The sequence below is a fragment of the Rousettus aegyptiacus genome, unplaced genomic scaffold, assembly GCF_014176215.1.
Source record: "Rousettus aegyptiacus isolate mRouAeg1 unplaced genomic scaffold, mRouAeg1.p scaffold_m13_p_15, whole genome shotgun sequence".
NCBI lineage: Eukaryota > Metazoa > Chordata > Mammalia > Chiroptera > Pteropodidae > Rousettus > Rousettus aegyptiacus.
The window spans coordinates 11,241,828-11,530,185 of record NW_023416290.1 but is presented as its reverse complement, the minus strand read 5'-3'; the positions used below and the strand labels follow the sequence as shown (position 1 = coordinate 11,530,185).

Genomic DNA, 288,358 nt, shown 5'->3' with positions numbered 1-288,358 from the left:
CATTTAAAATTTCTGTACACTGAGGTGAGGGGGCGGGGAGAGGAAAATGGAAGTTCCTTGATTAGATTATTTTCTGTGCCCTCCAAGGAACTGGAGCTTTCTCCCCCGGTCTCTGAGTTCCTCCTTCTGAACAGTAGTTATGGAAGCATGACTACTGTTCTACATAGCCCTATGTGAAGTGGGCATTGATAGATATCCCCTACTTGGAAGTTACATAGCTTTCACAATAATGAATGAGACTTTTGTGTAAAAATCATAAACCTTTACTAAAAGATATTTTTGAAGAGCTGAATAAATGGAAAAATATCCATATCCAAAAACTAAAAACCTTAATATCATATAGATGTCAAATCTTCCTTAATTGCCTAAATTGATATATAGACTCAAAAGAATTCCAGTCAGAATCTAAGCATGTTTTTGTGTACATGTGTATAACTGAAATTTGATAAGGCAATTGTAAAATTTATAGGAAATATTAAGGGGCCAAAAAACTCCTGAAAATAACAATGAGGGATAAAGATTTGCCTTACCGAATTTTAAAATTTAAATATTAAGACCAGGTGGTATTAATAAAGAGATAGATAAGAGATCGACACAACTGATGAAAAGAATAGAATAGAATAGAATAGAATAGAATAGAATAGAATAGAATAGAATAGAATAGAATGCCTAGAAAGAAATCCACACAAACATGGTTTAGACCTGGCTGTGCAGATCAGTGGGTAATAGATTTTCAATAAGTGGTGCTGAGATAATAGGTTATTCATTTGGGGTGGAGGGAATTGCTACCTTACACCTTACCAAAAAGAAGAAAAGAAGATGGGATTGGATTTTAGGTTGATTAAAAATCTGAATATAAAAGGCAAAATGATAGAACTTTTTGTAAACAACATAGAAGACTATCTTTATTACTTTGAGATAGAGAATGATATCTTAAGATACATAAAGCACAATACATAAATTAAAAAGATTTATAAATTCAACTTCACTAAATTTAGAAACATACATTCTTTACATACAAAACAAAGTAAGGATTTGTATGCAGAATGTATTTTAAAACTCCTAAAAATCAATAAGTAAAAAATTCAAACAACTCGATAAAAAAATAAGCAAAACACTTGAAGAGACATATCATTATAGTAACCTGAATAGCCAATAAACCTGGGAAAAGATGCCCAAACTCTTTAAATATGGGCCAAATATAAATTGAAACCACAATGAAATTCCATTTTTTTTACTCACCAGACTGGCAAAAATTTAAAGGTCTGACAATCTCGAAAGAACAAGAATACGGTATTTGAATTTGTGCCACTAATATAGAAAATGTTTGGACATTATCTAATAAAATTAAAGATGAGAATATTCTTTAACTTATATTTCTCCTCCTATCCACATACCCTAGAGAAATTTTTATGCACAGATATAAGAATGTTCACAGAAGCACTATGATTATGGGGGGGAATGAATAAATCAATTATGGTATAATATATATTACAGTAGTCAAAAATTAATAAATTGCCAGCACGTACAATAACAAAGTGTTAAGTAAAAAGAGCAAATCGAAGAAACATATGAAAAATTTGATTCCATTCCCATAAAGCTCAAAAATATATAAAACAAAGTAATGTCTGACTAAAAGATATAAACACATGCGAGAATATATTAAAAAAAAAAAAATGAAATCCTAACAGGAAAAGTCAAGACATTGGGAGCCTCTGACTGGGAAGAGGCATCTGGGCATTTCAAAGTTGACAATGCTAAAGTACCTTTGGGGAGTCTGGGGCTGGGGTGTGTACACCTTCTATACCTTTTCTGGACATATATATAATATACCCAAGTCCCAGACTCCTTAAAGGAACTTCAAATACATATGCCTTTTTGTCTATTGAGCATTAGATAAAAACTAATCCACCAAAATAAAGAAATGATATGACAACCACCAACTTACCCACCACAATTTGTAAAATAAAGCATGACTAATCAGCTTTATTCTTTGTATTTAAAATGTTTTATGATTTTTATCAGAATATACCTTTGTGTAAATTTCTCAAAACGGATTTTGCCAAAACACTGACTCTCCTGGCTTCTCAGTTTTAGATCCTTTTTTAAAAACTAGAGGAAAGCAGAGAGTAGTAGCAGACTCAACCATAATGAGCTACTGCAAATGGTGCTCTTGATAATGTCCCTTCTTTATACCCTTTGCCTCAAAAATTTTACAGCTCAAAACATTTTACAGTTACACCTCTCAGCTTACAAATGAAGGTTAATGGCAGTTCTGGAGAGGTTAGACCTAGAGAGAACCTAGTGATAACTTCGGGCGTGAGAAAGGAACTGTTGGCATTTCTTTGGTAGTCTGTCAAGAAGAATATTGGAAAGATTCATGGTAAGTTGTATCGAGCCACTTCCTGCTCCAAGTCAGAGTCCCATTCTTATGCCACAGTCTAAGGATGGTTCTGGTGTTAGAGGTCAGACAAAATTCTAGCCTATTCTCTTCTTTTCCCGAATTTCCCATGACGAAATAATCTTCTTGCCCACTGGTGTCTTAAGCACTCGTGGCATCCTGGCCAACTTGCTCTGGGCTTTCCTGGGAATAACGTCAAGATGGGTCGCCTGGTGGGTGGGAGAACCCGGGCTTTGTGGCAACCTGGTGGTAGCCCCACTCCTTCGCTTACTGTGTGTCCTTGGGAAACTTGGGCAATCTCTCCTTGCTTCGGTTTTCTGATTTCACAATGAGAGAGATCATCACAGAGTTGTTCTGACAGTTAAATGGGTCATAACAAAGCATCCGGTACATGGCAGATGCTCCAGGAAAGGTAACTGCTTCCTCCCACATTCTCTTTTCATTGGCGAATGAGGTCCTGTATCCCAATATTCTGAACATCTGCTTAGAACCTGGCTGAAAGCTGGAATCTGAGATTTGTACAGAGAATCATTAATAGAGCAGAGGTGCCTAAATTCCTATTCTTACCGCCTACGATTATTATATTGCCTCAAAAATGCTTTATGAGCGCTTATAGCAGTTTTCTGTTGGATGAGCTTTATACTACATCCTTATACTATACCCTTTATACTAATACTGTGAGATGCTAGAAATTAAATTTGTGCATGAGATCATCAACAAACTAATGATAATACAAAACCACTTGAAATATAAAATCAAAAACAAATAAGAAATGTGAGGTTAAGAAACTTCATTTGATTTTTACATACACATTTAAAAATCATTTAAAAAATGTTCCAATCTTTTAAAATTTTGTTATTTAGATAATATTTTATTCAATAATCTGGAAAACAAAGAAGTATCTGCATTTTTAAATTTTTCCTGTTGCTAAATATAGATATTTTGACAAAATGAAAAACAAAGAACTATTTTAAGCTTAGTTTCAAGAGGCTTTATCATAAATCAGCCAGTGTTTATTAGTGTCTCCTGAATGCATAGCTTTGCCTTTTCCTTTGCAGAGTATTAAATAACTTGAAAATATGAATTCTTGCCCTCTAAGGGTTTACATTCTAAGATATCTCATTCATTTGGGAGAAAATAATTCTTTCATTTTGAATTGTAAGCAGATGGTTTAATCCATTGGGTTTCGTTTCAAACACACAAACAAAAACATTTATGAGGTAAAAAAAACCTAAATGAAACAGATAGAAACATGTCAAGAGTTTTACATATAATTTGGTTCTATGGAAATATTTAATATTGAGTTAAATATTCATATATTAACATATTTATTCTAAATTCTCAATTTAACATTCTTCTCCAGTTTCCAAGAGATTCCACTGAATTCAACAAAAAGCTTTCCAATACTTACAACATATCTGGTTGCTACATAGAAATTCTATCATCATTGGTTCACTTAATATTTGCTGAACACCTACCATGTGCCAGACACAATTTTAAGTCCAGGAGACAAGAGGCTTAAGCAGCACAAACTTTCTACCTGTTCATTCAACATCAGTGATATTGAACTGCTCCCTAAATCTCCTAAAACCAGTAAAGATACAAAGAACTTTGAAATGTGTTTTGTCTGACATTTTGCTTCACGATGAAGAATACTGAGGCCCCCAAGTGCGTCAGGAGCACCAGGCCCAGGGTGTGCACCAGAAGCGTGTGGGAGGAGACGCCCCACCTTCGGAGATCCAGTTCTTAAGGGGAAACAGCAACCGGGGGTGGAAGTGGGGGAGGGGGGGGATTACGGAGGGGAAAAAAAGAAAAAGAAAAGATGAATGTTGTCAACTCAGATCTCAAGTTACTAAAAGTCTAAATTACAGTGGCAATTGTGACCGACAATTGTTAAAATAACAGTAAGTTAAAAATCGTTATTGTGAGTTTCATTAAAATAATTGTAATGTAATCATTTATTTTGTGCTAACAATGAATCCGGAAAAAGTTTAAAATGCAGTTTCTGAAAGAAAAGACATCTGAGAGATTTGTGTATTTGTGATAACTTGCTAAAAATCCAAAAGGATAAAAGAGCGTACTATCAAGTTTACTAGTAGTATTTTCCCAGCTGTTAAAAGTTCTCACAGGAAAATAAAATAAAATAAAGAATTACGGTAACTAGATCCCATCAAGACCAAGTACTTGGGAAGAGAGAGGAAGGAGGCGAGGGAGGGCGGGAGGGCCTAAGTCAAAAAAACCACAAGATTCTCAGAATTTGCCAGTCTTTGGCCTCCTTGCTCTGCTCACTTCTCAGCCCTGACTGAGCAGCCTGTCACCTGCAGGTTCAATCCCGTTGGGTTTTTGAGCCAACCTGTCCACCTGTACAAAGCCGGATTAGGCAGAGGACTAATCCCCCTGTAGGCATGAGATGATAGCACCTATCATCAAAGATTATTGAACACGCACCCTACGCATGCACTTTCATTTACATGTAAATTATACAGGTTACATTGTAGTACTGCCTTCCTGATTTGCTCTCATGTTCCCTCTTCCTACCTGTCCACCAAGAGCAGGCACCTTCTTCTGAACCACAACTCAGTTTTTTGAATCCCTTCCTCCTGGGAGCATGGAGCCCACTCTTAAACCTCAACCATTGATCAGGAATTTGACCCGCAAACATACAGAACATGTGCGACCACGAAGTACCACTCACCTTGGCTCAAGCTTTGGCTCTACCTGGAAACTTGCTGTCACACCTGATCCTTCAGGGCACTTGGCTACTACAATGCTGCGCCTCAGGAAGGAAGATGGAACTTGTTCAAACAAAACAACTATCAAGTAAGTGAGGCACCTGTCAACAGTAGGTACTTTTTCTCTCCTGAGTCATATAACACACAAGCCGGGAGACGTCAATCTGACAGATTAGAGCAGTACAAATCAGAGTGTTTATTATAATGCACGTCTAATACATCCTTGGTGTCAGTTGTATTGACTTTCCTATTAATCATTAGCATACTAATTAAATAAAAATTCATTTATTACTGCATTTTAGATGAGATTGGCTTTTTCTCCCTTTATGCCATCTGGTTACGTCTTCTTCCAGTACAGCCTCTTTCAAAAATGCAATCTAAGGGTTATTACACGCGCTGAAAATGTAATAACCAATACCACAGTTTTAAAAATGCCTTCAGGGAACAAGAGAATTGTTTTGTCGAGCCCTCTGATATCAGTAATATGAGTCAACTGAGTCTGATATCAACCGTTAGACCAGTGTGCAGTGCTCAGCGGTGCCAAAGTCACAGGGTTCTCTAAAATCAGGTGCAAGGAGCTTAGAGTTCTGACCTCAGCACCTCCTCTCCTTTTTCTTTAGAAAAAAAAATCCTTTTATTCTTGAAATTCTCATAGCTAATTCATTTAAGCAATTATCAAAGGAGAAAATATAAGATGACTTTAAACCTTATTCCAAAAGTGCTATGTCTAGGGGTCATAAAGTATGTTTAAATTTGGTCATCTCACAGAAATACTGCAACAAAGAAATAAAGGTGAAAATAGAAATCATCTTATACCTATAAGCAAAAGGGCAATTGCAACAGTTCTGAAACCAAAAACAAAATACAAAGCATTCTAAATGAGACAATTATCACTAAATTGTCGCACTGAGAATGAAAATATAATTATATTTAACAATTACTTTGTATCTCACCTTAAACTTGATAAGTCAGAAGGAAAAATCTAGAGTTGGAGAAAAACACGTCTAGAAAAGGTAAAAATAAACAGGAATATTCAGCAACACTGCATTATTTCAACAAGAAATATTTCTTATTAGAGAATAGTCTTTGGGGAAAAAAACACTTTCAGATCATATTTTGTCAATTCTTAGAATTTCTAGTTTTTTCTCTTTCAAATTTGCAATATTGCTTTTTACAGTCTGAAGTTTCCTGATGAAACAAGTAAGAGTTTTATCTCCATAAGCACAATAAACATGTTTTATGTCAGTTTGCCTCTGGTAATTCAACTACCAAGACATCATCTATTGGTTCTGTGGTTCTCATTCATGTTTTCTTGTCTCCTGTGTTCCTGGTTTTCTTTACTAGTGTAACAGACATCACTGAAATAAAAAAACTTCATGCAATAAATTGAGGCTAAGGACTATGTTTGTCTTCCTGCAAGAGAAGCTTCTCACTTGCTTCTGCCAAGAGCTCAGGGGCCCTGGTCATCTAGGATCCATTTGACTAAACTTCAGAATTTCAAGTTTTGGGGCCCCAGACCACCTGCGGCCTTTCTGGAACCCACGCAAGGGTTGTTTTGTGTCTGACCCATTCTCACTCCTAGGGTGCAGCCTTTCGGTGCCCCATCGGTGACCACAAAGGTTACATTGTAGTACTGCCTTCCCTGGACCCCTCCCTCTCAGCATCACTGGACTCCAGTTCTGACTCCCCACGCGAACACACACACGCTGTGGAGCTATTACAAGCACCACTCAGCTTCTCGGCCCCTGTTCTGGGCTGGAAAATGCTCCCCCCGAAAGAAAACTCATCCCGATGCCAGGCTCGTGTTTCTGGATTCCTGTCTTCTCCCAGATCTTAGCAAAGTGATTCTTGATAATCTTGTCAGTTCTTACTTTTTGAAAGATTTTTAAATATTTTGTTCAACTTTTTTAGTCACTGCCAGCAGAAATGTTCATCCAAATTACCTAGTCTCTCATTAAAGGGGGCAGAAGTCCAAACACAGTTCAAGTTTAAACACTTGCTGAAAATGAAATGAGACAGCAAGAAGCCAGCAGATTTCATTATTCTTTTAAAGCTTCTTTTTGAACAACTACTATACACCATCGTTTTCTTTACTTATATCTAATTCCCCCCCAAAAAAAATTCAATGAGTTTCATACAAATTTTAGGATGGATTTCTGTCAAATACAAAGGAAGCATAAATAATTAACCTCCACATAGAAAATATATCATTCGACAAATGTTTATTGAGCATCTACTATGTGCCAGTCCCATTTTAGGAGCTTGCGATACATCAGTGACGGAAACAACTTTCTTACCCTCATGGTGCTTATATTCTAGTGATGAGACAGAGGACAAACAGTGAAGTATATAAAAAGGTAATTTATATGCTACATTACGAATTAGTATATAGCACCGGAATGTGGTAGGTGTTGTGGAAAACAGTAGAGGTCGCTCTGAGATTTGGAGCGTCGGAACGGGAGAGGAGGTAACATTTTCCACAAAGGGGCCAGAGCAGACTTCATTAGACAGACAAAACTTCCACAGAGACGTGAGGGTGGTAAGGGGGTTCCCATGTGCATGCCTGGAGCCAGTGGGAACAGCCGGTGGGAAGAACTAAGCTAAGACTGTCCATCCTGATCACAGAGCATCAAGGAAGCCATCTGGCCTCGCAGAGAGAGAGAGGGCGTGAGGAGAAAAGGGGACGCTGAGGGAGATAATGGGGGCGGGGTAGGGTCGGGCAGGTCCTAAAGAGACTCGGAGCCACTGTAAGAACTTCAGCTTTCACTCTGAGTGCAACGGGGAGCAGAGAGGGACCTGGGCATTCTCAGTGGGGTGTTGTGAACAGGTGCAAGACCGGAGACGAGGCAGGAGCCCCCAGGTCATACTGTCTCAATGCACTTTGGATGCATTTTCAAGGAAAAAATCAGTGAGATTTGTGACAGATTAGATGTAGAGTATAAGAAAAAAAAAGAGGATGCAAGTATACGTCTCCAAGATTCTTGGCCTGAGCAACAAGAAAGCTGGAGTTGTAGGAGGAAGGGAGAGGGCCAAACAGCTTTGCAAAAGATCGGGAACACAGTTTGGGTTAGTGTGACATGTCTTAGCAGTGGTGGATTTAACCTATTGCCTTAGGTTACTTTGTTAGTTCAAATTAGAACATAAACCTTACACTCAACAATGTAACTTTGCTGCTTGCCCAGAAGAACATTTGCTTTATATGTTCTCGCAGAATGCTTTCCTGAAAGGGAGTACTCTGAGTTGGCATCTTGGCTCTGCCTCTTAGGAGCTATGTGACCTTGGTCAAATCTCTTCTGACAAACCCTGGCTAGATGCTTATCGTACCTGTTTCCTCTTCTTCCTGGAACCACATCAGTACCAGGCTCCTTTGAAATTAGGTGTGGCCATATTACAGAGTCCTTGCTCATGAAATGTGATGTATGTCACCTCTGGACAGAGCAGTTAAGAACAAGCATTCCTTCCCCACATTCTCACTGACCTCGGCTCCAGGCGCAGAGGATCCAGGGGTGGCCCTGGGACACTAAGAATGACAGAGCCGCTAGATGCAAAGAAGCTCTGCTCAAATGGCTGCGTGGAGCACAGCAGTCCTCTCCTGGGCCCTCATTTCACTGAGAGAGAAATAAACCTTGATTGTGTTAGACAACACAGATGTTAAGGTATTACGAGCACTTAGCTTAGCCTGTCAAATAAACTCCCTAGTCTTTTATTTCCTCATCTGTAAATGTAAAAATAATAGAACCTACCTCATAAGGTTGACATACAGATTAAACGAAACAGCAAATGTGAAGTGCTTAGCACAATGTTTGGTACAGCATAAGGCTATATAAATGGTGGCTATTTTACAGTTACCATCATTGTCACCAACATCATAATCTCTCTTTCTCATACTTTAGCTGAAACATTTTCTGTATCCCTTAAAAAAGACTGGGCTTCCAAAAACAATTTTTTGGCAGTGCTCACCGGGCAGCTACTTCTAAGACCCAATAGCTGACCTGCGCAGTCTGATAGCAGAGCTCCTGGGATATTGATAAATCTTTTCTGGCTCAGAACAGTTTTCATTGGATAAGGTTAGACTTTTTAATGCCTATCATTTACTGAATAATTAAAGTCATTATTTCCAATTGCTCTTGGGCATGCAAATGAAGGAAATCCGCTTCGAGATACCATCTGATGTAACTTATTTGCTATAAATCACATATGTAGCAAGAAACTCTTTACCCACCACGCACCTCTCTAAGTTCTTATTGATTGACTAAGTGATGTTTCTTTTTTCAGTCTCAAGTTTTCCTAATCGTTTACTAAAATTTTTGCTCACTGACTGCTTTTTTCAATGAAACATTATCTGTCACTTTGATTAACATCAATGGAGCACATCTACTTTTCCAACTGCAGTTTCCTCAAAGTCCTGAGACAGCAAGCTTGAATTTACCACAGCACAACCTACAGCACTGATAAGCAGAGTTCAGATAATGCAAACATAAAAGCAAATCTCAAAAGCAAATTTGGTTATTCATCATCAAGTACAATTTATAAGTTATACAACTGGTTCTTCATGAGGAAAACCATCATTTAAAGCAAATTTTGAAAGGAAAAAAATATGTAAAAACCAAAGGTCCAAATAGAAACAAGTAGCCTTTAACACACTCCAAAAATTCTCTAAAATCTTCTCAAATAAATATTACTTTGCATTCATAATGTCTTCTCTTTATCTCTCTGCCTAACACGTCTAAGTGAACACTGGAGTACCACGCTTGTATTGAACCCACACAGAATGTCAAGAATCACAGGCTTGCTTTATATTTAGCTAACTACTTAAATTTATAACTTAATAAGCAATCATGTTTTCTTTTGCTACACCTTTTTCCAAAAAAATTGAGGTGGTTTATAAACACCAGTACAAACAATTACCTATAATATAGTGAGATTAAACAAAAAAAGAAGAAATTAGGCAAGTGGAAAATGGGGAATGAAAATAAAAACAAAGCCATTGGGAGAACATTAAAAAAAGAAGCAAATGCTGTGAAGTTCTAAATACTTTCTAAAGATTAGCTACAAATTTGCTATGAGCTTCCTAGCAACCAATGCAAAAAGAGAAACATGATCAGTCACATAATTCACAAAGCTCATGAATATAACATTGTGACTAATGCCCAGATCAATATTCTTACATTAAATACAATAAATTCAATTTCACAGTACTATTTATTTGAACCTACACCAATATTTAAAAAATTTTAAAGATTCGACAGAGCAAATACTAAAGTAAAAGGTCATATTAACTCCTAATGAGTCTGTAGAAACTCTTGGGCACGGCTAAGATTACAATGCTATTATTTCTGGAAGTAGGTAGAACTTGATTAATAAAACTTCCTATAGGATTGGTTTTAGGTGGTTTTTTAAAGGCCGGAAAAGATCCAGGGTGGCAGATATACAGACCAATGTTTCCAGACAAAGTGTGATGGAAAATACGTGACAAAGAGTGATCTAAGAGCTAGAGATGACAAAAAATTTCCTTGGTACGAAGAAAGCGAAACTTGATAGGAGAGGCTGGTTAAGGGGCAGAGAGAAGGTGGGAAGAAGGGGGAGAGAAGACACACATGCCTCCACCGGGATGGGAGAGACGGGGAAAACATAACAGAGGGTCTTTACGCACTTGCAACAGAACCTGGTTTTTGATTCGCTGGAGAATAAGAAAGAGCGACAGAGACTGACAAAGCGTATAAAGTGAAAGCACAGTTGGTGAAGCAGTCTCACTGAAACCCACAAACAATAGAATGAGTAAAATCAGGAAAGAAAAGACTCATAGTGAGAAAGCGTCCAAAGTCCAACTCATTTGGCTCTGTCATTGGGACCTCACTTTCTACTCATCGGGAGGAGAGATGGGGTTACTAATGAGAGAAAGGGGGAGGAAATACTGCCCGAACCTTAGATCTTATTTATCTGTGTTCTCAAGGTACAACGCAAGAACAGCATGTAGCTGAAATTCAGATTTTAGCTTGTTATTAGAAATAAGCACAAAATCCGATTTGTTCAATTGAAATAATTTATGGTGCTTTATATTTGATAAATGGATGGTAGGGTAGAGAAAGGAGGCACAAAATATCACTCCCAAATATTAGCAATAGAGAATAAAATGAGAGTGGTGTTTTGAACTGGAAGAACAAGTTAGGTGTCAAGTAGCTAGAACTACAAAGCTCTTGGACATATTGGTTCAAGCGGCAATGACTAATCCAACCAAGTATTAGCATTATTGTGACAAAAATGGATACATACTTCAGGAAAGAGAAATAGGCAAGAATGATCGTTAAAACCATGATGTCATCTACATACAGATAATAATTGAATTTCTGAGAATTATCTGTGTAAAGAGAAAAATAAAAATGGAGAATAATAATAAAGCTTAGTTTAATGGAAGGAATACCCGATTGAGAGTCAAAAGACTAGGTATCGGATCTCAGCTCCAAAGCCAGTTCTCTGTCAGATTCCCATTAAACCACTTTGCCTCTGGGTCCTGGTTTTCGCAACTGTGAAATAGGGGTGAAGTGGATGAGTTCCCTGGTTTTCAAACTGTGCTCTGCATGTCTTGGAGTTCCTGAAGGGAAGGTGAGGCCAACAGTCCAGGCCTCAGGCCCAAGACTCAGGGGAGTTTTTAGCAGAATAGACCTATTCTAACCTTTCACCTATAACTTGCATAAAAGGCTCACATGTATGGACTCTAGAAAAACAGACATCTAATGCTTTCAAAAAGCTGAAAAACCATTAGATTAGATGATCTCTAATGTCTCTCATATCGCTAATAAATCCAATTAAAGTTAGTAACATATTCAAGCTGGTATTATTGCTTCCATCCTACAGGTTAGAAACAAGCAAGAAAATCAAAGCAAATTCTCACGGATGAAAATGTCAAGACCAGCATCTAAGTCAGCTGACTGTTAGGACAGAGTTCATATTTCCGAAAAATTTAAAGGCCTTTATGTTAGAAAAGGATTCTATTGGGTAATTTGGTTATGTTGCACATGATGTGGTCTCAATTTATAGTCATTTCACATAAAAAGCATGCATAAACATTTGTAGCAATATGTTTGGGGTCTGTAGACAACTGTAATTAAAACGGCTCCAAAAGGATTCTGGTTTTGCTTCTTAAATATAGGGGGTTTTCTCCTCAATTTTGGCCTTCCCTAAACTGCCCCACCCCCTTCTTAGTTTGGGTTCCTGTAACTATATAATTCTGCATCTTATACCTACAGTTTGATAAATCGCGCGCACACACACACACACACAAAATATTATTTGACAAAGAAAACTCACAGTCCACAGTTTTATTAAGGTAAATTATGTAAAATGTAGCCATTGTGCAAAATTAACAATTTATAGATATGTTTGTCTTTTTTTTTAAGTTACAGTTTAAGTGAAATTAGAACTACTGAGCCAAAATGGGCCATAATTTATATAAAGCAACATGAGCAAATCCTTAAGAATAGTTATAGTCTTTAAGGCAGCTTATACTTGTATGTGAGTTTAAGTGCCTCGAGTTATCAAGACTGTGGCATCTATAGGTAGTTATTACAAATATGGGTTTTGAAGCTAGACTGCCTATAATCCCAAATCTGTTATTTACTAGCTATGTGACCTTGAACTAGTTACTTAATCTCTCTGCTTCTGTTTCTTCTTCTTACTATAGAGATATTAAGGATTCAATGAATAAATATAAATATAATTATAAATATATACACACACATACATATACATACATACATACATATATATATATATATATATATATCTTACTTAGAACATTGCTTAACCCATAAATGCTTAGTATCTGTTAGTTTAGAAAATACATTGGCAAGAAGAATCTATCTCGTTTAAACCATTATTATTTGGGGTCTCTGTTACATATAGACAAGCCTTGTACTTAGAACAGCTTACATGAACGTGGACATGCTATGGAGGGAATGTAACTTGTTTCTCATACATGAAAGGGACATAACTTTTCACGGAAACCAAAGAAAGAATAACGAGTAGCAAGTTCTTAAAGCATCAGCTTTAAGTTAAGAAAAACAATAGCAATTTTTTCTTTCATCCGTCTCTCTCTCTCTCATTCTCTCTCTCTCCACCCTCCTTTGTGAATAATTAAATCTAAAAGGCATTAGACTGAAAAGGAGTAAAGTAGGAACTGTTGGTGTGGGGGGTGTACGTTGAGGAGAGAGCCCTGCTGCATGTTGGGGCCTTTCCTATAGAAAGAAAGAGGAGCATGGCCTGGCACAAGAGCCCAAGAAGGGCGGTGACGCAGGGAGATTAGTTACGTGGTGAGGAGGGGATGATGATTGTCAAGGTTTTTTACATACAGGAAGGCCGGTCACGTATGTAAACATAGAGAGTACAACGGGAGCCAGGAGGAAAACTAAAATGACCTCTGTGTCACCGGATTCAAGTTTTAAGTGTTGACTTAAACTCCAGATCTTCAGTAGAGATGGCTACTTTTAGAATGAGTCTGATGTGTGTGTGTGTACAGATATGCCCCAACTCCCTGGCTCTGTCCACTGAGAGGACTTGAAAGCAGCAACACCTCGATAGTAATGAGCACACAGAATACCCAGATCCTGATTGCTAAATACTACTCCCCACTAAAAAAGAAATCCGGGGCTCCTCACAGACATGACTGATACCAGGGCTGGGGCAGGGGAAATACGAGATGAGTCTGGAGCATCTCGGTGTATCAGATGGTAAGGAAATGCTTAAAGAGTGATGGGTACACATCGAAAGGACCCAGAAGCCAGCATAAGGGGGCTGCCACTAGCCAAATCACATGAATATAAAAATAAATAATCATAGCAATAGATTACAACCCATTAAGTCAGAATATAGTCCATGAGTCTATACTGATATAAATAAATAAATGAATAAACAGGGAAGGAACTTTCCCTCACAATAGAATGCTATCTGATGCATGTGGGAGGAATTATGGAATCAGAAAATCATCATTTGATAACCATGATAGTGATAATTCAACCAAAAAGCATCAATAGATGCTAAAACTAGTGGGTAAAAATTTGAAGAGGAATAGATATTTACCTGGTTTCAAAGTACCTCCCCACAAAATGCCCACTGATTACAAAAGAGATAAGGAGTAACTTTATGATGAACCTGACAGTATTTTAATCAAGGGATCGAGATTAACATCGCCAGCAATAAAACAAATAAAACTCTGTACCATCTGACAGAATGCAACAAGAACACAGCATCAATTGTGATAGTCCTTCAAAAAAAAAAAAAAAAGTATAACCCAAATCTAATTATGAGCAATTATCAGACAAACATAAATTTATGGACATTCTACAAAATAACTGGCCTATAATCTTCACAAGTGTCAAGATCAAAAAGCTTAAGAGAAGAATGAAGGACTGTTCCAAACTAAAGAATCTAAAAAGACATGACCGCTAAATGCAACATATGGTCCTGGATTGAATCCCTTCAGTCTAAAGGATGGCAGACTTAAGTGGGTCTGTGAGTCCCACAGCTATAATGCACCATCTCTGGTAACAGGCACTCAGGGTGATAGAACATCATGTCAGCAACTTGCTCTCAAATGGTTCAAGAAGAATAGATTCTTTGCACTATGCCTGCGACTTCTCTATAAACTTGAAATTATTTCAACTTCTTAAAAATCATTATTTATTGTGAGAACAGTAAACCGTATTTTAAAACTCTACTCATAAAGCTTTTGTGACAATTAAATGAGTTAATACCAGTAAAGCATTTAGCACAATGGCTGGTACAGAGTAAGACCTTAAAAACAGAGCCGTATGTGACGCAACATATCACAATATTAAAGCACAAACACACACATTCCTCACCCCACTGGCAAGTGAGTATGATCAGGAGAGTTAAATGAAAGGACTCAATCAGATGGTTGGAACTGTTCCTGCCATGAGGCAAATGTTAGGACCAGATGACCTTGAGGCACCATTTGTACTTAATTATGTCTGGTCCCATAGTGCTAATTACCATATTTTCTCAACCCTTTCCTAAGCATCTTCCTGATTAAAAATCATTTATTAGGCACAGTACAATGTATACCACCCACCAATGCATGATAAAGGCTAGATTAAACACTGCATTTTCCGGGCTCCTCTTATACCCTAACCCACTCTCACTTAGTAAATGAAGAACCTGATTCGAAGGGTCTCACCCAAGGACACCGAACAGGCTGGTGGCAGAGACAAGAGCAAAACCTAGAGAGTCACTGACCTTGTTTTCTTTGAAATGACTGGCTAAACTTACCAAATTTGAGGATAAGGCTCCAACCCAGCCAAACTGTAATAATAACAATAATCCTAATTCAACTTGCCCCTTTTCAACTTCAACTTTGCACTTAATTCCATATCCAAAACTATTGTCACTAGGGCTTAACAAGATATTTCAAAATCATTTTATGAGAATTTTTTTTTGTCTTTGCAGAAAGAGAAGTCCCTGTGTTTTGAAAACTGTCATCATAAAAAAAAGAAGAAGAAAAGAAAAAGAAAGAAAAATGCAAACCACTCAGGCCCGGTATCTCATTCTCCTCACACTGCCTCGTTCCTGGCGCACACAGCTCGCTTTGACATCAAGGGGCGCTCTGCCAGGAAAGAGCCACATGGCCCGCCGAAGGGGGTCAGAACCTGACCCTCCCACTCCCCCTCCTCCGGGGCCCCACTGCCAGCTTCACAAACGGTTAATTGCCTTTTCATACAAAGAGTTTGACAGCCACTCTTCCCACAAACAACACTAAAATCTTACCCCCTGTATGGTTTGTGAAAAAACTGTTTCCATTTTTAGGTGCGCATAAGACCTGGCCCATTTTATTTAGAAATTAATAATAATTCTGAGTGCTCTCTTTTCTCTGTTCTGGAAGAGCAGTGAAGCAGCTCTGAGATGAAGAATTTACTACTGTGCGTGCCAGGACAAAAACAGATGGACCAAAAAAAGTTTAGATGGATGAATCTGAAAAATTGGATGACCTTTATTATACCCCAAAAGTTATAAAAAATTAGAAGAGCAAAACTTCCATTTGCCAGGAAGACTCTCTCCAGTTTACAAATTTCACATTGTGGATTTGGGCACCAGAGTAAAACTCACACCATTCTCTGGACATCCAGACATCATCTCTTAGACAGCAGTCCACCTCTGCCTCTTTACATGAAAACTATTCTGTTCATAAAGTACTACCTCTTCACTCCAAAAAAAAGTAGGAAGGTTAAGGAAGTCAAATCATGGTCATGTGACATCCCAAGATTCCTGAGGCCAGGTGAAGAGTGTGTGAATTTTATTAGAACACAATTCAACAGAAACTAACTGGTTCATTTCCCAGGCAGGTCAGCTTGCTCCAGACAGCTCCCTGTTCCCAGCAGAGGTTACTCAAATCACAGATTCATCCCCAATCAGAACTGATGTAAGAAATGGCTGCTTTATAGAATGTAAATGGATCAGTGCAAATCCAGCACCAAAAAATCTGTTTAAAGCATGTGCTATATCAATGATGGGTCCGCAGCATAGAACTGTGTATATGTTTTGAGCATAGATTTTGTATGAAAAACGTTTACTTCACAAACATTCTGAATAATCCCTAGACAGTGTATAAAATGTACTGCTGTGAATTTACCATAGTATTTAAAAGTTAGGAATGCTGAGGTAGAAACATCCAGAGTTCACTCAAATCCAGCTTTGCTCTGCTTCTGGAATACGGGAGAATTACACTTCTCTGCCACTCATGTTCTTATAGGGGGCAATCCAGGTAGCTCTCACCAAGGAGCTGTGGGAATGCGTCATTTCCAAACTAGAGCATTTAATTGTTGAAGTGATACACTCTCTATATATACTTTCTCAGCCATAGTAAATCTTGAAGTATCGTGCTGATGGATGGAATCATAGGATAAGCAGAATGAAACCGAGAGTAGAGCTCCCACAACCCCCTCCCCATGAGCAATAATTTTTTTTCTGCTTCTACTGAGGTTTCAGGGGTCTTTGTAACTGCTGTTGATGCTGACATAACACTTTGTCTCTAAAGACCCAACTCAAGTCTTATTCCCCAGTTTGACAGAACTCAGCAAAAACGGTACAAGGCATGTCAAACCCCCAAAAGAAGTAAGAGGTATATGTTAGGCTTCACGTGAAACCTAGTGACCACATGGTGGATAGGGACCAGGGTCATCCATGTGAACTTATATGGGAAGTCTCTGAAGCCTGGAGCACAGTAGAGTTAAGAGTCCACTACACAGCTAGATATCAAACATAGGAGGAAATTCAAAGTCCTGGGAGAAGATCTGAGTCTTAAACCAGGTACCAGCAAAGTGATTAGGTGGTAGATAATCCTGCGAAATAGCACCAGTGTTTATTGCTGTTTCAAATGGCTTATATAGGCACCGAAGTACACAAAGGAACTCTATCTGTCTCTCACTCTGTTCTATCCTAAAAAGCACTGCATGAAATGTAACCAAAAAAAGAGCTCTCAAATATTTGTAATTAAAATCCCTTAGAATCCAGCTAATCCCACAGACCTATTTTTTATTTATTTAATTTTATTTATGGTTTTCAAAATAGCATCCATACAGAATGCTTAATAATCTCTCCAGACATTATCTCCCCACCAAAATAATTGACCCAAACACCAATTAACAGCCCCATATCCTTTAATTCATCCTCTCTCCTCCTGTAAACAAACACTTCTGCATAAGCAACAAAGTCAAAGAATCACGATATTTTAAAATCTTAAAGGAGACTTATAGACTAACATCCACCTCCCAAAAAAATTGGTCAAGAAACAGCAGCAAAAATTTTAAAAATGGTTTCCTAATCTATAGCTTTAGTGTGTTCTTACCCACCAGAAACTACTACATCATGAATAAAATCATGAAGAATCAGAGAGGCCACTGTACATTTATATAAACATATCAGAAAAATAGCCTGTTAAAAATTAAATCAGAACACAAGCTGCTAGTATCTCTTAGGTTTTTTATATTAATAGCAAAATGTTATCATTTGTTCACATTCTTCAGCTTATTAGGAAATTTGGACTGTAATTTTGGATTCTGAGTTGAAAGAGCTAATTAAATGATAAATGTCACTTCTCCCAACTTATACAACCAGAATTTTGAACAACACGTTTTCTATTGTGCCAAATCAAGAGAAAAAAAAATTACTTTTTTGGTCTTTATTGGACCAAAAGGGACTCATAAAAAGTGATTAATGTATAAATAAATGGGACTTTTATATTTGCTAGGATTTTATATTTTGCTTTTTTTTTTAATAAAAGGCAAAGGTGTTCATGATCTTCTAAGCACATTACAAACATGAATTCGCTATTTTAATAAAATTCTAAATGGCTTTAAAATTAGCATTATTCCCATTTATAAATAAAGTTCATGAAGGCAAATTTATGTGTATTGAGCTTGTCTTACTCAAGACAGTCAGAAAATCTGATCTTAACTCCACATCAATTTTTTTCATTTTAAGTTGTATTCAAGCCACAGAGTTCAACATTCAAGTCCCCCCTGCCTTCCTCCTACATTGTACAAAAAAAAGAGGGAGGGAAAAAAAAGGAAAATATACCCACAAATTCAGCTATCAAGAAAAACTGACAATGTTTAAGAAGTCGTGCATTAAACAGTATTTGTCTGGCTCATCTTTATATCATTCATACATTTATATGTCCTTATATCATTCTTCAAATTCTCCATTAGAAACCAGGTGATATTCCAGGCATTAACGAACTACATTGGCTTCCTATTAATAGGTATTTTCAGGTAATGGAATATTAACGATAATAACTAATATTCCTTGAGAGTTGACTATATAGGCACCATCCTAAGTGCTGTGGACATATTAGCTCATTGTATCATCAGAACCCCTCTATGAAGCAAAGATGGTAAACACCAACCTCAGCAAAGGACGAACTGCAGCGAGTCGACGTTGCTTATCTTACCCTATGGCAGTCTAGGAGACAGACCATGGCCGTGGGTCCTGGAGTCCCAATGGAATCCACACTTCTTCTCTTGTTAATCCAGTACTATGTCTAACAAAGAATTGTTGCATGCAATTCCTCAATAATTTTTCAAGTTACAATATAAAAATCACATAGCAGTAGAATTATATCTAATTTCACTTTCCTTTAGTGATTCAGGAAATATATCAGTACTTAAGAAGTTTCAGGATCAGTAATCATAAAATAAAAATAACAGAGTCTACTTCAAGAGACTTCAGAGGACTGAGAAAACTTACATGAAATACTTTGGCAGAGCCTGGCCAATTATATGTGTTCAATAAATGATAGTTATTAATTAGTATCTTAATTAGATGTGTGCAAGAATAATTTATAACAATAAAATTACAATCTGAAGACAGAATGCTTGATTCTTTCTTCTAATGTTGCTTCACAATGCATTTATATCTCCTTTAAAATAATAGATTCCTAAAGATTTGGTGTAAACTGTAATTTTTATAAAAGGCATCACACTTTCTGATTTAAGGACATTTTCATTCAGAGATACTTTATTATCTTCGTCTCTAACTAAAGTTCAATTAACAGTTACTATTAAATCTTTAACTCTACAGTTTTTCAACTACTAGTCTCTGTCAAAGGATTTATAATCAATCAAAAATGCAATTACTCTAGAAATCCAAATATTTATAGAACCTTAAATTATTTTTAAAGTGCACAATCACTTTGGGGATCTTGGCCCAAGGACAGCAAGAACACATCAGGGCTACAACTTCCTGACTTTGGTCTCCCCTCTGCATCTTGTAGTAGATGATATCATCCCACATATGGTCAAGCTTTTGAGACATGCCAGCTGAAGACAGAGTAGACACCTAATCATGTTAAATAACTGACATACTAAACACATCAAATTAGTAGTATTTTATTTTTTAAGTTTTATTAAGGTATAACTTACATACAGTAAAACACACAAGTTCGAACGGTGCCAGCTCGGTGCAATTTTACACAATTCTACACCCATGGAACCACACTCAGATCAAAATACAGGACATTTGGCAGTGAGGAACCAAGAAGAGGGCAACATAGGAGGCTCCTGAATTTCCTCCTCCACAACGCTCCAGCTACACATGGAGCAATTCCCTGAGACCAAAACAACAACAACAACAACAAAACTAAGTGACTTCTATACATTGGACAAATGAGAAAACAGCCCCATGAAAATAAGTAGGAAAGTCTAGAGGCATTCTCACCAAAACCCCACTCCCAATACAGTGACATACAATCAGGAAAGAACCTTTAACTCTCAGCTTCTCCCTGAGAAGCTAAGGAACAGACCCCCAAAACACCTTGCTCTGAAAACCAGTGGGGCTTGCATCCACAAGTCCCACAGGATGGTAGCAAACGAAGAAGCAGTTCTTGATGGGCATATGAGCACTCCCTGCAGGGTCCAGTGCAGAGGGAGCACACGAAACACCCATCTCCCAGTCTTTCACTGGAAGAGATTTCACTGTGTATTTTAAAGCTTCTGCCCGAGGTTCTGACTTCTGATTGGCACGCATATAGGGGTGCTATCCTCATCAGAGCCTGAAAGAACTGGTGGGCATGTCCCCTGTCTTCTCCATATAGCTCTCTACAACAATCAAACTAAGTCATCAGAATCTCCCTGGAGTCAGTCCACATCGAGTGCTCCATATTTTATGGCTGTCACCTGAGAAGTGGGCCTCCCAATCACTTCGCTCCTATAGCCACTGAGGCTTGTCTTCATGAGTCTCATAGGACTATTGCCCACAAAGAAGCAGTTTTTCAACTGGAACAGGAGCACCTACCTATCCCATGGCTATATACTTGGGCTCGGTGCAGAGGGCGTAAGCGAAAACACCCAGCTCCCAGTTTTATCCAGAAAGGGCCTTAACTACATACTCTCCTGGGTGCCGCCTGAGAATACAGTTTCTAATCAACCTGCAAAAAGTGCTGACTGTGATCCTCCCCTTTAGAACACTGATAGGTCTTGGTGTAACTTCAACTACTGGTAGTCACAAAAAACAAAGATGGCAACCTGGACAACCACAAATGTTTTGAGAGATAACCAGGAGCTCATGCCATGTGAGTTGACAAGTTTCATAACCTACATAAGACCAATTCATCAAGACTGGGAGAGGAGGCTATTTTATCTAATGTGCACAACACAACAGAGAGTCAAAGAAAATGAAGAAAGAGGGGAATATGTCCCAAACAATAGAACAAAATAAATTTCCAGAAACTGATCTTAATGAAACATAGATAAATGATTTACCCAAAAGAGTTGAAAGTATTATATTAAAGATATTCATCAAGGTCAGGAGATCAATGCATGAATAAAGGGAGAATTTTAACAAAGATGAAAAATATTTAAAAGTATAAAACGAAACTCATAGAGCTGTAAAATATAATAACTGAACACAAAAAATCAATAGAGGGGTTCTACGGCAGACTAAATCAAGCAGAAGAAAGAATTAGTGGACTCAAAAACAAGGCAATGGAATTCATTCAATCAGAGTAGCAAAATTTAAAAGAATGAAAATACTGAAGATAGCTTAAGGGACTTATGAAACATCATCAGACAGACTAATATATACATTATAGGGGTCCCAGAAGGAGAAGAGAGAGAAAGGGACAGAAAGCTTATTCAAATAAAAAAATGGCTGTAAACTTCCTTAATTGGAAAAAGAAAAATAGTTACCCAGAGCAAGGATCACAAAGAACACCAAAAAATAGATAAATCCAGAGACCCACACTGAAACACATTATAATTAAATGATCAAAAGAAAATCTTAAAAGCAGTAGGAGAAAAGGGACTCGTTACAAACAAGGGAACCCCCAGCAGATGTTTCAGCAGAAGCTTTGGAGGTGAGATGGGAGTGGAAGGAAATACTAAGTACTGAAAGACAGAACCTGCCAACCAAGACACTCTACTGTGCGATAGGGAAAAGGGAGTCCCTTCAATAAATCGTATAGGAAAACTGAACAGCCATATGCAAAAGAATAAAATCGAAGCCCCTAGATTTTAGGGATTTGACATCAAAGGCAAAGCAACAAAAGCAAAAATAAACAAGTAGAACTACATCAAGCGCAGCAGAGGAAACCATCGACAAAATGAATAATGGCAGGAAATATTTGTAAACCACATATCCAACAAGGGGTTAATATGCAAAATATAACAGGAAACAAAATTACTTTCTCAAAGAGATATGTGATGTTGGGATTCCCATTTTTGCTGCAGCGTTATTTGCTACAGCCAAGGTAAGGAGACAGCCTAAGTGTTTGCAGGCAGATGAGTGAAGAAAGAAAACGTGATGCACACACACAATGCAATATTATTCAGTGTTTCAAAATAAATAAGGAAATCTTGCCATTTGCAACATGGATGAATGTGCAGGACATCCCGCTCAGTGAAATAAGCCAGAAAGACAAACGCATGTTACCAGTTATACATGGGATTTAAAATAAAATTTTTAAGAAGTCAAACTCACAGAAATAGAGAAGAGAATGGTGATGATCAGGAGCTGGGGAGGTTGGTGAAAGGGTACAGACTTCCAGTTATCTGAGGGTCTAACATGGTGACTATAGTTGATAATATTGTGCTGCATAATTAAAATTTGCTGAGAGTAGAATTTAAGTGTTCTCACCAATAAATAAGTAAATATGTGAGGCGATGGATGTGTTAATTAACTTGATGGTGGGAATCCTTTCACAACGTAAATCATCATGTACACTTGAAATACATGACAATTTTATTTGTCGATTATACCTCAGTAAAGCTGAAAAAAAGAAATAGAACATTGCTTATATTCTGATAACACTTTTATTTTAAAATTTTGTCAAAAGAATGCGAGATGACGGAAGTTGTATTCTGACATCAAACAGTGAGTTAGAGAGCTCTGGGGAAGTGGAGTGAGTAAAGGTGGGGAGTACAGGTTTGGGAATCAGAAGGACCTGCCACTGGCTGTATTTGGCATTTGGCAAGGCACACCTCCCTGGCCTGCAGCCCCTTCACTTGTATTATGAAAATAATATCATCTCTGCAGGTGAGCCTTATGGGAATTAAATGAGTTAGTTAATGCACATAAAGACTTACGAGGTACCAAATAAAAACTCAGCAAATGGCAGGTGTCAATATTAAGAATTAATCATTTTAATATTGAGCCGAAGTACAGTCAGTTTGAGCCAAAACATCTTCCTTCTTCCTAACTGTTACACTTTCATGTGATAATGCTTTTAAGAGTAGAGTGACAATATTTTCATTCCTACCATTTTAATTTTGCTGTTGAAGGAAACTGTTCTTCATTTGAACTACTCTATCAAGATTAAATTCCATTTTAAAAGCAATTGTTAAGAATTCTGAGAATAAACTTACACTGTCTTTGATCAAATAAGCTGTTGTAATCAGAATAAATGTTCAGTGATGATCAAGCTATTTATTTTCAGAGCTTCCAATTTTTTGAAGCCTAAAATGGTTTAGTTCTGTCTACCAAGCAATTAATATGTTCTACTAAACAAATCAGAACTGGAGAACCAAATTAACACCTTTCAAGAGTGATATATCAGCACTGCTTCTACAGAATGCTGTACAACCCTTCCCCCTAATTCAATGGATAAATTCTAAGCATCAGAATGCCCCAATCTGGCTTGAATTCTTTCAGAGGCAAAAATATATATATACATTTATATGAAGTGTAAGTGAGTAGAAAAATTAAACTCCTCTACTATATATGAAATTCTACTTTCAAACCCTTACATTCAGCACCAAACGAGAATCAATTTTCATTCATTAACCCAGACTTAATTTAGTTAGGAAAGATATTTTGTGTAGATGGACAAGAGCTGGGACAAATGCATACCAAATCTGCTTCCAGCCTCAGGAGTGGCAGGTCATGTCCCAGGGTTGTAGACCACGCAGATGTAATTACCTTACCCTGGTCTTCAGTCTGAGATAACAGATCAGCCTTTCTACACACCTGATTGAAAAGTGGCCCAAACCCTCAGTCACACTCCAACCAGAGTAAATCATGTGGACTTACTAATACTGTCTTTCACACCCCTCTGTGAAATAATAGAAAAGGCATGTATTGGTCTTTGCCCTGGGTTCCTGGCACAGAGTTCCTAAAGCCCTTGTGATTTCCTAAGTAATACAGAGCACTAAGAGCATCTCTTGCTCTAGTATTTGACCTTTGACCCCATCCTAGACACGGGGTTCCTAAATCACTTGTAAATTCCTAAGAGCACTGAGAGCATTTTTTGTTCTAATGAGGTGACTCTGGGTGGACTCCTGGATGGGGGATGGTCGCCGGAAAGACTAACCCATGATTGGAAGCTTGGAATTTTCAGTCCCGACCCTCACTTCTCCGGGAGGGGAGAGGGGCTAGAAGCGGAGTTACAAGCTGATCATGCCTCCATGAGGAAGCCTCCATAAAACCCCCAACAGCATAGGGTTTGCAGAGCTTCCAGGTTGGTGAACACATCCACATGCCAGAAGGGTGAGGCGCTCCAACTCCGCAGGGACAGAACCTGCTGGGCTTGGGACTCCCCCCAGACTTCGCTCTGCGTATCTTTTTTATAATATTTTTTTTTGTTTTTTTAATTATAGTTGGCATATACTCATATTAGTTTCAGGTATACGACATAGTGATTACACTTCTATATAACTTATAAAGTGATCACCCTGATAAATCTGGCCCTATCTGAAACCATATACAGTTATTACAATGTTATTGACTATATTCCTCATGTATTTTACATCCCCATAACTATTTTCTAACAACTAATTTGCACTTTTTAATCCCTTTCCCTGTTTCACCCACTCCCCAATCCCACTTCCTCTGGCAACCATCAAAATGTTCTCTGCATCTACAAGTTTGTTTCTGTTTTATTTATTTATTTTGTTCTTTAGATTCCACATGTAAGTGAATTATATGGCATCTGTCTTTCTATCTGACTTACTCTACTCAGTCTAATACCCTCTGAATCTATCCATGTTGTTGCAGATGGCAAGACTGCATTCTTTTTTATGGCCGAGTAATATTCCATTGTATATATGTACCACCTTTTCTTTATCAACAAATGATCAAATGCTCCAATCAAAAGATAGGGCCGCTGAATGAATAAGAAAATGAGACCTTTACATATGCTACCTACAAAAGACACACTTTGGATCCAAAGACACACACAGACTGAAAGTAAAAGGATGGAAAAAGATATTTCATGAAAATGGAAACAAACAAACAAAAAGCTGGGGTAGCAATACTTATACCAGACAAAAAAGATTTCAAAACAAAGGCTATAACAAGAGGTAAAGAAAAGACCCAGTAATTCCGCTCATAGGTATTTATCCAAAGAAATCCAAAACATTACTTTGAAGGGACATGTGAATTCATATGTTCATTGCAGAATTATTTACAAAAGCCAAGATATGGAAGCAACCTGGAAGCCCGTCAATGGATGAATGGATAAAGAAGACGTGGTATATATACACAATGGAATATTACTCAGCTATGTATCTCTTCATGTAACTGTTCATCTGTATCTTTTATCATGTCCTTTAATAAACTGGTAAAATAAGTGTTTCCCTGAGCTCTATGAGCCGCTCTAGCATATAATCAAATGCAAAGGGGAGAAGACCATGGCAACCTCTGATTGGCAGCCAAGCTGGACAGAAGTTGTGGGTAACCTGGGGACCTACTACTTATGATTGGCATCTGAAGTGGGGCAGGGGGCGCAATCTTGTGTGACTGGGCCCTTAAGCTGTGGAATCTGACACTATCTCCCGGTAGAAAATATCAGAATTGAGTTAAATTATAAAACGCCCACCTAGTATCCCAGAATCGCTTAATATGGGAAAATAACCAGCACATTTGGTGACCAGAAGTGTCACAGTGAATTGTTCTGTGTGAAAGCAATGGAGAAAGACACAGGAGAACTGTAGGTTTCTCCAATTCACCTTCATACCTGGCCTCCATGGACTTGAAGTTATTTGGGGGAAATGGACAAGGAAAATTGCCTTTTTGTTCCTTTTGATGTCCAGTATTTATTTTAACCGAACTTCAGGAATTAAAAACCCAAAGCAGCAGCCTACCTAGAAATCTATACATGAAACAGACACTGATGTCCACAGCTGGAATCCAGACCATGCTGCTAGACAGTGGAGAGATCCTAAGCAGTCGCAAGGACAGTGAGATCATTAAAAAGCAACCCTTGCTTGACCTCACAGATTGCAAGGACCTTGTCAGCTTACGGTCCCTTATTTTTTTATTTATCACGCCCACAGCACCTGGTCTTCCCGGGTGGTCTCCCATGCAAGTACTAACCTGGCCCGACCCTGCTCAGCTTCCGAGAACAGACAGGATCGGGCTTCTTCAGGGTGGCACGAAATAGATTCTAAGTGGTGACATTCCTTTCTCCAGTCCCTCCTGGGTAAAGAAGCTAAGAGAAAACTTCCGTATTTTTACTCTAGTAGAACTTAGTAAGTGCCTTTGTCTTAAAAAGAAATGAGAAAAATAAGGGAGAAAAAAAGTGGTGGTGGTGTTTTATTATTTTTTTATTATCATCATCATCATCGTCATCATCATCATCATCATCATCATTGCACCAGAACCAGGACGTTGGCAACAGAAGCTATGTTCAGTTGCTTATTGTTCTGATAGGAGCAGAGGAATAAGAATTTTTGTCGATAAATGGGAAAACAATATAGCAATTGATCAAAAATATGCCAATATATTGACCAGAAGTTAAAAGGTGAAGAATGGGACCCATCTAAGGCTGGGGACCTGGAGCAAGATTTTAGAACACTGGATTAGGGCGCACAGCAAAGGAGAATGATGGGTGAGGTGATAAACATGAGCTTGCTAGGCTAACTACTGCCAGGTACTGGGGGCTGAGCTTGGCTGGTGAAGTCAGGAAAGCCATGAAGATGAGTGACATCTGAGGCATAGTCCTTACAAGGTAGTTACATCCAGAGTAATGTCCTAAATCAGAATTTCATTACAACTTGATGACCTAGAAACTTCCCTTCAGTCATCCAGGACAATGTTCAAGGGATGGATGAGCTAGAGCAAAAGTCTGAATTGATGGAGTATAAGTAGCATCAATTAAATTCTTCACCCTGCCACTACTAACAGAACATTTTGGAACTGAATTCCTTAAAATTAAACTGCTTCCTCCCTTCCTTTACCTCTTTATATCATGTATTTACTTTAGCTGCATGCACAGTTTGGCAACAACTAAAGAATGAAAATGAGGAAAACCAGGTAGCATTAAGACCAAGCCTCCCCTTATGGGAAGCCCATTTTAAAAAAAGAAACAAAATGCCTGTGAGGCTCCTAAGGAGCCAGCCATCAGTCTTCAGATACACACAGTCTCACAACTGAAGTCACCATAAGAATCATTCGTTCAGTGATTGTTTATTTATTAAATGACCAACCACCTTGTGCATGGCATAGGCTAGATTCTGAGGACACAGTGCCCACCTAAGAGAAGATCTTTCTCCTCGCAGGAGAAAGGCATGTAAACCACCAACTGCGGAACCGTTTGGCCAGAGCTCTCACTGCAACGTGCGCAAGATGAGCGGCAGTGGAAGCGTGTTTATCCTCGAGCACTAAGGACAGGCTTATTCTGACGTCTTAACGCCTGCCACATTCAAATATCTGCCGACAGAAAGATCGGATCACAGAGGGTCACACTGAAATCTAATAAAAACTATTTCTCATTTCACTTAATCCATAGAATATACTGACACAACGTTTTCCAGCATTGACTCTTAATAAACCTTTATTTATCAAATCCTTACCAGCTCCACGCTGCGGAACACTGCCATTCCTGCACTTGTTTTTAATCCCTTTTCTACCTTTAGTTTCCGAACCAACGTAGACTTTGTCATCCACCTTCCATTGCGGGGTGAAGGTCATCACCTGGTCATTTATATTGCCGTGTTCTCAATGGAACATAGGCATATGGCTAATGTGTCCTTAATTGTGTTATTTTGTTGTGCTCTGCTGCCATCGCATCTCCTGAATTTTCTTCAGTCAATTACTGTCAAGTGCATTTAATTTCTTCTATTTCATGTTAGCCCATTGCCAACATTCTCACCCCCAATAGAGCCGATATGCTGCTGGAGAAACACTGGGTCTTTCTTTAACGCTGATACAGAGAGTCACTCGATGATAGTTTCTTGAAAGTGAAGCTAGTCTTTTCTGGAAGGCCTAGACAGCCATTGTAAGAGCTGGATTCTTTTAGCCTCTCAGTGCATGTCCACATTCTTTACTTGGTCTGTCGCTCTTCCCATGTTCCACTTAATTATGTGATAATGTGGAGAGTGCTACAGTGGTCTGAGAAAATAGGTTGAATTACTCTAGATTCAACGACAAATGGCAGAGCCCACAGACTGCCACTTACTCACCCTCTGGTGAATAAAAAAACACAGCTGAGATCTTAGTAGAAAGATCTGAAGACAAAAACGAAAGATCCAAAATCTCTATACTCCCATGAAATGAAATGTTTTTCCTCTAAATGTACTGTATTTGCTATAGTTTCAATACAGTTGAAATACTTCATATAGAAATTAGAAAATATTAGATTGAACTTAGTGTGCAGGAAGTTTTTCTGAGCTCTTACATTACAGTTTCTCCTTTTTTTTTTAACCACAGAGACTGAGCGGGTTCCTTTCTCCCTCCAGGGTACAATTTAAATTTCTCTTTTTATTCCTTTAATTTTTTTAAGGGCATTGTTTCCACAAGCTTCAAGAGTTGGTTTAAAGATGGAGTTTACAATTTGCATCTTTTAGGTTAGATTACATCTACATTTAGTACATATCCTAAATGTACTAAGAAGTGAAACATTTTTAAAACTCTATATAACAGCTTAGTCCAGAGCATGATTTTCATAATTTTAGCTATTTAGGGAAAACATTAACATTTAAAAAAAAAAAAAAACAGAACAATATTGCATCATGAAATTTGCAGTGCATGGATACCAAATTTCTCCACGAAGATTTTTCAAAGGTATGTAGGCACCAAATTTCTCCACAAAGATTTTAAAGAGGACACTAGAAGTGGACTTAGGATGCTGGGTGGCAGCTGGTCTGACATGACAGGCATGAATAAATGTGCCAACGAAGCCCTTATGGTTTATTGGGTAATTATGAGAAGTAGCATTGGTGCCAGCCAATCAGACTCCTGGGCAGCTACTTCGAAACCCACTTACTCTTAAAGTAGATCATTAAAAATGCACTTCGGTGGAGAAGCTTTACTCCTACTCGACATAAACAGTCTATTTGCAAAGTTAGTCATTTGGTCAAAATGCAGCACATCAGTGATGGTACAGTGAACAGCCACCTCTATATTACACAAACATCTTCCATTAAAGGCATTTTGGAGTGAAGCTTTCGAACATGAGAGGAACGAATGGGCCTGCAACGGGCATGTGCCCATCCATTTCTAGCCATAAAACCACATATTGACACACAAAAGCAACTTCATTCCATTTGTTTGCAGGTTTCTGAAATGTAACTCTAGAGCTTATGTGTACAGTGCAAATGGAATCACATTTATTTAAATGCCAAACAGAGGACAAATTTCTTTTTTACTTGAAAAGGCAAATCTTAATTCTTGGAAGCTGGGTAAGTCCATATCCCCTATTGCCAAACCACAAAACAAAGAGGTGATAACTAAAAAGCTTTCTGAAAATCACTCAGAAAGATTCAAACTTTTACTTAATGACATGGAGAAGACTATTTTTAAATGTACACTCTCTCGCTGCCCAAAACTTCAAAAGACAAGAGCTGTCTTGGGAAGAGGGATGAAGAAACAATATTGAGAAAACCATGAAGACTTTACCCTAGGTGTGAGAAAATGTTTTAAGCTACAATTGGATTGACATGAAAATTATGTTTGTTTTCTAATATGGCATTCACCATCAATCCCAGAAGGTTATTAATACCTAATCCTGCAAGTCAACCTTCTCAACAGAAAATTTTAGTCTCTCTCCAAAAAAGGTATACACATTAAGGTCTGGAAAGCTCTGCCAATAAATTCAATTTGACTTATAACTGGGGGCAAGGCTCAAAATATTTATAACTGGTTGGCATGGGAAGTAGGTGAACAGAATGGATTCCTGGATCCATTGCCCAGGGGAGGGGTCTGAAAGGCCGCCAGATGGAGGGCTCCAAGGGATGAGTTCCAAGGGAGGAGCCAAGGAAGCCAGAGTCTCAAGAAAGCGGCCACTTACCAACCAGTTCAGACATATTTCAATATTTTAACCATGAGTGTAAATACACCTGTGCGCATTAACTCACACCAGCTTTGCTCCTACCTATGTGAAACATCCATCACACTGGGTAGACCTAGAGAAGACGCATTTTAAAACAATGCTTCTGGTAATTTGCATTGAAAATGTAGATGATGATCAGATGCACCTGAGGTCCTCCCATGAGAACACAGTTGGGCAGGTGGGAGGGGAAGAAAGGAAAGAAGGAAGGATGAGTTCGGGGATAAGCATAACCTATCACAGAAACTAAAAGACTGTGCACCTTAAGGAAAGAGATGCAATACCGGCTAGAAAGGAAACTTTAAATAAGAAAAAGGATTAAGAAGGAATAATGTAGCCTTTTCTCTGGCTGACAAGAATGACAAGTGTGCAGGCCACCAGGAGCAATGAGGTAGGCACTGGTTTCCATCAGCATCCTAAATCCAATTTGAAACCATCATTTCATCTTCAAAGAAATAGATGAAAAAGTTTACACTGAAGACAAAGCACCTGAAGTTGAATCACATCATCAACCTGGGGCTGATGAGACACTGAGTGGATTTTCTATTACATTTCTACAGACTGAACATCTGTCTTAGAGTGAGCTTATTCAGCCTCAGCCAAAAGCTTTTACATCTAGGCATACTCATCATCATCGAGGGCACTGAACTGAAAGATGCTCTGAGAAGACAAGACGGACCATTGGGAAATCGTTTTAACGAAAGCTTATTCTGAACAAGAAAAAATACCCCAGATGAAGCAGCGTGAAAAAGAACCTATCGCCTACCAACCAGGTTCTTTAAAAAAATTAGCCCTCATGCTGTTGCTGCGGGCAAAGTGACCTTCCACTTTCTGAAGAGGCCCAAGTACCAATGGGTGAATGACTTATTAAAAGCACAAAACACTTTAACACTGAGGCAGAGGGAAATTTTACGTACTTCTGTCTTCACACTACAGACATCTAAATATTGACCAAAAGAAAAAGGAGATGAATACACTCAGCTCAATTCATTGTGTCATTCTGGAGATAGGGAGTTATGACTTAAATCTCTTCTCTGAAAACACTGATGAGGATGAGAGCTGGAGATAAAAGAAAATGCAGAGATTAAACATCAGCCATGGCCAATCTTCCTTCAAGGAACCATTATGGAGGCCTTGTAGGATCCTGGAACTCAAAAGATTGAATTTGGAAAATTATGACAACATACCACAGTATGTATTGGTCTCTTCCATTTCAATGTGTAGGCCTTTCTTTAGACTCTTCTACAAAGAAGAAACAATTGAAGATTATTAACTTTTCCAAAAGAGTTTCCCTTCAACCCCACTGCAAGTAAGCAAATTAAATCCTAGGCCTTAGGTCTCCCACAAAGATCTAAAAGAGAAAACCTATGCCTCACATAAATAACACTTTGGAGCAAACGTAAGTTGAAGCTGTGCTTTCTTTTCCTGGAGAAAACTGATAGACAAGCTCTCAGATCTTAAGTTCTGAAATGTTTTTGCAAATAGTGTGGGTGTAAAGGAAAATCTACTGGGCTTTCTCAGCTGCCTTTAGAGCTGTGCCTCAAGCCACTCGGTCTCCTTGAGATGCTGGTTGATCTCTCTCAAAGCAGTGGCCCGGTGTATTTCACAGAAAGCCTCTTTCTGGAAGGCGAAGCTCCTTGGAATGGTACCACATTGGCCAGAAACCCTTATTTTCTGCAGTGCAGCATCCATCCAAGAAAAGTCTATCCAGAGCCAATATTGCCAAGAATAATACAGACAAACATGTTGGCATTCACAAACTTTGAAGGTAGCCCAGAAACTGAGATGCTCAACCCACTCACAGCAGAGAAAGACATACGCCTCCACTTCTTTGTCTGTATTACCTATCACATACCTGACAGATTTAACTAGCCCACTACTAGCAAGCAAAGACTAGCTCAAGGAATAATGGGTCTTTGAAAAAAGCAGCTTATGCTCAAGAGTTGGAGATTTAGGCAAAATCTGATTCTTTAGAACAGTACTTTCCAGTGGTATTGGACCAGATCCAGTCAATGTTTCTTTCTAACTTCATGAGTGAAGCTGGATGCTAAGGACAAGGGACCCTGTTAAGTCAACTAAAACTAATTAATTGACCTCAGTCTTGATCCAGTTGAAAGCATACATTTGGTAAAGCTAACTTGAAGTTTGATCGCCACCTTGCCAATGTGTGGATGTAGAGACAGTAGGGGTGGGGCCACAGGTGGTTAACATCTCTTCCTGGTCCTCTGTCCCTCAGCCTCTTCAACAAGGAAGGGCAAGTGTGCAGAAGCTATGAGAGATTTAAATTTTGGCAGGCACTGTTATAATATACTCCCTTCAATTTAATGGCAGGAAATTCTGGTCAGAACTTTCTAAACTCGTTTGTTTCCATACTTCCCAGTAACTACCAATCCACCTAAAATCTTCAGAAACTCACTAGTGCCCACCCATTTCTGGCTAGAATATCTCCTTACTGTAAAAAACAAACAAACAAAAAAACAAAACCAAAAAAAACCACTCTCTTAAAAGAATAATTTTATTTCAGAACAGCTGTATATTTTAATCTATAGTCTCGAAATAGTAAGTGTTTTCGCACACTGTACTAATGATAATTTAACTGATGAAACTATTAGTGGCTGAGTTAACACAATTTTACAAGTGACCAACTTATATTTTAGAAACTATTTACTGTCCTGCACTAATCTAGACAACTATATTTTCATGTATTAGTCTGAGTTTCATAAGCCAGATCTACAGATCTTTTACAGCAAGATTTGCATTGAAGAAGATTAGCAAAACACCCTGAAAAAAAAAATAAATGTTAGACATTGGAATCACAAGGCCATCAAGAGAGGTAGAGTAAAATTAAGACACATTGGCAGGGAGAAAATATCTAAATACCTTTTAAATGAGATTTGAAAAGGAGACTGAGGAGCAACGAGGTGTAAAGATAAGACAAAGGCAAACGTTCATAGTTCCAGATAAACAAGCAGAAATCATTCATACCTGGTAAAGTACCTGAGGCACAGAGGCCATCAAGCCTCACAAGGAGCAATGCTTCCCACCTTGCACGTTAATTATAAGAGGAAGTCTAGTCCTTGTCTGCCATACAGCTAGTTAGATTTCTAGTTTTCCATCTCACTGCTCTAAGGAATCATTTATGTTGGCTCAATCCACCAGAGACTAATGGATATTCCCCACTCCATAAACTAGCAGCCACATTCATGTGTTTCTACGAAGAACTTAAAGAGAGGAACAGGTATGTAAAGTTTTCTCTGTAACCAAAATTATCATTTACCAACAATGTTGCTGGTGTTACACTCCCATGTATAAATCAAGTGGACCTGTATATTCCTAAAGTGCTGGCCACCTTATATTAGGCAAATGTCGATCAGGTCTGGCTCTGAGTGAATACAGAGCTGCACCAAGTATGAGAAAGAAACTCCAAGCTGTATTGGGACCAATCCTTGTGTGCCAACAAATTTGAGAAAAACCTACCTTTACCTTCAGACCTGCTAAGGTGCCTAGGACAAAAAAGCATGACTGGCAGCTCAGGACCCAGATCTGCTTAGAAAGCTAAATAAGATAGCTCGTGACCTCTTCTTTCTACCAAAAATACCAACTTTTTTACTACTTTATTATCATTATCCCCATCAAGAGAAGTCTTTATCAATACTCAGATTTTCTCTTATAAAGATTCAAGTAGCACCAAAAAAAAGTAGGCAAGAAAGAAGAAGCAAAACAACTACTTTATTTTTCTAATGTTTAAAAAAGGCAATAAAGAAGAACACTGAAATTATGAATACATTCATTTGACTAAAAATTTTAATCACTGATCAGAGCTGAGCATATCAGGTTTAACCCAAAGTCCCAGGCACTCAATGCAACATCATCTAGTCAACTGAATGGACCAGTCACAATTAAGGAAAACCAACCTATAAAAGTTTAAACTAAATCCCAAGCCCTTTGAAATTATCACCAGAATAAAATGAATTATTGGTTACTCTAGTTTCATCCTAATAAAATTCAAGTTTTACTGCTTGGCATTATTTTGTTCATATATATTGCCTTTTGTGGTTTTGTTGTTGTCATTATTGTCTACTGAGTTTAGCAAATTTAAGGACAATGCTGGCTAGAAATTCTGCTCCGTAGCCTAGAACTTAAAGGTCAGCCTAATCAATGTCCTTTAACAATAAAGCCAGGAGTCCAACTGTCGTGACCCTCTCAACATACTCAGCTTACTCCTGTGGTAACTTACGATTCAGGAATATAAAATTAACTCAGTTGAAAGCATTTAACTCAGCTACTGTAGTACAAACCTAAGTGAAATGGTATAAATCTAGATGATTCTATGCCTCAGTCAACATGGAGGGAGCTGAATCTCTCTGAACAAGGATTCTCTGCAAGTCATGGACATTCATTTACCCAGCATTGTGAAGAAATCAATACTGTTTTTGGTGGTGGGTGGAAGTGACAGATGGCACTTAACTTTTCTTTAATAAAATTCTTTTTGAACAAGAGTAATCATCATTTTAAAAAAGACAGAATACTGCCTTTTATTATTTTTCTTCCTTAATATAATAAATGACAATTTCACTTTTTTTTATCCCTTCTCTAGTTCTTAAAGAAAGCTGCAAGATGGAAGCCACAGGAATAAAAGTTCTGTGGTAGCTGTGAAAAACAGTAGTCTAGCAGCCACTGGAGGGAAAAATGGGTTTGGAGCTCCCCAAAAAGCTCTGTCTCCAAAGAATCGTCACCATTTTATGTGTCTGGCAGCTCACTGAAAAGCTCCATTCTCAGGGCTTCTCTTTATCTGACATGACTCAGAACTCACTCTATTTAAACAGACCTATCTACAGGGCATTTGTCAAAAATAATCAATGGCAATCGTTCAACATTGCTGATGCCTGAGGCAGTATTACCAATTGGGGCTAACAAGAGGCTGACCAAAAAACTTAAAAGGAAAAACTGGAGAATGATATGTTCATATAGGCTTTGAAAAGTTCTGAAATATCCCTGGCAAGCAAGAAACTAATGTGTATGAGCCCAGCTGTGTGCATGCCCAGGGCTGTGCACATGCCCAGAAAAGACCTAAGAATGCCATAATCTCATATTCCTAGCTAACCTAGAGGCTCTGTTCAAGAACAAAGTAAAAGCTAAGGCAAACTTGTAAATAACCTGCCATAGCATTTAAAGATTGCCCCAAAACACACACACATACACACACACACACACACACACACACACACACACACACACACTGTCACTCAGCAAAGGCGAGGAGCCTTATTGGTTCAAGGCATGTAAGGAAATCTATGCCCAATAATTAGCTAATCTATAAGGCAACCAAACAGAGACTTCAGTAGCTACGCATAAGTTTATAGATTTTATACAGACAACAGAATCAGTTCAGGAAGATCACTAAACAAACAAGTAAACAGCAACAACAAAAATATTGACAGGGTAAGAAAGTAGGGAGAAATGTGATTTCCAGAGTTGCTATATTATTTTATTTTAAATGTTCAGACTGAAGAAAAAAACTACAAGATATGCAAAGAAAGGGAATGTGCAACTTATAGACAGGAAAACATCACTAATAGAAACTGTACTTAAGGAAGCCTGGACATTAAATTTACTAGGCAGAGACTTTAAGGCAGCTATCTCAAATACATTCAAAGAACTATAAGAAACAATGTACGATGAATTAAAGGAAATTATGAGAATAATGTCCCACCGAGTAGAGATCATCAATAAGACATGGAAATTATCAGGAAGAAGAAGAGTGAAAGAGGAGGAGGAAAAAGGAGTGAGGGGGTGATGAAGAAAGAGGGAGAGGAAGATAAAGAAGGAGGAGGAGAACCAAACAGCCTGGAGTTTAAAAGTACCATAATGGAAATGAAGAATTCACTAGACAGACTCAACAGAGTTTAACTGGCAGAAAAAAAGAATCCGCGAACTTGAAAACAAATTGACTGAAATTATCTAAGTTGAGGAATAGTGATGAAAAAGAATGAAGAAAAATGAACAAAGCCTTGGAGACTTATGGGATTCTGTTCAAGCACACCAATATAACCATAATGACAATCCCAGAGGAGAGGAGAGAAAGGTGCAGAAAGAATATTTGAAGATAAAATGGCCCAAAACTTCTTTAATTTGATGAAAGACATTGATTATCACATCTAAACGGCTCAAGAAACTCTAAGCAGGATACCTGTGAAGAGATACACAACTCAACACATCCTAGTCAAACTGGCGAAAGACAAAGACTACGAAGGAATCTTAAAAACAGCAAGAGAAAAGCAACTCGCCACATGTATGGGATCCTTAATAAGATTAAAACCTGACTTTTCATCAAAAACCCTGGAGGCCAGAAGGCAGTGTAATGACTAAGAGAAAGAATTCCAGCAAAACTATCTTCAAAAATGAACAATAAGTTAGGACATTCCCAGTGACAGACTCTCTCCTTGACCAAACTTCATTTAGGGTCCTCTGAGCCCTCTTCTCAACAAGGCCTAAACTTTGGCCTGCCTTTAGCAAGAATCTTACTAAGTCAGTGTAGCAAGAATCCCCTACGTTTGACATCTGATCAAGTTCCTTGTCTTCCACTCTTGATGTCTAAGTCCTTGGCCTGCCATTAACCAGAATCCTGTTAGGCCAGTTTAGCAAGAATCTCCCTACTCTTGATGCCTCCTCTTAGTAATTTTAGATCCACTGACACCACCACTCTGCTTGTTGGCTATAAATCCCCATTTTTTCTTGTTGTAATCAGAGTTAAGCCCAGTCTTTCTTCCCTATTACAATAGGCCTACCCCTATTGCAACAATCTGGAATAAAGTTTTCTTTATCATTTTACCACGTTGCCAGAATAATTTTTCTCTGTAACACCAGATGAACGAAACCTGAGAGAATCTGTCGCCAGCAGACAAGCCTTACGAGAAATACTAAAGGAAGTTCTTTGATATTCCAGCCTAAGGGAAGGCAGAAATGAAAGGACACTAGATGGTAATTTAAGTCCACATTAAGAAATAAAGAGTACCATTAAAGTCAAACACATTTTTAAATTTTAAAAAGAGTACAATGTATTTTTGTTTATAATTCTTTTTTGTATCTGATTAAAAAGAAAACTAGATAAAGAAATATTTCTAAAACTGTGTGGGATATTGTAATGTTTAAAGATGGAATTCATGTAACAATAATTGTACAAAGGAGGGAGATGAAAACAGGATTACAATGAAGCAAAATTTTTTATACCATAAAAATTAGATTGGTATTAAGTTAACTAGATTGTTTTAAGTTAAGATGTTAGCTGTAATCCCTGGGACAACCAGTCCTAAAATAAGTCAAAAACATAGAGTAAGAAAACAACAATGGCACTAAAATGGCATGCTAGAAAATACCTATTTAACACAAAATAAAGCAGCATTGGAGAAATAGACAAAAAAGACATAAGATATACAACAAACAAATAGCAAGATGGATACCTACCTTAAATCTTACTTTATCGGCAATTATAGTAAATGTAATGGGTTAACTACTACGATCAAAAGACGAAGACTGACAGAATGGATTTTTTGATGATCCAACTATACAGTATCTACAAGAGATTCACTTTAGCTCCAAAGACACAAGTGAAAAGTAAAAGGATGGAAAAACATACACCATGCAAACAGGGACCCACAGAAAGCTGGGCTATGCTAGTATCAGACAAAATAGACTTAAGACAAAACTTTTTTGAAAAGAAAAATAAGGCTATTTTATAATGATAAAAAGATCAATCCAACTGTCTACTCGATATTGCCAGTGGGTGCTTATCTCAAAGTCAATATGTTTCAAATGAGCGTTACCCAAGATGATTTCTCCTGAAGCCTTACACATCTCTTTGAAAGCAACTAGACCCCTCCAGTCATTCCAGGCAAGAACTTTCATTCCTCTTTTCTTTCACTTCCTATATCTGGTCCATCAGCAAATTCTATCAGCATTGCCTTCAAAATATATCAAGAATTGGGGCACATCTCATCATCTTCGCCATCACCATCTTGATCCAAAGATCATGTCCCTCTGGATTACTTCAGTAACCTCCTAACTAAGCCACCCTTAATTTATCTTCAGGTTACTCCAGGACTTTAAGGGTCATAATTATTGAAAAGGGCACTGTAAATAACACTGATAACTAGCAAGAAATAGGGAAATACAGAAAAAATATCAAAAAGTACTCAGAGCAAATTTGCAAATAACTTTAAAACCATTCCAAATAAAGCTAATGATAACTTCCAACAATTTCACATTTCCAAGAAATCTTCACTGTAACAAAGTTTGTTTTCATTACCCAAAGTTTACTTTATAACTCTATGTTTTGCAAGTACTTCCCAACAAACAATTTTGTGCAACAGATGTTTCCCCCTCATCCTTGTCCATGCAACACTTGCCCACTACAAAAAGTTGCCTCATTATATGTTTCTAGTATTCGCATGCCAGATAAGTGGAGCAAGGCAGCTGAACCACTGTAACCAAACTCTACATCTCCATTGGTCTGCCAGTAAGCAGCATTTTCCCCTTAATCATATCTATTCTTCTTCCAGTAACAAAAATTAAAAAAAAAAAAAAAAAAAAAAACTTCCTAAGTCATCTGCTAAAGACATGCACATATGTTCAGACAAAGACAGTGGAAGAGGGTGCTGTCTGCATGATAAGCATGCGCAGAGCAGTGCACCCTATTCGGCAGGCCATGGAGTCGGTATCACTTCAAAGCAGGGACGGAGCCCTGCGGGCTCAGGTTCCCAATCTGGTTACTGCACGCGTGAGCTGCACAATTCAAGTAAGATACCGGCCCTCTGAGCTTCGGCTCCAGCTGCTATAAAACGGGGGGTGGGGGGAGGGGGCGGCAACAGCAGTATTTACTTCACATCACAGTGGTACAGATTAAATGCAATAAATGAATCTATAGCACTAACTTCTGTACCTGACACCAAGATAAAATAAGTATTAATAAGTAATACTGATTAGTGTTGTTTTCATGTAACAGGAAGGGAAGAACGGCAACAACAAAAATCGATCGTCACTGCACCCCTTCGCCAGCAAACTGCGGGTGGGAAGAAAACTCTGCCTAAGAATTTGATTTTTTTCCCCAAAACCAAAGTTTTTACCAGTTCTTTGTATCACATATACTAAGGACCAAGGGATTGTCTTTTTGTGCGGGATAGCCCAATGACGGACTCAGAAGTTATGGAGGGTGAGTCCAGGAGTTCATCTAGATGGGGAGATCAAGATGAATGTAAGTTATGTAATAAGAGCATTCTGAGAATTTGAGAAGTTGTCTCTGGGTAACTCCAAGATTTTGGAAGCCCTGGAAACTTGGACAAGAGAGGCGATGAGCTCTCCAGCTATGCAGAAAGGCCAGAAATATTTCGAGTTTAGGATCCTTATGCAGACTAAGGCCAGTAAGAGGTGGCCCACGATGAAAAGTGGTTAATAAACCAGTTTTGGAAAAATTATGCCTGATGTTGAATTTAAAGTCGTTCCTTGCTCTGATTACTCTAGTCTGTTCTGTGATTATTCGATTATCCCTAAAATCTTCCCAACAGTCTGTTGCTCATAGCAACTTGACAGTGGTGATTTTGGCAATGAAGGATTAAAGGCTGGGTTGCAAATAGAGTGCTGTGTAATGGGGAAAGGACAGGAGCCAAAGAAGAAGAGACTCGTGAGAGGAAAATGCAAACCAAGCGCAAGTATGGAATAAGACCAAGAAAGTCAGGAGAGCATGTAAGTTCTACCTAGAATTCTTGGAAATGCTGAAGACAGCACTGGACCTTCAACATTCAACGTAATGAAAGCTTCAGTTGCTCTGTTTAGAACAGATGTTACACGACATATTAAAAATGGAGGACTTGGGGACACTCTGGTTACAATGATGAATTCGCGTATCTGTTATTAAAATTTAATGTAATCTTACACTTACAGTTGGATCAATCCGAAATTAGGAAGAAAGCAAGGTCAGGAAGTAAGAGCTAAGAAGTTAAGATTACAATGATATTTTATTTAAAATACGTAAGAACTGCGACTATTTTGTCAAAGCTCTTACATTTAAATAAATGTCAAAATATAAATCAGGAACTAAGAAATATCTTAGGTACGTCATAGAACATACCGAAAGCAACACTGACTCAAGACTCGGCCAAAGTGAATGCAGATTCCAGTCGTACTCCTTACCGTGTGAGCTGGAAAATTCACTCGTGCTCTCAATGTCTTGCGAGCCTTGTCCTTTAATGCGGGCTCAGGGGCCCGGCTCTGCTAGACTGGACATCTGCGGTCCTCACGTCCCTCACCTCACCGTCATCCAGAGGTGGGCTTGCTCCATTCCTGATACTGCCCATTCCTCTGGCCTCCTTGGGTTCCGAGGACCCTTCAAAATCCCCAAGGTACTCTTTTGGACTTTCGCACACCTCGCGGGTTGGAACTTGGCTCATTCATTCCATTTGGGCAGCTCCCTCACTCTGTTGCTCCTCGTCCCCTTAGGTGTGGACTTTTTCTGCATCCGCCAACCATGCCACTGCTCCCACTCATGCCCAAGAAGGCCACAGTCCAGCCTCCAGGAAGTAGTGGGGATTTTGGCAGCAATAATACCCCTGTTGGATACCCACGATAATCAGATGAGATCATCTCTACACTAGCTCTGTATAACAATAAGACATTACGACATGATTACCTAAATAACCTGTGGTATGATACTAAGTTCTCTCCAGCTTAGATTTTATATATATATATATATATAAATGTTATGCTAATCTATATATTGTTGTTTCTCTTGTGATGACACCGGGATCCACCCCGAAGTAGCAGACAAAAACATTATTTGTCTTTATCGACCAATCTATCTGCCTGTAGAAGCAATTAGATGCCAGTGTTAAGAACAGCACACATACAAATGTCAGCACTATTATAGAGTGTATGTTTAAGATGTAAAAAACTTGGAATAAACTTTGTTTAACTGACTCACGTAGAGGAGGAAAAACTCCCACAGTGCAACCAAGAGTTAGTCTCAAATCACCTCCGTAATACACGGCAATATGTAGACTTGGCTCCACGTGCCCCCCCCCCCCAGGGACCCTTGAGACTCTCTCCCCGGAGTCCCATTCGTCCTCCTCACACAGCTTTGCCTCCTCCTAAGGGGGGAGGCAGAACGATTTAAAAGTCCTGATGCATGCCCTTGCCTCGTCTACCTGTATCTTCCCAAGGTTGCCCTGACAATCCTTTTCCTCATCTCTCTTTTCCTAACCTCCACATCACCTTTTTTTATAATTATTCCCAACAGGAACGTTTTAAACTAAGCTAGTAGCACCTTAGCCCAGGTCAGAAGTTCTGCTACATGGTGCCAAGTGCCAGCTAATTTGGTCCCCGTAACTGAGGCTTGTATACAGTTGAAGTGCTGAGACACTGTAAATAAGAAACAGAATGATATCAATCATAAGTCACTGTTTTAAACCTGACAAGAAATTAAGTATTAAATGCATCACCGGAATAAAACATAATTAGCTGTAGAGGGAAACTGCAAGCACTATGCTAAATCTACACTTCTGGACTCTAGTTAGCCAGTTTCTTTAAAGCTGTCTTTCATAACCAAACACTGTCCTGTCTGTCACTCACTGGCCCAGTCACAAAAGTCCCCTGTCATCTCTGGACAGGAGTCCGACAGCTTCCAGAGCATCGGTTCTGTCACTAACACTTATTTCTCTTCAACCTACATAAGATTATATTAATTTAACCAGGCTAGAGACATTCTTCTTCTGTTAGGATCAACCTTTCGGCCAGACCTGTCCTCACTCCGTGTTTTTCTGCAGGGTCCGTTTCAAGGGCTCCCTCTCAGTCGCCTTAGTCAGTGACTCAGTTCGTGGCTACCATGCTCAAGATCACAAAAAATGTTTCCTTCAGTTGACACTCCATTAACTTTGGAGGTGAATTACTTTAGAGGTATGCCGCTGTTAAATTATAACTGGCACATTCAGGTCAATTATTGCCCCCCTCTGTCTAGCCTGACGTATTTCTCTCTCAGGCAGTAAGAACTGCCACCTCTCAGAACACCCACTTCTCAGAGATTATCCAGCCAGGTGACTGCCTGGGCTGTCCAGGTCAGGGTTCGCTCATGGCCCTCTCCTCAAAGAACTCCACACACTTTGCTTTTCTCTTGTGAATTTCTCACTTATATCACAAAAACTCAAATAACACTGAAGTTGTATCATGGTTATTTTCCACACATAGGATACTATAGGACTTTTCATTGATTTCTGAAGAATGTGACATGATACGCGTGAGTATCTGTTGTCTGTTTTTGCTAATGTGACTACAAGAGAACAAAACACAGGTGTTCAGCACACCAATTGCTTTCCCATGCTCTCCCTCACTGCTTCCTCTTCTCTCTCCTGGAGTCCGACCCACTCACACGGCCAGATTTTCTCATTGGCCTGGTGTATTAGTCATATTGTAAACTGATTACCATAGAGATTCCCAGACAAACTGATATAGAAGATATTTTTCTCTCTCTCACAATAGTCTGAGGTGATAACCAGTCCTGAGGTTGTAGTTCTGCTCTGTGAAGTCATACAGGGACCCTTATTCCTTCTACATCCTTGTCCATCTGTTTCCAAGGGAATAGCCCTCATCTCTATCTTTGAGCTGACTAACCACATCATAGTCTTCAAGAGGGAGAAAGAGAAAGTAGAGTAGCATGTGTGATTTCTGCTCAAATCCCATTGGCCACAGGTGGGAAAACGTAGTCCCACATACCCACTGAAATTTGGGGGTTCTTCAGTGGAAGGAAGAACTGGAGTGGGGAATGGCCATGGGGGTAGACGAGTAGCAGTCTTTGCCACAGCTAGTTCAGATGTAGGCTTAGAGGAGCCCAGGTTCACCCACTCTGGGTGCAAAGACTCCACGCCAAAAGCCTTGGCTCTTGGTGCAGCACGAATACCGCCAACAGGAATATCTTTACATCTCAAACCTTGTGCTCAGTTCTTTACATTCACTAACTCGTTTAAGCCTGACAGCAAACATATGAAGTGGATACTGTCATCCCCATTTTAGAAATCAGAGATCGAGGAGTAAAGCAACTTTCCCAAGGTCAGACGGCTTATGTGGTAGAGTCAGGAGGACAGGGTAGAGTAAGGGGGTCACATGGCTTCTAGGTAGAGGTGAAATGAACTGGGCCATGGGGCAAAGCTCTGAACTGACGGAGACGAGACTGGAAGCTAGGTTCCCAGGAGGAGCTAGAGGGGAGACAGGGAACGAGGGTGAGCATGGAAGGCTGTTCAGATTGGATGTCAGATGATCATTAAGTAGACGAACCATGGCCTTGTCTCACCCAGGCATGGAGCTAAGAGTTTGCTCTCCCTGGACCCCACCAAACCCTGAGTCTGGAAGCAACTTGCCGTGGTCTGCCCCAGCTCCTTGGAGGGGAAGCTCTGCATGTTGCCATAATGAGTGTCTCAGGGCCTGACTCTGTCCATGTTCAGTCATTCAGCACTTGTATTCTGCACCATCCTTTAGTCAGAATCCATCTAGGTTTTGGGAATATAGAGATGAAGAAGAACAAAATCACTCCTTCTCTCATCGGATGTTGTGCTCATAATAACATGTAATGAATGTCGTGGTAGCGAAGGTACAGGCTGGTGAGGGCCACGGGCTGACTGACGTAGGAAGGAGGGGGTCACTCTGCCCAGAGGACTCAGAGCACGCCCGAGCAAGTGGCCCAAAGCTGACCATGTGGAGTCTCAAGGAGAAGACAACAACCAGAGAAGTGCTCTGTGTAGGCCACAGTGCACAAGTATGTTTTGCTTTAAGCTGCTCTCTCCTAAGTACAAAGAGAAGATGGTATGAGAGTTTAAAAAATAAAAGTAATGATAATCAAATTAATGGACCATTGACTTTGTCAAACTCTCATTTCCAAAATCCTGACTCTGATTTATTTTAACTTGATCTTTATCAGGACTATCTTTTCCTGCTGACTCTTGCCTCTCTGATACTGATGCTTTAATTCCTTTAACTCTACCTATCTGATTCCCTCCCCTAAAGCTCTGTCCTGAGGCAACCAGTACTTGGGACAGACAACACTCTATAAATAACCAGTTGCTGTAAAATGTTAGTTACAATCACTGCTACTAATGAAAATAAACGGCAAGAACATCTGTATTGTCAGCCCAATCGCAGCACCCCTTGAACATTTTCAGTATAAAACACCTTTGGCAAATGCTTATAGAATCATAAACATGTACCATCTTAAAGGAGAATAAAGTGACTGATAACGAACAATTTCTATGTCATTATTCATCCAAGCCAAGAACAGAGGCTGTCTGGTAAAGAACAGAGAAGGCTACCTAGTGGGTGGCCCTGTAGTTTGGACCCTCATAATTGACTAGATCCAGAATTAACTCAGCTTAGAGCAATTACAAATAGTAAATAGCCCATTGGCAAGACGTAAGAAAGAGTAAAGTGTTTAAGAAGCAGTGCTTGCATTTTCAGAGTGTAAGTTCTCCTTTCTTTATGTACTTTACATCCAGGACTATGCTGCTGTATAAATCACAACTACTTCAGCCATTCCCCAGAAACTTGTTGATCACTTACTACATGCCATATAGTGTGATAGGTATTGAAAATGACAGAGTAACTGGTAGCTACTGTCCTCACCCTGTGGACTAATAGGCAAACAAATAAATCTATGATTATTAACTGTGATAAAGGCTAGGGAGAAGTTAAAGCGCCTGATGAACATTTTGAAAGAAGATTAATTTAGACAAAGAGGCCAATGAAAGTATTGCTGAAAAAGATACTTAAGCCCCAAATGAATAGGAATAAGGCTGCAAAGTGCATGGAAATGGGAATGGCAAAAGTCACTGAATGCAGAAGATGGGACTTGACCAAGGCCGTGGAACGGGGAATTGAGGCTCCCACGTAAGCAGGGCTGTGGGGTCACCTGTACTCGGCAGCACCCCGCTCCCTTGGCTGTGGCAAGCCGAGATGGTCATAAAATCCCTGCCTCTCAACCCAGGACATGGGACTTTGTTAATTTGTTCTCTGGATTCAGGGTCACGCTAGGAAGGCGGAAGTTGCAAACGGTTTGAATTCTGACTGCTGAGGTGGACACTATGTTAATTTTTGAACTCTCCAGGTAGAATCCATCATTACATATTCAGGGTTTATATAATACTTTGACCATACTTTACCCTCTCACTGCTGCTCTGCAAATTTTTCTCTTCTAGCTTTTGAGGTTACAGTGTACAGAAATATAATTTTCATTATATCCGTGTTGTCCAGCACACTGTGTTGAAGAGTAGCTACTGTATACATGTATGTAAATAAATACATGAAATAATAAATCAATTAATCAATCAGTCATTAGGTTCTATAGAATTCTTTTGCAATTCAAGGAGATATGGGTTTACATATATTATGTATTTTACATAAAAATGTCTAAAGTTAATAATTTATGAGAAATAGTTTCTTTGCTCTATTAGATGGCTATCAAAATCTTAGTAAAAGAGAAAAAAAAGTAGAAAAATATCCTAACCCGGGCATTAAGTATGCAACTATTTATTTTCTTATAAAAACATCAATGTATTATGAGGGCTAGCCAGGTGAAGATACAAAGCTCCCTATATCACTAACTAACTTTAAAAATAAGTGCTTCCATCATCAAAAATAAAACAAGTTGGCACTGAGTCATTTGGGGACTTTCATTGAAAATGTGATGGTTTCAATGAAAAGGGGCTTAAATTCCAAAGTAACATTATATGAATGCAATTAATCTCAAAATGTCCTGTTTGGATCATTACATTTTACACAACACTGCCAGCCACCCACGGTTGCTGAGACTCTTTCACCACCAACAATGGCCAGGTGTCAAGTGTAATAGGACCAGACACAGCAAACAAATTAAAATGTGTGGTGTTGTCGAATGCTAGTGTTTCAAGGAGTCTAAGTGACATGGCAATTAATGTCTGCGAACAGCTGGTTTTAAAGATTAAAGAAAGTGATTATTTCGCCCTGCCAATGGACAGACCCCCCTAAATGTGCTGCAATGTTGGCATTCTAAGATACATTTCTGTGAACCACAGACAGCACACATTAAGCAATACCCTTTCTTACATGGACAGCTCCTTTTTAATTTTTTTTAAAATAAGTCGACTTTTGTTTCTCTTTATAGAGATACATTTATCCCAGTATCTTGGGGGCCCAGTAATAAATCAAAAACTCTCTTTACTACATCCTACTGGAGGCTGAGGCCCCTTATGGAAATAAGTTTTCTGGTATCCAAACCGTTATGTCATATTTTAAGGTAAACTTGCCAAGTAGTCCTCACCCACGACCCCTGTTGCATAATAGCTAAAAAATACAAACAATAAGCCACATAAGCGTATTGGCCTATTAAAATAAAGGGCTTACATGAAGTAGATCACTTAGGAATTAGTTCTTGAAAACAAAGTCTTAACCTTGACCGTAAGGAAAGTGTTGCAATAGTTGAGAATAAGCACCTCTTTATTGTAGGGCTTGCCGGGAAAGGAGAGGCTAGGACCGAGAAGCGACATGAGTAGGTAAAGAGAAGACAAGATGGTTCATGTTCCTTCATTTCCAGCAAAGAAGTTCAGATTCGATCAGGCAAGAACACTCCTCAGTAGAAGAAGGGCAGACCAATAAATACTCGAGAAACACGGCCTGTTAAAAACTGGAAGAAAATAAATCAGAAGACTAAGCTACCATGTTGTCTCAATCATATGAATACAAAATGATGAAAGACAGAATAAGGTCTACAGTCACAGAGGTGATGAGAAAGAACCCAACCCAAACAACACTGGGCTTAGTGAATTATTAGGACCTGGAGACTGATCAGAGAGCAACCTGAAGTAGGGACTAACATCAAAATAACTCCAAAATGTTGAGCCAGGAGCACATTGTAGACTTGGAAAAAAAGAAAAAAGAAAAAAAAATAGGTTGAACCAGATAATCTCTAAGGTCCATTCCAACTCTTACTGATATGATTCCAAAAATGATGGATGAGGACTCCACATTTTTTAGAGACAAGTAAGTCATCAAACTTCCTTCACTCTGAAAGTACTTATTGGGCACAAACTATGTACCGGGCATTATCTGAAGCCTGAAAATACAATGGTGAATGAGACAGGTCCTTATCTAATGGGGCCTATATTCTAAAGGGGGTACATGCAAAAAAGTCACTGAAAGGGCATAAACAGAGGTTGATCTGACCCAGTTTATGTTTTAAGAAGGTCACTTTTCTGTCCTCTAGAGAATGAACTAAAGAGGGAAGATTTCATCAAAGGCAGGAAGATGATGGTGATGGTGGTCCTATTGGAGATTAAAAGAGGCGAATCTGAGGGTAGGATTCCTCTTTGGACTGGATATGGTGGTGAAGATAAGGAAGGAAGCATGGATAACTGTTATGTGTCCAGCTTAAGTAAACAGAGCTATGTGATTCCTTTTACTGTCATATGGAAAATTGGGACGGGGGAATGGAAATTTAAGGTGAAAACAAATCTATTAAGGGAAACTTTCTTACTGAGGGATTATTGACTGGATACGTAAGTGAGAAAAGGTATATCAAGTGTCAGATATTAAGACCGCACCACGGTTGCCAGATGTATGGGACTCATCACTCTAGGATAGATATGAACATTTAGGGCTTGATCTTTTTGCTTTTTGAGCATCAGAGTGGAACTGCTAAGGGTTTCGGTGGGTAGGAGGAGACTGAAGCTTGCAGATTGAAGCTGAGTAGATTCTTTATATGCAAGTCAGAAAAAAAATTACAAAATATTTACCCATCATCAAGTAGCTTATTAGCACTGTCACACCACATATCGCTGACAGTGAAGAGTCTAGGCAGGGATGTTCTTTACCATCTTAGTGCCACAGGCAAGACTCAAAGGCAGACGGAAACGTTTGGGGGTGCGGTAGAATTAAATGACTTCCCTGTAACAAGTGAGGCTGAATGGCAAAGTCAAATCCATAAGTTCCCATAAGTTCATGTAACAGAAAATCTTCATTTACAATATTGGTCTCTGTCATTATTGCATGAATTGGTATCTATAAGTCACCATCTCTACCTTAATCCTTATTTAGAAACAATCAATTGAGAAATATATTGATGGTTCCCAGAAGCAGCTACTCAGTAGTGCAGGGATTCTTTCTGGCATGGAAAATCGGAACCTGAGATAAGGGGACTTTCTGTCTTGGCTCAAATCAATAGGTCAATTGGTTCTAGCTCCAAGTATTCAATATATATTTAACCCAAAACTAACAGACTCTTTTGACGGAATTCTATAAATCTTTCTTCATTAGTAAGCTGTCTATAAGTTATTGGGAAAAGACTAAACAATTGACAGGATAATTGAACAGTGAAAAGGCAAGGGAATCACTTTCATACAGGATCTTGGAGACATTTCTGGGGTTTTTTTCTCTAAATCTCATAGATTTTACCTTGTAATCGCTCTCAGATCTTTCCTCTCCTCTCTTACTGATCCCCACACTCTCATTGCTCCACTCTCAATACAACAGTCTCCCAACTCCCCAATGCTCTTTGATTAATTCCTTCACCATGTGTTAATTGAGCAGCTATTTATGCAGCAGGCACTATTCTGAGTACTTGGGAACCAAGCAGACAAAACCCTCTGTCTTTAAGAAGTTTACATTCTCCTGGGGAAAACACACAAAGGAGAAACACAAAAAGTAAGCCAATTTTATAGTATGATAGCAAGTGATAAGTCTCCCCCCCCAACAAAAAAAAATTAAAAAGAAGCTAAAGTAAGATAAGTAGGATCATGACAGAACGGGAGGGTACATTACAGTGTCAGATAATTTGGTCAGGGAGTCCTCAAGGAGGAGGTAAAATCTGAGCAGAGACAGAGACAGTGGCGGGGCAGGGAGGGGGGAGAGGGGATTAGCCGAGCGGTGGGCGGGGGGCGGGGACGTTGATGAAACAGATACCAGTGGGGAAAGTGTTGCAGGCAGAGGAAACAGCCAGACAAAGAGCCAGATGCCAGGAACACAAGGAGGCCCTGACTGGCTAAAGCAGGAAGGCGCTGGGTAGGGCAGCAGAAGTGAGGTCGGGTTCTCTCCTCTACCCACAGCAGGACTCAGCTCAGAAATGTAGGTGTGACTCCTCCCACCGCCGCCCCTTCCATCAATCTATCACGTTGATTTTCCCTCAGAAATGTCCTTCCAATGTCCTTTCTGGCTCATTTTATTCTCCCATCATTTCTTATAGAGATTGCTGAAGTAGGTCTTATCCATCTTCCAATCCACTGATTTCAAACTGTGTTTCTGTGAATTTCAGGAATTCCTCAGCAGTGATTCAGGGGTTTGTCACCTTAGGGAATGGGGGGGGGGGACCCATTTATCACCTTGATGATAGAGATATGTCAAAGAATGTTTTCCAAAATGTTAATCGGAGTTGTCTCTGGGTGATAGGATGTCAGATGATCTTTACTTCCAGAACTTTCTGTAATGCTCACTTTATCTTTGGAAAAGTATGTATTATACTAGTAATAAATATTATAATAATTTCATAATAAAAATGTTAATAATAAGCTCTTTCATCTGTGGGGGGAGCCTCATCCTAAACAGTATCACATATTTACATTGAAACTGCTTTCGTCATGGCTAATTAAATCTCCTCCCCATTCTCACTTCTTGCCATGTACTACCACCCCACTGACTTATTGGCCACAGCTAGAAACCCAGGAAAGGCAGCAATCACTTTTTGCACAGCCCTTAAATAAGGGAGAATGGCTGACGAAATAGCATAAAAGAAGCTGCATGGGCAGAGCCTGTCATTCTCCTAACCATAGCCTTATACCGATAAGGGTGGAGAGTATAAACATCAACTTGGGAATTCGCACATTTTTGTCTAGATTCTCGATGACGGTATTGTCTGTCTGTCTCAGCAGTTTAATATCCATCCTTTAATTATATTTCTCAGACCTGGAAGCCTGTTTTCCTCCTACTGAAACACGTGCATTATCATTTCATTCTCTCCCCTTCAGAACTGCATTGTTGCTCACGTTCTAATCCTACAGGGTTAACTTGTGGACCTTCCCTTACACTTGTTCCTGGAAATCCTGACCAGAAAAGCTCTCCTCAGTGAGCCCTTGGTGTCTTTATTTTATCTCTAAGCCATCTTCCCAGTCAATGAACCTCCCTAAAAGATTAATGTAGTTTGAACTTTTATAGAGGAATATCATTTGTGCGCTGTCATATTTAGCACAAATGGTGCTTCAGTCACAGCTCAGTAATATTCCAGCATATTATTTCCAAGGCATTTGAGAGTTTAAAGAATTATTGAAGGGCACGCTGTACTCACTTGGTAATAAGGCAGAGAGCACGGCCGTCCACATATGATTTCAACAAATGGAATCGCTGCTAATTTCATTGCACGTAGCAAAATAGTTGTGATAATAACCCAAGTAAAATATCCCACTGGAGGGAATAGATGACATAGAGTCTTTTATAAGACCTCCAAGAAGTACTGAAGAGGAAGTCCTAGGAGCCGAGGGCAAGATGCTGAGGAATCGTCTTCCCACATTGAACACGTATGTATCCTTGACCCTGGGGTTTGGTCAGCCCTGGGTGTGAGGCCACAGCCCTCACCTGGTCATTATTTTTCTGCAGGAGCTGCCAAGGTGCACGGGTGACATGTAGCCTGATGGAGACGTTAAAGCCACTGAAGAGGAATGAACAAGTGTCTGTCATTTAGGAAGAAACCAGAACCACACCAAAGCTCAGGTGTTGGGTGAGAAAATCCCATGCTACTGCAGCTTCATAAAGAACACAGCAGAGACTAGTTTAAAACCTTTTTTTCCCTTAACATTCGGATTGGCTGATATGCTGTCAGGCAACAGGAAATAGTAGCTTAAAGGTTTCTGGATATATGCCAATCAGAAAGACAGGAAGAAACCAGCGGTCATGAAAGGTCCTTTTTCATATACATTGTTTCAACTCTGTTTCAGATATTGACCTTTTTATTGAGTTACAACAGTGAAAGTATTTAAATCTCTAAGTCAGGAGAATCCTAAGAGTAGAGGTGGATTTTATCTTCCATTTCTAGATCAAGAAAGGCATAATTATGCTATTAGGGGAACTAGCTTATTCAAAACACAATCCAGTTTCTTCTGCTTGTTAAAAGTTCTCTGCTGTTAGAATTTCCTGAGGGATACTTTTTGAGAACACTATTCCTTGCATTCATCGGAAAAAATTCAACCTTTAATTTAAAAACAGTGCCACCTCTAGTCTTCTCCTATTGCTTCCCAACAAACTCAAGCTCCCAGCATTCCACGGGCTATGTCTCTGCTTACAGCGACCAAGGGAGCTTCAGCCTTTTTGGAGAACCATCCTGGAATACTCTGTGGGCAGCAACTACATATTGCCTATTAAGGAAATGTGAAATTATTTCGGCAATATCTGGTACCTCTCAACTTGGAAAAATAGTCAAATGTACAGTGAGCACATAAACACTCCTTAAAATTTTAGACTAGATGTAAAGGAGGTGTAACCGTGAAAAGCATACAGATGCCAATAAATGGTTCACTCAAATATAGTGAAGTAACTATAATCTTTGAAAGTCTAAAAAGATGTTTTTTACAGATTTCTTTAAAATACAGTGATTGTATTGTATAGTATTTGGCATCTTGTATATAATACCAAGATCTGTTTTCAGGCACCTTACTCCTTCCCAGGTATTCTACGCTGGGTTCAACTCACCCACACATTCTGTTTCCCTGGCTACATTTTTGTTCAGAGGTGGCCATGGGCCTTAACAATGTCCAGTAAACATACAATTCAGAGTATTGGTTCAAACATGCACTTCCTCCCATCAGGTGTAAATGATAACCCCACACTGCACTGTGAGTTACTGGAAGCCACCTTCTGACAACAAGAGAGAGTCAAACTTGGGATAAAGTTGACGCCTTAGAAGGCAAAGTTAAGAGAAGCGGGGAAAATGGCCACTAATGACATCGTTGAGCTCTAGATCAGGCCCCAAAGCCTGGCTCAGCTTCGGGTTTCAGTGACATAAAAAAAAAAAAGCGATCTCTTAATTTTAAGCTAATTTGACACAGGCTTTCGGTTACCTGCAACAACAATAAAAAAAAGTACTAACTGATACACAGATTCAGAGAAAAGAAAGCGAATTGTATCAATCAAAAATCTAAGTCAATAAGTACATGTTAAAGACCAAATAAGGCATTTCTGGCCACCGTTAGTTATACACAGTACCCATCACCAGGCCACCTCAGTGCTGTGACAAATGAGCAGGTGTGATAAGTTAGAACAAGATACTGTACCACTCCTTGGGTTCTGCCTGCAAAAGATCCTTTCTATTTTTTTATTTTTTTGCGTCTGAACAAATCTGGAACTGAGGATTAGATATAATTTTCTTTTTCATTCAAGGCCCAGATGGTAGACTGCAAAAACTTAATTTCTGGTCTCTTGGTAGAAATTTGAGGACTGTCAGCTCTTAAGATTTTAAGTAATTCAGTCAAGTGACTACAGGCACTGAAGGTTTGGGAATTGTGCTGTCTTCGGTTTTGTTGTTGTTTTGTTTTGTTCTTAATAATTGTAACATATCTTAATATTCATCATCCTTCCTCGGAGAAAACCAGCAGGGTGCCCCCCCAGCGACTGACAACATGGATTGTTTACAGACCAAGGACCCCCAAGGATTGAGCGATGAGCAGCTGGAGCATCTGAGCACTGGTGTGATGAAACTCAGAGCACGTTTGGGAACATTCGGGAACTGTGCCATGAGATGCTGCCTTGAGGGAAGGTTGACAAGAGGAAAACAATGACATGTGAGAGAGCCACACTGGGGCAAAAAGGAATTAGGGTTGTCCATGGTATTCTGGAGAAGGCTTTTAAAGTTCACATATCTGATCCACCATAGAGTTTTAGGGAAGAGTGCAGTGGAGGCAGGACTCTTTGATGGCCTAAGAGGTCCCTCCTCCTCCCTATACCCTCATACATGCCCTGCCTAATCCTCCCTACTGTGAATCTGATGGCTTTTTCTCCTGAGATTAGATTATGTTATGTGACACAGGTGACTTTAAAAAAGGAAGATTATCAAGATGTACATTACCTAATGGCCTGAAACCTTTAAAAGCTTGGAGTTATCTCTGGCTGGTAGCCAAAGAGGAAAGCAAAGGTACAGAGCATGAAAAGGATTCGACTCATCATTGCTGGCCTGAAGATGGAGGAGCCACATGACAAGGAATGCAGGTGGCATCTAGTTGCTGAGAGGAGAAACCAGCTGACAACCAGCAAGGAGACTGAAATTTTAGTCCTACAGTTGCGAATACAGTCATGGGCCACATAAGGACATTCTGGTCAATGAGAGACCTCATATATGATGGCGGTCCCATAAGATTATAAGCAAAATGTTTGTGATATTCAAAGACAAGGCTGGACCTGAAGACAGTGCTGAATTTACTGCAAGCTCCGGGTGGTTTAAATAGATGAAAAGGCTTAGCACGCTGTCCACCTGTCTGTGCCTGCCAGAGGCTGCAGGGGGAGCTGGTGAGGGAGCCAGAGGAGCCTGGGAGCCTGTACGGGCAAGCACGCATGCGCACACGCACGCACGCACGCGCACACGCACGCATGCGCGCGCACTCCCCGTCCCTCCGTTTCTCTTTCCTTCCCCTCTCTCTTCGTCTTCCCCTTCTCTTCCTTCCCGCTCCCCCTTCCTAAAGTCTCCTGACGTACCCTGACATCAGCCCTCGCTCTGAAGGTGCCTCTCCCTCCACAGCCTCCCCCAGACATGGTGCGCACACACTTTATCTTTCATACGGTATTTTTACTAGTAGTACTTTTCCTATGTTTCCGTGCACAAATACTTAGCAGTGTGTTACCTTTGCCCACAGTATTCGGTACAGCGGCCACGCTGTACAGGTTGTAGCCTCGGTGTGTAGTGGGCTACACCATCTAGTGCTGTGAAAGTACACTCCATGGTGCCCACACAATGACAAAATCACCGAAGGAAACATTTCTCAGAATGTAGCCTCTCCTTAAGCGACATATGACTGACTGAATTCTGCCAACGACAAGCATGAGCATAGAAGTTGATTTTTTTTTTTTCCAGAGTCTCCAGATTAGAACTTCGTCCAGCTGACACCTTGATTTTGACCTTGAGTTCTTCCTGAATAGAGAACCCAGCCACGCTGTGCAGACTTCCGACCTCCAGAACTGTGAGCTAATAAATGGGTGCCGTTTAAATTTGTGATTAATTGTTACACAGCAATAGATAACATACATTTTTCAAATCAAAACGGTTAAGCAAAGAAAATCATTTTGTCAGGAACAGTGAAGGAAGAATGTAAGGAGGGGGGACTGCATGGAGGAATCCCACTGAAGGAAAGCTTATTCCCATATTAAGAGCAAGTGGCAAGCAGTCACGTAGCCCAGACCTACATATCTTGATACTAACTGCTGTACTGAGTTTCGGATAAGACAGTTTACCAAGACGAAAATCACATAGGAATAGACATAGTCTTCATAACTTCTAAAGCCCAGTTGGAACACTGGTAGCAACATTTGGGAATGAATCCCAGTAATTTATAAATGCATGTATAACTCACCTAATTAAGCATGGATTTGTTGGTAATATATATGATTATGATAGATATTTACTAATGATGGGACAAATATGTAAGAGGAACCTAGTGATTTACTGCCAGAGCTTAACAGACTCCTAGCTCACAAATGGTCTAGCACGTATGGGTTAAAAAATCTGAGGTGATCGGATAATTTAATTTTATGGGTTTTTAAAAAATTTTCACATTTACCCTTAAACCAAGTGTTTTCTCATTTACATTGATTTTAAATTATTTCTACCAACCAGACAAACAGAAAAAGGTAGATTTGTCATTAACTTAGAGCTGTATCTGGTTATGTACAGCTTTATTGTGTGAATCTTAATTTTATTTTAAAGAATAATGAGAAGGTGTCACTCACAAATGATGGTTTGTTTGTTTTTTTTAATAGACTTTATTTTTTAAAGCAGTTTTAGTTTCACAGCAAAATTGAATGAAAGGTACAAGGTTTCCCATGCACTCCCTCGGGTAACACATGCATAGACTCTCCCACTATCGACTTCTCCCAGCGTGGTACGTTTGTTACAATTGATGAATTTACATTGACACGTAATTATCACTCAAAATCCAAAATTTACATTATGGTTCACCGTTGGTGTACATTTTATGGGTTTGAACAAATGTATACAGAGTAGTTTCACTGCCTTAAAAATCTTTTCTGTTCTGCTTATTCATCCTTTTTTCCCTCAACCCCTGTCAATTGATCTTTTTACTGTCTCCATAGTGTTGCCTTTTCTAGAATGTCATATGTTAGAAACAGACAGTATGTATCCTTTCCAGACTAGCTTCTTTCACTTAGTAATATACATTTAAGTTTCCTCAGTGTCTTTTCATGGCTCGATAACTCATTTCTTTTTAGCACCAAATAATATTTTATTGTCTGGATGGACCACAGTTTATTTAACTCTTCACCTACTGAAGGATATGTTGGTTGCTTCTAAGTTTTGACAATTATAAATACAGCTACTATAAACATTCATGTTCAGGTTTTTGTGTGGACATAAGTTTTCAACTGTTTCGAGTAAATCCTACAGAGTACAATTGATGGATCACGTGGTAAGAGCATGTTTAGTGTCGTAAGAAATCACCAAACTGTCTTTCAAAGTGGCTATGCCGTTTTGCATTCCCACCAGCAATGAATGAGAGTTCTTGTTGTCCCACGTCCTTGCTGGCATTTGGTGTTGTCAGTGTTCTGGTTTGGGCTATTCTAATAGGTATGCTTATAGTGGTATCCCATTGTTGTGTTAGTGTACATTTTCCTGATAATACATGATGTGGAGCATCTTATATCCTTATGTGCCATCTGTATATCTTCTTTGATGAGGTGCCTATTAAGGAGTTTGGCCCGCTTTTTTTTTTTTTTTACCATCGATAGTTTTAAAATGCAATTTATAAAGTATCTTCTTTTTACAGCTTTATTGAAATATAGACAATTAGTTGCTCATCTTTACAGTGTATAATTCAATGAAGCTTTTTCTATTATGGTTGGCATACAATAATATGTTAGTTTCAGTTGTACAGCATAGTGATTAGAAATCTATATAATTCACAAAGTAATCACCCCAATAAGTCAAGTACCTCTCACCCCCTTACTTATTTATTACAGTATTATTGACTACATTCCTTATGCTATACTTTATATCTTTATGACTATTTTGAAACTATTGGCCAATTGGTTGTTTTCTCATTGTTGAGTTAGAAGAGTTCTTTGTATATTTTGATAATAGTCCTTTATCAGATGTGGCTTTTGCAAATATTTTCTCCAGTCTGTGGCTTGTCCTTTCATTCTCCAAATACTGTTCTCAGAGCAGAAATTTTTAGTTTTAATGAACTCAGCTTATCAATTCTTTCATTAATGGATCATGTTTTTGGTTTTGTATCTAAAAAGTCATCACCAAAATCAAGGTTGTCTAGATTTTTCTCCTATGTCATCTTCTAGGAGTTTCATAGTTTTGCATTTACACTTAGGCCCATAACTTATTTTGAGTTAGTTTTTGTGAAGGATGTAAGATCTATATCTGGATTCTTTTTTTTTTTTTTTTTTTTTTGGTATGTGTGTGTCAAGACCATTTACTGAAACACAGTTTTTCACTTCCCTACCAACATTAATTGAAAAGTGCCTGCTAGTATCTTAATGTCTATTTGTTTCTCACAATAATAAATATTCCTATACGCTTAAGATGCAGGCATTTCATATACAGACCCAGCAATACTGTTGCTTTCATTCATTTTTCTCACAACTACTCTTTGAGCTATATTAGTGGTGTGACCTTATTTTACAAATAGAAAATCTGACAGAGAAAATGACTTGCTCACCCTACAAAGCCCAGAGCAGAATGAGAATCCACAGTTCCTCTTGCCTGCTCGCCTGAGTGCCTGATGCAGGAAAGTCACCAATTCTTACCCTGTCACTGAGGAAAAACTCTGAATTACCCAATCACAAGAGGTATGAAAACCACTTATCAGGAAAAGAGGCATCTCATAGTTTCAGTCCTTGTACTATAAGAGCAAAAACTGCTAACCCTGTTCTATTTCCTCTCTTTGGGAATAGTGCTAAGAGAAAAAAACATTCTAAATTGTGAACCTGAATTAGAGGTGAAAGGAATCATTAGGTGCATACCTTAACATGTTATGCTCATTTTCTGAAAATGATTCTTCACAAAAGTTATAACAAAAAATAATTCTGGGAAGTTGGTAAGTCATTGGACTAGAACACATATGAATACTTTCAGAAGCAAAAAGAATAGGCTTCCATTGAACTCCAGAGGACCCAACGTAAATACTGCCTTTCCTAATTGAACACAATGCTACTGATTTTTGTGATTACTTTGCCTGTGCATGGCTGAAAAAAAAAGTTTATATGACAAATTAATTGATTCCTCAAAAGAATATTCTAGGATTTGTGGGACCGTGTGTAGTCTAGCCTTCCTGTCGCCTTGCTTAATTTGCTGGCTGGTCCAGTTGCTCTGAATCAAAGCTGCCGTCGATCAGAGGTTCCCACTGGCCGAACTGTCTGACACGGTGCTGCCAGTGCTAAGTCCATGTGATCCCGAAACACTTGATTCAGAGCTGTGTTGTTTTACAAGTTGTTTATATGTTGATTCTAACAACTACATTTGAGAAACTGTGGCTCAGAAAGAAGAAGCTTCAAAAAAGGCATTGGATTATCTACCAATATTTTTAACACAGAGAAAGATTTTAATTAAAATACAGCTAATTTAATCTCCTGACTTAATGTATTTTATAAGTGTGATATTACTTTTCTCTTTGTTTCTGAATAAGATTCAGCTTCTACTGTCTCTATCAAAATTCCTAGTTCTTCTCCATACTGGTGGCATTCACACCTACTAGGACTTAAACTTCTTTTCTTGATCATACATTTTGTCTCTGTACTAATCTGCTAATTTCATACTATGTCAACATCGACATATTTACCTACACCCTGAAAAGAAAAACATGGGGTGCCCTGGGAGTCAGAAAGGTAATGCATCGCAATGCGGAGGATGTGGTCTATGGAGACAGTTTTAGATTTGTCACAGCTGAGGGACTTCGGACAAGTTCACTCACATTAACCCCTACCCTGTATGCTTCGTGAGAGGATTAAATGAGACACTGCAGGTCAAACACAGTACTGTACAAACAATATGCGTGGAATTGGTGAGTTTTTTATTTCAGTCAAGACATTTAACTTCTTCATCTCAGCTTTTCATCTTTAGAATGGTAGTGATACTTTGTGGAGGAGCTCTAAAATGGAAGTGAGGCACATCCCGCAGAGTATGTGGGAGCAGTGAGCACACGGTGAACGAATGTTGATCCTCCCACCCATCATCAGTTCGGAGGTGACCATCTGGAATGACGCTTTACGATTCCGTCACTCTTAAAACATACACTTTTAATGAACCCTCTGGGTTAGAAAATACTGTAACCTTTGTTTTCCCTGTGAATTCATGCGTCATATGAGTATTTATGATCATTGCAGCGATCCCCACTCATCGTCTGGTACCTTCTAAATAAGGCAAATACCATCACTACCTCCATCTTCCTAGTTCAGTGTCTTCTCAAGTATGCCCTGGAGAGCCTCTGTTGCATGGCATTTTTAATTACTGTCACAGGACAGGGTAGTTCAATGGTCAAATAAGTCTGGAGAACACGGATGAGGCAGGATTAAGCAGATTCTTTTTGTCTAGACTACCCCAGAGCTTTCGATGTGCAAATGGCCATCATAAACCTCTAAAAACGTACTACAGCTTGTTTTCCAAAGTTCGCGAACCCTATATTGGTGTGTCGCCCTAGGAGGCTCGTGCTGTTCAGAACCCATTCTGGGAATGCTGATTACTAGCAGGCCGTGTTTTCACTTCAGGACCGAGTAATCTTAATTACCAGCAGAGAAGCCATGCTGGACCCTTTGGGGCACCACAGACCCAAGACTCTCTAAAATGTAGATTCCCAGGCCCTGCCCCAGACCTACTGAGTCAAAATCTCCATGGGCGAGGCACTGGCTTCCGTGTTTTTAAAAAACTCCACCAAAGAGTCTGATGCCCAGTCAGCACTGGGAACAACTGGTGTGGAAAGTTCACACGGATCCTGAAGACACCATCCATTCTGGATTCGGACACTTGGTTTGACATATAAATTCACACTTCACAGTAACTCGAGTCATAACCAGTCCGCCATGAGGCTCTACACACTTACTAGTCCATAGGTGACTAGGCGACACAAGGCCCCTCTAACCATTGGAATCCTATGAGGCCTGACCTGGGGGACCATAGGCCCAGTATCTGGCGCATTACCTACCATTCATTTGACATTCAGTATACGTTTTTCAAGTGAATGGCATTTTTAAACTTAATGGATTAGTTATAGACAACTCTCATCCATCATATACATTATTGGAAGTCTGATAGCAAGTACGTTATAATTAACAAGATAATCTCTATGCCTCCTTCCCACTTCATCCTTTTGTACTACCAGAAGTCGTACTGTCTGCATCTAGCCAATAAATACCTCTGATTAGATTTGTGCTTTATGACTCCACTAAGTGTACCTTGAAACTTATTAAAATGAGCTATCCAACTGTATTGGTTTCCTATTGCTATTGTAGCAAATTACCAAAAACTAAGCTGCTTAAGTGAACATAAATTTATCCTTTACTTTTGGAGGCCAGCAATCTAAAATCAAGATGTAGGCAAGGCTACATTCCTTCTGGAGGCATCAAGAGAAATTTTATTTCCTTTTTCAGCTTCTAGAAACTCTTGAATTCCTTGGCTCGTGGCCACTTCATGTCACTCCATCACCTTTCTTCCATCATCTTATCTCCTGCTACTGATTCTGATCCTCCTCCGTCCTTACAAAGACCCCTGAAATACATTGGCTTACCCGAACAACCCAGGATAGCCTCCTCATCTCAAAATCCTAAAGTTAATCACATGTCCAAAATCTCCTTTAGTATATAAAATAATAATATATTCACAAATTTTAAGAATTAGGATTTGAACATCTTGGGGACAACCATTATTCAGCCTACCACATTATGATTTCTTAGTTCATCTAAAATGTGTATTGACATATTGTCTCAAATGTACAGGGCCTACTTGGGTGCTATCAAGTCCCCAATCTTAAGGAATTTATGTTCTACTAGGGCAAACAAGATAAATTCAGAAATAATTTTCAGTTCAAAGATTCATATAAGCAAGCAAAAGGGACAGAACAATATGGTCTCTCAGAGCCAAATGTGGGAAATTAAGTAGGACACTAAATTCAGAAAGTGCCAAAAGTTAAGGTTGTCATGGTAACATGAACACAGCAACAAAGCAAAACCTGTTATTCAAAAGTATACACTTACCAGCTTTGCACAATTATGATCTGGGGAAAGAGCAGCCTTCATTCAATGATCCAGAACCCTCTACGACTACAGAGCAGCTCTTGTTCTGTGGCTGTAGGACAAGAAACAGTTTGCCTAACCAAATTCATCTTCACAAATGTGTAGGTGTCGTCTACCATGTGCAAGATGTGAAAGATGTACAACTAAGTTCTGAAAGGATGCAAATAGGACTAAGACATAATTCCTGACCCCAAGGAACTTTTCATCCAGGGCTAAGCATGCAAAAGATGATAAAGTTCATGAAGCAGAAAGTGCAAGGGAGGTCAAAGAGGTGAGAGGGCTCAGACTGCCAGGAAAGAAAAGGCCTCCAGGATCAGGCAGCATCTGAAATAGATGGGACATTTGCAGGAAGGTGCTAAAGCGGGAACACCCCAGTGCAGCTCAGCACTGGAGAGAGCAGAGTAGCAGTGTGGCTAAAACAAAGATCACATGGAAGGGTCTATCACAAAGCCAGGGCCTGGAATGACAAGAATAATGTAATTAGCAGATAGCATGTTGTCAATAAGGATATTTCACAAATTTAAAAGGTCAATGGTCCCATCTCTACCTCACCTGATTCGCCTACTGTAAAAACTTCCTTTCCGAAATGCCCTTATCTGGGGCCACAGGCCTCAGCAAGCACATCTTGTTCCCTGGTACTTGAAATGCGAGACAGAAATATTTGCATCAGTTTTCTCGATAAGGCAGTTGTGAATCAGAGATAAATTTCCCAAGCATACACAGGAAGGAAGTGGTGAAGCAGGGATTTAAATGTTATCTGTCTGACTATAAAGCCCAAACGATTTTCTTACTCTCGACAATTGCTTGTTTGAATGGCCCTCTCCCCAATTAAACTGCGAGTATCTCATGGATAAGGCTCACACCTTGCACAGTTTTGTATCCTCAAATCTAGTTCAATGAATGGACACCCAGAGGGACCTACATAAGTTTGTGGAATGAGCAAATGGCATTTAGGCAAGCAGTTACTGAAGGCAACCCTTCTCGGTGAAGGTAAAACCTTTACCACAGAGCAGTGAGGTCATTTGTTTGCCCTGTGACAGGAAACGCTTGGTGGGTTTTATTCATCACCTAGTTATTTGTGATAATAATAATAAATAGGTATGAATTTCCTGGATGTCTCTTCCCTCACCTTGTTACATTAAGTGTTTCCCAAGAGACCTCTTATTGACTCTCCACGCACGCCCTTCCCTGCTCTGGTTTCCAAATATTGGAAACACTGCCGGCATCTCTTCAGAACTACAAACTGGAAACTGGGAGGAGTATTGAATTCGTCTTCTCTTCCATACTCTGGGCACTAAATTGGTTACCAGATTCTGCCAGTGTCTTCTGTACCAGTTTTTCCCTAACTCTCCCTTCTTTTCTCTGTCCCTCTCTCACTACAGGTCTGTTGAGTTTATCACATTTTTTTCAACACTCTTTGCCCTCATACTAGTCATACAACTGCTGACAAAGGTATTCTCTCTGCGTTCTTTCAATGGGGCAGTTTTGCTCTTTAAGTCATAATGGAATCTCACAGGCATTTTGATCACATCAAAAGTCTTCACCATGCATTTCATCAAGATACTACAAATTACCTGAATTCTTTCCCTTCTTTCCATGTTCCAGTGTCTCCCCAGTCTTGTCTTATCTCCTTAATGATCTCATCCCACTCTGCACTTTAAGCCTCTCTCCTGCTTCTCTATTCATTTAAATTATTTCAGAAATTCCCTCCTCCCACAGAGTCTTATTAGTTAGGTAGATCCCATACTATCTGGAAATCCTGTCAGCATGACCTTCAAGCATACGCAGCATCTCCGTATCCTCCGCCACGGCCTGGGGTGGGCCACCAGCACCTTTTTCTAAGATTGAAGCAATCACTTCTACAGGCCTCCCTGCCCTCCCAACTCCACTCTGTTCTCAGCAAGGCAGCTCCATTAATCCTTTTAAAAACTGAATCAAATCATTTCCCTTCTCCACTTAAAATCTTCAATGGCTCCCAAGTCACTCCCAGTAAAGACCAAGCCCTGCATGGCCAACAAGGGCCCCTGAAGTCCTGCCTTTGCCTCCTCTGACCTCACCTCGCTCTCTCCCCTTTGCCCAATGCCCTCCAGCCACACACTGGCCAGGCAGCCTGCTGTTCTGGGGTCTTGGCATTTACTGTCCTTCTTACTTGTATCACAGTTTCCCCATTTTTCCACTCCTTGAAGTCACTGTTCAAATGTCACCTTATTCATCCTGGTAGCAAGGCCTACCCTGAGCGCCCCTCTTAAAAATGCAGCTCATCCCTCACCTCACTTTGTCTTTCTCCTTACCACTGATCACTATCTAATAGACTAAGATCGGTTTATTTGCTTATTATCCATCTCTACCCACTGAAAATCTTGTACCCCAAGGACAAGAATTTGTGTCTTTTTTTCACAAACGGTAACAAAAATGGTGCACGGCACAATGCGAGCTTGTCAAATGAATGAAATCAAAGCATTAATGCACTGCAATTTTTATATTTTGCCCTTGTTACTATTAAAAACTTCATAGAGATACAGAACACATAAAACACAGCCTCTATAGTGCAGGAGTACACAGTTGATGGTGTTACCTTTTGATAGGCTATATTCATATGTGGCAGAAACATGTTATTTTGCTTGTAAAGTCACAAACAAAACAGTGCATTCTGTGCATTCAGAACCTACAAAGGGTCTCTGAGACACCAGATACACAACTAGGAGTCCAGACTAGGACACTAGACACAGCTCAAAAGTAGAACAAGAAGAGAAGTTACTGTGTAAGAATAATGAGAAGATGGCTGCCTTACATACAGTGCTGAGAAAAAGTTGTTTCTAATGGTCTTATTTGTAAATCTTAGGACCTTATGAAGCATCAGATCTTTTTCCCCAGTTCATATAATGCCAGAAAGAAAAACAAAATAGGCACCAGATCCTTAGCTTATATAGACAGTGGGATATAAGATTCAGTAAATAATAAAATAATCATGGACTTGAAAAAGAGTTCTGAATGTGAAACATGACACTTTGTTGTCTACCATTTGTTCAAAATGTTTATCATCATCACATGGAAAAAGTAAGCATCGGAGTCCTTTGGCCGATGAGCCCTATTATAAGACAGTTCTATGCCAGCATCAGCCCTTCCACGTGAAGTGGCAAAGATGATGAGATGATGCCGCTGCGACCGGGGCGCTCGCTAGTGGGTGAGGGGAGCCGCCATAAGGCGACCACTCAGAGACATGCTTGAGTAAACAGATGGGTCTTCGCTGCGCCCTGAAGGCAAACAGACCCTGCTCTGTTCGACCGCAGGAGGGAGTGCATTCCAGGGACCCTTGTCCCTCCTAAGAATGCCCTGTCCCTGAGTTCCCAGACTTCAAATCTCCAGCTCCTTGAACCCCGCAGCACCCGGGAGGAAGCAAAGCACGCACGTCTCAGAGCCGCCTGGCTGTCTAGATAAAACCCGGCACCTGACCCTGCTCGGCCAGGTGCACGCCAGGTGCACCGGGAGCCTGCGCTGTCAGAGGCGCCGGTGTAAAGACATTCCAAGGAAAGGGGAGGGCTTTCATAAACCTGACTGCTCTGCGGTTCAGTGTAAAACCTGAGAAAGCATGTCGTCTGTCCTTTGCTGCCACCATTCAAGCACAGACTCCACCCTAATACTTTAAAAAGGGAAACGAGAGTTTATCAACATGTTCTTATGTTTAATGCACAAGCTCTGCCCACTCTGGCTACGATGCAATTGTAGGCTTTTATTACTAATTTCAATGGTGGGTGTTTCAATTGTGAAAATGTTATTTGGTCAAAGGTTTAGATTTTAAGTAGAACGAAAAAAATATACGGAATTGTTTAGTGCAGCATTGTTATCGTAGCAGTAAAAAGTAACATGGAAAACAACCTCCATCAGCAGAGGTAGTTAAAGAAATTGTGACATAAACATACAATGGAATATATAACTTATAAAAATGAGACATGGAAAGATATCTGTGATAGAGTAAATGTAAAATACACGCATGATTCAATTTCATTAAAAATGTAAATGTTTGTCTTTACATAGAGAAATACTTAGGAAGATATTAACGAATTGCCTCAGAAGATTATGGGGGACTTCAATTTCTATTTCACATATTCCTGTCAGATTTAAAAGTTTTTGACAAGCATCCATAAATTTTATAAACAAAAACCGCGTTCACACATGTATGTGTGCATGTGTGTGTGTAATTAAGTTCTCCAAGCTTCCAGCATAATGAAATCCAAAGTAATAAAATGGCACAGAGTAACGATAATTAATTCGTTATTAATTATATCTGTAGAACAGACTTATATGATGTCTTTTATCACTTCATAAGAAATACTGACCCTAATATTAGAAAACGAGGTCATTCACAGAAAAATTTTCTTTTTCTGACTCAAAACAACCTGCAACTATCTATTGTTAACTCCAATTAACCAACTTGAAGAAATAAGTGAAAACAAGGCCAATAATGTAGAGATAATGTAAATTTAGGTGACAACTGCAGTCTGTACGAAAGCATCCTTTTCCCATGCACCCCCCTCTCCTTACTCTGCCCACCATCACTCCCCGATAAGCTCGGGCCTCCAGACCTGAAAATCACTTTCTTCCACTTCTTGTTTGAGAGGGCGAGAGGGGCTGGAGGTTGAATCAAGGTGATGTAAATCATCACACAGGACACACTTAGCAAGATTCTAAAGTGTATTGTTCTCAGATGTCCTAAGATTACTCATGAGAATGCTAACTGGGACGGAAACACAGACTGGCCTGTACACTCATTACATTTAGACCTGACTCTCACCAGGAAAACAACTTTAAGATGAGTAAAAAAAAAAAATGAAATCCTCATTACATCTCTCATAAAAGACCTGAGAAATCATTTGAAAGCACTCATTGGCTACTCTGTGTTTAGCAAGGACCAAATTACAAAGGTTAGTCTATTTTTTGTTAAAGTGGATTTATAACAACTCTGTGAATGATAAATTTAAATGAACATTTCTCTGCTGCCATCTTGTGGATTACTTCAGTAATGCAGTCAAAGCTCAGGAGCAAGCAACTAAAGCCTTCCTTCCCCTCAAAATTATACCAGATATAAAAAGACTTATTACTTAAAGCGACTTATTTGAAAGAATAAAATATAATTTAGCGTATATGACATACTACTGCTAACATATTAAACCTCTTCCTAGGAACTATTCTTATTTTTAAGTTTAAAATCTTTTAGCTTTTAAAATATTTTTACCTTGATAAACAAAATGCTTTTGCCACTGCTTAGGCAATAATTAACTATAAAAAATATTATAAAAATTCTATGTTAAAGCAATGATCACTAAAAATAACTAGCTTTTCATATACACTGTTGGCATTATTTTTACCACCTAACACTAAAATTTAGAAAAGGAAGTTAAAATCCTCTGTCTAAAAGATAATATACATGGCATTTTAGCCTAACTTCAGGCTCAGTCCCTCCAAACCCACACACCTTTGGAAAACGACTCTAAGATGACAGCAAGAATTAATGTGTGGTCTTAGACAGCGGGAGTCAGAAAGATGGGCACCACCACCCCTCCATAGCCCAAGCTCTCTGAGTATGCTTCCCTCAACATCTGTGAACATCATTCTCTTCAAGGCCAAGGGGCTAAACCCTTGGGGAGGACATGAGAACTCACCTGGCTGTGACTACACAGTGGAGCTAGGGATACCCACAGAGAGTATCACAGCCAGCCTGTCCACTAGATGAACCAGGAATATGATATCTTCAGAGCTGTTACCTGCCCCTCTCCCCCATACTAAGACTAGGAGCAGGAAAGGTGGGAGCAGGGAATGGGGAAACAGTATTGTAATGTTGTAATTTATAATAAATATATGTTTTGTCTTCCTTACTGTTTCTGGCACAGATTTCCTAAAATCCTTGGAATTTCCTAAGTGGTGAGAGTGATAAAGGTGTCTTTAGTTACGTTAATGAGGTGACTATTGGACCACACCTAAGGGTGGTGGCTGGTTGCTGGGGAGCCAACCATGTGATTAGAGAGTAGGAAATTTTGGTGAGAGGGGACTGAGGTTGAATCAACCACCGATGGCCAAGGAGTTAATCAACTGTGCCTATGTAAGGCAGCCTCCATAAAACCTCAAAGGGGTGGGGTTGGACAGCTTCCGGGTTGATGAACACACGGAGCAGCCAGAAGAGTGACCCATTTGGAAAGGCAAGGGACCTTGTACCCTTTCCTCGTACCCTGCCCTATGCTACTCCTGAGTTACATATCCTTTTATAGTGAACCAGTATAATCTAGTAAGTAAAATGTTTCTCTTCGTTCTGTGAGCTGCTCCAGCAAACTAATCAAATCCAGAAAAGGAGTCCTTCATACCACCGATCTATAGCCAAGCAGAAAGAAGCACAGGTGACAACCTGAACTTGCCATTGGCATCTTAAGGGGGTGGTTGGCAGGCAGTCTTGTGAGACTGAGCCCTTAACCTGTGGGATCTGATGCTATCTCCAGGTAGTGTCAAATCAGCTGGTGTCAGGGAATTGGTCGTGGTGTCAGAAAACACACATACCAGAATTGGTGTCAGAATTGCAAGTGTCCTCATCCCTCCTCAGATTCTGAATGCGGTCCCAGTGGGTGAATACTACTGTGACATGTGGGGATGTGTTTCATATATGGCTGCCAAACCCACTGTAACTGCAGTTACCAATTATGTACCCAAATTTTAGGATTAGCAATAAATCCTGAAAGGGATAGAGGGGGAAAAAATAGAAATTCTTGTTATTCGTGATATATGTATTGGAGAAGTGAAGAAGAAACTGGAAAAAAAAAAATCTGTTTTCTGCTCCTTAGATAGAACCCTACCCCCTAGATAAATCATATCATCTGAGTCAGATCTTGTCCTCAAAAACTCTGCTTCTCCATTAGGTTCTATAGAACCTATGTTTGAGGACCTTCAAATGTAGATTGACCAGGAGGAGAGCCTGGGTTTGCTAGATTTAGCATCCTTCCCCCCCCCACCAAAAAAATCAAGGATGTCCAGTTAAATTAAAATTTCAGATGAAAAGCAAACGATTGGGAATACTTATACTTAAAATTTAAGCACTGTTTATCTGAAACTCAAAATTTTAATGCGCATCGTGAATTTTATCCAGCAACCATAATCTTTCCCTTCCTCAAAGACAATATTAAAGAAAATTGACAATCGACTAGAGAAAAACAAACTGGTAATTTCTTTTTAACACGAAGCTGTTTTTTTTTTTTAATCATTAAGATAAAATAGCATAAGAATACACTGAGTAACGGGTTTTCCAAATATTATGAAAAGAAAAAGGAAGATGAATTACATTAAGATTATAATTTAAGGTAGATTTGAAGGTCAGATTCAGTTTGGTAGTTCAGATACTTAGTAAGCACCACTGCCTGCAGTCGCCATGCTCAGCACCAGAAAGGACAATTTCATGAAGACGTGGCCCCTGTTCCCAGGCAGCCGTGGTCTAATGGAGGAAAGAGACTGAAGGGTGATGCACGTTTGATGTAGACGCGAATACAGAGGACAGTGGATTTCACTCCTCTCTCTGCCCCCCATAGAACCTGGTCCCCATAGAACCTGGACAATCAGGTAAAGAGATTTATTTTTAAAAAGTAGACCAAAACTGCCTGTACTGACTTTTGATTAATATCAAAACCTACATGTTGTCTGTCGGATGATAAAATGTCAAAGCTGGGCATAGCCTTAGAGATCTCATCCAGCATGCCTGTTTGACAAACTGGAAGCCTGCAGCCCCATAGCCGTGAGCATCGGAGCAGCCACCCCTAGTCTACTGACTCCACCCAGAGTCTTCTCCTGGCTGCTGCTTCCTCAGGTGAGGTCTGGCCATGTGGATGGACTGGTCTATTTCTCAGGTTTCAGATGAGGAATAAATTCCAGTTTCCAGAGAAGCTATCAAAGCACAGATAATTGTTTTCAAAGAGTTACAAGAATGCCTGCTGCCACACTGTAACAGTCCAGTTAGAGCCAAATGCACAACAGGTTAGAAAAGCAAACTGAAAGACCGTCATTAATGTCAGAGGTGATGCTCCCAGTGTATTCAGCAGGTACAGCTCCTCACTCCACTCTTTGTCCTCACGTGGTTGCGTCAAAAGGCTAAACCTCCAGACTTAGTAGAACAAACTGGTTTGGAAAATTCACGACGTATTGAGAATTGGTTCACAGAACAGATAGAATGTGAAAACTGACTCACAGTTATTGACATTAGTTATTTATTGCCAAGAGTCCTTCTTTCCTCTACTTGTCCCTTTAACTTAAAGAAAAAATTAGGGAGAGAAAAAATAGAGTTGAGATTCAGTCTCTGGGGGAAAAGGGTAAAATGACATCAAAGTAAAGGAGTACCTATCTTCACTTAGCTCTTACTTCCCTTTCTTCAAAATGTCTTTTACTTAGGACGTCTTCCTCTCAGAAGTCTTTGATGTCATGCTGGGAAAGTTTTATCTTCATCTTCCCAGTAATAGTCCATGTTCTTATTGTCAATGTAAGAAACATCCAAACCTGCAGAAAGTTTTTATAAGAGTAAGCCAAACCAACGGCAATACCGAGAAGCAAGATCTCAAATGCTCTAGAGAACGACAGCTTTGTGGTCTCTTTTTGTACATTTGGAACGAAGGAGGGAGCATAAGGAAGGTTACATGAAGGCGGGAGAAAGCAAGGCAGGGAATGGATCACAGGCTAGTAAGATTGCATGCTCTCTTGAGGGTGGTTAAGCTGCTGAAGGGTCTGAAAAAGAGGCATTTCAAAGGTGTTAACCTAGACACACAGAAACAATGGACAAGGCTTGCTTAATGGCAAAGATAAACCATTTACTAAAAAAGCTATATGTCTGAGGCATGACTACCCACCATGACCTACCCAGTTAGGAATTTATGATCAGAGCCCCCTGTGAAGTTACCTTCGGTCACTGGACTTGTCGGATTAATTAGAGTGCCCCTTTTTCATCCACGATATGTATGTAAGTATCTCTCGTAGAAAACTAATTAGGACAATTTCCACTAAAATGTAAATGACTTACATAGTTTCTAATCTTCCCAGTCCTCCTAGTGACACTTCCCTGTTCTAACAAAATTAATGAAACTTAACAAAAGCATAAACACAGATCTTTTTAGTCATTAAGGATTTCTTTCTCTGTGTGCATCACCACTTACAATAGTGAGATAGACCTCTGGACAATTTTAATGGTATATACTGGCCAGTCCCATTTACATTTTACAATTATAATTTAAATGCTGTTCTTATTTCTAATTTTAAAATTGACAAATAAAGCATGAATGATTACATTTTGTAATTATAGCTAAAAACAATATAATTATCATAAACTATGTAAGGAATTAATGACAAAAATAATAGAGGACGGAAATTGGAAGGGAAGTGAAAATGTTAAGAAAGAGCTAGAGGTTACTCTGATGGGAAAATGATGTCATCTTACTGAGAAGGTATATATTAGTTATCTATTGCTGCATAAGAAAGACAACTCTCCCCCACCGTACTCCCCACCCCACCCCCAAAAAACAGTGGCTTAAAAGACCAATAAACATTTTTTATTGCACAGAATTTTTCGGATCAGAAATTAATAAGGGAGCAAATTAGTTGAGTGTTCCAAGCTCATGGTTTCCCATGAGGCTGTTGTCCAGAAGTTGGCCTTAAGCACAGTCACCTGCAGGCTCGAGTGGGGCTGGATAATCTGCTTCCGAGATGGCTTATTCACATGGCCGGCCAATTCAGGGCTACCTCTTGGCAGGAAGTCTCAGTTCTTTGCCCCATGGACTTCCACTTGGGGCTGCTGGGGTGTCCTCATAACTGACCTCTCCCAGAGTAAATGATCCAAGAGAGAGCAAGGCAGAAGCCACAACGTCTTTTATGGCCCAACCTTGGAAGTTACACACCATCATTTCTGCAGTGCCCTGTTGGTAACAGAGCTCAACCCTACTCAATGTGAGAAGGTCCAAGAATAAAAGGCAAGAATCACTGGGAGTGAGAGAAGGCTGGTTCTATAGTGTATTAATAGATACTTTCTGACTAAGGTTGATGGAATAAAGATAGATGTTTAAGTATATTATGTAAAGTGTAAAAGTAACCACCTCCAAAAGAACTCAAAATCATATAACTAACAAACTCAAGGGAAGAAGCAGGATGGAGACAGGAGTCATCTTTCATATTAGAAAAATTAACATAGTCTAAATTTGATATATCCAGAAATAGAGAAATAAGAATATAATTTGGTCTGGGAGTAGTCACCTTTAGAATTACAAATAAAAGTTAAGACATGACTACCTATGTAGAGTGGTTCTAAGGATAGAGTGGAAGATTTTCACTGCTTACTTAAAGCCATATCAGTTGATTTTTTGGATAATGTATACATATTACTTTAATAATAATAACTTTAAAAGTGTAACTTTATCTTCAGGACATGAGTATGTTTTTCCAGATGACATATGCTGGGATTAACCCAGGAACAACATAGTAACATCCAAAAAGCTGTTAATATACTTGCACTGCCCCATAGCTAAACGGTAACACTCACGAGCACTTCAAACGGCTTTACTGGTTTAAAACAAACCATCGTCCAAATGGTTAACTTGCCTGGACTTTTTTATGTTTTCATCATACAACCCTTACAAATATTTTTTTTTCAGAATTAGGACTTGGCTTACCTTCCACAAATTCACACTCTCCTCAAGAATTGTTCTTTTACATGTACCGCAAGTCATAAAATGCAACTGAAAATAAAAACTTTTAGTGAAAGATTATATTCTTAAATTTGCGGTGCTAGGGGCTATTGACCATTTTAGGACCCTAAATAAGAATCTTCCGGAAATAGAAACCAGTGTATTGCAGAAAACCAGGGAAAATCCAGTAGACATTTCCTTGTCAAGAGTGCCTTTAAAACCCATCTGGAGAGATGACTCAGGTGGGAGTGCACAGGATAACGAAGAGAGCAGCAGCTCGCAGTGCCTTTCCCTGGGCAGAACCGGCGCTGACGGGTAGGTGCCACACGGAAGCAGGTGCCTGTGCAACAGGGAGACGCTAAAACTCAGCGCTGTCTGAAACCCAGCAGCGTTGCCTCGAAAGGGCTAAGTTGATGGGTAGTAAAGCAATCAGGTGACTAAGTGGAACTGAATTACTAGCATTCCTTTCAACTCTCAGATTTTTATAAATAAGGTGTTTCACGCTGAGTGAATGTTGCCTCCAAAATTTATGCTCGGAAAGGTAACACTTGGTAAATATTTTTGATACAATATTTGACCCTTGATGGACAGTGCAAATCACCCACACACTGAGTTTGCCGAGTATGGCCCCGAAGGCCCTAGGATCGATGTGGCATTAAGTCCCAAGCAGAGTTAACCATCTAGAGAGTAGTTGCTTTTACTCAGGCTTCTTTATGGATTGTAAGGCTGTCACATTTCACTTGTTTCATGAGCATCATCTACAAGGCACACTAAAAATTAATTAGCAAAACAGAATCATCCTTATGATTATGGGACACAGAGTGTCTAGAATCAGGAATGTAATGTTCGCCATGGAATTATCGGGCCAGGCCAGACAGACAGAAGGAGTGCCCAGCCATCAGAGGGTGATTAATCACAGTTCCCCTGAGCGGCTCTCCATGGGAGACCCACAGCAAAGGAGCAAGTGCCGCAAGGGCATGGTCACAGTAAAACACAGCCCAGACGACACGATAAAACCGGAGAGGCATGGTGGAGAGGCCGATCTGATACAGCAATCAGACACAGAGCAGCTAATTTTAAACTCATGAAAATTTTATAGGCTAAGAGCTTCTACTGCAGACATTAACAGGGCCTAAAAATCTCATGTTATTCCAAACTGAAAGACAGAGGTTGACAAAACTCGGGCAGCTGCCAGTGATCACCCAAGGTCACAGCTGTGATACAGCTCTTCACTGCTCTCTGGTCACAGATCTTGCCTCTCCCTGTCCCCAGAGATGGCACGCTGCTGGATTAATCACAGGGCACCTCTCCCCCTGGCCATGATACTAGTTCAGGGTTGTAACTAGGAAGCAGACTCCTTGCCTCTAGGATTAGAGAACTGAGTGGGGAGGACTCTGGAGTGTTGTGAGCCTTGTACCCTACCAAAAACCCCTCTGAGGTATTCTGCAGAGACAGAAATATGAAGTCAGCATGGGCACAAGGTCCAGAGGCATTCAAATCTCTAGATCCAGCCAGCCCTTGGGCTGATTTTATGTGTGCCCTTTCTGTAGTTTGTCTCTACGAACCAATGCATTCTTTTGGGCTTTAAAGTTGCGTTTCTGACCTAATGTCTATCATATGTATAACCAGTTTATTGGGGAAACGCAACTTTTAGGGGGAATAATGTAAAACACTTTTTAAAAAAATTATTGCCTCAAGCTGTACTATATCCATTCTCCCTTGCTCATCTTTTTTAAAAAATGTACAAATTAAATGTCTTCCAGTTGTCATAGAGCTTAGCAAACTTTTTCTGTGAAGAGCCAGATAATAAATATTTTAGACTTTGTGGGTCACATGCAATCAATGTTTCATATTCTTGTTTATTTTGAAATTCTTTAAAAAATGTCAAAACCATGGGCTGGAGCTGGATTTGGCTCATAGGTTATTAAAACAATTCAGTTTTGAGCTTTAATCTCCTTTGGAAAGATCTATCAGGCCCTGACTGTCCCCATGCATTCCCACTGAGAATGCTAGACTGCCCGGTTTATGTGTCCTCTAACACCGAGCAAATTCTGTAGTCACACAGACAGCTAAGTCAAGGTGACTGCCAGGTAGCCCAGCATGACTACAGAGCCAGGGTTATGGTAAGGCACGCAGGGTGTCCAGGGCTCAAAATTCAAGGAGGCTCTCATGCTTAGGTGCTAATTCTGCATTTGCCAAATCTAAGACCAAGTGCTTTCCTAAATTTTGCCCCATGGGTGCCATCCCTTGCCTCATTCTTCCTCCCACCCAGATGACCACCATGTCTAACTGTTCACTCTCAAGAGGAGAGGAACTGTCTTGCTTTTTGCTAGTGTTTGCTGCTCACTCAAAAAACACTGAGCCACTGTAGAAAACAGTATGAGGATTCCTCAGAATATTAAAAATAGAACTACCGAACGTCCCAGCAATTCCACTTCTGGCTATTAATACCAAAAAAACCCAAAACAATACTTCAAAAAGATACATGCATTGCTGTGTTCATTGCAACATTGTTTACAATAGCCAAGATGTGAAAGCAACCTAGATGTCCATTGATAGATGAATGAGTAAAGAATATGTGGTACATATGTATAATGGAATATTAGTCATAAAAAAGAATGAAATCTCGCCATTTGTAACATGGATGGACCTAGAAAGTATTAAGTGAAATAAATCAGAGAAAGAAAAATACTGTATAATTTCACTTTTATGTGGAATCTACAAAAAAAAATGAAAAAACAATGAAACAGAAACTCATAAACACAGAGAAAAAAATGATTGTTGCCTGAGGGAAGAGGAATAGGGGTGGGTAGAAAAGCTGAAGAGGATTAAGAGGTACAAACTCCCAGTTATAAACAAGTCACAGGGATGTAATGTATAGCACAGGGAATGTGGTCAATAATATTGTAATAACTGTGTAGTGACAGATGGTTACTGGACTTGTGGTGATCACTTTGTAAGGTGTATAAATGTCAGGTATTATACTGATAAACTATTACATGTCAACTATAATTAAAAGTGAATTTAAAAAAAAAAAAAAAAAAGCACCGGGCTTTTGGCTTTGTCATCTTCTTGGGCAACTGCCAGCTTCACCCCAGCTCCTTCAGTTGCTGAGGAGCACCTCAGGGAAGAGGGGTCCCAGACATGGATAGTATCTTAAGCCCCTCGTGAGGTGGACTGTCTTCTCACTTGACCCAGGTATTGTTCTTGCCCTTCCTTTGTCTTCCAGGTTCCTTCCCAAAAAGCGCAGAGAACCTTGAAGTGATTCTTCCATAGTCACTGAGGGCTGTGGAAATCTAAAATAGGCAGCAGTCACCACCTTCTAGGCACAGCACGCCAAGGTGGTCCCTTCGAACTCTGCTGGGATAGGCTACTCTTCTAGATTTCCTACCTTCAGAGATCCCCCGATAGAAACAGATGTTCATATCTATGTACACATACTGCCCCAAATTCTACAAGCATATGCTCTCTAGGCTCTGTCCATGCTCTGCTCTAGTGACAAGAACGACCTGTAAGCACCTCTGGTCTCACCCACTCCGCTCCCTGGACCTGGGAGAAACCACGCCCTTCCCCACCTCCCAGGAAGTGGCTGCCTGCTACAGTATTTCCCCTTGATGTCTAGGGTTTGCTCCCCCTCCTCACACTTCTCTTTATAAACTCGTGGGTGAAGGAAGTGGTTGACCAATCCTGAATTTGGCAATTTTGGATAGTAGGATGTGGGAGTATCATACACTTGTCAGCAATCTGAAATCATGGGAAAGCTCCTGTTGATTATTCCAACATGGGTATTTGTTTTTTGTTTGCTTTTTCATTTATGTTTTCTTATGGTGACATCGGATAACTAAATCCAATAAATTTCAGCTATGCACTTTAACAGTAAGGCATATATATATTTACACTGCGCTGACACAGGTATTTCTAAGGCATGGCTCTCTTAAAACCACACTGGAAACGGGGATAGGAAACAACTCAGCATCATGGGTAGACTCCAATCTACACTGAATCCCACAACTTGCAACTCTACTGTTTTCGTAAGTGTTAGAATACATGACAATAGCACAAATGAAAGCTGGGCTCAAATTTTTGTTTAATTTTAATTTTATATTAGTTGCAGGCATACAGTATATTGGTTAGACATTTATATAGTTTATGAAGCGATCCCCCTGACTGCTCTGTCACCCAGCTGGCTCTGCACACAGCCATGACAATACTATTGACTATATTCTCCATGCTGTCCTCTACGTCCCTGTGACTACTTTGTAACTACTAATTTGTTCATCCCTTCAAGACCTTTCTCACCTAGACCCCCAGTCCCCACCCCAGTCCCCGGCAATCACCAGATTGTCCTCTGTGAGTCTGGTCTCAAATTTAAGAGAAAAATTTTTTTTCAAGAAAATTTAGAATATATTCAAACATATTAAACAGAAACAACTTCAGAAATTGGGAAAACAAATATTTCCTTACTAGAAGTATAAAACTACCTTCTGACTTAATAAAGTTACTTCAGTGTTCAAATTACTGTCTCGTGCACCAGTGACCACACCACCAAAAATAGCTTCCTGCGTGTTTCAGGGTTGGCCTTGAGGGCTGTAGTAGACTTTAGAGCAGTGGTTCTCAAACTTCAGCATGCACACCTCAGAGTCCCCTAGGGGCTTGGAAACCAGGGACGACAGGGTATCAGGCAGATTCGGACTCAGCAGCGGCTGTTGGGTGAGGGCTGAGAATCTGCATTGCTAACAAGTTTCCAGTGATGTCAGCCAGCTGGCCTGGGAATCACACTTGGAGAAACACTGCCTGCCTAGGGCCTCATTTTCTGGCTCACAGCAGCCTGTGTACCCAGTTCAACCTGTCATTTCTTTATACGACTTTGTTGTATCACAGCCACACTCGTATCTACATATTGTCCGTGGCTGCTTTCTTGGTACAGCTGCAGAGCTGAGTAGTTGCAACATATATTATGGCCTGAAAAACCTTTTTTGATCCTTTACAGAATATTTACTATTGGTTCTTTATAGAAAATGCTAATCTCTGGTCTACAGCATCAATTTCTAGCTCATAGTCAATCCTGCCCATAACTTCCTAAACTGGACAAAGAATGATTACAGAGGATTACCCAATCAGGCTGCTGCCATAATTAGGGCTTACTTCACTAAATATACAATTTGATAAAATTTTATAATAGCCTTGACTTCGTATGGGTCTTTTATAGCCATATATAAACTTTTAAAATATTTGCTCAGAACATTGTTTGATATTCAGGTCATTATTTTAATTCCTTTAATGAAAACATCTTTTAAAAAGATCTCTGTACACATTGGAAGATTATGAACTGTTGCAAATATCTATGTTATCTAGTAACAAAGGGAAATTGGAAGGATACAGCATTTATTTTAGTGGAGTTGCAGTTCATACAGAGAAATATATACACAAAAAAAATCTCATGGAGTCAAAATTATGCTTGGAAATCTAAGTCACCTTTAAAATACAGTATACAACATTTACAGACCATGTTGGAAGCAGACTCTCAATATGTCCAACACAGCCAATTTTCCCTTCAGTGTTCAAACAGATGGCTCACTCTTTGGGTGAGCACCAGATGAAGTAGTTGGCTTGCGTTTGAGGCCATCTTGTATAAAAAAAAAAAAAATACTTTTCTTTAAACACTAGAATCACACTCTGCACAGTAAGAAGCTCAGACTACAAGGCACAAAGAATCTATGACCAACTGAAGGAGATATAGATTAACATCTCCCTTTCACAGTGACTGCGTGATTTAAATCCTCAACCTCTCATTCTCTCTAGTCCAGCACATACAGCTAAATTCATAAACTTGTATGTGTCTCCGATAGGACTCCCTTTATTCATGAAGATACTGAGAATGAAATGAAGATCTAAAAACAGTGGTTCACCACTGCTGGTACCAATTTCTGTTATTGCTCTGTTCAGGTTACAAATAAGAAACACACCCAGATAAACATAAAGGAAATGATTTATTTTTAAGATATATCAGCATCACTAATGGCACTAGTACTTTGATACTTTTATCTCCAAATAATCCAGGCTGGAAGCTGACTGGGTCATTTTGTCACCATCCACCATCTCTATCCCTGAAGTTATGGCCATGGCTGAATCCACACCATGACAAAATGTGAACACTCCGCTTCCACATAGACAGTGCTGCTTTGAGCTATTTTCCTGCTAAGGCAACTTAGCAGACTATCACCTTAAGGTCCCACCCATATTTAGTACAGATACCTTCCAAATGATCACAAGGATAAGGTAAGATATTCTGCTACCTAAGAACAGCCAGGAGATATAAATTTTACCTTTTAGCAACTTGTGTTATAGAGCTAGTGAAAACTAGGAAGGCATCTATGCCTATCTTGTTGAAAGATAACAAAAGCTTAAAACGCTTTTGTTGCTAGTAAAACTGCCTTTCCCTTTGCATATTATTTATCTAACTAAAGCAAAAGATCGAGTAAACAATTTGAGTTGTATTTTTTTCCTTTCACATAAAAAATAAGCTTGTAAGCAAGCTTAAGATTCATGAGGAAAAAAATGAATACTTTAAGTTTTAAAACTAATGTAAGAAATTCATTATATTTACTCAAAAATTAAGTTTGATTCAGTTTAATAAAATGTAATTGCTTCTTACATTTAGTGCTTAGAGTGGAGATTTTTTAGGTTGCCCAAACCACAATGCATTAGAGCATCTACCAGTGATTAAAGAAACATCTCCCCATTAATGATTTAGGACTTCATCATTTCCTAATTTTCCCTTGAGATTTAATGAATGTATAATTGTGTCCCAATTTGTTTTAAAACCCGAACCCACTACTGATTTATACATGGGTAAAATGTAAAATATCTTATCTAAATTTACATAATTTAATTGGTAAAGTTATGGTACTATTACTTGTATGTACTCAATTTATTACCAGTGTTTACATACTTGCATTTTGGGCAGGAGAGTCCTCAACATTTGGGACTGTCCTGAGCACTAGAGGACATTTAGCATCCCTGGCCCACTAAGTGCCAATAGTTCACTGCATTGCTATACTCACAGCCATGTGGGGATGGACCTCGACGAGTGTGCCCCAGACACTGAAAACCCTCCCGCTACCCTCACCCCCTTCAAGAACCATTGGTAATGCGCGTTGCAGTAGATCTTGGCAAAGCTGGCAAAGACAGCTGGTTCTTTGGAACAGGTGTTTAGGACGCTGCAGATGTCATTCAGTGTAAGATTTAGTGGAAAATTTTTCTATAACTCATTACTTGACTTGCTGACTTATTATTGAGCTGGATTTTAGAGTAAAACATCTACATTGTTTATTCTAGTAGATTATTGTGTTCATTTAAGTTGGAGAAGGGTTCTAAGTCAGAACTATAAACTTAGAAATTGTACCTTTCTCTCTACCTACCATGTCCCCTACCCCACCCCCAAACACCACACAGGATGGACCTCTTTTTAACTTGAAAGAATGAAGTATAATGGAAAATAGGGTATCTATACATTTCACATATCATGAAAGATTCTTTATAAAGTAATTCAGATTTATTAATTTTATAGAGCACACTTACTAGTTTTAGACTTACTTTTGGAAAACTGTTACGCCTATACTTATCACAAAGATACTACACTGCAGGGGTCTTGCACAATTACACATAAGGACTACAAAACCAGAAAGCTTTAAATGAATAAGACTGAAGGGAAGCAACTATTAAAATGCATGTGAATCTGAAATCTCAAAAGTGGGTACAGAATCAATCTTCTTTCATAATTTTTCTTCAATAGTTCATCTGCCAAAAGGCAGAGGGGTAGAGTTTCATAAAAAAAATTTCAAATTATCAGTTGAAATCGAAACCGCTCCTTAGAGCACCCAGGTAGAGTCTGTTTTATATAAGTGTATATTAAAATTAAACCAAAATATCCATTACAGTTGTGTATTTGGTAGTTACAAATTATAATGACAGATCCCTGCATCTACATATGCACATAAACTGGCTATATTTAATAATGAGATTGCCTCTGTAGAGTAAATGATGCAATAACTGTTCAACTATTTTGAATGGTTGCTATTTCTATTTTATGGTCAGCGATATGTCTTCATTGTTTTGAAAATGCAGACAACTGAAATTAAAGTCAATACCATTCCTCTACAGTAGGCACTAATAGTTATGTTATACATGAATAAAAACACTTATAAAAAGCATCCTATGCATTCCTTTGAAACAGGTGAACAGCAGTCATAATTTGCAAAAAGTGTAAAATAGCTGCCTTTCTACTGATGACATTTTCGCTTCTAGGATTTTAGATTAATATTTTTAATTTGGAGAATTTATAAATATACAGGAAATGTGACACCTATTACAGAACTCTCACAGACCAACATATTTCCATGTTTATGTAATAGAAGCTGTAATTTATAGCATATCAAATAACAGTGCAAGCTTATTACAACTATCAAAGGTGTCTTCATTCATCCTAAAACATTTATGTTTGTGAATTGTTGCTAGCTCTAAAATTTTTATATTCATCTTATTCAATTGCTTAATTTAAGCTTTTTGCCTCCACCGATACTTTGAGAAATTTGTGAACTATATTCTTGCCTTTCTGGTACCTTTATTTTGATTGTGGCCTAGATTCTAGAAGTCTATAGAATCCAGACATTTGGGGGTATATATGGTGTTAAAGTATGTTAGGTCATACTACTTGGGGCTAAAATAAAGAATTTCAAGGTTAAGAAACTCCAAATCTATGATGTATATCTGCCATCAAATAGGTAGCACCATGCTCCATGCTATTTAGTTGAAACCCACTGAACTAGATACCAAGGATCACGTGAAAGGACCAGGAAAGCAGATGGCAATCTAGGAGTCTGATAACCATTCATGGACATTAACTCATTCATGCTGATGAGTGACTAAATTATTATGACTGTGCATGTTCTTTCTGGTTGATTTTAAATAACCTTAAGATTGAACTAATTCAACTTGCCTTCTTAATCCAGTAGGAATTTAAGAACAGTAACATAACAATCCAGCAAGTCTTTTTTCAGCCTTAGAGAAAGGACCCAGAGAGTTCATCTATCTAAGGCCAATCTTCCCACCCCTACTCTAGATTCCAGTATCTTCTCTCTCTTGGATCCATCTTACATTTCAGTCTCCCATCTTAAAACATCCAACTCTGGATCCCACATCGACATCCTTGCCTATTATCCTATTCTTCCAGTGTCTTCCATCTCAGTGCCAACAAGCCCATCACTGAAGCTACTAAGAATTCTGGAAGTCTCCCCTCAGAACAAGTCACCTTTTGTGGTACTACCTTAAAGAAACTCAAATATGTCACCTCTCTCCATCCCCACTGCTACTCACCTGAGTCCAAGCCACCACTACTGCTGTATTCCAAGTATGGTATGAGCCTTACACATAATCTGGTATCCTCAGACCCATTCTCCACTCTGTAGCCTGCATAATTTCACCTTAGGACAATTACCAAACCCATACTTCATATATAAAGTCTACTTTTTTTCACCAGACCTCTTGAGATTGAAGATCAGATGAATGCTAGAAAAAAGCAATTAGCAACTATGAAGCATAATAAATGGTAGCTTTTATTAGTTTACTAATGTACAAATATTTAATAGTGATTGAACTACTTATATTAAGAGAAAACATAATATTCAGACTAAAGCAAAGGGCCTACAGTCTTATCTGGACTCCACCAACATGCCAGTGTCATCTTAGACTCAACAGAGCAGCCTCACTCTTATAACTTCACGAGGCAATTCTTTTGGCCTGGAATAGTCTCCTTGTCCCACTTGGCCAACTAACTCTGGCTCATCATGTAAGTTCTAGCTTAATCAGTAATTTCTCCAAGCAGCCTACCCCGACTCTCTCAAGCCCCTCCCCAACCATCGGGTCTTCCACACCTCCTTCACTACTTCCTGGCACATCACATCTGTAGTCATCTGCTCCATGACCTTCCTTCCCAGGACTGTGTGCTCCAGGCAGGAAGTGTCTCTAACTCCACCAACTAACACCATGGCTGGGACAATATAAGTTTCAAATATTTAATAACTGACTTTAATAACATAACAAAATTACCCTTAAGAGCTACACCCTAAGAGAAGCCTGTGATCCCTTCAGCGTGAGTCGGTAATCGTTGGCACTTCTCTATCACTTTGTCTCCCTTGAGTTTCACCAACTAGAAATGCTGTGCCATAGAATAAGGAAAATACCTTGATTTTTTTTTCTAATATAAGTTATATCTCTAGGATAACTTTTGCCGAAGTGACAAAACACCTGCTTGGCCTATTGTGCTATTATAACGTTAAGAAATTCTATACTGAAGAAAAAAGGCTGCTCGGCTTTCTCATTCTGGCTTAAAAATAATAGCTCAGTGACCAGGACCTTAATTTAGATTACGTTTTTCTTTAACTCATTACCTTATACCAGTTTACACGTGCTTGTTACTGTCCAATTACAAGATGAGAAGATTCCCATAGATTGACAACATCTCCAAGAGTGTACTACACACTGCTCCCACGAAATATTAAAGACTAGCAGTCCTTATATCAAACACAATAAGTATCTTCACCCAGAAGTATCTATACATTATTGTCCTTAGCTATTTTTTTTAATGAATTTAATCATTTAAACTAAATTCCCATTGCAGCAGGACCAGAAACACTTGGTTTTGTTCCCATTAGGTATGTCTTGCTTTAATTCCTTAAGTGTCATGTGAATCTAATTTAAAAAAAAAAAAACAGACCTTGTATTACCTGGAGGAACTTGAAACATTAAAATTCAAAACTAAACTGTAAATACCCATGTGCATAGTTTGTTTTACAAAGCTCGTTACATACAAATTTTCTTATAGCAGTACTTTTTCTGTTTCTGCATTGAGAGGTAATGATGTCCTTTTCCCTAAAAGTTTACCTCTTGAAACTGAGTCCTGACTTCTGGCTTAGCTCTTTTGGTCTGCCATAAGGTTTTCACCTACATTTACTTTAAACCTATTTTTCATTCATTGGCAAGGTCGTGATGGCTGAGTTTCCATGTATGTCCTTTTTCCATCTTCTTTAATTTCCTATCATTTGGAATTCATTCTATGCATATCAATCTTCTAATTCATTTATCTTTTGCTAAAAATTTCCCTTTTTTCTACCAATCACAAAATTACTTTATCCCCTGAAAGTATATTTTCCATCGATCTATTTTGCTGCCACTAGATAACTGGAATATTTCTGTTTGCACAGACTACACATTACTTTTAATGTGTCCTAATAAATATCCTCCTACCCGAAACATTTAAACATGAGAAACTGGTTATTTACACAACTTACATTTTCACATTAAACTGCTTAGCAGAAAAGAATAGGGTTTCAGAGCCATTAAAGGCTGGAAAGAACCTCAGGAAACAAGCTGGCCCTGAAGCCACCAGTTACGAGGAGGCTTGGACTTGGGCTTCAATTTGGCTTGATAAGGAAGAGAGCGGTACAAAAGAGGGAGCACAAGCTTCGACACTGATCTCTGCTGTCATAACCTCGAAAATGAAGAGACAAATGACACAGTTAAGTGGTCAAAGGTACATCACACCATTTAAGTGTTGAAAGAGTTTTGAAGATTGGGAAAGAAATTGGCAAGGGCCAAAACAAACAGGAAAGGCTCCATTGAATAGCCAGTTCTTGGATAATAGATAGAATGTGGTCTTTTGAGAAGAAAATGCATTCCAGATGAGTATAATGCATTTACTGAAGACTAAAGATGCCAATTTAATTAAAAATAAGAGTGTCAGGTCCATCAGTGGGAGAGTAGGGCAGGTTAGAGAACCTTGAAAACATAAGAATAATTTAGACTTGACACAATAAAAGTCACTAAAAGTTTATAGCCAGGACAGTAGATAAAAATATACAATAATTATTTCAACAACTATTTGGTCACTAAGGACCTGTGAGATCTAAATCCCAACCCTGAAATTTATTAGTATTTGACTCCAGTTACTTTATTTCTAAGCTTCAGTTTCCTCTGTAAAATGAGTATGAAAAACCCCAGCTCACTGGACCATTGCTATCGTCATGGTTAAAGGGCATAAAACAAAGGACCTTGTCCAGAGCCTGGAACAAGTAAGTACTTTAGTAATGCTAAATGTTATTAAGAAGCCCAGGTGGCAGTAGTGTAGACATGCAGTTAAGATCTAGACAAGAGTAGAACCAAAATACCAAATACCCATCCCCTCAATATCCAAATATTACTGTTTCACCACAACTCATTCGTAAACACTCTCCAAACTCAGCACACATAGTATTATGCTCCAGTGTGGCAAACTCTAGGAAAACGTAACAAACACTCCCTCCCCTTACAGATCTTGTTCTCAGTAAGAAACATACTTATGGAAAGAAACAGATCACGAATGAAAGGTTCCAAAGTACTATAGCAGTTAAGAGGAAGAAGGAATCATAATCACAAGGATATAATGGATTTATAGAACAAGCAGTGGGATATACTGCACGTTGAAAATATTTTTATTAAAAAAATGAATATATCTCTTTAGCATGTTGAAGAATTTCTATATATCAAGTAAGAAAAATCAAATTGTTCTCCCCACCCCACCAAAAAATTAAAAAAGGAGAGTTCACAGAAAAAAGACACTCAAAAAGCTCACTCTGACTCATAAGCGATACCGTTTTTAGACTGCAAAGGGCTAAATATGGGGTAACACAGTTTGAGAGGCCAAAGGGAAGCAGGAACTCTCATACTTTGCTAGTGAGAGAGGAGACGAATCTCTAAGGAGGTGGGAACTGTCGAAATTAAAGCGCGCACACCTTTGACAACAGTTCTATGTGTAGGAATTCATTCTACAGAAAGGCTTACATAGTACTATTTGTAAGAGCAAAGGACTGCAATCAAAACACTGCTTAAATAAGTGGTAGAACATTAATATAATGTAATAGTGTGGAGCTATGAAAAAAAGCTGCTTTGTATAGGACATAGAGGAATTTCTAAGTTACATTTTAAGTGAAAAAGGTAAATGGCAGGGCATTATATTACCACTTTTATGGGAAAAATATGAAAAAGTTGGTAAATTTATAGAATATTCCTAATGAGCATACAAAATTAATAACAATGCCTGTTCCTGGTGAGAGGAACTAGGTGACTCAAGAGCCAGTGTTCACTGGATACCTATTTTGAATATATTAAAAATCTGGTATATATTTGTCACCAACAGAAAAAAGTAAACTACAAATAAACTAAAAAATGTTATGAATATTGTCTATGTTGTAGGAAGGCAGGCGATCGCTTTTCTTTATGCATTCTGTAGTATATTGATCTTAATATTTTAAAGGACCTAAGAGTATAAAGGAGGAAATTTCAGGTAAGAAAGAATATGAGTGAAGACCTGAAGGGTAGGATGAATACGGAATACTTAGGTTATAATATACAAGCCTAAATAAGCAGATGGTTTTTGTTACAATGAAATAGACAACTGTGCCTTACATACAGAAAAATGTGTAATAATGCTACACGATGTATGAAAAACTAGGTTAGGGGCTAAACTGATGGCATTTTTGGTGCTAGATAGAGTCCAAACTAATCCATAGGTCTCTGTTGACATTTGAGCAGAAAATGACAATACTATTAAATTTAATCTGATAGATTAGAATGTGGCTACTCTAGAAGTAAAAGAAGTCAATTTCTGGCCCACAGACATTTTTCAGGTGGCTCAGGCAGTGTTTTTAGGGACTGGAACAGCCACAAAGTCCAGAAGCTCTGTACTGTTAAAAGTCCACAAGCCATGTGAGGAAAAGGTGGTTTTCCCTTAGACAGGCCTGGTGTTCTCCATGTGTTTGCCTATGTTGTGGCCTAACCCGACTTATTTCACACACCTAACTTTTTCTGGACTTGAGACAGAGTTTTTGATTGCTGACAGACACCTGGATTAAGTCACTTGACATGATGCAGGTGGAAGGGGCAGGACTGGAAAGGCACAGCTGAGGCGCCTAATATACGGGCTGCCCTGTGCGAGTGTAGAGACTCAGAAGCCGGACTGCCCGGCCTTGAGTCCTAGCTTTACCACTTACTAGCTCTGTGATCTGGGACCAATGAGTGACTTATCTTATTTTTCCCATCTATATAATGAAACATAAAAGTACCTACCTCATAGTTGTTAAGGGTTAAATGAGTAAATATCTGTAAAGCACCTAGCACAGTGCAGGACACAGAATTAGTTTTCAGTTTTTTTTAGTTGTTTTTTTTTTTTAATTTATTGCACGCCTACCTTGAGTCTGTTTCTAAAATAAAAATTCAGACTTTACATTTGATAAGTACAGGGAAGGAAAGGGAGCTATCAGTCATGGTAGAATGGAGATTTTGAAGTTAGATAACTGAAAGCTAATTGAAATCCTGACAACAGATAAATTCTTCAAGGCACAACATTTAGATAAAAATCAAATAGCTGAGGACTAAGCCTCAAAAAAAGTCCCTCTGAATGGACATAGAAAGATAAGGACCCAAATAAAGTATGATTACAAAGATATAGTCTTTCACTTGAGAATCAAGGACAAGAGAATTGTGTCAAATTATGGTAACAATAATTCCATCTTACACTTGCAAATTTTTAGTTTTCAAATTATTCATGATGCCACTGGATTCTAATGATGACCCAGGAAGTAGAGAAATTATCTCCATTTTATTAATGAAGGAAAATCTTAGAGACTAAATTATTACCTAAGGTTACACAGCTAGTAAGTTATAAAACAGGAAATCAAAAACACAACTATATATCTATCTGTCTATCTATAGATAGATACCATATATGGCGTATGATATATATAATATATAAAAATATTCTATAACAATTCTATAAGAATCAGGATATTATAAATTAATCTTAACTTCAGTCAGTGGAGCAAGTATCATGCCCCTCTGCTACTTCAAAAAAATAAAAATAAAAATTCTTCATTCGCCTAAAAAATATTTGAGTGCTTGCTACTAGCCAGGTACAGCTGTAGAGTCATTTCAAAGAGCTAAGGAGGGAGAGACACTGGTAGATACAATCTCAACCTAATGTGATAGATGTACAATGAGTATATGTACAGGGGCAACTGACACAAAGCTGGGGGAGGAAGGTGTGAGGCTGGGAAGGAGACGAGTAAGACTCATGGGAATTAGTCCGGTAACGTACCTGCAAGGGAGCTGAGAAGGTGCCAGGCAGTGCAGCTAAAGACAGGCTTAAGAGTAATCGATAATGTTTATACCACAAAAATGCAATAACCATTCAATTTTAATTATGTTACCTTTTATTAGGCCTGGAAATAAAAGAACACTTAGAATCAAAACACACAAACATCAAGCTGTAATACCTACTCGTACTGAACCATTGCTACCAAAGGGATGTAGTTTTTTAAATAAGCAGATGTGTGGTGATGCAAAATAAAATTTAAGCTTGTTAAAATGGAACAGTAAACTTTGTTTTAATGGCTATAGAAAGGAGGTGGTTTTCTTTTCTTTCTTCAACACGTCTGGTTCTGACAGCAAGTTGTATTACACATTTAAAGCAATACATGCCCTGAAAGCTTATATTTTCAGTTGTGTGTGTCACCTGAATTAGCCCAGACATATGAAGAACTCTCTCTCAATACCCTCAATGCCCCTGTCTCTAGGTCACAATGTTTGTGAACTCAAGATTCTTATTAGTGAAGTATTTTACAGTAATTTTTCTCCAGTGACACTGGATGCTTTTAATTTCCTCTAAAAGAGAAGTGCTGAAAATGCAAGGAAATCCTCCAGGGTCCAATTTTCATTTCACATTCTCCAAGCAGTAAAACAGCAGCTTTACATGTTGATGAAAAACAATGTCAATTTCTTCCTATTAGTTTTTAATCATATTAACATTAAAATTTATCAGGATTTGGTTGGATTTCCAAAAGGAAAATTTTAGTTGTCAAATATTTCAGAAATGCAATAAAGCATTACATATATACAAGTAGCTCTTATCTACCAAAAATATATATGTATATATATTTATATTTATCTTACCTTCACTGAAGTTTTTTTTCTGTCTGGACATGGAAACAAAATTAAGTAAACCAATGCTCACTTTATTTCTTTATAAGCAATTATTTGAGTCTTTTTTCATTCAATACAACTGCAAGTTCATAATAAATTCACAGAAGGCAATACAAGGAAACACTTACTGAATAGGCATCTGCCAAGCGATCATGTGTTAAGGTTAAACTCTGCCAAAGGGCACTATGGCATATAGGCATCTGATTTTTGTTTTCTTTTTTCAAGTTTGTCAGTTCCCTACACTTTTTTTTTTTTCTATCAGGGAGAGTATGTAGTCACAAAGTAAGGCCTAGAGACCATTTACAGTTGCTCCCAATATTATGGTGGACCTAATTCACAAGAGCTGATATCAACCAAACTGAGCAGCAGTCAACAGGAACCACATTTGGTCACATTCAGTCTCAACAGCACTTCACTGATATATATATTTCCTTTTTCTCGAATGATTTTGTGTTAATCTTATTGATATCAAATAAGATTGCAAATTTTTTGTAGAGTTATATTTTTAGGGAACTGCTACATTCAAATGAATATATTTTAATTCAGAAAATGTCATTAGTAATGTCCCTTCTATAAACATGGTTGGCAAAATAAAAAAGGCACAAAAGGGGGATAATGAGAAATGTTTTCAACTTTCAGTGAAGAGGACCAAAGCAAGTATCTTTCATGAAGAAAAGCCGAGAAAAATGTTCAGTAATTCATGCACGACTCGAGCTTAAAAAAAAAAAAAAAAAAAAAAAAAAAAAAAAAAACTTCTCTTCAGATTGGTCCTGAGGCTTGAGGAGAAAATGTGTTTTCCTAATAATGTGCTTCATGTAAAATAAAATGTAAAGCTGCACATATGTGTTTGGTTTACCAATGGACCCATGTTTTTTAAAAAGTGAGGCAATTAAACGAAGAAAAACAAAACCATAATACCTGCATAAACAAAGCAACTCCACCTGTAGCCTTCTGTCCTTTTAACCACTTAGTGGGGCAAAATGTCCAATAAAATGTAAAATGCAGCATACGCAATCATGTAATCTAAAAACTTTTCATGATAACTTATTGCAAATTGCACTTGACAGTTAACCACAACATTGGAAAACTGGCCCCTTGTTCGTTCACACAGTCCTCGAGCCCCAAATTGAAGTCACCAGTAAAATGATCTCGATAAAAAGTTTGCAGCTGTGCTCAGCCAGCTAGCCCCACCCTCTGGGTGGGAGCCAACTCGGGACACTGCTTTGTCCTGCTCCTTTGTGGGGCTCTCATCCTCAGGCAGGTAGTCGGGCAGCTCTGTGTTCTGTTCTACTTCCACAGGCGTATCCTGGAATGGAACCAGCATCTGACAGAGAGAACATGTAGAGAGTATTACGATCAGCCTGACACAGGTCAGAAGTGAAAGGTTTCCTTTGCTCCTCATTCCAATCACCAAAGTATTTTGAGGGGCTCTCTTTCTTTGAAAATGTTCCTCTAACATAGAGGTAGGCCCCACTGCTGAGCACTATGTAAGCACAAGAAGGCAGGACTACATATGAAAACTGATGAGGGTCCAGGAATAAACGTGCAATCTCTATTTCAAGATGACGGGGATTAAGAAACACAACCTTCCAGTTATACAATAAGTCTCAGGGATGTACTGTACAACACAGGGAATGAGTCAATAATACATAACTATGCACAGTGACTTATTGTGGTGATCACTTTGTAAAGTATGTAAATGTTCAATCACTATGCTATACACTTGATACTAATATTGTATGTCAGCTGTAATTAAAAATAAATTTTTTAAAGTGTTAAAAGACAAAAGGAAGTATGTGGCTACTGTATAGATCCCTGGAGGGCCAATGAACTTGCTTTTTTGTGGGAACTCAAATGAGCTAAAGCCATATAGAGTCATTTCCCTATCACAAAGCTAGTGGAAAGAGTAGCGAAAGGGAAAGATTTTCACTGTATGTATTTGCCTAATGGTGGGAATGGACTTTTACTTTCTGGACTGGCAAAACTAATAAAGGTTAGAAAGCATTTAAAGACCAATGCAAGGAAACCACGAAGCCTTTTTATTTCTATATAATACCATCGAGACATCACTAAAATAAATAAGAGTCTGAAACTCACAAAAATATAAGATATAAAAACAGGCTGAAATCCACAAAAGAGCTCTCTATATTTCTAAGAGTTGACTGTTAACAAGAAGCATTAAGATATTCTGACCCAACCACATTCCTATATAATTGGCAACTTTTAGACTAGGCATAAATCGAGAGTTGCAGTTGGCTAAAAATGAAATAAATAAAGCTTTTACCTCTTCTCCACTTTCACTTTTCACGACTTGCTGAGCCTTCATAACCTTGGTTGATGCTATCGCTGATGCCAAAGCCTAGGCCAGGAAAAAAAAGACACTTTTGAACACTGATTTGTTACCTGTAACCTCAAGCATATTCAGCCATTTAAAATACTAACCTCTGCTTTCAAATCGGAACGGATTCGCACCACACATCTTTGAACAGCCATTTGAAAAGTAAAGCTAATAACACCTTTAATTTTTAACAAAGCCTCTTCACATAGATTTCGCCGAGACTGAAAAAAAGCAGATTGGTATTAACATTGGCAGAATAATAAAAGAGAATAAATCAACTCAAGCCACACTGAACCAGTCACTGTGTCTGGGGGGAGGGGGACACCATGGGGGCAAACGTCTCTTTTCCAGTTCTCCCTTCTCACGTTAGCGGGCACGAAGAGGGCAGTGTTTAGTCAAGCTTATTACATTTCATAATAGATCAACGGAATACTAATTCCTGCTAGACTTTTTCAAGTTTCATCACTAATATTTAGTTTTAATCATTTTAATAAGAAGTTAGCCAATGTTAATTTGAATTTGAAAGCAAAAAAAAAATAATGAAAGACTAATACAGAAAAAATGCTGAAAAGCAGAGGTTCCCTTAGCTCAAGGGTGGGAAAACCATAATCCACCAGCTGTTTTTGTAACAGCCACACCCATATCCTGGCCTACTGTCTGAGGAAAGTTTTGTCCTATTGCAGTTAGTTATAACAGAGACCATATGCCCTGCAAAACCTAAAACATCAGGCCCTTCAAAGAAAAGGTCTGCTGACCCCTGCTATAGCTTAAAAATCTCTAGTAATATATTCTAATAAACTAAAATTAGAATTACTGAGCATTCAGTTTGAGTCACTATTTTTTAAAGTACTTGATATTTAGTAAATATCACTGCATCCTTCATTAATGGCATTCTTAGTGGGTACCAATGCATTCTCAAGGTTATCAATCTTTTTGGTTCTCATTTTCCTCTCACAACACAATATAGACTATACCCCTCAATGCCTCTTTGACTCCTAATAATACACTATCCTGGTCTTCCATTTATACCACTGATTAGTCCATCTCTGTCTCATTTTATCTCCAAGGTCCAGTCCCTAAAACTAAGGGATTTTCTTTATACTGTGTCTCTCAGTAGACTATTCTCATCATTTCTGCCATCATTACCAGAGGGAAGCACAGACATAAATCTCTAATATGATTTGTCTATAGATATATCCACTTGTATCCAATGGTCATCTCAAACACAAGATGCAAAGGAAAAAAATGGTTTAAAAAGTAACTAGTTTCTTATCCTTCCCTCCACCTCCAGCCACACATCAAATCACCACCTAAATTTTCCTCTTCTGTATTGAGACCAGGTTCTAATTTGGTACTTCTGAGAGGACAAGAATCTGCAATTGACCTCAAGTCTCTGGAGCACATCCTAAAACACAGTGCCTTCAAATTACCCAATTCACTCTTCTCTCCCATTGAATAAAATCAGTCTTCAAACTTAGTCTCACATCCTTAGAAAGAACTCATATACTTGCTTATCTCCCTATTTAAACTACTTTTTCACTTCTGCATTTCAACACTACTCACAAGGGTCTGGAGTACAGTTATGCATGGCAGCACACAGACCCACATCTAGTGCACTGTTCCTGGACTCTGCACTGCTGAACCCTGGGCTTTGCAAGGCTCCATTAGGGAACTGGTGGCAATTCATCTTTATTTTGACAGAAGTTAAACCACATTTGCAACAGGCAAAGCCTCATGGCCGTGGAGAGGGTAAATTCAAGTCCAAGATTTGATCTCAGAAATAGTCTATTTCCAGGTAAACATGAGATCTTCAACAGCGCAAACAGGATCAAGAATTATTAGCCACAAAGGATGAAAACCCTCTTGACTGGGATAGAGTCAAGGTTAGGTTGAGAGAATCATAAGTAGATAAAATTGTAAGTGGGGTAAGGACATAGATGAGTCAAGGTTACATGTCTGACAATGAATAGAAGAAAAAGTGTGCGTGTGTTAAGAGAGTATCAATTCAAAGAACATAGACAGTAGTCTGTCTCCAATTTCTAAAGACTACATAGTAGCATGCTTTGCAGTTGAGCAAATTAAAGCAAAGGGGAAAATGCCTGGCAGATCCATTATCAGGAAGAACCTTCTGAAAGCCTTGATACATACACAAAAATAATGTACACTGCTTCACTAGTAAGAGTAAACATGTTTCTATGTGTAGCTGTCCAAAGCAGTGGTTAAGAATGGGATTCTAAACCCACTGCCTAGGTTCAAATTATATCCTTCACTCAGTAACTGTATGACCCTGGGAAACTCTTTATATTTGGTGTGCTTCAGTCTCATCTGTAAATTGGGGCTATAATTAGACCAACCTTATAATGAGAAATGAGTTAACACATCACAAGGATCACTGTATTTCAATAAATGTTTGCTGATATTATTTATTGGAAATTTACCTCTTTAGGGATTTTTTCCTATTAGATTTTCTTTTGATTTTTAACCTGCAGTCAGTTATTCATTACAAATATTTTCCAACTTTTTTTTTTACCTTTTAAGATTATATTTGACAAAACAAAAACTTTATTATCAAACTACAGATCTTTCCTAAGGCAATTTCTTCTTCTGTCTTTTTGCTTAAAGTCCTTAATGAGATAAGTTACATGTTCGGATCTCTTTAATTTTGTAGTTTTAACTTTTTAATGCACTTTGAATTTTTAGTGTCTGATAAAATAGATGCCCTCTCCCCTTCCCTTACAATCCCTGTCAGTTTTCTGCCACCATTTACTGAACCACCTACCCGTTTCCTGCTAGTGTCTGATGCTTCCTTTACCACAGGTTAAGTTCTAATGTATACTAGGATCTGCTTCGGGGCTTTGTTTTTTCCAATTTTTTTTCGATATTTTTCGTCCTGAACATATTGTTTAATATTGGCAAATTAACGGTACATTTTAAGATCTAGCAGGGAACATCTTTTTATTACTCTTATATACTCTTAGTTGTTGCTATTTCAAGCCTTAGCACTTATGGCTCCCTCTCTTGGGAACATGCACTCTTTCACAGACATCCACTGGCTCACTTACTCCCAGTCTTTGTTGAAATGTCAGTTTCTCTAGGTTTATCTGAACCAACCTATTTAAAACTGCAACCCTACCATCTCACCCATTAGTAGTCCCTGTCTACCTTCCCTCTACTTTTCTCCACAGAACTTACCACTTCTAATATAGTATATACCTTGGCTTATTTTCTGCCTCCTCCAACTATGATACTAGCTTAATGAGGTCAAACATAAAATTTATGAGAACTTTTGCTTATTTTGGTCTCTGTTGTATCCCTGGTGCCTAAAATACTGGCTGGTATATACTGGGCACCTGGATATGCCACTAAAAAATGTTATCTAACATTATAGTACAATACTAGAGTTAACTTGCTAATATTTTACTTTATGGATTTTAGCAATCATATTCTTAAAATATATTGGCCTATATTTTCATGTGGGGTTTATTATTTCATTTGGGCTAGCTTTAAAAATAAACAGTATAATTCCTATCCATTAAAATTAAACAGATGGTATTGGTGATATTTTATATATCTTAATATCTTCCATTCAATCGATTTACAGTTAGCAGAACCTGCTTAGTGGAATCTTTTCAGGATTTTGTGGCCCCAGTTTCAGTGAAACAGTTGTTAACTTACTTGGCAATGTTAGGGATAATATGCATATGAAGAGCTTCCCCCCACCCTTACTTACTGAATCCTGAAGCCTAATCACCCCAACACAACTAGCAAAAGCTATGTATAATCCAACGGAACCTACCTGGCACAGCTAAAAAGATGGGTGGTAATTCACCAACTGCAACCCCTAAATATGTAAAGTATGTAACTTTGGGTATATAAAGGTATAAAAACTTGGACATACATGGAGCATGGACAGAGAACTCAGAAGAGTATTGCCTCAGTAATGCAGCAGCAAAATTATCCCTAGGTTAAAGGGTGCTGTGGTCCTGCCTAACAAAGCTTAGACATAAGCCTCATAAAGATCCAACTGTTTGCAAGTAAGTGATCTAAAACAAACTCAAGAATATTTAAAGGCTTTGCATACAAAATACATGCTGTATCCAACAATGTAAAATCTGCAGCATATGCCGTCCAATCAAAAAATACCAGGCATGCAAAGAAGAAAGTATATCTATAATTAGAAAAGAAAAGTCAATCCACAAAAACACACTCAGAAATAACAGATTGGTAGAATTAGTAGACAAGGACATTAAACAGTTATTCTTACCATATTCTGTATGGTCTAGTAGATAAAGTATAAACACGTTAAAGAGATACAAAAAAGACCCAACTCAAACTTCTAGAGATACAATAAAACAATGTCTATGGTGAAAAATACACCAAATGAGATTAGCAGCAAATTAAATACCTGCAGAAAAAAAATTTAGTGAATACAGCAACACAAACTATCCAAAATGAAACTTAAACATTTTAAAAGAAATTAACAGAACATCAGTGAGCTGTGGGACAATGTCACATAGTTGACCATATAAAATAAGAATTCCTGAATGACTGAGGGGGAAGCAAGACAGAAAAAGTACTTGAAGAAATCATAGAAAAAAAATTGTACGCATTTGCTGCAAACTATAAACCCAGAAATCCAAGAAGCTAAATTAACATGAAGAAAATTCTACCAAGGCACATCATAAACAAACTGATCGAAAGCAGTGGTAAAAGAAACTCTTAACAGAAACAATGCAAGGGAGAAGATAGTAGAACAGTGACAAAGTATTGCAAGAAAAAACTGTCACCTAGAATTCTATCTCCATCGAAAATATCTTTCAAAAAGAAAAATAAAATAGACACTTTCAGATACATAAAACTGAAAGAATTAGAGACTTCAACCTAAATTTCGAAAATGGATAGAACATCTAGACTACAGATTAGCAAGGAAAAAGACTTAAACACCACCAACAGCCAACTAAACCTAACAGACACTTACAGAACACTCCAGTCAACAGTACATACAGTCTCAAGTGCACATGGAACATTCTCCAGAACAAACCATGTTAGGCCATTGAACCAAGCCTCAAAAAACTTAAAAGGGTTGGAATCATATAATGCTATCTAATCACATGAAGTGAAATTAGAAATCAGTAACAGAAGGAAGTTTGGAAAATTCAATATATAAAAATTAAACAACAAACTCCTAAAAAACCAATGGATCAAAGAAAAGATTAAAGAGAAATTAGAGAATACTTTGAGATGAATGAAATGAAAACATTACATATTAAATCTTATGGGATGCAGAGAAAACAGTGCTTAGAGGAAACTTTATAGCTATAATACATACATTAAAATAGAAAATCTCAAATCAATAACCTAACTTTCCATTCTAAGAAATAAGAAGACCAAGCTAAAACTGAAGCAAGCAGAAAGAAGGAAATAATAAAGACTAAAACAAGGGGGGGAAAAAAAACAGAAATAGAATATGAGCAGGGGGGGGGGGGCAGGCAGAAAAATGAGTGAAACCAAAAGTTGGTTCTTTGAAAAGACTAACAAAATTTATAAACTTTTATTTAGATTCACCAAGAAAATGAGAGCAAAATGACTCAATTACTTAAATCAGGAATAAAAGAAGGGATAGTATGACCAACCTCAATAAAACAAAAAGATTATAAGCAAATACTATGAACAATTGTATGCCGACATATTAGATAACCTTAATGAAAGAGAAAAATTCCTAGAAAGACAACACTACCAAAACTGACTCAAGAAAAAAAAAATATGAATGGACCTATAAAAAGAGAATAAATAAATAATCAGAAAACTTCCCACAAAGAAAAGTCCAGGACCAAATGGCTTCTCTGGTGAATTCCAGCTAATGTTTAGGAGAAGAATAAAAATGTCTGTTCTTCACAAAATTAACAATGTTTATGATGTCTAGCTTTCACAAACTCATCCAGACACTTTCTTACTCATTTTATGAGGTTAGAATTACCCTGATACCAACACCAGAAAAAAGGCAGCACAAGAAAACTCAAACTAATATCCTGTATGAATACTGATGCAAAATACATCAACAAAATACCAGCAAATCAAATCAAGAATCATATTAAAAAGATTATACACTACAACTAACTAAAATTTATCCTAGAAATGAAAGGTTGGTTTAACATATGAATTATATGATATTAATAGAACTCAACGATAAAGACATAAGCAATTTAAAAATGTACAAAGAACAGACATTTCTGCTAAAGAAAAAATCTGTGATAAAGATGTTTGCAATAAACCCTAAATCAACCACTATAAATGACCAATAACCACATGAAAAGATATTCAACATCATTAGTCATTACAGAAATGCCACAGTTAGATACCACTTCACTCACATCTAATAGAATAGCTATTTAAAAAACAAACAAACAAACAAAAAGAAATGTTGACAAGAATGTGGGGAAACCAGACGCCTCATGTATTGCTGACGGGAATAAAATGGTACAGTCACAGCTGCTCAAAAAGCTAAACATAAAATTACCATAACACCCAGTAATTCTACCACTAGCAATAGACCCAAGAGAACTGAGAACGGAAATCAACACAAAAACTTGTACATGAATGTTCATAGCAGAATTACTCAGAATAGTCGAAAAGTGAATACCCAAATGTTTATCAACTGATGAATGGATAAATAAAATATGGTATATCCATACAATGGAACATTATAAAGAGGAATGATATACCATGATAAAACTGAAAAACAATTTTTTAAAAAGAGAAAATGTAATAATAATGTACTTTGGGGTTTATAACATATGCAGAAGTAAAACATATGGTAACAAAGGCAGAGATAAGGGAAAGGAAGTGTAGAGGGTGTTAAGTGTTCTATTATACATGAAGTCATATACAGTAGCCCCCGATCTGAGGTTTCCCTTTCTGCAGTTTCAGTTACCCATAGTCAACGGTGGTCCGAAAATGCTAAGTAAAAAACTCCAGAAATAAACAATCCATACGTTTTAAATTGCGCACCGTTCTGAGTAGTGTAGTGTAACAAAATCTCGCACCATCCTACTCTGTCCTGCCCAGGACATGAAGCATCCCTTTGTCCGGCATATCCATACTTTATATGCTACCTGCCCATGAGTCACTTAGTAATCCTCTCGGTTCTCAGATCAGCTGTCATGACATCGCAGTGCTCATGCTCAAGTAACACTCATTTTACTTAATAATGGCCACAAAGCACTTCAAATATGCCAAAGAAAAGCCGTAAAGTGCGTCCCTTAAGTGAAAAGATACATTATATACAAGAAAAACACATAATATATATGGAGTTCAGTACTATTTGCTGTATCAGGCATGCACTGGGGGTCTTAGAACGTATCTCCAACAAACAAGGGGGGGAATACTGTACTATTAATTGAACTTAGACTGTGATAAATTAAAAATATATAAAATAAACCCTAAATCAAGCAACAAAAAAGAAGAGAGGGAAAGAGGGAAGAACAGAAGCAGAGAGGGAGGAAGATAAGCAGAGAGGGAGGAAGATAGGCAGACAGGCAATCTTGGTAAATGTTCCATGTGTACTTTGAAAGAATGACTATTATCTTGCTGTTGGGTGGGGTACTCTATAAAGATCAATTAGGTTAGTTATTAGTGTATTTGGGTCTTCTATACCCTGATTTTCTGTAAACTTGTTCTATGGACAGGGTGGTATTCAAATCTCTAGCTCTAACTGTAGATCTATTTCTCTCTGCATTTCTGTCAGTTCCACTTCATGTATTTTGAAGTTCTATTTTTAGGGCATAAATTTTTAAAATTATTATGTCTTCTGATTAACTGACCCCTTTAGCACAAAATGCCCTACTTTATCAATATAAAATACTGATATAAGGACTTATTCTTAAAGACTGTTAGCAGATGACACTGAGGAAACTATTTAATTAACATATTTCTCTTTCCCATCTTACGAACCTTTCATAAAGTCTTACCGTATCATCAAGACCATCTATATGCAAAACCACCGTTTTGGCACGTTTGTTGGTAGTTCCCAGAAAAAACTGAGCTTTCCTTCGACGTGAATTCATTTCATTGAAACTATCACTATCTGCCATATTGGAAGACTGAAGAATGTCATAGATTTCAGAGGCCAGCAGTTTTGTTTCTCCAGGCGTTGTAGTCCTTGAAAAGAAATATATGAATTAATAAATTAGTCTTGTCTCTTCTAATGATTCTGTAATTTTAGTTCTCAAGTTTGCAAAGACTTGTTTACTTCATTCTGATGTTCAATTTAAAATACCAGTGAATCCTAGAATAATCAGTAATGCAGAAGAAGTATCTACTCTATAATAAAGTCTTCACATTTTCTTTTAAACCCATTGTTCATTGAGATGCAAAAGTCATCACTACAGTGGTATTAAAGCACTTTTAATTGAGATCGCTAATTAAATAGGAAATCAACTAAAAAGATCAGAATATAACAAGTCCCTGGATTAACACTAACATTCAACTCTCAATTTAAAAGTACTCTGACCTTCGATTAAATATAAAAATCCAAAATGAGAAAACAAATTCGAAGATCACTCAGTTATTTCAATAAAAAGATTTCTTAGTAAATTCAAACTGATTGTTTCTTAATTCACATTTTTTACATCTTTTACAAAGCATGTATCATAAAACTCAAATATTTTCATTCTTAAACTTATAAATCCTGCTATAGATCCTCACATAAACAACTAGTGAGATGCCATCCAATAGAACTTTCTGCATTGAAGAAATGTTTTTTTTATCTGTACTGTCCACTCACGTGTGGCTACTGAGCACCTGAAATGTGTCAAGCTCAACTAAAGAAATAAATTTTATTTACTTTCAATTTAAATAGCCACATGTGGCAAGTGACTACCGTACTGGACAGCAGAGATCTAATGATTCTTATTAAATGAATTAACCATATGTACACACATAAGAAAATAATACTCATTTCACCTATAAATGGCCTCAATTAAGTCCAAACCATTTCATATACATTCAAGGCCTCTAAAATCTGTCCTCCACCAACTAAGCTTTACCAACATCAGATCACTGTGTCCTTTTTTATAACTGCCTCTCTTTCAAACTCTTATTTCTCCCCTGAAGGTGCAGTTCACCCACCATCTTTTCTATGAAGCCTCCCCACCTCAACTTGACCTCATCCGTGCTTCTGAATTCAAAGTACCATGCTTGTCCATATACTACTGATCTTAATTTTCTATTTCTTTCTCTTCAAGAATAGGGGTGTAGTCTCTCTGTACCTTCCACAAAGCCTGACAAAACCTTCTTGCAATTCATTTGTTTACTGAATGAGCAAGAATACTGCAATCTCTGATATTCAAACTGTACATATCCTAGCTAAAAAGACCTTCTATTCCAGGGGTGATAATCTGGCAATTTTTCAGGCTTTCAATTCACTACGCCAGGTGCTTTTGGGGGGCCACTGCTGACCACAAAGATCAATTACTTTGAATGATTTTGGCTCTGTATTGCAGGAAGCTATGAAAAGACATTTGTTTTTAGATGTCTCAGCACTTTTCCGATAACTATTTTACAGTTTATTGAAGAGGTCACCGCAGTTCTGAGATATTTTAAATACTAGGCGACCACAAGTGGTAAAGAATATGAGGACATTAGTTAGAGGCACTCATGAATTTAAGAGGAAAAAATTGGGTGACTATTTTCTCAATTCTCCCAAGGATGGTATAGAGCTAGAACCATTCCAGATTCACAGAAAAGAGAATCTGTACATCTAATGGATTCTTTAGGGTTTTAGGGCTTAATTCTCTCATAAATCTGTTCTATTGGTTCCCATACCAGTAGCAACTGAGGGGAGAAACTGCCACTTATTCACAATAACGATTTGCACCATTGACACATGCGCATTTATGATTGCCTGTACAGCTACGGAGGCTACTCATACTTTCTTAGAAAGGTGAGGATTTACAATAAAATTATCCTCTATATAGATATTATAATTTTACAATAAAATTAACTTCATCTGTAGAATCATACAAACTATGCCTATTTAGATAAAACAATTACAATTGACAGATTAGCAAAAATGGTTAAATGAAATAACTACTCCCACCACTGCCATTTTTAACTTCCTTATTTCAGTTTCAAAGTTTCATCATTTTTGCACAGTAATAAATTTCTTTCTGGAAGATTTTCAGTTTCTATCTACTTAAAACCAATATATTTTAAAAGGGTAACATAATCAAAGCAACATGACAATCTCACTGTTATTTTAAGTATGTTCTTCTGGTGTACCTCATATAACTAAACTTTATTGCTAGTCTTCCTATTAAATAGTTAAGGGAATAATACCTCTATGTACAGACCCAGATCTCTTTTACAAATAAATAAAATTCTATCTTAGACAAAAAAATTTACGAAATTTACAAAAGCATTTAAGCAAAAATGATTTACAAACCAAGTTACTTCTTGATCTGGATACTATTTGAAGAATCACAAATATCTATGCATATTGCTGATCAACAAATCAATTATAATTATTTCCTCATTTTAAAAATATGCTTTTCAAACCAGAAAGAAAAATCCAAGAGCATCTACAAATGTGAAAGCTACTTTCCTCTTTAAAAAATTCTAGAGTTATACAGTATTTCTGGCCATAAATGTAAGAGATATTATATAATTAAGCAAGTATTAATTGCCCTAATCTTCTTAGGAAAATTAAAAGAGCTGATTAATGCCCTGGATTTAGTTCGGTCTTTAAAATCTGACATCAGAAAAAAAGACTATATTAAAAGGCTCTTTCATTTAGTAATTGGAATTTTGCTCTCAGTAATTTACTGTTCCATAATGAAGTATACTGATTCCTCACCATTTTTTCTAATTAGTTATCTATATTGAAAAAAATTCAAAACACTGTTCATAAAGAACAACTAAAAGGTGAACTGTGATGTTTATATTAAAAATAATTTTCATTCAGAATATAAATATATTTCCTTTTTGGTCAGCAATTCACTCTGATTCTAAATCCTGCTAATAACATTTTGAATTGCCCATAACAGTCAGTTAAGACTTCTACATACTTCATGAAAGCAATTAATATACTATTTTACTGTTAGAGACTTGCTATTTTAAAAACTTCGTGTTACCTTTTGGAGTTGGTTTTGCATTTTTTCCCCCTGTGCTATTTGCCAAGAAAAAATGTTCCTGTAACATTTATGCAACCCAGAAAATTATCCATCATCTTTTAACACAAAAATCCTAACTTGAAAAGGGTTCTAAGAAGGAAGTCAACAGCTCCGTTTAGGTAACAATGACGTCCAAGGCAGGGAAACTATGATCCTTGAGCCAAAGCCCATTTATTTACATCCCATCTGTGGCTGCCTGACCCACATGGGTGGAGCTGAGTAGTTGCAACTAAGACTGTCTGTCCATCAAAAGCAAAAATATTTACTATCTGCCTTTTTACAGAAAAAACTTGCAACCTCTGTTCTAAGTAATTACAAAAGAGACATTGAAAAAAAAAAACTAGAAAGGATGTGGAATAGAACTGCAGCCATTTAGAATATATTCCAGGAAAACGATTATATGGAAGAGTGCTCCTGATATTAAGTAAATTACAGCAGGCTCTCAAATTATATCATTTTATTCAATGTCATTTTGTTATAATGTTTATGAGATGCCATAGGAACTTAACTCTTGTTTATATCAATTAGCCTAAGGTAAAATTGGTTGTTACATATGGACATCAAGAGAGAACTTACTGTATTACTATTGTCTCTTTTACAAGATAGGTTGACATCAGGTTTCTCAAAACATAAAATATCAAAGCAAAATGGAACAACATTTTTGAGAATCTCAGGAAAACAAAAGGTGAGCCACAGATCCAGTCCAGTTGTCCTTGAAGTATCAAGGTTATATTAAAAAATTAAATATGAAAGAACTCATAGAAGACTTGAGCCTTTCATGATCAATCTCCTAGAGAATGAGCTTCAACCAAGAGATGGCTGGGAGAACTTTAACAGAAGGACCGATGATGAACATTTTATATATTTAACTGTAAATCTAAGTTTAAGACAAATGTGGGAAACAGAATGTAATAATATATAAATGTTCTGACAAAGCAGAAATAATGCAACTTAAAAAAAAGAGATAAGAAAAAAGGAAAGCAGAAACAGCTCAGTGACTACAGAATGCATAATAGGTGGAAGTCAAATGATTGTCATTAAATACTAACAAGCAAAAGAGTAAAAGTTTGACCAAGAAAACAGACAACTTAAAACAGTTTTTAAAAGTATAAGTGCAAAGGCAACCACTATAACAATAAAACAAATTTTGCTAAGTATCAGAAGACATTTTAAAAAAAAACATCATACAGAGAAAGACAATTACTATAACATAACATACATGGTAACTACAACGAAAATGAATTAAGATGAAAGGTATCGGTCAATAAGTATAAACAGACTTAGCTCACCAATCGAAAGAAAAAAATTTTCAATTTGACTCACAAAACAAGACAATTTTAAAAAGTGATTCAGAAATAAAGCAATGGGCAAAGATAGAAATGAGGACAGGGGTTGTGTACTGATATCAAACAAAGTAGAATTCCCAACCCAAATCCAAGCAGTAAACATGCTAAAGGACACTTAATCTTAAAAGGCATACTTCACAATGAATACACACATAAAAATTATGAATGTATTATGTACTAAATAACATTCATGTACATCATGTACGGAGAGAGAATGATAAAGTAAATATTAAATGGTAAAGCAAATGGTAAGTAAGATGTTAAAATTTGGGTAATCTAGACGTAGGGTATCAAGGCATTGTACCGTTTTTACAAACTTTCCTATAAGTTTGATATCATTTCAATCTAAAGTTTAAAAAATATATATATGTATATATACATATTTAAATGGCATTATAGGTTTTCTTCCTTTTCGTATTTTCTAGTTTTTACAAATAAGCCACACACCACACACTTGTAATAAGATTTAAGATGACATTTTAAAAAGTAAAAGAACACAGAAAAAATGCATAAAGAAATGAAGCACACACTTCTCATCCAAGATTTTAGCAAGAAGAATAGACCACCATTTATTATGGCACTGTTTCAAAATCTAGAATTTTAGCAAGTTCTCCAGATGAATGAGATATTTTAAAGTTGCGATGCCACATTTTATTAAAGTGGTTTTTATTTCTAGTATACTTCATGTTAGATATTCACAAGTGCTTTCATAAAATGCATCTTATATCAGAAGCATTACTCCTGAAATACCAATTAACAAATGTCTTCAACTGAGTTCAGATGTTTTCCTAAGTTGACATTTTGAAAATTCTCTTCACATAGAGATCCAGAACTAAAAATAAAATGTAAAAAGGTTCTAACCTCTAATGATAAATTTTTATTTATGGAAGAGTTTAAATTAGAACATAATGCCAGATTCATTCTGAATGACAGAGAACTTCAAATTCTCTTCAAAAATAAAGAACTGAATAACAGTGACTTTGAAGTCAATCCAATTGTTGATCTGTAAGCACCAATTTGACCTCCACTCCACACAAGTAAAACCTGCTGTTAAATAACATGTTAAAATCTCAGCAATCAATATTCTGTAGCAAAACATAATACAGTGATTAAGGGGCAAAAACTTTAGTATGCGGAATTTTCCCTATTTTATAAAATATTCTTCTCCACTTCCCACATGAAAAATAACCTCCACTCTCCCTACGTACTTCTGCTTTTTTGGTTTCTTCTTTGACCACTGCCGGATAGGTTTCCCTTCAGTCAATAAAGTATCCCTTCACAATACATTTTCTTTGTTCTGTGGCTCTTTCTGGGATATGGGAAGATCTTTCTTATACTTCCTTAGTTGTTTAATTCTACAGAATCATAGTTAAATCTCCTCCTAATTCAGTACTCCTAAAGAGAAATACTGATAGGAATCCCATCCTGAATGAAAACAATTATCTTGAGATAGAACACTGATCTTTTGTGCTACAGCTTATCAAGGTGACATATAAAAATGGGATACCAATCAGTTCATACACTAGTTACATTAGAACAATAATAAATGAGTTATCTGTATTTGGAAACACAAATGTAAAAATACAAAATAATGTTTAAAGAAAATACGTTAAAAATTTCAAATCAGTTATGCATACAGTAGTCCTCCCTTTATACTCAAGGGGTACACTCTGAGACCCTCCCAGTGGATGCCCGAAAGCATGGATAGTACTTGAACCCTATATATACTATGTTTTTTTCCTATATATACATACCTTTTCACGTAAAGGAAGCACTTTATGGCCTCTCTTTGGTATATTTGAACTGCCGGCATCACTACTCTTGCGCTTTCAGGCCATAAATAAGTAAAATAAGAGTGACTTAAACACAAACAGTGCTCTACCACTGATAACTGAGACAGGCTGTTAAGAGACTAATGGGCAGGGAGCATCTACAGCATGGATACGCTGGACAAAGGGATGATTCACACCCCGGCGAGACGGTGTGGGCAGACTCAGGATTTTATCACATTTACAGAGAAGGGCGCACAAGTTAAAACTTAAGAATTGTTTATTTTCTGAAATTTTCCATTTAATATTTTTAGACTGCAGTTGACCATGGGTAAGTGAAATCATGGAAAAACAAACCACAGATAAGGGAAGAATATATATATAAAACTCATCCTACTCTATATGATTAAAAAAACTTTTCATTTTGATTTTTAAGAATTTTTAATAGAGAGTACCCAAAAGAAGTAAATGGAGAGATAATAAAAATGCCAATCTGATTTCTTAAAAAAAAAAAAAAAACTGTGTCCAAGCTATGAGATAGTTCACAACACAAAGTTAAACATGCTGAACCAAACCCTGATCCAATACTTAATAGTCTTGAGGTTTACAAGCCAAAACATGTACTTTTAACATTTAATTATACTGCTAAACTTCTAAGATGGTTATTTCGGTAAACATAAGTGACGTTTCAAAAGCATGAAAGGCAACTTTCAAATCTAAGATCTCCAATGGCCAAATGAGCTGCAAAACTGTAAAAGAATTATTACGATATATCTCCATATTTGGGAGGGCTATAGGACCAAATTATAATAATAGAATATCCAAATGTACATTTGTTTTACTACTGGAGAAGGCAGCAAGAATTACCACATTGTTCTAAAAACTTTATTTTAAAGCCACTAGGGACAGTCATAGAAATACACTGCTTGGATCTCCCTTTAAGAAAGAAATCTGCGTTTCAGCTGCAGGAAGTCCAGTAGCAGAGCCACCAGCTGTGGTGGCTTTGAAATTCGTCACACCCACCTTCCAATCCTCTATTCCAAAACCTGGCTCTTTCAGGGTAGCCCCCAGACAATGACAGAGCAATGCGGGCTTAGAGCCTGGCCATTTCTCCCTCATGAAAACTCACCTACAAGGTTATCTTTGCTCCCCACTGAATTGGCTGTCCGACTTGCACTGCAATCTGAGCTCCTTGTCCCATTCAGTTTCCTGCCCACCTTCCCTTTATAGATGTCAATCTGCCTATAGTCTAAACAAATTTAATCTTGCTTCATTCTCATCTTTACAGACCTTACCTCACAATTAACCTTTTCCAGTTTTAACTCCATCTCAGTATCTCCTTCCTAGATATGCAAATATAACCTCAACCAACGTACCACTTCTCTTAAATAAAAAAAAGATACAAGTAATCTCCTTTCTATTTTATAAATGTATCTCTCACATATATACACACCTATACACACATATCACAACCTTTGACAACCAAGCTAAGAAATTGTTTTATAGGTTAAATTTCTCTAAAACTTGCTCTATATCTTTAAAGTTCAAATTTGAAGTCTATTTTAATAAATCAACATTAATTTTTCATCAAATTTCTAATATTTAAAAATTTTTACTACCTATTTTCGACTTCAACAACTATACCTGTTAAAGGAATACACAACCTTAAGTTCATCATATGAATAAAACAGCCCTACGGAAGCATCCATATCATGCTTAAACTTTTCACTGTTTCCAACAGAACTGTGCCAAAGTAGTTAACTACTACGGCATTAAAGTATACTGGAAGTAAGAATAATGCAACCTCATATTTTACACAACATTTGAGAATTTACAAAGCATTTCTATATATATAATCCCACTGGATCCTCGATTACTTTGTGGATGTTATTTCAGGCTTATAGATAAAGAACTAAAGGGCAAAGAAAGGATCTGTCTCAAGTCAGAACTAGAATCCAAATTTTCACTAATGAAATTGACTTCAAATGAAAGGCAAGAATTAACACAGTTGATAGCAGTCAATATTTCCTTATTTATTCCTATCTGATCACCTGGATAAAAATAAGAACTTCAGTCTCTATCTTGTCAAAGATGAAAGCACGAAGAACTAGCCTATCACATAGGTGACCTCATGAGAACAAATATTTAAGTAATCTCTAAAAAATAAGATTAATAATATAAAATTTATCTGGAAGCCAAAAACACTAAAAAACAAAAACAAAACAAAACAAAAAAATGCTGTCTTGGAAATCAGCTTAGATAATTCTCCACCAATATAATTCAACTTATAGTATTTAGCAATTATAGAAGAACTTTTGTGACCACTCAAGCCAAAGAAACTGCAAGATAAGTTTTTTAAAAACAAATAAATTAAGTGGTTACTTGTTATAATTTTAAAGGCAGCATTTCCTGTGTAAGATCAAGGTACAGAATAAACTTAAGAGAAAGCCTTAGAAAGCTTACCTTTTTCTTCTAGATATTTCTCTTGGAAATATCAAAACAGTGAATCTTCAATTTCTAGCATTCTACAAAGAAATCAGCAAGGCCTAAGAAAGGAACAGACTAGACAACCCCAGAGGCAACACAGCTGAGGGACCACAGATAAGTAACTTGGCCTCTGTGTTTTCCACACCCATAAAACTGTCATCTGTCAAACCTACCTCAGAAAGTCATAAATAACAAATGAAACAATGGATATGAAAATCTTAATAAGATGAGAGATACAATTAAAAGCCACCCATTTGCTAAAATTCAAATTAAATAGTTCTAAGTCTCTCAGACCTCTCAATGATGTTCAGGAAAACCTTACCAAAACCCCTTTTTTGTATGACACTGATAAAGATTCTTTTAAGACCAGGATGAAGTAACAAAATAATTTTATACTGTACTATAATACTGTCTATTTTTAAATGTGTTGCTTTATGAGAAAATCAATTTACTTAACAGAACTTCACACAAGATAGGATTTTTCTTTTTAAAAAATATTCATAAGTACAATGTTCATCAACATTTAAATAAAATTTGAGCATTTTCATAAGACCCATTAATATCAACATTTAAGAATATCAGAACACTGACCATCAGAACATTTTTGGACATGAAAATCACAACAAGTATGCCTTTATATTAGAATAAAAGCTTCAAAACACATAATGTCAATATATATGCCTTACTGTTAAAATGTACAGCAGAAACTTAGTGGATTTTGTTAACTAATGCCACCATAAAAAAAAAATAGCTTAAAAAAATTTTTTTCAATAAAATTATATATTAGCCAGTATACGTTTAATAAGAAGATGCAAGTTTCTACTCTATTTGGAAACTATTGTACTTACTTCTGTATAACATTTTGCAAGCTTAACATCATACCCAGTTCTCCTTTCATCTTTTCTCTGTTAGCACGGCATTCTGCCAAGTATCGAAGAGCCTACAGCAGAAACAGTGAGAGGTTAATTCCCACATCCAGATTACCCAAAATTAAACCCACTACTAATTTACTGCAAGAGAAAAAGAGAAAAATAGGTTTTCATTTTTAGAAGCAATTGATTGTGAAGTGTTCAGAAACCCTTAAGTGTGAAAATCGGAGCAGTCCCCTGGGGGAGAGATGATCCTTTCAGCTGGAATAGCTGAATCTGCTCTTTGAAATGAAGGTTCCCAACTTACCTGCAAAGTCAAAATTAGGTTGTTAGGTTTTATGTTCACTGCGTCATCTTGTCGAGGATACAAAGAACTATATTCCATTCATTAATTTAGGGTGTAGTCCCAATAACCATCATGTTCCTAGATGCTTTTTACATATCAATTAAAATAAACCGCTGAGAGGGACAAAACACACAACTAACTACCTTTATGGAATCAACATTTCTATTTTTACAATTCACCTTTAAAATGTCTTTTTCTTTTTTAATTGAAAAGTAAAAGATGAACTCACTTTCACAAATTTCTATTTTCTGAGTTCAACTTTTCTAGGGAGCTCCTCTTAAGATTTAAAGTACATTTTTGCAAGTATTTCCTTCACATGCTAATTCTTCAGGGATTTCATTAGCTGTTCTACAGACCTCCTAATCTTTAATCATTCATGGAAGACTTTGGTACTTGATTCTCAGGAGAACACCTCCGTGAACTACACCATCCAAAGCACTGCCATCTCAGTCTACTGACCTTCACATTTTTTACTGGTCCTCTATACTCCATTTCCAAAGTGCCTGGTCATTACTCAAAACAGTACAATCTATGAAATCACAAATTCAGCAATCTCTGACTGCAATCTCCTATCCTTTCTGCAACTACTACTACCTTGATTTTCACTTCATCCCATAAAAGATTAACTGCTATGGGACTGTTATCCCTCCATAAAAACTAATAACCAGGACAACAGATATTAAACACACTGGACAAGAAGCAGCATGGAACTGTAATCCCTGAGAGAAATGATGAAGTTGGCCCTACAATTGCCCCATCTCACTGCTTTGGAGGCAGTTTCTAGACTATAGCACGGGGGTGTTGGGGGGGGCGTACCCAAATGAAGCCCACGACCTTGTGGAGTTAGGGAGGCAGAGACCAGAGTAGGGGATGTTGGGGTGGCGCAGTATAATACAAAATATTTGGTCTTTATCTGGTTCCTGGCACAGAGCTCCTAAAACGCTTTGAATTTTCTAAGGGGCAGGAGTGTCTTCTGTTATTCATAAAGAGGGGGCAGGGATCCATAAAAACACTTGAAAGAGGAAATTCAGTTTCTAAATTGGTGACTACATTCACCTGCAAGGAGTGGCACAATCCAACTCCACAGGGACAGAAGTTTCTGTGTTCGGGGCCCTTCCAGACCTTGCCCTATGAACCTGTTCGTGTGTATCCTTTATAATAAACTAGTAAACATAAGTAAAGTGGCTTCCTGAGTTCTGTGAGCCATTCTAGTAAATTATCAAACCTGAGGACAGGGTCATTTTAACACCCAATTTATGGCAGTTTAGTCAGAAATATGGTGACCTGATACTTGCGACTGGCCTTTAAAGTGAGAGCAGTCTGTGGGACTAAACCTTAAACCTGAGGAGTTTAATACTTAGTGTCTGAATTATAATGTCAGACACCAGCTTATGTCCACAGAGGATCAGAGAATTCGTTGGTGTCAGAAAATACTTCAAGCGCTAGATTTTGCAAAGCAGAACAGAGAGGAGGAATCTCAACAGCGAGAACACTTCAAAGATCTCTTGAGGGGGTCCCCAAGAATCTTTGGTTTAATATTAGTTTGCACATGCCTGGGGTAAAAGGGTATAGGGCTAGTAAAGAAAACCACCAAGGAAGGAAAATACTGCCTGAAGCTCACACTCGCTGGGAAGTTTGTGGTACCACCAGCCAAAGGTGTAAAGACCTCACATGCATAGAGGAATCAGGGGGAATCCTCAGAAGACTCTCCCGTTAGTAGTGGGGATATCATAAAATACAGGCTGCTTTGGACTCACTCTACAAAGCCTAAAAGCAAGTCCAAACTCATCCCAAGTAACTTAACTACAACCCAGAACAAAGTTCAAGAAAATTTATAGGAATACCAAAAAAATCTGAAAACCAAAAACCATAAAATGTCTGACATATGATTAAAAATTACCAGGCATAAAAAGCAGGAAGATATGACTCATAACCGGGGGGGGGGTGGGGGGGGGAATCAATAAAAACAGACCAAACTATGACAGAGATGGAATTAGAAAATAAGAGAATGTTAGAAATCAAACAACTATTATAAATATGTTCCATATGCTCAAGGGTGAGTAGGAAGACATGAACGTGGTGAGGAAAATATGGAAGATATTAAAAAGATCTAAATATAACTTCTATACGACAAAAACATAACTATCTGAAATGAATAGCACACTGGATAAGACTAACAGGAAAAAAAGATCAGTGAACTTTAAAATGTGGCAATAAAAACTATCCAAAATGAAGCTTGAGAGGGGAAAAAACAAAGAAATTAAAAGAAAATAAAGCAGTACAACCAGAGGCCTGTGGGATAACATGAAATATCTAACACACATGTAACTGGAGTTTCAGAAGAGTGAGAGGGAGGAGACAGGAAAACTTGAAAAAATAATAAAGGACAGTTTTCCCAAATTAATGAAAACTATAAACCCACAGACCCAAGAGGCTCAACAAATTCCAAGCAAAACAAAACCCCAAGGAAACCATCCATTTCAAGCATGTCATTATTGTTTGCTGAAAATCAGTAATAAAGTCACAAAGGAAACCAGAAAAAGGAACTACACAGAGTGGAACAAAGTTAAGAATTATGATGGTTGTGTTAGAAATCCTATGAGACAGACAAGGAAACAATATCTTTTAAAGTACTAAAGAAAAAGCTGCCAGCAAAACCCACAATACATAATAAGTTAGAGTTCTTCAGGCAGAATAAAAAGGACATTAATAGAAATGTGAATCTATATTAGGGATTGAAGAATGGCAGATATGGTAAATATAAGGATAAATATAAAATACATTTGATTTTTAAAATTTTAATCTCTTTAAAAGATAACTTTAAAGCAAAAAAATGCTGTAGATTTTTTGACATATGTAGAAGTAAAATGTATAACAAAAAATAGCACAAAAGATGGGTGGAGGAGATAGAAATAAACTGTTGCAGGCTTCTCACATTACATATGAAGTGTATGTTTTATTTAAAGGTATACTGTGATAAGTTAAAGATGCATATTGTAAATCTAGAGCAACCACGCAAAAATAAATTTTTTTTTAAAAAGGGTATAGCTCATAACCCAATAGTGAAGATAAAGTGAAATTATAAAAATACAACATCTGTTCAACCTCTTTAGGAATTTTCACCTTCCAATCGCTCTACTTCCTCCTTAGCTCTGTCCCTCCATAACTTAACTTTCCTTCTGACTCAGCCTACCATCTACCGTCTATCATTTCAGCCACTTTCTTGGCAAAATCCTAAACTCCCTCACATAGTCATTCTGTCCAACTTACCTGGCCAAGAATCAACCCTGAACAAATACAACTATCTGGCCCTCAAGCCTACAGCAGGCCCAAAGGGGGATGAAAAAGGAGTTCATGAGCCGTAAGTATATCATTCAGTATTACCGAAGTAATCAGCCCCTGAACACCTATGAACAATCTCACCATTCTTAGCAACCTTTCCCATTTTCTGCAACAACTATAAAAGCCTTCTCAAAATTCTCTCTAGCAACCTCTTGCCTTCTGAATTTAAACAGGTTCGATCTAGTCTATTAAAAAAAAACTTGTTTCAACCCCAAGTCCTTATCTAGATCAACACACTCCTCATCTTTTATGCAATGTCAATGTCTGTTTTGCCTGTTAACTTCATTCTATGAAAGTAAAAAGGGAAATCTATATCATGCAGTCTGATTTTTGAAAAAGAAAAGCCAATATTATTTTTCTGTATTAACTTGTAAAATTAGACTAAATAGGAATTAATCATGGGCCCTTAAGTAAACGATAGTGAGTTTAAAATTGTCTGTTACATTAACTTTCTTTCAAACATTGTTATGAAAATTTTTAGAAGACACAAAAGTAAAGAGAAAATGTGTGCTGACCTCCGTGTACCCATTATTCAGATTTAACAATTATCAACTACTTGGCAAGCAGGTTTCATTTATCTCCCCTACCAGTAACCACACTGGAGTACTTTACAGCAAATCTCAGAAAAAGTGTAACTTCATTTGTAAATACTTCAGTACATTCCTAAAAAGTTAATGGGTTTTTTTTTTACCTTAATAATAATACTATAAAACCCTGCAAAAGTATTAATATTCTTTAATATCATCTACTATCTGATCCATAATCATTTCAAGGTATTTAAAAATGTTTATGGTTGATTTGTTCAAATCAGGATCTAAATCAGGTCTACATATTACACCTGGCTGATGAGTCCCTAAAGTCTCTTTTAATCTCTAACAGTTACTGCTATTCCTTCTTCTCCTCTACCCCAACTGTCTTTCCTTTTAATGCCATTTATTGTTTATGGAATTGGATTATTTGTCCTTCAGAAATGATCACATTCTGGATTTGCTTGATTGCCCTCTGTTGTTCTTTACCATGTTTCTCTAGCCCCCCAATTTCTTTCTCATAATTCCTTATGTATTAGCTATGATCCTGTATGTGTTTCTTTTCCTCTCTTTTCCTTCTTTCCTTCTCATCTTATATTAAAACAATATAATTAATCTACTAATGAATTTATCCATTCATTACTTATGCCAACAGAATATGGCATATCCCTACAATGAAATATTATCCAGCTATAAATAGGAATGAAGTACTGATACATGCTACAATGTGATGAACCTTGAAAACATTATGCTCAGTGAAAGAAACCAGCCACAAAAACCACATATTATATGATTGTATTCATATAAAATATATGTAGGCATTTTTGCTGGAATAGGTAAATAGAGAAAGATAGCAAGTCGAAGCAGGGTAGGGAACTGAGGATTAGGTTATGAGTAGTTTCTGAAATGATGAACATTTTCTAAAATAGATAGTGGTGAAGGTTGCACAACTCTATGGATATACTAAAAACTACTGAATAGTACACTCTAAATTATATAGTGAATTATATAGTGTGTGATTTACATCTTAATTAAACTGCCACAAAACAAAAACAAAACTATTAAGTGCCTTTTTAAGTATCCATCTGTACTAATTATAATTCTTAAACTTTAAGGGAAAAAGGTTGCAGAATATTCCATGTATGTAGTATGCTACCATTTCGGTCAAAGGTCTAGACACGTACATGTTTGCCCACACAGAAAGAGACTTACTATTGTTTGCTCTACAGTCACTTCTAATTTTTTAGCATGTCACCTAACACTTCTTCGAATTCTACTTAATTGTAAAATTATAACACTAAGATTGAAACTAGCAAATGCAACTTACAAGCAAAGCCGAGTGGACAACAGGAGGGTTGGGATGGTCCATAAATAAAATAAGGCCAGGCAGACATCCCTGGTCCTGGACAATGGCTCTTCTATTTAATGGATCTGCTGCTAGATCCCGGAGTTGATTAACTACCGATAGAGCATCAGGTTCTTCATTCATGATGGAGGAGGAAGAATTCATCTTCTATACCATATACATGAACAAAATCTTCTTAAATTCTGTAGAAATGGTTTGCAAAATTAGTTCTAGGTTGCTGAAGTATTTTATGGCATTTGTTAAATAATCAGGATTACCACACCTTTAGAAACAGATGAATCTAAACCACAAAAAAATTACTGGCAATTCCACAGCTTAAGACAAGTAAAATGAACATAAGCTGACTTAAAAAAAAAAAAAATTCAAGTTATTTATGTATGCACAACGTTTAAAGAACATATGTCATCTTCAATATTCCATTAAATTCCTTTTTAGCAATACATATTTTAACACTACAGCACCACAATAAACAAGGTCTTTACAGTGCAAGCTTGTAACCTTCACTGCACTTCTCAAATTGTAACACTCACTGCCAGAGCTTTTTTTCCTCTTGAAGTTTTCTGGAGCCTAAGTCAAGTACCTCAGGGAAAAATGGCTGGCTGACAGTTTTTCTTATTCATCTATGAACAAAACCCAGCATAATGGGTCTGCAAAAGATTAAGTCCTTTAGGAAAAAAGAGTCAAAGAAGGCTGAAAGCAAAGAAACCAGAAAGGTTATCTCATCCTGTGTCTCGGGCCAGTGGAGTCTGGAAGGTCACAGTGAACCTTAACTAAACCTAAGCACATCTGTCTATCTCAGAGTCTGCCATATTCAGAAGAATGAAATAGAATTTGGTAATTCATTTCAAAGTCACAGAGAAGTTAAATAATTTGCCCCAGGTGACAAAAGTTAGTACAGTACTGGATTACTATCTATTTACTATCTGCTAAACTAGTAAGCGGTCTCTCCACTTCCCATACAGTTCTTTCAAATTCAGCATATCCTTTTCCCATAAAAGTAAACAGGGTATTTTAGAAAATGTTAACATGCTAAACATCTGAAAGCCAAAGAAACAAAATATTGAAGAATAATTTTCACATGAGCAGAAAATTAAAAATCATCACTTCGATTAATCAAGTTACACAATATATTCCTTGTTAGGAAGAATATAAAGGTGTAAATACTTTTCGAATTAATAAGTTTAATGCAAATTTCAGCAATGCCAACTGGGGGAGGGGGTCTGGAACAAGATTATAACTCTAGAAAGGCTAGTAAAGTTATTTTGGGGGAAAATAAAAGTTATTTTGGGGGGAAATAAAGTAAAACTGGCCATATAAGGTATTAAAATATACAAAGCTATTAAAAGTAAAGCAATAGGACTTGGATTGGGGGTGGGGGAGGAGTAAACATTCTACTCCCAGGAAAGCTATATTTATACATTCAATATAAGAAAGTAGGCTCGCAGCCAGACCCAGGCTCCACCACTTGGTAACTGAGATTTTAGGCAAATCATTTAACTCTTTGTTCAGTTTCTTAATCTGTACAATGGGGTTAATTATAGCAGGTGTACTGTCCAAATGAAATAAAAATACATGTAAAGGGCTTAGACTAGTGCCTGGCACACAATAAATGTTCAATAAATGATAGTTATATGAAGTCAAAAAATTAATAAAAACAGTAAGATTATTCAATAAATTGGAATAACTTCTAAGCAGTTTAAAACAACTACTAAGGTTCTTTAACACATATCACATGGCAAAAAAAGAATCATATTCCAAATAAAATACATTAAATTTATAATTTTTAAGTCTGTAAGCAAATGAAAATAAAGTACTCAGAGAAAATAGGGCTTCATCAGGATAGTATTTGGCAAGTAGTTTTCTCAAAGTGAAAATATTATAGTTACTGTGGCAATAAAAAAAAGATTTAAAGAAAAACAATAGAATGAATACATAGGGATAAAGATAAGACTAAAAGGTTTGGGGACTGTTATCAACAGCCTGAATATCCCTGTTTACAAACCAGCTTACCCATGAGCTTTATGTGCTGTCACCTGCACAAACCCTAACCAAAACAGAACCTGAAGAACCAATTACTGGCTCAAAGGCCCAAGGGCCAAGTCACAGTTAAGAACCTAATACTCTGGGTGATGGTATTTTGCATATAATGCTGGCCTTGGAATTGGAGAACTCCATTCTCACCTAAGGAGTCCTTAGAACTAACTATTCAGTTGAGTGACTGAAAAACCTATTGCCTTCCTGTTCCTTTGAGATGAACAGAAGTCAAAATAGTTAAAACTTTCAATGTTCAGCCCAGTGATAAGGAGAGGGCTCGAATAAGGACCTGCTTGTGAAAGGCTGGAATACCACATGGCATCAAGTATCCTAACATAACAAGCAGAGGGCAGAAGCTATGGTCAAGCACTGCATTTCCTACGGCACTTAAATGAAAGCAAGAAAGGCAGGCAGAAGCTGCAAGTTGCTCCCCTAAATTAAATGGGTTTTTATGTAAAACTTCAGGAGAGAATTCCTCAGTGTCAGAGTTCATTTTTCTTATTTAACATTCTTGATATCATTACTCTGAGAATTACCTAAATCCTGTGAAATGACTATTATTTCTGTGGATCGATGAGTTCACATACAAGATTTTATAAGATAGCTATGGAACAGCTAAGAAAATAGAAACAGGTAAGCAAAAGTGAGAACTTTAATCTCATTTCACATATTAGATACATTTAGTGTTTTTGTGTTATTTATCGATTTCACACAAACACTCAAGTTGTTTGATAAAAATATTAGCTTTCACAAGAAGGTTTTTAATAACCAATTAACTATAATGTAAAAAAAAAAAAACCCTCTCTTTTCTTTCCTTTGTCTACAATGAGTACTACATTAAATTTAAAAAAAAAATAAGCTTGCTTTCTAAGGCCAAGGTGTGGACCTGGATAGCATACATCAGAATAAACTGCATTATTAAAATATAGATTCTAAGATGGACTTAAAAAGGAATCCTTGGAGGTAGGGCCCAAGACTTACTTTAATAAGCATACCAGTTGATTCCTGGTGCAAAACTTTACATTGGTCTATAAATCCATGTCTTTTTAACATGGCTATGAACACCTGAATAAAACCCTGAACAGTAAAACTCTACAAGATACTAAACAACATGATGGGTAAGTGAATTTCATCCTACGTTTTGGTTTAATTACTAGATAATCAAATTAATAAACTGGAAAAACCACTCCCTCTTGCCAAAGAACCTGACTGGAAGATCTTGATCAATGAAACAAAATTGTGGGGGAAAATTATAGCGGGGAAACTTGGGTACAGACTGATGAGTAAACAGAAAGTCCTTGAAATTTTATTTAACTGTCAGCAATAGAAGTTAACACTTTTGTCTCAGCCTTTTAAAAACAAGCATCTGATGTCTTACAAGTTACTTTTTAATTACTATTTAAATATTCATGTCTATTTTAAGATTTTAAACTGCAAAGCTAGTTACCAATACAGACATTTAATTTTTTGTTAAAAAATCATATCCTCACTAGCAAATGAGAAAAATGAAAAGGGGGAAAAAAAAACTTTTCCTCTTTGTAACTCCAGACTTATTAGAACATGAATGGATATATTGCATACCTTTTCTCTTTCATTTAGTTCAATTTGGACAAGTTATTATAACACAATGAATGTACCCCAAACTTTAACGAGCACTGTTAACAGGATCACCTAAGAGATCTTAAAAAGCAGATTCTGATTCAGTAGGTGAAGTGAGGCCTGAAATTCTGCATTTCCAACTGGCTCCCAGGTGAGGGCTATGTGGGTCAGGGAACCACACTGAGAAGCTAGAAGTTAAGTAAGTTGATGTGAGACACCTATAATAGGGCAGATGAGTGATTTGCTTTTCTTTCAGCCAACACTGACCACTCAATTCAAAAGAATTACTTAGCTCTCATATGCTGAAATGCAGAGGGCACTCACACAACCAAATCCACATTCAGTTAAGCGACTAACAACTCACTCACTCTTTGAGAAATTGGGTTACCTCCTTCGAACCTCGGTTTCCTCACATAATAATACTGAGTGGCTGCCCGGATCAAAGAAAATAAGAATTTAAGATGAAACAATAGCGCATCGGCAATTACCAAACAAGAACAATACTTGCTCCTGTGGGGACTTTATACCGCCAGTTATTGGGGTATGTTCTGCACTGCCCTAACATGTTAGTACACTACCTCGAAAAGAGCTGCTAACAGTACTAATGCTCCCATTAAGTTCTTAAAATAGAGATGTAAACACTGGTCTCTCTTGAATGAAGCCAGACAACCAGGTCCTTCTGCTCTTAGTGTAGACATCTAGGCGCACAAAACCAATAGAAAGTTACCAAAGAACCACCTGGGGAGATAAAAGGTGAGATGACATTCATTAATAACGCCAGGATTTTAAAATTCGGACTTGCGGGGAATGGAGAGGAAATGGGCACAGCTAACATTTTTACAGGACACAAGGGAACACGGGCGCTTTAAAGAGCCGGGGGGGACGGGGGGACGCCCTGCTGGGTCCAGATAAGGCAGGCAGAGCGCCCCTGCCCAGGCCGATTCGCCAAATCGGTGCAGGCAGGGTTTGTTCTCCGCGGCCTTCCAAGCTCCACCGCTTTGTATAACGTCCCTGGACCCTACATACCGCTGCAGAGGTTCAGGAGTCCACAGCCTGCCGCACCATTAGGACCACACCAACGGATGAGGTAGAGGGACCCAGAGACGCGGAGCAGGTTCCTGGCTTCACAGCCGGTGCCGCAGCGACAACAAACCACCGGACTTACTACAGAAGCCAGAGAGCGAGGGCGCCAGCGGAAAAAGCTCTACAGACTCTCCCCCGCGACCCTGACACATCCGTCGGTTCTGCCGTCTTATTGGTTAATAGTATTCCAACGCGAGAACAAGCCATCCAATCCTCGAAGGCTTTCTTACGCTAAAGCGTTCATTGGTGACCTAGGGAAATTCACTAAGTGTTGAACGAAAGGGTCCAATGAGAACCCAGGAATTCTGAATTGGACCAAACGTCTATCCGTCCACTAAGCAAAGAAACTCGATTCCAGCAGAGAAATCGTCGGACTTTCCCGACTACAAGTCCCAGCGTACCATCTTAGGACGAGCTTCTCCGTTCCTGCATTCAGAAATTCAAGTTGAACGTTTTTTTTCTCTCGCAACTCTTTCAGCTCTCATAAAGGAGTTGCATAATATTTGATTCGCCTCTGTGAGACTTAATTCATAATCTTCAAAAAATGTTTGCGATTTTCTAAGAACATTAGCACTATAATCTGCATTTCTTGGATCTCATTCATTTCTTTCTCATATCCACTTGTCTTCCTAGCAACGTGAAGTCAGCAAAGTACAGTTTTTTGTTTAAAGGGTAGCTTCCACTTTGGAACAATTTTTTTTTTTTTCATGTAAGAGAATGGAACTTCTCATCAAAGAGTTTTCTCAAATTCGGCGTGAAGTTTTTTTACATATTGTCTTCTATTTAGTATCTAAGTAAAGATTTATAGGCTTGTTTTATGGATGGCAGTGACTGAAGTCGCTTGTTTGTTTGTTCGGGTATAGGTTTTTAAAACATTTTTTCCTAAAGTGTAACCTAAATCCCGCAGGCCAATCTGAGCATAGTACATCCATCAATTGCACTCAGTGACCTCACCGAATAGATTCTGGATTCTCTTTTACAGTTTGATTCTGCCATGTAGCTCATATACAAAAGTCAGAAGGAATTTGAGAGCCCTCTAATGGAGAGAGAGCGTGGGTGAGAATAAATCTACCGAACTGCATTCCATGCTAACATCTCCAATACTTTGATTCGTCTGTAAGTGAATTTAAAAACAAAACGTTTACTTTTGCTCTAAATTCCTTGTCCTCCTTTATTCTTCGTTATCCTTCTCTTCTTTCGAATAAGCTCAAGAAGTAAATAAGAGTACAGTAGAAAAAGTCTCTTTCATACCATTTGACCTATAGCAAAAATAAATCTGGCAGGGTTTCTGTTTCCCAAAGTCACAAAAGGGAGTGGTGGTAAATGAACACTGAGTCTGAAATAGAAAGAAAAAAGAGATGAAGGTAATGTCTGGTGATAGAAACACCAGCCTTATTTACAATAATCAACCAAACCAATCAACTGCTGGAACTGGGGAAAAAAAGGAGGGGTGGGCGGGGGGGGGGGGGTTGTGAATGTAGAAAGCTGTAAAAACAAAAAAGTAAATATAAGTCCAAAGGGCATAACCAGGTTAAATATAATCCAAGTGATTGAGTAAATGAAATTTCATTCAGTATTCTTATTTTAAAAAACTCATTTACCCAGGAGCATAAGCTTGCTATTTTTGATGAGGTTAATTTGTACATTAGAAAGAGAAAAGATATTTGAGATTTTCTTCATAACTGATGATTTGTTAGGTTTGTGGCACTGTCTGCAATATATGTTCAGTAATCTTTGTCTCTTAAAAGTTCACAATCCAAAATATAATCATGCTTCTGACATGAAAGTATAGAGATATTCTTCCTAGCAAACTGCCATTACAGAGAGTAAATGACTGGCATTCAAAAGCAGGGCATGTATTCATAAAAAATAATTACCAGTTTCATAAGCACGTATGGATTACAGGGAAGTCTTTAAGACGTTAAGAATTTCTATTCTATTAAAAATGTATGAACCTAAGACCAGTGGAGTTATACTATTTGTCATTATGAGTCATTGCTTGTTCTAGCCTCAGATATTTTGCCACAGGACACAGCTGGAATGTCGAGTTTCTCAATGGCTGTGTTGCTTAAGACACATGAATCAGACAATGGCAGTTTCATTCATTTGAGTATTTAACAATTTCTGGAACACATACAATGTGCCAGAGACAGTCTTAGAAATGGATTCTAAGATAAGGAAAAACATAATTAAGGAGCTCATGGTCTAGTGCAATGGTTTCCAAAACTTTTTGATCAAGCACTGCTTTCAGCTTAAAAAAGTTTTTGAACATGTAGTTCTGATATAGGTATATGTATCTATTCAAAAATTCTATACATATACTATCAAACTAATACTTAAAAGGATGAGAAATAATTATAAATAGAAGCCCTGGCTATCCATCTAGATGAAAATAAAATTGTATCCATACAATGCATTATTTTCCTTAATAAATAAATTCCAGATGTATCAAAAACTCAAGTGTAAATAATGAAATATAAAAAATTATTTCAGAAAATCTTGGAGATTACATATAAAATATAGAAGTAGGGGAGACCTTAAACAAGACAAGACACCCGGAAGTTAAAAAAGAAAGACATGTACATATTTGACTTGTTTTAAAGGTATTTTTTTGTATGGCAAAAAGATATAAAAGCAACGTCAGTAGAAAATAAGTTTGAGATAAATTTGCAACTCAGTGGTCAGAAGGTGAGGGAAAATTGAAAAATAAAATGGAGCCACTATACTCTAAAGCTGCTAAATTACTTAAACCAAGTAGGCTGAAGCATGAGGAAATGATTCTATTCTTGCTTAACTAGCCTGGGAACTTAATTAGAACTCTCTAGTTATGCTTGAAGATTATATATATGTATATGTGTATACACATATACATATATAAATTCTATAGATACCCTCTGATAACCATCTGAAGGATGTAGGAAAGAATGTTTACATATCCAGAGTGCCCAACATCCATTATCCAGACCACCAGACATCTGGAAGATTATCATCTTGGACCAATCCAGAGGCTAAGAATGCAGTACGGATTCTTCTCAAGAACGAACTTTTTACTATAAGAACTCTCAATTTTTGTTTCTTCTTCAAAACACTCTGAGTATTGCCTAGTTGTATTTACAATTTGCAAATCCTAAGGCCCTTAAATAAATCTTTATCATTTATTTCTAGCCAAAGCCTCCTTATTCTTTATGCTCGATTGACTAGGGTAACATTCAAAACTCGACTACGAATTGTCAAGAACAAATGACCCTGTAGAAATTGGGTAAAGAATATAATCGGTATTAAGAGAAAAATTCATGTGGCCAATAAACACGAAAAGATATTTAAACTCACTTGTACTAAGGAATATAAATATAACAATAAGAATAATTACTTGATGCTGCTCAGCCTGGCAAAAATCACTATGACGCAAAGTTGCTGACAGGGATAATGAGCAAGAAGAGGACTCTCCAATATTGCTTTGTAAATGTAAATTATTACAGCCTTTTAAAAAGCAATCCAGCAAAATCTATTATAAAAATAATATATTTTTTTGACCCAGCAATCCCATTCTCAAGCATCTAAACCATAGAAATAAAAAGCACCAGTATATAAAGACATAAGAACAAAGACGTTTATTGCAGCATTGTTCATGTTGACAAAAAACAAACACTTACCAAAAAAAACTAACATCAAATGAATGCATATCAATAGTAGAGTATTTTAACAAATAATGGTATATCTAAAGATCATAGACTGTTATGAAAAATATATTAGAAAACCACTAAGAAAAGGAAATTAGAGTTACAGGAAGAGATATTGAGGCATTTTCACATCTTAATAAAAGATGCTTAAAAGTATATATGTTATGATCTGATTTTTGAAAACAACAAATCATATCTTACACATGTTTATATAAGTACATATCTTTATATGTTATTATTGAGTATGGAAAATATATAGAAAGATACAATCTAGGTTTTCAGCATATATACCTGAATGAGTAGGATAGGATCTGAGAGACTGGGGGATGGGGGAAGGGTGTAAATATAGTTTTATATGTAACATGATAAATTTGCATTAAGTGAAATCATATGTGTAAATGTAATAAAATGTGTTCAACAAAAATCTGTGTGGTAGGTTATAAGGCAGAAGGGTATTCACCAGTTCCAGGGAACTGCTTTTCGAGTATGAGAGTGATAAAACGTAAAGTCACAAAACAGTAATGCCTGAGGAGGATATATGATAAGAGGTAAGATAGGAGGACAGTGAGTCCTACTTAGTGACTCAGTGTCAGTAGGACCTCACTCCAAAAAGCTACATGTTGCCACATGGATCAGACAAGTCTGAGTTTGACCACTTTCTGGTTGTATGACTTTGTACTGGCCCCTCTGCTACTGAGGAACTCTGTTTTCTTTAAAAAAACAAAGATCATGGCACCTGCTTCCAAGACTGCTGTGGTAATTAAATAATGTGAGAGCACCTAGCCTAGTGCCTAGAAGATGTTCCATAAATGTACATTTAGTCCCGCTTCTCTCTATACGAGAGTCTGCTATCCAGAAAATATCTGATAAACACTAATTTATAATAAGTGCTTACTGATCCTGGGGGGAAAGTAAGAAAAAGAAAAATCACCTGTAGAGAATTTGAAGGAACCAACTCAATTTTCCTGAAAACTTGTAAATAAAGAGAATTGAACCAAACATTAAACTTGCCTTTCCTATATGTATTACACTTTGGGTAACAAAATAGTTGATGTGTAATACTTACTCTGAAAATTGGTAAATATTAAGAAATGAGCATTCAATTTGCTTTCCTTTACAAACATTCCTCAAGGTAACCAATTAGCTAATAACTGAAAAGGAAACAATAGAATATCACCATTTTGCAAACCCTTCATGAGATCATGGACCTAGGCAAGGATCACTAACAGCTGTTGATGTTATAAAGAAAAACACATGAACATTATATAGCTTCTGATGCAGACCATTGCCTATGAAGTATTCTAGTCCAAAATTGAACCTGAATCAGATCAAACCCTTAGAACTAACTACCAGTTTTTAGAAAAGGAGACAAAAGAATTTGTTAAATGTCACCATAGGAATGTAATCGGCAAAATCCTGAATGTGGGAAATTTCTACAGGATAAAAATCTCAGTTTCTTCAGCAAAACAAAACAAAAAGGTGGGGGAGGGGGATCATGTAGATTAAAATAGATTTCAGAGGTATATCCACCAAACACAATGTGTGGCTCTTTTTAAGATTCAAGTTCAAAGAAACCAACAGTAAAAAATAAAAAATAAGTGAGATACTCAGGTAAATTTGAACACTGAATTAATGATACTGAGAAATAATGATCAATGTTTTAGGCCTGATCTGGCATTATAGTTACATTTTTTTTAAAAGACCCTTTAACTTTTAGTGATACACACTGAAATATTTATGGTTGAGATGACATGCCTGAGAGCATCAAAAGAATCCAAGAGTTTGCTTCTATGAGGTCCCAGAGTTCATCCTCCAGCATCTCCAAAACAAACAAACAAACAAACAAACAAACAAAATAATCGAGAGGTCTGGAAAAGGTATGGTGAAACTAGTAACTATGAGCTGCTGATTGCTAAAGCTGTATGATAGATATATGAAAATTCTTTGTATGTGCTTTTTACTTTCATGTATGTTTGACATTTTCCATAATTGCAATTTAAAAAATAAAATATAATTTTAAAACATTTTAAAAAGCTCTGGAGGTCAGGGTCTATCCCAAGAGTGTGTTTATAGAAAGAAGTGGCATAGTCCCTGGAAGGCAGAGGCATATTTTAAATATAGGTCTATCTAACTTGAAAGCCCACATCCTTTGTACAACAGAATTCAGCTTCACTATCTACCAATGTGAACAAATGGGAATCTGAACTTTTGTTAAATCTCTACAAGGAAGCTGGCCCACAACCGGCCTTGGTCACTTAATATACTGGCCTGGTATACACTTAATAATGAACAAATCTCTTACTTAAATAATGACATTATAATCTTTTAATTTCCTGTTAGGAATCTGGAAGGATAGAAAGGTCAAGGGACTTTTTCAAGGCTGCAAAGCGAGTGAAAGCTCTGATCCTTTCTTCTCTATTTAATAAATACTCCAAATAGCAGATAAACTTTCAGTCATTCTGGATTCTGCCAAGAAAGCTGAGCCATTAATCTGGGTAAAAATCTCCAGGATCAGATACACGAAAAAGGAAAAAAAGTCTATTTTCTTCTAAAATCTTCAAATGGTTTGCCCTGTAACATTCTACATTAGTTTCCAAATTTAGCTAAGCAAAATAATCACCTAAGATTCTGGGAAGGGGCCTGGATGTATGTATTTTTAAACAAGCTCCAAAGTAAATTTAAGATCTATTGACCTTATGGAGGAGACAGATCATATTAGTTATCCATTGTTTCCTAACAAATTACTAAAAAAGTAGAAGCTTACCACAACAATCATTTGTTATCTCAAAGCTTCTGTGTGTGAGGGATCCATGTGCAGCCTAGCTGGGTATCTCTGGCTCAAGGTCTCTCACAGGTTGCAATCAAGGTGTCAGTAGGGCTGTAGTTATCTGAAGGCTCAAGTGGGAGAGGATCTTTTGCCAATTTCACTTACATGGCTGTTAGCAGGTTGACGGACAAGAGGACCTTAGTTCCTTACTGGCTGTTGGTAGAGGCATCCCCCAGCTTCTTGCCATATGGGCCTCTCCTTAGGGCAGGTTACAATATAATGGCTGATACCTCTCAGAGCAAGAGAAGGAGAGACCAAGAGAGACCAAGAAAGATGGAAGCCACAATTTTTTTTGTAACCTAATCTTGGAAAGACATCCTATTACTCTTGCTGCATTCTATTCATTAGAAGGAAAACACTAGGTCCAACCCACCCTCCAAAAAGGGATTACACAAGGGTGTGAATATCAGGAGGCAGGGATCACTGGGGACCATCTTCCAGGTTGCCTATCACAGATATAAACGCAGGATTAAAAAGGGACTGTAATATATTTCCTAGCTCTGCCTGCTAAGAGAGGCTAGATTCAATGACACTCCAATAGCATCAAGAACACACAACGAATGCCTAGGTCTAGCACTTACTCCTCTCTGATGTGTTCCCTGAGTCACCAGGCAGGCTTAGCTCCTAGGATCCCTCCATGCCTTCCTTATAACTTTAGATTATGTACGTGAAATTTGTATTTCTATCTCTCTGTTAGCCTGTAGGCACAATGAGGGTGTGGTTCAAGGCTTTAAAAAATCTTTATATTGTCATAGAGGGCCCTCCAAAAGCCCTTGTTGGGTAAATGAATTAATGCTTTTGCTGAAGGAGGAAAGCCCTCGCCAGGCAAAAACTGGCAACAGGGACAAGAACATCAGAGCTCGGGTGCCTGCCCAATGACCTCTGGGATCAATTATGCTGGGAGGGTAAGTGAGACAGCCAATCAGCAACAGCCTCTTGAAAGGTCCTACAGAAATACCTACTGGTTTCTTACTCCACATGTGAATCTTTTATCATGCCTACACACGTTACCATGCTGAATATATTGTTCACTATAAATGGAATGAACATATTTTCCCGACAGGAATATTTGAAATCCAGAATGTCCTAGAATATTCAACTATTAAAAAACACGGCTCCCAACGAATCAGAGTAAACAGATACTGGAACTGAAGACGGTAAAGTAAAAACCTCATCCATTAGGCACTTTGTATGACACGGCATCCTCACTCCCCCTAACCACAAACGTAACCCAGACATGAGGTCCTCAGAAGCAGATCCGCCGCGTGAGCACAAGTCCTACAGCATGGGACAAAAGGGCTCAACGCATGCTAGGTTAACGAGGGCTTAAAACTCATAGCTTCTTTCAAGGTAATACACTCTTTAGGCTACATTCAGAATGTGGGTCTTCCTGCACACCTACAGCATGAGGTTTACAAACAAAATGCTTCCCTGGGCGGAGCCGCGAGGCCACAAAACCAGGTGCTAGCGAAAGCGAACGTACAGGAGCGAGCCCCGCGCCTGCGCACACTGGCTGCGCGAGGAGGCAGCCGACACATGGGGCGGCGCCTAGCCTTCCGCTCCGCGATCTCAGTGCCCGCGTCCGGGCCAGAGGAACAGCTGATTGGTTAGTCTGGTCTGGTGTTCGGGGCGGAGATTGAATGATTGGCAGCAAAGCCCCGGGACCGCCAAGCTGGACGCCTGAGTAGCTGAGGAAGACGCCCTGCTGCGGCGCGGCTGAGGTAAGTAAGTCTAGGGACTTGGGAAAGCGGTTGGCGTGGAGTCGAGGAGGTGCCCCTGGGCCAGAAGGCGACGGGGAACCCTGGTAACAGTCAGGGCAGAGTTTGAAGGAGCCCGGTTCGGGCTTGCGGGGAGGCCGGAGGGCTTCGTGGGCCGTTGGGTGGCCGCGCCGCTGCCGAGGGCAGGCGGAGAGGTTCTCGGGGCGGCGGAGGGCCCCGGTGGGGCCGGAGCTCTGGCGGGGCGGCGGGAAGTGGGCGGCATTGCCCCGAAGGCTGGGACTCACCACCCACCTGCTGAGCCCATGTCCGCCCCTCCCCCGCCCTGCGGTCCGTCCGGCGGGCGCTTCGCGGCCGTTCCCTTGGGTGTTGCTCTCTTTCCCAGGACTGGGCGGGCGGGCGGGCCTCGGGGCCTCGTGGGGGCATGGGGCGGGGGGTGGCGGAGCGCTCCGCCGGTCTGCCCGGGACGTTTAAGCGGCCTCGCCTGGCTCGTGTTGCTTTTCGCCTCTCAGAACGTCCCGATGCATTTTCCCGGTCATGAATAGGATTTGCATTCGGCCCCAAAGAAAAGATCGCCCTTTGGACATTTAAAAACATTTTTCGTTTTGGAAAATTTCCAGCTATGCAGAGGTCGAGAATAGTGTGTAAATCGGTGTACCTGTCACCCAATTTCAGCGATTACCGGTACGTGGCCGGGCTGTCTCCTCCTCCCTGAGTTAATTTGAAGTGAATCCTTAGACATATTCCCTCTCTTCTACAAATTTCTACGGCTTTGCCGTGCTTTTCCATTCGTTTACTTTGTAGAGGGGTTGTGTAAAGTAAGGCACACGTTAAAGTGTAGACGGCGTTAATTTAGTTTGCTACAAGAATGTAGGGAGTTCTCCAACTGCTGTTTCATTACCCTGTCTTCAGGTTTTCAGAATTACCGAAAACAGGTATCTAATAATCTTGTCTCGGCAGCAGCGTTACTGGTTTTGAGCAATAATAAGAGTATTGATAATTTCTATTTACGGAGTTCTTAATATGTATGCAGCACTCTGAAATTGTTTCCACCTGTCAATTTTTACAACAGCTGTGAACTAGGTATTCCATTTTACAGATAAGGGAAAGGGGCTTAGAGAAGTTAATTTGTCGCACCGATGTAAGGTGGGGGCAACACCTGGGAATTAGGATCCTAACCCTGGTCACTGCAGAGTTCTTGCTCTTTTAAACATAATTGAGTGTCCTAAGAATTTTGGAACAAATTTAACTGCTGTGGGAAATTATTTCTATTGAGATACAAATACATAATGGAGAAAAATCTTTGAAATTTTACATGAGTACAATAGTATAGGTATTTTTGGTTTTTTGAAACAATAAAACGTTAATACAATTGAATTTAAAGTTAGCAAAGGATAGAAGTGTAGTTCAGTAAGTGTGAGTTTTTTTCTATAGTATATGCAAGTTAAAGGAATAGAAAAGGAAAAAAATACACGTCAGTGAATAGTCTTATCTCTTTTGGCACTTAGTGTGTATATTGGCTGTTTATCCCGATTACTTTCATCTGTATCTTTGATCTTCCCAACCCTCTAAAACAATCTTCATCCAAATAGTGTTAGAGAAATAAAGAACTATAAACAGCTGGGCTTATTCAGAGGACTAAACGCTTGTTAAATTGGAGTTCAGGATTCCTGCTATAGGTGGGTAATTCAGAAGTCTACAGGTAAGGTTAGACTCATTTGTGAAGGAATCTGAGAACCAAGTTTAAAGGGTTTAAACTTGAGCAAAGAAGTGACGTGATCACGGTCATCTCACCTGAAATGTGAAAAGATTAGTGATTTGACCTGATGTATATAAAGGAAAATAGATGGGAACTGGTGAATTTATGAATGTAAGGAAAGGAACAGAGAAAAAAGTAGTTTGAAAAAGAAGAAAAGATAGTGTCGTACAGTAGGTTTTGAAATGCTGGTAAACTTCATTTTCTACAGGTTGGTTTTCTTAGGTAGTCTTGGTGATGAGTATTATACACTGCTCTTTGAAATGTTAACTACTGCTCAGCTACTTTATGTTTATTGTGCACCATTGATACAAATTACACTAATTAGAGAAGCAACAAAATGATACTAATTCCATCAAGGATAAACCATTGATGATGCTTTAGTATCTGTCCTAGATCAAGGGTTGGCAAACTATGGCCCAAGAGTCTAAACTGGCCTGAGGTCTGCTTTTGTGTGAACTGTGAGATAAGAGTGTTTTTTATATTCCTAAGAGGGCGTAAAAAAAAAAATTTAAGACTTTTCGATATGTGAAAATTATTTGAAATTCGAATTTAATGTCCATAAATGATTTTTTTTTAAATACAGTCACACTTATTTACATATGGTCTATGGTTACTTTTTTCATTAGAAGGGCAGAGTTGAGTTAGTTGTGACCTTTTTAATGAATGTGCTTATACACACTTTTTATAAAAATGAGATCGTAGATATTATTTTGCAATCTGGATTATGTATAGACCATCTTTTTTAGATTTAAGACTGTCATCTTTTTTTGCATAGTCTTCCAAGATATACGTGAAGTACCAATGTGTTTTTAAACAATCCTCTTTTGTTGGATATTTTTGTTTTTCAGATTTTTAAACATTTATTCATAATATGTAAGAGGACAGCTTTTCCTTTTCAGGTTTTTGTGTGTCAGATTGTTTCTTTAGGACAAATTTCCAGAAGTGAAATTGCTTATATGTACTTATTGCCAGCATGCCTACCAGAAAGGTTGTACTGTGTCTGTGCCAATGTTGGGTTGTTCCCCTTTTCATCTTTGTCAATTCGATGAGGAAAAAGAGATGTTTTAATTAAGACTAATTTGGTTAGTAGAGATCATTAAACAATTTTTCATATTGTCCATTTGCGTATCCACTTGTAAAATGCCTACTTATGTCCTTTACCTATTTTTCCATTGGGCTTCTAATCGTTCCTAGATTTGCAAGCACTTTATATTTATTAAAGATAATAATCATTTGTTATATGCAAGTTACAAATAAGTTTCTCCATTGCTTGTCTATTCTTAAGTACTGTCTAATGGCTAATAAAATATGTGAGTATCAACTAGGAGAGCACTCAGTGCTGCAGTTTTAGAGAGCAGCACATGCAACCTCTGAAACAATTCCTTCATTTATGATACTGAAGTTATTGCTAGCCAATCTGTAAGTCATTATTACCAAATAAATTGTATAAATATTTGATATCACTTAATAGATTAATTTATACAACTGTATTTGACTAGTGTAAGTTTGGGGATTAAAATGTAAAAAGTCAAATAGGAAAATGAAATCAAGTTAAGTCTCCTTGACTGAAAAAAATACACATCACGATACATTCTTTAATATATAACTATTTTAATATGTAAAACAGTATAAGTTGTTTCTTTAAGAAATTTTATTAGTAACTTTTGAAATGGAATTCTTGTACACTGGTAAGTATTAATATAATGTGTACTTGCAATAGAGCAGGCTAGTAGTATCCTAGAGAGATGATTTCAGGTAGAACAGGAATCAACTTTGTATTTATTTTAACCAAGATATCTCTTTTTATCACAAATCTGTTTGGGCTCATATAGGGAGTACAACCTATGTTAAGTTTTTTAAAGTGTTTTGAGAAAAATCCTGAAATAATGAGTTTTGATTACATAGCTATTATTGGGATAAGATTAAATTAATTATTTTTAAGTTAATTGATTTAAACCAAACCGTTAAGAGCATTCGGATACGACAAAAATGGTAAATCATAAAAAAATCTTAAGTCATAATATCTGAAGTTGAGAAATACAATTCGTTTCCTCAAAGTTTAATTTATTTATTTTTTTGGCGAGGCAACCCTTGATTGACCCCACAGATTGCAAGGACCTCGTCAGCTTAGAATTACTTATTTTTTATTTTTATTTTTTACGCCTACAGCACCTGGTCTTCCTAGATGGTCTGTCAGCCAAGTACTAACCAGGCTTGACCCTGCTTAGCTTCCGAGAACAGACAGGATCGGGCTTGTTCAGGATGGCATGGTCGTGGATGCCTTCTCAAAGTTTATATAGTGCATTGTTTATTTACTTATATCGTCCAAAGTTTAATTTTTATACCTCTACTTTTTAGTTTTCATTTACTTGGTTTAGAAAATATTACTGGTCTTTAAAAATTACATAAGTAGTTTATCATTTTGATAAAAACCACGTAAACAGTACAGAAAGGCATACGTGTAAAAAAAAGTGGAGGATTTCATCACCAAGCCTCAGATGCAGCTTTGGTGTATCTTATATTTTTTTCTTGTGTTATGTGTATGTAAAATATCTATTTTACCACTATTTCTATGCTTAGTTTTACTTTTTTAAAAATGGAATTACATATATATAGATTAACTTGCAACATTCTTATTTAGTGTTTTATCATGAAATCTTTTCATATAGAGCTCTTATCTTTCTTGTCTGTAAACTCGAACAAGTACTATATTGAATTTAACTATTTTATTGATGGATATTTACTTTTCCTCTAGATTCCTTTTAGAATGAATGCTTCATTGGTGGTAAATACCGTTACCAGGTTTTAAAAACTAAACATCTTAATTTACAAAAGTATAACTTACTGAGTCTTGCAAGTAAGGTAGTTTTGACACATAATAAACAGGGGACAGTAATTATTATATAATTTGTCAAAATTGCCTTTGTAGTGAGTTTTCATTACTTTGCTGTGCCCAAGGACAGCTTTTTTAGTGGAAAGAATTATTGACTTCCAAGTTGAATGTGGTATGTTTCTGCTAATGTCCAGGATCACTTAAGAAATTCGAATAGTCTTTTCAAAAGATTGTTTTAAAATTCATGCCACAGTACTTAATTTCTTTGCATAGGAATGTTTAAAGTAAAAATACTTAAGAAAATACCGATATTGTTCACATTAAGGTTATATTTCAGAAATCCTTACGTGATATGGCAGACCTTTAATTCAAATCAAAATATGATTACCTGTACCCTTTTTTATATCATAAAATGTGACCTCTAAAAATGTTACAGAAAACGTTCTTCAGGAGTTTAGTTTCATAGCCAAAATCCATTAACTTTATTGAAATAGTTTTCATCAAATATTAATTAACTTGTATTCTTAGTCTTATCTAAACATTTTTTGTTGTTGTTGAGAGGTGTATAGGTCATGAGATTTATTCATTTGTGAACTGAAAAAAAAATGACATCATGTGTCATATTCCATGCTAGGCACTAGGAATTTAGCAGTGTACTTAATTTTGCATGAACAGTATAGAATATCAATTCTAAATTGTCAGTAAATGATACCCAGAGGTCAAATACTATATCATTGTTTTATAGTATGGTGAAGTGTTCTGACTTAGTCTCAACTAGACTGATCTGAAGTGTAGCTCAGTAGTCACTAGACCTGAATTTCAAGTTTAATGGGAGTTGACATTAGGGTTGACAACTTTTCATTGTGACAGTAAGGGCATCTTTTTTAAAAAATTGAGTAACATTCATCTCTTCCCATTTCCTAAAAGAAAAGGCATTTTATACCAAAAAAGAAAGAAGGACATAGACTCAAAATAAAGTACAGTAATTTTAAAATAAGTTTTTTTTTTTTTTTTACTTTATGATCCTTATTTTTCTTTTATCATTGTTCGACACCAGAATGGGATGCTAACCTCTTGGTATTCTGAGAGCCGGAAGCCCTAGTCTAATAATTTAGCCTACCAAATAACAAAGAAAGTTCTGTTAATCTTCCAGGACTCCTCAAAGCCTCTATAAAATGGTCATACTCCTTCTCATTGGGAAGATAATTAAATGGCCATTTCCTTGAATGATTCCCAAAGACCTTATAAAAATAAGTGCCACCATAGTATTGTAGCTTTTAGTTTTTAGCATTTAAAATTTAATGACAATTGTGTTATTACCATTAACAGTTACTGTGAAATTATACTGCTCACTTTTTAAATTATTACAACTACCTCAAAAACATGCATTGTGTTAGTTGTGAGCGGTATTACAGTAGTTCCTCCTTATCCTTAGGGGATATATTATTCCAAGACCTCCAGTGGATGCCTGAAACTGCAGATAGTGCTGAACCCTATATGTACTCTGTTTTCTCCTATACTACATACCTAAGATAAAGTTTAGTTTATAAATTAAGCACAGTAAGAAGTTAAAAAATAGTAAAATAGAATAATTATAATAATATACTGTAATAAAAGTTATATGAATGTGACCTTTCTCAAAATACTATATTGTGGTATACTTCCCCTTGTGATGATGTGAGATGTTACAGTGCTTGTGATAAGATGAAGCGAGGTGAATGATGTAGGCATTGCGATGTAGAATTAGGCTACTATAAGGGTTATTTGAACACAAGTACGATACCGTTGCGGTCAGTATCAAATGAGCAGTATAAAACATCAATTCTAAATTGTCAGTAAATTGTACTCATAGGTCAAATACTCTGTCATTGTTTTATAGTACAGTAAAGTGGGTAGTGTATACAGCATGGATACACTGGACAAAAGGACAATTAATGACCCTGATGGGATGGCATAGGTCAGTGTGAGATTTCATCACACTAAGAAGGACACACAATTTAAAACTTATGAATTGTTTATTTCTGGAACCTTTCATTTAATATTTTCAGACCACAGTAGGCTGCAGGTAACGCACCATGGAGACCGAATCTGGATAAGGGAGGACAACCATATTTTTGTATTATCTTTGATGTGATAACCGTAAACTTGAATTGGTCTAACTCTACAGTAGTATGTTTTCATTTTCATAGTATTTGTGGAGTGAAAAAGTCTGTTTTCAGAGTTTATCTGGTTCTCATTTAGTGTTGCCTTTCTCTTCTACTGCCCTACCAACCACTCCTCCCCACAATGAGTCATTTGCAATTTCTTTTAGTCTATGCTAGAGTAGACTAGACTGTGAGCCCGTACCATTATAAAATTTGTAGAAGTTAAATTATATAGTCCTACAGAGCCTAGGAGGCAAAATGCAGCTTGATTCTTAGCCATCTTTTAATAAAAAATTTTTTATTTTGAATTATAACACGTGTAACAGAAAAATGCAGAAACATAAATGTATAGTGCAATAACTTATTACATAGCAAACATCTATGTAATGAACATCCAGGTTAAAAAATAGAAAGTTGTTTGCACTACAGAAAACTTTTTTATTCTCCCTTCTGACTGTTACCAACTCCTATCAATAGTAATTTATGCTCTAGTTTTATTTTGCCTTTTATGCTTAATGCCCGTGGGATATTTAATGATGTCTCCTTTTTTATTCCTGGTACTGGTAATATGTGCCTTCTGTCTCTCCTTGACAAATCTCACTAGAGTTCATTCCTTTTTATGTCTTTTCAAAGAATCAGCTTGGCTTGATTACACTTCTCTGCCTTGGTAATTCTCTCGTACTTTCAAATAGATGGTTTTGTCCAGCTAGTTTACTTGTCCTCAATGAGAGGAATGTTTGTCTGAAATTACCTATTTTACCTATAAATGGAAGGAAAATTCCTCTTAGATATTTGCTTACAATTGAGAGAGCGTAGAAAAAAGCACTGGCTTGGGGCTTAGATGTTTTTAATTTAATATTCAAATATGAATTGAGCAACTGTTTTCACCTATACACTGTGTTAAGTGCTGGGTTCACTGTGATGAATAGTGATAGAATTTTTGGCCTTAAGATGATTAAAGTACAATGGAGGAGGTAAACAGTTTAGGTACCTTGTTTTAATGTTCTGAGTAGAGGAATGCATATGGGATGGCCCTAATCCTGATTGATCAGGAAAGGCCTCCTGGAGGAGGTGATAGTTAAACGAAACAAAGGATTAGTAGGAGTGAGCTTAGTATGGGGGTACAGTAGGGAGGTGCAATAGTAGATAAAAGAAAAATCCAGGAAGCATGTCGAATTTCTAGAATTATTTGTATGACAGGATCAAAGAGTAGAGCGTGAAATACGGGGAGGAAAGAAGAGACCAAAGGACCTACTTCAATATTGAGAATGAATAAAAAAGGGAGAGTAAAATTGGGGGAGGAGGGCAACTAGTCTAGTTAATAGATGTTTTTTCTTTTTACAACAGTATTGGCTTAGAAAAGCAGTAAAGGCAATGGAAATGGAACCTGATGTATTTACAAGGAAAAATAGAACCTAATGAGGCCAAAGTACAGAATTCCATTTAGGAAAGGACTTGGAGAGAAGACTCAGCTGAAGTCATAGCTGAATGATAGGGAATGACTTAATTGACCTTAAGTCAACCCCAGTTGAGGGGCTGAGAGTGGTAGAGCAGTGCTTACAAAGAAAAGCTTTTTAAAATGAAAGTATAATTTACATACAGCAAAATTTACTCCTTTGACAAAGATTTCTTTAATGAACACAGTTGAGTAACCAAATCCACAATCAAGATATACAGTAGTTCCAATTTCCCAAAAGTTCCCTTGTGCTCCTTTGTAGTTAACCCTTCTCTCTACTGCCACCCCTGGAGACTACTGATTTTTAAATTTTTTTCCCCCCTTTAGTTTTAGGGGTTTTAAAAGAGCTTAGAGAAGTAATTGATTGGAAACAGTCCTGATTTAAAGTATGAGAGAATAAGAAAACAGGAATTACTTTTATAAGAAATTCATTTTTAAATTGTAGTTAATCTACAATATTATGTTTCAGATGTACAACATAATGATTAGACATTTATATATCTTATGAAGTGATCACCATCTGTCACCATAGTTGTTATGATATTATTGAATGTATCCTCTGTGCTATACATTATATCTCTATGACTAGTTTTATAACTAGCAGTTTGTATTTCTTAACCCTCTTCACCTTTTTGCCCATCTCCCCACCCACCTCCACTCTGGCAGCCATCATTTTCTTCTCTGTATCCTATCTATGAGTTTCTGTTTTGTTTTAATTTCCCCTTCCCTCCCCACTTCCACCCCTGACATACAGATGTTGCCCTTCTGCATGTAAAGCAGACGTACTAACCCCTACTCTATTTTAAGTTGTTTAAGTTCTAACACATTCTAAAACTACTACATTTTTTTTTTACTTATTCCTCCACGTTAACGTTTTTGCCATCATGTTTTACATCTTTTATGTGCATTTATCCCTTAATTTATTGTTGCATTTACGCATGATCATACTCCTTTTGTCTTTTTAACCTTCATAGTAGCTTTGTAATTGGTTGATCCACTACTTTTAAACTAAATGACTTTATCGGTAAGATTTTTTTCTTTCCTGTATTTTCTTAGTTTTGACCTTTTCTTTACCACTTAAAGAAGTCCCTTTAACCCTTATAATGCTGGTTTAGTGGTGATAAGCTGTCTGAGAAACTCATTATCACTTCTTCAATTCTGAATGATAATCTTGCTGGGTAGAGTGTTACTGGTTATATGTTTTTTACTTTCATTACTTTGATTATATTGGGTCATTCTCTTCTAGCCTGCAAAGTTTCTGTTGAAAAATTAGTTTATTTTCTTATGGGAATTCCCTCACTGGTAAATAACTGCTTTTCTCTTGCTGCTTTAAAGGTTCTGTCTTTAAACTTTCACGCTTTAATTATAATTTTTGTTGGTGTGGGCTGCTTTGGGTTCATCTTGTTTGGGACTCCGTGCTTCCCAGACTTGTATGACTATTTCCTTAGCCAAGTTAGGGAAGTTTTCAGTCATTATTTCTTTAAATAGGTTTTCTTTCCCTTCCTATCACTCTGTTCCTTCTGTGACCCCTATGATGCACATGTTGGTATACTCGGTGCTGTCCCAGAGGTTTCTGAAACTATCCTCAGTTTTTTGGATTCTTTCTTCTTTTTGCTACTTCCGTTGGATGATTTCCATTACCTTGTCTTCTGGATCGCTCATTTGTTGTTCTGTATCATCTAATCTGTTGATTTCTTCTTAGTGTTATTTTTTTTCATTTCAGTTATTGTATTCTTAAGTTCTTATTGGTTCTTTTTTTATATTTTTCTCTCTCTTGAAGTTCTCACTGAATTCATCTAGTCTCCCAAATTAATTGAGCTTCTTTATAACCATTGTTTGAATTCTTTATCTAGTAGATTGCTTGTTTCCATTTCATCCTTTTTTTCCCCTGGAGTTTTGTCCTCATTTCACTTGAAACATATTTCTATGTCTCCTCATTTTGGCTATATCTCTGTTTATTTCTATGTATTAGATAGATCCACTGTGTCTCCTGGTCTTGCAAGAGTGGCCTTATCTGGAAGGTGTCTTGTGGGGCCCGGGGGTGCAATTCCCTCTGTTCACCAGAGCCAGGTGCTTCAGAGATGTCCCTCTGTGGGTTGCATGTCCCCTTTTATTGTAGTTGGGCTGAGACTGCTGCAGGCATGTTGTTGGGTGGGGTTGACCTTCAGGCCAGCTGACTGTGAGGCTGGGCCCTGGCAACAATGGACAAGCTATTGTGTAGGGGCTGGTAGAGTGGGAGTGCTTTGGTGGGGCTCTGGTGCCAGCCAGGGCAGTCTGTTCGGTTTGTAGGTTGTAGAGCCTTTGGGTGGGCCTCTGGCCGGATGTGTTGTTGGGTTTGGAGCTTCTTAAGAGGGCCTGTGATGTGGGCTGAGGCCAGCCAAGACAGCCACAGCTGTGCTATGCTTGGGAGGGGCTGTAGTGTAGGCTTAGTCTGGCTGCTGCTGTGCCTGCCTTGGGGCTGGTTAGTAGGAGGGATGATGGGAGCTGTGGCCAGTCGCCATCAATAGTCACTGTCACCACGTATACAAGGAGTGGAGACATGTGGGAGAGCCTATGATGTAAACCAAGGCCAGCCACCACTTGTGCCACGCTTGCAGCCCCTTGGTGGGAGCTACAGTTCAAGCCAAAGCCAGTCACTGCTTGCGCTGGGTTTGGGGATACTCGATAGGAGCTGCTACAATGCTAGCATAAGCTGGTCACTGTCGTGCTGCGTTTGAGGGCATTTCGGAGAGACTGTGCGTGTGTCTGAAGCTGCTGGAAAAGGCTCTGCTGAGCAACTGGGTTGGGTGGTGCAAGGTCTCAGGGAAACACCAGGGCAGGATGAAGGGTGTCAGTCAGGATTAGCCAGGTTAAGGGAGATTACAAATTTTACACCTGCCTGTGCTGGGCCAGCTAGGTGAAAGGAGAGCGCAACAAAGGACAAACGGCCTCCTCCAGCACTCCTGTCCCCTGAGAGAGTTCCGGCCTCCTCCAGCACTCCTGTCCCCTGAGAGAGTTCCCACCGATTCCTGCCCCTCCAGCCCTTGCCCCGAAGTCAGTTTAATTCTTTGTATGACCCAGGCACTTCTCAAACTGCTACCTTTGTGCTGGAGCTTGGAATCCTTTAAGATCTGATGATTTTTCTAATTTAGGTAATTAAAAAGTTTTATTCTAACATTTTGGTGCCAGATGAAGAACTTTCCCTATTTGTAATTTATAGTGTACCAGTTCTATAACAGATTCTAATACATGCTTATAAAGTTAGACTAGTGGTTAGATAGGTGAGGCATGGATATCGACTGAGTAGAGGCCCAAGGGAGCTTTTAGGGTTCTGGAAATGTTTTATATCATGATGTAGGCGGTGGGTACAGAGGTTTATACATATATAAAAATTTCGTGCTGGACACAAAACTTGTGCACTTTTCTAAGTTATATCTAAAAAAAAGTAATAGGTTTTCAAATCCTCCATAAAACCATCCTTTTTCTCTAACCAATTTTTTGTCATTTCCAGCTTTGACATTATTTTTAGCCCTTGACTGTTTTTATTCCCATTAACTCTAAGTATTCATTCTTACAAGCAGTAATAGATGTTGATAGCATTAAAATGTGTCTCAACAAAATTCTAGTCATGACAGTTTCATAGCTATCATATTTCCTTGTCAGTGCTGTTACATACTATCACCTGTCCTTAGTGCTCGGCTCATTTTAGCTCGTGTTTTACCCAGTGTCCGGTATATTTGTGTCACCTCCCCCACCCCGCCCTGGCCAACCTCTATGGTTGTTCATAAAGTTCTTTTCCAAGTATAGAGCACACACTTTTTCTGGTCCATAGTGGGATTAATTTACATCAGAAGGTAAACCAAATGTATTACTACACGGTTTTGTTGAACTGTTGTGTTTTTTAAATTTTTTTTTAAAGCAAGACTTCTTGACGAGGAAGCAGTGCATTGATTTGTAGTCTGGTGCAAATTTCTCGTCTCATTGGAGACCAACACTTTCAGTAAACTGGGTTACACCTTATGAGTTAACAATTTACTTCTATCACATATACAGTATATTGATGGAGAAGAGGTGAGTGGCAGGGGTTATAGTGTGCCAGTGAGTGTGAAAGGACTTTTGTTGTTATTATTGACCTAGCATCTTAATTCCTGTTCCATATTTATGGAATTCCTTTATGATTTTAAGTGGCAGAACCTGCTTATACTATTGATAGCCAGGTAGATTTGGCTAATCAAATACCAGCAGTATGGATAGTGACTCTGGAGCCAGTGAGACAGAAAAGTGGGATCTGGTAAACTCTGTTCTGTCAGGGGTGGCAGAACCAGTTGCAGTGGTATCTTCCTAGGACCAATTCTGGTGCAATTTTGAATATCTTTCCTGGCTGTGTAGCCTGTAAGTCAGGTTCTGCTAAGATTGTTATTTGTTAGAAATCTTTTCATAAATAGCTTGCTTGCTCGCGCGCTCTCTCTCTCTCTCTTTCTCTCTCTTTTTCTCTCTCTCTCTCTTTCTTCCTATCTATCTGTCTGTCTATTTTAGGCAGGGCAACCCTTGGTTGACCTCACAGATTGCAAGGACCTTGTCAGCTTACAATTCCTTATTTTTTATTTTTATTTTTTACACCTACAGCACCTGATCATCTTAGGTGGTCTCTCATCCAAGTACTAACCAGGCCCAAACCTGCTAAGCTTCCGAGATCAGATAGAATCTAGTTTGTTCAGGTTGATTCGTAACTATATTTCCTAAATTAGCCACAAGTATGTTTTTGTTGCTTCCAACTAAGAACCATAACTGGAAAAAATACTTAACAAATTGTACTGTTAGTGTATTTAAAGCTAATTACAAGCAAAATTTGTTTTTCTCAAGTAAATTTACACACACACTTTTAAAATGTTTGAGTAGAATTATTTTGTGAGACATGTTGCAGACAGTAAAGATTCTAAATTATTTTATTTTAAAATTTACATTTTAAAATTTCAGTGTGCTTTATGGACCATGTGCTGCTGTGTATGCTTGAAGTACTTGAAATGCAAATTTGGAGAGACTGCCATCTAAATGCTTGGCTGGATTAAGCGCCTAATTAGGATGGTTTTTCAACAAGTTGGAGTAAGCATGCAGTCGGTGAGTGCTCAGATTTCACTTTTAAAATCCAGATATTTAGATGTCCTAAGAATTTTTTTCTGAGAAAGTAAAATGAAATGACCAACATTTTGAATTCAGTATGTTTAGGTACTATTTAATTTGCTTGCTATTTAAATGATAAAAGCGAATCTTTACCTAGCATCCCAAGTGTAGGAGTAACTTTCTAGGTTACATCGAAAACTTCCCCATATTCATTTGACTGTTAAAAGCAATGCTTTTGTTATTAGGGAGGAAAAGACTTAAATATATATAAAAATCATTGAATATAAAATATATTTGACTAACACATGACGACTCTGTTACAGAAGTATTAATATTGCATGTTATAACATGGTTTATCGCACAACTATTTAAAGTAAAAAGTCATGTCTCCTAAAGTACAACTATAGATATGAAGAAAAAATTAGTATAATATGGTTATTCTGTGCCAACAGTGTTCTGATCTTGACATTTTTAAAAGTATTTTCAAGTGATACATAATTTTTTTTCAGATCCAATGTGAAGTTATGAGAACAATGGTTGTGCCAAGCATATTTTGTGGAATATTTTTTATTTTCAAATTCAACGTTTTATAATTGCTGACATGGAATTAAGTTTATTTATTAAAGATAACAGGCAGGGAACATAATTGTAATATTGGGCATACGTTTTAATGCACTGTTTACTTTGTTTTTATTTTGTGTCTTTTCATATCTTAAGTTAAACTTTGAGACCCCCTAATCTTCCCAAAGTTACATCTATTTTCTTTGGAGAAAAAAGCAAAGAACCAAAAAAATTACCTTTTTTTAATAACTCTATAATCTTCAGATCATTAGCAGGATAAGCAATAGGAAAATGGATTGTAAAGTTCGTAGTATTTTCATCTTTTGCAGTTACATCTTCCTATGTTTTGGACTTAATGCAGCAATACCACCTTTCTCATTTGTGAGTACTAACGGCAAAAGAATTTTTGCTTTCAGAACAACGTGAAGCATTTATTAATGATTCCCTAAAAGTGAAGCTTTACAATTTTAATTCCTACTTATTTGCAGTTTTAGTAAGAAGTATAGTTTAGTGGAAAGATTGTAGGTCCTCGATTCAAAAAACCTGTGTCTTAAATTTATCTATGCCCGTTACTTTCCTTTACAAATTACAGATAATGAGAACTACTGAGTTAGTCTGCAGATTAGATGAGGGTGTAAGTAAAACACCTAGCTCAGTGGCTTATAGGTAGTGTAGGTACGTTCTATAATGGTTAGTTTTCTATGGTTTTGCTCTGCCCTCCACCCCACCCCACCCCAAGTCAGGTGAATGTGACTAGTGCTGATTGAGGCCAAGGTACAGGATTTTCTTTCAGGAACAGATAACATGCTTTATTTAGTTCATTCATTTATTTAGCTTTGTTCATTTTGAACTGTAAAACTGGTGCCTTTTATCTAAGAATGGATCAGATAAGAAAGGGTTAACTTCCCCTCAATATTGTAATCACAACGGAGGGACCTTTCCACTAATAGCAAATGAACAAGATCATTTTTTTTCCTATAACATATAATCAACAACTTTAATTAGTTAACTGAAAATCTGTATTAAACACGTTTTCTTCTAACATAAAGGAATTTGCTCCTCTGGAGTTATTTTCTATCTTAGTTTCCAAGATCTCATGGCCTGCTGCCTAAGGGTAAAAAGGCATAGTCTACCAAAATTTTATCTTTGGACATCTGAAAATTAAAAAAAAGTTTTAGCTTCACCTTTCAAGGATAAATGTGTACTGTTTCAGTGGTTTGATGTAGAAACAAACTTGACACTATGTTTGAAAGTAAGCTAAGAGCAGAAACTGCCTTCATCCTTTACATACCTTATCGCCCCCCCTCCCCCCACCAAAAAAAGAAATGTAACCTTTGAAATCAGGGTTTTGTTTTTGTCATTAGGACAACTCGTCATCATTAGCTCTTTGTATTTTACTTTATTTGTCAGTACCACCACAATAGCTATCACTGATCGGCTTACTATGCCCAGTTCTTTTATAGATATTATGTATGTTAGAACACCACCTTTTTTTTCTTTTTTTACAGATGAATTAGAAGTTCAGAGGATTTAACTGACTTGCCCATAATAAGTGACAGAGCTATAATAGGAAACCGATTTTGATTCTAAAATCATTTCTCATTGTAGTGTACAACCTCTTATAATAAAGAAGAGGTTTAATTTTTATTAAATATCTTAACGCATTTAATGCTTATAGGCTCAGGAAGTAGGCATTGTAGGTGAGGAAACGGAAGCATAGAGGGATCAATAATTTGACCAGCTTTATACAGGCGATAGTGACAGGCCTGTGTGCTGCCATGGCGTGTATGTCTTCTCTTCACTGCCTTCCATTTTCTTCAACATTCGTTTGAATTTAAAACCATGTATTTGTCTAAACTTTCTCCTCGGTCTTTCATTATATTCATATTCTGAACCAAAAACATTTTTAACATTAAGAATGTAGGAAAGATATGAAGATAATGCGATTCTGATTAATTTCAGTATATTATGTTGAAAAAGTTATAGCAAATATCTAATTTGTATTAGTAACAAATCCAGTAATACTTAAAAATCGTACCCTTGTTGTCCTTTTGTGCTTTGCAAGAAGAATGAATGTGGTAGGAGTTCAGAGTAAGGAAGAAGAGAAATGAAGTGTTATTGTCAGTTAGGGATTCTGAAATTGTTAGAGTTTCTTCTTCCTATCTTTTACCCCTTCTCCTCAGCACACACTTTTAATATTCTTTTGGCTCTCTTGGAATTAAGAATTTTTACTTTATTGGCTTCTAGAATCCCTGAAAATTTGACTAATGGTATGGTCATTCTTCCCAGAAAAATGTTGTATATATACACAATTTTGCTTGTAATTTCAGTGATATACAAGCCCCAGAATAAGAACCTTTGCATTAATATTATATAGTTTACCTTGAGAAAAATATATTTAGAATTAAATTTATACTTTTTCCTCCCGGTGGTGCTTATCAAATAATAGTGGAGAGCAAACCAGTCTATAACAAATGAATTACCGTATAAAGCTTGAGTGTACACATGATAAGACGGATGACAGCTTTAGAGTCCAGCCTCATACTTCAGCTCTTCTACAACAGCATATCACAATTGAAAAAAAATTGTTTTCCTATTGTCATTCTCTTTGCTCTCATCACTTCGAAATACTGTTGCTAAATATTATGGACTGCCATTACTAGACACAGACAGACATGCAAATACACATATACCCCACACACAGATTCATTAGATTATTAGTTCTTATAAATAAGTTATTACTTATAGAATTGTTTCTATTCATTACATCGAATTGTCTAGTAATGATGGCATTCTCCATGCCTTCTCTTACATCTGTAAAAATATTAATGACAGTTTGTCTTTAGAGGAAGTTTTTCATTCTCCAGACAAATATGCTGACAAGACACAGTTCAGCCGCCATTAGGGTTAGGAGATGCTCTTGGGCCATACAGCCTCCCCATATACAGATGGTAACTTTTCAATACCATATGTTCCTCTCTTTCTTCACAGCCATTTACAATTTATCTCTCTCCATGAGAGCTGAAAAGAAGAAAATAAAGACCTAGTTTTAGAGTTCCTGGAAGTTAGCTGCCCTTTCCCCTCTCTTTTTTCTATAATCCAGTAAAGGTTATAGCTCTCTTCTTTTCTGAATATTCTAGTCATCAGCTTACACAGACACTTCATATTTCTTGGTGCAAACTGCTGTGCAGTTTACAATAGAAGAATATCATTGTTAGTCTATATATTCTTGAAAAAATAATCACATAATCTGTTCTTTTACTTCCTTTAACTTTTGCATAAGCATAGTCTATTTATTCCTTATAAGTAAAAGATCAGTCTTTGTCCACCTTCTCTTGAAGAAGGCACCTGGTATTCTTTGCTTCTGATTTTAAGCAGATGGGAAGGAAATAATTGAAATAGCCCTGAGGAATGCATAGCAAGGAATGCCAAAAGCTGGCAGAAACATTAGTTCCTGACTTTGGCAAATACTTTCTAAAAATTTTCTCTGAGCTTTTTGTCCTCTTCATCTTCAGTTAAGATTTTCGCTTACTGGAGGGACAGGATATTCACTTTAGACTATGTAATTGTCATATTGTGATGCACAAATAGTGTTCCACTACTACATCATAGGAGAGTTTTGACCTGTGAATAAATGGAAGACCAAGAAGAGAAATGGCTCAATGCTATAGATACTATTGCCCTATGGATTTATTTTTAAAAGATCAAGACCTAATAACATGTATAAGGTAAAGAGTTTACTTAAATACTATCTGTTTTAGAGTTATTTGCCTATGTTTTTATTTTTTCTTGGCCTCTTTGTAAAACTCTGATGCTTCCCATTTTCATTTAGTCAGATGTTTTCCTTCTTTTAGTCCTCATGTGTTATTTAACACTATTCATGTGATAATCCTCCATATGAACACTGGTGGGCAAGATTTGAGTTCCTTTCTAAGCATCACAGTAACTTTGCCTCAAATATTCATATTTAAATATTGATGCCTTATCTTTCTCTGACCAACTTTCCAATCTGTACCATCCTTTCAATTTATATTTCAAAACAAAAGTTATATATTTTTTTTGGTTATAGTAGCCAGTGTAGGTTATAGTACTTTCTAGAACCCTCCCAGATAACAGTCAGTGAAACTTTGAACATTTTAATAAAGAGGATTATATAACAGCTGAAGCAGATGCCAGAGGTAGTATATATATATCCCCCTGATCCTCACTTTAATTCATACTGGTATCCCTAAATTGAATTTGGTTGCTAAAACCTAAGATGTCATATTGCTTGTATGCTCATTCTAAGAATTGTGCACGCTTCTAGGATGGTCTAATTGTCTAGTTTGGGTTATGCGTTGGAGCCACCACTATTTACAGTAATATTTATTGCTTGGTAATACTGTTAAAGTAACTCCATTCTTTAAATTTAGAATGGCCATGGTTCGACTTTGAAAAGGAGTTGGCGTACATTGCTTAGAATACATTTCAACGAATTTGGTACTATTCATTTAGTTTTAGGATATAATTGAATGTTAAACTTGAATGAATTAGCTATAATAGTCATTATCAGTTTCATTCCTTTTTTTAAAAATTGCTTTCAATAGCATGTTACTTCTCTTTACTGCCTCTTCTGTCCAGGCTTTGCAGTGTAGCATTCAAAACAGATGGATAGTTTTTCTCTTTAAGAAAAGATATACTTGGGGAGAAGTTTCAACGTACAATTTGTAATAATTTAACATTCTACATGTGTGTTTTTATTTGCTTTTTGCTTTGGGAGTTTGTTTTTGCTTTAAGCATAGCATAATGTTTTCTATGTATTATAATTTTATCTGGGAGATTCCGCTCATTAGAGCCACCACTAGTCCATGTAGTACCTTTCCCCAGGGGACAAAGCCTTACAAGAAGATGTAGTGCAGCTGGAGTTTGGCCCCTGCTCACCCTTGGCTAGGCATTCTTGTGTAGTAAACAAAATGCATTACCCTGCATGGTACAAATAAGATTCCAAACTTTGTACTGATTTGGATTGGTTTTGAAAAGTCTGTGATAGCAAAAGTAGCTCAAGTGTTAAAAATTTATGTGCATATAAAATTCTGAAACTAAAAATACAGAAGTAAAATAGTATTTCCTTTGCAGAACAGTATGAAAACCAAATGAAAATAATTTTTACTTCAAATGTAGTGTCATTTTGCAATTACTAGTTATTTCGAAAATATATAATGCCTACATTAAACTTTACTGCATTAATAATAACCAGTCATATATATTTTAATTTTTAATTGAAAAATAGCTCATTTCCCATAACATTTAGACGTTCAGATCCCATAATTAATGTGCCAGCATGTTATGCAGTTAACTGCACAGTGCTTTGTATTAACAGTACTATAAGCCTTATAATTAAATGTTTGGTTTTTCCTATTTCCTCAGGTACTTTGGTCTGGAAAGCCATATGGTTCATCTCGAAGTATTGTAAGGAAAATTGGTACTAATTTATCTTTGATCCAGTGTCCAAGAGTTCAGTTTCAGGTACTGCATATTTCACATTTTTGTATTAATATATAAGGAATATAAGTAAGCTAGACAGCATTGAAACTATTTTTTGAACCTTTTCCCCCCTACTGATGCCACTATCAATAGTGTAAAAGAAGATAAAAACCAGAGTAAAGTCTTTCTAATCTTAGTTCCTCTGTGAAGTGATTATTCAAGATCTAATACCTATGCCAGGATTTAGAAGCACATAATAAGTCAAGCAGTTGTTAATTCCCAGGTGACCTCAAATGTAGGCCTTATGTTACTTTAGGAGCTTCAGGTACCACCATTTCTTGTCTTTAATTATTATACCTTCCTCTTTGGACAGCCAGTCTGTTCATCAAATTTATTTTTAGATGTCTGTGTGCATGCTATGTAAGTTGCTTTCTCCATCCTTGGTTTAAAACTTAGCATTAATAGTATGAACTATTGCCTTGGTAACAACAGTGTTAAAACCAAGAGAGAATTGTGGTTCTCTGAATGAAGTGATAGTCAAACCCTTAATTAGGATTACTTTTGAAAGGTCAGGTCTGAGTATTCTCTTCTGGCACCAAAATCAGGAGCAACTCTTTGGAGACAGATTGTTCTGTTCTTGATTTGGGCTTTTGTTCTTTATCGTTATAGTGTTAGACATATATCATATAGCTTTGTTCTTGTTTTTCAGTAATTCTATATAGCAGTAATACAATAAAACCTTTCAGATTAGCTTTTAAGACAATAAAGTTCAGCAGATAGTGATACCAATTTAAAATAATAGATTAGCATGTGGAATGTGGAACATATTTAGCTCATAATTCAGTAGCTCAAAGGTGGCCCTGTGGACTTACTCATGAACACCTTTTCTTGGTAGATACAGGTGAAAAATCTGTTCCTAAATGGAAGAAATTAGTGTTTATTCAGTTTGACTAACAAGATTATTCATTATTGTGTTTATACTCCCACTTAGAAATTGACTGGCAAATCCTTTGTGCATAAGTCTGGAGATTGACAAATTGGAACTTTCTAAGAAGTAATTTTTATCGAACTGTATGTTTAAAAAATCAAAATTTAGAAATCTGTGGTGGTGAGTCTCTCTAGCATAATTTCTGAGGATTCAGTTCATTTAGACACAAGTAACTGCTTTATTTGCCAGCTTCAAAAAACTATTATGTTAACTAACGCTTAACTTTTTCTGATTGCTCAGTTCCATTAAAATTTTCTTTTTATCTACTTAACTTAGTGGCAGGAGAACTTGTTCCAACATTTGTGTTCATGTAGCTCGAGACATGTAACAGGAGATGGAGATAATCTCTCATTTTCTGGTAGCAACCCAAATCTGCTTTGATAGTCAGTGAACTAAAGTACTGGAGTCAGGTAAATTTCATTGGAAATACTCTATCTCAGTATTATTAGTCACTTAAAAGGGTGTGATCAGAAGAAGAATATTAGCTTTATTACAGGAGCCGCATTTGAAAAGAGATGGGTTTAAATAAAGAAAGGGAATAAAGTAAGAAAATTTGGTAATTTGAGAATGTAGTAGAAGACAGAAGACATTTGTTTATAGTGAGATTTTTATTTCCAGACAGTTTTGTAGCATACAGAGTCTTTTCAAATTCAACATCAGTATTAAAGTGGTTATTTTACCTGCTACTTAGATATTTTAAGTCTGCTATTTTTGCTCTGTATCTTCAATTTTTTTTACTACATCTATTAGAAATATTAAAATGTAGTCATCAAAGAAAATAAAAGTGCAGTTTACAGTCATAAAACTGAAAATGCGTGTTTCCTATTTTTCTGGCTCATTTGGGGGTTTGATATGGAATATATTTTGGACTGTCTAGGGGTCCAACATGAGTAAATACTACTATAAATAGTTTGGAACCGGGGAACCACACTTGGGCCCACTGATACTGTTTCTTACCTTAAAAGGTGGTTTTGAGAGAGACACACGCATTTTCCTCCCTCTCGTTGCTCTGGTCGCCTCCATTCTGCCCTTTCTCTCGTACCCCCTTTTCGTCCCCCATTCTAGGTGTGTCGTGACTAGAAAGCATTAATAAATGCTCAATTTTTAAAAAGTGACCACATTGCTCAGAAATATTAGTGTCTGAGTCTCAGCCAGAATATTTAATTGAGTATTACAACTTTCAGACGAGTGTTCTTTATACAGGTATACCTCTTGGCCTATTGGTGTCACTGTATAGCACCATATTAAAACACAGAAATTGTGTTTTCAGTTTTTCTCATGATAGTAGGAGTTAAGTATGTCTGTAGGCAAAAAAGCTAGAGATTATTTTACAGTGTTGCTTTTAAGAATGCATGTTTTTTATTTGGTTTTAATAAATGGTGGTAAGAGGGACTGAATCTATTTACTGTTACATCCTTTTTGGTAAGAAACTGAGAACGTTCTAGTACCATCGTTTTTATTTTATGAACAATCACATGAGGACAAATTTAACTCTTCTAATATTTCATTCTAACTATTTCAACTTTGTACTTGCTTTATATTTTTCTTTTTTTCATTTTATTAAGTGAATCAATTTCCTTGGTGTACTTTTACATTATCAGAATATTTTAAATTACTTTAGTAAAATTCTTGGAATATAATTGAATTTTAGATAATTTAGATTGTATAACATGTTCCATTGAACTACTTAAAAATAGTAAAAATACAATGCTACTGCTGGATTTTTATTTTGAATCAAATGTTTTTCACACTTTCTGAAAGGAACTTGAATGTTTATAAAATAATGAGCACTAATTTTAATTTAAAGTTTTATGTCCTTGATTTTTTTGGGAAAAAAGTCTATTTCTTTCACTGCCGTTTATTTATTTGTTTTTTTTTCCTATTAACAATAGAGATGGTAGGACAAGACCTTGCTGGAACCTTTAGTAAGTTGGCCTTTTTCTAACTTTTATCAGTCATCCATGCATGTCAGTAGTGGTGTCTAAATCATATTTTGAAGAATTTCATATTGTCAGTCTCCTTGCCTGCACTGACTTCACCTTAACTGGTATACTCATCGAATTGTCCTTCCCATTCCATGCTTGTTACTCTGTGCACGTTTCAGTAACAACTAAAATGGACTTTTTTAAAAATTAGTTTCTTTTTGTTTTTTTTTTTTTTTTATCAGTTCTAGAACTGCTTCTTGACAGTATCATTAACTTTTCATTTCATTGAGCACGTGTTACAGACATGGCATTATTTCAATGATGAAATATAATTAGTACTTCATACTAAGACCATGAAACAATGTATGGTTTTTAATTACATTATAAACTACTCTGAAAAGCTGCCTTAATGGGTGAACTTTTATATTTTTGACTATTGTTCTTTAAAAATATCTTTTTGCTTCCTTCTGTAAACAAAAATATCTGGGAAGATGTCGGCAAGTTTTGTAATTTTTGTGGGAAAGTAAGAAGTCTTAAAGTCAGACTAGAAACTGGTAACTGTATTGGAACATATTTTTATTTTCTAAACAAAGAATTATCGTCATATTGATCTTCACGAACTAGCACTGTCATGGTTGGGGCCGTTCAGAGTTTGGCGCTCCCAAAGGTAGTGAGGAGGCAGAGGGATGCCGAAGGCACAGGCCTGTGGTTAGTACATTTCTTCAGTTCTTCTTTTTTGATACAGTGAAGAATCACAGGTCATTGAAATTTAATAGTTTTATTAAAAGTATATTTTAGAAAGATAAAGAATGCCCCCAGTACTACAATGAACCCAAAGGGGCCAAAATGACTACAAAAGGGCAAAAAGGCCACCAAAAAGGGGGGAGAGCCCAGAAGGGCAAAAAGGACCCATAAGTGGGAATGTCTATCTTACATCTGCGCCATGATGGGTGGTTCCAAAGGCATTCCTAGGTGATTGGCAAGTGAGGTCATTTTGACTGACACCTGGCTGCTCTATTACTTTGCCTAGTGCATAGGTATCTACTCAGAATTCAATCTGTTATGATTAGATTCATGAACTTCCTGGCATAGTCAGATTATAATGATGATATAATGAGGCTGAAGTTAGGGGCAGTACTTTCTGCACATGCATTTGTAGCTGGTTTAGGCCTGCAGCTTTTATGGCCTTTGTGTTCTAGGATTTGGGTAATTTATAACCCTAAAGGAGAGGTATTTCTGGAAGGTGCTTAAGGAAGGTCTTCAAGGGAAGTTTCTGTGGTTACAGAGCTGGACCCCTATTCCTTTGTTCCCCTGTTGCTCACGTCTGACTAACTACTTAACAGCACCTACCTAGTAGGAAGACACCCTTCAGGCTTTACTTTTATGATCTCTCTCCTACAGAATAGCCCGTTAATACTATATCTTCTAGTACTTCTACGAGGCTTGGGGACCTTCTTGTTCAAGTATCTCCAAATAACCCACTCAGAATCTCCCTATCATAATGTTTTAGGAATATTAATATGCATTCTGTTTTCAGTAATGGTTTGGAACAGAGTATTACTAGATTCCTCACTTCTTGAGATCTTATGTGATGTTTGGTTTCATAGAGTTGTATAAGGTACCCATTTACTGAATATCTGTTTGTTTATTGACTGACTTGGTAAAATTTCTGAAACACTTCAGGGAGAAATACAAAAGTCTAATTTTTGATTTTTCTTTGATCATGTCCTATCCCGTGACAATGTACTTGCCAAAGCTTATAGTGTTTTTCTCTTCTGACCACAGCTATATACATGTAAAACATTGATATTTTGAAAGCCTTTTCTTCTTAATTCCATTTGTAGTTGTTTTTTTTTTTAACTCAATTAGCAATTTGTTTTCTCTCTTGTCTCTACTCCTATCCTTCCCCAAAGCAGTAATTTAAGGCATTTTAAATACTTGAAGCTCTTGGTATATTATTGTTAAAATACCAGTTTTCAAGTTCTAGTCCTAATTCTATTTTCTAAGTTGATAATGTTAGGTAATATCAAAATGGGTACACATATCAGCTGATAATGTTCAGTTAAAATTTTATTTATAACATTAAAGGTATGCTAAACTTTTAACTATATTAGTATTATGTATTTGCATGGTTTTATATTTGAGGAAGAAGCATAATTTAATGTAGCTTCCAAAAGCTTGATCTGGCAATGATAGTATTAAAGTTCAAACAAAGCCTAATACAAGCTTTCTGATAAATATGTTAATAATTAAATTTCTTTGGCCTTTAAATTTTTTTCTTCATTTAAAAAGTGCATATCGTTATTTAAACTTTACTCCAACTTCTAGGATGTTTTATATTCTGATAATTTTATTTTTTATTCATTGACCATCTGACTCTGAGGCATTACACTTATAACAAAACTTATATTTCCGTTTTTAAGGTAAATTTCAGAACTTGCATGCTTTTATTTCAAAATATTTTGTTCCTTCATCTGTGTGTTCTCTAGCTAATATTAGGTAGAGAATCCTGTTCTGCTATTTGTATTTTTTGTTCTTTAACATAGCTAGTAATTTTATTTAAAAAGAGATTTAAAGATTTTATTTATTAATGTATTTTCAACATTATAACAGCTTGTATATGTAATATTCATTTAAAAAGATTCTCAGATTTAGCACAAATTGATCACTTGCATATTCTTGTTCCTAAACTTTTGTGTTTAGATAGCTTCAGGAAAAAAATTAATTTTTAATGCTTAAATTCTAAAATTTTTTTAAATGTTTTAGGATAACCAGAGTTGGTTTTTTTTTTTTTTTTTAAATTGAATCAGTCTCATTTGACCTGTAACAAAAATTAAATAAAGTTAAATTAGAATTCAGAGATTGTTGTATACTGTCAGGCAAGTGTTATATAACTACTGGTCCCTTTTGTGGGGACCTTTAGTGGAGACATTAGAAACTGCCCATATGTTTATAACTCTAAAGCCGGTGATTTATTTTTGGTAATTAAAAAGTTTTCTTCTAATATTTTGTTGCCAGATAACAAACTTTTCCTGTTTGTAACTTACAGCTCACCAGCCCTACAACAGAATGGAGCCCCGGTCACCTGGGAGAGGATGCAGTAGTATCTTTTGCTGATGTTGGATGGGTAGCCACAGAAGAAGGAGAGCGCTCAACAAGACAAAGGTTAGTCTGTAAGCCTGTGAGAGCTGACATGTGTTTATTATTTTAAAGGATGGTACCTTTGCGGTATTTTCTTTTAATTGCTGAATTTGATCTCTGATAACTAACCCGGTTATTTATTTATTTTTTTTGAGCAGTCTTTTCTGGTCATTTTAAAGGCTCAGCTAGTATTTATAAAGTTTTATAAAGGACATGTTACCGTGTCCTAAGTCTTTATGAATTATAGAATTCTCTGCCTTTTATAAGTTTACATTCTAATATGAGAGACCAGGAAGAACTCACAAATATGTTTAGATAAGCACAGTAATTATAATAGTCTTATCGGGGCAGAGGAATCAGTGTGGATCATATTAGGGAATTTGTGTAAATATTGGACAGTATTTCCTAAAAATCCTGTGTTTAGATGAGTTGTGATTCAGAGGAAACCATATGTCAGAGTTAGAAATAAATGGACTTGCATTTACTTGAAAGAGGCTTCAATAAATTATTACTGTGCCTCAATCTAATAAACAGTTATTTAACATATTCAACTCTTCATTCTTTTTAGGCATCAAGGATACAGAGATAAAGTAAGATATAGTTCCAGCTTTCCAGGAATACTTGGTGTGTTAGAGGAGAATAAAGAGGAAATCAACAATATTGATACTATAAGTCTACTAAGTAAATATCGAAGGCCAGTGTAGGATGAGAGAGCTTTGGCAAGGCTTCTCAGAGGCGGGGATGCTAGAGCTGAGTAATGAGGGTCAGTAGGAGCCCATCAAATAGGAAGGCTGTTTCAGGAAAAGTGAACAATGTGTTCAAAGGTACTAATTTGGAGGCCACATGGCACCATCAAGGAACTCCAAATGGCTCAGTGAGGCTAAGGAATAGCAGAGAGGGTAAGCTATAGGAGATAAATATAGAAAGTAGGTAGAAGTTTGAAAGTTATACATGTTAGGCTAAAAACTTTGTAGACTTTTTCCTGAAAGCATTGTGGAGCCATGGAAGAATTTTAAGCACGTCAGTATTGTCAAATTTGCATTTTAGTAAGAGTTCCTTGTGAACAACATGAAGAATAGAAGGGAGTCAGGCCTGGAAGTAGGCCAAATAGAAGATGATCAGAGTTTGACTAAAGAAACTGACAGAAGACCTGAAGAAGAGGCCAGAGTAAAGAGATAGAAGAACTGAAAAGACTTAAACCTTTTCAATACTGAGGTTAAGAAAGGAAGAGTCTAGGATAACTCCTGAGTTTCTGGGTGGGGTAATTACGAGAATGATGCAACAATTAATAGGAATGTAAGGAAATAGATTTTTATTTTTTTGGTGGGCAACAGTAGGAGGAGGTAGTCCAGTCTAGAATATGTTGGTTTCCTGTGGCACATTCACATTGCTCTAAAAGCATTTTGTGTGGCTAGATATTGATAAATGTAGATAGCGATGGCTGATAATCATTGTGTTCATGTAGCATATGTAAGACAGGAAGAACATTTGTATTCCAGATAAAGCCTGCATTCGAGAGCTTAATCAGGAAAAAGGAGGAAAAAAAAGAACCACCCCTCCCCAAGCCCACTCCCTCGCCCCAGGAGGCGGGGGAACTGGCAGAGAGTGTTGTCCTGGAGGCACACAGGACAGTTTCATGGAAGGGGAGTAAACTAGTAGTCACTGGTGTCAAAAACTTAGAGGCTAGGTAAATCAAAAAACTGCGTTTCAATTTTGTTTTGCAGTTTGAAGATTATCATGGGTTTTAGCAAGAGTAATTTCACTTTAGTATTAGTGGGATAAAATAAGCATCGTGTAACCCAAGAGCCTAGAAAGAATTTGATTTGAATGACGAGTAAAAGTCATAGCAATAGATGAACATAGACCAAGATTAGCAGGTAAAGAGCCTTTCTTTTTTTAAGATATTTATTTTGTAAATTAAACTTTTTATTTTGAGATAATCGTAGATTCTTCACACGCAGTTGTAAGAAATAATACAGAAACATTCCCTGTACCCTTTACCCAGTTTTCTCCATTGGTAATATCCTGCAAAACTGTGGCACCATATCACACACAATCAGTGTGTACCCTATGGTACAGTACATTTCCATACTTAAGGAGCTTCCCTCACATTGCCTTATTAGGGTCACACCCGCTTTCCTTCCCTCTCCAGCCCCTCCTTAATCACTGACAAGTATCTGTTTTTCTTTTTTCTATTTTTACAATTCTGTCATTTCAGGAATGTTAAATAAATTGGATCATACAATATGCAACCTTTTAGGACTTTTTTCACTAAGCACAATTCTCTAGTGTTGTATATATTAATAGTTCATTCCTTTTTATTATTGAGCAGTGTTCCTTGGTATGACAATGAGGAAAGGGTGCTTAAGCTTCTCTGATTGAATCCATAACTAAGAAAGAGTAGTGATCCTCCTTAAAATTCTTCATTAAGGTAAACCATGGATGCTAATCACATATACCTTCTACCAGGTTTCAACACTAAAGGTCAATCATTATAGAAAAATGGCCTGTTCTTTCTATATCCTGATAAAAATTGCCTTAAAGAGCTTCAAGGCAATTAGATTGTTTTCAGACTTCCTGATGCCAGGGGGCACAGCAGCTCAACCTTATCTTTATATTTCTTCAAAACTATGTACCCTAATTCAAATTTCTGACTTAACAGATGTATATTTGCTTGTATTTCTGTCCGTATAAGTGCCACTCACTTCTTCAAAGTTAGCACCATTTCAGGGCTTCTTAAAGCCCTGCTCTCAGGCTGTCATCCCCAGTAAGGTCCAAATAATGCTTTCTTAGTTAAATATATAGAGATTACATTTTCTTTTCATTAACAACATTTTAATTACAGTATGTCTTGGTGTGAGTCTCTTTGGGTTTATCTTATTTGGAACCGTCTGGGATTTCTGAATCTGAATGTCTGTTTCCTTACCCAAGTTAGGGAAGTTTTAGTCATTATTTGCTTAAAATGTTTTCTCTTTTTGTTACTCTAATTGGGTGAGTTCCACTGCCCTGTCTTTGAGTTTACTTTTACTCTATTCTGCTTCATCTAGTCTGTTGTTGAATTCCTCTAATGTATTTTTTAAACTGTTATTCTTCAGCTCTGTGACAAAGAGAAATGTGGGCCATTTTTATATTTTCTCTTTGTTGAAGTTCTCACTGTATTGATTTATTGTTCTCCCAAGTTCAGCAATCATCTTTATGACCATTACTTTGAACTTCGTATCAGCTAAGTTATTTCCTTTTCATTAAAAGTTTCTCCCCCTAAGGTTTTCACTTGTTCTTTTTTTGGCGGGGGGGGGGGGCATATTCCTTTGTTTCTTAATTTTCCTTGACTCTTCTGTATTGGTTTCTCTGTATTAGATCAAACACCTACCTCTCCCAGTCTTGAAGAAGTGGCGTTGTGTAGGAGATGAGCCTTCTTGTTCAACCCTGGCCTAGCTCTTGGCTGTCCCTCAAACCTCTGTGATTCTCTTAGCAGCTTGTTTTTTCTTATTTTAAGCAACCTATTTTTAATAGTTCCAAGTCATTCAGAGTGTGCCAAGACCTTGCCATATTTTAAAAGGGAGGATCTCAGTCAGTACCTAGATTTAGGCAGATTAGAAGCCAGACCCTCAGGCAGCGCTATGAAAATACACAAAGAAATACAGTTCTGAGGGACCTAAGTGTAAGCCCCACTGGCCACCAGAGCCAGGTGATCTGGAAGAATCTCCTGGGCAGCAGTCACAAAAATGGGGGCTACAGATGAGTGTGTGAGCTTTCTGCAGGACACCAGTGAGCTGTGGTGAGGCAGTGAGAGAGCGCGAGGCTGCTGTCAACCAGCCTACACTCCCTGAGAGCACTTCTCTAGGCCTCTAGGTGTGTGCCAGACCTGAAGTCTGCCCCTCAGGCCAAAGCTGGCCAAACAAGTAGATCTTCTCAGAAAGACTGGAGATGTGTTTCAGTCTGCTGTCTGTGCAGTGGGGACTGTAGTCCGCCATGAACTGTCTCTTTGATTGTTATAGTCACATGAGATCCAGGAATGCAAGAGCTCCTTGCCTTCAGAGCCAGATAATCAAGGGTGGTTTTTTGGGTGGTAGCCACAAAATTGGCACACCAGACATATAAACAGGCACAGACATGTATAAAAGGTCCCCTCTGGAAGATAATGGTGCTCTGGAGCAAGGCAGAAGGGGAAGGTTAAGGTGGTGCTTGTGGAGAATGGGAGAAAGCCTAGGGTTCTGGGGAGAAAAAAATATGGTACTTAAAGTTGGTGCCTGGCAGCCTCCATCCTCAGAATATACCCCGGCAGACCTCTTGACATACGTTAAATTAGATGAGTGCCCCTCAGGCCGATGTTTTAAGATTAGCAAATGAGACTCTTATGTAAAGTCTGGATAAGATCATGGATCACTTAGAGAACCCTTTTCTCAGATCACTATAGCCTTGTGGATCTTGTGGATACAAGCCTTATTGGTTTTCACAGCTGGATGGTATGGATGCTCTTCTATCTGGTGCAGGTCTTAAGTTGGGATGCCTCATGTGGTGTTCAAATTCTTCACTCCACAGGAAGAAGCTCTGGGTTTTGAGTACCCTCTTGAGTATAAGTCACTGTGGCTGGGGTGGGGTTGATGGCAAGATTGTGTCTCATCCTCTTCTACCATCTTCAGTGTGTTTTTTTCCATCATTTAATGTGTAATAGTCGTTGGTCAGCCAGTTTCTACTTTATTTTCCCAGAGGAAATTGTTCCTTATGTAGCTGTAGATTCAGTGTGTCCACTGGAGGAGGTGAGTTCAGGATCTTCCTATTTTTACTGTGTGGCCATCTTGAACTGGAACTCAGTATTCCTTGGTATGGAAGGATCAGTTTGTGTAACAGTATACCAGTGGCTTGATTCCAGTTTTTGGAATAAAGTTCCTAGAAATGTTGGTGTACAGTTTTTCTGAGTGAACATAAGTTTTCATTTCTCTGGGCTAAATGTCCACGAGTGCAATCTCTGGGTTATAGGAGTTATAAGGTCGTTTATGTTTAGATTTTTTAAGAAATTGACAAAACTATTTTCTAGAATGGCTGTGCCATTTTACATTCCCAGCAACACTATATGGCTGATCCAATTTCTCTGCATCCTCATTATTTGGTCTTATCACTATACACACACACACACACACACACACACGTATATGTATGTATGTGTGTGTGTGTGTGTGTGTGTGTTCTAACAGGTGTGTAGTGATATCTCACTGTGGTTTTGAGTTTCCTAATGGATAATAATATTGAACAGCTTTTCACATGCTTATTTGCCATCTTTATATCCTTTTGGGTAAAATATCTCTTCATGTCTCAATCTATTTTCTAATTGGATTCTTTTTGTTCTAGATGTGAGTCCTTGTCAGATATGTGATTTAGAAACATTTCCTCCCACTTCATAGCTTGTCTTTTCATCGATTTAACAGGGTCATTTCACAGAGCTTTAAAAGTTTTTGATTTCGATAAAGTACAATTTATCAATTTTTATTTTCATGGATAATGCTTTTGGTGTCAATGTAAGAACCTGTGCCCAGCCTTAGATCCTGAGGATTTTCTCCTTTTTTTTTTTTTTTTAATTATATGATCCTTTCTCTGTTTTTGGTGTATTAGCTTCGTAAAATGAATTGGAAGGTGTCCCTCTCGTCTTTTCTGAACAGATCGTGTAGAACTGGTATGAATTCTTTAAACATTTGGTAGAATTCTCCAGTGAAACCATCTGGACCTGGAGATTTCTTTTGAGGAGTTTTAAAATTATGAGTTCAATTTTCTTAATAAAGTTACTGGACTGTTTTATATTGGATGAGATATAGTTTTTGCTTTTTAAAGAATTGGTCTATTTCATCTATGTCGTGAGTTTTATGTGTGTATTAATGTTCTTGGTACTGCAGGCCCTCGAATAATATCATTTTATTATAACAATAAAAAAAAAATCAGTTACTGGCTAGGGCCATTGTCTGTGTGAAGTATGCACATCCTCCCCATGTCTGTTTGGGTTTTCGATGGATACACTGGTTTCCTTCCACATCCTAAAGATGTGCACATGAGGTTAGGTGTGTCTAAATTGGAATTTCACTTTGATTTATATATGTTTAGGTATCTTTCTTTGTATAGCTCTTCTGGTGGGTTTATCTATCAACAGCAAGTCCTCAAATAATGTCTTTTGCTTCAACATTGTTTCATTATAATGTTGAAATGTTGTAGGAACTTAGCCTGTGGTCAGATTGGTTTAATTATATGTCATTTTGCATAAAATTGCAGAACCCATCAAAGACTTACTGTACTAGATTGTATATTCATAACATCAGTCTACTGGTGGTCTTATTTTACCTGTACAAGGTTTTCCTCTATGTTCCTGTACCCTTCTCTGTTAATAATTTCTTTAATAGTTTTCTATATAGACATTTAGAATCACATCAGACAGTATTTGCTTCAACCATCATACAACACAGAAAGCTTGAGAAAATAAGTCTATTTACACATATTTTTTGCTCGCTGTATTTTTTTGTTCTTATTGATGTAAAGTTCCTCCTTTTTTTGCTGTTTAGAGAATTTCGTTTAGCCATTCTATTAGGGTAGGTCTGCTCACAATGAATTATTTTAGTTTTCCTTTATTTGAGAATTCCTGATTCCCCAATCTGAAAGGGTATTTTGCTGGATATCAATAGTCTATCAATAGACACTCAGGTTGCTTTTATATGTTGGCTATTGTAAATAATGCTACAACGAATATCGGGGTGCACACATCTTTTCTAATTAATATTTTGGTTTTCCTTGGATAAATAACCAGAAGTGGAATCCTGGGTCATATGGTAGTTCTCTTTTTAATTTTTTGAGGAACCTCCATACTGTTTTCCATAATGGTTGTGCCAATTTACAATCCCACCAATAGTGCACAAGGGTTCCCTTTTTTCCACATCCTTGCCAACACTTGTTTTGGATGATAGCTATTCTGACAAGTTCGAGACGTTATCTCATCACCTCATATGATATGTAGTTTTTTGATTTGTGTTTCCCCAATGATTAGTGATGTTGAGCATCTTCTCATTTGTCTGTCGTATATCTCTTTCCTTTTTGGAGAAATATCTATTCAGGTCCTTTGCCCATTTTTTAATTAGATTGTTTTTTGATGTTGAGCTATATGAGTTCTTTATATATTTTGGACATCAGATTAACATCATTTGCAGATATTTTCTCGGTTAACTTTTCGTTTTGTTGATAGTTTCCTTTATGATGCAAAGGCTTTTTAGTTTAATATAGTTGTGTTTATTTTCACTTTTGTTGTCTTTGCCCTAGAAGACATATCCAAAAAAATATTGCTAACACCAGTGTCAAAGAATTTATTGCCTATGTTTTCTTCTAGGTATTCTCTGGTTTCAGGTCTCACATTTAAGTCTAATTCATTTCGAGTTTAGCTTTTTATATGGTGTAACAAATTGGTCTAATATCATTTTTAATACGTGTCCAGTTTTTCCAACACCGTTTATTGAAGAGACCGTCTTTACCCCATGTGTATTCTTGCCTCGTGTGTCACAGATCAATTGACTACGTAGGCATGGGTTCATTTCCAGGCTCTCTTCTGTTCCGTTGATCTACGTGTCTGTTTCTATGCCAGTACCATGTTGTTTTGATTACTGTAGCCTTGTAGCATAGTTTGGTATTAAGTAGTGCAATACCTCCAACTTTGTTCTTCTTTCTCAAGATTGCCTTGGCTATTTGGGGTCTTTTGGGGTTACTTAAAATTTTTAGGAATATTTTTTCTAGTTCTGTAAAAAATATCATTGGTATTTTGATAGGGATTACACTGAATCTGTAGATTGCTTTGGGTAGTATGGACATTTTAACGATTTTAACTCTTCCTTTTCGTGAGCATGGTAAATACATTTATTTGTGTCTTTAAGTTTCTTCAGTGTCTTACAGTTTTCCATGTACAAACGTTTTTACCTCCTTGGATAGATTTATTTCTAGATGTTTTTTTCTTTTTGATGCAGTCATAAATGGGATTGTTTTCTTAATTTCTCCTCCTGATAGTTTGTTATTGGTGTATAAAAATGCAACTGATTTCCGAATGTTAATTTTGTATCCTGTGACCTTAGTGAATCCATTTATTCTAACAGTTTTTTGGTGGAATCTTCAAGATTCTCATGTCATCTGCAAATGACAAAGTTTACTTCCTTTTTAAATAGGATGCCTTTTATTTCTTGTCTACTGTGGCTAACTTCCAATACTATGTTGAATAAAAGTGGTGAAAGTGAACATCGTGTCTTGTTCCTGGTCTTAAAAAAAACTTTCAGCTTTTCATCATTGAATACAATCTTGTGGGTTTGTCATATATGGCCTTTATTATGTTGAGGTATGCTCCCTCTGTCCCTACTTTGCTGATAGTTATTATAAATGGATGTTAGATTTTTCTCAAGTGCTTTTTCTACATGTATTGATGTGATCATGTGATTTTTATACTTCATTTTGTTGATTTGGTATATCACATTAACTGATTTGTAGATACTGAATCAACCTTGTATCCCAGGAATAAAGCCCACTTGATCATGGTGTATGATTTTTTTAATGTATTGCTGAATTTGGTTTGCTAGTGTTTTTTTGAAGATTTTGCATTCATGTATATTAGGTATATTGGTCTATAATTTTTTTTTTTTTTTGTAGTTGTGTGGTTTTGGGTATAGGGTAATGCTGACCTAGTAAAATGAGTTTGGGAGACTTGCCTTCTCTTCGGTTTTTTTAGAATAGATTGAGAAGAATGGGTATTAATTCCTCTCTGAATGTTTGGCAGAATTCACCTTTGAAGCTATCTGCTCCAAGACTCATGTTTGTTGGGAGTTTTTTGATTACTGATTTGAATTCATTTGTACTTATCAGTCTGTTCAGATTTTGTTTCTTCCTGATTCGGTCTGGGAAGATTGTATGTTTCTAGAAATTAAACCATTTCTTCCATGTTGTCCAAATTGGCATATAATTGTTCATAGTATTTTCTTAAAATGCTTTGTATTTCTGTGATGTCTGTTGTCACTTTTCTTTCATTTCTGATTTTTTTGGAGGCCTTTTTTTTTCTGATGAGTCTGGCTGTAAGTTTTTTGTTTATCTTTTCAAAGACCCAGGTGTTGGTTTCATTGTTCTTTAATATTGCTTTTAAAAAATCTTTTATTTCCACTATATTATTTCCTTCCTTCTACTCACTTTGGGCTTTGTTTTTTCCCTAGTTTCTTTAGGTGCAAGGTTATTTGACTATTTATGTGAGATGTTTCGTATTTCTTGTGGTAGCACTGTATTGTTATGAATTTCCCTTGTATAACTCTTTGGCTGTGTCCCACAGATTTGGGATCATTGTATTTTCATTATCATTTGTCTCAAAGTATCTTTTTCTTCCTTATTCTCATTGTTAACCCATTTATTGTCTAGTAACAGTATTTAGCTTCTACATGTTTTGTGTGTTTTTCAGTTTTCTTCTCGTAATAGTTTCTTGTAATCAGAGAAGACACTCGATATGATTTCAGTTTTCTTAAATTTATTGAGACTTGTTTGGTGTCCTATCCTGGAAAATATTCCATGTGCATTCTAAAAGAATGTACATTCTGCTGCATTAGGTGAAATATTTTTAAAATTTCTATTAGTCCATTTGGTCTAATGTGTCAAAAGTTGTAAAGCCCATTGTTTCCTTGCTGATTTTCTGTCTGGAGGATCTATCCATTAATGTCAGTGGGGTGTTAAAGTCCTCTACTGTTGTATTACTGTCAATCTATTTATGTGTGTCAATATTTACTTTATATATTTAGATGCTCCTATGTGGGGGGTGTAAATGTTTACAACCGTTATATTCTCTTTGTGGACCGATCCCTTTATCATTATGACATGCCTTCTTTGCCTTTGTTAGTTTTTGTTTTAAAGTTCATTTTGTCTAGGTATTGCTACCCCAGGTTTTTTTTTCATTTCCATTTGCATGGAATATCTTTCTCTATCCCTTTACTTTTAGTCTTTGTATGTCTTTTGTCTGAAGTGGATCTCTTATAGGTATCATATGTATGGGTAGTTTTTAATTTGTTTTTGCTTTGTGGTTACCATGACCTTCATATATCCCAAACTATGTTTATAGCAGTCAATTTTAACTTGATGGTCACTTAAGTTCCAACACATTCTAAAATCAGTTTTACTCATGCCTCTACATTTGTTTTTTGTCCTCATTTTTAACTTCTTTTGTGTGTGTGTATATCCCTTTATTTTAATTACACATTAACTTTCCACTTTTGCAATCTTTATACTAGCTTTATAATTGGTTGATCCACTGCTTTTACTAAGTGTTCACCTTTGCCAGTGAGTTTTTTTCTTTCCTATATTTTCTTATTCATAATCTTTTCTCAAAGAATTCCCTTTAACATTTCTTGTAATACTGGTTTAGTGATGAACTCTTTAGCTTTTTCTTGTCTTGGAAAATATCTCCCAATTCTAAATGACAGCCTTGATGGGTAGAGGAATCTTAGTTGTAGATTTTTTTTATCACTGAATATTCTGTGCCATTCTCTTCTGGCCTGCAATGTTTCTGTCGAAAAATCAGCATATAGGCTTATGAGAGCTCCCTTGTACGTGTCTGCTTTTCTGTTGCTACTTTTAAGATTCTTTATTTGTGTTTAACGGGGTATTTTAATTATAATGTGTTCTTGGCATGGGCGTCTTTTGATTCATCTTGTTTGGGACTCTACACTTCTGGACTTGTATGTCCATTTCCTTTGCCAAGTTAGGGAAGTTTCAGTCATTATTTCTCAAATAGGTTTTCAGTCCTTTTCTCTCCTTTAGGGACCTCTAAAATGTGAATGTTAGTAACACTTGTTGTTGTCCCAGAGGTCCCTTAAACTACTCATTCTTTTCCTTTTTCCTGTTCCAATTGTGTTTTCTGCTACTTTGTCTCTCAGATCACTGATTCGATCCTCTGCTTCTTCTAATCTGCTGTTGATTGCCTCTAGTGTATTTTTCTGGTGTGGGGTTTGTGGTCCTTTGAGGAAATGTGTGCAACATGAGTTCAGCCAGGCCACTTCTGTGGAGGAGTGGCCGGAAGAAGCAATATAGCAATTTGAGTGGGGTGGGGTCCTTGGGAATCACCAGGGCTGGATGACTGATGTTATCCGTGTTACTGGAGATTTGGCACCCTTTTTCACCAGACTGACTGGTGCCTGCCAGCACTTCAGTCCTGGAGAGAATTGCCCCAGCCCTTCAAGAGCATTGTGTCTTGATCTCCCATAGACATTTCTCTCTCAGTGATGCAGCCCTGCTGGTTTCATAGCCAGGTGTTATGGAGACTCGTCTTCCTGGCCCTAGCATCGGAGGTTGGGACCACTCACTCCTCACAAGGGACGTCTGCTACCAAGATATTCCTCCCACCACGAGTATGGGCCCTAACCTGTCTGCATCTCCTCCCCTACTTGTCTTGACATGGCTTTTTCTTTATAGCCTTAAGGGAATTATGTTCAGCTAGTCTTCAGGTGGTTCTCAATTGTGGGTGTGTTGTAATTTTGATGTGATTGTGGGAGGAGGCTATCTCAGAGTTGACTCATTCTGCCATCTTGACCAGAGGTCCTAGTTTGTGTTCTTTCTGATTCTTGGTAGGAGTGACTTTTGGTTGAAACCTAGATCTTATTTAACCCTTTTCTGTTGGCTGGCTTTCTCTGGTAGCACTCTGGCAGGGGAAGAGGGAGTGCCACCTTGCTACTGCCTGGTGGAAGCAGGAGTCCGGGTTTCTCACGGGGCCTGTTCGCGGCCGAGGGGGAGTGCTCCTTATGACCGACCTGGCTCCCCTCACGCCTCCTGCGACAGTGTCCCAGCGAGCAGGGAAGGTGCCTCGTTACTCCTCGAACTGGAATCCCAGGCTCCCCACATTGTATCCACTGATGGCACAGGGAGGTGAGGTGCCTTGTTAAGTCCTTGCTCCCCGCCTTCTCTGACATCATCTTGCAGAGTTTGTGGCACCTCATTACAGCCTGGCAGGAGTGAGCGTTCGCCTTTGCTGCATGGTGGACATGGGGCCACAGTGTTTTCTGTGTTGTTTGCTGAAGTAGAGCACTAACTTTTTTATGCTGTCTGTCTCGGGAGGCTGCCCTTTCTTGGTCCTTTAGCTGAGAGAGTAGACTTGTTAGGGCTTTTTCCTTCTGCACACACTGGTATTTTTGGCTTACCAGTGACTCCTGCACCCAGTTTGGGATATATGAGACCAAAGGAAAACTCGGGGAGCAAAGTCCCGGCCAGTCTGTCTGCTCTCCACCTTTCAGTCTTCTTACATTTGTTTGTTTTATATGTAACATCCAGTGTTTTTAGTTAGCAGGAAGAGTAGGGAAGACTGCATCTGCTCTATCTCCCTGGAAAAAGAAGTCTCTAAAGGTTTTGTTTTTTTGTTTGTTTTAACACAAATGTCATGTTTGCACCGGATGTGACATACTGGAGTATTCATTGTGGGGACTGTGATTATAGAATAATTGAGTTGGCATCATGGCTCTCAATTGTATCTGTGATGTTGAAAATAATTGGCTAAAGGGTCTTTGGAAAGGTGCCTGGAAGTACACTAGGTAAAGACAGAAGAGACCCATTTGGAAATGAGTGGTGCTCTAGAGGAGGGTGTTGACAGGTAGTAGTGAAGTGCCCCTGGAGTTCCAAAGTTAGGGACATTGGTGATCCCGATGACTAGAAAAATTGGGCAGACTTTTACAGGTGTACTGTCATATCACTTTCACATTGATTGTGACAAAATGTAAGTGTACATAAACCTAGTTGTCTGGGAAGGGTATTCTCCATGTTGATTTTTCCTGGTTGATATCCAGTAAACAGGATGATGTATGTCTCACCGTATTTCATGGGAGGGAGCTTTGAGGAAGCTCTACTTTATCAGTTTCACATACCAGAAAAACAGTACATTGTACAGTTTGAAGAGGTAGTAAGTTTGCCATAATATTTTAAACAGTGGGACAAAGTGGAAGCAAGAATGAGTTGATGGAATTTTACTTTGACAGTTATAGAATACTAGTACTCTTACCAGGCAGTTTGAGTCTTTTTCTGTCACTTCAATATTAATGTCACAGTATTGTGTTTCTGGAAATATAGCATACATGAGTCCCTCATAATTGGTTAATTGTTCAAATGATTTTCTCAGATGCCCTGAACTTTTTTCATCTTTAAGGTAGAGGTAGTAATACCTACCTTGAATGGATAATTTTTAAAGATAACATGAAAAACTGTTAGCAAAATTGCATGCACAGTAAGACCTCATTTCTTTTCTGTACACATTTGCATTTCCCACTGAATTAACAGAATGGGTTCAGAATTGGGAAGAAATCTCATTCTTATAAGAAATATTGAGATTCTTTGAAATAATCAGTATAACTGATAATCTTGAAGATTCTCTTTCATAAAAGAAGCCTAAGGTGAATGTAGACTTTGGATACAGACACAGCATGATACTTGCATGAAGGAAATATGATGAAATTAAAGACTGTAATCTCTGGCTTCCAGTAGACAACACAGACATTGTCATCATGTATCTGAGTAACTTAGATTAGAAGCACATTACTTAAGGAATATTGAAATATTTCAAGTTGAACTCTGGTTTGGTCATTCTATATTAATACACTAATTTCTAATTTTATCTAATTCTTAATTCTGAGTGCCGTATACAAATGAGTCTATTAAATAAAAGTGTATGGGCTCATAGGATTGAAATCTTTCAGATATCCCTTTTTCTTGCACCAGAATGTTTGTAATTTAATTGCTAAAATGAGGATATTTACAAAAATCTGTAATATAAGGATAGTGACTAAAGTGAGACTGATGACTTTGACTAAAGATGTGCAGCTTTTAATTTTTCAGGTTTAAATATTAAGTGTAAAATGGAAAGTATTATTTTTTAAGGAGTGTTGGGGAAGACCCCCAACCTCATAGAGCATGACACAGTAACTATACTCCAAAGGAAATGACCCAGCAGGCAAGCAGGCTGGTTTGCTACTGCTTTATAGGTGTGAGTGTAGACCAGGAGACTCTGGATGAGAGCCGAGAGTTTGTTCCTCACAGCAAACAGCAGGTGTTATTTGTTCCTATTTTAATCTTAATTATTTGACACTTGACATTAACTGATAACATATCAATAAAATACTGCATTGACTGGAGAAATGTCATTTCTATTAAATATCATTTTTAGGAAGATCTGGCTTTTAAAATATGTGACAAGTTGAACAGAGCCTAGAACAGCTAATGCAGTCAATCCCACTAGTTGTCTAGGTCTGTAGCTTCACAAAAGCCCTGCCAACTCCCCACTATCTTTTAATGAATTACTTCTTTCAAAATAATTTTTCCAGTCCAGTTGTCTTTATCCAACTGCTTGCTCACTTTGAAGATTATCAGTTAACTTTCTACCAACTTCATGTTTTCAAGCAACTAACTATCCTGTTGACAACGTGGTGTATTTTTATACCTTTCTAGGCAATTCTCTAAAAAGTTGAAGAGGGCCAGTAAAAAATCATTTTGAGAATACCACCATTCCTAGGACACTGGGTTAATTTAAAACAATCTCAGACTTTGAGTTTTCATTAACTATGAGATAAAAAAAAGGACCCTAGAAGTACATTATACTTAGAATTTTTATTTTGAAATGGTCAGTGGGGCTTAAGAAACCTTTCATATTTATGTAAGTTGTACTCCAAAAGTGACTCTTTAATTCTAACACTGAACAGAGAGCTAGGTGATTCCTGTGCAGGGCCACTCTGAGTGGGAACCTGTACCCTTCTGCCACGAGGCACTCTGGAGCCATTTGGCTGTTGTCTTCTGCTTTGGGGGCATCCATACTTGGGGTTTTTGTTTTGTTTTGTTTTTAATATTTGTTTCTTAAAATTTCTCTGAATTATGCACAAAATCTGAAGAGCATTTCTTGATTTGGATTAATTCTGCCTCTATATTCTAGTTCTTAATAGCCCTCTATTCTGAAGAATGGCAAAACAGATTGGTTCTGAGAATGAATTATTTGTTGACTGTTTTAGAAAACAGATGTCTGTGGGGAAAGAGGGTGGTGTGTATTTTTAAAGCAAGGAGCATGTGTGAGAATTTTCATAAAATCTAAACTTTTTCCTTACACCAGGAAGACTATTACAGAGCAATTCCTATTTCCGTTTTCGGTTCTCGATCTCCTGTAGATGTCTCTTTGAGAAGACATGATCGTTTAAGGATTACTTTCCTTTTTCAGCTTTGAAAAATCCACATTTAAACTTACACGTTTCCTATAATTACTTTGTTTGAACTTGTAACCATCAGTAGGATTTCACATAAAATGCAGAATCTACATAATCAAAATTATAAAAATAGTGTAAACATAAAGTACAGGTCATCTGACACTGTTGCTTAAATCATTTTGCTAAAGGCCCTAAGCTTTTTTTTCTCTTACCCAGGCATACAGGTATTCAATATTAGTGAGTGCTTTGTCCTTAATTTTCAGTAGATGGAAAAACAAAAGGGTAAAATTCACGTGTAGAAGTTACAGGGAGATGTAGCAGCTTAGGCTTTTTTATCTTTTTTAAATATTGTAGTTGCTATTCAATATTCATGGATTTTCTCTTATAATTTACTTTGGCTTAAATTTAAAGAAAGTAAGCTGTTCAAACATGCCTTATAGTTGCTATCTTACTCTAAATTGTCTTGTTAGAGAAAATATTCGTGAGGTTTGAAGATTATATTACTGGAACGATAACATTTAAAAACAAACTTTTACAAGCAATGCATTTAATGCTTTTGGTTCCTGTGATATCTAGGAGGATTTTAGGTAGGGAAATGCTCTCTATTAAAATGACTCCCAGTTCTTGAATATAAACAGTATTTAACAATTTTTCTTCAGTAGCACTAAAGATTTTAGTATCCAAAATTTCACTTTATTTGCTGTTATAATACAGACTACAGTCGCACATAATATGAAAACAAACCATCACCCTCACTTCCACCCCCAGATGTGAATATATTTATTCTTTGGGTATGTGAAGTGGAAGATGTTGGGAGTAGAAATCAGTCTTTATCCTCCGGTTCTTTGTTTCTCTCCTGTCTGCACAGTTCTGTCCGTCACCGGATGCCCGTGGGTGGCCGCCATGTCCATCCTCTGTCCTGAGAACGCTGCTTCTGAGTGCTCTCTTCTTCCAAATTCAGTTTACTCTTCTGTTTTCTTCCATTATTCTTCTGAACAAGTTAATACTTTAATTCTACATTTACTTGAGATTTCTGTATATTTTACCCAGATTGTTCATAAGACTAGAATTCTATCACTACCACTGTCCTACCTACCCGCAGTTCCCCTAGTTCTTTCAAGAAATAATTTTTTAAAAATCGTGTTTTGAATATAGTTGAAGAAGCATTAAATAAGCATATTTGACATGCTTATATAATTAAGTATCCCAAAACTTCACATATAGAATGATTTCTACCTACTTGTAATATAACTTAACGAATATTGCATAGAGCTGTTTAACAAAATTTGACCTACACTGTGAAAAGTAGGTAGAAATCAGAAGTTAGCCTGTTGCATCAACAAAGAGCCACAGTGATTTTTTTTCAAGATTTTAATACCTTAAAATTACTTTCTTTATTGCAGGTTCATTAGAGCATATGCATCTAATCCTCTATGTTCTGATTTATATAACAAACTTTCAAACAACATGATATATTTAGTCAAAGCACTGGTACTATTCCTTATAGATGTTTTTACCTTTGTGTAATCTTCATGTACTTTTTAAGACATTCCACCAGCTGTTTCTTTCTCTTGTGGGGATAAGTGGCAGTTGAAGCTCTGCAAGCCTAACACATTTCCCCGTACCACATATTAAAGTTGGTTTCTGGGTAAGAACTAGAACATGTTTTTGTGTGATAATGTTACAGGTTAAAAATTTACAAGCAGTTTCTTTGTATGGTAGTTCAATTAACAGGGTGTAAATAAAATTAGATATGAAGAAAAACACCAGAATTCAGTGCATAAGACCAAAAGCTAAGACTCCAAGAATCCTCCCAAATTATCACAGCTCTTAAGCAAGAATAAAATACTAACATCCAGGTAAAGAAAACTAAAATAGAATTTAATGTTAGTGTGTTATATACCAGGATTAAGTTGAACTACATGTAACAGAGAAGCCCAAAATAATGGTGACTTCAGCAGGATGGGAGTTTTTCTCTCAAAAAATTCCACAGTGGATAGTCTGGAGCTGACAGTGGCCTCAGTGTCCCCAGGGACCCAGCCAGACTCTGCCATCCTCAGCTACCATGTCAGGTCAGCTCCTGGTTCCCTGGGACTCTCTAAACTCCAGTCATCACTTGGCTGTCAGAGAAGGGGTGGGGCTACAGGTGAGGAGTTTTTCATAGAGTCATCTCCCTTTTAACAGCCTTCCTAGGTGGCTTGCAACATTCTGCCTGCATCTGTTTAGCCTGACAATTAGTCACGTGACCACGTGAAACTGAGGGAAGCTGGGAGATGTTAATTTTGTGATTTCAAATGTATGTGCATATCAAATCACCTTAAATATGTACAGTATTTTGTCAGTTATACTTCAGTAAATTGGAAGGAAAAATGGCTTAGAGGCCAGGAAGACCTCATTGTAGAAAATACAAATTGACAGTTCAAGAGAAATTTGAATTTTATTAACTCCAAAAGACTTCCATTTGGAGCTATGGAGTAATGTACATTAGAAAGGAAAATTTTACACATAATTGATTACTTAGTTACCATGTAGTTATTATGAGTTCAGTTATAATGATTCTTTTTTCTCCTTTTCTGATTCTGTATTTGGCCCGTATTGTTACAATATGTCTTGTAGATTGATGTATTCTATTATTCATTGAAATGCAGAAGCCAAGACTCTGGGGGGCAGGGCTGAGGCATTACTGATTTAATTTTGTTGTCTAATATAACTAATAATTAGTTAACTGTTTTCAAGAGCACTAAAGAGTTCAAAACAAAACACATTAGCAAACACACTGTTGCGATCACGTGACACCCCTTTGGTGTTGGCTTATGCATATTAGCTAGAGAATGATGGCGACCAGAAGCCCAGGCCTATGTCTGTGTTAGGCTGACAAGTGCTTTGTTGTTTTGAAACTCATGGGAGGGGATTTATGTAATTTAGGCTGCAAAGTGGTTCTCAGATGTTACGTTCAGGTATTTTGTGATTAATTTATAATTTTTCATATTATTTTTTTATGAAGCCTGTGACAGCCAGCCATCTCTCTTCCTTGCAGGACAGAGGTCTGTTCAAGGCAGCCCCTTCAGGATGACCTTCCTTTCTTTGAGAAGCCCCCAAGCAGGCAGTTTTCCTTACCAAACCTATCTCCAGAAACGCCTCAACTGAAGACACCGCTGGCAAACGAGGAAGCACTGCAGAAGATCTGTGCTCTTGAAAATGAACTTGCTGCCCTGAGAGCTCAGATTGCCAAAATCGTGACCCTGCAAGAGCAGCACAATCTCACTGCAGGTCTGTAAGTCCTACATTTGTTTTAACCAAGCAAAGTGGAAATCAGAACCACGTCACTAATTTTAAAATTTATTAGCAAGAAAGAACCATTGGGGTTGTTAATCCTCTTTGCATAGTCCAGGACTAGTTTAAGTGGTTTGTTTTGAACAATTGATGCCATCAGAGTGGGAATATATTTGGAGAACACTGAAATTCCTGCAGTTGAATTGCTACTCAGGCAAAGACTATGAGAAGCTTAGTTGTCTGTGATAATGGCACCAATATCAGACATGAGGTCATCTCACAACTGCCTGGACAGGGCTGAGTGCTGCTTCCTTACCTGCAAGTCTTGAGGCAAATACTTGGCCTTCCTACCTCCCTCTCCTGCTCTAAAATGGGGATAATGGTACCTATGTTATGGAATTATTGTGGGAGGAAATGGCATAAAATAGATTTAGCACATACTGGCTGCTTATTAGTCATTTCTCTTGCTCAGAGCAGAAACAGAATTCAGGTCCTCTGACTCCTGGTCTAATACTGTTGCTTTTATTTGTGTGGCACCATCACTTGGGAAAAGAAACCATAGCCTTGAAATCCTAGTATTTGTTTTTCCTAGTGTTGTTCTTGAGGCCGGGCTAGACTCAGTGTTAGCCAACTCTGTCTAAATTACTCTCAGCCATTTAGCTTGTGCTCCTGGAATTTAACGTAACTCAACGAGGAAACCTCACCGGCCAAGGTAGATGGGGTGAATGCACTCGGCACCAAAATGCTTGAGTAATTGGTGTTACTTAGATGAAATTTGCACGTAACTTTTTAAAAGCCAAAAGTCCTGCCCTTTTCTTTTAACTTTAAATTGCATTTCTCTTTCTCTCCTGGCAGACTAGGAAAAGTGCCGTAAAATAGTGTGATAATTTGGGGATTTATGGTAGGTGTTCTGTTTATAATCTAAATCCCTGAGTAAAAACTTTTGCATCAAGTTCTCCCAAATCAATATAGCTTACCCAATTAAAAAACTCTAACTTACAATTATGCAGAAAGATGAATTTTAAGGCCCATGTAACTGCTTTAACTCTTTGATTTCCACTTTTCTCCTAGAAATTGGCTCAGCAATAAATCTTTCAGACACATTCTAGTAAATGCAGGCTTTTAATGTTTAGGAAGTATTTTATGTAAATGTGCTTTAAATGAACCACAAATTTATCATAGTTTTTAAAAAATTATAGTACTAAATTATCAAACTGTGTATAATGAAGATATTTATGCAGCAGACTGGTTTACATTTCATTTAAAAGTAGTTACAAACTGTGCCACAGTCAGACTTGAACATTTGATATCACAAAAACACTCTTGTTAAGTTAAATGGAACTTTTCCATCTGGAGCGTTTAGGATTAATGATACAGTGAGCTGAGATTGAGGCCTTTCGATCCTAACCAAGTAACTGAAACTTCTTTTCTGCTTACATAACTGAGATTCTTTTTAAGGATAAGGTTTTCAGGCATATGAAAATCCTTAACATAATTAAATGTATTTGCCTATTACCACCAGGAATAAAGATGGTTTTTCCTTATTTCTGTAGGTGATTTAGGTCCTACCACACCTGTTACCCCAGAACCACCCTCTGTCCCTCCACCTCCGCCTCCTCCGCCACCACCCCTTCCACCAGCGGTCCACCAAAGCACATCTGCTGCTGACCTGATCAGAGAGCGAAGAGAGAGAAAAGCCCACGCTGGAAAGACTTTGGATAAGAATAGCCCAAAGAACCCCGATATGCCAAACATGCTGGAGATCCTTAAAGACATGAACAGTGTAAAACTTCGGTCAGTAAAAAGGTGAGGGCGCGTTTACCTTCTTTCTCATGTCCCTCATTTTTTTAATATGTCGTAAAACAAAGTACTGGGCTTCTTGAGAACTTTGTTTTAATTCTAATTGTAAAAAGATGGGCTCTAGTGGCTCCTATACATAGTTAATTGAGAGAGTAGCAAAATAAACAGCTCCAGGTCACTTTTTAAAGTCTTCATTCATTGTCAGTCATTCAGTAGAGCTAGGTGGTGGTCACTAGCTTTGTGGAGAATGGAAGCATCTTTGCCCTTACTGAGCCTTCACTCTGGGGTTTCCACCTTACTGCCGGCAGTGGGCAGTGGTTTCAGTCGTTACTGACCGATATCCATGATGCTAGGCAAGTCCGTCAGCACACTGAACTGCCCCCCTTGGTTTCTGTTCACTTTTTTAAGGTCAGAACAAGATATAAAGCCCAAACCGGTGGATGCTACTGACCCTGCTGCCCTCATAGCAGAGGCTCTGAAAAAGAAATTTGCTTACCGGTATCGAAGTGATAGCCAGGGTGAAGCCGAGAAAGGAATTCCAAAGCCTGCATCAGAGGCCGCCTCAGAACCAGTGTTGGTGAGTATCAGGACCACGTGGCAGTTCGTGCCGTTGCTGAGCACCTGCATTTTACAAGGTGTGTCAGCTGAATCCACTGCCAGACTGAAAAGGATGTTCTGCAGAAGAGAATAGAGGAGGAAGCAAAAGTTAATCCCGGTTTTACCAATTTTCCATGCTGTGTTTTATTTACATTTATGCATAATAAAGTCAGATTTACAGCTTGGATAATGTACATGTTGTGACACAGAAATTAAAGGAACAATCACTTTGGAAGAGGGTGAGATTTCACTTGGGTCTCACAGGATGTGGGCCAGGTTTAGGTGGGGACTGAGCAGGTTTCCTGGAGGCTCTTATCCTTAATTCACGCATTCTTTCTATTCAGGTTACTGTCATGGGGAATACATAATTCAGAGGCCGATATTTTAGAAACTTTTAGCTTCTTTGAAACTTTTTAGACATTAAAACAGCTTTGGGGTTCTTTTACTTAGAGGAGTAAAAGTGGCCTAGGTTAGGGTTTTCTAGGAAATAATTTAGTTACCTCTTTGCCTTTCATTCTGGAAATGTGTCATGTTTATAACAACCTGTCACTTATAAAGTTTTCATATTATCTGGCACCTTGGTTTTTCACGTAGAACATGTCAGTCGTTTGATCCATGATTGTAGAGGGGCACATCATTATTATCTTTATTTATACTTTTTGTTTCTTTTCTAGTTTGGGCCACACATGTTGAAGTCTACAGGAAAAATGAAGGCTTTAATTGAAAATGTTTCAAGTTCCTAATAGACAAGGAGCCAAGAAGGACTATCCTGGTTCAGCGGTTGGTTTGGCTAGGAGAAATCAACACTATTTAGTAAATAGTAAATACTTGAATTTAGTATTCACTAGTCTCCTTTTAAATCTAATTATTCTAAGATGTGTGCTTTTAGGAGGTCAGTTCTGAAGTTTTCCAGAACATACATGTATTCTGACTATAACATGTTTTTAACGTGTAGCCAGGACAATTAGGATTCCAGTTAGAACGAAGAAGGGACAGTTGTAGATGTGAGTTTTTAATAACACTAGTTTACCTGTACAAGTGTTTGAGATGCACATTTGGATATAAAACAGGGTACTGTTATCATTTTCTGTTCAGTGATGAAGAGCTGGCATCACATAGTTTGTTGGAGGGAAATCTTACCTTGAACAGAACTTTTCATTCTCTTTGCCACGGGGTTTGCATTGGAACCGGGTGCTGCTCACTGCTGAAGACGCACGGTGCTCTCCTTTACAAAGGAGAGTCGGCAACCATGGAAGCCACACTTCTACCTCAGTGCTGTCAGTTCTGAGGAAGAAAATGTAGTTTTCAAATAGTGAGGAAACAAATTATTGAATTAAATCTGTTTTTAAGTAAAAACCAGAATGTATGCTTATCTTTCACTTTAATAAATGGCATCATAAAGACGACTTGTTGCTAATACTTCTGGAAATTATCGGGATAATAAGCTTAAAAAATTTTTTAGTATTAGTCAAAGTGGTAGCTTTATAATGAAACACTGAATTGGTGAATTTCCTACAAGCCATTCATCACTGGTCAGAATGCTGTTCTCGAGTTACATTAAACCTTAGGTGTTATCAGTGACTAGAGAACTGCCTTTCTCATCTAGGACTTTGGATTTTTATAAGTGATCGTTTTTAAATACTTGATAAATCCATGATTTTTCTATATTTGTTAACCTCGGCTATAGTTAATGCTAGAATCCTCTACCATGAATAAACAGATTTGTTATTTAAATCTAGTTTAAAAAGTTGTATTTCCTGGCATGGGGATTGGGAGATAGGAAGAGTATACTGATAGACATTTACTTTTAAGTTATTGAAAATATGTGCAATGTTCTAGATATTAGTAAATATTAGTTAACTTACATGGTTTGGTCATTCATCTTAAATTTGAACTGTGGCTTTGTTGATGTACATTGTTTCTCATTATTTTATATGGTATAAAAGAAACTCATATTTGTTTCAGTATTGAGTTTTGGCGAGTGCTCCAATATAAAGAAGTTAATGACTGTTTTGAAATAAACATACAGGTTTAATGGTCAAAAGTTTGCTTTAAGTATTCTTTTATATTGCACATGTAGCTTAAGAATACTTTGCTTTTTACATTTTTCTAATTCAGTTTCTGGTTCTCGCATTCCTGAAGTGAAAGATCTTAAAAACTCTGTGCTTTTTGTATAGCCAAGGCTTAAATATAACTGATGCAATGTTCTGTCTGCTGTGATTCTCACTAGTCTAGGGATACACTATGCATACATAGTGAGAGTCAGCACTGGACTTGTCATTACACTCAGTCTGTGGATGTGATCCTGGCAAAGTCACACCTGTTTTTAAAATGGGGATACCACTCAGCTCAGGTTGTCGAGGATTAAATGGAAAAAGTACTTTGAACACATTCTATGAACATTAGAGCGCTAGGTAAGTTCTTACTTACATCATTTTTACACATGCTCACTGTAGTTTCCAGCCGACTGGCGACTCCCAGGGTGCGTGGTTGGTCCCCGACACCGCCACAGGCTTGGGGCCGCGCGGCAGGACTTGGTCTTTAGTCTGGCCGTCTCCCCAGTCACAGGCTCTTCTGTCCGCTTGCTGCATTAACAGCGTCTGTGAAGGCTAAGTGGTACAGAATATCACACAGGTGACAACTATCAAAAACAAATACTTCGCAAAACTATCTTTCTGAGAACTTACCCCCTGGTTGGAAGTCCGCAGATACAAGTTTAAACTTTCAGGAGTGAACAGTAAAGTCAGCTATGGGATTGTCAGGCAGAACAAGACACTTGGCTTTATGACAGTATCACTCTTTCTGTTGTCGCAGTTATTTCTCATGAGCATTCGGCCACTCCCGAGTCCATTCCCCTTCTCAATCCAGAGCGTCAACATTCTTCTCAGCTACCCCTTGTAAACCTCGTAAGCAGGCAGCATAACCAAATAAGAGTCCAGAAATCTTACATGTTTCCTTCTGACACGAGTGTCCTTAATCCACTTCATAGGGGCTACAAGCCCTAATGTTCCTCAGCTGGAGCTTCTCAAACCTTCCTCCTCTGGCAGATTCTCCAGCCTTTTCCAAAGGCCACAGAGAGTTCCTTCCACAAGATTAGAGAAGGACGTAAGGGTCATGTGGACATTCCCAGGAAGGTGAATGATAACGGTGCCTCCCAAACAGCCAGGCTATTACAGGGCAGTCCCTTGCAGAGAAAGGCCAAACTCTTCATAACCGGACTTTTACTGCAGGGGTGAAAAGCCTGCTGCTGCCCAGTGGCCAAAGGGACAAAGGGGAAGAAGTAGGCTGTGGTTAGGAAGTCATCTGTAATACTGGTTAGCAACAGGGTAGAGAAGTACTTTGGAGCCCAGGTTATCTAAATCCTCCTCAACGCAACTCATAAGGCAAGCCGCCCAGCCCCGACCCACGCCTTCCCTCCTGCAGGACAGAGCACCTGGTAACACGCGGAAGGCTAGTGACTGATAGGCTGGTCCACTCAGACCCTACCCCAGGACCATGCACAGGAAGCCTGGAGTGAGGGGGGCGGTTCTTATCTGGAGATCAAACAAGGATGTCCCGAGGTACAACTAACTTGAGCAGTTTAGACAAAACAGATCACGAGGAATGGAATCAGGTGATAGATTTCACACCTACGTGTCAATACATTGTTTTACTTTTAAGAAACAGACATTTTACAGGTTAGGAAGCCACTCAAGATGAGGTAACTTGCCCAAGGACCCACAACTAATACATGACAGAAGATCCAAACCCAAGTCTGTCTACCTGTGAAGACAACGCTATTAAAAACGACATGAGCTTTACCCGCCTCAGAGGCCAAGGGGTGAGAAGGAGCAGGAGTGGGCGTGGCGTGGGGGGAATAAACAAATGCAGTTAGAAGCTGAGACCCCAGGTTCTTCCCCCGCAGCCCTCACAGGGCCTGTCCCCATCGTTATGAACACGAATCTTCATGATAAAGCCCCCAGTTAACCGGAAGGTAATCTGAGTGAGTCCCTGGAACAGAAAAGTCTGATCCCCAAGCTTGTGATGATTCTTAAATGGAAACTCAACAGTTCTGTTCTCTTGTAAAAATGTTCATCTAGACTCTTAAACAGTTCTTTAAGAAGATATTTTCCTTCCAAAAGTTTATATATGTAACTTTTATAAATTTTAGCTAAAATAAAGTAACTTGAGTATCATCCGGCCTCCTGATTCTTTATAGGATGTGGCTCAACAATAGACTTAAAATTTATGCTCAAAAGAATCTCACACAGTCAGCATCATGGTAGAGAACACCCCCCCTTTGTATCTTTAATTTACACCTAGCGGGACGTCTGTCCCCCAACAAAGCTTCCTCTGCGAGATCCGAGATCCCGAGATCCGGGGTGGGGAGGATGCAGCTGACGTGGGCGTGATGGGAGGCGCAGGGAGGCAGGGCGGGGAGGGCGGGGAGGGCGGGGACCACAGATGCCGCGCTGAGCCGGCGCCCCAGCCGACGAGGTCGAGGTCGGCAGGGGCGGAGGAGTCGGCAGCAGACGCAGCTCTGGCTCCCCGAAATCTGTCTCCCTTCCCTGGGGACGGCGCGGGGCCCAGGAGCAGCAGTGGAGACGCGCTTCCAGCTGCCACCCAGGAAACCAGGGGACAGCGGGGTGGGTTCGCGAAGCCGGCTCCCCGCACCCGCCCGGTCCTCTACCCCGGTGGTGCCCCGAGGCCCAGGCGACACGACACGCACAGCAGGGACAGCCCCCCCACTGCGGGGGCTGCACGCAGCACAGGTGAAAGAGAACGAAAACTTGTCTGTAGCACCATCTGCTGGAAAACAAAGACCTCCGACTCACTGCTTCACATGCAGAGAAACAACACAGCAAGCCCGATCGACAACCAAGGGGACATAAAGAAAACGACTGTTCTCCAGAGACTGAACTCAACTTCGTGACAGATTGTGATCTAAATGATAAGAGTTCCAAATCTCAGTCATGAACAAGCTCAATTCCATACAAGCACGCTCAGGCAATTCAATGAGCTCAGGAATAAAATTAACCGAAGGAGCACTTTATCGAAGAGATTAAAACTACAAAAAAAAAAAAATTTTCTGGAACTGAAGAATTCAATAAATGAGACGAAGAGTGCATCAGAAAGCACTGGAAACAGCAAACAATACGGAAGAGAATGAACCAAACCATCCGTTCTAACCGCCCCCCCCTCCACCCGACGCCTTGAATTCATTTTGCACAGTATGAAAACCTACCATATTGAACGAATACTTTTCACACATCATTTTGTCACCCGAACATGTTGAGAACAGAGACCATGTTTCGTAATTTTTAATACCTTTATTACATCCAGCGCAGTGCTCTGCAAACAACCGGAACTCGGATATTGCTTACCACATAACTTCAGCACAGACAAACTAGTTTCGATATAATTTCTCTTAATGATAGACTGATAGCTAAAAAGGAAACACATAATTAAAACACCAAGTCACATGTTCAACAAACTGACGGCGCAATTTACACCAGCCCTATGGTGAGCATAACAGACAAGATGGAGGAGACCTACTGTGTGCCCCTCCCCCATAGCTCACGCCACGTCCGGTCATTCCATCTACAAACCATGGACCTTTGGGGGCCTTCCACAAGACAGGCTGTCTGCAGATCCTTAGCTGGCAAGGACGGGCTCAGAGCAAGTCTCATACATATCTACACAATGTTATGCTTCCGATGGATGCTGATGCTATGGTGATTAATATGCACATTTCCTTAAAAGCATCACTGCAGAGTAGCTATCGGTCATTGTATATTTCCCCACGCAGAAGATGCTGATTGGAAGGACATTTAAACAAAATATTTATACATTTATAAAAGTACACATGAAAACATTGTAAACCTCTGAGGTGAAAGCTTTAAAGTTTTAAGAAAATTGAAAGTTTTAAGAGCCAAGAAATGACTTTGGTAAAAGAGACCCATAGGACTCTTCGAAGAATTACTAGCACCTCTAGCTTGTATGTCAGGTACAAATATATTTCCCAGGTTTGCAAAGGACATATAAATATTTACTTCTTTTATAAATATTTACTTATACAGAGAACCATTATGAATCATCACATTTACAGAGTACAACTACGGACTGAGAACCAGAATTTTTTTCATTAGGCTAAGGCTTGCCAAAACTTTCTCTTCGAGGACATTTACCCCAAACAGACAAGATGCCCCCCACAACTAAGTGTTTGACCTTGAGCCCCAATGGGCTGGCTACATGCGCAACAATTCTTCGAAGTCTCCTGTTTTATCTTAAAAATTCATGTGAATTTTGCATTCTGTTCCATATTACTTATTTTAAATGTGAGCTAAATTAATGAACTGTTTACTCAATTTTAAAGAAAATTAATGTTTTAAAATTAATATTTCAAGGAATATAGGTCATAGTTAAAACACAGAGCTACAGACTGTGATTCCCTCATACATGTAACAAAGAACAACAGGTTTATCGTATGTGTAGGCAGGAAGTGGGAGCGACACTGAGGAGTCTCCCCCCTGAGAATGGAAATAAGACAGTCCCTTGAACATCAAACAGTAAGAAACATCATGGGTAAGAGCAGAAGCAAGCAATCCTACGCAGGGTGATGGAGCCCAGGCAGGTTCCGATGAGACGGGGCTGCGGTGCTGACACATCGACTGGGAGCGCCCATCAGAAGCTGACGTGAAGCAGCAGCTCCTGGCGGCGGATCTCTGGCATCGTCCAGGGGAAGACGGTACCCTGGTCCATAAACATGAGCATCTGCAGGGCGATGGAGGCATGAGGCAACTTGCTTCTTGTGCTCGGAATCCATGCTCACCAAGTAACCGGCCGATCACAATTTGGCTTCCCAAGAAGATCTGCCTAAAGGGAGAGAATGATTGATAGTTATATTTCACATTGTAAATTTAAATACACACACTGAAAAAACATGAGTTACTGCTGAGCTTGGCTAATGTGAGTCTGCTACGAGACACTTGCACTCTCTGCGTGCGGACACACTAGGTCTACGCGCTTGTATAGATCTTCGTCAGACCCGGGAAGCACCTAATTTGCCAAGGTAATGCCACCTCACGTAAGTGGCCAGTTGACCTTCCCCAGGTCACCCTCAGCTCTGCCGCCAGCACACTTCTCTACCCACGCCGTCCAGTGTGGCAGCCACGAGCCGCATGCACACATGGGAAGGCTGAGAAAAATGGCTCGTGTGAATGAGATGCGCTAGAAGTGGAAAAATACATAACGAATTTCAAACATTTTATACCAAAAAAAAAAAAAGTAAAACATCTCAATTTTTAAATGACTCTATATATACATATATATATATGAATAGATGGTATTAAAATTAATTCCATTTCATTTTCCTTTTTCGAATGTGCCTATTAGAAAACAAAACCACTCATGTGGCTCGTGTTACATTTCTCCTGACCATCATCACTCTTCTATGCAGACGATGACAGTGTTTGACTTTAAAGTCGGCTGTCTAAGGACACTGAGGAGGCATCGTGGTACTTTTCTTACGTTGGTACCAACCAAGAAGAATTAAGTACCATTTCTTATTACTTTAAAAAGACCAGTACAAGTAAGTATTTCAGTACGTGCGAAGGTGCAGTTTCCAGCCGTGGAACAAAAGGCTGTGGGGTAAAGAGGCCTCGGCCCGCTTGCTCGTGAGGTGCGGGCAGCCATCACCCCATCGGCCCGCGCCCGCACCCAGCGCTGCCTAAGTAACTAACACCTGTGAGAGGATGCTGGCGCTGAGGAGCTGCGTCTCTGATTGCCTAGTAATTTAGCATTACGATTTCCAAAGGATTGAACTATAAGGTAAATATCAAAGATAAAAATGTAAAAAGATAAGTTTTTATTCATCAAAAGTTAACAGCAACAGGCACATATTAAAATGAGTTTGGCAAAGCCTTTACAAACGGCTTTACACTCAAGCTTTCTTCCAAGAAAATGGCTGTTGCAACAAACTGTAAACATAATTAATAAACAGTCTTTTACAGTAACAAGGGAAATACAATTGAACTAAAAGAAAGCACCAGTTTCTCTTAAAACTAGATTACAGTTGTGCTTGCTATACATAAAACAATTTAAAACAAATTACAAAAGTGGAATGTTTTAAGTTTAAAATTAGTCCTTAGATTTTGTCCTAGAAAACATCTGTTCACATCAAAAGGCCCGTCAAAGGGCAACGTTTCATCAAAGGGAGGGACAAGAAAACAATGCACTTTTTTCCAAATCAAAACGAGAAGTTTGGTCACTTAGCTTTGTGCATAGTTTAAGGCAACTGGAGCCACCAGGTACAGCTGTCCCACCTTCCCCTCCCCCAAGTGTGGCTGCTCGATACGTCACATTCTAAAACAATAAATACAGTTTACATCTCAGATCCTCTCCCACGTGGATAAATAGAACACATGCACGATCAGACATGCACGACATGCACGCAAACACGCGTCCGTCCATTCACACACAACATACCTCTCACGGCAGCGAAAGGGACTTTAGTACCTCGCTCTGAAGGACACACTTCCCCATCCCACTTTATTTCAGATTGGCAAAGACCCTGAGCTGAGTATGGTGTTTTAAACATTCCACCTTTTCTTGCATGTGCAGGTCAAGTGTACAGTAGTGAAAACAACATGCAATGTCTTCACTGCGGAATCGGAATACAGCTAGGACACTGGTGTTCTTCCCCTCCCGCCCCGAATTAAAAACGAACGGTTAAAAAAACTGCATTGCCAAACAGCAGTGGAGTGGAAGCTTGGCGGCACTCTAGGATGAAACGCACAGTTTCCAGTGCAAAAAGAAAACTACAGCACACGGGAGGCTTTGGTGGCATCCAAAGAAGAAAAAAGGCAAACCGGGGGGAAAGGGCCGCAGCGGGAAGTTTGATCTTGAAAATTCTTAGTGGTTCCTTCACGATTGTGCTCCAAGGCAGATGCAGAAGCAGTACTTGAGAGCTGATTTGTAAACACTGAGTCTTGCCGGAGGCGGCAGAGGCTGGGCCTTTCACATTTCCGATGTCTCAGAGAGAACCCAGTGGAAGGTGCAGACGGGACGCTGCATCCGACTGGTTAAATCCCGGGGGAGTTCTGCTGAGAGAGTCAGTTCGCGCGTCGCGGTTCGAAGGAGAAATGCCGCACGAAGCCCGTGGCGCGTGGCAGGCGTCCTCTGTTCCCCGTGCCGGGCTCTGGCACTCGCGGCTTCGTGGGAAAGCCAAATGCGTATTGCTGCTCTGTGTTCAGGTTTCAACTGAAAAATGGGTTTCAACTGAAACCTGTTCAGGTTTCAACTGAAAAGTGGGTTCCGCGGACCCGACAGAGGAAATCTTGGAAATAAATAATGCTGGCATCATTCACTTGGAAACCTTGGCAGTCAGAGTAAGTTCTCTCGCCTCAAGACCCCACTTCACATTTCTAAAAACCTCCAGGAGGCAGTCTGCAGTCTGTCCCACTGACGGGGGGGTTATGATAACCGATTTTCCTGAGGTAATAACTGTGAGTTCAACCCCTCAAACGCAGCGTCCGCGTCCTCACTGCGGGCCTGCTCTCTCTGCAGCCCCTTCCAGCTGGCTTTATTCAGCCCCACGTGCCCAAGCATCGTCTGGGACAGCCTGCTGTTGGAAAACCGGGCCCATTCTGTGAATAAGGGCTCCACTAGGTAAGTCATAAAACCTCGGGAAAACGAGAGAGAAAAGGTTATCAGCATACGCTCCAAACTTAATCTTCAAAGCATCTATATAGTGTTTACCCTTGAGTCCTATTTCAGTATTGCCGAAACCTTATTTTTCAAAGGATTCTATATGGAAGTGTCGACTTCAATATTTCCGAAGAATCTGTTAATGTATGAAACTCAGTGGGACTTTTGAAGTAAAGGTGAACTAACCACCCTGCCAAACCTCTTCTGATGACACTTTGCGGCTGCACCACCGCATCCCCTTCCTTAAGGGCCCCAGGGGCTCCGCGGACGGCCGGGAGCTGGAGGCTGAGGCCGAGTCCTCCGAGGCTGAGGGGACAAGGCTTCGGCTGAAGGGAGCGTCACACCTGGTCATGATTACAATCAGCCATTACATTCAACTCAAATTTATGAAGTCAAAACTTGTGACAAAAATTGAGTCAAAAAAGAACGAAGGACATCCGTGTAAACCACTATTAAAGCGAGCATCGGCAGTGTGCCAGGGTCCTACTGCAGAACAACTCGTGTGACTGACGCCCCGCCATCCCCAGTCAGAGAAGGACCGTGAGTAAGTTCAGGACCGTTTGCGTCTTCAGGTCACACGGCACTCAAGTGAACATTGTACCTGATCTAACGCCACAGAGTATCTTATGCTGGGTGGAAAGAAACCTCTCAGAAAATACCTTGTCAATCAAATCACATGTATTAGGAAAAACAAATCACATTACCTTCCTAAACTTTGATCTGTTAAGGACAGGGAAAATGTACAGTCATAGTCTATCACTGCTTGTGTAAGCCAGTTTTTAAATTTTCAGCATCTCCAAAACCTTTGCTCTGCGGCAGAAGACACGCTGACCACAGACTACACAGGTTCCATTTAGCCAACAGCAAAAATCTCACTGAAATTACAGCAGTTGGCATCCACCACTTGTATTCAAAAAAAGTCACATACGGTCTGACGGCTGAATTTTTTTAAGTGTACAAATGACGACATCTGAAATGGTAGTAATATCAGAGACGAGGCTTCCTTTCATTTTCGTTGCCTCCACACGTGTTGGCTGAGACCCCCCTACTCTACGCCGCGCACTACCCTAGGGTGGCCAAGGAGCAGAGCGGTGAGCAAGACAGGAAGAGCTCTGCCCCCAAGGAGCCCCGTTCCGGTGAGGAGAACGAGGCAACGGAAAAATGTCATCACGGCAGTCGAGGAACAAGCAGTTTTTTGCCTCATACCAGCCCGCCGGGCCGGCCGCCCACGGCCCCGTCTCTTCCAGGTGCCACAGCAGAGGCACGAGCCGCTGGACCCTCATTCGCACAGGTTTTACGTGACTCGCCCTATTTGATTCTCCCGTTGTTCTAACTGGTTCAGAGCTTTTGGATCCTGGGCCCCTAACAAACAGCCAACAAATTAACTGTTACTTCCGGCTCTATGATAAGGTAAAATTTCTTTTATGTCTTAAGTACTTGGTAAAAATGAACAGGCCGGGGCCGCGGACACACCATACTGCACCCTCTCGAGGGGCAGGGCTGTACCATCGGCTGCTCCCCCACCTGCGGGCCCATCTCCCTGCACGAGTCCCCACGCCTCTCTCTCAGCCGCACAGCCCTCCGGCGGCCTCCTCGGATGCCTTGCCTGTACCGAGGACCTGGCATTCCTGCTCACTGAAACTAGCATTCCCGTCAAAGGAGAAAACTGTATTAATCAAACATGGCCCTACTTACTGACCTCCACGCTGGCTCCAAGTAATCACTGCTTGGCGTAGTTTTTATTCTAATAGTCACATGATCTACCCTAGAAACGGAATCTTTCCAAGCCCCATGTCAGCTAGTATTTGCTGTCAGAAAGACCAAACAACACCTGCTAACTGTGTCAACTGGGAAAACTGGAAAAGAGAACAGCCGTACTTGTCTCCTAGGACGGCTGCGTGGAGTTGGTACTGTCAACCATCACGGTCACTTACCTCGTCCCCGTCTCCTTTCTAAAAACCCAACTGAGACGGGCAGTTTAAGGGATCTAGTTCCTTTTCCCTCTTAAAAAATTGCCATTTTTTAAAACTTCATTGGCAAGTTCGCCCATTAATCTGGGGAGTAATGTTCTCAGCCAAAAGGACATTTAAAGTGGCTGGAGTGAGTTTCCTACCCATTCACCACTTTTGATTTCCTTTCGCCGGTATTTCACTTGCATTTTGCATTTGAAGATAATTCTACTTGAGAATTATCTGTATTCAAAGCAGCTGTGTTTCCTGCTTGTCCCGCCGGCCCTCAGAGGCCCGGTGCCCCTGCGCCCGTCACTTCCGGCCCAGTCCTCACGCCCGCTCGCCCTCTGCAGCCAAGCCTGTCACGACCACCGCCCCCTACTTGAGGGCCCCTGGCGACTGCAATGGAAGAATTCCATTTCTGAATTTCTGACCCACGGCACCGTCCCCTTTACAGAGTGCTATGCCACAGTACTGTGCTATCTTCTAAATGTCTAGAAACGTCCCTCTTTCTGAAGTTTGTGTATGCATTTCACTATGCTCAACCTAATTCTCGAAGGCCCTGTCCTGTGGCAGCCTGACCCGGCCTGGCCACTTCCTGCTCCATCAGCTTTTCTTCATAGCCTGCCAACCAATCCATGTTCTTCCTCGTCTCTGGAGCTGTGTCGGAATGACAAGACTGTGTAAAACTGCCTGTCATGTTACAGTCGGGGCTCAGCTTTGGGTCAGAACCCGCTGAGCCGATGCCGGCATCAATTAACCCTGCTTCCTGCCTCGGCGTCCTGTCTCTCGGCTCGAGAACCCCACAGCAAACACCAGCTACCAAAACACCTTCGTCCTCGATACCTTTCTGAATCGCCCCCGCCACTGTCCCACGACCTTCCACTCGCCCCAGCCCGTCTCCGCCAGCCGCAGCGAGCCAGGCGGCCCTCGACCTCGGCCCGCTCCACTGCGCTCCCTCTTACGGCCACGACCCGCTCCGAACGGCTCCCAGGCGCGGTGCCAGGCCTCGGGAATACGCCGCCAAAGGCCAGGCGATGGCCCGACAGGGAGAGAGGCACATCCGGCGGCCTGGGAGCCAGGAAGAGGACTGGCTGAAGCTGCCTGGAGGCTGGAGGTGGCTGCTGGGGGCCGTGACGTTTGAGGTGGCTCTCCAAAAAAGGGAGTATGTGGCAGATGGGAAGGACCGGCAGGGCGCAGAGAGTGAAGGAGCTTCCTGGACTTGGGGGACACTGAAAGGTCCCAAGGAGCTGTAGGTGAATAAGAGGGGGAGAATGAAGGGGCCACTCGAGGTCAGTTACAAGAGGCCTATGCAGGACAGGGAGATGAGCCTCATGCAACAGGCAGCGATGAAAGAGAAAAGTCAGCAGCGGTGCAGACTGGTCTTCGCTTTATAATCATGCTCAGTGGGCGCCTTTTCCATTTTGAAATGAAGGTCCCAGAATTATGCAAAAGAAGCTTCCACGCGGGCAAATAATGTATTCTTTCAGTCTTAGAAAGTTACCACTACCTGCTCTGCAAAAAACTATGCTTTTTATGACCTAAGATCAAATGAGAGTAAATTATAAGAGCCAAAAAAAAAAAAAAAAAAAAAGGAAAAACAAGGGTAAAAATGTTTAATTATTTAAAAAATAGAAATGAGCATAATTTTAATATCTTATATTTCAAACGTATATCTCTTCTAGGCAAAATTAAAACCAGGGGCATTTTTCTGACCAGCCTGTATCTCAGTGTGTATAGTTACCAATCTGGATGTTGGCAACAGACTCGGTCTGACGATCACACAGTGGACTCACGCCCAAACGGTACTTCTTTTCTATATCGCCTAGAAATTTAAAAAAAAAAAGAATTATTAATGTAGAACATACCTATTGGTTAAATATATAACTAAAGTCATCTAGCCTGTAAATTCCTTAGGAAAAATGTCACACACTTAATCCTCAGGAGAGGACAGCTTTTAAATCAGTCCTTTAAGTTATTCGAACACAGAAAAGGCTGCCAAGCTGATCCCCAGATGCGGCGGTGAAGGTGGAAAAGTTTCACCGGGTGTTACCGCAGGACTAATCCTGTTGGTGTTTCAATTTAGAACTTAGGTTTCTAAAAGGAAGGTGCGTGAAGTGAAGACCCTCGCTCCCTGTTTAAATCACAACACTGTCACACAGGTCCCTGAGTCTGGCCCCACCCAAGGGAGGGGGCGGGGCCAGAGAAAGCTTTCTGCTCAGCGGTTTCCAGCCTGACTGAGGTCTAGTCACACATGCTCGTACCCATATCTGATGGTTCAAAAGAAAACTGTTAACTTTCAAAACAAATGTTCAATTTGTATATTATTGGTTATATGTATGTCTACTGTAAATTGTCACCAAAGATAGCAAACATCTACTGCTAAACTCCTGTAAATGTGACTTATTTTATCCATACGATGCTGCAAAAATGAACTGAGTTCGTCGGCACTCGGCGCGGTACTCGCCTTGATGGAAGAATTCCTCGGTCACTTTTTCACTCCACTGCTTGCTTAGCTCCCAGGTCCGACAGGGGTTACAAATATCAGCGCATTTCAAAGCCATCTAGCAAGCAAAATGTTAAAACTGTTTTAAGAAAAAAAAGGTAAAATTTCAACTGTACTAAGTTTAGATACACTCTAACAGTGGTAAAACGAATACCTAAAAAAAAACACACTGCAACAGAAAATTGTTTTTTATATTAAGTTTATGATACTATTATGTCTACCAATCATTTCTGCAGAAATGCTGAAAGGCTGCTACCTTAACTATACATGCTTGATAATACTGAAGAGCCCAGCGCAAGGACTGGATTAACCATAAAGCTACAAATAAATCATCCAATTCTCTTTCGTTTTTAACGTGAGAACTCATTAAAGCAAAATGCTGTTAGCTGCCTGGCACCCCAATGTTGCAAAAGTTGATTTTATCAGAGATCTCGAGCATGAAAAATATAGAAGCAATGGTGCTTGCCCAGGGAGCAGGCTTTCCTTCCGGAAAGCATTTTCCTAACGGAAGGAAACTCTATAGCTTTCTCCCAAGATTTAACCACAATGAAAACTGCACTAAATATCTCATTTTTATTCTAACAGTCACCTGATTTACCCTAGAAATAAAGTCCGTCCAAGTCCCATTTTACCTGTAAGACCAAATGCCTATGTCTGGCATCTTCTAGGCGTAAGTCACCTCTGTCCAAATGGGACCTAAACAATGACAGATACTCATTTTGGCGACTGATGTCGGTGGCTAGTATCAAAGCACCTATCTGAGTCTCCATTTGTTGCCTGGAATTATAAAAATATAGAGAGAAAATACAAGGCTTTTAATTACACAGTTACTTCTTGATTTTCCTTCTTAAACTTAACACTCAGAAAATTTTAGAGTCCTAAGGTATTCTGCCACTCAATTTTAACCTATCACAAAAACGAAATTTTAAAGACTGCATCAAAAAAAACTAAAATAATCACAACTAAAACCAAGAGAGCTTGTAGAAATATACCAATATGCAAATATTCTAAAAAGAGTGCCTTTATTTTGTCAGCCAAGGTATAATTATTTGCCTTATATATTATGCATATATTTGCCTAAAATATATATGATTGGTATGTTGTTGGAGGAAATTCTTCGCTGGGATGTGCTGAGGGCAAACAGCTTTCATTTCTTTTTTCAGTGCCTGAGATCTGTAAGGCAGAAGGTTGGTTCAAAGAGAGGAAAGGCCCATTCAACAACTGTCTCCTGTAGACATTTGGACTAAGATGCCTGATTAAATCCTTATGAAATTCTACCAAACGGTTTAATAAAATTCAGATTCAACTATATGTATAGTTGAACAGCTGTATATAGCTGTATATGTAGTTTATATACATATATAAAACTGTATATGTATATTCAAGTATCAATCAGTTATCTACATGACTATCCAAATTTTCTGGAAGGGAAAGGTTACATGTTAATACAAATAACAAATACATAAAATATAAAAAACTGTCTCAAGTCAAATAACAGGAGGGAAAAATTGATTTTTTGTTTAAATGGGCCGAAGCAAACATTATCTTTGTGTAATGATCAGTAAAGAGCGGTCAATAGAGTAACAGGCTCACAATATCGAATATTAAATAAAACAAACCCTAAAGAAAACATGAAAGAATGCTACTGTGTAGTGTTCCTTATTTTCAGTTTTTATTTGTATTAAATCTGAGAACTCAACAGGTTCAATCATAAAATGCAAAACATGATAAAAAGTGAATAATGATGCAAACTTTTAAATCTAATTAAGGAAAACAATTTATATATACAAGCACTGTAGGGTTTAAGCAATTTTTATATTTGTACTACAGCAAGAAACAATTTTACTTACCAGAAGTATTGTCATATCTCCAAATGGTATCCATGAATAAAGATTTAAAAAAATGAAAAGTAAAGTCCAGCTTTTTTCTTATGGTCATTACATAAAACACTTAAGTTTTTTTTTTTTTTTTTAAATTAAGTTGTTTTAAATCATGAAAGGGAAAAAGGAAAGAACAATGACAGTAACTTAAATTTTAATACCCAAACATATGTTTATGCCTCACCTTTTTCTAGAATTAGATGGTTTGTATCCACTAAGTGCATCCTTTCTCATTGAGGCATTCGTTTTTAAAGGCTTTTTGTTTATGGACCAGTGACAACATTTTGTTAACCACCATCACATTGGGCTCATTTACGTTAATGCTTTTTATTAGGCTTTCAAATGGCCTCCTTACTATTAATATAGTCTAAAAAATTAGTATTTTCTGTTCTTTCCATTCATTAGTGTCTCCTATAATTCCAGATGTGACTCCAGGACTATGCTATTGAGGATATAAAGCATTCTTTTTACTTAGCAGTTTTGAAAATTTCCTGAAACAGATTTTAATCAATCCATTTATTATACAGAATGCTTACTTTCTATCTTATACTTACAACTGAAGGTTTTATTCAGATTAGTGTAAAATGGAAATACATAATACTATTTACATAAATAAGCAGTAAACTGTGACTGACGTACTGTGTTTCTGGAGTTAATTTTATAGCACTCAAATCTATGGAATGATCTTTCATAATAATTCGCGAAAAAATACTGACTATAACGAAGAACAGGTTTAAATTACTAAAATTTTGATATAAATTTGTATAAAATAATTTACTCATTAAATGTAACAAAAACTGAAAACTGTGGAACACCTGAATAATGTAATTTTTAAAACTTTATAAAATCATTTTACCAAGTTAATTTCCATAGTTTATAGCAAACTAAATTTGCCTTAATCCAACCCACCTGCTCTCTAATGGCATGTGTGAGAATAAACCGGATTCTCTCAATAATCCCACTGCAGATCTCCAGTGGTGATTTTCCAGTACTGAGGTATTCTACAAAAAAGGGCATATCCGAGTTATTAAATAAGCCTCTTTCATAATGATTTTGTTGGAAAAAAATATCATTGAGGTTAAAATTCTCACATTTACTGAGAATTTGTTTACCACTGTCATGTCTTGAAAACGTGTAACATTTTCTAGAATGCAGGAATATATTTTGATAAAACTGCACTAACCTTGTATAAAGTTGCCAAGTAATGGTTAGTTTTAATAAGGAAAGGTTGATTGACACCTGGATGGTCCAGATCATGAGTGGCAGCTGCAATTAGGCTCAGCAAGACATCCCAAGGAGTTACAGAACTGGCAAGCTAGAGTTGACGAGAGAAAAATGAATTACAGACATATCTGAAATCAACTCTGTACCATTCCAACAGTTTTGAATTGGCCCCAAAGGGTAGCGCTGACAGCCTCCTCTCCCTTCGTGTTTTGCAGACTGTCCCTCGAGGCCACCGAGCACCTGCCGTTTCATCATCACACTGCCCTGACCACATAGTTTAGAGAGCCCGCGCTCGCACCGCTGCATTTTGAACAAGCTTAGGTAACACGACAGCTAAAGTACAAACCACCTTCTTGAGAAAGAATGGCTTTAAAACAAACATAGTTTGTGGATGTTTATTACTGTAGCTACTTCCAAATAGAGAAGACCTATATGAGGTTAAAAAAAAATCACTGTGGTAATAAGTCTACTCAACATGAGATCTATATCCTCCTAACAGGTTTTTAAGAGTCTAACATACTAGAAGACTGAGGGTGTTTCTTTATCAACAAATTGGTTATTCAGTTGCAAATAAGAATCTGAAGTGTAAGGCTATTTCTGAGGTCCTGAGTTAAGGAGGCTGCTAAGAAAATCACAGAGAAGTTTACGTCAAGTCTGTAATAAACTCCGCCCCCAGTGGACACATTCAGAACAGCGTACACACTGAGGAACGTCAGAAAAGGCGACCTTTTAAATGTTACTCTCAATAACCTTTTCTAATCTTGCCTGATACAATAATCACGACAAAAGTTGATTACGTGACTGAAAGATTTATCAAAAACAACCACCTTGAGCACATCACCTGCGTTTCATGAATCACCTCTCATTTTCTGGCCAACTTCTATTCACCCTCCCTTCTCCGGTTCCCTCCCCAGCAAGCGCCCGGCTTGTGTGCCCCAGCGCTGCACTGTCCTGCCCCTGCCCTAACGACACTGGGCGGAGCACACTTTTATTTTGCTTTCCGTGAGGGTGATGCTCACTAAACTTGTATGACCTGGCGCCCTAACGGTAAAAGCTGAACACACCACCACCGTCGTAAGCACAACTGTAGGTTATGATGTTGAGCTAATGTATACTGCACCTGATAAAACAAGGGTGAAATTTTTTTAAATATGAGATAAAAAATAAATTAAGATTCAAATTCTAAATATTTTCTTTCTGTGCCAGAATGGATCATTTTCCATGCTGTGTCAAGTTCACCTCTGAAGGGGGGGAAAAAAATCACTAAGGGCCTGAACTCCCTAGAAAACTATAAGCTGTTTGGAAGGAGAGGACGCCTTTTTGTATTACCTGTAATTGGCACATGGAGAAGCTCAATGAAGGGCAGAAGATGAAGAAATTACTTCCTCTTGAAGATAGACAAAAGCATTTTTAAAATTACAAGTTGTTTAAAGCACTGCACACTGATCAGGAGAACCGAAGGCACACTACGCGGAGTAGCCTGCGTGCAGAGCAACTCCCCTTCCTGACAAATAAACGTGTGGGCATGGCTGTGGGTGGCTTATGAAGGCGGAATGATTTAAGCAAGGTGCCAAAGTGTTACATTCTTATGCCAACTAAAACAGAGGGCAAGGGGCAGAAGGACAGACATGCCTTAAAGCCTTAAAGCTTTTTTTAGAATTCACTTTCAAGACTTTGAGTGATTCTACTTTTAAATAAAAACTATAATAAGAGAGAAGAGAATTGCTTCATTTTAGGGCTTGGTGATTTTATCTATATCTTTAATTGAAGCTTTGACTAAGAGTTCACCGAATATATTGATGAAAAGTGTTTAAAATAAGTACTATCAGAGCTGCAGGGTAAGATAGCGTTTCTATTCATTTTTATCCACTCCCCTCTCGCCCTGCCCAGTGCTTCTGGTGGAGTGTGGCCAGCGGGAGGTGGGCGGGGAGAAGCCGCCAAAGACATGTGGACGGGGTTAACCTCCTCTGCATCCCTCAGAAAGAGGCACTTACCTCCATCACTCCGTTTACCTGGCGGTATGGTGATTACTTATCAATTTCTCCCACAAGATTCTCAAACAGAGGCTTCAAGCTTGGCCCAGGGGATTTTTTTAATTTAAAATTTGAAACATTTGGGAGTATACATTTGTCAGAACTGTACACACAAAATGTATACATTGTTATTAAATATAAGTGACAATATAGATTTTTTTAAAGTCATTATATATATATATATATACACACGCACACACATACATACATATACTTTAAAAACTGCAGTATTTTCACATATTGCACAAACTCTTGAATGATCAGAAGACTGGAAACCACAGGGCCACATTCTCAAGTTGGCACAGACTGGCACGAACCGGCTGAGTCGGCCTGCTCCCCCTGACCTCTGGCCGGGTCTGAGGTCCCGAGGAGCGCGCGGAAGCAGGGCTGGGCAGGCGCAGATGAGACCTGAGCCGCTCGCGGGCGGGCACGTCCGCGGGCAAACGCGGCGTTCAGTACCCTCAGCAGATGTGTCCCAGATCTGTATCTCCAACTCTAATTTCTCGCCTATACTTCAGCCTCTTATCCAACTATGTGACAGATATTCATTTAGATATCACAGAAATACCTTTAACTCCACATATTCCAAATGGGTCGTCATCTCTACCAGCCCTGCCCCCAAACTTGCTCCTTTTTCTTGCTCCTTTCTCCTTTTTCTCTCCAAGACTTCCGCTTCCCACTCAACTGCCCCAGGCAGTCTCCGTCAACTCCTCTCCCTACCTCATTTGCCCCAGTGCATCCGGACACCACATCCTGGTCGGATGCCCACGAAATCTTAGAAACCGTCCACCCCTGTCCTCCCCCAAGGCTGCCGGCCCGGCTCAGGCTACTGAATCCGCTCCTGACAGGCGCTGTTTCTGGTCCTGCCTGATTTATTTTTACACCACAACCCGGATAGTCTGGGAAAGCCTCCTGCTTCCCCTTCCATGTCTCCCTACTCGTTCGCTGAGCCGGGCTAGTGCTGTCCCTGCCCTCATGGGCTCAGCATAAATGCCAAACGGCCCGACACAGCCTCCAAGGTTTCGCCCTGGCTTGGACTCCCCCAGGTGCTCATTCGGCAAGGACCCCGATTCTCCAGTTGCTTCGCTTGGAAGCTCGATCAAGCTAGATTTCATTCTAGTGAAGAAAGCTTCCGATTTTGAGTCAAATCACTAACTTAAGGAAAAGGATCTGAAAATAAAGCACAGGAACCTTCTCAGGGCCTTCGCCTCCCGTAAATGCCGCCGTCTCACCTTAGGCTCTTTTAAGTAACAGTGCATGGCCTGGGTGACATCCGCAGCGTGGACTGCGTTGTGGTAAGGGTTCTGACTGTGGTAGTCTTCTTGAATCATAACTGCAGCAAAGAAAAAAGACCCCAGATTGAACTGTAAATGGGAGGCATGTATAAATACAAAAACAGTGATGATTACAACAAGTTCTCCACTTACACTTTTCCAGTGGCTACCAGCTAACTGTTCAGATTCAGAGATGATAATCACCTCATAATTCACATGTATACCCAGAGAATGCCATTTTACCTTATAACTTGTTTGTAACTTTCACAAGAAAAAGTATTCATGGCAAAATTATAGTATTTTATTTTATTTTTTTTTGCCTTTTAAAATGTGACTACCATTTTGCAAAACTCCTCTCTTTAATTAAAAAAAATTTTTTAAGTGGTTTTTATTAAACCGAGAGACAAAAAGAGTCTCTCAGCTTCATAAAAAGCAGTATAACAAATATTTATTTTGCCATGTACTGTTCTAGGTAGCACTAGAAATTCAGCAGTGAACAAAAATCTTGACAACTCTAAAACAGCTGAAGTATTGGGGTGTATAAAAACGATCCTATGGGTGTAACATCAGTGAGGTAAGTTTTGGATCTGCAATTCGTTTTTCAGCAGCAGGGCGGATCTTCTGTTAATCCTGCCTTCTTTGCTCAGTGTGTGCTAAGCTATCACGGAAAAGTGGACTAGGGTTAGAGGCAGCCCTCTCCCTGCTGCCTTCAGGCCGGCACTAGCACCTGAAACCGAGGGACTTCCAGGTAAAGTGGGCCACTCCCGAGGTGGTGAACTAAGACCCACTGGTGAGGAGGAAAACGCATTCAAATTCTGCATTTACTTTGATCCCATCATTTAAAATAGTCTTTTTGTAGCATTTTATGGTTTATATATCAGTACGATATCATAGGCAAATTGCAAATAAATGTGCATTAAAATTTTCTCAAAAGTGCTAGGTAATAAATTTATCTTAATTTGGTACTTAAAAGAAAATGTTATTTTTTCTTTTGAAGAAAAGAAAGAATCCTCCTGCTATTAATTTTTTCCTAACATATTTCTTTGTATTCAGTGAAAAACTTCAATGTCTTTCTTAGCAGAGCAGTCTTAAGTAAATATTACCCTGTACATTTAAACATATTTGAAATAATTTTTAAAGTTTCCTGTTAAAATAGGAGACCTAAGTGCAATGCACCCAATTTTTTAAAGTTTTAGCCTTCAAAAACGTCGAAAAGGACAGAGGCTGTGTTGTACTTGACAGAAAGCTGTGGCTGGTTTTAGAGACTGAGTGCAAAATTGTCCTAGCCCTCCCCACGGCCTCCCAGGGCTTTGAGCCTCCGCAGTTCCCCCGCCAGGAGGGGCAGTTTATCTCCACCTGGCTTTCCCTAGCCACCAGGACACGGTGGGCGTGAGGGCCGGCCAGCGCTAAGCCAGGTGCCAGGAGCCGGGCATGCTGGCGCTCTCAGAAGCTGGCCACCGCTCTTTGAACGAGCTCAGCTTGTTGTAAAATACATGCATACTTCTTCTGTTCGTTTTTAGTGTGAATCTACCATGGTGCCTAACTCCCCTGTCTCCTTGTCATCTACTAAGAGACCACGTAGGCTTGAGCCAGGTTAGGCCCTGTGTTCTAGATGAGGTTCCAGCCGAGGCCTGCAAAGCCGCCGTGCAGCTCACCTATGTCAACTGCAGGTCATACATAGACGGCTCGGCCAGACCAGGAGCAGCATCCGACGACCCCACACCCAGCAGCTAAATAAATGCGTGTCGTTTTAGGCCACTAAATTTGGGGTGGTTTGTTTAAGTGCAATAGCTAACTGATAAACAATTTTTTAAAGTTCCTGTATAAATCTTATTACTACTAAATGGGTTAAAGTCACTTACCTAAAAATCTACGAAGTTTCATCATATCTAAATGGAAGTACTCAATTAATCCATGAAGACTAAATAAATGAAAAGTTAAACTTACTAGACTATTTCCTAAAAAAAAAAAGAGAGAGAGAGAGAGATCAGTAGCTAACATAATTGCGTTGTTTTCCAAATATGGGTTTTGAATATACAACATAGAGCACTAACTCCTACTTTTTGTTTAAAATTTACATCTCATTTTACTAGTTATAAACTTCAAGCATCACATCTTTTTTCTATTCTCGGAAAAATAATTTTTTTTTGTTTCGTTTTTTTCACAACCAAGTAACAGGAAGATAAACATTTTCCAATAGATCGATTTTCTTAAAGACACTGAAATAATTAAAATCAATAGAAAACTTTGAAAATTGTCCCACAGTAAGTTTAAGTCAACTTCCAAAGCACCTGAAACATGGCTGCCCTCAAGCTCTTCCTGAACATCCCCCCCCCCCACCCGACTGGAGCTAGACAGCGATGTCCCACAGCCCTGAACACCTCCACCACCTGGCTAGAGCTGGACAGTGATGTCCCACAGCAAACCGCCGTGGCTGCAGTCCTGTTAGGTGGACGCTGTGATCATTCCGAAACATATAGGGCTGGTAGGACGAATCAATGACCTTCTCCAGATCAAAACTCTGAACTCAATCGCCTGCCTCTCCTAATCTTGTGGTAGAAAATCTGAGAATTACTAGATCAGGGGGGCCAAAATCATAAAACTAGACAGAATTCTATCACTATAAATTAAAAGTCAACACTATCCAGCAATCTTATGTTTTTCTAGTGAAAAGGCTCTTTCACTTTACAAAATGCTCATTTTCAAGCCTTCTCTACTCTTATCAAACTTTCGACATACTCACACCTTATTCACCTCACCCCCTCATTCTCAACAACCTCATCCTTCACACACAAAACATACAAGCCCTCAAATGAACCTTCCCCGGTCCATCAGATACAGCTACCCATGCCCCACCGCCAGCCCCACTGAATCGAAAGAGCCCTCCCACCCTCCTGCACGGTCTCGGTAAGCATCAGCACTCAGACATGACATTCTCCGTCTCTGAAACAACCAAGAATCTCTGACTCTCTTGGCCCCTCCAGTTGTCACCCCCTCTATTCCCCTATACAGCAAAGTTCTCCAAAAGAGTTGCTACATGCAGCAGGGATCATCTTCATCCTCAATTTCCACTCCTTTGTCACTGACAACTGGAGTCATACCAAGCATAGAAATTTGGAAAAACCACCATTTTTATAATGCCTGGTTTTCTCTTCCAAGGTACAACTCTCTGGGTTTTTAAACCTTCCATTGTATTTCCCAAAGTCTTACAGATTTCCTCTACAGGACACAATAACAATCAAGTAACTGTGTTTTAGAGGGGTGTGAGCTCATAATTATGGCCAGCACTCATACAATATCAGAAACGCAATTCTGGTGTTCTCTAAAAGAAATCTGTGATTCTCCCAAAAACGTACAAAAGACCTAACAAGTCCCACATTGAAATTTTTCAGTAATAATATTTATGAAGGATTACAAAAAAAAAAAACTATAGGACTAAACTCATTATTTAAAACTGCATAAACAATTGTCAACAGAAGCCCGTGGCTGAGGCAAAAAGTAAATTAACTGGAAAAAATATTTGCATGAGCAACTTTGGAGAGGCTGTGGCAACCCTAGAGAAATTTTTGTTTTTTAAAAAACTACCTGACATGTCACCTTCAAAAGGAAAGAAAAAAACATTTCAAATCTTTTATTTTTAGGAAATTAAAAGTTAAAATGCTTTCAAATCTTAAAAACGCTATACTGGTGGTACAAGCACGAGACTGTGCAGTTTGGAAGCATTTGTGGGAAAGTAAGCTATACTTTCTGTTATTACTGTTGTAACAACCAACTTTTCTTTGGGGATATACATAAATATTTCAGAATGTATATTCAAACAAACTATCCAATTAAAAGATGAGCAGAGGATCCGAACATTTTCCCAAAGGAGGAAGACACACAGATGGCCAACGGGCACATGAAAAGGTGCTCAAGACCACTAATTACCAGGGAAATGCAAATCAAAATCACAATGAGATATCACCTCGTGCCTGTCAGAAAGGCCGTTATTAAAAAGAAATAAAAAATGTTTGAAAGGATGTAGAGAAAAGGGAATGCTCTGTGCTCTGGAAATGCAAACTGGTGTGGCTACTATGGAAACTAGTATAAAGGTCCCTCAAAAAATTAAGAATAGAACTATCACATGATCCAAGCTCCACATCTGGGTATTTATCTGAAAAAAATGAAAACACTAATTTGAAAAGATATTTGCACCTAAGTATCCATCAATGGATGAATACAGAAAATGTCTCTCTCTCTCTCTCTCTCTCTCTCTCTCTCTCTCTCTCTCTCTCTCTCTCACACACACACACACACACACACACACACACACACACACACGGAATAGTACTCAGCCGTAAAAGGGGATCTTGCCATTTGCAATGACATAGACTCTGAGGCATCCTAAGTGAAATAAGCCAAAGACGAAAGCCATATAATCTCACTTATGTGGAATCTAAAAACAAAAATACTGAGCTCATAAATACAGAGAAGAGACTGATGGTTGTAAGAGGTAGGGGCTGGCAGGGGCCAAATAGGTGAATGGGTCCAAAGGTACAAACTTCTAGTTATAAACAAGTCATAAGGGTGTGATGTACATCATGGTGACTACAATCGATACTGCACTGCATATTTGACAGTTGCTAAGAGAGTAGACCTTAAAGTTGTCATCACAAGAAAAAAAAAATTTTGTAATAGCGTATGATGACAGATGTTAACTAGACTTACTGCGATTATTTTGCAATATATACAAATATTGAATCATTATGTTGTATACCTGAACCTAATGTAATATGTCAATAATATCTCAATTTAAAAAAATGTATATTCATTCTGTATATTTAGATTATGATAGAGTTCTCCCCAAATCGTTTACATTTGTCCTTGATGGAGGACATTACTTATGCTAAAACTGTGCTAAAACAGCAGTTTTAGCACAAGTAATGTCCTCCATCAAGGACTTTACTTGAATCTGACAAGAACCAATCTATTAAAGCGTACAATGCACATCAAAGTGAAAAACTGCATGTAACATTTTTTCTCATTTTCAGTTTATAACATACTAATTATTTTAATACCAGTGAATAAGAACACAAATCAATGAAACATTTCAGAACAAGTGATGCTTAGCTGATGCATTAAACAAGAAACAGGCACAGAAGAACTTATTTTATATAAAAATAGACACTCTTGAAAAAGAAAACTGCACTCACAGAAAAGCTTCCCTCATAAAAATATATCAAGGGACAGAAGGGCCTAAGGTGCAGTAGCCCTTGAGCCCTTGACAGATTTTAGAATGTGGCTCTGGCCGGCAGGTGGCAGGAGCAAGCCACCTCCACCACACAGGCCTGGAACGAAGCTCCTCACATGCCAGGTAGCTTCCAGCAGTGACACGCCTATCTTGCTATCTCACATAACCTAACTCTCATTCCTGAAAAAGGAACATCCTCCCAGACAGTACCGACTTCCCTGCCCGCAGCAGCAAGCCGGGGACCGTCTGTCTTGGAGGCGATCACTGAGTTCTGCCTCCTCCCCGCCTCCCCTGCAACATCATTTGGGAAATCAGCAGAGTGAGCAACGAAGAAGGCACTGGATCAAAAGCAAGAAGGGGAAACTACACACCTGGAGACCACGCACATATATCATCCAGAATTCATTTCAGGCCAAGTGGTTTTGAAAGGAAAGCAGTGTTAATTCAATAATGCCCCATCATCATCTGTAAAATCACAGGTGGGTGGTAGCTAACCATGGGTGGTTTTTCCGAACCCCTAACATCAGCCCTAAAGAAGAAATCATTCGGCCATCCTCTCTACAAAGAGGAGTGAGGTGACTGAAGCGAAAGCGAAATGTTAAATTAACGAAGGCCAAGGGTCTTTACTTCTGCCCATCCTACCTCACTCCACTTTCATCACTTTTCACCCCGACTAGCACTTTTAAAAAATAAAATTTAGAGACCAAGCATTTCAGTGAGTGATCAATGTCCCAGTGGACTAAGGACAGGCCGTGAGCTCTTGCAGGCAGTAAGGGTCGCGCTGCCTTATTGTTACCTTGAGGTAACAACTAACGCAATATTCGTGTTGAGTTAGGAAAGGGGAGTTTCCCAGATCTAGAAGAAGCTGAGCCGCCTGATATTTCACCACCCATATTTTCAAAAAGGGGAAGAGGGCTGACGGGAAGGCCAACAGTGTAAACGATATCACAGCCTCACAGCCGGGCCTGTGTGGACGGCCGAAGAGCAGGCCGGAGAGGAAGGTGCAGGTGGTCAGTGGCCAGCGCGGGAGAAGCAGAAGGCAGGGCAGCGGGAGGGAGGCTTTGCTGAGAAGGCGACCTTCACTTCACTGTCTTTGCAGCTTTGCCCGATTTTCTGTTAACTGCGCGCAGGCAGATAGAGGTGATGACCAAGGTATTTTCACCAGCGATTCTGAAAAGCTGGACACACACTGGTTCTCCAGATGAATAGCTGTATTTGTTTGTCCATTTTCAGCATCTGGCTTACTCCCGAAAGGAGCTTCATTCCAAAGTAAAATGAGAAAAAAGAAAAAGGTGCCTTCCGAGCACAGCATTGAGCCACACGTTTATTTCACTCTGCACTGTCAGAACCGACTTCCTCTCAGTATACTCTCCACAATGCTTAATTTATTAAGATTTAGACAAAAGGGGCGAAGTCTCTAGTTGAACTACACCTATCACCACATTTTTATGCCAAAAATTTTACCCTATATAAAAACTGCTCCTGTTCCCAAGGAGAATAAGGAACTGTGACCCCTTCCCCAAAACAAAACAAAACTCCGGGGCGGTGGGGGGGAGATCAGAACAAAGTCACCTGTTTTTTCCCAAACCGCCCATGACTCCGCAGATCCTGATGAGCCCCCCCCCTCCCCCGAAGCTGCAAGCGTCCCCGCTCCACAGCGAGGCAGGGCTGGTGCGAGCCATGCCGCTGATGGCCACGCGCCCTCTCTCTCAAGGGCGCAGAGAAACAAACGCACAAAGCACAAAGCTGGAGGCTCGCTCTCGAAAGGTCACCAATCTACCACGCACGCGCAGCTACCGAGGCGGGAATACACAATCAGACGTCACTGTAAATGGCCACAACCCGAAAGAAACTGAAAAGGGAAAATCAAGACGATGGGATACAAAACGTTCACTTGGGTTATGAATAATAGTAGCATTAATTAGGAATGGCCAAGCGATGGCGATGATTTTTTGATTACTACTACGAGTAATAATCAAAAACTAAAGTTACGAGACCGATTCTCTGGGCTCGGGCATCAGTCCTGAAGGAGGGACAAAGACATCCCTCCGCCAGCACAGCGCCGGCGGCCCGGGCGAGCGACAGCGACAACCCGCCGGCGGCTGTGCCGCGGGCGCGGCCGTCCGGGGGACACAATGACGTGGAGTAAGTCAAATTCTTCACTTACCATTTGTTAGTCTATCAAATAGAAAGATATCAAAATTCCAATTTCCAACTTTTCCCAGCATACACTGAAATGAAAACCAAACATTCCTACTGTAATTTAATTTCAATAACATACTCTATCTTTTGTAGATAGTTTATGGAGAAGTTAATGAAAATGGAAAGTGACTGATTTACTTTAAAAAAAAAAACCGCTAAATATCACTCATTGTCCTTTTAATCATGACCTTTCCAATTGGCTCCAAAAAAGGTCTAAGAGAAATAACTCTATTTAAAAAAACAAATATTATTTTTTTTCCAATTAATGAATGTACAGCTAAAGTTAGTTTCTTTCAATTTAACCCTATAGTTCCATGAACTTTCAAGAATTCTAACATCACTGAACATCACAGGAGTGTGGCTCAGATGTTGCATGGTCTAGACAGGAGATTTTAAAAGCCAAGTGAAAATACGTTATAGTAACTGAGCCCTTACTACATTCCCGGTACTGTTAAAGGTGCTTTACTCACTCTCACTATTCACGCCAATGCCGTCAGGTAGGCATCGTTTTCAATCCTCATTTACAGATGGAGAAACAGGCAAAAAGTAAACAACTTGCTCAGCTAGAAATTAATAGAGCTGGGATCTTAAAATAAGTGGTCTGATTCTTAATCCTAGGTACCTGACATCTATCCTATACTAACTACTATGCTTAAATTATTTGTTACTCATTTCCTTAAGAAACACTCCCAACTTATTGGTATTTATTTATATCCTTAAGTATCCTTATAAAATAATTAATAGCATATACTACATTAATTTTTAGGTATGTATTTCAATCACGCAAATAAATCCCACACTGACCCTAACAAATAGATTATATTTTCACACTATGTATTTGTAACTTGAAAAATCTGTGCACTTTATTTTTAAGAAAGTTTTGTTTCCAAAAGTTGTTATAACATTTATGAATAAATGGACATAAGCAACAGCAAGATACTACTAGTAGAGGTTAACTATGGTAGTACTAACAACCATATACAGACCAATATTTGCATTCTAAAAAGCAGACCTTGTGAAATTTTTAAGATTTCAAAAAAGCATGAACACTCTTCATGGATTTCTTTTCCCAAACAGGGAAGCAAATTTTTTCATTTTAATGTCATCATAAAGGTACTCCAGCCTTATCTACACAAATTTTAAAATCTGGCCCATAAATATTAAATAAAAAATAATTTTAAAAATATTAGAAATGTAAGATTATTGAAAATTCTCACTTGGTCAAAAACAAGCTCATCTAACCTTCACCTTCATTAAGACATTTCAAACTACATGAGAAAACAATGCTCACAATCACTGGGTTTAATTAAGAAACAGCGAAATCCTCAAAATATCTTACTGATAAAAGAGACTATAAACGATTTGACTGAAAGTCATGAAACCTAACTTCCTGCTTTAATTTACCTCTACATGAACTGGGTGAGCTCAAACAAGTGTCTTTTGCTCATTTGGCCATCGTTTTTATCTACCGAATACAGATTTTAGATCAGATAATGTATAATATTCTTCCCAGAACTAATAGCCAGTATGATCTTACAGTTTAATGTTCTACTGATCTACCTGTTATTTAATGTTACAATTAGACATTTTCATTTATTTATAATTACTTCAGAAATTTCCTTTGCTCTGTAATAATCATAAAATAAACAGCTGTTCTAAAGGAAAAACCTGAAAAATGGGCTCAAATAATTTTTGCATACCAAAAAAAGGCTGTTAATCAGTACCCTATGGGGTAAAAAAAAGTATTCATTAAAATAATCAAAAAAATTAACATTTTCTTGAAAAAGCAATACATACCTTGGCTTGTCCATTATAATCATCATCTAAAATGTTTAGGGAATTTGAAACAGTAGTACCACGAAAAAAGCGTGAAGATCTCAGGTAGCGCTGGAAGCTTAGTAACCTTCTGATATTCCTTGCAGACACAGAAACTTCAATTTCAGATTGAGCTGCAATAAAAGGCGTAGAAGGTGAGCACAGCAAGATGAGACTACATATAATATCTCTGTAATACTCCTTTTCTAGTTACATACAAATATATTTTTTAAAATAACCATTATACCATACTACATTTCTAGGAGAGAAGAGGTGCTTTATTTGTATTTTCAATTAACAAACTATGAATAAGGGGTAAGTGGCTAACTTTGACAGCATTTAGAAAGCTAATAATAATGCGGAGTGTGGCTGGACTAATAATCAGTGTTTTTTAATCATCTCTTTATTATTTCAATACACTGTATACATATTATGAAGCAGGAAGACAAAATCTAGTTTCAAACTATGTTTCATATTGAGAAGCCAGGTCCCAAGTTACATATGAGACTTCAACAATTACACAACACCTTAAACCCTAATGAGGTATCGTTTCAAATATTTCCTTAAGGTAAATTCATTTAGAAGAGAAAATGGAATGGAAAACAGTTTTTAGCCTGTAAGAGTTCTCAAGGATAGGAATACAAATTCTATAGGATGAAAAATTCTAGGAAAGATAGGCTTGCATGTTGGAGACTGACGTGTCCTTTCAGTAATTCTAACAGCCATTTTTCTCTCTAGTGTTAGAATAAACCAAAGTGTTTTTGAGCAAGAGACAAAATAATAGACTTAGGTTAAAAGTTATCTTGTAGGGAATGTGTTATCTTTAAATTCTAGAATCAAACTAAATTCAGTGAAATGTTCACAGTAAAAAACACATGAAACTGAAGACTAAGAATCAACAAATCATTCTCTCTCATATTAACTTTCATTAACTGAGCATCACCAGGTAGAATGCCAGGTAATCAAACATATTTTCTCTTGTGTGTCCAGTCCCTAACCCTCTATTTTATCTACAAAATAATGGTGATAATATTTAATTCAGAGTACTGGATTAAATGAGATAATGCATACACGAGTCAGATACATAATAAGTATTAAATAAATGGTGGCAATGCAGATGATGATGAAATTGATGTTGATACCACTGCTTGCAGGTGTGCTTCTAGGTAATTCTCCTAAGTTCCAAAGCCAGTCATGCTGTTCTCAAGTATTCACTGGCTACTCATTATCTATAATGAACTCCATCTCCTTAGCCCGGAAGAAAAAGCACTACGTTCCAGGTTCTGGCATGCTCCAAACTTGACTGAGGTGTCCCCTTCCCTGGGAAGCACATCTGGACACCTGCACACACCACATCTGAGAGAGACGGGAAGCACCGCCCTGGGTAGTGATAGTTCCCTGTGCACGGACCTACCCTACTACTTGATGCTGTACTATAATTGCGTATTTATCTGTCTCCTTCATAAACAATGGCCTTCAACAGAGGCACGAACTATTTTTTCATCTCAGCATTCCAAAGCCTAGTAATAGTACCAAGTAGGTACATGTAAAACATACTATATAAATGTTGAATGCATACCGTTTTCAAAATATTTGATGAGTTTTGAGGTTCCTGCATACTCACATTAAGCCAGAAAAAAAATACAGACTGTTATGTGGTTTGCTTCCCTCATTTTTCATTCTAGTGAGTCTAAAATAGAAAATATCTTGAACAACTGTGGAATTAAATGTTGATCTTTATCAATATAACTCACATTATAAGGACTAGAACCAAAATGGTAAAAAGATTAATATCAACTGATTACGTATGAACTAGTTAGTTCAGTGAAAGCAATGTTCCAAGTGCTTTACAAAAAGTATCTCACTTAGCCCTCAACAATCTCAGAAGAGAAATATTATCCTCTGCTTTACACATGAAAATACTGAATCTACAAGACATTAAGCAAGCTGCCCAAGGTCATACAGCCCAAAACGGGTGACAACTAGATTCTTAAACACAGACGTCTGTTTACAAAGCCTGTGTCCACAGAATCAGTCAGAAGTTTTTTTTTTAACATCTCAATGGTATTGGTTTTTTATGTTTATCATAAAAGTTCAGTGTACGCCATTCAAAACTGTCCTTACTGTGATGAAAGTGTGTGTGTGTATACATATACACATACATACATATATACATACAGAAAGAGAAAAGCTAACGTGCAGGAATGTAAGTATTTAATGTTGGCCCTTCTAGTCTTACTCCTAGAAGAGAGTAGATCTGGAAGACACAGAATGGACTGCCACAAATTTATGAGAAGCGGATGGGATCTAATTAATACAATGATAACACCATCACCTCTGTATTTATAGGGTACTTTACTGTTTTACAAAATGTTGCAGAAAATACATATTTTATTCAATATGGAAAAGTAACCTAAAAGAGTTCAAGGTCATGAGCATGACTTCGATTTTTCTTACACACAAAAGGTAACAACTTATCACTGGCAATTACATCACATCGTGTGTGTACACATGTGTAACACTAATAGGATCACTGCTTTTGAATTATATGTCTCGATTAATGCATCCTTGAAGTAAATTTAGAATATCTTTGGGAGAATAACTGCATACGATCCAAAAAATGAATGAGCCTCATTTGAGAGAAAAATCCCAACAACTCAATTTGCTATGCTAAGTCCCTATGTCAACAGGGCAGGATTCAAGGTCAGTGGTTAAGACCGCTGGCATTGTCTGAAAGTCAGGACTCCACCCACAAGGTCATAGGTGTACCCTCCCCCTGCCTTACTCCTCTTTTCTTGGTGACTTCTGACAAGTCACAAGTTATTGATGTCTCTCATATTCCTTAACTGCAAAAAACTAACCATAATTCATGTCTTTTTCCTCTTTCACAGAGCCTTCAGGTTGGGACTCATTATCAAGAGTTCTGCTCTGACCACATTAAGTTGAGAATGAATATAAGACATTAATTCAAGGGGTAATGCTCACTCATCACAGGAGCCCAATGCCTTCCAGTAAGACTAATCCTAAAAATAACCCGCACAACAGAATAATAGATCTTCACTTAATGATAGAGCCAGCCTTAACAATTCCTGCTTATTTCACAGTCAACAAAGGACAGAGAACATGTTCAGATGAAACAGCACATCGTCTAGAGAAAAGTGCTTTCTTCACCCAAAGGGCCTGAGGAGCCTATACTGAAGATGATTTAGTTCTGGAAAGAACTGAAAATCCCACAAGAACGTGCAGAGATGGCAACTACAACTACCTGAAAGTTACGCCTAAGACTTAATACAGGACCAGAGCTTGGTGTGTTGGTGTGTGTCGGTGGGGGGGAGGGGGGGGGCGGGCAGGCAGATATTTAATTTTTTTTTCACCAAGCTAATTTTTGAATATGTAATCCTTTTACTGTGGCTTCTTCCCCAGTTACAATGTTCGCTTAGTTTTGTCCTGTACGAATTTCCTCAAGAAGGGCTCATTAAAACAAATCGCACAAACAATATACTCTTGAATGTTTAAAACTTTTTTTGGTAGTCTTTGTACTTGAAAGTCAGACTGAATAAATATAAAATTTGTAGCCCTCATTTTTCTTCCTTGAGTCTATTCGAAGGTGTTAGCTGTCTTCTCGTACTGAGATTTGCCAAATCTGAGGCAAACCCATTATTTCCCCTTTTAAGTGACTTAATCTTTCTGCATCAGATCTTTTGGCACAGAATATCTTTATCTTTAAAGTCGAAGGACTTTGCTAGGATATACCTCATGTTAACCATTCTGGGCCATTCTCACCTGGTATGTGGTATGCTTTTTCAACATGGAAATTTAAATCTTCTATTATTTCTGAAACATTTTTCTTGAACTATTTCTAAATATTTATTCTGCGCCACTATTTTAGCTTTCTTATTCAGAGATTCTATTATGTGGAAACACCTTTTCCTGTCTGCTGTATCTTACTTTCTCTCCAAATTTTAACCACCATTTGTTTTGTTTGCTTTTCTCATTTCTATTCACTATGCCCATGACCTTGTTTAGTGCATATTCTATCTTGCATTCCTACCAAATGTCCTCATTGCTGAAATATATTTAAACTTTTCCTCCTACTATGTTCTGATTGTGAATGTACGTTTTGTTGTCTTATTTCCCTGAGTTCTTGAATTTGTGCTTTACAGTAAAGTATTGCTTTGTTTAGTTTAAGTGAGCAGCAGAAAGTGTGGTCAATTTTCATGAGTTCAATGACAACACTTTTCCTCAATCACTGTTAAGTTCTCCTACTCTCTTCCTCCGTTTTGCTTAATCTAATTATCCGATGTGCCAGTTTCTCTGTTTTAAAGAATCATTACTGAATGGGCTGAATTTTCCTGGACTAACTCTTTATATCAAGTTGCTAATGGGGATGGAGGTGAGGTCTTAGGAGAGGTCAGAGGAGCCCTGTGAGCTTCACTCCCCAAATGGCTCTCTCCTTCTCTACCAGAGATAGACTGCTCTTACAAGCATGCCTCTGCAATTTCTCTAAACTAGGCCCAGGGAGACTGCACCATCTCAGCCCAGATCACAGGCCAAATGTGGCAAGTAAAATACTTAACTTTGTACTTCAGGGTGAGTCCCCTTTACCAAAAAAAAAAAAAAAAAAAAAAAAAAAAAGTTATTGAGATTTCTTTTGTGGCTTAAGCTGTAGTATACAATGGAGAAAGTTTCACATCCGTTTGAGAAGAATGTGTGTTCTGCTGTTGTGTGGAATATTCCACATGTGCCTGACAGGTCTAACTGGATTCAAGTCCTACCTCTTTACTGATTCCGTCTGGTTGTTCTATTCATTATTGAAAATACATAAAGTCTCTTTATTATAGAACTGTTTCTTCCTTCAATTCTGTCAATCTGTGCTTCACATATTTTGGAGTTTTGTGGTTAAATGTATGTACGTTTATAATTTATATTTTCTTGCTAGACTGAACATTTATCAATGTACAATGTCCTTGTCTCTTGTAACCTTTTCTGACTTAAAGACTACTTTGTCTGACAATAATATAGCCACCCGGCCCTCTTCTGGTTACTTCTTGCATGTCATTACCATCCTTGTACTTCCAACCTCCTTATATCTTAAGTGAGTCCCTAAACTATCTTTTTAACTCAATTTCCAGTCTCTGCCTTTGAGCTGAAGTTAATCTCTTTATATTTAATGTGATCACTAATAAAGGATTTCTGCCATTTGCTCTTTGTGTTTTGTTTTCCGCTCATTAATTCCTCCATTATGGCCCTTTTGTGCATCTAGCTGACTTTTGTAGTGTGCCATTTTGATTCCCTCTTCTTTCCTTTTCTATATACTTTTAGTTATTTTCTTAGTTGTTATTTTGGGGGTTATGATTAACATCTTAAACTTCTGATACCCCAGTCTGAATATCGACCTAATGTCAGTGATGTACAATCTGCCTCTACAATCTCCATCTCTTCCCCTTAATAGTTACTGTCACAGCTTCCATCTTTACATATGTGTGGCCATTATCAGATTTATAAAAGAGTAGTTACAAACCAAAAATGAAGCAATACTGGCTTTCACATTCACCTATGTAGTTATCTCAATCAGTGTCCTTCTTATGGCTTTAAGTCACTCTCTAGGTTCCTTTCATTCCCTCCTCAAAGACTCCCTTTAGTATTTCTTATAGGTCAGATGTACCGGTAGTGAAATCCCTCAGGTTTTGTTGGCCTAGAAATGTGTTAATCTCTTCTTCATTCCTGAAGGATACTTTTGCCAGATATAGAATTCTTGGTTGACAGGCTTTCCCTTACCTCCCAGTCTTTCAGGATCACCCCCACCCCCACCTGCCTCCAAGAAATCAGCTGTTCACAGTACTGAAGATCCCTTCATTGTTAGAAGTTGCTTCTCTCTTGCGGCTTTTACAATTCTTTGTCTTTGGGGTTCAAAACGTCACATATTTCTCAGCGTTCACTGAGCTTCTTGAATGTGTGTGTTCATATCTTTATCAGATTTGGGAAATTCCCCACCAGTATTTCTTCATATAGCTTTTCTGCCCCTTTCTCTCTTCTTCCTCGTGCTGGGACTCCTGAGATCCATACATTGGTGGGCAGAGTGATCCCCCACTGGGTTCCAGGGCTCTGTTCATCTCTCATTCTTTTTCTTTCTGCTTCTCAGTCTGGATAATTTCAATCTTATCTTTAAGTCTGCTTATCCTTTTACCTGCCTGTTGAAAACTGCTACTGAATCCCTCTGCTTAATTTTTTTAATTTCAGTTATACTTTTCAGCTCTAGAATTTGTTTAGTTCCTTTTTATAATTTCTACCTATTGGGATTCTAATTTTGTTTATACAACATTTCCCTAATTTCCATTAGTTCTTTGTCCATGATTTGCTTTAGTTCATTGAGCATTTAATACAGCTGGCCGTACTTTCTGACTTCTTTGTATGTTTTTAAGTTATTTTAATTGAGAACTGGACATTCTGAGGGTTATACTGGAAATCTAACCTCTCACTCCTCCAGGGCAGTTTGTTTTTGCTTACTGTGGGATGGAGCCATCTGTATTGTGACTTTTCCAAACTATTTTTGCCTTTGTGTCGTCACTAAAGTTCCTGTTCCATTATCTCTGCAGTTGGCCAGTGACTGGATACAGATTTCCTTAAATGGCTGGCTCCAAAAGGCAGGGAAGGGGTGGGTGAGAAAAAAGTACTGGTTCTTTAAATCTTCCAGTACATGTCTTGGGCGAAACCTCTGCAGTCAGAAGGGCCCAAAACAAGACAAATGTCTGTACCTGTACCTCAGGGATCTGCCAGACTGACTTAAATATGCACCTTCATATTTTTCGAGGACAAGGTCCCCACTACCTAACCCTGGCTTCAGCAAGCCGCTCCGGAAACATGAGGCACTATCCCCCATAGACAGAAGGGCCGAGGCATGGGGGTGGTCACCGGTTCCTGCACACCAACCAACTGCCGAAGGACAGCAGCTGTTCCTTCATTCAGCGCTCTTGACTGTCGTACATGTCCAATCAGGACTGAGTCCTGAAATGGCTGATTCTGTTCTTCCCCCACTCCCACCATTTAACGGTTGTTTTGGTGGAGGGACCGACACCTAGAGCTTCCTACCCTGTCATTCTGAGTGACATCCATCCCTTTTCTGGTCCCTTCTGGGAAGAGCTGCCTTAAGCCTTCTGCTCTGCTCAACCTAGGTTTGAGAAAGGGAAAAAGTTTTTTGGGAGGGCTTGTCTGTCCAGAAACAACCATTGTTAACAGCCTGGCACTCTAGATATTTTTCTATGAATTATTTTCTATATGCAGATGTACAGTTTCTTTTACTGAACACGTTTCATAGTATTTTTTTACTTAAAAATTCATAAACACCTTTTCAAGTCAATACTCATATGTGCCATTATTTTGACGTCATATATTATTCTAAGGTATGAAATCATCATAATTTACTTAATCTTTCTGCTCTTACGCTGTTTCTAACCTTTATTTTTCTGACAATCAATTCTGTAACAAACATTCTTATAACTAAATCTTTGACCACATCCTAATTGATTCCCTTAGAAAAAACCCTCAGAAGTAGATTAAGCACATTGCACATTTTGATGGCTTCTGAAACATAAAGCCAAATAAGTTTTGGACAGTAAGTTTTCTCAAAGAAAATTAGAGAGCTTTCCAGAACTGTCCTACAATAGCTCCAAAAATGTTACATAGTAACTATAAATCAAGAACGAAGCATAAAATAGATCATTTAAGACGGAAATTTTTAGTTTCTTTGGGTTTGTTCCACTTTTCCTCTGTACACACGCGCACACATTCTTACTCTCACACTCTTTCTCTCCCTATAATGATTAGAAATTCTTACACTGAAACAAGTAAGTAGAGACTACGAGAGAGAGAAGGATATGAAGTTGAATAAGTAATTAGGAACATATAAAAGGGGGAACTAGAACAGAAAATGATGACTATGAGAACTAGTACTTTCATTCGATTACTAGAAATCTCACCCTCTGACCACATTACATAGTCTAACCCCATTACTGATGCTTTCTCATGAGCTCACTCTGTAACATGATACACACCATTATTTATTTCATAGTACAATACACAATAGACTAAAATTTTCTTTATTAAAGCCCAGATTCTGCCAGGCTAGGACTATTTAAGTCTCAGGCTTGTTCCAGTTTACATGGTTACCTACATTCCAATACAGCTTAGAAAGCCAACAGGGCTCAGTGAATTAATCAGGTTACTATGAAAGAGCTGTCGGCTCTGCTGGTTCTCTTCTAAAATATCACGTTACCGCGCTATGTGACCATGAACAAACTAATCAGCCGCCACCAAAACTCAATGAGCCATGTTAATGGTCATGGGAATTACTTCCAACCAGCCATTCTTGGCTTCTCTGAGCCAAAAAAAAATAATATGTGGGTAGCAGGCAAATTTAGAAGCAAGGTTTTTCTCTTGCTTTTCCCTCATACTAGAAAGTGAACATGAAAAACAAGTTAAAGGAACAAAAGGGCTGGAGAATCAACATCTTGAGCAGTATTCCTCCCAACTCTCCCACAGACTCTCTTCTCATCCAAATGGCACACCAAAAGATGTCACCGATACATAGTTATTCGACAAAAAACATTTTTAACAGAAACGCCTTCAGATAGTGACTTGACCACTATTTGCTTTAATGGTCCACAAGAGGGAGCTCTTAGTCACTTTATCTGCCACCTTAAAACCATAACCACCATTTAGATGCATATAATCATGAATTACCCTTGGAGATTGTTTTTAAAAAGTTCTTTTTTTTGTTTTTGTTTTTTGATTTTTTTAAATTCAGTGCTGTAAGGCTTTAGGACAAAGCCGTGTTGAATAACTGAATAAAAAAATTTGAAGACATTCTTTATCCTAACCTTCCCTTTAATTTTCTAAAAAACAAAACAAACAAAAATAGGAGCCATATCGGAAAGCCTATTGTTAACAGCGAATAAGTACATTTATCTACATCTATGAGGTAAGTTTTCTTGGGAGAGTTTCGCATTTAGCGTGCATGGGAAGCGAGCAAGGTGCTTAGGGCGACATTCTTCTACAGAGCGGCCCCTGCTAACACGAAGAGGCAGTACAGCAAACGGGCTTTGGAGTCATATACCTGAGTTTGAAATCCCCGCTCTGTCATTTTACTCGTCTTGTGACATTAGGAAAGTTATTTAAGATCTCTCATGCTCAGTTTCCTCAATATAAAATAAGCCTCACAGGGCTGTTATAAAAATTAAATGAGATAACACATGCAACATGTCTTTTTGAACGAAAAAAAAAACATGAATGCTAAAGTTATTACAAATACCAAATATTTTCTTGAGGTATAACTGATGTATTAGTTTTAGGTTCAAATATTTTTAAACACATGACTTCACACTAACGAAATCAGATTTATTCTTCATGACAGCATAACTTCATCCTGAAGACCACTGCATACTTTTATATACTATAGAAACAAATGCTGTTGCTGACTTGTCTTATATTGCCTTTATCATCATCATCATCATCAGAGAAATGCTTATTAAAATCACAATGAGATATCACCTCACGCCTGCCAGAATAGCTATCATCAATAAATCAAAAAAACAAGTGTTGATAAGGATGTGGAGAAAAGGGAACCCTCGTGAGCTGTTGGTGGGATTACAAATTAGTATAGTCACTATGGAAAACAGTATGGAAGTTTCTCAAAAAATTAAAAACGGATATACCTTTTGGATAAATACCCAGAATTGCACTTCTGGGTATTTATGCAAAGAAAACCACAACACTAATTTGAAAAGATATGTGCATCCATATTTTCACTGCAGCACTATTTACGATAACCAAGATATGGAAGCAACCTAAGTGCTCATCAATAGATGACTGGATAAAGACATTGGGGTAATATACACAATGAAATGTAATCAGCCATTAAAAAGAAAAAGAAAAAGAAAAAAGAAATCTTACTATTTGCAACGAGATGGATGGATCTAGAGGGCATTATGCTAAGTGAAATAAGTCAGACAAAGACAAATACCATATGATTTCACTTATATGTGGAATCTAAAGAACAAAATAAACTAACAAAACAAGAACAGACTCATAAATACAGAGAACAAACTGGTGAGTGCCAAATGTGAGGGGTTTTGGGGGGCTGGGCGAAAAGCGTGGAGGGATTAAGTAGTACAAATTGGTAGTTACAAAATAGTCACGGGGATGTGAAATACAGCAGAGGAGATACAGTCAAAAACACGATAATTACGTGTACTACCAGGTGGGTACCAGATTAAACAGGGAGATCACTTTGGAAATCACGTAAATATCTAACCACTATACGTACACCCAAAACTAACATAAAATACTGAATGTCAAACAAAAATGCACACATTTAAAAGATTTCGAAACATGTATAGAATTTCATTTCTTTAAAATGAATAGACAGTCCAAGATTCACTACAAATCAAAGAACTGAGTTACTCATAATCTCAAATTAGATCAATGTGAACATGAGAATTATATAACCAATACTTTTTTCCTTAACCAATTTTTATAACTTTAGTTTGCAAAATTCAATGTTCACCCTGACATGATTTGATAAAATAGTCAATATAAAATCCTTTTTAAAAATTAGTCTTATTGTTATGGATTGGGCATTTCCCCACTCTTCAGAGATGGGTTGTGTTACGCTGGGTCCCTCTTATGCTTAAACTCAGGACTGGAACATAGCTCCTTATACATTACATTCTTAATTCCCTTATTAGTAAGCTGAGAAATTAGGGGAACAAAAGTACACAGGCCTTAACGGGTAACATACAAAATAAAGCCTAAAGTTAAAACTCCAAATTCCCCAATTTTCCAAAGCATAGTAGAATTAAACTACCATTAAACTGTACTATGACTAAGGTCCACTCCACATCGGTTCCTTAATTTATGCTATGAAGTTATCTAGGAGATAAGAATATTCTATTATTTCAGTTTGGGACAAAGAAACGAAAATCAGTTGTTTTCAAATGCAGGCATTTCACAATGACCTGGAAACTAGGTAAGTTTTTAAAAATATACGCATGGGCAGAATGCTGTTTCCTAATTCAATTCAATACAGCAGTGCTCATCTCTAAAGAACTGCTTGGCAAGGGGATTGTTACGGAAAGGAAGAAACATTTGTGATGAAAAAGATGGAAAAAGGACATAAGATTGTTGCTTCCTGTGGTATCTCCAACTAGTACAGAAATGTTGTTTTTGAAATAATCAGATAGAGTTTCAAGACAAATTAATGACTGAGAAAAAACTAAATTAAATAGGAACTCCAGACAAAATCTGACTTTAGTCTACAAGACCACAGCTCTAAGTAGAGGCTGGCATGGCTCATGTTTGAAGGGGCGACTAAATTACAAATGATGGATAACCACTTTGGCAGAGTGAAAAATAATGGCTGAAAAAAATACGCTTGTAAATAGGAGAGGAATGACTTTTCGATGCAGTGCAGTACAAAAAATAAGAAAAACACCATAACAAAGAAAAAAATCATGGCCATGGGAAATGCCAACCAAGAGTTTTATGCTAAAAGTAAGAAGCAATAAAAGCTTCTGAATATAACAGGATCTACCTTTGTGTGGGAGTTACTATATACTAAAGACTGAGATAATCTAAGACAATAAAATCAGCATGACATAGCTTTTAAGTCCAAAATACACATATAAACAGATGTTCTTCCTGATCATATAACTAAACATGAAACAAGTGTCTAACAGCTCTGTTAGGAAGACAGAAAACAACCCAAAACCAAATACACATGAGGCTCTAAGGGAAAATTTAGGGAGAGTTGTGTATGTTTTCATAGTAGGACATTATAATAAAACAACACGAGACGCTTAACAGAAAGGCAGCAACCAGCTTGAATTTGGTTAACAGTTAATACAGATTATACTTGGAGAACGAAAGAGATCCTATAAAATCTAACTGAGAGAAGATATACAGTTTTGGTCAATTTGATGCAACAGAAATATATTAAATCTTTACTATGAGCCAGAGGCTGCTAAAGACCAGGAACAAAAACAAACAAACAAACAAAAGACTAAAATCTTAGGTTAAGAGCTCTTAGGCTACAATTTAAATATCCTGAAAGGTTTACTTGCTGACCTAGCATGGGGTGGAATAAAGTGCCAAAATGAATAAAAAGCTCAAGATAATGAGCAAAACACATTTACATTGGAATGGAACATTATCATGTGCCAAGAGTAACAGAAAATGGAAAAAAAAATGCATTTAAGTAGAATGGAAAAAACTGTAAAGAAATATATCCCTTGTATTGTCCAACGTTGGCAGAGACAGCAATGCCTTCCAGGCTAAGTGACGTCAATGAGCCTCGGTGAATTCCATGAAAAGCAGTAACTGTCAGGCTGGCACTTTCCATTACTATTTAATAACCATGACAGAATCTTTCAAAAGAACACATCAGATTTTCTAAGTATACACATGGAGTATTATTATAATAATTCCTTTAAAGGTATTAGTATTTATTATTATATAAACTCAAAATAATGTGTAAGTAAATGAAATACTTGCTAAATTTAGGGACCTATCAATTTATTATTATTTTTTACCCTCCCACCCCCATCCTGCTCTCCCACTGGCCCGGACATCTGCACGGCTGAAACGGACCTTCTTCCCTAGGGGGGCTCAGACACTTACCTTGAGATGGTCATTTGGAAGAAACCTAGGTAGAGGACGGGAGCACCCGGGCAGTGCCAAGGTCAGGACTCAGACCAAGGAAACGAGCTGAGAGACGCAATTTAAAATCGGAGACCCCACCAACCCAATGGTGCAGCCCTGGGGTCCCCGCCTGCCCCCCACCCCACCCTCCTTCTGCTCCTGAGTCTATGCAGAACCCATCCCGGCTGCTCACTCCCCATCAGGGATGTATACATTTAGAGCAAACGGGATGAATTTTGACAAAAAGTCAATAAGGAATTCATCTCAACAAATCTGATTAAGATCAAAATTTTATTTCAAGAGGCCAGGATAATGGCCAAATGAACAGAGAAAAATTTCTGGAGGAATGTTTGGAGCTCCTAATCCAGCCCACTTACTGAGGAGGAGGAGACTAAACCCAGGCGTCTCCTGGTTGTCTCTAGAGTTGAGTGAAAGCAGAAATTTGAGACAGTTTCCCTTTTTCAGATGAGACAGTTTCCCTTTTTCAGCTTGCTCAAAATTCTAACAAGGAATAAATATTGAATTTTATCAAATGCTTTTCTGGTATGGGTCTATCCATGACTTTTCTCTTTTAGTAAATGTAGGGAATTACAATGACTGAGTTTTTAATGTTAAACCAACCTTACATTTCTAGAAAAATATCAAATATAAAATTCTTCTTATAAATTGGAGACTTAATTTGATAACATGTTATTTAGGATGTTTCATCTATATTTATGAGTGATATTGGCTGTGATTTTCTGTTCTTGTCATATCCTTGCCATGTTTTAGATCAAGAGTATGCTGGCCTTATTACGTAAGTTGTGAGGTGTGTCCTCTTTGAATCTTATTCTCTAGAGGGTTTGTAGATGAAATTTTAGTTTGACAGTTATTGTTTCCCCCATCGCTCTGAAGCTATCTTTCCTTTCTTTGTTGTTCCACTCCTTGGTTTCTGTGGAAAGCGAAGCACACTGCATTGCTGGCAATCTCGTAATCACTGCTTTGAAGGTAATAATTTCCTTTTTCTCAATACTTTTTAAATATTTTCTCTTTGATTTTGGTTTTAAGTTATTCTATGATACATCTAGGTGTGGTTTTCTTTCAATGTTTCTGTACTTGAGGTTCATAATGCGTCTTGACTCTGTATCTTAATGTCTTTTATCAAGCTTTAGAGATTTCTCAGTCACGATCTTTTCAACGATTGCTTTTGGTATACTCTCCCTCTCCTCTCCTGGAACCCTAATCACCTTTCAACACATTTTGTGTCAGATTAAAGATAGAAGATTAAAACTTTTTGAAACTTTTCTCCCTTTGACGAGTGGGGTCTGTGTCCTTTCTGCATGAATCTGAGTTAGCTGTGTGATACAGAGGATCAGAACATAAAAACAGGATGTTGAACCAGTGCCCAGGCCCAGACCATCGAAGACCAGAAGCACCCACATTTCTCTCTTGGAATGCTTGGTCTAGGGTAAGGCAACTGCCAAGACCAACTACCCTGAGACGACCGTTCATGGAAAGAGAGGATTCCTGGCCAGCCCTGGAAATTCCTGCCATCCGAGCCCTGGCACCAGATACCAGTGCAGAAGCCATCCTAGGTGTTCCGGCCCCAAGAGACGACATATAGAGAAGACCAAGGCCTCAGACATGTGGACCTAATGGAGCCATCCCGGCCATCTTGAGCTGTTTGAACTACCCCAGCCAACCCTAAGGATCATGATCATTACAAAAGGTTGCTGTTGTATACCAATTAAGCTCTGGGGTCATCTGTTACTACTAGGAGAGGTAATCGTCCACAGAGTCCCTGAGTGTCCATGAACTCTTGCTGGATGTGCCAAGAATGTCAAGCCCTGACGAATCTTCACCTGGGCCACTTCCCAGGGTTGTGTGTGTAGCTAGCTACCTTGAAGGATAAGTAACATCTTTTCCTGGGAAACAGAACAGTCTTACTATAAAAGGGGTAAATTCCCCAAGCTCATTGTTCCTTAGGTGTGATGCAAACTCACTGTTTGCAGAATATTCAAGTTAACCCACGTAGCCGCTGTAGGACATGGAGGGTGCTGAAGTACCAACATCATACATGGTGCTTGCTGGTCCATGACTACCGAGGTCCTCTGTCTCTGACCCAGGACTCTTGCGTCTTCTGCCAGCTTCCACGAAGCGGTAGCAGGTTAACTTACCTGTTAGCTTACAAGGTAAAATCCCAGACCTTTCACAATTTTTGACAGGTACAAAGCAGTACATAACTGGAACACATCCCATGGCTTTTTTGTATTTCCTACCTTTTGTACCTCCTTGTGTTTCATTCTAAATATTTTCTTCTGACCTATATTCCAATTTACTATCTCTTCATTTCAGTCTTATCTGTTAAAACCATCTCCAATAAACTTAAGGTATGGTATTTTTCAGCTTTAAAAACTCCATTTTTAGGATCCCTTGTAGCTATTTCTACTGTCTGTTGTTTCCTCTTCATTTTTGGTCACATCCTGTCTCCTTATGCCTTTTTGTTTTTAATTCAGTGCTTGGTATTGCATATGAAAAATTCAGTGGCAATCTGACGCTTAGGGTAATGTCGCAGTCCTCCAAAAGGGATTAATATTTACTTCTAGCAGGTGGCTAAGCAACACTAAAGTTACACATCACCTTAATCTAATCAATGACTGAGATGTTTCAAAGCTGGGATTTATTTGTAAGGTATAGCACCATGGGGTTCTAACTTAAGCATCGAAAGTTTACCAGGACCAATCCCCAAACCTTGGTGACCCATAAACACCTGTTTTTGTTTTTCTGGCCTTAAGTGTCAATCAAAATCTCTGCTCAGCTTCTCATCCACCTTCCCAAGAATCAACACATGCTACTAAGGGGAAAAGCAGCCTGAAATGACAGATGTGTCTCTCTGCCTTAATAGCATTCTGATATACTCAAAAATACATGTCTTTCGTATTTTGCCTAATTCATTTTTATTGGGAGTGTCAATCCAAACAATTTATCTAACTTTATCAAAGTGGAACTTCTCCAAAAACAGATTTAATGTGTTTAATACTTAAGGGTTTTAGAAGTTCTGTTTATTCCCTTTTCTCCATTATGGGCCAGACCCACATAATGTTTATTTATTTATTTAAATATGCACTCTACGAAACATCTTTTTAAAGGCGATATGAATTTTCGAATAGACCAAAAGATACACCTGTTTAATCATGCAAACCCTTTAGAAAATGTCATTTGCACAAAAACGCCTGGAGCAGTGAAGAAGAAACATTTGGAGTAAAAAAGTCACACACACACACACACACACACACACACTTTAAAAAGAAAAAAATTGAACCAAAGTAATTTCACATTTAAATTACATAGAAGAAAAACTAAATCAGTTTTCATATTTCGGTCTCTAAACATTTTACTAACATTACCCAGAAATAAAATACTTATCATGACCTAGTGTTTTTAAAACACTGAAAACATAATATAGTTTTCTTATATTCTTTTTCCTTTGGTAAATTATGTAATTTTATGAAACTTTGAGGTTTACTCAAAGTCTGAGAGAAATATTATGTCTGGCAACACTTACCGTGAAAAATACGAAAATCGATATATGGATGAGAACCTCTCCTTTCTGATTCGAATCCTGCTCGACTCCTTACACGGACATCTCCTAGACAGAATGAAGGACATAACATAAGTTTAGAAGGCTGCCATTTGGAAAGAAGCTCCCAAATGTAACAAAGGTCTATGTGATATCATAGTCATGAGTAATGGCCCACTAATAATTTATATGGAACGAGTAGTTCGGAGGTGATTTATTTGGAGGGTTTATAAATTTTCAGTACTGAGTTGTAAGGCTAGATTGAGTTTGTCTTTTAAAACTCTACTCTTACGATAATAATGATTATAATTCATATTTTAAAGTTTGCCTTCTGAAAGATGACTCAAATGTATTATAATTCAACCTAATATCTTATTACTCACATGGAGTTAAAAAATTTCTCAGCATAAAACTTTAAAAAGTCACAGCAACAAACAAATATTTATGAAGTGTCTACTCCATACCTGGAACTATACTACAGGATATGAAGAAACAGAAAATACATTACCTAGTCTCAAGCAGCTTACAATTTTTTGAATGTACAGAAAATTAAAATGTTAAAGATTTTGCCTTAAATATTTACTCTGATCAGTCTTCCCTTTTTCTCACTGACAGTGGGTATTCCCAAGCCTTTTTCTGGTTCTTAAACTCTGGTCTTTATAAGCTCAGGAAGGTTTCCACATGTGTCTGTATGACACTCGAATCTCCTTCTCCACACGGCACCACTACAAGCCATACACCAGGCACTCTTTTTTTGTGCCTCATAGGCATTATTTTAATTCACTAACCAACTCTGAATCTTTATCCCATTTTACAGATGCAGAAACTGAGATCTTTGAGAAGTAGCGGGTATGCCACAAAACTAGTGTAAAGGGGAACTCCAGATTTAAACCTACGTCTGTGGGCTCCAAAGATGGTACGTTTCCCACTGTACTTCCACGGCCTCCGAGTTCATGACCTTTACGTCTTCGGTCCCTATCCCTGCAATTCTACTCGTCTCGAAGGCTTTCCTGCTTACTCTTCGTTTCTCTAAGTAAGGCCACCATTTCTGCTGAGGCTCATGTCATCTACCATGAGCCCCTCCCACAATGGTTAATCACTACTCTCAGGTGGTGATTCCTCACTCTGCAAGAAATGAGCACCCAACTACATATCGGGCACAAGAAATACAGCAGTGAGCAAAATATATAAAGTCCCTGTCTTCATGAAGCTTATCTTTTCATGGTGACAAGCAACAAATAAATAATTTCATCCTACAGAAGATGGCAACAGGTAACATGGAGAAAACGAGAGCCAGGTAAGAGGAGCGGGGGGGAGTGGTTATTAGTGGTCAGAAGGCTTCACCGAAAAGGAGGCATTTGAGCAAAGACTGAAGGAACTGAGGCCCTTAGCCATGTGGCTATCTGGAGGAAGATGTTTTCAGACATAAGGGTGAGCAAATATGAATACCCTTAGATGGGAGCATGCTTGACAGACTCAAGGTCAAGCAAAGAGGCCAGCAGGGCTAGAGTAAGGAGACGTGAGGCCAGAGAAGTAGGAGGTGCAGATCATGCTGAGCCTTCGTGGGCCACTGTAATAGCTCTGACTGCTATTCTAAGATAGAAAACCATTAGAGAATTCTGACGGAGGAGTGAGAGTGGTTTGACTTCTATCTGGAAGGGTTCGCTCTGAATGGATAGACTAGAATTGAGGAGAGGCACATAGAGAGACACAGAGAGACCAGCTGAAGGGCACATGCAATACACGAGGCAACGACTATGGCTTGTGGAGGTGGCGACGTGGGGAGATGTTGGTCAAGGACTACGAAGTTTCAGTTATGGCAGCTAAGCCTGGCCCTCTAGCGTACACAACAATGTGACCACAGTTAACAATAAAAAATAAGAACTGTGGCTTAGGTCCCTATCCTAGATGGGATGGTAACAGCACGGGAGGTGGGAGAATTCTGGATATACTCTGAAAGTCTCAGCCAAGAAGATCTGCGGTTGAAGTAGATATTGAGCATATAAGAAATACAGGTCAAGCATGACTCCAAGGGTCCCGCCCCAACAAGAAGAATGGAGTTGCATTTTCTGGGGTGGCAAGACCACAAAATGAACAGCCTTGAGAACACAAATCTTTTAACAGACATGTTTGAATGTGAAGTGCCATGTGAAGATGTCCCACGGAGTTAAAAAAAAAAAAAAATAGGAGTCTAAAGCTCTGTTTTAAGGAGAATGTGTTTGCAGAGAGAGTTTGAGACAGTAAAGGGGGAAGGGCTGAACATCTGTGGGGGGAAATGTGCACTAGAGTAGAATGAAACCGAGACAGAGAAGATGCACAAGGTAAGTTAATGAGGGGAAGAAAGGAAGAAGGGCAAGAACAGGATACTGGAGACCTGAGGCTTAAGAGCATGAAAAGAAATTAGGGAAAGAGGCATTAAAAAAACAAAACAAAACAAAACCCAGAAGTAGGTAAAGGATAAGGATGGCTCAATACCATAGAATTGAGGGAGGAATTCTGAGGATGAGAGTAGTCATGAAAGAGGCCTCTAAGAAAAGGTGAGAAAATTTGCCTAGCGGAATCTTTTTGAATAGTATGAGATAAAGTACAAGGGATCAAGAAATGTGTGGAGAGAGAGACAAATCTGGCAAAAGGAGGAAGAAAGTTATACATATATACACATCTAAATCCACTTTACCTTGTGGACTGAGTAATATATTAAAAACTTAAGAACTGAGATTAGAAGAAAACGAATGGTCTTCCTCACCGGCCAGCTAAGAACAAAACACGTCCGGTGACAGGACTACTTGATCAGGCATTGCACAGCCTCATCTTTATCCCTGTTCACATGGGCATTTGTTTAGTATTTAACAGCACTACGAATCGAAGACTCTCGTTATAAAGAACAAATACTCAGGATGCAATTTAAAGCTGGGCACTAGTGACAGAGTCCTGGTTATTAAGTCAGAGATTCTTCAATTACCTATAACTCTAAAATGTCTCTCTTTATTCACACCAGGTTCAATACTGGTTTCTAGCCTCTGACCTTCAAAGTAATAGATTATTTCTGCTGAAAACAGTGATAAAAAACTAATGAAAGATATCTCAATTTCAAATAACAGTAGATAACAAAATTAACTGATATCGGTACAAAGAAAACGCTTACCTAGCATACGAATGTACAATGCAGTCTGATCAGAACTGTCATAGGAAATAGCTCCACGCCTCTAGAAAAAAAATGCACACATTTTAACACATAAAAATTAAATATGATATAACATTCAACAAACATGTATTCATTATTTATGATTTGTGAAGGACAATGCAAGAAAAGCTGGATATATATAAAGGAATTAGATACGGCATCTGCTCTTAAAATCTACAGCTGTGAGGAAGACAAATAATTGTAATAATGCATGCAGTATGGTTGAGCTCTACCACAGAAGTAGATACAGAGTGAGGAACAAGCTGTAGGTACAAATTTAATGTTGAAATATGTCAGACAAGCCCACTTGGGGACAGACCTTCTGCAAAGGCAAACAGAACTGAAGAAGAGATATGGTTCAATTGCTTTACCATTCCTTTCCTATAAACATAAACGAATAAGCAGACAAACAAGAATCATCTGACATTTGAAGAAACCCATTATCTAGAAACAAACGAAACAAAAAATGAAATGGCTCAGAGGCTAGAAAGAAAGTAGGAAAAAAAAGTAATTATTGTACCCAAAGAGGATTGAGAAGACATTGAATTTTCTTTTTTTTAATAAAAAGGGTACCACTGAAAGAGAGCATATTTTTAAATATACTTTGTGTTTAAAAATAAACAGATATAAAAATGTTATCTTGCAACATTATTCATAATAGCCTAAAACTGGAAATAACCCAAATGTCCACCAACTAATGAATGGATAAAATGTGGTACAGCCATACAATGGCATAATATTCAGAAATAAAAAGTAATGAAGTACTAATAAATGCTACAGTGTGGATAAACCTTGAGAACGGTATGTTGAGTAAAAGAAGCCAGTCACAAAGTACCGTCAAGCGTATGATGCCATTTATAAGAAACCTCCGAAACCGGCTAATCCACAGAGACAGAAAGCAGGCTGGTGGGTGCCCGGAGCTGGGAGGGTTGGCAGGAAACGGGGAGTGAATGCGAATGGGTAGAGAGTTTCCGCGTGAAGCGATGAAACTGTTCTCAAATTAATTGTGCTAATGATTGCACAACTCCGAAAATACTCAAAATCATCCATTCAAGTGTGCACTAGATAGGTGAATTCTATGGTATGTGAATTATCTCTCGATAAAGCTTTTATAAAAAAAGATATTGCAAATTTAAAATATAATTATTAAAACAAAGTAATTTTATCAAAGCTAAAACCCCTCGGCAAGTTCTGCCAACTCTTCCCTTGCGTTCATCGCTTTTCCTCTATCTTCACTTGGCATTCTGTCTCAGGCGACAGCATCTGTCACCTGGACTCCTGCCACGGGCTGCTGACTGGATTTCCTGACGCGCCTCTGGGCCCTCAGTCCACTCTTCACAGAGACGCCAGAGTGAACATTTCAACTACTGCTAAAAATCCTCCGACGGCTCCCCGCTGCGCTTGGCATCGAGTCCAAATGCCAAGCTCTGAATTCCAAAGGCGTCTGTGATCTGCCGGCCTCTCGCCTTCTCCGCACGTCCACAACCCGACCACGCCAGCCTCTCTCTCCTTCAACCTCGCCAAACGTTCGGCCTTTACCCTTGATGGTGCCCGGTCCGCCATCACGGCATCGCTATTCCATTCTGATCCCAGGCTCTAGATGAAATGTCATCTCCTCAGAGAGACGTTCCCAGACTACCAAATCTGAAGTCACCTGAGAGTCACCCTCTTCCACAGCTCTCTGCCTTCACGCTTTGAGATCACGTAACTGACGTTGCTTTGCTTGTTCTAAAATAAAAGCCCCACGAGAGCAGAAACTGTGCCTGTCTTATTCCCCACTGTATCCCTGGTCCCCAAAAAAGCAGCTATTATTTAGTAGACTCTAAATATTTAGTAAATAAATGATTAAATGCATTTATTACAAATAAATTAATGAATAATTTATAAGTCAATGAATAAATTAATGAATACCAGAACCAATATAAAGACATTAAAAACCTTGAAGATAAAAAACCAAACTCCTTTTAGAATCTAAGTTATGTGGAGGCAGAGACTTTGTTCACTACTGTATCCTCAGATCCAGAATAAATCCCAACATTTAGAACAGTGCCTACCACATCAAAAATGATCAACGATATTAAACGGGTAAGCATATTCTTAAAAAGTAGCAATAAACAGAGCTAGTGCCACAAGTTATTAATAAAGTAGGATGGACACTACAAAGAAATAGATAACTTAGAGAACTTAGAATCGAATCCAAGAATGTACAGTAATTCTGTATATGATAAGTATAGGATTTAAAATCTGTGGGGAAAATATAGATTTTTCTATAAAATATAGAATAAAAAATGTTATATTAAGAGGTTGCTACCTGGTAAAACATAAAGCTATGTTATTACCTTCCTGCTAAAGTAAATTACGCATAGAACAAAAATTTAATTGTTAAAAATTAAAGCATAAAAATATTAGAAGAAAACATGACCACATTAAAAAAAATTCTTAAATAGGAAAGGCCTAACTGCTCTATAAAAACCAAGTCATGAAAATGAATCACTTCAGCCACTTAAAAGTTAAATTATATATGGTAAAGTATATCATAAACAAAAGCAAAAGACAAACCTGAAAACAAGAAAAAATGAGTTCAACAAGATATAACAAAAGGCTAATTTTTCCCTACTATACCTAAAAATGAAAGGAAAAAGACATGACTCACAAATTAAGTATAAAATGATGACTAGTGTAAAGTACAGGTAGAACAAAAACATTGTTCACAAGAAATAATAAAGCAATAAAAAAAAAATGTTCGACTTCATTAACAAAAGAAATACACATTAAAGCAGTGAGATCACATTTTTACACATTACAAAAAAAATTTATTTAAAGCCCTTATTTGGATTTAGTATGCAAAACAACTCCCAAATCATAATCTTTTTAATGCTGAAAATTTAAAAGAAAGATATCAATTAAACTCTTATACGACTTAATATATCCTTAAAAAAACAAAGCCCAAAAATAACCATTCATGAAATGTAAAAAAAAAAAAAAAGTTCCAAACAAAAATAAAATACTAAATCTCAGCAAAGGCTGCCTCCAGGGAGGGAGAAGAACACAGGGTAGGAGGAGGATTTTCCCGATGTATATTTGATCCTGTAGCATGTACAGTCATTGTATATTCATAAAAGAGACTAACTCATACAGAACACACCCCTGGCAGCATGTTTACAAGTGTCTTCCCCAACAGAACCTCCCCAGGAAGCCTCCTGAATTGATTCCCGTTCATTCTGGAGCAGATGGCCACTAAGATCATTTGGTACAGAAAGGCACCGTTCACACCTGCTGTTCCAACCTCCACCCCAAAGATATCTACCATATTATATTACAGGTCTCCCCTTAATTCTACCATGTTCAGGGAAAACCTAGCAGCCTGGAAAGCACACTCATGAAAATAAATATTTCTATTTCTATCAGCTAAATCATATTAAACAGAGTACAGATACCATTATATAATACTCTGTCTTAGTCACTACCTATTAATCAATCTGCCAGCATCCAATTATAACTTGTGGGTGGCATTATGATTTTTTTTAATGTAGGAAAGATATTTACTAAAACAGCCACTAATTAGAAAGGTAAAATCTCATTTATTACTTCACATATTAAAGACTGAGACTAATATCAACTCTGTTAAATAAGATTGTAAAAGTCAAAATTGAGTAATGAACATTATCTAGATTACAACTATGACATACTAAATTTATTTTAAGATAATTGCTTTAGACTTATTTATAGAAGTACTAATTTAGATATTAAAATGGTAGGGTCTGTATTAGTTAATCATAATAAAAACTTGGCAAAAGGGAAGAATTTTAAATAAATATTAACCAATTACAAGAGATGTGAAAAATATTCAAGTTATTCTATTCACTACTAATTTAAGTAATTCTGCTCCATAAATACTTGGCTTAAATGCTATACTGTACCACAAAACTCTTATGATTCCAAACGAAACAAAAAATATTTTTAAGAATGGACTTACAATGTGTCTGAAACCATCAATGAACATATCCTGAGTGATAATTCATTTATCACCTCATGGACCAAGATTAAATTCCCTCATTTAAGCAATCTAGGTAGAATAATCTAAAGTAACTCATTTTGGAAAAATACACTGTAAATTATGAATTATAATAAAAACTTGATTTCCATGTTAGAATGTTATTTTAATAAATAATTATATGTGCTTTATATACCAACACTGATGCACAGACTTGACCTACATATTTTTAAAGTTTACTGTTGAAAAATTGTAAAACATTTAATCAAAATTCCGTGTCACACTGTCATAAAACACTCAGAGCTATCAGCCACATTCCCATTTCACCTCACCAGTGAAATAGAAGTAACCTAGAAGCTCCTACTCGTGACTTTTTTAATTTAGCCATCCTGAGAACAGCTTGTAAAGCAACCGTATAGGTCAAAACATGGGCGAGGCTGAGCTAATCAGAAACTGACAGCAGCAGCACAAACAAGTTAAACTGTAAGGTTCCCAAAGATCTACTGCCACTAACAGGAGTTTTGAGCGTCCCAGTGAGACACTCACCTTGAATAAGGGTGAATGAATCACTCTTCCGTAAGACTTACGAGGTAAATGACAAAAGGCATAAGTAAAAGTTGTTCCTGAGATTAGTTAATACGTAACTCTTAAAAACAGACATGTTTTCAAATTGAGCAAAGATATTTTAAGTGCTATTGTTTTTATCTTGTTCAAGTTTCCACGAAAATGATCCATTGTGCAGAAGTGTGTGCATTTCCCTTACATGATAAAAGTAATAATATATTAACTGACACTTGCTGAGCTCTCTCCTACTCTGTGCCAGAAAATGTTCCAAGTGCTTTCACACGAACTCTCACCCCACACAAGGCCTCTACGAGGTAGCTTTTATTGGCCCCGTTTTGCTGATAGTAAACTGGTGGTCAAAGGGCTTACACAGAGTAGCACTAAATTAATTTTTTTGGTAACATTACCAAAAAAAAAAAAACCAACATACTACAAAAGATGAAGCCTCATCAAAGTGCTGAACACAGTTTTCTCTGACATAGTAAAATGAGTTTTTTTCAGAGTATATTCATCTTACGCAGGCTTTGTCTGAGTGCCCGTTCAAAGTCTGCATTGGTCCACTGAATAGTATCCTTCTCGTTCTTATTCCCTACACATATACTTTCATTAAAAATGACAAAATATTAGCATTCTTTTTGCTTAAAAACTTAAAATTTTTCGTGGTTATATAAAAAAAGTAATGTCTCTGAAAACACCCACAATTCAACCAATGTATTTATTAACTTGACCTTCAGTCAATAACTTGGCAAGCTAATCCTTGAAAAACAATGAGCAAATAGCTGTCAGTGAAAAATTAGTTCACTTACAAAACATAGATTTTAAAAAATTGAGTATATTGTTTTTCTTTAAAACTTTTTCAATCATATCACTAGGAAAAAAGAACTGCTTCAAGTAAGAGAATTTTGCTGTAATTTTTCACATTACAGATAATTTTTCACATTATCTGTAATGTGGAAAAATTACAGATAAAGGATTAAAGCCTTGCTTGAAAAAGAAATTTAACTTTATAGAAGCTTTTGTGTTGCTTAGTAAATAGTGATGGCTTATAAATTTTAAGTTAATATTCTTCAGTTTATTAATACAAGAAGAAAAAAGCTGCTTGGTGGAAGATAAAATCATTCTAATGTGAGTACAGAAAAAATAATTTTAAATAATCTAAACTATTTCCTACTTTACACTCTCATCCAGATAGTAAATGGCTAGCATTCTATTGAGCATTTCTCAAGCCTGATATTTAGAATTCAAATTCAAAAACAACAAGTTTTCAATATATTATAAGTCATACATTTTAGAAGGCCTTAAGAGATCACGACTGATTGGTAGTATTTAGTTTCTAAAAAGTTTATACGTTTATACATTGTAATTGTTTAGAAATCCTCAACAACTATACTTTAAATGTATAAGCATTGGTAAATTCTTAATCCCCAAAAGAATGTTTAAAATATGTACACTAAAAATCTAAATTGTTTAATAATTTCACAATCTCAAAAGCTAAACTGCTTTAATCATAAAAACTTCTTTAAAGGAATGATACCGAGGAGAGCTGCTTGGATACCAAAGACCAATACCATAAAAAGGCCTTGGGGAGGCATAAAGTAGAAGAAGAAACATTACACACAGTAATTTTAAGCTTTTCAGCTGACAGGTAAAACTCAGACCTCTTTTAATCAGAGAAATAAAAACTGAAGCAAAATTGACTAGCAATTTCATTCCAAGTACAAAAACTAACAATTAATGTCACAATCCTAAAAATAAAGATGGCCTACCTTAGAGGCGATCCACTTGATGAGAACCAAGGCCAGACACCAGATCAACGTAATTCCCATTGGATCAATCAAAAGCCCACGGCATAATCTCCCTCCTCGCCCAGCTAGCAAGAAGGACTTGTCAGGAGTCTGATACTAACCAGCTGCCCGGAGGCAGAAGCGAGGGGACACTGTCTGCCTTGAACCTCGAGCAGCTGCCCTCCAACGACGATCACCTGACTCCTCTGGGAACGCGCTGCCAGCCAGCTTTCCTGCCCAGCGCGTGCTTCATGCCACGGCCCAGGGCCGGGGCAGAATGGATGGCGTCAGTAACACTGGAAGCGCAAGGAGAAACCTGGTGACGCTGACCCGACGGCCTCACAAACACAGACAGACGTGGTCTCCAGCTAGCCCCAGACGCTTCTACAGTTTCCACACTAACAGAGGGCTCTGAAGCAACTTCCAAAAAATGTCTGGCAGCCCTAAAAATGTCCTTTCTTTTGTGCAGGCCAGCTTCGCAGGTATAATGTCCTGGAATTTAAGAATATTAATGCATTTTTATCTTTTCAACTTTTAATACTGAATTTGTTCACTTTTTATTTCCTTTATAGCTAGGATTGCACAGGAATGTGAGAGGCTTTCATAAATATTGTCTGTGCTATTTAACGTTATAATTAATTCATTTTTAATTTATTGACAAACTCCAAACTGCCTTTTTGAGCAATTAAAAGTATATTATTCCAAGGCCTAACTGCAGTCTAGCTTATACGACAATATTTTGGGTATGTGTCTCATTCTCCTGGCTATAAGTGAGCTCTGTAATAGCAAAGTGGGCCTACATTCATCCACCCTCATGATGCTGAGGAAAAGCCTTTCGTGAAACTTTCCAGTAGTCAACAGTTATTAAGCTACTATTATGTACCAGGCCCTATGCCAGATGTGGGTACCAGGGGCACAACCCTTGAGTAAAAACAGACATAGCTCCTGCCCTTGTGAAACTTATAGTTTAGTCAGTTTACAGGATCAAAGTCTGCATATAAACATAAAATTGCAACTGTACCAAGTGCAATGAAGCTGAGATACTACCAACGAAAAAACTGAGAAACTGCCAACAAACCCTGGTTCTGACTTAGTTAAGAGGTGAAGGACTTCTTCCCAGAGTCCTTGAAATGTCCCTGTGCTGAAATGAAGGGACAAAGCATGATGGCCAAGGAGCAGACAAAACGAAGCACAGTAAGTAGAAGAAACTGGATGAGAGCAACGGGGTGTGGAACGCGGAACGTGGAGAGCCAGGGCAGAGGGCTGTGAAGGCAACTGTCTCCTTCCTCCGGCTCACCCCCTCCTGCTGAAGACGACAGCAGGTGTGGGTCACCTGCGGGTTGGTGGGGCAGGGCAGTTAGGAGACCCCTGCGGAGATCCAGGAGAGAGGCCAGCATGGCCTGGACTGCGTGGTGGAATGAAAAGAAGTGAACTAGATGGAGAAATACTCGGGATCTGACTGAAGGACTGTGGCACGGACTGTGTCATGACAAGCAAAGTCATCTGCATACCAGCAGTACACAAATGACGGTTCTAAAATATTTAAAAATAGCCCCAATAGTTTAAATGTAATGCTACTTTCATTATTCAATCCTCAGTACGTGTTTAAAAGTTAATTCTGGACATGTCAAAATGAAGCACAAATTAAGTTTACAGGTCTAAATAAAAATTTCCCTGAATTGAAGCCATTCATAACGCAAGGCTATAAATTGCTCACTACACCTCATACATTATATACCTACTGAACTAACAAGCTGTAGCTAGAATTTGCACACATTGAGATAACTTAATAATTTTGCCATAAAACTAGGTGTGACATGAGACCGTCACGGTGTTTGATTACTCTCTGTATTCCAGTGAGGCCACAATAACCAAACTCAAAGGAAGTGCAGGACTCAGGAGCGCAACAGAGTGCATGTGTACCAGCCCCTCTCAGCAGAAATGCTGGTGATCACCTGTAAGGGGCCATCAAGGTCATCGTCTGCTACTCCAGATTAGCTCACTATACCACAAGGCTTCATTCAAGAATACTTCTCATCCTCAGAGTTCCCTTCTAATCAGCTGCTTAAAACATCAAGCTTTGAGAAGCAAATACAATATTGCTATTTTGGGTACAGTACTTAAACATTTTTATAAATGGCTTTTTGGTTAATGGTGAGCTCAAAAATCTGCACTTTCTTGTAGTCCAAAAGAGGACAGACCAGCAGAAGAGGGACAGGATCAGAATTGAGACATAGGAAAAAAAGGACCATAAGAAAGCAGTCCTCAAAGTTTCTCATTTAAGTGAATTTTGGTTGAGATTATTTCCACCATCCCAGAATTCAACTGAGTTTGGAGTCAAGAGCCTTGGTTTACTTCCCAGCTTTACTGCCAAGAGCTGAGTGACACTGGACAAGTCACCACCTCTCTGGACCTAATTTTCCTCCCCTTCACAGGAGTTAAATAACATCTATAAAAGAATAGTTCCTAGGAGGTTCTCAATAAATAGTAGCTGAATCACAATTAAGTTTTGAAGACTTACAAATGATAACGACCTAACTACTTTACTCCTTCACCCAGGCTCTTGGCTTAATTGCAATTCCAATGGTCAATGAGGGGAACTTGCTCTGTGCTTGCCCAGTACTCTGGGAAACCTTTTCTGAGCCCTAGTTAGGGCTGGGGTCTTGGCTTTCATTTTTCACACTAGTGAATAGGCTGGCTCTCTAAAAATGGTTCCCCAAGCATTCTCTTCTTAAATTTCTACTATATGTCTGACACCAAAATACAGTGATAATCAAGACACCATCCTCCCAGATCAGAAAATGTCCTATTTGAATAGAAATAGCTACTCACTCAGTTTATGCCTAAAATCAGAGACCCTTCATTGCTAATGACAAGTTTACATCACTCAAATGTTAAAAAAAAATCTCAGGCAATATAGTCTTTTTCTTAAAATAGTACTTAATTTTCTTAATGGCATGAACCTAATGGCTTTAAAACTTCTTTTGAGATATAATTTATCTTGATAAGTTACAATGCTTCTCTTAATAAAAAAATTTCTGTAAGATAAAATAAAATCAAAAGCTATGACCCAATTAGTATGAACGTTCCTTGACAATATTGTTTATTGCTTAGAAAATTCTCTTCATAATTAATCTTCCCAGATAAAATTATGTAATTTATTATTCCATAAAGAATTAGCTGCCTCTTTTACACCAATAACAAATGTAGTCTTTTATATTAACTGTTCTCACTTCTCCAAGCCTTAGTGAAATATGGCAGGGCAACAAAAAGCCAATTGACTACACTAGGAAAATTAATACATACGATAGAGCTGAACTTTCCAAAAACAGAAGCTGATCTTATAAAAATAAAACACTAATCTTTTACTTTTCTAGGGCTTGTTAATACCTAAAAAATTAATGTATTAAAAGTAGATCTATTTTAGGAGTTTGTGTGATCAATAGAAAGAAAAGGTATGACTTTGATGAGTGTGTCTTAGAGAATTAACCTAAGTGCAAATTTTATCCCTGGGGCTTTCTGCCGCCCACAGGACACCTGTCAATCTTGGCAATAGCCTTTAGCTATCCATAGAGACACTTGGCATGTCCCTCTCTTGACCAAATTAAGCTAACCTCATCTGCATTGACATCAGTGTCTATAATTTTGGAATCTTGTTAACAGAAATAGCTTATCCTAGAGTTCTTTATACAAATGTAATGTCTATAAAACTATAACCAAATTTATAATAGAAAAATGTGAATACCAGAGCCAAAACCTTCCAACTGTGCTTTTACCATTTTGAATTCCACCAAATTTAAAAACAAATAATACATCAGGGTAGCTTTTTTGTTCTTTTACTAAAAACCACATATCGGAGCATTTTATTTTTCAAATGGTATAAATTTCAAAAGATATATAAAATTGACGAAATATTAAGCTTTGATAACAAAAATTATTTTAAAACTATTGCAACATGGGAGTTTTACAATTTAAGACCTTTGTGTGTCACTGATTTAGAGTTCTGAATTAAGTTTTCGGTTACACAGTATCCCAGTGTTTGATGGCAATGGATGTGTGATTAGTCCTAGTATGAAGAAATAAAAATGCCTTGACATTTTACAAAGATTCAAGTCTTCTGATCCAGATAACAACTGGATATATTAAAATAAACTTGAGATCTGCTTATCAAGCCACTGTCTATAATATTTTTAAAACTATAAAAAAGTGGAAATGGTCACAATTTCCAGAAGGAGAAAACCAGGGACACTGTAGAGTCTGGACTTAGAAAAAGGGTATAATGTAAGTGGTAAGGCTCTGGGTATATGCTGGACCAGGAGACCGTCACACACACAAGATGCCTTCAATTTAGTAAGGTTGTACATAGTCTCTGGTGACATCATTGTGAACAAAACAAAGCAATGTGAGCTCAGCCTACGGTCAGACAGGCTCCCAGGCTGACTGAACAAACATACCTAGAAATTAAGTCCTTGATATCAAACTAGTGCAACAATTCTAGAGGTAACTCAGAATTCTGCTCTTAACCTTGGTCTTGGTTCCACAATTTACCAGGGTGCAAATAAGACAAATGCATACCAAATCTGCATATAAAACATAAAAGCATGCTCAATTACAAAATAACTGTTTTAAAAGGTCTGTATTTTGACACAAGATAAATTGCACATGTATAACACAGACATGAGTTTTAAAAGTTTCCTTTAAAAAAAAAAAAAAAACAGAAAAAAGGCCAGAATCCTTCAACTCTATGCCCGTATGAGACAATAAGCAGAGGTGAGCTTAAGCAGCACTGAAAATTAGAGCAATATCCAGATCAAGAATGCTCCACCATTCCCAGTACAGGTAACACTGGTCAGGTGGAGTTCCGTTCTGAATATTATACTGGAAGACGCATACGTACGTATCATTTCTTAACGTAAAGATTAAAATAGGATCAGAATAGGTGCTAAACTGCTGTAAGATAAAATAACCTAAGGATTTTAGCTTCATTCTATGAAATTACAGAAGCCAGAAGTAGGACCGATAGGTAGAAGTTTGTGGAAAATAGAACTGGACTCAATATTATTTTCTAAGAACGTTCTACAACTAAAACCATGTAAATTGACAGGAGTTATCACAAATGAGACTCTAAGAGGTTGTGTGGCAGACTGGAACAAATAGCCTTCAAGGTCTCCGCCAATTCTAAGAATCCCAAATACTATAATTGACTTAATTTAATATCAAAAAAGCCTTTCTAAGAAAGCTACGATTATTAAAGCCTTTTTAATAGGGAATGCCTCCATCACCACACCCCACAGACCTAGCTATTCTGACTTCCTCAATTCTTCTAGAACAATTAAGTGGTTACTGGGAGTTGTCTTAAAAGGTACTTTTTCAATGAGACCTATTTGTATGTAAGGAAAAAACTTCATCTCTGAAAACCGTATTATGAACAGACCACTAATTGTGGGTGAAAAATATATCAAAATATTTATAACAGACACTAAAGAACAATACTGAAATCTACAGAGAGCGAACACATTTAAAAAGACAACTTCCGAATAAGGATGGCAGTGCCAATAACTGCTCCCTTCTCCAAACCAGAGCAGAGCACAAAAGATTTCTGAAGTGTGTTTGAGGCCCAATGAATTGAATAGTCCTGTTTAATCTCCACATACAGTATTGCAGGAGAGAGAGAGAGACAAAGGGGTTTTGAGACCTGCAGTGTGTTATATATGAGGGATATAATGTAAATGAGACACAGTCCTTGCCCTCACACAGCTCAGATTTTTGTGGGGGCTACGAAACAATCACAATAGCAAGAAATTTCAATTACAAGCTAATGTAAGATGCTACTGAGGACCAAGTATGACACCTAACCCAATGTTTGGTAGTATCAAGGAAGACTACTGGGAAACAGTGACATATAATCTGACTCTTAAATGATGCGTAAGAGTGTGTCATACATGAGGCAAGAAAAAGAGCTCTAAGCAGAAAAAGCAGTAAGTGCAAATATCAGAGATAAGCAAAATCATGGCCAACTAAAAATATAAACAAGGTTCATTAAATGACGGGGTAAATGATACTAGACTAGGCCTCCCCTCACGAACAACTAGAGAGCTCGGCTTTCTGTAGGAAACATGTGAAACACTGCTTTCGGATGTCAGGCAAAAAGTAGCATAGCACACTGATCCCCGAGAGAAGGCAAGAAAAACAGGGTGAGCCCTGTAACTGCCCAGATTTCTTTTGAAAGGCAGTTACCATACCTCAAAGCAGAGCAGAGTGAACAGCACAACTGAAGAGTGTAACAGTTTCACGAAGCTGAGGACGCAGGGACTGGAGTTCAGGGAGGCTGAAGCACGTGGAATTCGCAGGGCTGATTTACCAGACAGTGAGTGAGCTGTGAAGGTAACAGACTCCGAAAGTCTGGAAGTGAGTCCCCTGAGTCTTTGGCTAGATACTAAACTAGACGTATATAAAGTGATTCCATGAGGCCAGGGAGCAAACAATTACCAGGGAAAGAACTATACAACTGCAGGGGAACTGAGAGACATTTGTGTCCACCTAAAACTGAAAAATATCTAAAATGAAAAATTCCCAGTTGGGCTTAACAGTAGACAGCACACTACAGAAGAGCTCTACAGATATTATATAAACATTTTCCAAATCTTATGACTATCAATCCAGATGTCAAAGGAGCTCGATAAACCTCAAACGGGAGAAAAACAAAAACCAATTGATACCAAAACTAGACAAAGATATTACAAGAAAAAGAAACCACAGACCAAATCTCTCCTAAACAGTTTTACAAAGATAATTAAGATATTAAATCAAAAAAATATGTAAAAAGGAAGTATACTACAACTAGCTGGAGATTATCCCTAGAATCCAAAATTGGTTTAATATCTAAAAAAAAAAAAAGTAAGTTAACTTATTAACAGATTTTTAAAATCATATAGTAATTTCAATTGACAGAAAACATTTAACAAAATTCAATATCCATTTATGATAAACACTCTTGCTAAACTAGGAATAGAAAGAAACTTCCTCATAAAGGGTATCTGTGAAAAAGTAAAGGGTGTCAATGAAAAACCCACAGCCACCAGCATACTTAATAAAAAACTAAGTGCTTTTGCCCTAAGATCATGAACAAGGCAGGATGCTTCGACATACACAAATCGATTAATGTGACACACCACATAAACAAATTAAAAAACGAGAATCACATAAACATATCCATAGATGCAGGAAAAGCCTTTGACAAGATACAGCATCCATTTATGACCAAAACACTTAACCAAATCGGTATAGAAGGAAATGTCCACTTTCACCACTGTTATTCAGTATAACACTGGAGGTCCTAGTGAGTGCAATCAGGCAAGAGAAAGATATAAAGGGCATCCAAACAGAAAATGAAGATGTCAAACTGTCACTCTTTGCAGATGACATGATTCTCTATATAGAAAACCCTAAAGACTCCACAAGAACACTACTAGAAACAATAAGCAAATACAGTAAAGTCTCTGGGAACAAGATCAACGTTCAAAAATCCATAGCTTTCCTATACTCTTATGAAGTGTCAGAAATTATGAAGTGTCAGAAAAAGTGGAAAAAATAATTCCTTTTGCAATTGCAATAAAAATAAAATATCTAGAATAACTTTAACGAAACAAGTGAAGGAGCTATATAATGCAAACTACAAGACCCTATTAAAAGAAATTGAAGAAGATACAAAGAAATAGAAAGATATTCCGTGTTCTTGGATTGGAAGAATTAACATAGTTAAAATGATCACATTACCTAAAGCATATATGGATTTAATTCAATCCCTATTGAAATCCCATCAGCATTTTTTTTTAAAGAAATAGAACAAAATATCAGCAGATTTTTATGGAAGCACGAAAGACCCCGAATTGCCAAAGCCATCCTGAGAAAAAAGAATAAGGCTGGAGGAATCACTCTGTCCGACTTCGAATTATATCACAAAGCGACAGTAATCAAAACGGCATGGTATTGGCAAAAAAACAGACACAAGGACCAGTAGAACAGAATCAAAACTCCAGGAGTAAACCCATATTTATACAAATAATTTTCAACAAAAAAGCCAAAAACATACAGTGGAGAAAAGGAAGCCTCTTCAATAAATGGTGCTGGGAAAACTGGAAAGCCACCAGCAAAAGAATGAAACTAGACTGTTGTCTATCACCACACACCGAAATTAACTCGAAATGGATTAAGGACCTGAAGCAATAAAATGCATAGGAGAAAACATAGGAACTAAACTCAAGGACCTTGGACTTAAAGATTTTATGAATTTGACCTCAAAAGCAAGAGAAGTAAAAGCTAAAATAAATGAATGGGACTACATCAAACCAAAAAGCTTCTGTGCAAAAAAAGAAATTGTCAACGAGGTAAAGAGAGAAACATCCAAATGGGAAAATATATTTGTAAGCAACACTTCCGATAAGAGTCCAATATCCAAAATATACAAAGAACTCATACAACTCAACAACAACAAAAAACGAATGATCCAATCAAAAATGGGCAGAGGCCCTTAAGAGACACTTGTCCCTAGAAGACATACAAATGGCCAACAAATATATGAAAAGACACTCAACATCACTTGCTATTAGGGAAATGCAAATCAAAACCACAATGAAATACCATCGCACACCTGTTAGAATAGCTATCAACAGGACAAGTAATAACAAATGTTGGAGAAGATGTGGAGAAATAGGAACCCTCATACACTGCTGGTGGGACTGCAAATTGGTACAGCCACTATGGAAAACAGTATGGAGGTTCCTCAAAAATCTAAGAATTGATCTACCATGATCCAGCAATCCCTCTCCTGGATATTTGCCTCAAATACTTGAAAACCCATATCCAAAAAGATATTTGCACACTGATGTTCAGCAGTATTATTCATAGTGGCCAGGACAAGGAAGCAACTAAAGTGTCCTACTATAGATGACTGGATAAAGAAGCTGCAGTAAATATATACAATGGAATATTACTCAGCCATAAGAACAGATGAAATAATGCCATTTGCGACAACATGGATGGACCTCGAGACAATCATGCTAAGTGAAATAAGCCTGACAGGAAAAGTTGAAAATCACATGATATCACTTATATGTGGGATATAAACCTAAAAGCAAGAAATGAACAGAAACACATGGACTATAGACTAGTGGCTGCCAGATGGTGGGGTCCGGGGAGGAAGGGGTAGGTCAAATATAGGGGGTAGGGGGTAAATACAGATGGTGAAGTGGGTAAAGGGGATAGAATATGTGGCAGCTGAAGGAAACTGGACTTTGGGTGGTGAACACACAATAGAATATACAGATGAAAATATAATGTACACCTGAAAATTATATAATTTTATTAACCAATGTTACCCCAATAAACTTAATTAAAAAAAAAAAAAGATTGATTGTCTTTCTGTATGCTAGTAAAAATGGCTGGAAATAAAATTTTAAAAAGAGTATTTCAAATAGCTTCCACGAACATGAAATACTTAGGGGAAAATTTAAAAAAAAATATGTGCAAGATCTGAACACTAAAAACTACAAAAACCTAAAAAATGGAGAAACATAGCAAGCTGTTAGGGAACTGGATTGTGTTCCCCCTAAAGATACGTCAAGGTCTTAACCCCAGGTAACCTGCTAATGCGACTTCATTTGGAAACAGGTTCATTGCAGATGTAATCAAGTTCCGATGAGGGCATAAGGGGTAGAGTGAGCTCTAAATCCAAGGCGACTGGTGTTCTTGTCAGAGGGAAATGTGGACACCAGCACAGGGCAGAAGGCCACGCGAGGATGAAGGCAGAGACTGGAGCAACGCATCTACAAGGAACGCCAAGGACGGCCAGCAAGCACCCAAAGCTGGAAGAGACCAGGAAGGGCTCCTTTCCTAGAGCCTTCAGAGAGCACGGCGCCGGTGAAACCTTAATTTCTGCTGCTTTGCGATACCTTGTCTCGGCAGCCCTGGGCCACTCACACACACATTTATTGACTGGGAGGTAAATACTGTTAAGATGTCATTTTCCCCCAAGTTAATTTATAAATTCAACGTAATTCCAATTAAAATTCTAGAATGCTTTTCGGTAGAAATTGACAAGCCAATTCTAAATTTATATAGAAACACTAAAGACCTAGAATAGCCAAAGAAGGATTTTTTATTTTGGGGGGAGTGGAGAACAAGATGAAAAGACACGACACAATTTCAGAACTTATTCTGAGGCTCTAGTAATCCAGACAGTGTGGTATTCACATAAATGCAGACGTAACTCAACAGAACTCAATGGAGAGTTCAGAAATGGACATCTTTGTGCTCAATCGATGTTTGACAAAGTTGTCAAAGTAATTCAAGGGAATGTGTAGTCTTATCAATAAAAGGCACTGGAAAAACTATATTAACATGAAAAAAATTAACTTCAATATGCAAGCTCGTGCTATACAAAAAAATTAACACAGATCATATATCTAAACATAAAGGCTAAAATAATACAATTTCTAAGAAAAAGCATGAGAATATATTCATGGTCTTGGGTTAAAGATTTCTAAATACAAAAACACTAATCATAAAAAATATGCTAACTGGACTTCATCATAATACGGAACACTTCTGCTCTTCCAAAGACGGTGTTAAGATATGAAAAAGAAACCACAGACTCAAAGAAAATATTTGCAACACATAAATCTAACAAAGGACTTGTATCCAGAATATATTATACATATATTAAAAATGTATAACAAATAAGTCAATTAAAAATATAGGCCAAAGATCTGAACAAAAGATATACAAATAGCTAATACACATGAAAAGATGCTCAGCAACCACAAGATACTACTACACCCCCACAAGAATGGCTAAAATTTAAGACTGACAATATCTAGTGTTGGCAAGGATATACAGCAATCAGAACTCTGCAAATGAAACATATGTCCCAAAACTGACCTGAAAGTGTTTGTGGTAACTTTATTCTCAATACCGGAAGCTGGTAACAGCAGCATCGACTGATAGATAAATTATGATACACCCATACAATAGAATACTACTCAGCAATGAAACTGATACATGCAACAACATGGAGAGATCTCAAAAAACTGTGCTAAATGAAAAAAAATTAGGGAAAAAAAGAGTACATCCTATATGATTTCATTTACACGAGGTTCTAGAACAGACAAAACTAATCAGCAGCAGCTGCCTTAATCCAGAATTAGATGATGACCTAGCTTAGGGTAGTGGTCACGGGAAGAGAGACAGGAGATGGGATTCAAGAGATGGTTTTCTTTAGGGTTTCAGGAGAGGGTTCAGTACTCTGGGATAACTGAGTAGAAGTGTTCACTTGGTAGCTGGACTTGTGCATCTTAAGGTCTGGAAAGATATGTGGGCTGGAGAGAGGGATTTGGGAGTAACCTTCTACTAAGCAAAAACCGTATGTTGAGTAAAATTACTGAAAGAGAGTAAAGAAGGCTATAACTAAAATCTTTAGGCTCACAATCAGGAAAGGACTGGGGAGCAAAAGGCCACACTCACAAACGGTAGCTATTCAATCTCAGCAGCACACCTCCCACACATACATACATACAAATAACATTCCTTTCCCTCTTACACTCGTCATTTTAAAGCTAGTAAGAAACAGCTTTGACTACAATACAAAAAGCAAGTAGTAAAAAAAAAAAAAAAGAGGGGAACATTGCTCAATAAACCTCAAAATGAATCCCATTTTATGCTTTAAAGTCCATTCCAGACCTAGACTAAAGAAAGAAGTTTTGGTTCAGTCCATCCCCCCAATCTAAGTTACTTTAGAAGATGAAAGTAAGATATAGCAGATAGATAGTATTAAAATTTCTTTGATCCAGTTCTGTAACAGATTTGGAAGAAGACCAGAATAAATTACAGCTCACCAAAACAAAGCCTGTATTCCCATTACTATTATTTACTAGGTGGCATGAACGAATTTGTCAGGAAAGTCTCTGAGATCACTCCATTTCCAACAGTGGATTAGTTTAGAGAACTGACACTACCACTGAAAACAACCGAAAATGCTGCAAATATCAACTGAAATAACTCCATGAGCGGGTAAGAAAATAAAGAACACTCAGGCAAAAACTAAACAAAGGCAGGAATGCACAAAGGTAAGAAGGGTACTGAAGCTGGCTTTCGCTTCAAGGTCAAAGTAAAGTGGTTGAACCTGAGCTCTGGGTTTTTCACAGTCTCATGGTTTTATGGGAAAAAAGACCAAAGCCCAGGGTCTGGCCAAAGCATGTAGAGCCTCGCCCAGTAACTGAGACTAAGGAATATAATGAGCAATAATAATGACATTCTATGCTCATTTAAAAAAAATAGACTGAATCAAATCATGTGCAATTTGACAACCATCAGCTAGAAAAACATGATACAAATGTATGCAGGGTCGCAACAAGATTGTCATCTTTTGGATTTGCTACCATTTTGATGAACTTAATTGCAAAGGCAATTATGACTAATGCTACTTTAAGGAGCTCTACCTAGAACAATGTATATAAAAAGCAGTTTAGTAAGGTTCAGAAAGAACTATTTTCTCTTAACACCATTTGTTTATATTTAATAAAATGAGAACATGTATTTAGCATATATAATTATAATGCTTTGTTTAAAAAGGATAGACAAAGAATTAAAAAGGCAAAAATAACTTAATTTGCATTCAAGTACACGGTACTTCTTGTTCAAAAGAAATGCACTTATAATCAACACTCTACAAAGAAATTTAAAATTTAATTTATATCTAACATCAACAAAACTCTCACTAAAAAATATTTTCTTCATAGAGAAATTAGAATAGAGGTTACCAAGGTCTAGGGGAAAATAGGAGCAGTTTCTGTGCGGCATCATGAAAAAGTTTGGGAAATGGATAGCAGTGATGGTTGCGCAACATTGTAAATGTACTTAACTGCCACTGAATGGAACGTTTAAAAATGGTTGAAACTGGTAAATTTTATGTTAGGTGTATTTTAGAACGAGAAAGTACATAGGAAAAATATTTCCATCTAATTTTCCTTAAAGTTTGGAATTCTCTTATCTGAAATTCCTGTAAACACATATCCTTTTAAAATTGGACCAGGGAAGCACAGGTTTTGGATCATGTGATCATGACCCTAACCATGAGTCTTGACGCATGTTACATTCTATAAGCCTCAGTCCTCCACCTAGTTACTGAGAAAGTACGTGAACGCAAAGCCGCAGTAAGGATTAAAACAGAGTTACGGTATGCACAACATAATCCAGGAACGTCGGTAAGTGTTCTTATCCAATTCTCTGACACAATCCAAACGAAGAGTCATTAACTAAAACTTACAAACCTTTAAAAATCACCTGACATCCTTTAACCAGTGCTTTGATAATATATCTAGGCATATACCAAAGACTCAATTCAAATTCTTTAAAATGACTTTCTCCTTTCTACAGAGCTGACACTGATAACCCTAGCTATGTAAATTGCCAGTTTCTCTAAGTTACAATACAAAAGTCATGCAGTTAAAAAAATAACTCATTACTCATTAAAGTTTGACCATAAGTTCCCCCTTTTCAAATGTTCAGCTGTTACCCAATGAATAGTCCGCTTTCGGTCCTCTGCCGTCCATAACAGGCATGCATTTTACAATGTTAATCCAGTCGGAAATTTGCCCAAGTTGTTTGGAACCTAAATCACAACTTTACTCTTTTAGGAAACCTGGCATGGCTGGCACAGGTGATGTTTAATCTTCTAAAGTGTCAAAAAGTTTGCATACCCCCACATAATAGCTATTCTTCTAGCATCCTGTATTTTGCGCACATGTGTGTTTGCATTTTTAAACTATTATTATCTGTGTAAGATGATGTTTAAAAAAAAAAAAAAAAAAAAAACCTTTCTGGCTGTGGAAAACCTCCGCCTTCCTGGGCCAGCCAATCTTTAGAGACAGCAAAGGGCCCAGCCAGGAGCCTGCCTTTCATACTCAAACTAACCAACCCGCAGCCAGACCTCTTATCAGACCCTTGCACCCCAAGAGGCCTTAATCTTCCCAGGGCCAGGTACCAGGCAACTAAGGACCACTCCTCTACCCCAAATTATTCAAATAAGCCAGTCCTAAATTGTTCACTCTGCCCTGCCTCGTCTCTCCTCGGAAACTCCCGTCACAGCCGCGGCCTACAGCCTTCCCTCGGCTCTTGTGTTCTGTCTCCTGACCACACTGGTTTCCCCATGTGGCCCTGTGTGGTGTTGGAGGAATTTTCACTCAAAAGGCTAATTAGCTCTTTGTTCTGCTTCTGTAGATATGCTTGCTGCATAGGATGTAATTGAAATTAAGCACTCATCTTCCCTTTTGCTTTTTCTAAGAAACAAATGTAACTGCCTGTACCCCCTAGCAACTCCTGCACTTTGTAACTCTTTGTAACTGCCTGCAACCATAGCAACTCCTGTGCTTTGTAACCATCTGAGGACAAATTAACCCATCAACCCATGTCAATGTTGCAACAGTTGAGATCTGGCCCAGATCCTCAGAGCTCTAGCTCCTGTGGGACTGCCAGTGTAATATACCTGAGTTCTCTAACTCTCCAAGTGCTGCTTGGTTTCTCACTAGTCTGATTTTTGCAACTTTTCTGCAACATTTTGCCATGCTGCCTGTCTCTAGGTCCTGTAAACATAATAATTTGTTTTCCTGAGCCTCTCTTGTGTCTTTTTGTGGCATCCCCTGACCATCTCGTAAAAGAATACAAAATATATCTACTGACTGAGAAAGCACAAAGTAACATTGAGTTCAGTAGTTGTGTCTAAATGAAATTAATCACAATAATACTTATATTTGAAAAACACTAGTATATACCTACGAGATTTACTTTACTATTTCAAATACGTGTGGATCCATGAATCCCTTGCCAAAATCCCAGATTCTCCTACAATCTGCCATTATCAAGAACCGCTGCCCAGAGGATAAGGTGAAGTGTGTGCGTATGTACTCTCCTTCCTCTTTCCCACCCGACACAAACATTTCTGGAAGTTTTGCCCCATTCTGTATACTGTCATATCTCTTTTAAAAAGCTGGTAAAACTGGGGGGAGGGATTATATAATAAATTGATATAAGAAATAAAACTACATGGTCAAGGTTAAAAGTACACACAAAGAGCACAAAATATTTAACCCTCATCAAAGTGCAGACGTATATACATCCTCATCATATATATCATCATTCTCTACAGCATATTTTTTATTACCATGAAAATATAGAAAACCACTTAATATTTGTCTTTTATGGTACAGATTTATCCTATCATCTCATTTTTCACTCTATATGTACCCTAATTCCAATCAAACCCTTTACTCACTATTTCCTGGACATTATCACTGCTACACCTGGACCCAACTCATTTCCTCAATCTGAAATAAATTCCCTACCACTTTATACAACATGTGGTGTATGAAGAGAAAAGAAAACTCAGGCATTTTGGCCATCAGAATGGCTTATTTCAAGATTTACAGGAGAAGCTTGAGAAAAACCATACTAGAATAGGTAATTTGATACAGCTGAAAGTTTAATATCATTCTATGGACAATTCAGAACCAGTTAGATAAAGTACAGGTAATTTACAACTGGTGAGATATATTTAAAGGGATTCTTGTTTAGAACCTGGAATATGAATTGGGACCACAGTGGCTTTGCTAATTTGAGGTAATGTTTCAAGTAGAGTTGATCTTGAAATTGTGATTCTGGTTCACTGAAAAGTTTCTGAAGTGTTGGACAGAAAACAATTTTCAAAATTAGACAAGTAAACATTTAACTAGGAAGCAGGTATCATCCTGTATATTAAAATTTTTACTGATTATACTTTAGAACTTATATGAGTCTTATGTCAACCAATAGCAATTATGGCTATAAATCAAAAGTTTATTTGGGGTCACAAAGGATTTGAATCGCAGAGACAAATTCAGGGAAAGATGTGAAATGTGCTCCTGGAAAACAAAGAAAGCTAGCGCTTATAAAGGTAAAAACCACAAGCTGGAATGAAAAAATAAACTTATCTTACTGGCTACTTAACGAGGTGTGATGACGAGTCCAAAAGGACTGGTCAAGGCCAGGCACACGCAGGCACGGGACTGGGGGGTGGGGCCAAGTGCCAGCACGTGCTTCCACCGCAAGCATGGAAGTCCAAAAGGCCAAACCCCATCTGCCTGCGGATTTGTGTAAGTCTGACTTCCCTAATGACCTTCCAATTCCATTTTAGGGCACCTTGATAACAGTATTTATATTACAAATATATATTGGAGTGTAAACTGATAAAAGCGTTCTGGAATGTAATTTGGCAATGTTTAACAAAAGGCTTAAAACCACACCTAACATTTTAACTAGCCATACCACTTCTAGGAATTAATCGTAACGAAATTATCATAAGGGACTAGTTATAAAAATAGAAACATGTAATACCCACAATCATTAAAAGTGAATGCTGTAGAACATAAATGTTCAAACTGTTTTCAAACTAATTATAATTCCTGGATCCTTTAAACTGTTTAAAATTTGCAGTAAAAGCAGTGCACATATTCCATATGTAAATACATAGAGACAAAAGTCGTTACTAGTTGCAGGGGCTGGGGAAAGGGAAGTGGAAAGCATCTTCTAATAGGGAGAGTTTCTTTACCAGGTGATGAAAGTGTTCTGAAATTAAATAGGAGTGAAGGTGTGCAATACTGAACTTTGTGAATATACTAAAAAACACACTGTACATTTAAAAAAGGGTAAATTTTATGGTATATGAATCATTTCTCCAAAAAATGAACACTGTCAAACATTTAAAAAATTTAACTCTTTGGGCTCTCCTTCCAAAATATTAATTATTGCTGCTAAATATGTTTTTACTCAAATCTTGAAGTAGGCTGCCCTCTGGCACCTCTGTGTATATGTAGCTGGGTGTTTTATATACATGCTATCGATCAGCAAAGTTTGGGCTCTGAATTGACCTTCCGATTTCTCATTTGGGCCTGTGATTCCTTGGGCTCTCCTAAAGCAACTGAACTCCATAAACTAATGCAAGGCAAAGCTCAGATGCACCTGTTCCGCATATATTTTCATTAAAACAAAGGACTTTTATACTAACAGATGAATATGTAAGACTGTGTTAGGATATTATAATTTTATGCTTAGTGTAACTTTAGCAATACTTTACTTTTACATATATGACAAGATGGCCAGCATTTTAGATATACTGACGATACATTGAAAGAAACATTTTCAGCTATTTTTCTTTCAAACTTCTAAATCACTATTTTAAAAGCATTCTGAAACTGTAAGGGAAGACTTAAATGGTCATTCTTTAAACAGCTTTCTTAAAATACAGTTTGCAAACCATATAATTTATCCATTTAAATAACAATGTAATGGTTTTTAGCATATTCACAGATATGTATGACCATCACCACTGTTAATTTTATATTTTCATCACCCCAAAGGAAACGGAATCACACAGTATGCCCTTTTGTGTTTGGCTTATTTCACTTAGCATGTTTTCACTCAAGTTGTAGCATGTACTGAAGAGGAATTTGCACTCAAAAAGCTAATCAGCTTTGTTCTGCTTGCTGCATAGGCCATACTCAAAAGTAACTAAAAACTCATCCTCCCTTTGACTGGCTCTAAGCAACAAATGTCAAATGTAACTGCCTATACCCCTCCACTTTGTAACTCTTTGTAACTACCTGCAATCGCAGCAACTCCCCGGCTTTATAACTATTTGAGGACAATTTAACCAATCAGCCCATGCTGAATAAATTCTATATAAGCAATGTTGCAACTGAGCTCCAGGCCCAGATCTTCAGAGAGCTAGCACCTCTGGGACTGCCAGGGTAATAAACCTGAGTTCTCCAACTCTCCAAGTGCTACATGGTTTCTCGCCTGTCTGATTTTTGCAACTTTTCTGCAACGGTATCAGGGAAATATTGGCCTTACAGAATGAGTTAATAATACTGTTAACATTTTGCAATTTTCTGGATGCATGACAAAGTTTACTGCATATTCAAAGAGAAAAATAAATGTTGAAGCTAATAATACAATTAGAAGTGCCATCCACAACCTCTGTGCAGTAGACACTGCTGGTTATATAATTATAATCAACATCCACCTCTCCTCTTAAAAAAAAAAAAAAAAAAGGCAAAATTTTGTTTAGGTATCTGGGCAACCATCTGCTTCAGGAGAATGCGGCTGCAGCCTCAGACCTGAAAAGCCCTGACTGGTCCAAACCAATCATTAACAGTTACATCTATCTTTCCAGAGACTGGGTTAGGAACAACCATGTGAAACAATCAGGTGTTATGTGAATTTTTCCTTCAGAGACTCAGGTGCAATATGCAGCTGCCAGCACATCACTGGATATAACCCTAATTCAAAATTTTCTGTTCATCAAACCAACATTTTATTCTCAAAGTTATAAATCAGTGATGTGAAATTTTTACCACTATAATACTGCATATATTTGTGTTTCTAATAAGAGTATGTAGAAAAGTCTCAGATATCTGAAATATTGCTATAGAATGTTTCATAACATGAAGAATACTATAAGAAATTTTTACAAAATACAAAAACATTATGCACAGTAAGAAAAGAATGTATTTAGACAGATACTAGGACTGTTGAGCTGAACACTAGTATGTTCACATTGTTTTCTCTAAGTGATAGGATTACAGATGATTCTTATATTTTTGCCTATTTCTCTCAAATTCTTCACATGACAATCTATTACCTTAGTAATAAATAAAAATACAATTCATGCTTTTAAAAGGAAGGGAATTTAGCACTTTTTTGTTCATGAGCACAAAACACTATTTTTCTTCCTCTGTCTCTGGGGCGAGTCTAATAACACTCCACAGATAGAAAGGTAGCTCCACTTTTTAAGCTGCACTACTTTCCACAGCACGGAAGTTACAATCCTGCTCTCGGACTACCTCAAGAAGATGTAGGCATTAAGTGAATTGCGTGTTATAAGAAGTGCTGAATCCTTCACACATGATCACTTTGGGAAAAAAAAAATCTGAGCCAAGATCTCTATTTTGAAACATGCATGTGATCTGATGCATGAAATTGCATTAACTCTATTGCTAAAGATAACGAAGTAAAAGACCACTGACCATGAGTCAGAGATACATTTGGTTTATAGGTCTAGAGGTGAACTTTATTGGTCATATGACCTCTGGCAAGCAGCAATCTCTCTGAACCTGAACCTTCTCATTTGTTAAACGGTGCTAACGCCTACCCATTTCTCTTCATTGGATGAGATAAAGGAGATGAAAGGATTACCAAGTAAAAGATGGTATTATATGTCATCACTTCATATCTTACACACACACCTCAAGTCTTGTAATAATTGTACTTTGTTCCACTTTGATATAAAACAAAGCCTTATAACCAGCAATGTATGATGCCAATTTCCCTGGTAACAAGTTAACTTCCTCACTGCTTTAACAATCTTTGTATTAAAAAAGAAATCTCTTTTCTCTGCTGCTTTACTGTTTTTAACTTGCCTCGAAAAATATAAGGATGATATGAACAGAGAGTACTATTACCACAACATGACACTGGATGCAGAAGAGAAAGAATATTGCTTCAAAAGTCTTAAACAAAATATTAGCAAATAGACTCATTAACTGTGTGTGTGTGTGTGTGTGTGTGTGTATGTGTGTGTGTGTATAATATATATATAATCTTAACCAGGTAAGAATCATTCTAGAAATATAAAAGTTAATATTAGAATATTTACTAAGATAATTTATCAAATTAGATCAAAGGTGAAAAACTAATCATCTTAATAGGTGCCCAAAAATGCATTCGAATAAAATAAACAACTATTCCTAATTGAAGATAAAAAGAGGCAAAATTATTTGCAAGTGATATATTTGCAGGCAATTATGAAATAAAAGTACTGAAAAACTATTAAACAAGTACAATTCCATATGCAGCTCGTTACAAAAATTAGCATACAAAGACAGTTTGCTACACATAAACAGAGAACATAAAGAGAAAAAAAAAACACTTATAAATGCAACAGAATAAAAGTAAACCTGGGTAGAACAAAAATAATAAAGGTTTCTATAAAGAAAATTTTAATCTCTATTGAGGGATCTCAAACACTGGAATAGACCTAGTATTAGAATGAGAGAAACTTTATCCATCAGATTCCCAGAAGGAATCTGATGCATGCTCAAAGGAGTAACTAAAGAGAAATCCACTAAGGAACTATTTTCTAAGGCCTGGGCAGGGTGGAGCCCCCAGTGGCTAGCAACAGCAGGGAGCCATTACCACTGTCACTACCAGACTCAAGAACCACCTGGCACGAGGTGTGGCATGAGATAAACAAATACAACCCTACAGGGTGAGAGGCTGGAAAATATACCCTAACCTCTCTTTCCTCCAACTCTCCCATCTCTTACGAGGAGAAATATTTGAGTGGGAACTAATTTTAAGAGGTGCTTTATTACTTTTTTCTTCTGATAACCAATCTAGTAACAGAGAATGAAAAGAGAATGGTGTGTCTGCTATACTGACATGAAGATGTTCAAAGTGTACATACTTACGGAATACATATATTATGATTCCATTTAGTATCGTGTTTATACATAACACATATCGAGATATCTGTGAACAAATTTTCAGGAAAAGCATTCGAGAAACTATAAACATTGCTTATTTATGGGAAATTGGTAAGAAGAGATTTCTTTGAATTGTATTTTAGATTCTACTGAATTATTTAATTTTAACACAAGGAAGTATGACTTTTACAACTATGATGATGACAACTAAGTTTTAAATTAAGTACATGATAATGATAGATAATTGGTGATTCTAGCTTCCAGGAGTTTAAACTAAGCCCTAATTTACAGAAGGCATTAAATTTAGAAATCTCATATACTAATTAATTGAAAGCCATTTCAAAAGCCATTCTTATGTAACACTCAATTACCCTAACAGTTTTTTTCCAAATGTAATTACTTCAGACAGAAATCTTGTTTATCCTTTAGAGATGAAGAGAAGCAATGGGTTTTAATATTACAAAGTCTATTGCTTAACGTTAACACCGAATTAAAAAATGCATTGATATGTTCCAGATTTCACTTTGCAACTAACTTTTATGAAACTACCACTTTTTGAGTTTTAGCATCATCATCAAAGAAAAATATTCACAATTATAAGGAAAGGCTACAAAAATACACCTCTCTTTTCCAACTAAATCGGAGCAGAGTCAAATTTTCTTCACATGTTTGAGTCAAAACAACATATCGCACCAAGTTCAATGGGGAAGCCTTATGAAATCCAGCTGTTTTATAAGCCAGATTATAAACCAATAACGAGAGTGTAAGTCAATGCCACTCTCCTTGCTAACTTTTTGCTTTGGAAAATATACTTACTTTTTCATGAAAAAAAGTTATGTGTTAACATACACTTAGTATTATTATTTTAAAATGAATAGTATTTAAATTTGTTTTATTTTATAATACCAAAAAAAAAAGTCAGTACATAAAACCCACATAAGCAAAAGCTCTTTAAAGTCTTTGATAATTTTTTAGAGTGGAAAGGAGTCTTAAAAGCAAAAATTTTGAGATTCTACAGACCAAAAGGCAAATGACTGGAAACGATGTTTCCAACTAGGATGAATGAACCATATAGCACGGTGAGGGTGGAGAGGGAATGAAGGGCTACAGATAATAAATCTGTTTTTAGAACTCAACACTTTTTTAAAGTTAAAAAATGAGAAAAAATGTATTTACAGTTTTTATATGAACCTACATATTTACATTTCCAATGTCTCCATTTCTTCCTGTAAATTTGAGTTACCATATGGTGTCATTTCCCGACAACCTTAAGAACTTCTTTTAGTATTTCTTATAAGGCAGGTCTGCGCAGGAATGTATTTCACCTTAATTTCTGAATTACAGTTTTGCTAAATATAGAATTATTCAAGTTTTTTCTTCCAGCACTCTGGATACGTCGGCCCACTTCCTTCTGGTCTCCGTGTTGCTAATGAGAGTGCGGCCAGTCATCATTTTGATGCAGCCCTGTTTTTAAGGAGTTATGTTTCTCTTGTTTTAAAGAGTTACGGTTTTCTCTGGTCTTTCCACAGACTGACTAGGCTACATTTAGGAATGGGTTTCTTTGTATTTATCCTGAGGTTCACTGAACTTCTGGCTACGTAAAGTTTTTCATTAAATTTGAAGTTTTTCAAAAGGCTATTTTCTGTACCTTTTTCTCCCTCTCCTTTTGGGACTCCCGTTACACATGTGTGTGTGTTTGATGTTTTCCACAGGTCTGAGCTCCGTTCATTTTTCTTCAATTATTTTTTCTGTTTTCCAGATTCAATCACATCTATTGGTCTGTCTTTAAATTCACTGACTCTTTTCACTGGCATCTCAAAACTGCTGAGTTGTTCTAGTGAATTTTTCATTTCAAGCATTATAGTCTTCAAGTCTAGAATTTCCGTTTATTTTTTTAAAAAAACTTTTTACTTTGGAATTTATTTACAGGAAAGCTACAAAAAATAGTACAGAATACTTACTGTATATGCTTCACCCAGTTTCTCCTAATGTTAGTATCTTACATAATCATGGTACCTTTGTCATAAAATTAGCACTGGTAAAAACAAAAACTATAAACTTACGACTTTATTTGAATTTCACCAAAAAGAACTAAGGTTCTTTTTCTGTTCCAGGATCTAATGCAGGATGCCATATTGCATTTAGTTATGTCTCCTTGGTCTCCTCTGATCTGTAATATTTGTTTTTCCTTGTTTTTCATTACCTTGACAGTTTTTCAAGAATGCTGGTCAGATGTAGAATGATCCCAAATCACACTTTGTTTTCTCATGATCAAACTCAGGTTATAAGTCTTAGAAAAGAATACTACAAAGAGGAAGTATCTCTCACGATATCATATCAAGGGTTTTTTTTGGTTGTTACTGATTTTAACAATTTCTATATCCTTGAGAATCTCTATTTGTTGACTTACTGTTGTTATGCTTTCCTTTCATTAAACATAGTTTCCTTTGGTTCTTTTAACGTATTTATAATAGCTGATTTGAAGTCTTCACTAAATCTAACATTTGGGGACAGAGAATTTTTTGACTGCTTTTCCCCCTGCGCATAAGCCACACTTTCCCAATTCCTTACATGGCCTATAATTTGTTGTTGTTAAATCTACAGGTTTTATGTACCACGTTGTGGCGCCTCCGGATTCTGATTCTTTTCCCCTTGAAAGGTGGTGGTGGTGTTTAGTTTACTCCTTTTGTTTAGCATCATGCCTAGGCTAAATATATGTCATCTATTTCCTTATAGTATGAGGTCACTGTTCTCTCTGCTCTGTTTTGTTTAAAATATATTGTTTTATTTCTAAGCCTGGCTTCCCAGGGGTTACCCCTTTGCATAACTTAGTGATCAATTTGTGACAGGGCAGAGGTTATGGTCAAATACCTCAAGCCATTAAGACTTCTCTACCTCTGCTGATGGATACGTGTGTGGCCAGGGGAGCTCATTTGAAGTTGTCTGTTTTCAAGTCTGCCCCAGGTTTATCTTTCCATAGGGCCCTTTCAAGTCTTCTAGGTGCACACGCACGACTTCAGGGTTAGTCAAAATTTTGATTGAATACCTTGAGCCTTCTCAGATCTTTCCTGTGCTTATGCGTAGCCTCCTCGAGGAATATTTGACCCAAACGGTATTGCAATCCCAGGCTATCTGAACTGAGCCGCTGGTCTCCCCTTGTACCGCTGAAAATTCACATCCACAGACAGCACCACTGGGCAGCACCCACGATCAAAAGGGCTGAGAACCCTTCGAGCTGAGGTCTTTATGGCCTGCTTCTGGCTGGCAGAATCTCCAAGCTAATCATGCTGGGGGCAGAGTAGGGTGAAATGTGAGCAGCCCCAAGTTAGAATACCAAAGATTCCCATTTTTCTTACTCCAAGTTCAACAGTACGAAACTTTTCAGTTTTAAGCAATTAGCCTTTAGTCAATCTTCGAAGTACTGAAATGGCTGCTTTAGAAAAGTAATGTAGAAATAAAAATTCTATTCACATGTTCATACTGTTTGGACCACTAATCCCAGTTCTAGAAAAACTGTCCTGAGGGAAAAACCCAGATATGGAGAAAGCTATACATAGCATGTTCCTACAATGTTATTTCTTCTGAACAGCCAGTTGGAGCCATGTGATTAAATTCTCACCAATGCAATAGAGTGGAAAAGATGTCACAACTTCCTGTCACCCCCTCAATGGTAAACTTTCCTGAACTTCTCTTTCTCCTTCCCATCAGCTGAAGTGTGGACTGGCAGCAACTCACAGAGAACCATGACCCATGGATCGAATCTCTGTATTACTTTGTCGCTTAGAATCACTTCACGAGCAGGTACATATTACTAGGCTATTGTATAACAACAAACAAAATGTTATTATTACTAATATTATAAATCCAATTTTTAAAAAGTAATACATTCCAAAAAATCTACAAAATTAAATGTAACCATAACTACCTTAAAATATGTATATAAACATGGCAAATATATTAAAATAATGTTATGATGGTATGATTATGAATCATTATTCCTTTTCAAACTTTCAATAACATTTTTATATTACTGTTTATTTTAAAGTAATATAAAACCGTTAAATATGATTTGAAACAATTTTTCACTTTGTAAACAGTGAAAAACCTGTCCCAACAGGAAGCTTTATGTCTTTTCTCACCCAGAGGCTGGCCCGACAATGAAAAACATATAGCTTTTACCATTAAAGTCCCCACGCCCCCCCCCCGAATCAAACTAAAACAGCCCAATTCAAAGAAAGCAAAACAGAATTGTTAAAAACTGCTGTCCTCTAATATTTGAAACTAAACCACCTCTTTAAAAATGCAGCTAATCTGTAAAGTATCTTGATATTTCCAAGCCTTTTAAAAATTAAAGGTTTGAATAGAGGAAATGTACAGAACCCACAAAATATAACTACAAATTTGTCTAAATTTTTAAAAGGAGGTGGCCTTGACCCCCTCTAACAAGATGTACCATAAAATACCATTGTTTCTAGAGCTACACTGTCCAATAAGAGAACCCCTAGCCACTATGGCTACAGAGTGCTTGAAATGGTGCTGGTCAGAACTGAGATGCGCTCTCCGAAAATAATATATATACATCTTGTTAATATTGACTATATGTTAAATTAACATTTCAGATATAGCTGGTTAAATAAAATACATGAATTTCGCCTATTTTATTTTACTGTTTAAATATGTAGCTACAAAAAAAATTTTAATTACGTGTGTAGCTCGCACTGTGTTTCGATTGGATAGCGCCGGTGTTACACCTGAACAAGCCTGTCCAGTTTCTAAGCAAATTTTCTTTTGGTTTCGTACTCTCTAGTTTCATACTTTTATGCTACCCACAAGGAGGATGTGCTAACCTAGGAATATGTCCCACCAGGTATTGAAGACAAGGGCTGTCTGTAGTCATCTTGTTACTCAACAACAGAGGTCCTACTTATTATGACAACCGAGGCCCCAGAAGAAATTCAGAGACCTGTTATAAAGTCCTTAAGGGTTAGAAACCTGTCCCTCCATCTGACAATGTCATTTACTAGCTTCCTATGAGGGGATCTGCATACTAATACCACTTTTCCAGAGGCTCTCCGGAAATCCTTTCATCATCAAAGAGCTGACGGTGGCCATGTCGAGAAGGCTGGCTTAAGAACCTTTAAGAGGGAAATGAATGGATGCCAGCAGAGTGTGAGGTGGCACTGTGGAAAGAGGAACAGGGGGCGGAAGCCGGACTCGGCTCGACTGGGTCACTGACGGGACTTCGTAAAGGTCTGACGTACTTTATTACATTTGCTGACTACTTTGCATGAAGTACTGGGCTGAAGAGAACTAAATAAAGCGTCCACTTTTAAAAAGCTCATCGTCTAATCGAACTGAAGTCAGGATAGATCAGTGTACAAGGTGAGCTGTTCTAAGAGTTACTAAAACTGGGCTGTAACCTGAAGGACTAAAATCGGCCAAATAAATCAATAGAGAAAAGGCTGTGGCTAAGGAAGGCTGTGGTTACCGGAGATTCCAGGTATTCTAGAAGTATGATGAACTCCAAGAAACCTTACAAATGTTCTGCATGTTTCTCTGTGGCTTTTGTGTGTATGAAAGAATTTATAGCAATCAACAGATTCTCTGAGGTAGTGGTCTCCTCCACACTTGTACTGACTAAAGAATCACAGCAGGTCCTCAAATAACGTCATTTCGTTATAATAAGATGGCATAGAAACTTAACTTTTTACATCAATTAGCCTATGGTAAAATTGGTTTCATTATATACTGTTTCACCAAAGTTCCAAGAACCTATCGACAAGTGAGGACTTACTATATATACATACACTTTATGGACACAATGCAACATGGATAAAATTAGGTTCCAAAACAATAAGGTTAAAAATATAAATAAAAATTCTAAAATTTCGTTTTTCCATCTTCAATGGTTTTTCTTGCATAGCTCACTTGAATCCTGCTCTAAGATGTCTTAACATTCAGAAGGAAAATAAATTTTTAAAAACACTGCCGTTGGGGAAATAAAAGTAGTGGAAAGCCTTGAAAAAGTTATTAAAACTACACCTCGAATGGAAAAGAGCTGAGGCCAACCACAAAAATCCCCGGACGTTACTTCCAGACGTTTCCCTTAAAATGAATTTGGAGTATTTTCACTGTGAATCAAAAAAAAAAAAAAAATTTTGTTCTACACATTGGTTTTACCCTCAAATTGTCCTCTTTTATAAAAATATCATTTTAAATGTGTTTAAGATATGAGTTCTCTTTAAAAGTGTAAAGATTTTAGAAAAGCTATCTAACATATGTCCTATTTTCCATTTCTCTTACTATAAAATATGAGGTATTATTACAAAATTAAAAAGATTTGCTTGAGGGGGAGAGATTATTATTACAAAATTAAGAACATTTTGCTTTAGGTGACAGTGCTCCAGTAGTCTTGAGAAGTTATCAAGTCATTCATTTCCAATAAACTCTTCCTAGCACAAAAATATCTTTCTCCAAGTCTATATTTGAGGTTCTAGAATATTTATCTTGTCACATTCTTATTACCATATATTAAAAATATAAGCTAATTAGTGATAATTTATTAACAATCATTCCACATGACATTAAAATGAAAAAGATCTTCATTGAAACAATATGTTGAAGAATTTTACATGTGAAATAATTTAATAATAAAAATTTCTATTAATAAGGAACTTATTCCTACGGTAACATCAAAGAGACTACTACTTGCTAAAGGTTTAATAATGTAGATAGAACATCATTAAAAATAAGTCAAAAAATTGGAAGTTTGCCACAAATTTGACAAAATGTTCATTATCAATAATTGATTTAAAACATACTAAACTGCCAACAGAAAAAATAGGCAGTGGATATAGATAAGCCATAGTAGACATTAGGTAATTAATAATAAATATATATTCCAAGTTTAAAAACAACAAAATCCAAGAAATAGAAACTAAAAATATTAGCAAGGCATGAAAAGGCACTCATTAGAAAATGACTTAGAAATTTAGAGAAAGATTTATGAATGAAAATGACATCATAATATTGTTTCTGCATAGAAAAATACTGGATGCAAATGTTCTAAAATGTTAAAGTGGGTTTCTCTAGGTGATGGGACTATGGAGATGGCGTTTACACTTATCTTTATCTTTTCTGTATATTACATGTATTTTATAACAAGCACGTATTAACATTAGTCCAAAAAAAATCAAGTTACTTTTTAGAATTCCTTTGAAAATCCCCAGTTCTTTTTATAGAAACACATAAGTGTTTGCTATTTTGATTCCAAATGGACAGGGTTCCTATTCTAATTCTGGGTTTTTACCTCCCACTCACCAAAATGTCAGCCCCCCACACCAGCACAGCAGAGAGGAGCTCTAGTCAGAGATCTAAATTCAAATCCTATAAACACCACTTACAGCTGTATTACTTTGGGCAACTTTTGTTAACTTCATTGCATTCTTAAATAAGATTACATAAATGTAGAGATTAAGAGAGCTCTAAAAGCATATTGGGCAGCTCAGAAAGTGTATAAAGATGAAGGCGGAATTTGGGGGGAAGGGAGCGTGGGAGGGACTATAAAATGAAATCATAAGATACAATTTGAGATTCATCCCAAAGAGAATTATGGTGACTTATGATATGATGTGATAAGCATGAGACGAAAAGAGTAAGTTTTTCTTCATTCTCCTGTATGGAATGCCTCCTGGGTATCGTACTGGAGGGACTGGGCGGCGAGGAGGGGGACCCGATCCTGCTTCCTGACCACACATGCTGTGGATGGAGTCAGGCGGGGGGGAAAGCAGGGCAGGAACAGACAAATCCCGTTAGTGGCGTTAGTGGCGCATGCCACAAGCAAAACAAGGTAAACAGTCCGGCCAAGGAAGGTTCCTCTGCATAGAGTGTGCTGAGACTTGAAGGAGTCATGGGAGGATCATGAGCTTGAGGGAAGAGTAAGTGCAAAGTCAAAGATGGGCCTAAGCCTGGCAAGTTCACAGACAGCAAGACCACTGTGAAAGGGGATGAGGCTGAAAAGTTAGCAGGGATCCATCATATGGGGCCATATCATGTAAAGCAGTTTGGATTTTATTTCCACTGTGATAAGAACCCACTGTTTTCAGCAGAGTGGCATGAGCTGGCTGCATTTTAAAATTTACTTCGATGGATCTGTGGAGAGCGAATTCTAGTGACAGGATGCTACTGCAGCAGGCTAAACATACCTTGAACTAGGTAAGAACGGCAGCACTAGGAGCAGCAGAATCAGAGTTCCCTCAGAGGTTGATTTCAGCTCGTTGAAACCAAGCACAAAGGTCTCTGTAAATAAAACCTTCCCTGGTTCTCCCAGCTCCACTTACCACCACTGAACTTCATACACTATGCTAATGAGAATATATATGTACCAAATGTATGGCAAATGATGAATTTACATAGCTATGCTTCCTAGGGACTTAACTTAAAGAATGAAGGCAGGAAACATGTCTTATTTATCTTTTATATACCTAGCAGAGTGCCTGGCACATAAAAAGTGCTTAGTAAATGACTGCTAATTGAAAAAATGAACAAATCAAAATCATTTGTATACATTTCCTAGGGCTGCTGTAACAAAGTACCACAAACTGCGTGGCTTAAAACAGAATTGTATTCTAAGTTCTGGAGGCCAGAAGTCCAAAATCGAGGTGTCAGTAGGACCGTGCTCCCTCTGAAGGCTTTAGGGGAGAACCCTTCCCTTGCCTCGGGGCAGCTTCTGGTGTATCCCGGCAATCCTTGGGTGTTCTTGGCTTATACAGCTGCAGCACCCCCATCACTGTCCTCTCCTGGCGAAGTCATCGGTCATTGGATTTATGGCCTGCCCTAATTCCATATGACCGTATCTTGGCTTCTGCAAAGACCTTTTTTCCACATAAGGTCAAATTCTGAGGTTCCGAGCAGAGGATACTATTCAACCCACTGCACCATTTACCACAATGGATTGAATTATAAAGTGGCAATCTTCTCATTCCAAAAACTCAAGCAAAACCAAGTAGCGAAAATCAGGATGCTCAACAGAAGAGAGTTCTGTACTGCCTCTGTGTGTACGTTACCCTCCTTGGTTTCAGTTTATTCATCTGCCTGCCGAAGAGCCTGAATTCTACAGTCTCTTCTAACATTAATGTTCTATGATTCTGGCTCATACATTTTGAGGTCTTTTTACATTTCATAAATACGTTATGCTAATATAGCAACCTTCAGATATTTGAGTAAATTATAATAGAAACCTTCTTAGCTCTGAAATAGGCAAAATATTTTTTGTGAACTATCCACCACCAAACTCATTCCATTTTTCCATTAAAAATGCACTGTATTCCTCCAAACGTCAAACCACAACACTTCTGTTTGAATAAGTCACTCTGGATACCTACTATGTGCCAGCGAATAACCCACTTCTGGACTACCTACTTACACTTATTAAACTATTAGCTTACTAGACCTCAGTTTCTTCATAGTTTTATTTTTATTTAAATGACATTCTAATAAACATAAGTTTGGGGTTTTTTTTGCTAAGTTTGTTTTAAATAGCTTTACTGATTTCTCTGATTACATAATATCTTCACATATATCATCTGAGCCTCACACCAGTCCTGTGACACCTTTACCAGGTATGGCTGACTCCACTTAGAGTTGGAGAAACAGACTAGAAGGAATTATGCAACTTGTCCAAGGCAAATCACCAATGTATCTCAGACTCAATACTTACAAAAATATTTTTTTTCAAAACGAAATCCTAAAAGTACAAAGATAGTAAAAATTACCACTACCCAATGATAAGATTTCTCTTCCAAATAAATCACTTCTTTTGAAGAAAATTATAGACAATAATTAGGTGAAAGTTAGTAGTAACACCCTCTAGGAGTGTCTAACAAATGGTTCATTTCAGGCATCAAATTCTATTTACTCAAAAAACCTGACCAGGTAAACAGTTCCCTTGGCAGCTACAGAAGACTCAAGTAATCTCATGGACCGCACTGGTTTATCTATTTTGTGACAAATGTTTCAGAATTTTTGAGGAGGTTCACTTACCTAAGGCTTCCAAGCAAGAATTTCCAGAATGATAAGTGAAAGGGGTCGACTGTACAATAACAATTAAAATAAAACTAGCTTAAATTAACATATGAAAGTGTTTTGCATGAAAGGGCAGTTCCCCAGCACACAATGAAATAGAGCTCTCTCACAGGTTCTTAGAACCCCTTAAGTCACTAAGGGGACAGGGGATGAGACCGAGTTCCAGAGACCTAACAAAGGTCTGACCTTAATAGCTCTCCTCTTCTGTGGAGGAAGTCCTGTAAAAAGCACTATTGACCTTTCACTGAGCCAGCTTCCGGACTTGTATTGATACACTGGTGTACACGAAATCCTCTGTGTCTTTATTCAGAGACGTTATGTAGAAAGTTACATTAACAGGCTAATATACATGCCACTTTGCTGCTAGTATTTTTCCCATTCATACTGTTAGGTGTACTTTTCCAAGACAGATACAGATAGACGGCATTATTTTATGGGATACAGAGTTTTATGCTGAATTAAGACAACATATTTTATGTCAGGTGCATAGTAGACTTATGAGGGGGGATCATTTTTTGAGTTATACAAATGTCTATTATGCTATACACTTGAAACTCATGTAATATTAAATGTCAACTATAGTGGAAAATAATTTTTAATTTTTTAAAAACAGTACATTTTAACCAATCCTTCACTGATGAACGCTGAATATAAATATCCATTTCCAATGTTTCAAATTGTTACCAAAAATTCTATGCACATATGTCTTAGCAAAAACGGGTATCATTCTTTTTAATATGTATTTCTTTGATTACTGCTGTGGTTAGACACAAGCTCTCCCTTTCTTATTTCCCTATTGTTTCTATCTATTGGTCCTCATTCTATCATCTGGGGTAACATCCTTGCCCCATGTGGTAAAAGGACGTAGAAGAAATGCATGGGCTTTAAGGTGACAATGACCCAGAGTTTAATCCATTTCCACTACCTATTTGTGTTACCTTGGACAAGTGTCAACTTTAAGCTTGTATCTTCTGTATGCTGGGGGCAACTGCTCTCACAAAGTATGAACAGAGTATAGTAGCTGAGAACATACAGCCAACCAAACCTAAATTAACCGTCTCCTTTCTCTCACTCGCACGGCAGTCTTTCAGATGCTGGAAGATGGCAGTGCTGTCATCTCTCACCAGTCACTCCCTCACCTCCGTTCCCACCTCTCCCGGCTCAGAACCTGAGTCCTCTTCTCTCTAGACTGAGAATGTCTCCAATTGCTTCAGTCACATATCAAACGATGTGGTTTGAAATCGCCTCACCACCCTGGTTACTATCTTCAGAGTATGATTTAGCTAGTCATGTCCTCCTAGAACAGAACATCTAGAACAAGAAACTCTACGTGTAATTTGAAAAGACCAGAGTGAAGGTTCTCACTTCGAATAATCAAGTCAAATCATCAGATTTGTATTTTTTTACCCAGATCCATAGGCCAACAAGATCTATAATCCATAAACCTAAAGTCTCACTATATTCCACTTACCTTCACCGAAGAGGCAGTTTTAAAGGGAGGCTGTGAAACATAACAGGACTTTCTAGAAGTTCTCGGGATGCCTCAGGCAAGTGATTTAATGTCTAAGTTCAGTCTACTCAGTAAAAATGGGAGTAATATCACTTACAGTCTCCTCCATCTTTATTAACAAACATTTGCCAAGCATTTTACATGGTCCTGAGCTAGAGTCTGGTCTACTCAAAACTCTGAATAGAGTAGGCTCTGCTGAAACTTAGTTATCAATTAACAAGTTATTTCCCCCCAAAATTCAGCCCTGTCCTCTCTTAATCTGCTCCTTCTCCCTCTAGCCATCATCTTCAGAAAACAAAGAGCCATCCCTACCAGCAGGTGGAGGCATGGAGCAGACATTCAAAATTCCTACTTAAAACTATGAGCAAGAAACACTTCTGATGTCAACCGTAAGATCAGCGGCACAGGCTCCTCAGGAAGGGTACCTGCCAGCAGCCAAAGTGAAGCCCTGCGAGTTTAGACAGCACATCGACAAATGGAGTTTTTGTTCCTTTCCTCATGTACTGATCATATGAACATTTACACCTGAATGCAAACATGCAAAAGTAGCAATTATTTGTGAATAACCTTTTGAAAGGCACATTTGGTAACAACATAAAAATCAACAAAGTCTATGTTACTTTCAGGCAAGAACAGGCCATTTAAATTTAGAAGAGAATAAACATTCAATTTTCTCACAATTCAAATGAATCATAAAATCTGAGCAATTTGTAGCCAGAATAAAAACGTTTCTAAAATGAGATTTTATATAAACACAAATGTGATACACGGTCTTTAGCACAAAAAAAAAATAATAATTAAATTCCTCACGAAAATCTGCATGCTATGAAGTTATCACCTAAATTCCCTAGGTGTCTTTAGTCCAACTAAATGACTATTAATGATCCTAGGCAAAAATCAGAATTAATCTAAACTGTCCACTTCCCCTTTCTTCAGCTCCTCTCTTCCCAAGCTTGTCTCTATATCCATGTCCAGAAAAGGAGTCTATTCTCTAAAACTGCTCTGTTCCTTTTTGAAAAAAGAAGGGAGGGAGTAATTTATACTATGTCAGCAGAAGTCTTACCAAATTGCCTCAAAGAAAATGGATGGTACCTCTTCTCTTCCTGTAGCCACCCAAGGTGAGCTCCCTAAGCTCCCTAAGTCCTGTGAAGGGCTTAATATTTTACCTCTTCCAGAATATTTGCATTTGAAAAAAAACTCTTGAGTGGACAATATGAACAACTGACAGAACCTTAGGCACAGCAACAAAGCAGCAAAATCAGGGCAAATTACACCCCATAGACTAAATGTGTTCCTGATGACAACTTACGAACTAGCAATCTGAACATCCTACTCTTCAAATAGAACTACACTCCAAATACACTATAAATTTATGTCAATACTTTGAGTATTATTTGAGTATATCTTTATAGTATAGCTGTATCATAGTTCAGAAGTAAAAGCCAAAACATGGTAGTATTACATTTAAATCAAAGTATGAAGTACTTCTGAACACAGAAAAATGAAATCAAGGTCTCAACAAAAACAAGTATTTGTGGGGGAGGGCAGGGAGGAAGGCCCTGGACCGAGCACCCCCTGGGGGTGTATCCCACCACTCCCAGAGTTTCCTACCGGACTGTTCACAGTATCTCCTGTGCTGGCTTCAGCACATAGATTGTGAAGGAGTAATAAATAGTACGGTAACAGTAATTTAGAATAATGCATATTTACAAACTGTTATGAGATATATGAGCCCTTAAAACAAGCGCAGGATGTGCAAATGAAATTTCACAAAAGAGGAAATTCAAATGCACAAGAACACTTCAGAAAGTGTGCAGGCTTGCTTAATTAAAACTAACTCAGTGTACCCCGGTGCACCTACTCAAGTAGTAAAGTGTTTATATAAATGTTTATAAAATATTTATAAAATAATGTATATTAAATAGTCATATAGTATTACAATCTAACAACACATAATTGGAGATAAAAGAGATATAACCATTTATATTGGTACTGTAAAAGGACAGTGTTCTAGAAAGCCAGAAAATGGTCTCTCTTGAGCCAACCTAGTGATTCTATTCTAAAGACTTTGTCAAACATGCATGAAGGTATAAAGTTTTCCATACGACAGCAAGAACCCAAAAGTAACTTAAATATTCAACATTTAGAGAATGCATTACTAGTGGATCAACATTACACCACTACTAATGATGACTAATGATCTGCTCTGCCAATAGCCACTGTCCATGTGTAGCTATTTAAATTAAAGTGAATTTAAAATTCAGTTCCTCAAACTAGCCACATTTCAAGTGCTCATCTAGCTATACATGGCTAATGACTATTATATTGGATACTGCAATGAATATTTCCATCATCACAGAAGTTCTGTTGAATAGTGCTCACCTGCATAGCTACCTGGGCCATCCTCTCCCCATCCCCCTACATGCGCCCATTTACCCAGAAACACCTACTTAACCTTCAGGCCTTGGCCTACGCCTCAACTAGAACGTGAAGCTTCCCCTGATTTACCCAGGAAAAAAGTATTTGTGGAATAGTTTCTGTATTTAAAAAAAAAAGAGAGAGAGCGAGAGACACCAAGAGTGAACCCTAATGTAACCTATGGTCTCTGGGCGATAATGACGTGTCAATGTAATTGTAACAAATGTGCCTCTCTGGTGAGGGATGTTGACAAAGGGGGAGGTTATGCATTTGTGGGCTCAGGAGGTATATGAAAAACCTCATATTGTGCTGTGAACTTAAAAGTTCTCTTTTAAAAAGTCTATTTTAAAAAAAGACATAGATGCTAAACTAGAAGTCAGATTTAGATTATGCTATTAAAAGCATAGGTTTATAGGTAGATCCCAATGTTTTGTTCAATTATAATACATATCACGGATTTATAATAAATTTTAAAAATTGCACATCAAATTTCTAACCCAAATAAGACTTGTTTCCAGTGTAGAGAAAAATTTGACTGAAGTAACACCCCAGGTGCAGTGCTCTGGCTTGCCATCAATACACTAACTCAACTTCCCCATACTAAGCACCTACCTGTGCAAAGCACTGTGGACAGACAGTGGTGAACAAGACAATTTCTGCTCTTACAATATTTTTTCCAAAGAACTTTATCCTGCAAGATAAATGTTTAAACCCACCTATCAACAATACATAACCCAAAATGGCAAAACCAAGCTTCCTTTATTATTCTTATTTTCTAAAAAGTTTATAAAAACCCCTATTAACCATTTGAGAAAGCAGAACACGACCTTGTTTAAAACAAAAAGTTAATGACTCATTTACTTGGCATCCTTGGGAGAGCTGGTGTTCCACAGAAATGAAGTTTCCAGATAACTCAACCCTTGTCTATTTAAACATCAACACTTAAACTGTCTGATATAGAGATTTTTAACAGTACAAATCTTTTAAGTTTAAAATAATAGGATCCATTTACATATTTTGACTAATAATGATTGTGTTGTACAACACTCATGCCCCTAAACTATCTGTCCCCAGGCTGCCTTTGTAAAAGTTGCTGGCTTTGAAGAGTTTTTCTTCTGATCCCTGGCCTTTGGTGTGTCAGCCCTCAACTTTTGCAGCTATCAGTGGGAACCTGACGTTAGCAGTTTCCGATCCCCCTTCAAATATGCTGCTACTTGGAAAACAAGTTAGTCAGAATTTTGCCTGAAACACAGGATTTGAGAGGATCTCCAAATCTATTTTGGTTGCTCAGTCTTCTACTTCCTGAATCTGTTAGAGACTACAATTACAAGTTCCAAACCAAGTATTGGATAAATGAGTTACTATTATATCTTGATTAAAGTTCTTACATTGTTTTCATACTTGAAATGGATGCTCAGTAACAGATAACTTCATTACCCATTCACTCATTCAACAAATATTTAAGTATCGCTGTGATCTGGGTCTCAAAATTATGGTGAAAATAAGGAACTGAAAAGATTGCTAGTTTTGAACATATTTTAAAATACAAAACAACTAATACAAAAAAAAAAACAACCCTTCTACTTAGTACCTAAAAAACACAAAAACAGGTGTTTGGGGTTTTTTAAAACCTTTTAAGTGAAACTATGAAGCCACCTAAACTTTTTATACTTTCTGTAGCTTTAAACTTAGGAACTTAAGAGTCAAGGGTGAAGAAAGCTTCTGATTTAACCAAATACTTATTTTACAGAGCTCAGAATAAGATTACAAGATTTTCTACCTTTCTTTCCTGTTGCAAAGTCTCATCTAGCCCTAAAGAAATCACTATCAACATATGCTTTAGTATTAAACGATACAGTCCTGGTGATGATAAACATACCCATTTCAGCATCATGGTAAGTTTCCCTTCATTTTAATGTTCAGCAACATTGATTAGAAAAAAAGTGTTAATTCAGAAAAATTTCTGTCCAAATTTTCAGAAGTTTCAATATACCTCGCTTTTGGGCACAGAAAATTTTTTAAAGTTTTAAGACAGTAAAATATGGTTTGACTCTACAATATTATCTGTCACAATCATATGTTTTAAATTCCATTACCCATTAAAACCTAAGGCTAAGTAAGAAATGAGTCAAGGAGAGTGACCTTAAACTGGTCTCTGTGGATTAATTAAGACATCAGGTAAAACAACTCGAATCAGTTTTACTTGTTTCAATTCCCTTGGAATTTCCCTTTTCATTCACTTTCTCCTCAGGGAGTCTTAAGTAGCTATGTATATTTTAGCTCTGATAATTGATTAGTGATTGCCTTTATTATTTACACTGAACTGGAAGTGGGTACTGGTCATGTGCCCGCTTATCTAAGAAAGTAATATTTACAAGTGAAAAAAGTTGCTACCATTAAAAACCTTTTTCAGCAATGCATTCATCTCTCTTCAAAATTCATTCTGCAACCTAAAAATGCTTTAAGCAGTATTATAAAGGCAGATCCTGGACTCAACTTTCAAATAACAATGTACTGCTATTAAAAATTATCAAACTAATTTTTACAAGTTGACTCTGACCTCATTAGTAGTCAACCACTTCCTGTGAAAGAAGTCTGATTTTTTTTCCAGTTTTATTGAAATATAATAGGAAATTAGTTGCTTGTATTTACATTGTACAATTCGATGAGTTTTTTCAATTAGAGTTGACATACAGTAATATATTAGTTTCAGTTGTACAGTATAGGGATTAGAGATCTATAACTCACAAACTGATCCCCCCACTAAATCTAGCACCCCTCTACCCCTTATATATTTATTACAATAACTATTTTCCTTATGCTATACTTTATAACTCCATGTCTACTTTGTAACTATCCATTTGTACTCCTTAATCCCTTTGCCCTTTTTCCGTCATCGCCCAACATCCCCCCCCCCAAAATATTCTCTGTATCTATGAGTTTATTTCTATTTCTGTTGTTGAAAGAAGTCTGATTTTAAATAAAAACAGTTCAGAGAGAAACCCAACTGTAGGCTCTTACTCTCGACAAGCAATTTAGGGAAAGAAGCAAATGACAAAATATTTACTGGACACACCTGTTAAAAGCAAAATCTCTACCAGGTGTTCCACTCTGTTTTAAAAAACAGCAAAACAGACACAGCTCAAGACATTTACAATACAGAGGAAATATACTCCCATAAGACATTAATATAGAAAAAATATATTTGAATTAAAAAGTAATCATGAACATGTAACATTCTGGCAGCAGAAATGGAGGGCACTCAGTTCAAATGTAAACAAAATTAGTTTTGCCTATTTTAAATCTCGCAACTAAAAACAGCAAGAACTAAGAAGTGAGCTAACACCGTCACCACAAAATAAAAAGAAAAAGAAAAAATTCTCAGAAGCAACTGGTATTGGACCATTCAAAACAAAGTCTTCCTGAGTATTCATCAGTAGTTTCTCTTCTGAAATCTTCATATCAAAGTAAAAACAAAATTGATTCCTGGCTATCAAATTTGCAGAAACCGAACCTTCAGGGAGGCACTCCCGATACTTGTTTCTCGGATATCACTTAGGGTCCCATCCACAGTAACAAGGGAACAGGCCTAATGTTGGGAGAACCTCAGGAGCACCTGAGCACCATGGGGTGCGCTGGGAGAAGGGAGCGCGAACCTGGCACAGGTGTGTGTGTGGGGGGGCACAGGTGTGTCAGGGCCACAACTAAGAAAGAGAGGCCCAACTCCCAGACTGAAACGCCGAGAAAAGGAGGGAGACAAAGTCATTACTAAGGGTTAAGCCGCTGAGCACGGGGCGGGGGGGGGGGTTACTGGGAAGGGTCTGGAGGGCTCTCGGACCCCACCCGCGTGGAGGCCGGGGACTAAGAAGTAGGTAGCCCCGAGAATATAAGAAAAGCCTCTCAAATCGAAGGGCCAGCCTACAAAGCCCCAAACAATGGGCAACGCTGGGTCTGGGTGAACGGCGAGGAATGAGGGTGTCGCGGAGGTGAAGGCGGGTGGAAGAGGGAAACAAAGAGAGAAGCTCCCAAGTGTGAGCCCCCGGCGGCGACGGCGATTTACCTGTGAGAGCTGCCGGGGATTGGGGCAGCCGAAGAGCGCGGAGCTGGAGCTGAAGCTGATGGCTCCTCGGCGACTGAGGACGTGCTGGGGGACCGGCCTGTCCAGGGGCAGCACCGGCAGCTGGTAACATACTTCCATTGAATACGCCCGCCCAGCCTCCGCGCGGCGCCCGCCCTGCCGCGGCCGCCGGCCCCTGCGCTGGGAAGGGGCCGCGGCTGCAGGGCACCGGGCCGAGGCCGGGGCTGGGCGGGCGAGTGCCGACCCTGGTCCGCGAAGCCGCGCTCACGCCTTCCCCGCCCGAACAATGCGCCCGGGCCGCCGGCGGGAAGGCGCTGCAGCGGCCGCGGCGACAGGACCGGCGCGCGCCCAGCTCCGGGGTGCAAGCAGGGGCAACACAGGCAAAGTCAGAGGGAGAGCCCCGCCGCCCCACGGCTCTGCGCCGAGAGGAGCGGAGCAAGGGCAGAGCAAAGCGGTGCAAGAAGAGACGGCTGGAGCCCGCGGCGAGACCCGGTGCGCGGGGCTCGCGACCAGCACCAGCTCCGGCCGCCGCCGCCGTCCGGCCCCTCCCCTCCCGCGGAGCCTGACTTCACTCCGCCGGCCGTGCGAGCCGGGCGTAATTCACACTTTGCAGCCGCGGACCCTGCGCCAACCACGGCCGCCGCCTGCGTGACGTCACGACGCCGCGCCGCAGGCCCCGCGCCGCCGCAGCGCCCTGGGAGTCGGGCTCGCGGCGGAGGGGCTCAGCCGCCTTCCTCGTGTTCCGCATCCTGCAGCTCGGTCATCGTCCCTCCCGCCACGCACCGCCCACCCAGCGCTCTCTCCTGTCTGCCCCCCCCACGGCGCGTGCGCACGAGGCCCCGCCTGGGGGGGGGGGCATTCCACTTATCGCTAAACTTGGGTTCGAGCGCGCCGAGGGTGTGGGCAGGGCTCAGCCTACGCGGGAGGCGCGAGTCCGGCCCTGCGACCTCAGAGACCCACAGCACGCCGCGCAGTCGCAGCGCTCAGCCCTGACCGCGGGTCGGCGCCGTGTTTCCCTCCTTGAATTCCCATTCTTGGGCTTCGCGCGGGACCGCTGCGGCAGTGACGTCAGCGGGCCGCGCGGGCCCGGTCCTCCCGGATACGTCACTGCCAGTCCCTCTGCGGGACCGGGCTTGGGCGCTCCCCTTAGCAGGTGCGGGCCCCGGGCATGTCCCCGGCCGGGCGGAGAATCGGGGAACCGAGAATGCGGGAATGAGGAGGGGGCGAAGAGGTGGCGGGAAAACACCCACACCGAGAAAGAAAAAGTGAGAGCGTGCACTGGAAAAAATGAGAAAGAAAAGATATTGAGAAGACAAAGGAGAAAAGGAGACTACCCTCTTACAGAAAGTGTTTTTGCTTGTTGGATTTGATTTTTAGAAAGCTGGAGAATGTAAAGAGCTTTTGACCTAGTTGGTAAACTGGATATGTAATTTGCAGATTCATTTTGTCACAATTCCCTTTAAACTGAAAGCTGTTCAGCTGCAACCCATTGTATCAAATGCATTCCAGCCTCTAGGACGTCAGTCTGAACAAGTTCTCCCCCGCTGGCAAATTGTTAATTTGACTGCTCTCAGGGCACCCACTCTTCCACTTATTACGACTCGCCACTGGCCAGGTGGATAGTACTGCATAGCCATTACTGAACAGAGCAGATATCAAATGCTCATCTCATGATCCCATAAATCAACGAAAGTCTGCAAGACATTTTATCTTTCCATGGCATCTGGTTTTTTTTTTTTTTATCAAAACTTTCTCCTCCGTTGGTATTTTTCGACTTGTCTGTTTTCTGCTATTAAAAGAAATATAACTTCACCAGTGGTTTCATGGATTTTTTTCTTCACAATATGGTAAACTCCCTTTCAGTGCAACAGCTGGCCCAACCCATCTTTGAAACCCTACTGACCTCCCTCAACATCTAGTAGATGTATTGAGCATTTACTGTATGCTTAGGATTAAGTGGAGCATTTTCTCCTATTTACTTCTGACAAAACCCCATGAGGTAATAGTGTTTAAATTGAAACTAGGCTCAAGGAAACATAACGTGCACTAGATCTTATACAGATAAGTGGCAGAACAAACTGCAAATGTCTGAATTTTGTGTGCAAACCTATTACCCAGAAGGTGGTATTGGTGTGATATAAAACTATATGCCAAATAACTACATCACATTTAATAATATCTAAGAGACTTGGTTCAATTAAATCATTTAATAAGACTTAGGGCACTAACTAAACAATGCATCTCCCTTCAGCATAGTGGGGAGCTAACATTTACTCTGCACCGAATGTGAGCCCATAGGCATTTTACATATAATGTTTAACTCAACCCTAATAGTCACACAAGTAAACATGTCCTCCCAGTTCTACAGATGGGGAGTCAGGTTCCAAGACCATAAATCATGTGTGCCACTGAATTCTGTTCTGTGTGATTTCAGAGCCATGTATTTATACCACACATGAGCTATCTCGAGACCAGAATTTTATCCATCTATTATCTATCATCTATCTACCAAGAGAGAGGTAGGTTGATTTGCTGCACATGTGCCTCATTCAGGACATGGAAGCTGAAGGAGCTGCAGGCCTGCCTGCTGCCCCACGCCAATAAGGTGAGTCAGCAGATCATGGTCAAAATTGCAGTAGTGCCTGGGACCCTGCATGGGCCTTCCAGGTGTAATGGCTGGTGCTTCACTTACACTTCTTAAATCTTTTGCAAATTTCTATTGTGGCTAACCAAAACCAAAATCATAAAAGGAAGAGAATTCTGGTAAATGTAGTTCCAGCTCAGCCAAATTGCAGGTATAAACCACCCTGGTCCAACTCTTGTCTGGGTTCTTTTAATTGTGTTTCATTTTCAGATAAAGACCACAGCAAAATCATGCTTAGTCCATATAATGCAACTATCTCATCCAACCCAGAACAGCTCCTTCCCTCCCAAAAGACAAGAATCTTTAAGCAATGCTCATTCTTCTTGATGAGTCACAGTATCCCTTTGATAGTCTATAATTTGAATACTAAGATATAAGGTTATCCACTATTAACACATCTTAGCGGAAAGAGGAGAAGAATAATTGCTTAATATACTGTGCACAAATATATTCATACCAGAATGAGGGGAAAATGATTATAACTGTTATAGTCCTTGTATCTGCAACTGGCAACATGATCACAATTACTATTTATAACTACTTTCTTTTTTTTCCATTACCTGTTTCATAACCTCTATGCCTTCGGCAAGAATCTCAGATGATAATGGTTCCTTGCCTTGAGGGGCAACCCAAATCTTCATTCCTGAAGAATCTGGGCCATTAAAGGTCCTACATCTATTGTGTTGTATTTTTCCATTAACTCATATCACAGCATATGCAAGTACTAAGTACTAAGAGGCACCTCTAAATTATCTCCTGCATTCTAGGCATATTCCTCCTTTCTTCAGTTGTGTAGCAGCAATTCAAAATCTCCTTAATAGTTATGATCCATCATTCCAGGCAGTACAGTAGCCTCTTTCTTTGCATGTTGGTTAAATAGCATGAAGATCCCCAAATGGTCAAGTGGCAGTCTCAACTCCAGTTTAATTGAGCTCTTGCTATGTACCTGGGTGAAAGCTTTCTGGGGACTAAGACCTCTGGGCCAGAAAGGCCCAAAGTTGCAGGAATGGGAAGCAAAATTCTGCAAGTGACTCACTAGGTGTGAAAGTGAGAGGATCTACCTAGTTCTATCCCTTGACCAAAATGAAAAAAATGGAAAATACAGATAATGTGACAAAAGATTAAAATTAGAGTTCCAGTCTAGGGGGTTTAATATCCGAATAAGGATGGTTTCAAAAACAAAGAGTTGAGAAAATTGTAGGAAAGAAATCATTCAAGAAAATTCAACAGAACTGAAGAGCGGACATTACCAGATGGAGATAGCCAATTTTGTCCTAGAGTAACGGTTAGAGAAAAGACATTCACCAAGACATATCATAAAATTTCAGTAGAATGGACACAAAAATAAGAACTTAAAATCTTCCAGGAAGTGAAAATAAAAACATGTCACTTACAAAGGACCGCGGATCAGAATGGCAAAGGCCCTCTCAACAACAAATTAGGAGTTAGTAGACACATGTCCAGTATTTTTGCTGTAAGCATGTTTGCCATTGACATCTTTGCCACAGCATTTTTACTACATGACTAATTGGCCATCAGGTAATTTCACCATCAAAGATAAAATAACAAAAAATAAAAAAAGGGACGTTAAAAAGGACATAATGAAACATAAAACGTTAATAAAATTTAAAAGATTTGTGAAAAATGAAACTACATTGTCTTGGAACTCTTTCGTTCATAGTATTATAGTTTTTTTTTTTTTGCTTGATTCTTTCATTTCACTCAGAACTCTTTTTCTTTTTTTGCTACAATTTCTTCTTTAATTAAGACAGATATTAGTTTCCAACTAAAGAATCAATAACTTGATGACTGTTATAAATCAGTAGTGCAGTGACCTTTTGGTTTTGATGGGTGGGAGAGATGAGTATGCTAACTGAAGGATTAGTAAATATGCGCAATCATTTTATAGTATCATGTACAATCTGAATTTACATGAACCTTTGCGATCTGGCTTTATATGTGGTGTTATCATCCAGTATTTTATATTTTAAGACCGCCATGTCTACTCCTCCATTATGAGGGCTAAGATTTATATAATATAAAGATGAGAGTATTGTGAGAATGGAGAAATAAAACCAAACTGACAATTAGCTTAAATACATTAAGTCTGCCAAATGTAAACCAAATTGTCAGTTATTTTCTCTTTCATGGCGAAATTGCCTTATGCTCAATTAGGTGTGCTGTGAAAATGTTTGCAGCAAAGATATTTACAGTGAAACACCTAGAAACAGGGGACAATGATACAAAGCCTTCAAAATTGTGAAGGAATTTGATTTCCCATCTAAAAATCTGTATATCTGGCTATATATCTATTTAGCGCGACAGTGGAATAAAGATATTTTCCATACATTGAAGAACTCAAGTATTTAGCTTGTAGCTTTTCTCAGGAAATGATTATTAGAGGGTGTGCTCTAGCAAAAGGAGGGAGCAAACCAAAAAAGGTAAATATTGAGACCCAGGCAATGAGAGCTCCAACACGGGAGAGGGGGAAAGGGAGCCCCCAGAATGATATTTCCCAGGTCGCAGCCACAAAGACCTAGAGAGAAAGAAACCAAGCAATGTGGGAGCAGGACTATGGCGTCTGCGACGCTGAGAGATGACTGAGGAAGCTGAACATAGCTCTGGCAGAGTTTGGGAATAAATTTATTATTACTATAGAGAATTTTAAGCGGAAGAAAAAAAAAAGGATTCATTTACTAACACCAAGGAAGAAATGTTGTAAAAGAAAATAAATGTAATCATCATATATCAAATGGCTATTCTATAAATAGTTGCATAGTCACAATAATACAAGCTCTGAATATCGATTTAACAAAAGTGTGGTGTTACAACTAACTATACTGAGAGGTGGAAGAGTATGAAAAGTGTGTTTGTTGGTTAGTATTAGAAAGCGAAAATTTCATCTTGCACAGCAGAATATTAATAATATCTAAAATTGAAGTGAGAGTTAATTATATGGAGCTAAATATTATAAGGAACAACTAAAAACAATGAACGTTCTTGTCTCAGCAGAACAGGAATTGGTAGAGTGTTAAGATGCAAGAAGAGGCTCCTCGATTTATTATAACACAGAACTTTTGAACTCTAAAAACTATGTACATATATTATTTTTCTCATTAAAATAATTGCAGTGGGTTGAATATGTTTCCCAAAAGATATACTGAAGTCTGAACTCTCGGTACTTATGACCTCATTTGGAAATAGGGTCTTTGCACATGTAATCAAGTTAAGACAAGGTCACGCTGGATTAGGGTGGTCCCTAGATCCAACAACCGGTGTCTTTATAAGAAGAGAGAGATTTGGAGGCCAGCAAACAGGAAGAAAGCCATGTAGAGACAAAGACTGAAATCAAAGTGCTAAGTCTACAAGCCAAGGAATGTCAAAAACCACCAAAATCTAGGAGAGGGTCATGAAAAAAATTATTTTCTAGAGACTTCAGAGGGAGCATGGCATTGCCAGTACCTTGATTTTGAACTTCATAACTTCAGAACTGTGAGAAAATAAATTTCTGTTGTTTTAAGCCACCCAGTTTATAGTGATTTGTTACAGCAGCCCAAAGACTCTGATATAATCATATTCCTCAATTTCTGTGTATCTTAATTGAAGCAGGACATGTTTCACAGAGGGTCAGTTCTTCCTAATTCATTTCCACACTTCAGGTAAAAAAAAAAAAAATCAACAAAAACTAATCAAGTTAGCTGGGTTTTTTTAGGGCACAGTATAAAAACCATCTGTTCAATTAAGAGATGTGGGAGGACTGGCAAACATGAAACAAATTTTGATCTCTAGTTATAAATATTTAAGTGTATGCCTGTCTGAGGTTTACTTTCTGTTTTAAAAATACTGTTCTCTCTTGCTGTCTCTGAAGAACAGTCATAAAGAAGGGCCTTCACACAATAACAGCATAAAATGTTGAACTAAATGAGTATTACTTGGAACAACAAAATCGTTGGACCTGAGAACTGATTACTAAACATTTTTTCCAACTATCAAGTATCTGAACTTGTTAACTATCTTTTTTTTTCAGTTCATGTCTTTTATTAACCCATATACAATTACTTGTCTTCCAGTTTGTTGAAGCAATAAGTCAGACAACATTTGCCACAATAATGTCTGTCAAAGTGGCTAGCCATAAAAAAACAGCACCACATTCATCTGAAGGGCATTCCCGATGATGCATTAATTACAATTTTATATGAAATAACATGTTTAAAGAAAGCACCTGTATTATTTACATTTCCTATACTTTTGATTTCAGTGCTTTGTCTTAGGATTCCAATATCTTCTTAAAAACAGTTCAAGTATAATGAGATATTTAAAATCTTAGAGCAGCTGATTACAGGGTGTTATGGGTTGGATTGTATCTGCTCCTCCCCATTCCCCTCACCCCAAGAGAAAGATACATTGAGATCATAACCCCTAGTACCCCAGATTGTGACCTAATTTGAAAATAGGATCATTGCAGATATAGTTAAATTAACATGAGGTCATACTGAATTAAGATGGGCCCCTAATCTGTTATGACTGGTGTCTTTATAAGAAGACAGACAGCCACGTGAAGGCACAGACACAGGGAGAAGGCCATGTGAAGATGGAGGCAGAGACTGGATTGATGAATCTATAAGCCAAGGAACACGAAAGATAGCTGGCCGTCACCAGAAACTAGGAGACAGACCTGAATTCTCCCTCAGAGCACTCAGAAGGAACCAACCCTGCAGACACCAGACACCTTGATTTAGGACTTCTTGGCTCCAGAACTATGAGAGAATAAATTTCTCTTGTTTTAAACTACCCAGTTTACATAGCATAACGAAATTTACCATTAGCCGCCCAGTTTGTGAAACCTTGTAACACAGCCATAGGAAACAAATATACAGGGCTTTTATCACAATTATAATATAGGTGGGGAGTTCCTTGAAAATTTTTTCAATTCTAATTTTTCATTTATTTGTTTATTTATCAACTATTTGTTAAGTGACTACTACATGTTAAGCACTCTCTAGTCACTGGAAATAAAATAAGACAGAGAAAGATCCTTGCCTTAATGAAGTGAAAATTCTAATGGAGGGAAATAGTAATAAACATTTACATAATGTAACATAAGCGAGTGTTAGATGCTGTGAAGAAAAATACAACAGGAAAATGTTAGAAAGTAGTATATAGAGGTCACAGAAGGCATCTTTGAGAAGATGACATTTAAGCAAAGTCCTGACTGAAGTAAGAAAGTAAGCTAGGCAAGGATGTGGGGTTGGGAGGAGGGTAGGGAAGAACTTTCTTGTTAGAGGGAACCAGTACAAATGCCCAGTGCAGGAAGGAGGCAGATATACAGGGAACATAGTGATTGAGAAGCAGATTGAGATGAGAACAGATCAATGCAGGTCCCTCCCTGTAGGCCTAGTTAAGGACTTGGGTTTTATTCTAAGTGTGATGGGAAGCCGTCGGAACGTTTTTTGTTTTGTTTAATCAGAGGAATGATATTGGATTTATATCTCTCCAGCTGCTCTGTAGACAGTGGTCTCTGGATGAAGGGTGGCAGCAAGGAGATTGGTTAAAAAGCTTTTAAGTAGCCCGAAAGAGAGATGGTGGTGCCTTCAAGCACCTTTGGAGATGGCATGATATAAAGTTATGTGGGACAAATTTACAGGTAACCATCTAAACCTGCAAGCATCATCCCCCCCCCCCCCCGTTCAGGTTAAAAATCACAGTAGTAAACGTGCTCTTCCACATCCCCTGAATTTTCTTAGATTATAAACTGGTAGGACTTACTGAATAATATCCATTCGAACATTGTATTTACAGCTCAAAAATTTTAAATCATTTTAAAGTTGAGAAATAAAAACAAAATTATTATCAAACAATCTCAGGTCTAATTTTTTAGGTAAACAACTTACATATAATTAAAATTTTACAGAGAACCAAAATAAGTTATATATATAAGCAGTATCAAATCAATTTTTTATATGCAACTAAAATCTACTTATAGTATTTAGAAACCTCAACAATGTCTAATAATTAGTAAAAGTTTAAATTCTTAGAGTGTAAGGAATCAGTGTTCAAAATTCAGTTAAGTTTAATGTGAAATTTGTTCTTTTGAGAATAAATTAATATAATTAGTAATACTGACAAACATTGTATGATCTCAGTTATATGAAGTACCTAGAATAGTTAAATTCATAAAGATAGAAAGGAGAATAGAGGAATGAGAAGTTATTATTTAATGGGGTATAGAGTTTCTATTTGATATGATAAAAACGTTCTAGAAATACATAGTGGTGATGTTGGCACAATACCGTGATTGTATTTAATGCCACTGGATTGTACACTTGAAAACCGTTAAAATGGTAAATTTTTATCTTAGTATATTGTACCACAATAGAAAAGAACAAAGCATGTGCAATGAGAGTTCACGCTTTAGCCAAACTCTCTGAGCTCTAGAATAAAACTCCTGTGGAGGCAGGTCATCACTCTTGCTCTGAAGGCACCCCTTCAATGCTCCCAGTAACTGTCTTCCCCCAGATGGGCTCGACAGAGTATGACCATGGCCTCCTTCACCGCAGGTACCACAGCCTGTGCTATGGCTCATTAGAGTTCCTATTATGTGACTTTTAATTCTACTGTTTTCTGGAAAGCCTTGAAAAAGCTCCAGATAGACTATGTTGCTTTCTCTTTTCATTTCAAATATTCTCGGCTCACTAAGAAAGATGGAGTTGAAGTTGGTACACTTATCATCATTTTCCTTAATATTTTCCATGTTAATTTTTAAATTCAGATCAGGCCTATTGTAGGTGACATGACCGTTCTCAGTAATGCCTAAATACTTTGTTGGCAACAAGACGACTTGACAGCTTAGCTCTTGTGTACGTTTTCTTGGTTTGTGCGATCTATCAAACCCCAGCAGGCAAAATACTGTAATTGCAATGTACCTGCTGGCAATTATGATAAATCATACAGCCTACAAGTCAGCACCGCAGATAAAACCATACACACATGAGGAAACGAACAGATAAGCTGTAAAGCAAACAAAAATATTAATAAAAGATTTAACTGTAAGGATTGCTTTACAAAAAAAGCCCTCCAAAACAAACAAAACCCACCCAAATGTTTGAAAAAAACTGGAACAAAGTTGCAAGAAACAAGTTCCTTTTACTTTAGACAAAATTTAGTCACATGAAAGAGATAATTGGAAAAAATATTTTTCTTAATCTGTAGAGAGTTTCATCTGCCAGATAATTCTCAGGTGATGCTTAAGTGAAATCACAAACACTGTTCAAGACTTATAATAAATACAGCAATGATGGAAGTTCACAAAGAGGTAGAAGTAAAAATATTTGCACATGCATGAGTAAAAGTTATCAATGAAAAAACATACCGATCATTCTGGAAAATATGTGCCCAGAAACGGCAGTGAGGGGGAGAGAATGCTCTGGCTTTGCACAACTCACAGAACACCAGAGTGGTCACGTACGCACATCCATGGAGCCCTCACTCTAGACCTTTACCTTCTATTCCCACGAGTGTCTTGCCCTTTCGCCTCCTTGTCTTTGCTCATGCTATTCCCTCTGAATTGAACACTGACTCCTTCTTAGCCAGCACCCAGGCTCCCCGAGTCCAAATCCCAAACATCACATGGCCCAGTTTAAAGGTCTGTCCTCAATGAAGCCTTTTCTGAGCTCCCCAGCTGAAAGCAATCTCTCTCTTATAAAGTCCTGTAACACCATCTGTACTTAAGGCACTCCCCTTTCTGCATGGTACTATATTTATTTATTTACATATATGATTTCTCTGGAACCCTAAAAATAGATGTTCTTCAAAGATCTCTGCCAGACCCCCCTCTCTAGTCCATCTACATCCACACACACAGATACACACGTATTCGTCCACCAAGACCATCTCCTCACTGCTTCACAGTCTCTACCTCTATTAACGTGACTCCCGTGTCTCTATTCTAATCTTCTGTCTTACGGTTCTCTCAAGTTTAGTCCCTCATTTCTGACCACCTGCTAGATATCTGTGCCAAGTGCCCTTTGAAACCACAAACTCGCGAAGTCTACAATACAAATGGTCATCTTCCCTGCCCAAGTTTCTTCCTCTGTTCTCCTTATGTTAATGACCACCTTTCTGGTCACTTGGGTGCAAACTGCTTGCCCATCCTCACTGCCCACAGGCAGTCATTACAAGTCTTGCCAATTTCATTCCTGTAATATTATTACAATTTCAACCCTTTCTACTTACCCCATTTGCTTTCCTCCCAACCTCCAACTACTGTCTTACCTTGTTCATTACTGTTTCTACAGTATTGAGAAATACATATCGAAAGAATGAATGAGTAAATTTCCCATCTAATGCCTTTGCTCATTCACGTATTCTCTTATTTTGGAATGTTCTTGTACCACATTGCCAGTATTTACACTATTCTTCAAAGTACAACTAAATTTCTCTACCCTCCATTTCCAAATTTCCAAAAGGGCAACTTTCAGATTTTGAAATTTCCAAAAGGGCAACTTCAGATTTCGGATTTCTGAACCAGTCAGGATTCTTGGTTGCAAACACTAGTAGACAGCATAGATTATTTTTAAGAAAAAGAACAACAACAACAAAACAATTTATTGAAAGATGTGGTGGAGACTTCCAGAATAGATGGGAGGCTGAAAATCAGGCAGGATAATCTGTAGTTAGACAGAAGGATGTAACATGAATGTTACCACCTTTATTGTCACCATACCCTGCTGCTGCTGGATCTAGGAGCCAAAAGACTCTCTTCTCACCATCCTTCATCATTCATCACCTGCTCAGGATTCAGAGTCATGGGTGGGCACATACATTTGGCTAATCCTAGGTTATATGCCCAGAGAGTTTGAAGACACAGGATACCCAACTCCTTGACTTTCATAGGAGGTGACAAGACTCTGCCTCTCCCAAATACTCATATAATGAGAGATTCCTTATAAGGGGTTTCAGATACTGCGCAGCAAAATAAAGCAATACGTATCCACTAAAATGGCTGATGGCTATGTCTTAACTCTTCCACAAGACTGTAAGTCCCAATGAAGACAGAATTCATGTCTGGTTCATTTTTGTATTCACTGTAGCTCCTAGAAAAAGTGACTTGCCTTTCTAGTAGAGAGAGTGCCTTTCTAATTACCATATCTACCTTGATTTAAAGTTTCTAATTGTGTACCAGTTTACAATTTTCAGATTTTAAAAATTTCTAATGTTTTCTGTAAAATTCGATATTATATATATTCCTTCACAGAACTTACAGTCTTGTAGAAGATCTTTTGCTTTCTCAGCAATATTCTGGGTTTGCTCTCTTGAATTCCCTTTTGGACTTAGAGCAGTCATCTGCTCAAAAACTGTTCTCAGAGAACAGCCTCTGGAAGGCAGGCTAGGTCAAGTTTGGTTATTCACATAATATAGCTACCCGTTTATCAAAGTCATTTCTATGCACTGGGTACTTCGTTAAGTGCTTTGTAAACATTATCTCATTTATTTTTCACAACCACCCAAGGAGGTAGGCATTTTTATTCACATTTTACAGATGAGAAAACAAGCCGCAAACAGGTTCAGTGAATTTCTCAGGACCACACAGGACTATTTTCTCTAACATAATTTAAATTGGACATAAGAGACTCTAACACTATTGGCCATCTTTTTAGGTTGCTTAGAAACACATGTCTAGCTACCATATTTTGCCCTTGCACTGTCCGATTCTAACCATAAGATAGTCATAAACCTACATTACAAAGCAGCTGGCTTTGTTTTTGCTTCAAGAAGAGAATTGCAGTATTTCTGATAACAGTCATTAAGATTATAATGGTAGTTCGTGGCATCTGTTTTCGTCATACTGCCTTTAACTCTAAATTCCAGTAAAGCAATAAAGATTGGTTTACTGTAGACACTATCTTTCAAAATGGAACCTTCTAGAAATGAGATAGCAAAATTGTCAAAAGTAATCTCCTCTCTACCCTTGGAAATTCATTCCAATTGCTGATTTTCCAGAACCATGTTTTGGAGGCCTTAAACATAGTTTCTTTCAAAATGAATGTTGTTTTGTTTTTGGTGAGAAATGGTATTGTTTTTATTCTCTACCTCTAGAATGTACTTTTTTGATTTTGTGAGTTTTACTTGATTTCATTTATATTTTGATCAGTTAAAATATTTTTGGCAGAAGGTTTTTTTTAAGAAAAATTATACATTGGAAGTGCCCTGCAAAGTTTCTGCTGAAAAAATGGCTTATGGTCTTATGGGGGTTTCCTTGTAAGTAACTAGTTGCGCTTCTCTTGATGCTTTTAGGATTCTCTCTTTAGCTTTATTTTTTGACAATTTAATTATAATGTTTCTTGGTGTGGGACTTCTTGAGTACACCTTGTTTAGGACTCTGTGCTTCCTGGACCTTGATGTCTCTTTTCTCCCCCAGTTTAGAAAAGTTTTCAGCTATTATGTCATCAAAGATGTTTTCTGCCCTTTATTTTTCTCTTCCCCCTCTGGGACACCTATAATGAGAATTTAGTACACCTGATGTTGTCCTAGAGATTGCTTAACTATCCTCATTTTTAAAAACTCTTTCCTTTTTGCTGTTCAGCTTGAGTGACTGTAGCTAATCTAACTTCCAGATTGCTGACCCATTCTCCTGTATCATCTAATCTGTTGTTGATTCCATCAAGTGTATTTTTTCATTTCGGTTACTGTATTCTTCAGCTGTGATTGGTACTTTCTCATATTTTCTTTTTTTTTGTTGTTAAAGTTTTATCATGTTTATCCATTCTTCTCCTGAGTTCAATGAGCATCTTTATGACCATTACTTTTAACTCTTTTTTGGGAATATTGCTTATCTCCATTTCATTCATTTATTTATTTATTTTTATTTTTATTTTTATTTTTTTTGAGATTTCATTTCGTCTTTTCATTTGAAACATCTTCCTTTGTCTAATTCTCTGTTTGTTTCTGTGTATTAGGGAGATAAGCTACATCTTCTAGTCTTGAAGAAGTGGCCCAGCAGCACAATCCCCTCCGGCTACCAGAGCCAGGTACTCCAGAAGTGGTCCCTGTGTGGGCTGCATGCACCCTTCCATCGTGGTGGGACCATGGTTGGTTGTAAGCATCCTGTTTGATGAGGCTGGCTCCCAGCATGGCGTGCCAAAAGGCCTGGCCTGTGGCTGCTATGGGTGTGTTGTTGGGCTGATACACCCATTTTCGAATCATTGTTATTAAGATACTGAGAGAAAAACAAGATTAAAAACTTTTTTTTTAATTGGTCTCTTACCCTTGAAGCACTCATTTTTCTTTATACATGTTACTTTCCTGTCCCATTGATAGGTAAATATTTTTTTGTAGTTGAAATTTCAGATCCTTTTTCTTGAAATAATGACATTACATGAAAGCTCTTTTTTCAAAAGCCATTGTTGCCATTTACCTCTGTAGGTGACTTTTAACTAAGCCTGTGTTCATAAACATCAAGTGTGAAGGGCTGGAAAGGAGAGGATTGTCATTACATAATCTTGGACTGGTTACTAAAATCAAGTATCACCTTTCTAGCTTGACCTAAATTTAATTTTATGCTCATGTTTTAAAGTATCCTGCTCCCAATGTTTCATTCAACTTGTGGGAAGATAAATAGGTAAAATATCTGACATTTTAAGAAACTATATAATGATATTTTTTAAAGCAACCAAGACTTGCTTGGCTTATTTACAACAGACTGGCCAAGGGTTGCCATGGAAGATGTAACACCACCAGGACAAAAAACATGAGAAAAGTACCCAGAGCATCACATTTACAATGGAGAAATAAAAAGAAAAGGAAAGTTCAACTTGCTAGGAGGTCAAATCTCCTAGGAGAGAAAATATTAGGTATAGCTGAATTTCCATGATTTTTCTAATTTAGTATTTTAAGGATCTTTACAGTTGTCATTTTTATCTAGAGACTGCTGTAAAAGAAGTATTTGGTTTCTTAATTTAATTGTCTGTTATGAATTCAGATTCTATATATTATTTAAACATACTTGCAAAATTCTGTTATATTCCTACACAAATAGAAATCGAAAAATTACGTGAGAGGAAACTAAAGAAAACATTAGAGAATAATATTTTGCTAATTTTTCTATAGTTTTTCAAAGCACATTTATAATTTTCTCACTGCTTCTTTTGTTTTCTCCTATGGGAAAATTATAACATCTTAAATATTAAAATGCTTTACATAGCCTATATGATTTATAGAGATTTATATTAAAAGAATAGTCCTCAAATCTACACCATATGCTATTCATTTTTCTTTGAGAATAAATTTTCCTTCTTCTCTCATATTATATCATAGATTGATGATAATGAATGACTTAAGAAATCATCTCCTCACTCCTACCTTCAGATGCAAATAAATCTTGATCTATTTTAAAAGGATAAATTTTATGTAGGGAGCTAAAACACTTTTCTAATACTGCCTGTTTTCCTTCTGTTTGTTAAAATCCAACCTGCTGGGCTGACCTCAAAGTCTAGATCTAGATTTATTTTAAGGTACCCGGTAAGATCTGTCTGAGGCATAAACTTTCGAGATAGCACATTTCATCTTTAATGTTTTCTATTTCCCCTGTTGGGGCCTCTTTTCTTCCAGGCCACACCTCCTGCCCTTTATGCCACACACCTGCGATAACAGCCCTGGGCTAGCATTCAAGGTGGGCTGGCCAAGCTGGCACTCAGAACATTCTCACTGATTAAACCCAGGTTTCATTTCCATGGTATTTGTTCCTTGTTTTCTCAACCAGGTCATTTTCCCAGACAGTTCTACTAAAGATTCTTGAAGACATGAAGGAATATGGTTCCAACTGTAAAGTTTATTCACTATGGAAGAAAGTAAAAGCTTTTTTTCTTCCGGAGAAGCAGACTAAATACTTGTAAATCACGTGCTTTGCTTCCGAATGGAGATGTCTGTGCTTCACCACGTGTTGCTCACAGAATGAGCGTTCGATAACTGAAGCAAGATGAGAGCAGGAGCAGATCGATCGAAGCTGGGGATGCTGAAGCTCCAGGTCCCCTTTTTTGCACAGGTTTTTCAAGACTTTGGGAAAGGCCTTAGCAATGTTTCCATATGTCATATGTTTTCGCAAAATTTACAAAATAAAGATATTTCAGCTACCCTCAGTAAACAGTACTTTCTTCTCCCTTTGACTTCCTTTCTGAAGCACTTGCCTTTCTGTTAGGTGTGTTGGGGTTATTGTGGGTAACACAGGATTCTGGTAAGGGGAAGTACAATTGGTGATATATTTAGTTTAGGTCTCATAAAATATATTAAATGGTTTGCAGTCATTTCTGTGATTAATTAAATTATAGCTAGGTGTTCTGGGGAAGGAATAGCTCTGGGAATACGTCTACCTCCCACTATGCTGACCGACCTCCAGTCATGATATAAAGGTGCAAAGCTAAGGTTTATACAACATGAATGGGCCCTATCACACCTCTTACCAGAACTGTGTAGGTGAGTGGTGAAGAAATGTGTCCGAAGTGTCCTAAGCTAGTCTATGGAAAACTCTTCTGGTCATTAGATGTATAAAACTGTAAGCAGAGGATTCAGTTTGCATCGAAGCCTGGGCATAACCACAGCTTTCCAGTTGGAATATATGTGATGACGCAGCATCTACAATCCAGATGCCACGTATGTCGCTCCTTTGTGATGGAAATTGTGTGAAATAGAATTGATCAAAATTCTTTTGATTTTAGGGCACGAACGTGTAGAAGTACTAAAAAGAGCAAATACATCTGTATATGAGGTTGGAACGATTTATGCATCCTAAACTTCAATATCTAAAACAAATTTTGAGCAACTATAATTAAGACTGAATTACTTCTCTATTCTCTTTACAGAAAACGGTCTTACAAAACAGCTGTCATATAAAGAAGCACTAAAAAGTATTAAACAAAAAAAATCTAGATGAAACTATTATAATGGTATGTCAGGCAGTTAATTAATAAAAATAGGTGATTTTCCTGGAGTTTGTGTTATTTATGGTATTTATCACCATTTAAAAAAATTTAAACTTATTGTGATTTCCATTACCATTCTAATTTTTAACCTAATTTTTTTGCATTTGCAATTTTGTATTCTTTACTTCAAAGAGGGTCCCCACATTATGTAAACTTCTGTCGTACAAAACTGGATCTGCCTCTGAATGAGATGAGATGAGCTGTTAATCTGATCCCTGGCATATGACACAATGAATTGATCAAATGAGAAACGAAGTTAGAAAGAAAAGGTAAAAAGTCAAGGCAAGCAGCAGCATATATTAGAAAAAAGCAATGACATATTTTCTAATGTTAATGAACATAGGTTTAAATGAGATTACCTAGAAGAAAGTATGTGGCATGGTTATATAATTTAAATTTTTACTTCATTTATTTAGCTCCATTTACTCTCTCTCATTCCAAATATCTTATTAGTTGCTTAGCACTGGAGGAATATTAATGTTAAACATTTTTAAAGCTTGGTTTCTAAGGTTCTGCCACCTAGATTTTTTTAAATGGATTCTTCCATTTATATTAGGGGAATTTTCTCTAAACTACACTATCCCAAAACATATATAGCAAGATACTCAGTGGATTATTGAATTGAATTGTCTTCGCTACCTACTCATCTAGGGCTCTGTCCAAGGGAGCCTACTTTACATCTCAAGTATATTTACAAATTCAGCTCCTTAGAAAGTAGCTAGTGTCAGAGACACGTCAAGCTACAGATTATTTCAGTTCTAGAACCAGTTTTTTGGGTGTTGCTTCTAAAAGTCCTTGTGATGATTAGTTAATTCTTACTCCTCATTCCAAAGGTCTGAAGCTCTGGGGCAAGCAAATGCCCATTGTTTGCAGTAGATTCTTGTCTTTGGAATTTGCATTCTTTGTTATTCTTCTGAGATGGGGTAATTTCTGATCATATCTGTCCCAAACACATACCCAGAGCCTCATAAAGTGCTATTTACTCTTGTTGGTTTCCTATTGACTGACTTTCCTAAAGAAGTGGAATGGTATTGCAGGAAAAGCACAAAGAAATTCTCTTCTACTTCCACTACTGCTTGAATTTTTATCTTTTCATTCTCGAGTTAGACCCTTTTTTCCCCGAAGTATTTATTTTCAGGTTTTCATTCTCCAATATAAATCTTACAGGCAGTATATAGCCGATTATTGGTAATAACTAGATTGAGAGACTGTTAAGATCCTGCTCTGTCTGCTTCTCTTTCTCCCTTTTACTTAAGCTTTGTTGAAAAACTACACATTCAGTTTTGCTCAAACTGTAAAGGAGTATAAAATAGTACTTTAAAAATCAAATTATGGAAGGTATATTGTATCTGTCATGTTTTCTGCATATCATGATGCAACATAAATATATAAAAATATTATATCAAAAAGGTTTTGAGATCCATTGGGCTTCACTTTTTAAATATTTCATAAATCGTATCCTCTTGAGGAACTACATTTAAGTCACATATTGGCTTTATTGTCATTTGAAATTACTTGAACTGTTTGAAATCACTTTATTGTATTCTTTAGTTAGAAAACTGACTCGATAGAGGTTTGTGACCTGCTAAACCAGTATAAGTGATTTTCTGTAGATTAAGTATCGCACCAGGTCAGAAAAATCAGTCCCCAGAAGCATGGCAACAAATCTGCCAAATGGCACAAGCTGGTGCTTACCTGAGCTTATCAAGTCATAAGCCTTTTCTGTTTATTGAACTGTGTCCAAGGGTTGCAAGGAGAATATGACCCACCGTATCTCTCTGCTATTTTAATCACCAAAAAAAAAAAAAAAAAAAAATTTCTTCTAGCTGAATGCTCAATAATCTGAAATCACTGATAGTGTAACACTTTTATCTAAGCATTTCAGCAAATCATTAGCCATTGTGTAACTCTTGCCACAGAACACTCAGATTCTATTTGGCTAAGTTTAATCTAGTATATTAAGTTTTCATATGCATATAATATTATAAATGTGTTATCTAATATGAATATTATATATTCATATATGTATATATGTAATCCTATGCACAAAAAGACTTTAACCCAAACCCCCGAAGGATTAAGAACTAGAAATCAGAAGATGTGGACTTCCTTAATTTGTTTTTTGATATTTTTGCTTTAATTATTAAAGCAATACATATACATGCAATGCTCATTTTAACAACAAGTGAATATTTAAAAAAAAAGTTAATAGCCTTTCCTTGCTGCCTTTCCTAATTCTACCTTCTAGTACCCAAGAGTAACAGGTATTTTTTCATATTTTTCTCTAAGACAACACAGTCTGTAGATCAGATTTTGCCCATGATTAACTGGGTCACAAAGCATGGGACTCAAGGCTTCAGTTTTTTCTTGCTAAAAATAAGAATGATTCGAAACCACAATGCAATATTACTTTACACCAGTTAAAATGAAAAAGACAGACAATAGTAAGTGTTGACAAGGATGCAGAGAAATTAGAACCCTAGTACATTGCTGATGGGAATATAAAAAGCTACAGTCACTTTGGAAAACTGGCGATTCCTAAAAATATTAAACATAGTTTATATTATTTAATATATGTTGGAAATATTGTTTAATAGATTATTAGAATATGACTCAGCAATTCTACAATTACACACACACACACACACACACACACACACACGAGAAATAAAAACATATGTCCACACCAAAACAAGTGTGCTTAGCAGCATCATTATTGCCAAGAAGTAGAAACAACCCAAACATCCATTGGCTGATGAATGGATGAACAGAATATGGCACATGGAGTACCATTCGGCCATAAAAGGAGGTACTGCTACATGCTACACATGGATGAGCCTTAAAAACATTATACTAAATGAAAGAAGTCACAAAAGACCACATATCTCATGATTCCATGTATTTGAAATGTCCAGAATAGGCAATTCGTAGACAGTAGATTAACAGTTGCCAGAAGCTAGGTTTTCAGGCCTTTTTTAAGCCCCAAAAATGTTTTACAAAAAAATTATGGCAGTACTTCCTGCAACAGCACATGTACTAAAAAACTGGAACGATACAGAGAAGATTAGCATGGTACCTGTGCAGGATGATATGCAAATTTGTGAAGCATATCATATATTAAGAACAAAAAAAGATTCTGGTAATGGTTGCACAACTCTGTAAATATACCAAAAGCCACTGAACGGTAATCTGTAAATGGGAGATTGTTATTGAATGTGAAATCTATCCAACAAAGCTGTAAAAAATATGAATGTATAACTTAGTACTCTCCAACATCTCTTTATAGAATTTCTGTCTCTTACACAATGTGAAGACACTTCTACATTCTTTTCTTACTTCATTTCAATATGAAGTTCTTAACTGTTTATTTTATCCACTATATTTTCCCCATTCTCTTATAATGGTTCTTTATATTTATGCTAAAGTTTAATATTTATTCTATGACATAAATGTCAACTTTTAATTATGACAATATAGAATCCAAAATATCTTGGTAAAGAGAAAGAAAGTGAGTTAATAGTTGTCATAATGAGTGTCTTTCTGGCTTGGTATACACAGTAGCATCTGTTATTCATCCTATTGATAAGAGAATCAAGAAAGGAAAATATTAGACCAATCTTGTATGTATGAGGTATCGAATTTCATTTTCCAATATTTTTAAGTACAATTATCATACTTCGTAGCCTTATTAACAAATATACAAATAAACTTTAATCATTTGTCATTTGGGCCACAACAAATATCCAACAAATATGTCATTTGGGCCACAACAAATATCCAACAAATGTGTATAGACGTTCAGCACTGCTCCAAGATATCTCAGAAGACCAGGAGGTGGTGGGGAGGGGTGTGGGCTTATGGGCTGCAGACTCTTTAGATGCCTCTAGAGGGGGAGACCTGAGACCTCATTTGCATAAGATGGAGGAAACTTCAAACGCCTGAATGTCCGTGTACTTTAAAGAAAGACAGAGGTTAATTGGGATGGGTTGGGGAAAGAAGGCTGAAGCCTCTTTATCACACTCTTCTCGGTGCTGGCACTGACTTAGCATTTTCCTAACGCTAGAAATAATTTTCTCCTTGCCTGTACTTCCCACGTAAGAAACTCTTCTATTTATACTCAGAAAAGGCAAACCTGAGCACAACCATGACTCCTAGAGGTGGTGGACCAGAGGTGGGACTTTGATTCAAAATAGACTTATAATACTTTTTTGTCTTGGAACTCTCACTTCTTGGAACTGGGACAAAAGATTGAGTCAGTTTTTTTTGAACAACATGAGTTACAACTTAAAGTAAAGAAGACTTAGAAAATAAGTCTGGAATAGTAAGTTAAGGTCAGATGCTAGAAGACTCAGCATGCCAGATTAAGGAGTTTGAATTGTATTTTAGAGGTAAAAGGGAGGAATTAAAAGTTTCTCATAGGAAACTGACAAAAATAAAGAAATGGTGCACAGAAAAGCTGAAGGAAGACAGACACCGAAGATAAGTCTTTGTGGAAGTGTACTGCAGTAGTGCTGTGAAAGGGCCTAGATTAGAATGTTAGAGGAATAGATGAAGAAAAAAGAGATTTCAGAGGCACCGAGGTGAAAGAATCAATAGCAGTCTGTGGCCAATCTGATGTGGGAGTACAGTGATGAGGACAAGGAATTAGACAAGTATGAAGGGATCCCAGCACAGTGAGCTTGCTGATGCTGTAACATACGGGAAGTCTGGAGGAGGAGGCATATTGGGACTAGATTCATGATTTCAATTATGAATATCACCAATTGCCAGACATCTGAAATGAAATGTCCAGCAGGCAATTGAAGCCAGGGGACTGGATCCCGGGAGCAGTCATAGTTACACACTGGATCTTCATAATATGACAGCTGATAATGGGAAGCCGGACAAGATTTCCAGAAAAGGGCTAGAGGGGAAAGGAGCAGATGGCCGAGAACTGATCCCTGGGAACCCACCACTGTCCTGGGACAGGATGAATCAGGGAAGCTACTGCCCAAGAAGGAGGGCTGTATGCCAAATCTCATTAATTCTCTGAACGCCAAGAAGAAAAAGGTTTGGAGGCAAAAAGGTGTGTGGGGGTCGGGAGAGTTGTAAGACCATTTCCA

The 288,358-nt window shown here is 37.9% G+C and overlaps 3 protein-coding genes, 1 long non-coding RNA gene and 1 other non-coding gene across 12 annotated transcripts; 2 read left to right on the top strand and 3 right to left on the bottom strand.

The window, feature by feature from the left end:
* Window positions 1-86,868: 86,868 nt before the first annotated feature.
* ARMC1 (armadillo repeat containing 1) lies at window positions 86,869-118,078 on the bottom strand. Its single transcript, XM_016152879.2, has 7 exons — window positions 117,878-118,078; window positions 113,180-113,400; window positions 107,617-107,708; window positions 97,966-98,155; window positions 90,103-90,219; window positions 89,945-90,019; window positions 86,869-88,984 (listed from the first exon to the last, which is right to left on the bottom strand). The coding sequence occupies exons 2-7, from the start codon at window positions 113,360-113,362 to the stop codon at window positions 88,793-88,795; spliced, it is 849 nt and encodes a 282-aa protein (XP_016008365.1). The 5' UTR covers window positions 113,363-113,400; window positions 117,878-118,078; the 3' UTR covers window positions 86,869-88,792.
* A 7,996-nt stretch (window positions 118,079-126,074) lies between these two features.
* Window positions 126,075-174,446, top strand: MTFR1 (mitochondrial fission regulator 1). 3 transcript variants are annotated; one of them, XM_036232820.1, is made up of 8 exons: window positions 126,075-126,162; window positions 139,305-139,445; window positions 145,416-145,514; window positions 151,435-151,550; window positions 169,770-170,002; window positions 171,559-171,811; window positions 172,214-172,382; window positions 173,077-174,446. In XM_036232820.1, exons 2-8 carry the CDS (start codon window positions 139,380-139,382, stop codon window positions 173,143-173,145), a joined length of 1,005 nt encoding a protein of 334 aa, XP_036088713.1. In that variant the 5' UTR covers window positions 126,075-126,162; window positions 139,305-139,379; the 3' UTR covers window positions 173,146-174,446. The 3 variants fall into 3 exon arrangements, with proteins under 3 accessions (XP_036088713.1, XP_036088714.1, XP_036088712.1); XM_036232821.1 differs by lacking the exon at window positions 145,416-145,514; XM_036232819.1 differs by lacking the exon at window positions 173,077-174,446 and having other exon boundaries at window positions 172,214-173,041.
* LOC118611980 lies at window positions 171,622-173,671 on the bottom strand. The gene is made up of 2 exons (XR_004954596.1): window positions 173,543-173,671; window positions 171,622-172,480 (listed from the first exon to the last, which is right to left on the bottom strand). It is a non-coding gene; the product is annotated as an uncharacterized LOC118611980 (long non-coding RNA).
* Window positions 174,447-177,691: 3,245 nt separating the features above from the next.
* On the bottom strand, window positions 177,692-266,904 carry PDE7A (phosphodiesterase 7A). Of its 6 annotated transcripts, none has more exons than XR_001597876.2 (14): window positions 266,622-266,904; window positions 221,600-221,660; window positions 218,440-218,523; window positions 202,185-202,336; window positions 200,353-200,416; window positions 194,818-194,913; window positions 192,914-193,014; window positions 189,608-189,739; window positions 189,334-189,425; window positions 187,177-187,321; window positions 186,506-186,602; window positions 185,783-185,863; window positions 180,869-182,064; window positions 177,692-179,257 (listed from the first exon to the last, which is right to left on the bottom strand). XR_001597876.2 is itself a non-coding variant. In XM_036232818.1 (13 exons), exons 1-13 carry the CDS (start codon window positions 266,757-266,759, stop codon window positions 179,229-179,231), a joined length of 1,272 nt encoding a protein of 423 aa, XP_036088711.1. In that variant the 5' UTR covers window positions 266,760-266,904; the 3' UTR covers window positions 177,692-179,228. The 6 variants fall into 6 exon arrangements, 2 of the variants coding, with proteins under 2 accessions (XP_036088711.1, XP_016008366.1); XR_001597880.2 differs by having other exon boundaries at window positions 187,177-187,240; XR_001597879.2 differs by lacking the exon at window positions 266,622-266,904 and adding an exon at window positions 227,963-228,472.
* A 19,364-nt stretch (window positions 266,905-286,268) lies between these two features.
* LOC118612067 lies at window positions 286,269-286,376 on the top strand. The gene has a single exon (XR_004954777.1). It is a non-coding gene; the product is annotated as a U6 spliceosomal RNA (small nuclear RNA).
* The last annotated feature ends 1,982 nt before the right edge of the window (window positions 286,377-288,358 follow it).

Coding starts and splice junctions, on each gene's coding strand:
- ARMC1 (XM_016152879.2), bottom strand. CDS start 113,362: ATGAATTCTTCCTCCTCCATCATGAATGAAGAACCTGATGCTCTATCG. Junction 90,220..97,965: donor TAGATGGTCTTGATGATACG/GTAAGACTTTAT, acceptor GCTTTTTTTCAG/TCTCGGCGAAATCTATGTGA. Junction 88,985..89,944: donor AAAGTGAAAGTGGAGAAGAG/GTAAAAGCTTTA, acceptor TCTCTCTGTCAG/ATGCTGGTTCCATTCCAGGA.
- MTFR1 (XM_036232819.1), top strand. CDS start 139,380: ATGCTTGGCTGGATTAAGCGCCTAATTAGGATGGTTTTTCAACAAGTT. Junction 145,515..151,434: donor GTCCAAGAGTTCAGTTTCAG/GTACTGCATATT, acceptor TGTAACTTACAG/CTCACCAGCCCTACAACAGA. Junction 151,551..169,769: donor GAGCGCTCAACAAGACAAAG/GTTAGTCTGTAA, acceptor TCTTCCTTGCAG/GACAGAGGTCTGTTCAAGGC.
- PDE7A (XM_016152880.2), bottom strand. CDS start 266,759: ATGGAAGTATGTTACCAGCTGCCGGTGCTGCCCCTGGACAGGCCGGTC. Junction 200,417..202,184: donor ATTATAATGGACAAGCCAAG/GTATGTATTGCT, acceptor TTTTCATTTCAG/TGTATGCTGGGAAAAGTTGG. Junction 189,426..189,607: donor ACTTGGCAACTTTATACAAG/GTTAGTGCAGTT, acceptor CCTTTTTTGTAG/AATACCTCAGTACTGGAAAA.